General features: G+C 40.0%; 9 protein-coding genes across 28 annotated transcripts; 6 read left to right on the top strand and 3 right to left on the bottom strand.

Annotated features, from left to right (window-relative positions):
* Positions 1 to 2,863: 2,863 nt before the first annotated feature.
* On the bottom strand, positions 2,864 to 53,005 carry myo1ea (myosin IEa). Of its 2 annotated transcripts, XM_039794472.1 has the most exons (29): positions 52,697 to 53,004; positions 37,764 to 37,907; positions 36,663 to 36,752; positions 35,488 to 35,582; positions 31,886 to 31,973; positions 30,115 to 30,204; positions 28,932 to 29,063; positions 28,486 to 28,620; positions 28,060 to 28,192; positions 24,495 to 24,691; positions 24,307 to 24,387; positions 23,827 to 23,913; positions 23,655 to 23,738; positions 21,660 to 21,827; positions 20,529 to 20,614; positions 17,423 to 17,504; positions 17,057 to 17,163; positions 15,909 to 16,007; positions 15,139 to 15,283; positions 11,461 to 11,575; positions 11,202 to 11,371; positions 10,969 to 11,114; positions 9,023 to 9,169; positions 8,564 to 8,721; positions 7,329 to 7,418; positions 7,033 to 7,231; positions 5,993 to 6,028; positions 4,500 to 4,669; positions 2,864 to 4,388 (listed from the first exon to the last, which is right to left on the bottom strand). In XM_039794472.1, exons 1-29 carry the CDS (start codon positions 52,697 to 52,699, stop codon positions 4,312 to 4,314), a joined length of 3,354 nt encoding a protein of 1,117 aa, XP_039650406.1. In that variant the 5' UTR covers positions 52,700 to 53,004; the 3' UTR covers positions 2,864 to 4,311. The 2 variants fall into 2 exon arrangements, with proteins under 2 accessions (XP_039650406.1, XP_039650407.1); XM_039794473.1 differs by lacking the exon at positions 5,993 to 6,028 and having other exon boundaries at positions 52,697 to 53,005.
* Positions 53,006 to 56,070: 3,065 nt separating this feature from the next.
* mtmr10 (myotubularin related protein 10) lies at positions 56,071 to 76,528 on the top strand. 3 transcript variants are annotated; one of them, XM_039795056.1, is made up of 17 exons: positions 56,071 to 56,265; positions 56,362 to 56,611; positions 59,270 to 59,330; positions 62,132 to 62,268; positions 62,830 to 62,902; positions 64,140 to 64,282; positions 66,582 to 66,675; positions 66,850 to 66,997; positions 67,804 to 67,891; positions 68,115 to 68,203; positions 68,505 to 68,635; positions 69,032 to 69,101; positions 69,595 to 69,665; positions 70,007 to 70,179; positions 70,276 to 70,446; positions 72,058 to 72,240; positions 73,200 to 76,528. In XM_039795056.1, the coding sequence occupies exons 2-17, from the start codon at positions 56,555 to 56,557 to the stop codon at positions 73,797 to 73,799; spliced, it is 2,289 nt and encodes a 762-aa protein (XP_039650990.1). In that variant the 5' UTR covers positions 56,071 to 56,265; positions 56,362 to 56,554; the 3' UTR covers positions 73,800 to 76,528. The 3 variants fall into 3 exon arrangements, with proteins under 3 accessions (XP_039650990.1, XP_039650991.1, XP_039650989.1); XM_039795057.1 differs by having other exon boundaries at positions 56,071 to 56,611; positions 73,203 to 76,528; XM_039795055.1 differs by having other exon boundaries at positions 56,071 to 56,611.
* Positions 76,529 to 79,175: 2,647 nt separating this feature from the next.
* Positions 79,176 to 91,575, top strand: atxn1l (ataxin 1-like). Of its 2 annotated transcripts, none has more exons than XM_039794455.1 (3): positions 79,176 to 79,295; positions 82,460 to 83,652; positions 85,374 to 91,575. In XM_039794455.1, exons 2-3 carry the CDS (start codon positions 82,579 to 82,581, stop codon positions 86,826 to 86,828), a joined length of 2,529 nt encoding a protein of 842 aa, XP_039650389.1. In that variant the 5' UTR covers positions 79,176 to 79,295; positions 82,460 to 82,578; the 3' UTR covers positions 86,829 to 91,575. The 2 variants fall into 2 exon arrangements, with proteins under 2 accessions (XP_039650389.1, XP_039650388.1); XM_039794454.1 differs by having other exon boundaries at positions 82,457 to 83,652.
* Positions 91,576 to 96,534: 4,959 nt separating this feature from the next.
* Positions 96,535 to 114,492, bottom strand: LOC120555610 (zinc finger protein 821). Of its 6 annotated transcripts, none has more exons than XM_039794448.1 (6): positions 114,347 to 114,492; positions 105,284 to 105,415; positions 105,024 to 105,142; positions 103,639 to 103,737; positions 99,445 to 99,611; positions 96,535 to 97,495 (listed from the first exon to the last, which is right to left on the bottom strand). In XM_039794448.1, the coding sequence occupies exons 1-6, from the start codon at positions 114,348 to 114,350 to the stop codon at positions 96,547 to 96,549; spliced, it is 1,470 nt and encodes a 489-aa protein (XP_039650382.1). In that variant the 5' UTR covers positions 114,351 to 114,492; the 3' UTR covers positions 96,535 to 96,546. The 6 variants fall into 6 exon arrangements, with proteins under 6 accessions (XP_039650382.1, XP_039650381.1, XP_039650380.1 ...); XM_039794447.1 differs by lacking the exon at positions 114,347 to 114,492 and adding an exon at positions 110,709 to 111,184 and having other exon boundaries at positions 105,024 to 105,139; XM_039794446.1 differs by lacking the exon at positions 114,347 to 114,492 and adding an exon at positions 110,709 to 111,183 and having other exon boundaries at positions 103,639 to 103,734.
* A 9-nt stretch (positions 114,493 to 114,501) lies between these two features.
* Positions 114,502 to 136,086, top strand: ap1g1 (adaptor related protein complex 1 subunit gamma 1). Of its 6 annotated transcripts, none has more exons than XM_039794438.1 (24): positions 114,502 to 114,652; positions 120,201 to 120,404; positions 120,541 to 120,665; positions 120,911 to 121,052; positions 121,230 to 121,326; positions 123,400 to 123,476; positions 123,877 to 123,885; positions 125,165 to 125,260; positions 125,676 to 125,756; positions 125,847 to 125,945; positions 126,030 to 126,085; positions 126,185 to 126,298; positions 126,403 to 126,543; positions 127,423 to 127,477; positions 127,745 to 127,867; positions 127,989 to 128,078; positions 128,217 to 128,341; positions 128,485 to 128,589; positions 128,739 to 128,880; positions 129,682 to 129,808; positions 129,998 to 130,102; positions 130,269 to 130,429; positions 131,178 to 131,276; positions 131,423 to 136,018. In XM_039794438.1, the coding sequence occupies exons 2-24, from the start codon at positions 120,204 to 120,206 to the stop codon at positions 131,522 to 131,524; spliced, it is 2,472 nt and encodes an 823-aa protein (XP_039650372.1). In that variant the 5' UTR covers positions 114,502 to 114,652; positions 120,201 to 120,203; the 3' UTR covers positions 131,525 to 136,018. The 6 variants fall into 6 exon arrangements, with proteins under 6 accessions (XP_039650372.1, XP_039650373.1, XP_039650374.1 ...); XM_039794439.1 differs by having other exon boundaries at positions 120,193 to 120,404; XM_039794440.1 differs by lacking the exon at positions 114,502 to 114,652 and having other exon boundaries at positions 131,429 to 136,086.
* A 3,116-nt stretch (positions 136,087 to 139,202) lies between these two features.
* Positions 139,203 to 190,979, top strand: phlpp2 (PH domain and leucine rich repeat protein phosphatase 2). Of its 2 annotated transcripts, none has more exons than XM_039794437.1 (19): positions 139,203 to 139,661; positions 147,509 to 147,789; positions 155,880 to 156,013; positions 166,257 to 166,447; positions 168,461 to 168,586; positions 172,154 to 172,308; positions 174,552 to 174,698; positions 175,632 to 175,862; positions 177,858 to 178,060; positions 178,221 to 178,281; positions 179,582 to 179,677; positions 180,315 to 180,470; positions 182,175 to 182,375; positions 182,756 to 182,918; positions 183,005 to 183,135; positions 183,627 to 183,740; positions 184,223 to 184,417; positions 184,557 to 184,788; positions 184,948 to 190,979. In XM_039794437.1, exons 1-19 carry the CDS (start codon positions 139,449 to 139,451, stop codon positions 186,232 to 186,234), a joined length of 4,317 nt encoding a protein of 1,438 aa, XP_039650371.1. In that variant the 5' UTR covers positions 139,203 to 139,448; the 3' UTR covers positions 186,235 to 190,979. The 2 variants fall into 2 exon arrangements, with proteins under 2 accessions (XP_039650371.1, XP_039650370.1); XM_039794436.1 differs by having other exon boundaries at positions 147,506 to 147,789.
* Positions 190,980 to 191,769: 790 nt separating this feature from the next.
* On the bottom strand, positions 191,770 to 194,287 carry marveld3 (MARVEL domain containing 3). Of its 2 annotated transcripts, none has more exons than XM_039794451.1 (4): positions 193,993 to 194,287; positions 193,266 to 193,532; positions 193,008 to 193,105; positions 191,770 to 192,662 (listed from the first exon to the last, which is right to left on the bottom strand). In XM_039794451.1, the coding sequence occupies exons 2-4, from the start codon at positions 193,520 to 193,522 to the stop codon at positions 192,055 to 192,057; spliced, it is 963 nt and encodes a 320-aa protein (XP_039650385.1). In that variant the 5' UTR covers positions 193,523 to 193,532; positions 193,993 to 194,287; the 3' UTR covers positions 191,770 to 192,054. The 2 variants fall into 2 exon arrangements, with proteins under 2 accessions (XP_039650385.1, XP_039650387.1); XM_039794453.1 differs by having other exon boundaries at positions 193,898 to 193,996.
* An 869-nt stretch (positions 194,288 to 195,156) lies between these two features.
* On the top strand, positions 195,157 to 225,673 carry usp10 (ubiquitin specific peptidase 10). 4 transcript variants are annotated; one of them, XM_039794433.1, is made up of 15 exons: positions 195,157 to 195,426; positions 206,233 to 206,301; positions 206,795 to 206,840; positions 207,240 to 207,299; positions 209,136 to 210,395; positions 213,391 to 213,482; positions 214,012 to 214,121; positions 214,219 to 214,277; positions 214,367 to 214,470; positions 214,943 to 215,042; positions 215,629 to 215,809; positions 217,781 to 217,946; positions 218,933 to 219,077; positions 219,924 to 219,989; positions 222,563 to 222,750. In XM_039794433.1, exons 1-15 carry the CDS (start codon positions 195,406 to 195,408, stop codon positions 222,748 to 222,750), a joined length of 2,667 nt encoding a protein of 888 aa, XP_039650367.1. In that variant the 5' UTR covers positions 195,157 to 195,405. The 4 variants fall into 4 exon arrangements, with proteins under 4 accessions (XP_039650367.1, XP_039650366.1, XP_039650369.1 ...); XM_039794432.1 differs by having other exon boundaries at positions 195,158 to 195,426; positions 209,133 to 210,395; positions 222,563 to 225,673; XM_039794435.1 differs by lacking the exon at positions 207,240 to 207,299 and having other exon boundaries at positions 195,158 to 195,426.
* Positions 225,674 to 232,984: 7,311 nt separating this feature from the next.
* On the top strand, positions 232,985 to 250,191 carry crispld2 (cysteine-rich secretory protein LCCL domain containing 2). Its single transcript, XM_039795488.1, has 15 exons — positions 232,985 to 233,200; positions 235,373 to 235,726; positions 236,900 to 237,018; positions 239,418 to 239,550; positions 241,512 to 241,627; positions 242,084 to 242,184; positions 242,272 to 242,454; positions 242,537 to 242,597; positions 242,710 to 242,776; positions 242,871 to 243,001; positions 243,159 to 243,202; positions 243,319 to 243,391; positions 243,776 to 243,851; positions 244,995 to 245,125; positions 247,708 to 250,191. Exons 2-15 carry the CDS (start codon positions 235,451 to 235,453, stop codon positions 247,757 to 247,759), a joined length of 1,563 nt encoding a protein of 520 aa, XP_039651422.1. The 5' UTR covers positions 232,985 to 233,200; positions 235,373 to 235,450; the 3' UTR covers positions 247,760 to 250,191.
* Positions 250,192 to 250,395: the final 204 nt, after the last annotated feature.

Raw genomic sequence — 250,395 nt, 5'->3', positions numbered from 1 at the left:
ATTTTGATGATTGGTTTCTCCCTCTTATCAATAGATAAAGCACCTATAGCAGAATATTTGTGTTTGAACAAAGCCCTGATTATGAACCAGGTTTAAAAGATGAGCCTGTATAAATTATTAAATAAATCATCTTAATCCTTTATTTTCAGGGCATAAAAAAAACCCACACGCACACACACTGTAACCGACGTACTGAGATAATCTGGGAGAGCGAAGAGGCAACAGAGAAATATTCACCCACTGTACTTTAGAACAGTATGGCTCATAACATACAATATGTAACCACAACAAAACTGAATGATGGTCTAAAATATAGTTAAGGTAAAAAAGAACTGCTCAAACGTTTCATTTAATCTGGCAATTTTAATCACTGGACATTGGAGACTTTGAAGCCCAATGAGGTCAGTTTTCTGTAACGAAATAAAGGTTGTGTTCACAGTCCAACTCTGGTGTTCAAAGAGAATACCTAAACACAGAGTGAGGAATTCAAGGGAAACCTGAAGTTTAAAGCATCAAAGTAAAATCAAGATCAAGTGCAGTACCTGCTGCCACCACAAGGTGACCATACACCACCAATGATGTGACAATGAATGAACTATAAAAGAAAACAGAACCTATGCAAATACATACTGCCCATAGACTGTATATTACAGTCTAGGATACCACCTGATGTGCTGCCCTTAACAGCATAATTTGTTCTTTAAATTGTAAGGTTTCTCTCCAGGTACTCACCAAAAATGAATAATCCAAATGACTTTTGCTTCAATAGACCTTTTTCACAGCATACATTATTGACTTGTCGTAGTAGGAAAAGCACAGCTGAAATTGATAACCTTAACGATGGCTCAATCCATCAAGTGTCCCATTAAGCTATTTCAGTGAGTCAGCATGCACAATACCAGTACCTCTCCTAAGTGGAATGCAGCCATCATTAATGGTTTTGAATACACCTGTGCTTTTCCTACTATGTCAACATGTCTGCCGTGAAAAAGGTCTAATAGACATTTTCCACGGCAAGAACAGTATAAATTGAAATTGTATCAGGCAAAATCATGACAGAATACATTTTTATCTAACTTTTCACTAAGACATGTTGACATGTCATAGTAGGAAAAGCACAGGTGTATTCAAAACCGTGTGTGTGTGTGTGTGTGTGTGTGTGTGTGTGTGTGTGTGTGTGTGTGTGTGTGTGTGTGTGTGTGTGTGTGTGTGTGTGTGTGTGTGTGTGTGTGTGTGTGTGTGTGTGTTCGTTCAGAGGGAAATACACAGCTCAATATTTACTGTTTGTTCTCACACTTCATACCATTTTATCCACCCTCCCTTTTGTCTCTCTGTAGTTGAGCAGCAGTGTCCATTTTGGCTGCTGCAGAAAGAAAAAAACAAAGTGTATTCAAAACCATTAATGATGGCTGCATTCCACTTAGGAGAGGCCATGGTATTGTGCATGCTGACTCACTGAAATAGCTCACTGGGACGCTAGATGGAATTGAGCCATCGTTAAGGTTATCAATTTCAGCTGTGCTTTTCCTACTACGACAAGTCAAAAATGTCTGCTGTGAAAAAGGTCTATTGTACCTTTTTACAACAGAGTCTGACTTGTCATATCAGGTAAAGCACAGGTGTTACTAAAATTAATGATGGCTCATGACAGTGAGACAGGCGTCAGTTCATTTGATTATTTACACCTGTGCTTTTCTGCCGTGGCATGTCAAAATGCGTCCATGAAAAAGGTCTGCTTGTGTTCACTGGAGAACAAAAAAGCCTTTCCGTGCGTTCATGGACATCGGAAAAACGTTTTTCCGAGTGAAAACGTCACCATTCACGTAACGTCCTGTGGGAATCAGAGGTGGGAAACTGGCTGGATTTTGATAACCGAGTTTCCCAGTTGGTGACGCGTTGTTGACAACTGACGTTTGATGGAGGCGACTTTGGTTCACTGAACATATTTTAATGACAATAAACTGTTTATTGTGGACAAATGCCTCTGCCAAGAAACATACACAGACATAATATGTTTAAAATTATTCATAAATAGGCCTATGTATAAAAAACAACAACACATTATCCGTGTCTTTTCCCGTTCGTTGTCCTCCAGATAACACAAACAAACACTTGGCGATGTGCTGTTTGGATGCTCGTATAAGAAAACAGCAGCAAATCTTTTGTTATTGTGGCCTCCATGTTTTCACACACCTGATGCTCTCGGCTACGGCCAACCGTTGGTGGCAGTCATGCAAAAAGTTGTTATGCCAAACGCCAATATAACAGAAGAAGAAGAACACGCATCCCGACCATGTGAACGCTGCCAGTCGGAAAAACAACGTAACCGGGGGGCGGTGCCGGTTATTCCGAGGTGGCATGAACGCAGCAACTATCATCTTAGTGCAAAGTGTCACATAAAGTTAGATAAAATGTATTCTGTCATGATTTTGCCTGATACAATTTCAATTTATACTGTTCTTAAATTTGTACATTTTAGTTAAAAAAAAAATTGATGAAATGTATACATTATAAAAAAAATACAATTTGGCACTTAAAAAAAAAAAAAAGTATGTAAGAAGGTAAAGATTTTCAGACCAATCATGTAAGGAAACATGCTTCTATATAAACAATTACATTCACCAAAAACTATATATCTGAACAGTTAAATTAATTTATTAAATGTGAAAAAACAGCCAAGCAAAAACCCGACAGATTATTTAGTGGGGTCTGGTCTGTTGGAGTAGCCTAACGAACTAATGATCTCAGTATTTCTAAAATCTTGGGACTGCAGTCCAGATAAATATGGTAATAAACAAACATCTGATTGATCCTCACTGTTCATGTGCTGTAATGTGCTCTCAGATAATAAAACAAAAAGCAGTTACATGTACAATATTACATGCTTTATTAAAAGACTCAGCTATTGTTTTGTATTGCACAAGGATGTTGTCAACCATCCAAGATCAAACCATACAGTATTTGATGATGCACAAGATCTATGACAAAAATCCCAGCTGTTCTTTTACTGACTAGAGCATAATGTGGTTACTTCATTGAAAAATTATGTATACTAAGGAATGTGTAAGTAATGCAACAGCAATGCAAAAGATTTGCAGAAGCAAAAGGAATTCTTTGTAGTGCTACGGGAAAATGTCAACAAAATTCTTTCACCTAAAACAACTTTTGCACAAACAAAAATCCATTCACCCTAATCCGTGATAACCATTATTATCTATGTGTAGCTGGGAAGCTGTGAACTGGAAATACAGCAGCCCTGTGAGTATCAAAAGCAGAGAGATCCTTCAGAAAAAATACAAAAACATTAATTTAAATTCTAACCAATAACAGGCGTACTCCTAAAATATGAACACATATACAGAATCAGATCTAAAATGCCTGTTTTATCATTTAATGTAAACAAATGATACTCCTCCGTAAGTCAGCTTACAGCTCGCTTTGCGACCTGTCTTTTATAAACTTCACTTACCGAATGGACGAGTGAAGATGTCTGTGTCCAAGGTAGTACCTGTACCAATAAAGTGCTAATACACCACAGACAACATGCTTAGGTTACAATATACATGGCCTCTACTCTGTGTCTAAAATATACTGGTGTGATAGGAAAACAAAAACAACAACAAATTAAAGATTACAATAATTCTCCAGGTGATTCACCACTTGACTGCATTGAATTTTGTTTTGCACATGTGGAACAGATCTATTAAAATTTTAATTGCTTTGGTATTTAAAATCATTAAAAATCCCAGTGTGATGATTTACTGAAATGCCGTTCCCTGTAAGTAGTTACAGTTTTGCAACATAATAAATATTCCTGGTAAAGCAGCAGTCGCTTCAGTTGTGCCACTGAGACGATCACCTTTGATTCAGCAATAAAACCTTCATTTGAAAATAAAAATCACAGCCTGGTCCCACAGATTAAGCATACCTCATTCCAATGCTTCAAAAACGGTTGAGCTCAAATCCTCAGCAAGAGATAAATGACAGTAAGAAGAACACAGAAAGCTATAAATACAATAAATAGTTTTGTTCAGTACTCAAAAGGGGACTGTGGAGGAAAACAGACCCCAGGGTCAAACAGTCTTCTTGTCTTTAAAGCAAAACCTCATTTCAAGCCTGACGGTCTTTTGGTCTTGTGGTGTAACCGAGTTACATTCATTCACTACAAGGCAGCAGTGGAGGAAGTGTGAGTTTCTCTCCTTGAGGACTCTCACAGTGCTTCTCTCTCTGACTGTAACCTCCATCCCGTCCTCTGAGAGGATCAGCGAGGACGCAGCAGGCTCTCATCCTCGAGCTGTAAACCGGCAGCTCCTAGATCTTGGTGACATAGTTGTTGGGGAAAAGTCCCTGCTTTCCACGAAGTCGTCCTGTCCACCACCCAGATGCATCTAAACCGACAGACATAACGAAATTAGTGGCCCATTTCAAGCCAACACCTGACCGAGACCTTCACAAACATTGAAGTACAATATCACGAAAAAGGATTAAAAAAATCTTACCCTCTTTGATGATGTCGATAACGTCGTCAGCATTGAAGCTGAGCTCGTCTGTGTCCTGAGCGTCGTAGGCGTACAAAGCTTTGCACTGGGGCACCTGGGGTTTGGGTTTGGGTGCAGGTTTGGGTCGTCCTCCTCCCGGCGCAGGCCTGCTGGCTGACGGTCTGTGGGCTCTGAGTCATTATAAAAAATAAAAAAAAAATAAGGAAAACCACACAACTGTCAACCTTTGCAGAAGGGTGCTACAGTGCGTGAAAAGTTCAGTTCACTGTGCTGCAGTTGGCTGTGAAGTTAAGTCAAAACAAGCTGTTTTTAGGTGGTGTTTTTAATGGAATATTACACTTTAACAAAGTACATCTCAAAAATACTACATGTGTGCATAATCACCATCTTGTTAGGTAAAAACATCTTGACTCCAATTAGATTTTTCCACAGCTGTCAGAACCACATTGTGATCAAGCTGTAATGGACCTTTTTCACAGCAGAAATGTTTGACTTGTCATAGTAGGAAAAGCAACGATCTTAATGATGGCTCAATTCAAAAGTGTCCCAGTGAGCTATTTCAGTGAGTCAGCATGCACAATACCAGGGCCTCTCCTAAGTGGAATGCAGCCATCATTAATGGTTTTGAACCTGTGCTTTTCCTACTATGACATGTCAACATGTCTGCCGTGAAAAAGGTCTATCAACTGTAAACCCTCCTGGATAAATACATGTCAGATAATGCTTACTGTTTCATTTGAACAAGCTGTTGCTGTTCACAAATCAGCCACAAGATGGTGATTGAGTACACACTTTATCTTTCACAAAATTTGAGGAAACCTTTCAGAGCAGAGAGTGTTGATCCAGAGTAAGTGGTATCTTTAAGATTTCTGTTTATATTGGCTGGGTTCATTTACTTGGAAAACCCCTTATGTATACTGTATACACAGTCAATTTTCTTTTCAAATTAGTTTTTAACACAATGCCAAATGTAATACCTAAGAATGAGAGTGAACAACTTGAGTCAACTGTTCCAACTAACTGAGGATCAAACAATTCTGAATAGTTGAAGTGGTAACAGTTAGTTTATACATCTGCAATATATGCATTTATGGAGTAAAAATGTTTAGGCCTCCTCATCCTCAATGTTCATCTCTTCAATACAAATAGATCCCTGATTAAAATGAGGCATTAGAAGAGGTGCACAGCAGGGATTCTTTCATTACAAAAACTCTTTCAAGAGTCTTTCATTGCACAAAATGAAAGATCTACCGTATTAAAATGAATTGTAGAAGAAATCCCTTTTGATATCAAAGAAATTGAGCATTGAGCAGCAGAGAATGACATATTAGTTGCGGACTACAGTTGGCTCCTTTAAAAAGTTTGAAATTTGTCTTCTTGCAGTTTAAAAAAAAGAACAAATGTACAAGAGGAGAAGCATCAACATATCCTGCTGCTGAAAGCTTTTCTAGTCCTGAACCACCACCCAGAACACTGCAAACACTCCAACTCACATTCCTCCATTTGAAGTTGGCCGTCTGTCTCCATTGCTACAAAAGAATAAATTATCCAAATTATGCCAAATTACAGAAATACAAACATGCATAAGTGTATGGTACCTGTGGAAATATAAAAATGTGTGTGTGCAATGTGACGTGAGACATAAAAACCTTATCACATCACATTTAGCAGTTATTTATATATATTTATATATATAAATATAAATGATTTTATGTGTGTTAATACATGTATACAGAGTAGACACCGGAATGTACGAAACTTAATGGGAGAGGGCTTTAAGTGTAAACTAAATGCTACATAGTTGAGTCATATTAGGCTGAATGATAATTAGCATTACATCAGCTATTAAAGTGGTGTCAGCACATAAATGTGTGAGTCATACTTGTCAAATTCCTTGTAATGGAAATAGAAAAGAGGATCTTGCCTTTTGGGAAAATGACAATCAACATTTTTATGACTAGAGTTCAAATTGCATCACCACAGAACCAACAAACTCAGTTCTGGTGTAGAAAAACAGCATTTGTATCACTCAATTCACACATTTTTAGTTTTCTTTGGTTGTGTGACACTGAGATTTTCCATTTCTAAGCAGTGAGATGTCAAGACACGAACATGTGATTCACCTGAATCACATGTTCGTGTCTTGACATCTCACTGCTTAGAAATATGAGTTGTTGTTTTTTTTTTTTACACAAGATATCAAAAACAGCTCCAAAGAGGCCAATTCACCTGCTCATAGATTATGACAAAACCTATAAAACTATTTAATATGTTAAAGGAGGAAGTCTCCAAAAGCGGGACAACAAAGTGTACACTAAACAGAGACAGTTAGGAAGACACAGGATGAAGGGTTAACAAATACTCAAACTGCATTCAGTTTAATATGATCCACCTTTGTATAGTAGTAGTTTAAGTCTATGTTATCTGTGTGTGTGTGTGTATGTGTGTGTGTGTTCGTGTTTTTTTCTCTACTCCTGTATGTACTGTGTAGTTTGTGTGTTTTAATTTACTGTGTGTTGTGTCAGTGTCTCACCCTGCGGCTCCTTGATCAGGGACTTTCAGACAGTCCAGGTTGGGCTTCAGCCGGCTGCCGCCTTGTTCCTTCAGCTGGTTGGCGTTGCTGGGCAGGAAAGGGCGTGTTGCGTTGCCAGGCGAGGGATTCCTCTGATTGTGGTGGTGGGAGTTCCTCTGATTGGCTACGTGGTTTCTAGGGCCACCATTCTGGTGAGCAACTGCAAAAAAAAGAGAAGAAGATAGTTTTAGACAGTCCACATGGATGTCAGAGAAACCTGTTCACATCCTGTGAGATGGTTGATGTAAACGCTGCACCTGGAGGTCCCGGTGCAGCCCTCGACGGGATGTTCTGGTGAGTTCTGGACCCATTGGAGCGAACCTGAGAGAAGCTCTTCCTGGTGGGGCCTGAGTAGGACAGAAATGAAGAGAAGAGGGCGTGAGGTAGTGTAATACATTAATATTTTGCGGCTGTATCTGAAATAGATGTTTATACATGAGAGATTGTGAAAGTCACAAGTAAATGTCAATTTCTGATATATATATATATATATATATATATATATATATATATATATATATATATTTCTTTTAATACTTTATTGTAGTGCTTTCATATCCAGTCACATGTTATTACATATTGTTTCCTGTTGCACAATTTTATACAGTTTTATATTATTTAATAACACAAAAAAACCGTTGTGATATTGAAGTTGAAAAAGTTGGGTTTCAATGAGTTCATCATCAAATGTAACGCTTTTTCAATGTTAACCAAGAACAGATTAAGAACATTGAGAATAATGAAAATCATAAATGCTTTGAAATGCTTTGTGTTACATGGAATAAAAAAAAAAACAGTGCACAAATATATAAAATGAGGCTATTTTAAACTCAACAAAATAACTTTATTAGTTAATAACTTAACTAATAAAAAAACTATTTTCATTCATATTAAGTGTATCAATATTGTTGGCTCTCACAGTCCCCTTTTCTCTTTTCTCTCTGCCCTCTCTCTACAGAGTATTATGGTATTGCATTCATTCAAATAAAAGCATATCTAAATAATAATTGCTGATCTGTTTTAGGTTATATACTTCGGTTACACTTTACTTGAAGGTATCTACATAAGAGTGACATGACACTGTCATGAATGTGTCATAAACATTATAAACAAGTCATAAACGTTTATGACATAACGCTTCTTTTAGTAAGTGTCATTCGGTTTTTGTCAAGTTATGGTTTATGGTTATGGTTATGGTTAGGGTTCATGTGTCATGACTGTGTCATCATGACAGCGTGATGTGTTCATGTCACTCTTACGTAGATACCTTCAAGTAAAGTGTTACCTATCCTTCTGTAGGTTTAAATTGTGAACACTGGGATGTCTGTGCTGTCTTTGAATATGCTGCCAAGACCAACAGTCAAATTCACGACTGCACTTCATTGCGTACATCGTGTGACTTGAGTCCACACCTCAGGTTTACGTTATCACAGCTCATAGCAACAACTCATATAACAGGTCATTTCTGTATTTTGGGTCTGTTAATACTCACGCGTGTTCTTCGGAAGCCCTGGGCCGATGCTGACCTGCAGAGATTTGCTCGAAGGCTTCAGTACAGGCATGTCTCCCTGACCCCCAACGAACAAGACCTGCCGGGAGCCGCCCCCACTCAAGAAGCCCCAGTTCTCCTTCTTCAACTTCAGCTCCAGTCTGAGGGACAAAACAAATAAAGTTTTGTAGCGCTCAAGCCAAAAAGAAAGTTTTTTTCTAAATGGTCCCTATGACTTCATTAGGACATTATTTTAAAATGCTGACTCATTAACAATTAAGGTTCAGTGACAGTCTGATTTAAAGTCTAACTAATTTAACATTTTAGAGGTGTGAATGAACACACAAGGATGGTATGTCCTTTAAAACAACAATAAGTTACGTTACTGACTGTGGTTGATGTGTGATTTACTGTCTGAACTCCCTCTTTGGTTCAGGATTTATTTTGCATGCGTTTACTTACGTGTTATTAAACTTGAGTGGTAGCTTCCTCTGGGTTTTCTCCTCAAACCTGCGGGCCAGTAGGCTGATGAACTCTGTTTTAAAGACACACTCCAGCAGGCTGTCGTATTCCTGCTCGTGCAGGATTATTAAATCATCCTGCATTGTACTGAAAAACATGAAAGATAACGCTTGTTGAGATCCAAAACGTAGAACCCTTGTACCAGCTGTGACATGAAACAAATCTCACTAAGAAAAAAAAAAAGCATCCTCAAGATGTTTTGGATGTTTTAAAGACAATTTGACTGCATCTCTACCGTTCTGCTTTGATGGAAGTTAAAATGGAGAGTTAGAATCATCTTTCTCATTTGCATAAACACAGAGGGAGGGTGGGGATGTGGGGGGGGGGGCTCACATCTGAAGAGGGAAGACAGCTTGTGCCCATAACCCACACAAAGACACTTTGTTGCTCCCAGCGAGGTGGAGTTTTTCTCTGATGAGCTTTTTACAACTCCTGCTTTCGCTCATTGCGCCACCTGGTCCATATTACCCCACTGACTCAAAAGCCACATGGTCGCACCAACAGCTCTGTGATTTCTACCTCTAAAACAAGTTGTACAGCGTTCCCATCAACAACAAAGGGCCCACAGGTCTTGCAGTTATTTTTTTTATTATTATTTTTCTTTTCTTTGTAGTAAACTAGTCGACATTCTTCCATGAGAATGTTTTTGACTGCATATGATTTCAGCAACATTTCAGGTCTGCACACACAAAGGGACAGACACGCAGACATACAGTATATACAGGAGGCAGGTTTAATATACTCCACATGTTTTCAATGTCCCTTGTGTGACATTTACAGGAACATGGGAACTTGTGTGATTGGAAATCCAGATTGTGGCTTTGAACTAGATTCATGACTTTCAGCACGGTACAGATTATATGGTGGGCCCTGCATGTTCAGCCGCCATTGTCTTGTTTTGGAAACAACTTATTACCTACTGGTATCTTCCTGTACTTTTCACAACAGCACATTTCAGAAAAAATGTGTGCCCTGCCTATGCCCTTTTAAAATAAGGGCATAGGCAATAAATATCAATAAAACAACTACACAAGAGTATTTTGCCAGGTAGTCTTGCATAGCCAGACCTATCTCCACAGCACTGTGTCAGTGCTGGAGTATGGTCTGGCTACTCATTCTGGGATAGAGGAAAAAAAACCGCTCTGGCTTGTTTGTATTTGTTTAAACCAATCACAACGATTCTGGGCGGCTCTTATCCCCGGATGCAGCAAGTGGAAGGGAAGGAACATCCGGAACGTCAGGCTTTATCCCAGCACTGTAAATCAGGTAAGCCATACTAATTGCCAGGTAATGCAAGTCTTGGTACACAGGCACTGGTTTTTGTTGGTTTCATTTAATTTATTTCTATACATATGTTATATAGTTTTCCCTGCTATATGCTCTTTCATTCAGGACCCTCGTGTCAACGTTTTAACCCTGATGCTCCTTACCTAATCTGTGTAAGCTCGACAAAGACTGTTCCTGAGCTGAAACCCCCCGTGAAATAAGACAGCTGAAAAAGTATTGAAATAAACCTAAATGCAAATGCAGCAGGATCTAAATTGGCAGTGTAGCAGCAGGATGCAGTGCTTAAAGTTGATATATGTAGATAGAATGAGAACCAAATATTTTCATATGGACAGGTTTTCATGTTATGCTCATAAATGCATGAACAGTATGCGGGAACCTCATTGCTGCTTGAACTACAGTGACTCTCCATTAAAACCACCTAAAGGATTTTAAAATGCTTGAACAGAATTATGTCTAGAAAGAAGCAACTGAAAGTAACAATGAAAAGCTGTAGGAACATGTATTCCAACTGTTGCCAGGGAGTTGATATCTGATACAGATGTTATATTACTTAAAATATTACAATCCAGTTTGTCCCAGATTTGAGGGAAATGTACCTGAGAGACACTGCCAAGATCTTCTCCACATCAATCCGTCTCTTCATCACCTCTGTCACCTGCCCTTTCTCTGGTCCCTGTTTCACCTTGTCTCTTCCAATCAAGTACACAGACTTTGGGGTCAGGATCAAGTCCCTCTTAATTCCCTAAAAACAGCAGAAACAGAAGAACTCCGTTAATGTTTTGTGAGTTGTTTAGAAACAGAAACAGGCTACAGACTGAAAGAGACCAACCTTGAAGCGGCGGTCATATTTTGTGACTTTGTCTGCAAAGTCGATCTTTTCTCTCTTGCCCAGGAACTGCCGGAGCTCAGGCCTGTCATCCATACCCAGGTAGTCACCGACAAAGTTTCTGTTGAGGCTGTGTCGCCGCCTCTCCTTCCGGTTCAACAGCAGGTCAGAAGCTAAATAACCCCAGAGAAAGAGAGTGAAAGATGGAGACAGAGGAGCATGGACATTTAAAATAAAGCTTTAATATCTTACTCTTACTCACCTTCTTCCCTCATCTGGACATACTTCTTGCGGGCCAGGTATTTCCTCCAGGCTTTTTGGATGGTCCTGGCGTAGCCGTCAAACTTGCGCTCCCTCGTCTCTTCCAGCAGAAAGAGCTGTGAACGCAAACAAAGAGAATCAGCACGACATACATACCTGCACATACCCAAACACAGACACCCATAAACACACTGAGTAGAAGGAATGATTGCACATATATACTGAACGTGTCAAATCTCTCCTGTCATTGATAAAAAATTTAGTTTTTAGTGTGAGAAGGAAGGTTTTAGTTCTAACTACAGTACAGGCAGTGTCATTATCTGACAGCGCAGCAGTTTGGTTGGATTGTTGGCAGGGATCAATCGCTGCTCTGCTCAGCTGAAGAGCAACAATGAACAAACTAAAACTGGTTTGTAAAAAAAGAGCTTACTTTAACACCAAACAATGTCACCCAGACCTTTTTGGAAAGCTACAACATTGATTCTGTTATCAATTCTGTTGTTGTCAGAACAGTAGATAATTCCTGTCTCTAAGTTATACATGCCTAATGTTGAATTGCTTTGTTGTAATACCTGGATACTTGCAGAAATAAAACTAAGTATTTCAAACCAAGGGTTACGCCAATGCTACTTAGTCCTTGTTTAATCAAACTTCATTGTAAAGCTAGAGATCTATCTAAGGCCCAGACACACCGACCAGATGGCCGACCCTCGGCAGAAAAGGCAGTTGGACTGATCAGTCTCCCCGAGTTGGTCAAAAAAGTGCCTCGGAACACACCAAAGCGTCGAGACGTAATACGTCTCCATAACAGCAGGCGGCGCTAATCTGTATTGTCGCCCAAAAATGAAAACCAGCAGCTGATTGGACGAACGCGTCACGTGGGTCTGGTTTCTCCGGAAATTCAAAGACAGACTGTCATGGCGGCTTGTTCAGAATACGATCTCATACTGTACTAAAATAGTTCACTGAAACGCGTTTCTGAAAACATGTCAAATCGGCCAAATTGAAGGCCGATGGCCCCTCGGACGGACGACGACACGGAACCCACAGACTCGAGTCACTGACCTCGCCAGACTGTCCAACGGTCGATTATCGGCTTGGTGTGTCAGTGCCAGATATATATCAATCTATCTTCTAATGTGTTAGGAAGGGATTCTACTGGCCAGTCTGAACAGGAGGAGTCATTACTAGTATATTGAACAAACTGACTTGAACAAATGTGAACCTTTAATACAGTTAAATAACTTATTGATACTTTGTATTAGGTTTACTGGAATACTGCAAAATGTTTGATTTGTTTCCAATTTCAAATTTGTTCAACATTTTTCTATTAACATTTCTATACATTAAACACATTATTTTATTCTTAAGTAAGTTCACCACTTCCTGCACAAGGAGCTGACTCTGTGCCAACAGACCACCGGTCTTCCTGCCAGTCTATGTCATTTCCTGATGTGCCTCTAGACACGCAATCACACTCTCTGCCCTCTCGCCCTCCCAGACTAAACATCCTGCAGCCCACTGCTGTAACAGGCCTGGCATCGACACGGCCGCCACAGGCTGCAGTGTGAAACAACAAAATGCTCTGAGTCATTGATTGAGACAGTAGCACCACGTAATCGCTGAGACTTCAGTGTTTTTAACCAGACGAGGGATTAAACTTCCCAGGTGACAAATCCAACAAAAGACATCTGGTGGGTTTTTTGTTTATATTTCTCTGTGATGAACTCAAAATGATCATTATTAGTACTGCAACTAACAATTATTCTCATTATAAATGAATCATAGTAATAATGCCATTAATTTATTATTCAGTTAGACAGAAACATTTTACTTTTGGCCCCCTATCCTTCTGTGGGCACCCATACGTGGATGCTGCTGTATAAAAAGTAGGGGTGGGAAAAATAATTGATTCTTAGCTGCATCGCGATTCTCTCTAGAACGATTTGATGCTCGATTCTGATTTTTTTTTAAAAGTACTGTCTCCAGCAAGTACAAATCAGAAAACAGAGGATGGGATAATGGACAACAACTCAGATTTATATGTACAATATTTTTTTTTAAATCACGCATGGAAATGTACATGCAAAAATTGTTGCATCGAGATGCATCGATAACTGGTTAAGAATCGAATCGTTGGCCTCTGAATTGGAAATCGAATTGTGAGGTGCCAAGAGATTCCCACCCCTAATAAACAGATAATGAATGACAATATAGTAAAACATAGGTGTGATAGTATAAAATATGTCTTCATAGGAGAAGTTATAATTGCTTACAAATACTGTGTATATTTATAAACATAAAAAATGTCCTTATAGCCGCTTACAACTAAATTATAGTGTGTTATGATGAGCCATTATTAAGTGTTCGTATACTGCTTATAAATCATAAATTACCATTGGATCTATAAAATGAATGACATCTTCAAACAACTTGTTTGGTTAAAGAGTCCAAAAAGATTTAGGACATAAAACTGAAAAAAAGCAGCAAATCTTCACACTTTGAGAAGCGGAAAAGTAAAACATTTAACAATATTCTTTGAAAAAATAACCATAACAATTAATTGCTTAATCGCAGAATTGTTGCTGATTTATTTCTGATGATCCGCTAATTGAAAAATCCTTTCAGCCCTTATAATTATCATAACGGACAAACAGAAAACATTAAATAAGTTACCTTGGAGTTGTAAATGGCAAAATAGATCATAATAATTCACTAAATGAATTGACAACGCAGCACATGTAAGACCTTTGACAGACAGTAAGCCACCGCTCATCCATCAACCCCTGAACTCTTCTCAAACATCTGGCGTGGCGTCAAACAAACTTTACTTATTACATCCAAAAGAAAAAAACCCCGGCTTCAGTCATACAACTAATTAACTGGTGTCAGTGTCTTATCAGACAGAGAGGCTTGTTTGGAGAAGCCTGGCAGCTCATTTCAGCGGTCCACCCTGTGTGATATTTGCGTTTCACAAGCACACCTCAATGACTTGGACTCTCAGTCTGGCAGTGTGGGGGATGGAGGACTCTTGGCATGCACGGCTGCAGTGAATAAGTAAAGGCATTCAGGATCAGCTGTAAGGCCTGAATTAAAACTAAGATGTCTGTGTATTAGCTCCTAAACATCTTTTTGTGTGTGTGCACGTGCATGCTCCTTCGTGCACGATGTGTACAAATGTTAATAAGTGAGAGCATGGGCTTTGCACAAGTGCTGCTTTCATAGGAATCATGAAAAAAAGTAGTTATGGTGGAAAAAGACAAGCCTTTACGATGTCCCCCCCCCCCAAACTCTGCAACCACAGCCTGTGCTTGTGTTTTAGTTCCAGAGCGGTGTTGACTCAGTGCTGACGTGGTATAAGGGTCAGGTTCAATCTCCTCCCCTACATCAAGGATTCAAACATGATTTGGGACACTAGTGCCCTTTTATGGTATTTAGTGTAAAATGGTGTGTTGAAATGTTTCCCCTGCTGACAAAAAGGCTTTTTTTAATGCCAGCAGACACTCTGACAAGTGATTTGAGTTCTATGTCTGTACAACAATAACATATGAAAATGTTTTTGCTTTGTAGTGCATTTTCCTGGATTGCATTCTTATAGAGACGTGGTATCATAAAGGACAAAGACTAAGCAGAAGAACAGGCTGTGACCGTCTGAAGGCGAGGCAGATGTCAAACATACCGACTCAGGGGCTTTAACGAAGATCTTGGTGCGACCAAGCTGGAACTGATCCTGGTCCATGTTGACAGACCGTAAGAGATGAAGGACGCCTTGTTTCTCGTCTCCTCGCCACGTTGGCCAGGACTCTTTGGTCAGGATGGCGTACCTGAGGACCAGGAAGTTTATTAAAGGTCCCATGGCATGAAAATTTCACTTTATGAGGTTTTTTAACATTAATGTGAGTTCCCCCAGCCTGCCTATGGTCCCCAATTGGCTTGAAATGGTGATAGGTGTAAACCGAGCCCTGGGTATCCTGCTCTGCCTTTGAGAAAATGAAAGCTCAGAAAGCTCAGATGAGCTGTTCTTTAAAGGTCATGGGACCTTTAAAGATAAAAGCATTTTACATTTGTGGTTGTGTAGGTTTGGATGGAGGGTCATTTACAGAATATGACACCAGTTCCAAGCTGTAAATGTTGATGTTGTACCAATCCAACAATTTCTCTCCTATGATTTCAATACCTAAATTCAATCAGATAGCAGTGTCCTCTTTTTTCCAAAATGAAAAACCTGTTTACCTCACTGTAAACTGTGGAAGGTAACAAGAGGCCAGAGATGGCACTAAAACCATGAGTGAATAAATATAAATGGAAGTAGAAACAGGTCATGATTGATGCCCATTCTGCTTAATAAGGTCAGTATTATACATACCTAACAGGCGCACACCTTTTAAAAACAAAACAAATCACAGTCAAAAAGTAGTATGACATCACTGGGAGTCTGAGGCGGGATACCTGTTGAGGAACTTCCTGAAGACTCTGCGGTAGGCGTAGCCAGCACGCCTCACCCTGATGTTTTCCTTCAGACCCAGGTACTCCACTTGGTGCTTTACTCTTAAGACAGAAAAAAAGGCCTAACATTAGTATACAACTTACAAACTTCTTTCTGTTCTTTAATTAATTAGTTGTCAAAATGGCTGCAGATTAATTTCATGTCAATCGACTGATAGTTTCAGCTTTAAATTGAAGTAAAACACAATATACACTATACTCATACATGCTGACCACTGAGCCATCTGAATGTGGTATTGTATTGATGGAAGTTTACCCTTGCTGGGTTTTCCCCTTCCCTTCCTTCCAGCCTTTTGTTCTATACTTTTGACATTGTAATATTTTTGTGTTGCATGTAATTATGAAAGATGAGAATAAAGTAGTTAATAGCAGAATACCTAAAAAAGTCCAGAAACAAAAAGACAAAAACATCCTAATGTTATTTACTTTGATTTCTAACCACAAACAGCTTGCACTTTACTATTAGTGCTTTGAGTTATCATCTATCAACTTTAACCCAAACATCTTTTAACAGGTCTACGGCACATGAAGCTCCTGCTCCACTCGCGGAAGCGATAATCACAGGTCATTGTATGCAAAACAGCTGCGTTTTGCGAATCTTTCCCTCAAACAAAGACCTTAGCACTACTTAGTACACTCAGACTTCCTGTGAAAATAGCAGATCCGGTGCTAATTAATGAGCCACCCTGTGCCCAACTCACAACAGGAAGGTCATAGGCTCTGAACAATACAACAGCACTCTGCATCTGAACATGTAATGCCCAAAGCCTGTGAGCAGGGGAAAAAAAGCGGGGAAACTGAAACAAAGGGATAAGGGGAGTCTCATGACTTGGTCTTCTGAAAACATCTCAAAAATAAAACAACTAGGGGCAAAACGGATCAGAACAATCATCCAGTGTTTACCTTTTGTGTGAGAATAGACCCGGGCCTGCACTTATCAAACTGCCAAAAGACTTAGTACTTAAATGAAAGATAGATTGTACAAAACATCATTGCCACCTGATGAATGTGTCTATTATCAGCAATCAATTTTATGGGCTCTGGATGGTTGGAGCCATGCGAGACTGTGAATTGCGACAGGTGTCACTTACCGGCTCTCTTCCCAGTCTCTGGGCTTCTTGGTTTCATTAGGTTTGATGCAGCGGATGTAGTGTGGAGTACATTTCATCAGTGTGCTCACCAAATCGTTGGCTTGTTTCTGAAGGGTGGAGTGAGAGAGGTGATGATGAGACTGATGATCATAATGATGTCAAACCCAAAATGCTGTGACTGAACTCTGACTGACTGCTGAAAGACACTCCACTGAGAACAGCAAACACATTATCGTGCCCTTTCCCACAGTGACCCTGATAAAGAAGAGGGACAGGTACATACTGTACACACACACACACACACACACACACACACACACACACACACACACACACACACACACACACACACACACACACACACACCTTTATTTTGCTGCCTGCAGTTGTGGGTCTTCCCTTCTTTTCAGCGTTGAGATTTTCTTGAAACAGTGCTCTGATGAAGGTGCTGTTAGAGGACAAAAGTGAGGGGTTAGGACTGACACAGAAAGGCTGGTATCATCCTGGCTTGAATCAACAAAAACTAAGTGTTAACAATGTTGAGTTTCCCTGGCAGCCAAAACCCAAAAAAATGCAGTTAATGATTTTAGAACCAAGGACCTTTGACTAAGGTCACTGGCTTAAATTCCTGAACTACTTGGGAAGGTCTGAGTTGGGGGCGGGTGGGAAAACAAGAGGTGTGTGTGTGTGTGTGTGTGTGTGTGTGTGTGTGTGTGTGTGTATACTGTGCTTTATTTGTACAAACACCTCTCTGTGGAGCAGATCTCACCAGGGCCACTGCTTTATAGAGGAATGTATGCTATTATTTGATGCTTGGCGAAATAAAAATAAAAAGATTACGTCTAATCAAAATTTGGCCTTTTGCACTATTAAAGGAAAAAACAGAAGATAGTTAACTTTCTTCCAAAAGGCTGAAACTATAGACAATAACAGCATATGTGGGTTTGGTCAACAGGTGCTGTTCTACACTCCTTTCCAGCAAGATTGGCGCCAGTTCATTTACATTTTAAGGAATACAATTTTGGTCTAAATCTTTATAGATGTGGTTTATTTTAATAACATCATGACTACACTATGACGTGTTGCTGTTGGTCAGAATGTAGCAGATATGTGTAAAGTTTCCATATCCTCAGGTTTCTCTCAATTGAAGACACTCAATTTCAATAATATCTTAAAGGAAAGTAGCTCAGGTTTGTGGTTTAAGGGGTAAGCGGTAAAAGAGAGGAAAGTGGTTTAATTTTGTGCCATCTGCAGCTATGGAATGAGCCACATTGTTGCCATTCATGAAAAATATTTAGTATCAATTGTGACTTTTTAGTTCTTACTTAAAGGAACACGCCGACTTATTGGGACTTTAGCTTATTCACAGTAACCCCCAGAGTTAGATAAGTCCATACATGCCCTTCTCATCTCCGTGCGTGTTGTAACTCTGTCTGACAGCCCCAGCGCTAGTTAAGCCTAGCACAGATCCTGGAGGTAACTGGTTCCAACTAGCCTACTGCTCCGAATAAGTGACAAAATAACGCCAACATGTTCCTGTTTACAAGTTGTGATTTGTATAGTCAGGTCATATGACTGTATACAAACTGGGAACTATATTCTCAGAAAGGCGAAGCACTGCTACTTCTGCTACTTGGCCGGAGTGATTTGCTAGCAGCACCTGAAGCCCTGTGGTGAGGAGCAGAGAGTTTGCCTGGAGTTCGCTCAGAGTTGGAGTAATAGAGTCAACAATTACTAGATAGTAAAAACATAGTGACCTTGTTATTTGTACACGTACATGTAAACAGGAACACGTTGGCGTTATTTTGTCACTTATTCGGAGCAGTAGGCTAGTTGGAACCGGTTACCTCCAGGATCTGTGCTAGGCTTAGCTAGCGCTGGGGGCGTCAGACAGAGTTACAACACACACGGAGATGAGAAGAGTATGTATCGACTTGTGTAACTCTGGGGGTTACGGTGAATAAGCTAAAGTCCCAATAAGTTGGCGTGTTCCTATATATATATATACAGCCACTTTTTAAGACGAAGTAGAAACTCTCCCTTGAGATTGACTGATGCCAACGTTTTACTCCGATCCGTAACTGGAAATTAACGAGGATGTTGTGTAGTTTTTCTTAGCAGTAATGCTGTAAAATCAACACTTTCTAACGACTTATTTACAAGCTACACATTCAATCCGCTTTGCTCAGATTATCTGATGAATTAAAAGAAAGTTATGATCTTCAAGACTTGTGATCAGCACATCTGACATTCAGGCACAGAATTTTTTGCTCCTTTAGAACTGTGTCGGTTGTTTTTTTTGTTGCTGTGAAAGTCATAAAAATGTGGTGACTGTCAGGCCTGGTCTGAAGTTGACAGGTACTGCTGCTTAGCATTCAACTTATTTCAGTTGGCTTATGTTGCCACCTTTGGTGTTTATCAATTAATTATTTTCTCAGTGCTTTTTTTTAATCCCATCCCCTTTTTGGATTTCTCCTACATTGATATTTGTTTGTTTTAAACTTCTGGCTCAAAGCTATGGACACAGAAGAAAGGATAAGCAGGTTGTGTGTACAAAAACATCAGAGGTCTGTTAATACTGTACAGCTGACAATACTGGTCACTCCTTTCTTCTCGACTCAGACCTGCTGCTCGAAGGAATGAGGTCTGCTTCCTTCCTTCTCAGGCTTCCTTTATGTAGGACTTTGCCAAACTCTTTTATCTCTGTATATATATATATATATATATATATATATATATATATATATATATATATATGTTTATATGCCTGTACTGTATGTGATGTAATGTGCATGTATATATTTTGCAGCACGTGTCTGATGGCATTTTGATATAACCTCCTTTCATGCGTCACAAAAAATGCACACAAAGGGCTCGAGCAGTGGTTGAGGCCTGCAGGGGTTACACAGACAATACAGGCAGTTTGCACAGATGGCCACTTTGACACAAAGAAAGCCCAAGAAACCAAAACACAACAGGACCAGACTCTTTAATGCAGCCCCGCAGGGAGACTGCATTTGTAAGGTTAGACTGGGTAGACCCCAAAAGCCTCATATCTGGGAGCAGCAGCTAGACATGATTCAGGGCAGAGGGCATGACATAACCCGACCCTGCACACTTAATTTATTTTTTTTAAGATTATTTTTTCGGGCATTTTCGGCCGTTATTTGATAAGACAGCTGAACACATGAAAGGGGAGAGAGAGGGGGGAATGACATGCAGCAAAGGGCCGCAGGTCGGAGTCGAACCCAGGCCTGCTGCGTCGAGGAGTAAACCTCTATATATGGGCGCCCGCTCTACCAACTGAGCTACCCGGGTGCCCGTCCCTGCACATTTGTGTGGAACGTCTGAAACTGTGATTCAGATGTATTCAATTATAACCATATGCATCACAATAGAAGACTCCCTTTAAGTGAGCACCATAGAAATCCTCACCACATGCCGGTGCAATGTACAAATAGGAGTTCCTTACATTTCACTGCTCTGCATCAGCTCAATGAGGTCAGTAAAAAGGACGTCTCGGTTCCTTTCACAGAAACCATCTGCATCGTAGGACACCTGGAGGAGAGACAAACGGAGGGATTTCTAAAAAGTCATAATTATGAAAGAGGTCGAGTGTTTGACACCTCCAACAAAATGAAAGATGATACCTGTGTGAAAAATTTAAAATTGGGACTGATATTCTGGCTTAAATCAATGGCTTGAATTTTATGGGAAAAGAAAATGAAGGGTTACAGATCCAACCTTTACACCTCCCTAGGATTAGCTTCCTTATAAAACCAGCAGCGGTTTAAAAGTGTATAAATTAAACTGTGTTATTTCTGCTATACTGTAGCCTGAGACTGGAGGAATGTTTTGAGCCCGGTCATGGGAGCCCCTCAAGTCTTTATGGCACGGCTCATTAAGCCTGCGGCATGTGTGCCAGGCTGAGGCCACCACACATCTGGAGAATGACACGGGACAACCTCGGCCCAGACCACCAGTATGAAAAATAAATGCAGAAAAAAAGACGACCTGGTGAACTGTATTGTGTGAATTTTTTTAAGGCTGATTAAGACGTGGGACGTTGTTAGACAGTGTTACATAAGGAGAGGGACTTTAACCATAAGTAGACAGAGAAGAGAGAAAGGAGGTGTTAGTTTCGACAGGAAAAACTTCAAAAGGGAGAAGATGACGACATCAACTCCAATATTAAAGTACCAGCTGCATAACTGGTATTTATGACAGATCATACAACACCATAAAAAAGCACATTTTAATAACTTTCTATTTCCAGAAGTTGCTGTCAGCTCCCTGCTGATGACTGTATGCATAACACATAACAGTTCATACAATGGCAAAGACAATCATATGGAGGTTGCTGTAAACCTTATAAGGAAAGTTGTAATCTTTCTGTTTTTCCAACTAAGGCACACAAGACAGTTTTTCTGTGTGTTGGCAAGAAAAACAGTTACACACTACTTGTGTGTATATAACTCACCAGTATGCCAGTATTTAAGTGTTTATGTCCGAACTTTATATAATATATGGATGACTTCCTATTCAAAGTGTTGTTTGTAAAAAAACAAGATGATGCAAGTTAAATGAGTGCGCTCAGACTGACCTTGCCAGCGTAGTGGTGGATGATGAAGCCCTGGTTCCAGCTGTTGAAGTGGTCGTGGGTGTTGATCTGGACTCGGAGCTTCTGCAGCATGGTCTGGTCGGCTCCCTCGCCCACCGCATGCATGGTGGCGCACACATCATCCAGGATGCACATGATGCCAGGAGGATTCTGGGATCACAAGGAAAACATTTCTCATTTGTATCATCACCTGCTCTAAAACTCACCAAGACGTTTCAAGCTTGGATGTTATATATTTTGAAGTTTAATTTATTTTTGAGGTTTTGATTTGTAGGTCCATTTGGAATATGTTGACTCCAAGGGTCATTTATCAAGCAAAAATGCCCAACATTAACTGGTTCCAGCTTCTCCACTTGGGATTATGCGTCATTTATGATAGTAAACAGACTGGATATCTTTGGAGTTTGAACCAGACAAGAAATTTGAAGACGTCACCCTGGACTTTTCCCACTATTTTCTGACATTTTATAATTTTTTATTAATTAATTTAATAATTGATTATTCAATAATGAAAATAATTAGTAAATAGTTAGTTGTAGCCCTAATATGCGCCATTAGAAGTTGCTAATCAATAGCTAATATGAATCTTTTGACATAATGAAATGTCACAGTGAGGTTAATGTATTAAACTTTATCTTCATATAACATTTCATCATGCAACACATTAATTCTTTAACACCAACTAAGCATCTAAAGATGTGAAAACTACAAAAGCCATATATTGTATAAGCTGTAAATGTGGAGCAGCTTTAGCACGGCCTCCCTTTCACACACTGCCCTATTTGGCTCCATTAGGCCTTCAGTTTGCACAGTGGTAACAGTGTTTCTAACTGAGAGAACACAAGCTTCTGTTAAAAAGACACATGTAAAGTTGTCACTGGATTAACTAAAGTGGGTCTGGTGAAGAGCTGAAGTGTCAGGCACTGATACAGATCCCCTGCTCCACTCAGATGGAGGCTTGTTTTAAAGCCCTTGTTGTAGATTTCATGGATTAGACCTCTCATTGGGACAGATAAATCAAATTAAGAGGCATGTCGGCACGTTTCAGGATATTAAACTGCAAGTCACGGCAATAGAGCAGAAACTTGGCGGGAGCTTTCAACTCAGTTTACACAATGAGGCCAATAAAACTAACAATGTTTGTTATTGTTTATTATTAAAAATCACATCCAAGTTTGCTGTGATACATTTAATTTAGGGAATAACAGTACTGTGTTTTTACATGAACAAGCTTTCAATAAATTTATTAAGTTTATTAACTCCACCAAGAAGCTTGTATTTTTAGCCCTGTTTGCTATTTAGAGGGACATCTGAATCTTGAATCTGTGTATTTTGATTTTGTTTTGTGAATAATTGCACATGTGTTTTGTGTATGTTGTTTATGACAATAAAATCAAATCAAAAACAGCTATACTATAAAAGAATTTAGCACGTGTATCCCATGATTAGGAGCTGCAACTAACGGTTATTTAATGTATTGATTACTCTGCCGATTACTTTCTTGATTAACCAATAAATCTCTATAAAAGGTCAGGAAATAGTTCTAGAATGTCCATCACAATTTCCTAAAAGCCCAAGGTGGCATCTTCAAATCCCTTATTTTGCCAAAACCTGAAGGTACTCAGTTTACGATCACATCAGACACAGAAAACATGCAAATCCTCATGTTTGAGAAGCTGGAACATATGGAATATTTCAAATTTGGTTTGAAAAATTACTTTTAATTCATCATCAAAAAGTGGCTGATAAATTTTCTGACGCTCAAATAATTCATTAATCCATTTTTCAGCTCTATCCATAATTGTCTACAACTATTTTTACTGTGTTTTTTTTAAGAAATTCAAGATCCAAATGCAGATTTTCTATTATCAAATAAACATTTTGAGGATTGTGTACCTTTGGTTGGAGTTGACCACTCCCGCTAAGAGTGCCACGTACTAGTTTGTTTACTTTATTATTTATGTATGATTTATTTACTTTGCTCTCGATGAGATCACAGACGATCTTGTTGTTGAAGTAGTCTATCTGGTTCCACTTGATGCCCTCCTGCACATACTCCTCCTACAAAGAGAGACATGAGCCGAGTTCAGAGTCACAATATAAAACATTTAATGAGGGAGGAAATTGTAAAACCGAATGTGAAGTTTACCTGCTCTGCCTTCAGAGTCAGCTCAATAAATATCTGCTGCAGTTTCTCATTCACAAAGTTGATGCAGAACTGTTCAAATCCATTTTTCTGGTGAAGAGACATAACAGTTAATAAATCCATACGGACTAAAAAAGGTATGAGCTGAGTATGAGTACAGATATCCTCTGAGTTCCTGTACTTGATATTAGTAATCTAAGAGCTTTTGCAAACCAAAAATAATACAAAAACACCATTTAGTTGGTCCAATCCTATCAAAAAGTCCAGGACTTCTCATTAAAAAAACTAAACAAACAAGTAATCAGATTAGAAAAGCATGTTGAGGTCTGCTGTCTTAATCAGGAGATAGAACTTAATCCACATTCTTGATAAATTAGTCTTATCCTTTGTATTTAATCTGTTTAAATGCTCAAAGTTAATACCTGTTAACTAATTTATGTGCGTGCTGATGTGTCAGCCTGTGAAAAGGCCAAAAATACTTACTTGGAAAATTTCAAATCCATAAATGTCCAACACTCCGATATTAAACTCCTGATGATCTTTCACCACGGCTTTGTTGATGGACTGAAATCAAAGGATTGTGTTACCAAAATAAAGCTTTATTATAGGTTATCACAGCTTTGTTACTTATGAATACTGAACTCTAAAACTGTAAAAACATGCAATCATACCTCGACCAGGAAGTCAAACACCCGTGAATGCAGGGCTTTGGAGAGGGCGTCACGTGTGTAACATGCCTGTTCTACGTTCAGCGTCACATCAATGGACTCCACTGCATTTCCCCACTTGCTGTCCATCTTACGGCTCGTCAGTTTCTCCTTCAGACGGTTCTGGTCGATTCCAAGCAGAAATGCAGGAAAGGCTAGAACTGTTAAAAGACAGAAGAGAAAGGACAAGAGAAGACGGAGTTATATATATTATTTATAGCATTTTAATGTATATATTTATTTAAATGTATATATGCTGTTGCTGTTATGTTATGATACACTGAGAAATAAAGCAGCATGTTAAAAGGTTCCTGCTCTGAAACAGCATAGAGACACTTCTCTAAAAAAAACTGTATGCAAATCAACACCAAGTAATGCATTCATTGGAAAGGCAACCTCATTTAACCTTTGCATAACAGAGAAAACTACTGCAAATCCAGTGCTCCAATATACCTTATCAATCAGTGATAAAAGTCTCACGGATCAGAAAAGCATCCACTGATAATCACAACGCACGCAATTGTGGTGTAAAGCCACAAAATTGGGGCGATTCTGTGGCTAAACCGCTGACATAAGACATCTTCTGGAGAAAATTCAGAGCAGAAGAGCTTTGAATTATAGCTGAATGAGAAATAGAAGAAGAGTATTGGGCTAAAAAAGGAAAAAAGGATTGTTGAGAACACACCACAGATCATTTGTCCCGACCTGGCATTGATATTCTCCCCTGAGAGCCCCTCCCTGCCTTATTACAGTGACTCACTTCCCCGAAAAGGAAATGGCTCTCAGGCCTGCAGACTCACTGCGTCTGGGAATGCATCAGTAGCTCCCCTTATGGGACGTAAGGGTGTGACTGACCATACGCCTGCTTAAATCAGGAGGAAAAGTCATTCTTTGTGTATTTCGGCAGGAAAAGTATGGATTGTATACAAAGGCTGTGTGCAGTATGTGAATTTTAGGAACAATGCTCATTTAAGCACACGTTTGTCTGCAGGAAATGTGTCAGTCAATGTGGCAGTGAATAATGAAAGGAATAGAAGGGAGTGTGTCACATCCCATCAGATCCTACAACATTGACTCTGCCTACTTTGCATGTTTAAGTTCAGGTATGAGAGTTTTTCTTTAATCACGGTGGTGCAGAATAAAGGAACAAAGCAAATATTTAACAGGAAATCTTTAGCAGCCTGCTAAGAGTTCCATCTGCAGTGACATTTTCTGAGCCTGGGTGCCACAGCAGTTTTTAAAGGAATAGTTCCACATTCACGGAAATGATCTGCATTTTTGCCAAAAGTTAGATGAGAAGATTACTACCACTGTCATATTTGTACACTAAATATAAATATGTAGCCAGCAGCTTAGCTTAGCATAGCACAAAGACTCGAAACAGGGGGAGACAGCTAACCTGGCTCTGTCCAAAGGTAGTCTATATCCTTGACGTTCCACTTCCGGGATTGCTCCGTTGCCGCCGGAAAATCCGCTGGATTTCACTCATTTAGGCCGGATATCCGTTGCCTTGGGCTTCATTTGTGTTGGCATTTTAAACTCTGGTCGAAATATGATGACTATGATTAACCTTTTCTCAGATCTCTGCAGGGTAAATCCAAACAGCTAGCTAGACTATCTGTCCAATCTGAGTTTTCTGTTGCACAACTAAAACAACTTTTAAACGTAAAAGTGTTCCACCAAAACAAGTTCCTTCCGAGCCCATTTTGCAGCGGCACCACAACTTTTCTCCAGTGTTTAGCACCACCCAAGACGAGTGTGATTGGTTTAAAGAAATGCCAATAAACCAGAGCACGTTTTCTTCCCATCCCCGAATGCTATGTGGAGTAGCCAGACTCTCCTCCAGCGCGCTTTGGAGGAGGGTCTGGCAAAGTGAGTCTGGTCCAAAGATAACAAAGTCCACCAACCAGCACCTCTAAAGCTCAACACGTAATATCTTGTTTGTTTAATCCGTACAAAATCCAGTGTAAAAAACGGCATGTTGTAATTTTATCCGGGGGGTTATGTGCGGGACTATTTTGCAACCGGGTGCAGTGACCTCTTTGTGCTAAGCTAAAAGGTAAGCACGTAACCAAAGGTATGTGTTGAAAGGTGCATGTTGAATGATGCAGCCATAAAAAATAAATAAATAAAAACATTTTTGCTGACGACACATAATACCAAAGCCTATTGGAAAGCATAAGATCCTAAAATAGTCATTTTTACAAAACTGCACGTCACTGTCAGGATCAAGTTACTTTAAACTAAATAATGTCCCAACCAGCCAAAATTACAGTATGTCCAAATAATTTGTACAAGTAGTCTCAACATTTCTTTCAACAACAGATGACGCACTGACTCTTGTTGCCGAGTGCAAACTTGATGTGAACTTGGCTGGTGAAGTTTCATATGTGCAATGGACTGCAGTCAAAGCCCACAGTAAGTGAGACTGGAGGAAACAGGAAAGGCAGAGATTATGGAGTGCCGCTGTTACGTCTGCACAGAACAGACCAAGGCTTTGTACACTGGCAACTGCACCCTCATCTGCATCATACAGACACAGCATGAGGAGGAAGGGGGAAGAAAAAGAAAAAGAAAAAAGCAGAGAAGAATAAAACAAGGCAGGAGAAGGCAAAAGGGAAGGGGACAGAAGGAAAAGTATTCTTCCAAGTCATTTTTAGTCTCTGGCAAAATACGTCCAGACCTTCAATAATAGCGTTTTATTTTCTGGTAATCTAGAATGGCCTGGATTACTCCAGACAGTTGGCTGCAGCCCTGCATTAACACAATTAAACTTTAGAGAGTGAAAGTAGTGAGAGAGAAATATCCTCCAAAACCAACCAGAGAATGGCAGCTCAGGACACTGAGGAGAGGAGAGACATTCAGAAAAGCAAGAATGTTATAAGAAGAAAAAGATTCACCACAACTCAGTCTTAACCTGAGCATCGGCACCATTTTCTTTATCCACCTCAGTAACCAGAGAACTGTATCTGTGTCTTTTTAGCCACACTAGCAACGTGACTCTATGGATGGCAATGTTGCTCATCCACCTCTTTGGTCCAGACTGAAATAATGCAGCAACTATTATATAGATTACAATAAGTATTTGTACATTCTTGCTCCCCAGAGGATGAATCCTACTGACTTTGGTGGTCCCCTGACCTTTCCTCTACCGTCACCGGCAGGTCAAAGTTAGAACCACTAACCATCAGCATGTTAGCATTGTCATTATGAGAATGTTAGCATGCTAGCATTAGCTTTTATCTAAAAGCACATCTGTGCCCAAGTACAGATTCCGAGCCAACGTTCACCATGATAGCTGTACACTTTTACTCTTGTTTAGCTATAACTTGATACTTGATTTATTGTAATGCCTTTTATTCCTTGAAAATTGCTACCTGCCTACAACTTAAAAAGTTTCTCTCAGAGTCTGATCAGGTTGAACAACAACATCACTGTTTTGAAGGGGAGTGAGACATTGTTGAGTGTTGAACATTGAATAACAGTGAACTCATTTTCCCAGTTAACTGATAGTGAGTGTGTTACTTACACTCTTCACTCTCAACAGCAGCGTAGTTGCCTGCTTCTTTGAAAGTGATATTTCCCAGGTGCAGGACTCCGGCCACAATCTGAAGCACCATGGACCTGTCCTCCGCTGATATGCCAATCACATCCATAGCATGCTGGGAAAAGCAAAAGGAAAAGAGCATGCTAAATGAGGGCCACAGTGTGGGTTTACTCACTCCTGTGGTACTTAGCTCATGTCCTCTAATTACTCCTGTTGCGGTCTCAAAAACAGGAGGAGATCATTGGGAAAGAAAACAAAAGAGGACTGGTAGGGAGAGAGAGAGAGAGGAATGTCAAGTGAAGGCTGTGAGCCACATGAATGCTGGTATGAGATTCATACACACAAAACGCCACTAAGGGTGTGAAGTTATTGCCCGGTATTGACCGAACAGAAGGAATCTGACCGTACCATCGTTTCCTGGAAGTCACTCTTGTCGTTGATGTCGTCCACTTTGTAGGAACCAGACTGATTGAGGTAAGTGTAGTAATCCAAGCTTGTGATTCCCAGGCTGCTCTTCTGCTCTCCACTAGCTCCTTCTATCAACTGCAAAGCACAAATTAATAGTGTATTGTGGATGCAAGTCATGTTTTTGCACAAAACCTGTGTGGAGTTTCATTTTTATACATTTTCAGGCTCATATTTATATGCTATGCATATATCCACTTTGCATGTGAAGAAAACTGCACTATGGTAAGACTGAACTCCCTCTTCCAAGGACCTCAAGCTATCCACAATGAAAACAGATTGACCCTCTTCCTGCAGCCTAATGGCACGTCTAACCCAACGTGTCCTGAAATTCCCTTCACGAGCCAAATGTGTCCCGTTCACTCTCTGGCTCAATAAATAAGCCTCACTTGGTAGAAGATATGGAAACTCCTCTCTCCAGGATTCCTCATGACGACACGTGACTTCTCTAGAAGGAAGTTGGAGATTTTCCCTCCGTCTGGTTCGCCACCGGAGCTGAACTGGATCTCAAAATATTTCCCCTGATGGATCAAAGCATGTTTGTTTTTTTTTCAGTTACTGCAATGAAGTATAAAGCCAGAGCTATAATCACATTTTATTTTAAGTGTAAAATCACCATTAAACATGGCCTCAAAGCACAATCAAAAGAACACATAAATAACACAAAGGAATAAAACAATTGAACACATATGTACATAAGATCTGTTACCTGGTTGTTTTACGGTTGCTAGGGGTGTGTGTGTGTGTGTGTGTGTGTGTGTGTGTGTACATTTTTATAAAAATTGGATCCTGCTTTTTGTCTTGCTCTCTTCTCCAAATAAGCCTATACTGTAATATCTGTTCCAGGCCCAAAAGTGAACAGAGACACTATTTATTCAAAGACAGTACCTCAAAGTAATGATCTCAGGCCATTAGTGCCAAATCAAACTAATTTCCCCATAATTGGATCGAAAAATATCCCGACTACTATAGACAATACTGCTTTGTATGCTAACCTAAACACTTAGTCAATAAACGTTTTCTATAATGTGCTTTGCCTTAATTTTAAGCCCTTGTTGAATGAGTTTCTTGTAAGCAGTGGAGGATGTGCTTCAGTGGTTCTCCATGTATGTGTTTCTGTGCATTGTGTCCTTACAGCACAGCTCTGGTTAACCAGGACACACTACAGGGTGGCCTCCTCATGCAGTAAAACAGAGAAGCTGTTGCTGCAAATCTTTGTTTCCAAAAGTCTCAACTTGGTTTCAAAGGTGCGCCACAGAAAAGTTGAGTCCTCAAATTATTCTGGGGTAAGTACTACCTACTGCATGTATTTATCTTGGAGCAACTCAGTTTTTTGCAGGATTTGCAATGTGAGTTGGCTATTCTAATTTTGTCTGTTTCCCAGAGTCGTCCTCACTTACACTGCAAATCAGCTTTGCCACGCACGCACACACACACACACACACACACACACACACACACACACACACACACACACACACACACACACACACACACACACACACACACACACACACACACACACACACACACACACACACACACACAGAGAGAGAGATTCAGAAGCCTTACAAATCTGCTGGAGTTGTTGTTCCTCAAGGTCTTGGCGTTCCCGAAGGCCTCTAGCAGCGGGTTGGACTGCAGGATGATGTCTTTGACGTGCTGGGAGGAGACAGATGTAATGAGCCGTTACCTACGTCACAGACAGACTGTATAGCAGGTATACCACACACTTCACACCCTCACTGACAGGCTGGTGTGTATGTCTCTGGAACTTTCCACTCAAATACGAGCACACACACACACACACACACACACACACACACACACACACACACACACACACACACACACACACACACACACACACACACACACACACACACACACACACACACACACACACACAGTCTGGAGGACATTATCTTTCCTGTGAGCCATCGGCATGTCAGAAACACATGAGTTTTAAATCGGTACAGCAGACAGAGCATTTCCATTATTGTACACAAAGGTTGAAAGGAAGTAATTTCTTGGAAATCTTTGCATTTCTAAATTTAGTCACAAAGTTACTAGTTATTATCATATTTCCAAGGCAGCCCATGCTAATGATCTTCCTACTGTACACTAATATCTTTTAGATTTTGACTTGACTTGATTTATTTATTGAGCTTCAAAACACACTGTCCAAGGAATAACAACCTAAAGTGAGAACACATGTATTAATCATGAATGAATATTAATAGAATGATTGTGAAGATGACAATGCTCAGACAGATGAACAGATATGTTACTGGCAGTAAGTTTTTATCTATTCAAAACTATTCTCACACACATGTGAACACACACTATATGTAAAGACATTGCATAAAAAAGCATGGGCTGTACAGAGTATACTGCACAATGTTTTCAAACTAAAGGGAACTATGTGAAAAGGAGGTGATACTGAACAGGAGCTGGAAGAGGTGGAGACATAAGTGTGTTGTAAAGGCCATATTTGTTTAAACAAACAAGACCAAGAGAGTTATTTCCATAACTAGCTTTAGAATTGTACATTTATACTGTAACGTGCAACTCTGAACACCCACAACAATAATAATGCTATGTAAGTATAGCACATGGTATTTGGTCAGACTACCAGCTCTACTGTTAAATTTAAAGCTTAAAGATGATTTATCACGTTGCCTTGGTAGAAGCAGCTCTGAGTGGATTAAATATAAAAACCCACTGCCATCATGGTGCAGGCATTTCCTCATCAAACTTTAGATCTTTATCGAGCTTAGGAACTGGACATCTGCTGGTTTGGGGGGCTGCCAGATGGCTGAAAGGGGCTGGGTGAAGAGGCTGCTGATTGGCTGATTATGTGGTAAAAGGAGGCGGATGATAATAGGAAGATTTGGGTCTAAGGAGAGGAATAAGTGCAGGAATGAGGCAGCAACAGGTTGTTTGATTTCATACAAGTCTGCAGTGACATTACGGAATTTGCTCAATTTGTGAATAATTCGACAAGTAGGACGGGCAAAATACAATCAAGAAAATACAAGAAATTATTTATGATTGATGTGGAAGGATGCCCATTCATTTGAAAATGTTACATAATATAATTCATCTCCACTCCATTGAATATACGTGTGGATGCAATTCCCAACATTTAACCTTAAGTTTCAGTTCCAGCATGTCCAACAAGCTTTTATTTTGTGAGCAGTGATCTCATAATACTTCTTTGAAAAAAAATGATTGCGTAGTTATCATTCCATCTATGCAGCTCAAAATCTCAAAGAAATCTCATAAATCTCATGCATCTATTACATACCGTCTTCAAAGAAAAAAAAGCAGCTCTTCTCACCTGCACTTTGGGTCCGCCCCCTGACACTCTGGAGATGTAGCTCATGATATATTTGGCTGCCACAGTCTTTCCTGCTCCGCTCTCTCCACTGAAAAACAGATACAAAAGTAAGCATGTGCTTTCTCATACATGCAATATGAGCTTCTGAGTCAACTTTAAATCAACTTAATGCAATAACTAATAACGTGACATCTAAGTTTATGCTCAGACGTCAGTGATTCATGCAGACCTGGGTGGTTCTTTGGTATTTTAACCATTCGATGTGGAGTTATGTGCTTTGAGCGAATACATGTGCATGTTCATGCTGCTATTATTTTCAGTCTCTCACACAATGTTCAAAAGCCTGAGGGAAATAATAGTTTTTTAAGCTGCCGGTGGTTTGTTTACATGTTTTGTCTGAATGCACAGCAGCAGGATTGAGCTACTGTGTATGTGGTACACATTGTCATGATTCCAGGTCCCACCAACCAAGAATGTACAGTATATGTACATATTCTTTATTAACATGGTTAAGTCACAACTATTGATTGTATTCAAAATGTTTTAAGACACCGCACACATTTATACTTAACACAGTTTAGTATGTATGTGTTGGTGTGCATGTCTGTACTTCTGTGTCACCAAAGATGACCCATCAGTTACTGTATGCTGAACCTTCTGAATAAACAGGTGAAATCCCAACTCCTGCTTTCATGTGTACACAATCTTTGTACTTTACAAACCAAATTGTGTTTTGTCTAACTAAAGCAAATTTCAATTCAGAGGTTTAATGTGTGTTGGACCGCACGTGCAGCACATCTGGCCAGATAAATACTGCAGCAACAAGGACATTAATTCTGTTTTGTCACATTCACATTTTTTCCCCTCATTTCTTTCCCCCTCACCCTACACTTGTCCATTTTCCTCCTTGCCTTTCACTTTGCCAGTGTCATACTTATTTTGACATATGTGGTTTGGCAGTGGATGACAGTGGAGTCTGTTTTTTCTATCTGCGCTTAAAGTAGAGTCAGGTTGGTAATGCCTCTGTGAGAAACACAGCTGCAGACTGTTAGATGCTGCCAGAGGAAGTCATGGGAGACACTCTATTACACAGCAGTCTCTATATGGTTGTAACCCTCCCCCTTTATACCTACAAAGTTTCTCCCAAATCCTTTAGCATTGTCTGGGCTACCTCACTGCACACTTATTGCTCAAGCTTTATCTGAGAGCATTGTTCTTCCTCTTAAAAGTTATTCTCCCAGGAGCTAATTTTAACACAAGCAGCAGCAAGAGTTGGAGTCCCATTTTGAGCACCTAAAATGGGTGAGTCTTATTATTGTGGTGCTGAAATGCTGAAGGCATTGTTAACTTCCGCAGAGATTTATTAACCAAACAAGGACATGAGCTAAACAATGCAATGCAGAGGCACGGAGGTTTAAGCATTAACTTTCATAAATCTTATTGACCTCAGCTATGAGAAGGATGCACAGTCAACACTGAGTTCTAGTTTTGGCGGTTTGAAATCTAATCGCACTGCATTCACACAGAACTAGTTGCATGTACATTCTGCTCAAGTAGACTCTTTGGATTTCCTATGTGATAATGCGAGAGCATTTTATTCCGAGGGCCCTAAAAATATCAACTTCTATTTGTGATCAAGCTACGGGGGCCTGTGTTTATCTGTTTTAAGGCCCAATTATATTCCAATAGCAGAGAATGGAGTCAAGGAATTGGATCTTTTTCAAATTGATGAACAATACTGGAAATGACAAACAACCAATCAACCAAAAGAGGTTGTGATTAATTTCTGTGGACCAGTGAAACAGATATTATGAAAGAAAGTAAACAGATTGGTTGAAGCAGTGTAAAAATGATAAAAATGGAGTACCAACACGATGAGAGCAGTATTGGTACATTACAATGTCTGAACTGTTGAGCGGGCCACTTCAAAGCAGTGCAATAGATTGTCCATTTAACCTAAAATAATTCATTTGCTGCCCTCAGTTCCTTGGAGACGAAAGAGAAAAACACTGGAATGGTGTATGACATCATGTGCAACAGCTGTGGGGAACACTACATCAGTGAATCGGCAAGGCCTCTGGACAAAAGGCTAAATGAACACTGCAAGTAGATAAGATCAGCTGTCTGTCACAGCATCTACTGGGATGGGATCAAAACCATCGACAAGTAGAGAGTCCGAGTCAGTTGAAAAGAAAGAAAATAATCCTGGAAATAAGGCAGCCAAAACAAACCTGCTTTCTTGTAGGATTAGGTTTAAAGAGCTGTTGTTTACGTGACATGTTGACTGAAAGACATAAACAGACATTTAAGCCTGCTTAGAGGAGCAGAAAAGCATGTCTCTCTGTTGAAACTGTCGAAATTATTGTGAATTTCTAAACTGTGTGGAACAGATGTGAAGCGGTTGGTCCTCAGGTGACGGCTCTGATTTCATCTAATAGTTTGGTGGGGAGCGCCAAACTGATAACACCAACCTGCTCCAATTCATTCCTTTCATATCATATCTAGATGTCGAGCTACGTCAGTCACATGCTGGCATATAGATAAAATAAATGGGGAAGTCACAATTTCTCAACAAAAAAACAAAACTGCTCTACCCCTTCATCCTGAATTCCCCTTATGGCTAATTCACAAATTTTTTTAGTAAATGTGGAAAAGTGCTAACGCAGGCCAATGCAGACCACACTGCCGGGCCAGCAGTTCACACAGCAGCCTTTGTTTGCGGAGACCTGGTTCATCATAAAACCACTTCCATGCTTTTGTTTGCTGATTTAGTCGATCACAAAATCCAATCCTTTATGTGGGGAAACTGAACTAGCAACTGCTGGCTGTGTAAACAACGGGCTAAAGTGCTGAAGCAGGGGTCATTCATCATGAGGTAAGCACTATAGCAACCGCGCTGCTCAGGTGACTGGGCCAATAGGATAAAGCCCCAATCATGACACTACACTTTTCTCTCCACAGCTTTATAGCTCAAAAACAGTCACAGACAAACTTAAAATGTCTGTAAAAGTACCTAAAAAAAACAACTAAATCTCGGGAAAGAGTGATTGTGGGTCAAGGACCATGCAGGTGCTTTTTTTCTTTTTAAACCAGGAAGTTCTTCAAAAATAGCTGCAATAAGTGCTGTTTTGTTTTCATCTCACATCCTGAATTGAGGCCAGAGCCAGCTGTTAACTGTTCATTGTTTTCGTACTTTGGTATTAGTGCTTTTGTTTCCCTCAATTTGCATTTCACTGAAGCCGAAAGTGCTGGAAAAGTGATTATGATGGAAAAAACACAGAAGAAACATGGCACTCTCAGTCAATCAGCTGTACCAAATGATGTGGATGAACCTGTTCTGTTCTGCTTTGTTCCCCTCCCAACCATTATCACGACCTGCAGAGGCTCAGCGGCAGCTCAGCTTTGGTAACACTTGACAAATCACATTGTACAGATTACTATCTCCAGTCTTTGTCTCACTCCCATTCTGGGCGTTTAGAGATTTGACTCACTGAGGGGTGAAGTAACAAAATGAACACCTAAAGATCTATTTTGGTTGTCACATGCCATTAGTTCATGGTGTGTAAAGGAGGCAGATAATGATATGGGAGTATAAGTCTTACCTGATGATGACACATTGGTTCTCACTGTCAATCATCATGTTTCTGTACATATTATCTGCCAGAGCGTAGATGTGAGGAGGGTTCTCATACTGAGCCTGAGAGTTGACAAAAGAATTTAATTAGAATCGATGATCAAACTGCATTTGTAAGACTTTGTAGAGGTATTTAGTGCTTAGATAGCATTGTCTGTGTAGCCAACGTTTAATGTAGCTTATTCCTTTATGTCATAGACCTCCATTGTTGTCCAAAAAAACATCAGTTAGCCACACTGTTGCACTGGGTGACATATACATGCATTATGAAGAACATGGGCAATCTATTTTGACTCAATTATACATACAGCATCCTGCCGTTAATACTCAGTAGAGCACCAAATGTGTATTAATCCGCTAGTGAAAATAGTCCTCAACATATGCACTATTTACTCCTGTTTGAATAACATTTGCTAAAAACTACAGTGTCCAGCTGTTTTAGGAAATTACTGAGCCTTTTTAAAGAGACAGACAGGTAGGGAAACCGGAAGTATTGAGAGATTGATTGACATATGATTGGTTTTGGTCTTTTTGTTGGATTTGTTGAAATAAGAATAATGTATATATTAACCCCACTTTGGCTTTGATGGCTTGTGAAAAGACTGCACTGATCTGCACAAAATAGGACAGGTTATGGTTATGACGGTCAAATCTGTTGGCGCTTTCATGATTGTTTCAAACAATTCTGAACAAATCTGAACTTTATCCTGTAGTTTGAGTTGATAACACAAACCTGAACCCAGTGCACTTAACTGTAATCTGCCAAACTGTTAAATTCGGCATATGTTGCTGAGTGTTTTCACAGTCGGTTAGGATATTAGAAGTCTTTCAGTGTGTTCCTTAGCAGGCTAGCCAAGAGAGGGGGCAGACTTGAACAGGCTGTTCTGTGAAGGTACTGCCAAGCCTTCTTAATGGTTGAGTCAAGTTTCTGACAGCAAACATCTGCGCCAGCCCGCTGGAAACTTCGCACTGCAACTAACCCAGTTCATTTCAAAGCCTTTGTCCTTCAGATTGTTGCCATCTTAAACCCCCAGACACATCAGTACTTACTTTCACAATATGAAGTGATTTTTCCGGTTCGAGTCTTTCAGACAACAGAAGCCATTTAAAATGTGTTCATAGATCACATAGTATCCTACTTACTGAGCCCTGATACATCTCAACTTCTTTTTCCCCAAAGTATGGCATCTGCTTGAAAGGGTTGACGGAGATGAGCACAGGACCAATATATGTCTGATGAGGTTATGTATTAAAGATCATACAAGTAAGACAAACAAATCAGCAAAAAACAAACAAATAATACCACATTAAAATCACCTGGAAGTGTAAAAGTTGTGTATCAATTGTAAAACATTCCCCTTTAATGGCAAAACATCTGTATTACATTTTTACAAAGAGATTATAAAATTGTAAAGGCGAGAAATTACTTAATCTAAGGGTGCCATGATGTCAAGAGCGTGCAGCAGTGGAGTATTTGGTGATCAGGCCTGAGGCTAAATAAGTATCCAGTGCTTACAAATGACAGAGAATGGACCGACCATGTAACACTGTGAGGTTTTATGCCCTGAAGCCAAAACGCAGTTCAAGGCAAATAACGCTGCTATTGTGGGTGGCCTACAGTGACCCACAGGCTTGGCGAGGAGACCTCACGGTTAGCAATTACTAAACTTCATAATCCTGTGTGCACTGCCAGAGTGTGGATGAAGTTTATGTAATGAGGTGCTCAGCATTGCTTTTCAAAGGGGTTATTCATTTACTCATCGACTCATTTCACGTCATGAACAGCTGATGTGTGTGTCGCCAAAGCTGCACTTTAGAAACCTAAACCTACTATTTGTGTGACGAACTGTATGAAAATGACAGCTCACCATTTTAAATCCCCACCACAATCATAAAATTACGGCTGCTCAAAAAAGATAGCAGCAATGCTCTGAATCAAAAAGAAAGTACATGCAATCTGCTAGTTCTCACACCATTTTGTTCACATTTTGCACCACAGTGAGATAAAACTAGAGTCTAAGTCTGACTTTTTTTGAAGGAGCAGGAGTTAGAGGTCTGGGTGGAGATACGTACAGAGAGACTCTTTGCCCCCTTGCACAGGAGGAAGGCGTTACCTCCCAACACTGACCTATTGCTACAATAACACTGTGAATGACCATTCAGCTGTTCTGGGAATAGCAGGGATGAGACGGGACTCAGCTATTTCTCGCCGGGGTGTGAACCGCGAATGTGAGCAAAGGATACAAAGATGTAGTCATCCATGTATCTCTTCTTGAGGTTGTCCACGATGGCGTCCTCATTGATCTTGCTGAGCAGCACCATGTCATCCACTCCGCTGTGTTTGACATTGTGGCTCTGCCAGTGGTACCGGTAATGCCCCCGGCTCCCCTGCAACAAAAAACATACAATGTCCAATTGTTAGTCCGCCGAGAGAGACACAATGAGATAGCATGGACTAATCGAGAGTCTGACATCAAGGTGACACAGACGCACTGTTACATGAATTAATTGAGGCTTTACAGCTGTGTAAAGTTGTGTGGTTTAATCATACAAATGAAAGCCAAGGGAAAATGGTTATTATAACAGCAAGAAAAAGTCAGAGTGTGCACATTTTCTGTTACCAGCAGCACAATGAGCTGTGTTTACTTTGAAACAGTGCAAGATCAGAATCCTAGAAGTGCTTGGTGTTATTTGTCCAAGTGTTAAAGATGCTCTGACCCAACTTTTATCCACATCGTAACAATCTGGTTTCTCCCTACATTCCTGTTTTTGTTAGCTGAGTGAGTCTCGGAGAACTGAGGTCATTCATCATGCGCTATGAGTCAGTGTTGTCTGGCTACTGTGGACAAGGGGTTCACAATGTGCTGCAAGGAGTGAGTCTCTTTCTCCTGGACGGAGAACCACTCAAAGCCGCAAAGAGCATTCAGAACATTAGTCAACACACAAGTTAACTCTTGACTTCCTCCCTCTTTAGTGAGGAAGTATGGGGAGAGGAAGGAGCAGAGTGACAACCGAAACATTAGCGTCAGGGCTAAAAAAAAAAAAAAAAGAATCATTCATTCAGTTATACTTCAACAGCAAAATACTGTTCTTTATGTAGCAGAAGTGTGTGGATAATATATTCTTTTGATATCATATTATAGTGTGAGCCAAGCTAGAGTAAAGGCTATTTGGTTGGCAATGTTAGTCGGTCAGTCCAGCACTTTGGTCCAGACTGAAATATCTCAACTACTGGATGGATTGCCATGAAATTGTGAACAGATATTCATGGTGCCCAGGGGATGAATCCTACTGACTTTGGTGATCCTCTGACTTTTCCTCTAGCGCCACGAGGTTGATGTTTGGCTTTTAGTAAAATGATCCCAAACAGATCCTAAAATGACGCTGTGGTGAGATTTGTTTTTCATAACTGTTGTTTCCAAGGTCAAGAATGAACTTACAACTTCAACTGTATTGTGTTTCCTACTTTATGTTTTCACTTTCAGAGGATGTAGTCTTGCTGATTTTTATATTTTACAGTAGATACAGTATAATATCATACAATGCAAGAACTTCGACTGACTAGAAAAAACTAAACAATTACTTTAGAAACACCGAAACTATGAGTAAAATAACAATATAGATGTTGCTCTCACAGATATTAAGTAGATGAAACATTAACAGCAAAGAGCAAAACCCTGGTCCCCAAAGTTACACCACAGTACAAAAATAACCAGTGGAAAGTTATTTTGCATTTAGTAATTAACTCTAAATTACTTAGCCAAGGAAGTTGGCCAGCAAGCTTTTAATACATTTACAACAGCAAAATTAAAACCACTTTACAGACTCGGTCATAGCATGGGAGATGGCGAGGAATGTTAACAGCTTTTCTTCCTAATTCAATGGGTGTTTTCCTCTCAGGAGGGAAGCAGCGAATTAAAGCTTGATTATTCTCCAGATCACACCCATTAACATGTTTTACTGCTATTTAGGTGCGGCAGAGGGTGATGCTGTTCCTTTCTTTATTAGCAACGACGACAGGCTGATGTCACTCTCAGGGACAAAAACACCTCCTGACAATGAGTGAAAGGAGAGGGGGAACATTTGATAGGAGTTCAAGAAGCTAATTCATGTTGGGAAGTAAAGGTAAACATACAGAGATAGAGAACATAGTTGAAAACCTGATCTATCCTTCTAGTCAAGCCAATTTTGCTTTTGTAACCCCACAAACTTTTCTTAGAGACCTTTACAATCTGTTCAAATTACGAAACATAAAACACTAGATTGAGTGAAGGAAAAACCACAAGAAGAGCTACAGAGAAGAAACCCATCTTTCAGCATGAAAAGACATTCAATAGGTGCCGTGTATACAGCGTAGACAGAAGTAGATGTAAATACATCACGTATAATATAAGGGTAATATTAAATGTAAGAGAGTTTCAAGCAAAATGCAAAAGTGCTTGGACTGAAGACTGTAGACTTTGAGTCTGTATTCACTGTTCTTTGTATCACTCTTAAACTTGAATGCTCTTTTCATTCAGGGCAGCTAGCTATCATTTTGCTGCCACCTAAAGTAGTATTAAAAGTAGTACATTGGCAGATAAAACCCTTTTTTCTAAAAGCAGACGTTAAGAGAGAGTGCTGGCCAGACCACAGAGTTGAAAACAATTGAACATGCTATATTTAACATCTCTCTGCTATGTCTGGAATGAAAGATGGGAGAGGTAATAAGTTGGAGACGTAGGAGGTAAACGTCAAGATTGTTTCATCTGTTTTGACTTCGGCCTTGTTTAATATGGCAAGAGGACCAAGAAAATGTCCTTACTTACAGCAGTGAATTAAGGGAGTAGCTGCACAGGGAAGGGGGCTGCCTTTATACACACTAAGACTTCTGGGAGTTGCCTGAAACAACCACTCTCCTCTGCTGAGCAGCACTACAGTAGAGCTGTAAGGGGTTGAGGGTTGTTCTACTGAAGCAATTGTACTACAGGTTGAGGGTCACTTCCCCTACAAAGATTTCTGTTGTGTACCATGTTTTGAACCAGTAACTATTCATGAAAATACTTCTTCACATTATAAATTGTACTTTTATGTTTCTGGCAAATGATGAAGATATTACCCTTTTCCTAAATGTTTTACTGATTTCTGGATTTTCTTGTTCATGTGCCTGACACTGTAATCAAACAAATAGCTAGTGGCTGCTCACTAACTCTAGACTACAGAATATATTAACACTGTGATGTTACTGAAGTTTGCAGATGTTGTATATGCATACAACACAACTTTATTAATACCTCCAATATGGAATTGGAGCTATTTGTTTAGGCAGTACAGCACCCAACAACGCACACATACACATGTACTGTACATTAAGTTACAGTTAAGAATGATAAATGTAACACCTAATGTTAAATTGGAGGTTTGCTCACAAACGTGTACCCAAGTAGATGAAGTATTTGGGTTACTTGTTACAAAAAGAACCAAAGTCCATTCATTCAAACCAGTAATACTCAAACAACAAATAAAACACACACACACACACACACACACACACACACACACACACACACACACACACACACACACACACACACACACACACACACACACACACACACACACACACACACACACACACACACACACACACACACACACACACACACACACACACACACACACACACACACAGACATCTGGCACAACAACTATGGTGGCCATAACAACACCATCTCCATGGAACGACAGACTTCTGAGCACAGACTCATTAAAGCAAGACATTACTGCTATATTGTGATTAGAAGCAGTTTGATGTACGGCTGTCCTCAAGTAAAGACATTCTTAGTTGACTAACACATTGATTTAATCGACAGGTCTTTAAAACTAAGTTTCTCTACAAGAATCATGCAAAAGCACCACTTTAAATCTTGTGTTTACCAGACATGTGCTCATAAGTTTCTTGGAAATAAGCCATTCAGCATGAAAAAAGGATAACAAATGACTAGTCGACTAAGACCAAAACAACCGATTAGTCGACTAATCAATTGCCCCCTCCAGCTCTAGTTTGATTAGAATATATGATTTTTTTTACATATACTGTAACAACAGTTATCAATGAAAGTGTAAGACAGTTTTGACTTGGGTAGTTTTCCCTCTGATAATCAAAATATTCAGATCATCCAAAACCAAGTATGGGACCGGACCTTTTCTCAGACGTTAAATACAAAGGAATTTCAATACCAGTCCTGATCCATAAGCCCAGGCTTTCCCTTCATGCAAATACCATTACCATATATGGAGAGTGCCGAGCAGCTCTCGTTCAGGGTACAGGAAATGGCTGGGTTTGATTCAGATTCATAAGCGCCACTTTTCCCCTCATTTCTCCCTTCTGTGCCGTTCTCCTTTTCCACACCAGGATCTGACACACAGTCCACCATGTGTTAGGATTACGTTTCTGCTCTGCCCTCTGAGGCAAATCTGGATGAAAGCCATGAGAACAAATTCCTCTGTTCTAAAATAAGAATCAACTAAAGTTGTTTCTCTGTACTCTGTAAATCTGGATAAATGGCACAACTCCAATACAAGCAAACGTCTGAGGAGAAATATGTAAACTGACGTGGTGAAGGTAAATCGAATACTGGTCAAATATTAGTTTCTGCACAGGACCAGGCTGAGCCTCCTGGTTGTCATCATCAGATTAGTAAAAGGCATTTTTAATGAAGTAGAGTAACTGCAGGACATGTTAGTTGAAGCCTCTGAAGTTAAATCTGGCTTAAGAACACAGCCTTCTTAGTGCTACAAGGCGGACTTATAGCTGAACGCAACTACAGGAAAATGCCCAAAGCATTTCAGTGGATGTGAATTTAACTTTGGCTTGGAGCGGACTGCTTTAGGAGAGACCCCATGTCTGATAAGGCCTCATGTATTAGATTAGCAGTGCCACCATGTACCAGCGTAACTTGACCTCATTTCTAGAGTCAATGTCATCTTAAAATGTCATGTTCCAAAACAGTTGCAATTTTCAAAAATTATAGCTTTGACAATATACAGTACATATACAGTACATTTCTTTATAGTTGACTGTAAAAGAAAAAATTGTCACCTCAATAAACTTAAAAATCAGACCTCACATACGGGTTATCTATTTCTCAGATACCCTAGCATATCTGCTGTTAGCCTAATTGTTTTTCTTTAGAAAAGTTAAAGAGCAACTTGTGGTCAAAAATAAGATGATGCTCCGTTTCGAGATGGCTGTGGAAGAAGGGTGACTAACTCGCCAACAGCAGTGATTCAGATCCGATGGCTATTTCCAAATTATTATCAGTACTCACCAATGACTGTGTGATGAAAAGGCTACTGGGCAAAGAGCCGAGGACAAAGACCCAAGTAATCTAATTTTGTAAACATGTGTCACAAATTAAAGCACAGATAATTCCAGTCATGGAGGGGTTTCCAAAAGTCTCTCCGTCCTATGAAATTAATTCATTTTTTTGTTTTGTTATTGTGACCTAAGGATTTGTATACATGTTCTAATGCATACCTACATTTTACATAGTTTTTTTTATTTTTTATTTTTATTATAAATGGCCCAATCTGGGGTCCAAATGTAGATAAGGGTTGCCTCGCCATTAGAAGAATATGTTGATTTTAGCATCTATAATCACAGTAAAAGCTCTTCTCTTCTAAGTGGAGACATGAATGAAGGGGAAATGCTCTGATGATGGTATTTGCCTGATCATTTTGATTTACAACAGGTAGACTTGTCATGGTTTGCTCAGCTCATTTTTTTTACATCACAAAACAGTTATTCCCTGATGCATGTTGGAGTTCACGGAATGGCGTGACATCCAAGAAATATTTAGCCTTAATGCAGCAAGCAGGCAGTACACTTCAAGTACCATACTAGCGGTTTTGCGTGTTATAGCCTATTAACTGCAAATCATGTATTCTTCATGCTACTGACAACTATTTTAAGTATAACATAAACTCTTTTATTAATGTCTTACACTCAAGCAGTTCCTTTAATCAATGTACAGAGACTTAAAACTTGCTTGTGATAGACAATCTATCATCATGAACACTTAGTCCGCTTTTTACACAGTTATGTTCTGTAGCTGTGAGAGATTTGTTTGGAAAACTGATCCTCATTGATAGGTTCAAACATTTCTGGGAAACGTTGTCCTCCAACCTTAGGACAACCAAATTCACATTGCTCATGAGAACATGATGATCTTGTTCACTTATTCTTTATCTCCTTAGCTTTACTTTTCCAACAATCCTAAAAGTTGGAAACCCTGTGAATAGAATGCTTTTTGAATTATCAGAATTCTGAGCTTTGTTGAATGCATCAACAAGTACTACTTTCGAAACAGTCCATGCTCACAACTGTGTTATTATCAGACAGCCACATTGTATCTATTGTAACAAAAAAAGGCACCCAAATGTCTGTTTTGATAGATTACCTATCTCAAGAAAGTCTGAAACCTCTGCAAGTTCATTGCTACACCAAAATTAAGCGAGGGCAATCTCAGAAAATATGGTATGCTTCAGAAAATGGTATCCTGTAAAGAACTGTATATAATTTGCAAAGAAAAACTAAACTGTCTGAAACAACAAAACACTTCTCAAACAGTAAACATATATACACACATATATATATATATATATATATATATATATATATATATATATATATATATATATATATATATATATATATATATATATATATATATATATATATATATATATATATATATATATATATATATATATATATACACACAGTACATTGTCAGTCATTCTTTTAGTCTATTATTACAGGACACTATTTCAAACTACTAAAAGGCTATAATATCAATAGGTCAGGGAATAGCTCTAACACACATTTACACCAGTAATGTGTGGGTTGATTCGGACAGATTTTTTCCCCTAGTCTCCTTGGAATCCAAAACATATTTGGTCTGATCTAAACTAAACAGAGCTAAGGAAGTATTACTCTCTAAACAGCATTTACACCTGGTCACTGTTGCTTGCGTTTGCACTTTGTCCAAGATTACTCACTGCGAATAATCAGACCAGATGCAGATTAAACTGCTGACAGAGATGGTTGGCCTTTCCAACGTAGAGGAAGAAGATAAACAATGATGAGAGACAGAGTAGTAGAAAAAGCAGAGAGAGAGAGAGAGAGAGAGAGAGAGTGAGAGAGTGTGTGTGTGTGTGTGTGTGTGTGTGTGTGGTTTCAGACTGTGGAGCAGTCTAATCCGGTCTGAACTTCTGAGGGATGGGATGTCATGACCTCATTAAGGACACACTGCACCCTTAACACACACACACACACACACACACACACAGGATCTTCCTCTAAAGTGATGCTGTAAACTCCAGACGAGGAGTCTAAACTTGATTAAAGAGTAAATCCATACTGAATTACACAGAGCAGTGTGTGTGAAGCGGTTGATAAATACACGGAAGACGGTGTAGATTTTTTTTTATTTTAGCCATGTCCCTCAACAACTGACATTGGTTTTTTTCACAATGCTTGAAATAGACAAAACAACACTAAAAGTGCATGACACCCCAACAAGATTCAACTTTTAATAATACCTGCCCAAGTTATATCCAAGTTGTGGTGCTACTTTGAATTTCTCAAAGTCAAAGACAAATGAAAGTTTGATGACTAAAGCGGTGCATAGAAGCAAATCCACGTTGTGTTACTGTAACCAACATGCAGTCGCATTTGGCTCTACACCATACAGAGGATTAAGAAAGAAAGCAACCTGTTGTGGAAAGGATGTTTGTAAGGGGTGTTCTGATTATATGAAGAAATACATAGCCTGCAGCCTTAAATATAAAACTCTGATAATACACGGTCTCTCTTTTTAAACATCTCACTGTATTAGTTAGCAGTCAGTTGGCCGACAGTACAGTCACAATTCCAGTGGCCCTCGCCCGGGTCACTTCCAAACACACAGCCGATGCAGTGATCCAACCAAGACTTATCAGACTTTGGTGAAAGAGTGTGTTGTCTATCAAAGCAGCTCTGACCTGGTAATTATTGTCATCTACAGGTAACAATAATCTCCTATGAATGCAAAGGCTCAGAGCCAAAGTTACAGGAAATGGTGCCTATATGGCAAATGTGAAATATACTGTATGAAAATATGAGCAATAATGAATTTAAACTTTTTTCCTACTGTAAGTGATAATGCCTGCACACAAAGTAGAGACACTGGGGAGCAGAAACCATCTTTGCATTTCACAGTGGTCACTTGTGTGTGTAATTGGGACAGCAGTATAAATAATGCAGACCAACGAGCCTCGTTCTCCGTTCCCATATCTAGATTGCTCACGCTGTTATGGATCGGAGCTGCTCCAGGTCACACACAAGGGAAGAATGAAATGAAATAAATTATTCTGCTAGGACTTGGTAACATGAGCACTGACTGGTTGTGATGATGTTATAATGCTGTGCCTGCAGGGCAGGGCTGAGCACTGCCCCTCCCAGAGAAAGAGGACATAATGATCAAGTGTAAACAGATACTGGACGACTTTGAACACATCTCAGACTGAACTATACATAGTTTGAGCTCCACAGTGGCAGCACTTTACTTCATCCAAGTAGAGTAAAACTTTGGAAACTTGAGAGCTGCTGATTGCACACATTTCAGTCTCTTAAAAGGATGACAACAGCAACAAGGCTGCTAATAAAACATTGTGGTGTTGGGTGAAATTCAGCTGAAATCCTAGACAAGAGACATGTCACAAAGGACTGTATTTTCTTTTTGAAGCGGCCTCAGTAGTGGTTGAACGTAAACAAACCATCTGCAGTGGAAACTCATTCATAGCCATGCCTTGTGCCACAACAGGGCTGGAGTCTAAAGTTTCAATCAACAAAATCCAAACCACTATCTTCCCTCGTAGCAACTGAATACATGCAAATAAATGTTAGACACAAATTGCAGACTCTTTGGGTCTGAAACTAAGGAGAAGCTTGACAGAGTGAATCGTTGGTTTGGTAAAACGCTACCAAACATGCCAGGGTTTTCTGTGTTTCCTGCAACTCCTAATTATTTTTTAACATGCATCAAATGTAAAAGAAAAATCATGGACTCCAATAAATTGAGCAGAAACGGACAGAATCTGGCAAAAGTGGGTTGTTAGCATTTCGCTAAAGATAGCTTTGATATGATCAATAACCCAGATTTTTATGTTGTTTATGTTTATGTTGACTACATGTGTTGTTCCTGCATAATTTTTTTATGAAATGCACCGTGGACAGAAATGTACAGTAAGCAATGCTTGTTATCCAGAGTTTTTTTGTTTGCTCTATAAACTTTAGTGTGGCTCAACGGATGTACATTGCTGGGATAAAGCCTGACATCCGGCGATCTCTCACATGCCGAATGTACCCTCCCCCTTTTTTTCCCCTATCCCAGAATAGATTGTCGGTTTAGTCAGTCCATACTCCAGTGCTGACACAACGCTGTGGAGATAGGTCTGGCAATGCATGACTATTGTAGTATCTTCACACTATATAAACTTTAATATGCATGACAACACTATAACTTGCTGGTGGAGTGAAACTAAAAAAAAGCTTTGGGCTGCATATTTATAACGGCGACGACAAGTGCATTAGTGTTTTCTACTGCAGGTTCATTGGGTGAAGGGGTGTGGAGCACACATATGAAGAATGGGAGTTTAATGACGTTGACTCCACCAAAGTGGATACAGTCATGATGTAGCTTAAAGAATGACTCAGCTGTTTAGTGCTTGCACTGATGGTACAGAAAATCACTGCGCTGCTTCCCAGTATGTGGTGAACGGAGCACCAGCCAGCACTGGTTGATGATGCATACTGTAACTCTCCTAATTAAAGAGCAGTGCTAAAGTGTTAAACAAAAATACACAATGCACTTACAGATGTGTTCATCTTGAGTATCTAAAAAAAAGGGAGAGAAATATGTGCTACTTTGATAAATTATAGGTGGTGACTTAAAACAAGTGCATAAAAGTTTGCCTTCAGCTTGATTGGCTTCCTCGTCTTTTATGAACAACAACAAGCTTTCTGAATGCAGAAATGGAAAAGCTGGATTCCATCAGAAGTACATTGTACTCTATGATGATAAGAAAAGCAGGGTAAAAGGAACAAATGAATGTTATTGCTGCTGTAAGTAACTAAGTATTATATTAAGCTTAACGTAGTACAGTATAGTATGTATAGTACACTGTATAAACCAGTGTTTATGGATGAAAATAACCTCAAGTTCAAGAGGATACTATTCTGACTATTCTGATTCTGCAGTCCTGTCACTGCATGTCTCCCCAGTGAGAAATGCACTGATTCAGCCCCAGTATGGGGCATGTGCCAAAAAAAGACAACTAATTCAAACCAGCTAAATTTGACTTTGTTTCCAGTCAGTTACTTAATGTCCCTCTGGGGAAACACAACAGCTGACAAGCTTTTTAAAAGCTTGACTCAGTTCTTGTTCTGGCTACCATGTTTTGAACATGGTTTGTGCCCAAAATATACATGTACAACTTCATATTTTGTGGATATCATTGTAAGATATTCATTTGAACACCTTACAACTGCCCTTGAATAAATAAAGGCCCCTTTTGAACTGAGCCGGCACAGTGTCTCTGTAAGGATGTAAGGTTAAAAAATAGCAAGCTACAGGCCAAACCGACAGCAACTGACAACATAAAGACAAATGAGGTTTCCACTGGACAGAGTAAGAGGGCCACCACTGACTAAGAGGCCGAACACTGGCTTGCATGTGACGATGGGAAGCTATCAGAGCAAATAACCGGAGCACAGCTGCAAGAGTCTGAACTTGTACCCTTTCCACAATGAGGGAAGTCATACATGCAAATAGGCGGCTATATGGACACGGCTTGTTTTATTATCTAAGAACAAGGAAAACAAACAACAAGCATTAAAGGACGTCGCAATGAACAGTACTTACAGGATTATGTTGACACAGATAAGAGCATTTATAACAAAGTTAATTTGTTCTTTACTTTTTTATCTTAAAGTAAAAAAGAACTGGTCTGTTCAGGCATTGAGTTACCGAAGAATGGTCTAGTAACAGCTGAGCAAGACAATTTAGTTATCAATTAATTATTAACTCAATCAATCAAACAATTCCATCTACTTCACTCCTACTAGTATGATGGGCATGTTCACCTGCTCAACGGTGAGTTAACACAAACCCAGAACAGCTGCAGATACAGCTGCTATATTCAAATATGTTGTGGAAAAACTGAAATACAAACAGAACTCAAAGGGCCTTCGAAGAACGCAGGCCTCAGCTAAGGCCATGCTATCTTGCAATGTTACAGAAAGTGAAAAATAGTTAATGTCCGCACCTTAAATCGGATCCACTCCAAAACGTAATTGGTTCTTCCTTGACCCATGCTACACCCTTCCACTTGAAATCAGGACAGCAGTTTTTTTGTTGAGACATTTAACTTAAAATCACAAATGCCAACACAATGGTGGAGCTAGATGAAATGTCACGGCATCACAAAAGTTATGAGGAGTGACCCATTTCAGTCTGAACTAAAGTGGTGAAGCGACCGACCAACATTGCCTTTCATAGAGTGACAACACTAGCAATGCTAAAAATGTGATCACTGTCATCATCTTTACCATCATCATCAGCAGATATTGGCCAAGTCCAGATGATCTCTGAGAAAATATTACACACTAACAGCGCTCTGTTCAGTTGCTGTGTTGACCTTTTGGGGAATTAGCTGAAGTAGCTGCATCCTCTCACCATCATTCACAGTGTAAATATAGTGGCTGAGACAACAGAACCAGAACTACAGCAGTCTAACGAGTAAAGTAAAGGGTACAACAAGGGGTCCTTGGTTGGTTTTCATTGAAAACAAGGCTGAGGCATACATAATATATAGAGCCACACTGTGCAGCTACAAGGGTGGGGGAAAAAAATCGATACAGCATAGTATCGCGATATTTTCCGTGGCAATACTGTATCGATACACAGACGCCAAGTATCGATCTTTTATTATATATGTGTTGGTCAGTTTGTTTGCTTGACAATCCCATTTTGCAGAGATACAATTGAATTGAGATAAACAAAAGAAATTTATCTTTTTAGATGAAACAGATTTTGACAAAGTTTGCGTTTGGGGACATAATTTGAAATTGGAAAAAATTTGAAGTTGGAAAAAAGGTAATAAATTGCAATATGTCGCAGAATATTGCAATATGTTTAAAATCGCAATGATATCGTATTGTGACATAAGTATTGTGGTAATATAGTATCGTGAGGCCTCTGGTGATTCCCACCCCTAGCAGCTACTCTGTACTCTTGGCCACAGGAGGGGTAGCTCACACTGCTCAGGGGAAACATAAACAAGTCACGAGAACCGCTGGGTGCTCCTCACCACTTCCAGGATTCGATATCATGTTTCTCATTTACAAGAATACTAGAGGCCTTGATGTCACCACTGGGTAACTCACTAATAAAACATGAACATAAAAATATGCTTCTATTGTAAGTGATGACACCTAATGAGCCTTTGGTTTATGTGGAAATAATGCTTAGTCATCCTTTATGATTTCTTGATTATGATTTATTTATAACTAGTTTTGGAAAGAACAAAATCCAAACCAAAAGGTGTCATCCAGCCTTGTCTTGTGTGTCTATTTCATTTGGCAGAGCTAACAGCTACTGTACAACAACACAAAAAAAAGAAGAAATGACTCCAACTATTTTTGTCAGTAATCCAGCCTCTTGCATCATGTGTACAAATGAATTGTGCAGGAAAATATAGCACTTTAATATTCAATTTAGGATTTCAATAAATCAAATCAACTGTAAAATGTTCCATAGTAGAATATGGATCCATGCCTGGGTTGATAAGATACAACAAGATATGTTGGCCAAAAGATGAGGTAATTGATGGATTAAATCAATGTGAGCCTGGCATCCATCTCTACAGTATAAGACTATAGAAGGTTTTTGTTGTTGCACGTTAATTTTTCAACACTGGATGTGCCCATGTTTAACAAAATCTAAAGCAGGAAAAAAATAGTACAACATCTGCTTTCATTGAAAATAGAAAAAAACATGAGTTGCAAAAAGAAGCAAAAACCAGATTTGACTCATTCAGTGCAGACTCACACAGAGTGAAAAGCTCACAAACTTTGTAGTCGACAACTTGAATTTACAATGTGCAATTTATATGCTTCCCTTATCAAGAATGAATTTTCAGTGCAACAGTAGAAGAAGTCAACCCTCATGAGGCCCGTCACAAACAGCAAAGCATTGAAAACATAGTTGCAGCTTTGTAACAAAGACGTATGGAACTGATCAAGAGTGTGTGAGTGTACTGAACCACAGCGACAGGCCTAACGAGTTCCCCAGGTCCACAGAATGGCTGTTCGTCCTGTTTTCGGGGAGAGGGCTTGAATTCCTGAGCAAATCTCTACAGCAGTGATCGGTTTGAAAATGGAGCGCCAGCTTTGAAACAAAGGTAGATGGGGGTTACTCAGTACACACCTCCCTGTAGGAGAAACTAATGCAAACCATCTGCTGTCATACCGACTTGCTATTCAGCATCTGGCAGAGAAGGAACCAGTGAGTGATGCTGGTGTCTGCTATTCCAGACAGTTAGGATGACAATCAGACCATTTTCTTTTTCTTCTACTCTTTACATGAGCTGATACTATCCTTGACCACTTCTAAACAAATAAAACTGATGAAAAAATCAAAAATAGGTTTTCACTTATTTTTACCACATCTTAGAAGCCTTTTTTGAAACTTCATTTTAAATTTAAATTTGAGGTTTTAGCCTTCAACACTGTTATATTCATAACTCCGTTATAGCTGGAGAGTATTTCAAGTTATCTGCTGACTGTTCATTCTTTTTTTAAATTAAGGCACAATTCCAACTATGCAAAAGCTCTATTATGCTGACTGCATATTATGCAACCTTTGTCTTTTGGGTTTGTCCCTGTGCAACCCGACCTACAGGCTCAATACAAAACTTTGGATAGCAGAATGCTAACAGGTTTAGTCCTACCTTTTTTAAATACAGTATGTGAACAAAGCAACAGGTTTGAAGTTGCCATGATGCATGACACATACAGTACAGGGACAAGACGCCCATAACTTTAAGGATGTTCGCTCATTCTGTTTACATAAAGGCTATTTTTCTTTATATTCCTGAAGACCACTTTAAATCCAAAAGAAACATATATGTTGTGTTCTTGAGGGAAATTACAACACCTTTAGTTAAAAATGATGTCTTCAATAAGAAAGATGCAGCCGTATTGTCAAAGACACATACAAATGTGCTAAAAGGATGCATCATAGCTGTCTTATGTCCAACAGCCAAAGTGGGAATTGTGCTACAGAAGACTGTGGCTTGAGAAATTGTTTTCAAAACACAATGACGAGGCCACGCAACCTCCTCCATAACTTAGCTCTAGGCGTGTCTGCTGCAGGAATGGTATTCAGTAACCAGGAAAAACCTGTCTCCATGTAATGCACACACACATACACACCCACATATTCCACCTGACACATGCTCCCTGGCTGCATCTTCTTCCAAGACTAACCCATATTAAAGAAAGGGCTGCACCCAATTCATTTAGATAATGTTTTAAAGTGACATCTCTCTGTCACTCTGACAAGTCAAATTCAACAGCTCTGGGTCAGTGCTGCTGTCTAATTACTTTCACTCTAGACTATAAAAAGTCTACTGTGAGGATTGTCAGGATGGAGACAGAGAGAGTCAGAGACAGACTGAGGTGACTTTTACTTATTGTGGATTGATGATAAATATGGGCATAATAGTGCCAGAAATGTACCTTAAACACTTAATATCAACAAGTATCACCTAGATTTTCTCACAACAACAGCAAAGCAATTTGTCAAGTAAAATCACAGAAACTGGACTTGAGTATAATTTTAGATTTGGTCAATGGTGAAGGGATAACACTGGATAGAGATAACAGAGCTGGCACTATTTGTTTCATTTTGGGACTTGATCATTTGAATACAGTATAGGCTACATGCTATCACATGTATCAAAGCTACCTGGAAATAAAGGAAGCAACAGAGCCACTGTGATGATTTTTTGGATTATATTGGCTGGTTATATTGGCTTTAGCCTACTTCGTGTTATAAAATATCAGCCAGTGTAAATAGCCTATTACTCACCATCCTCTGCCTTCAACACAACAGTCGCAGTCTTCTCAGTCGTATTTCCTGCGATCAAGTATTTGTGCGAACCTTAGTGAAGTTCACACTGTTTGAAAAAAAAAAAAACCTCTAGTGGGTAAAGTCCAAGTTTACAGAAGATATTCCCGATAAACTCCAGTAGGCATGGATGTACGGATCCTCAGCGGTGTCCTCCGTCCATCGTGCAGACAGATCTGAGTCCTACACTGACAGCCGCGGAGCAGTGTTCAAACCCAGAGCTAGATGGTAATTTGCGGAGAGAGCAGTGTCCTCGAAACTCGGCTCTAAAACATAACACAGGAAACGGAGCCAGAAGGTCCAATCAAAGGGCGCTGGACGCGGAATATGCTTAAATATTCATTAGGTACTGGGAGAGGAACAACTGGGCATGCGCAACTTTCGGACTTCATAACAAAAGACTCAAGTACAATACAATCTGAACTTTCTATACTGGGCTGTCAGCTCCAGCTGGCCTACATCCTAAGTGCATTAATGTAGGTTACATTGCGATTTTCTTTAATAGGATTTGCTGTTTTACAGGCTTTTCTCTCTTGTTGTGCATAGCAACAATTATCAAAACTTTATTGCACATTTGCCTCTTTGTGTGCTTTAAGATTTAATGTATATGTTGTCAATTAAGCCTTGACCAACAGGAGTCATGTTTAAGTGCAACTGATAATATGCAATATTGATACTGTGAAAGAACAATATTAGAGGACATTTTTCTTTTTACATGTTGCATGTGGAATAGGGACTCAGTGTCTCAGTATCACAGGTATATCCAGTTAATGTCCTTTGTTTTATAACAGTGTTTATCTCCTGTCTGACTTTAAATGATCTATTAAAAAATTACTTTCTTTCAAAGGTAGTCCCCAAATTTAAAACAGTAATTCAGTCCCTCCTCAGACAAATACAGAATGCAACTCAAAGGACCTCTCTTTTGAAATACATCCATGGGTGGCACTGGTATCCACCTGACTGAGGCTCGACTCTCTGGGTGGAACCTGTCTAACAGGCTGCCTCTGTACAGTAGACACATAGTGTGTGTGTGTGTGTGTGTGTGTGTGTGTGTGTGTGTGTGTGTGTGTGTGTGTGTGTGTGTGTGTGTGTGTGTGTGTGTGTGTGTTGTAGTCATATCAAGTGGTATTCTAAATATATCTTTACAGTACATTTGAATTGCTTACCACAACATAGTGAGGACTCACTTGTATTATTAAATAGTATTGCCACAGTATTTGTCATCTGAACTTGAATAAAAACAGTGTTTCCACTTGTATCAGAGGGGTAGGCTATATTACCAAGAAGGCAGTAATAGATGTGGTAAGTAACACAAGCAAAAAGAGAGAGCTGTTTGAATGATGTATGAATAATCAATCAAAAATAAGGTATGATTCAGCTTTTGTGATACCGTTGATGCAATGTTTTGTCACCACCCAGTGGACATTGTAGGACAAGGCAGAACATATGAACAACTTTAAATATTGGCCAGAACATTGTTGCCAGCAGGGCTTTTACTAAGAGTCTCGAGAATTATGACAAATCTATATAGTTCTTAAGTCTTTGTAGGCATCTGTGCAGTTTTCCGAATTTTCACTGAATTCCAAATGATTTCATTATAGATGTAAACATATTTTTTGACATTGATTTTTGTTTTAAATACATTTCAGATTGAGTTTGATATGCATCAGCAGCAATAGATTTTAATTGGGCTTGAGTATGGTATAAGCACTGACAATCAAAATAATTTTTCAGGTTAGTCTGTTGTTTGTGTGCAATATTGACCCTCATATCCTGTCATAGGCCTTTCTCACAGCAGACATTTTTGACTTGTCATACAGCACAGGCGTTACTCGTAACACTAGCTCTGTTCTATTCAACTGTTCCAGTGAGAGTGACACTGAGCAAGCATGCATGATACCAGGAACCTGAAATCTAATCAGCTTAATGTAATTCAGCCATCATCATTTCATCATTTACACCTGAGCTTTCCCTTCTGTGAAAAGTCAAAATGTATTTTGTGAAAAAGGCCTATTCCATTACCCATGTCCACCAAGCACCCTGCTTTGTCCATCGCCTGTCTCTGCCAGCACACGTTTCTTATTACCTTACCAAGCCCCAGTATACATGCCAGCCACTTTCTCCTCTGCCAGACCATCACGTTGCCTGCCATTGATCCTGAGGAGACAAGACTAGTAGACTGTATCTGTCTCCTGAGACTGCTTTCTGAGTGTGTGAAAAAATGAAATGCAGGAAAGTTGGTTAAACTTAGTTTCCTGTGGTAGGCACACACACACACACACACACACACACACACACACACACACACACACACACACACAACACACACATATATATATATATATATATATATATATATATATATATATATATATATATATATATATATAATAGCTAGCACCATACCTTATTCAGTATACAGCCCAATAGCTCTAATGAGCCAATAGTGCCATCTAGTGCATATAATCTAGTAAATTAAATATATTTCTGTCGCATAAACTAAAACATCCTGTTTTAAATGATGAGGTGATATTTGTGTCTGAAATATCAGCATAAAGTTAACACATTTTGTTTTTGGCACCTTATTTTAAAATTTGTATTGGGTTGATTTTTCTTTTGGGGTTTGGGTTTGATTAGCCTATAGATAGGATAGATAGATAGATAGATAGATAGATAGATAGATAGATAGATAGATAGATAGATAGATAGATAGATAGATAGATATGCTTACACATATATAGATTCTCGTTAGGCCTATATAGGCCTAATGTATATTGTTAATTTTTTTTACTTTTCTTCATGTGCCCACGTTGGGGCCCTTCCTTTGCTATTGCTCTGTTGTAATAGTTGGTTTAGGGTAGTCTACCATTTGTTGTACGCATCGTTGTGTTTGACTTATAAAATGTTAGTTTTATCTGGATAATCTGTCAAATAATGAAATACATAATCATAGTTTTATGAATGCGATTTAGTTTTTCCAGCAAGTTTGTAAATTTTGTGAAATAAAGTTACCGCAAAAAAAAATGAAGACTGACCGACTGTCACGCCCTTCTATAATATACTGTCAATGGTCACGCCCGTAAGCCTCTAAATCTGTAGATGTCTCATGGGAGTTGTAGTCCACGGGTGGCGTACTTGATGAAAGCTAACAAAATAATCGTCTTTTTATATTTTAAATGACAAAGCTAACAATGTTCACGATAACGTATAGTAGTATATATCAATTTGGCTAATAATATGTGCAGAATACCCCAGTGTACTGTTTCAGCTTTTCAGAAAGTTTGATAAAAGAATTTCTCGGTACAAAAATATAGCTCAACAGTGGAGCCCGGAAGTAGGGCTGGACCTCGGCTCTTTATAAACATGGCCGTTAAGTCCTTTGCAGCATCAGGTTCTGCGTTTGGCTGAATTAGTTAGACATTCAGGAAGTCACTGGGGGTAACTAATACAGTAACAGGTGGAAAGAAAATGTAGACACACAACGGGCGCCTCTACATTATTTTTCATTGTTTTATCTTTGCGTGGAAACGGTATTTATAAACTTAATGTAGTACTTTATGCTAGCTAGCTAACCAAGCTAACGCCTACATCTCAACGTTAACTTCTGTCAACTTTCTTTTATCCAGCTAGCGTAATCTGCTACTTGACTGTTTATCGAAGTGGAGGAGTACCGTCGTTCGCAGGCTGCCTCGATGAATATTTTAACGTTACACACGGAAGTGTCGGATATACTCAGCTAAGGGCTGACCTAAACTTTATTGACGGTTGTTTTTTCCCAACTGGCAACAGCCAAGCGCCCTGGAAGGGAGAACATAAACAATGTTTTCTACCAAACCCATGAAACCAACCTTCAAGTGTTATCTTCCTCCTGTACAGGTATGTAATGTTATTTTATTGCGATTGATAACAGCAAATGTAACTTTTCACGGTGGATGGTCACGATACGATACCAGTGTCCAATAATTTGAATTAATTTAGGCTGAAGTTGTCGTGACTCGTGACTGGTGTGGAGGAAGGAAAGTTGATATTTGAACTGTGGTCAAGATTAAAAAAAGATATAGCCCGAAAAAGAGGCACAGTCTGTATGCAGCCCTACTGACTTGCTGCTGTGGTAGTCGGAATCATTAAACTCTAAAATCAAGTTTTAATATTTAGAGTTTGAAACGGTGCACCGCCGCAAAGAAAATGCAGAAACTGAAACAGATTGGAAATGTTACTGGTTAGAATTACCAAATCAAATTTGGAGAAGTGAGACTTGTATGGAGAATCTTATGCCGTTTTTAAAAGGAGAATAAGTAGGCTTGCCTGTATGCACTTATCGAGACAGCAAATCAAAGCGTTTGCCTAAAGACGCTGGTGCAACAACCCAAACGTGACTATGATGTTACTACTGTGTTTGTACTGGCAAAGTCAAGACTAGTGTTGGGAAGTGTTTTGTATTAAGATAAAAAAAAAAATTCCATTGCCATTTTTTATTTTAAAACAATAATGCGTCAATTTATGTATTAGAGTTTAACATCATTATATAGTCGTGGGCATGCTCCGGTCTTGGTAATAACCACATACAAATTGCAAACTAAAATATACTAAAAATATTCTAATTACCTATATAGGTAAAAGCTTCCAATCGAGGATTAAATGTACTGAAAATATTGCACATTAATCAGAGAATATTAATGCTGCACTAAATGCTGATTCAGATTCATGAATGGCCTTTACACTCTGAGGGGATGCATTTTATGTCGAAATGTTATCGGTATCGCCTCCGATACTGTCTAAAATGCTGGTATCAGTAAGTACTGGAGTTTATGCACCGATTCAATACCAAAGCCCTAAAGAAAATCTACGTTAAAGTAGTTTATTAATGTTATTTTCCCGTTATAACTGACCGTCAAACTGCATAATAAAAGAATGTTCTGTGGCATTCATTGTTTGTTTTTGTTCATGTTTCACAAAGAGTTTAACCTGAGCCAGACAGACAACAAAGATATCTATCTATCTATCTATCTATCTATCTATCTATCTATCTATCTATCTATCTATCTATCATATCACATCCATACAGGGATAGTAGTATACAGTTGTTAAAACATAATAAAATATATGACACACTGGTATCTGATCGGTACGTAAGTTCAGGTATCAGAATCGGTATCGGGAAGCAAAAAATTGTATCGGACCATCTCTAATTTTATGTTGGGAAGTTCCAGCACTTAGCTTATTTAACAAAATATGCTCTGACCATTTCAATATGTTTTTTCATGAACAATGCAGTCCTAGTATTTGGGTTTGTTTTAGCTGTGTACTCCAGCACATTGGATTTTAAATAAAGCAATACCTTTGCAGTTTAAGTGCTAACTTTTAGTTTTTAATTAAAAAATATTTGCACCAACATCTAATGAGCTATATTCAAAACTGTCGGCCTTTTATACATAACCTAAAGTGTAAAAAATGCTGTGATTCTGTACTCTTTCACCCCATACACTCTTATAGCTGAAAGTCAGCACTTTAACCTCCTAGTCATTCATTTATTGGAAATATGTGTACTGGAGAAGAGGGAACAATGAAAAACACATGAATGTCCAAACACTTATAGGCTGTCACTGTATCTGCAAGTGTGCGCAGTATTTGAGGATTTATAGCATTTTTATTATTATTATTATTATTATTATTATTATTATTATTATTATTATTATTATTATTATTATTATATACCATCAAGTTTGCTGATCAGGGCCTGACCTGATGGTTTCAGGACAACAACATAGTACTCATGAATGTCAGCAAGACCAAAGAGGTGGTAATGGACTTTGGTAAGAAGCAGGGAAGGAACTACGCCCCCCTTAATATCAACAGGTCTTCCGGGGAAAGGGTGGACAGTTTAAAGTACATCACAGAGGGTCTTAGAGCATAGAGTGGTTTGTTTGGCTGAACACACAATAGGCGGTGCCCTACCCTGCCTAAAGGATATTTACACCAGGCATTGCAAGAAAAAGGCTAAAAAGGAATATCCAAACCACCTGGGTAACAGCCTTTTCTCTCTGTACGATTTAATGTGTCAAATTAAATTGATTGATAGTTGACTGCTGTGTATCTTTGGTTCTTCTAGTTCTATAAACAGATTGCACCAGTTGCTTACTACATGTTGTAACTGTGTTGGCATTCTAAACTCTGGTCCATTTATGAGGACTATGGTTAACTGCTCCTCAGATCTCTACAGGGTAAATCCAGAGAGCTAGCTAGACTGTCTGTCCAATCTAAATTTTCTGTTGGAACCACTAAAATAACTTTTGAATGTACACATGTTCCACCAAAACAAGTTGGAGGAACAGAGGCACCATTGCTCCGTCCGGCGCTTAGCACCGCTCCAAGACGATTGTGATTGGTTTAAAAGAAATGCCAATAAACCAGAGCATGTTTTTCTCGTATCCCGCAATGTCGTGTGGACTAGACCTTCCAGCCCTGTGGAGGAAGGTCTGACAATGCGACACTAGTGTTTAACTAACTCTAATGTGACATCTGCTTTTTCTCTAGACTGATGTAAAGAAAACTATTGAACCGCCTATTAAAAAGTTGGAGCCCAAGTTAATTCAAGGTAAGTCTATCTTCTGCATTATCCTGAGAATAGTTGAACATTTTTTTGACTTATTGCTTGATACATAATCGGATGCTTGTTCAGTTTCTGTCATTATCACTTTTAGATATCTTAGACATCTCACTTACCTTCTATAAATATATTAAAGCTTTAGTGCGTAACTTTTTGATATTAATAAACGTCCGTTACATTCAAGCCATTGCCAAATGAGTTGCTACAAAGCTAATTAAGACTATCAACTCCACAAAACTCTCTGTATTTCTCAGTATGGCTATGTTCAGAAGATTGTTGTTGTTGTTAGGTGACTTTCCCACGCAGAAACTCGAGTGAAGATAATTACCTCTTCTGAAGAGTCAATCATGTTTTTTTTAATCATCTGTGTCCTCCTTGGCTACTAGCAACTGCGTGGAGGTCACGTAAGGCTTCTATCATGTGGACACGCCGACAGTTTTGTCATTACTTAGAATTCCTCATGGGGGATGCAGAAACTACGCACTATAGCTTTAAAAGTGTCTGTACTTGAAATACTAAAAATAAATAGTTTCCCCACATGGCTCTCGCAGACTGTTCCCAAATACGTGACATATTTTTTTCACGGCCACATGCACGAAAATGCATGCGTGGCTGGACTGGCTATCAATAAAAAGAACAGAGAAGCTCGAATTTACACCACACGCTGAGGGAGTGTGACTTAATTATTGGCTCAGGGCGCCATTACTCCACTATACATCGTTTCCACCTCTCAGTTGTGGAAAGTTACCTTTTTTTTTTTCCTTTTTTTTTTTTACAAGAAACAATTGCTTAAAATTGGTTTTAAGTATTGAGTTCCTAATTCTCTCAAGCTGTGCCAATCCGTGTAGTGAGTTAAAAAACTGGAGCAGCAGGAAAGCCTTCATTTCAATGTTTTACTCTGGTTCTGGTCTGAGCAGTTGATTTGGGAGCCTCAGGGAAGTGGCTCAACACACCCTTTGTATTGTGTTACATTGTGTGTTATTTGGAGTAAAAACAGTCTAAAAGAGAGAAGTCTCATTAGTTGTTTGTCAATTATCAAGATCTTTTTAAAGGTCCTTTAAGTACTCTTAAAAAAGAATCTACATTTGCAAACCTGCTGTACTTTTGCTAAGGTTGAGGTTGACATGAGAATTTTTGAGTACCTGCTAAAGGGCTGGTAAAACAAACAAACTTTACATCCATTCCGAAGCAGCATTTACCACTTAGGGGTTGTCATTGCTTTCCCATCTTGATTTTGGAGCGGGACATAAAAACAGGTTTCATGTTGGTTTCAGCCTACTTGTTTTTAACATACTGTGCATTTGCTACATGCTCTGAGGCAGTCCTTTGATCTGAATGCGTCTGTACGACTCCACCGCTGCCCCAGCTGTCATCTTTTGAATATCCCTGGGGCAACCTTTTATAGCAACATTAATGATTTGTAGTCATGTTAAGAGATAAGGGTCATGTTACTCATAAAAGATATGAAACTATGCCTTGTTAACCTAAGGCTTGCATGTAGCACTTTGTGCAGAGCATTTTGGCTTTGGGTATAGCAGCTTTAGCTTTTTAAAATAATTTAGCTTTTGTTTTTGAAAAATAGCCTTTAACAACCATGCTACTCTTATAGAAAAGCATTGGAGACAGATGAGATATTTGTAAGTGACCTCAGCCTCCTGCTTGATTGTCCGAGCCCGGCCCGCGTCCGACAGAGCAGTAACCGAACCCGACCTGAGCCCGACAGGCATTAAGATATTTATGTCCGAGCCCGAACGGAGCCCGACACAGTTAAAATTTCATTTTATTTCTCATAATAATGACACCTGTACGTTTGTTTATGTGGAAAACTTGCTTTTATTAAGCAACTATAGGAAGGCATTCCGGAATGTCAACAGATGAGCGCGTCAGCGCACACGGGGCAACAAGCGCACGTTAACACAGGTGCGCAGTTGGCTTCCTACATAATAAGCTGTTTTAAATTTAAAATGTTCAATGCCGTATCGCACTGATGTGACCAAGCCCGACCCGAACATCATTTCTAAATATGTGTCCGAACTCGGCCCGGCCCGGCCCATTGGGTACCGCCGGCTCGGGTCGGGCTCAGGTCGGGCTCGGGTCGGGTATCCATCCTCTAGTCTACATGGTTAAATGTTTCAATTCAATTTTATTGTCATTGACACAATGTGCAGCAGGCACAAAATGTAGGTCATTGCTTTCCAACAAACAGTGCACATACACAGTAGATTAAAAAAAACAACACATTATCAACATTATTTACAGACTCAGAATTATTGTGAATTTCATTATGTTATAAACGTGCACATTTTTGTAACTGTACGAAGGAACAACAGAAAAGGTGAGGGTAGAAAGAGGTGGATGGAGTACAATTACTGTAAGAAAGCAATGTAAAAAAATTTAAGATAACTTTGTGGTCACTGTTATAACGGCAAAAAAAATTATAGGTACTTTTACTATTACACATTTCTTTCTCAGAAAATATTAGATATTTTAACATTACAATTTATACAGATTAGTAATGATTGGATAAAATGTCATTATTTCGATAACAAACTAAGTAATAAATAGCTTAATGAGCGTTATTTCTTGTTTGAGTCTGAGGAATTGAGTAAAGGATTGCACATAGCTTGGTAGAATGTCAACTACTGGTATGTTCAGAAATTCAAAGCTAAGCCAATTAATCTTAATCTTATTTACTTAGTAATTTTCACTTTATGTATTCTTCCTTGAACTGTAGTGGTAGACTGTAGGTTTTACACTCACATCTTTTTCTCTCATTTGTTTGTCACCAGGGGAGATAGTAGTTAATGAGGTAAACTTTGTGAGGAAATGCATCAGCGCTGAAAGCAGCCAGGATGACCTTTGGGGGAAGTTGATATGCACCAACTTTAAGGTCTCCTTCATCCCTCAAGATGCCCCTTCTAAACAGGTATTTGTGTAGACTGACTTTAAATCAGTAAAAATGTGCTGTTTTGGATATTTAGTCATTCTTAGAAGTAAAAGATATAAGGCTGTTGGTCTGATGCCATGACAGACTGTCAAAACCAATGTTTTGTAACTTCCTCATGCAGTTCTTTAAAGTGTCGGTTTTATCAGGCTTCAAACTAAGAATGACCTCCTATGGATACGGTTTTATCTTTTATATTTGGGAAATCTATTGGTGGCACCAGCATACTGCTGTATAGCTTCAATACTTGTATTTCTATAGCCATGTTTGTATGTGCAGTGCAGCTGGCAAGGAGGAAGGAAAACGTGTGTACTTTCCTGCACTACATTGTTGGTGATATCGCACAAGAAGTAAAAGAACAGACGTCATTTCCAGCTATGCGGAATGTGTTGTCATAATAAACAGAACTTGATCATTACTCAGTCTGAGCGGATAAGCTCGGTCTACCCACCAGTATTTTAGATAATATTTCGGTGAGTTATGGGTGTAAAATAATGTCTACAGAATGTCACACATACTTTTTGTTGTTTGCCTTTACCACAGAAGTCCCAGTTGTCCCACCTTCTGCTTGGAGAACACGACATCCCCCTCACCTGTCTGGAGCAAGTAGTAACAGGTACATTTGGTGTTACATAACATTCATGGCAAAACCTTAACTTTGTTTTCTGCAGGTTTGCTATTGTCATGTCCGAGATTCACCTACTGATTTCCACGTGGATTTCTTATTACCAGAGCCCAAATGTTATTTCAAAATGTATTATTTTGTCTAATCAATAGCCAGAATACCCCAACTATAACTTTCCTAATGGTATTAAGAAATACAAGCAAGCTAATGTTAGCATTTTGCTTAGTCTCTTAATAAATCGCCTGTTTCAGAACAAACATTTAGCATCCCTTCTACTGTCATTTTACAAAAGTGAGCTACAATCAGAATTAAAGTTAGATGGCCCCCTAATTAATCTTTGACAGCTTGGTTGACTGGTCTCATTTGTTGGTCTTTCCTGGTCAGCAATCTGATAACAAGTGATGGAACAGCTAAGGCAGTGTTTAGTGGCAGTGCAGCCTGGCCGGGATTAGCCGTGTTTATAGATCTCATTGCTGTCGATTGCTGACCCTGCATGGCCAACTGCCCAGAGCAAGGTTTGTTGTGTTACAGTCATGAAGCATGAGGCTTTGTTTTATCTAGCTTGTTTTTGACCTGTCTGGGTTACTGATGACAACATTCTCATTATTATTATTATTATTATTATTATTATTATTATTATTATTAATAATAATAATAATAATAATAATAATAATAATCTTAATAATTAGGGCCAAAAATTGATTTTCCCATTCAAATCGATCTTCATTTGAATGATCCGATAATGATTCATAAAATACAGAGATCAATCTTTTAACCCTAAGAGAAGCGCGGGACCGCCGGCAATCTTGGCCAATGTTACGATCTTTAACAGGCTGTAGCTCCATTTTAAAGGTCCCATGGCATGAAAATTTCACTTTATGAGGTTTTTTAACATTAATAGTTGTTCCCCCAGCATGCCTATGCTCCCCCAGTGGCTAGAAATGGCGATAGGTGTAAACCGAGCCCTGGGTATCCTGCTCTGCCTTTGAGAAAATTGGTGACTTCAAATACAGTATTAGGGGTCCACTAAGGCCTATATAAAAGCATCCAAAGAGCACCATGTGATGGGACCTTTAAAGCTAGACTGAAGATCTTGATAATATATGAAGATTACATCCCAAGACATCCATTGGTAGCAACCATGTCATGCTAGCTTGTTGGCAAAGCCAAGCTTAGCATTGGCATTTGCAGGAAGTTCTAGTCATATTTTTTTGTTTGTTCCTCTCAGCAAATGATACAAAGGGGAAGAAGAAAGTATTGGGGTCAAACAAGAAGCTGAAGTTCAACCCGACAGAGCTCATCCTCTATTGCAAAGACTTGCGCATCATTAGGTTCTGCTTTGATGAGGCTGGGCCTGAGAGTGCCAAAAAGGTGAGTGATACTGAAATGAGTTTTATATAAAATCCAGTAAGGTTATGCTGGTCTTTTTAGAGATGCTTTAAAGTATCAGAATAATCCTTGTCAGACTCGTATTGACTTTAGGTCTAGGTTGGTCTTGAGCTGACTAAATGGAAATGGCCAAATACTGTATATGAAATGCCCAAAACAACCTGTCTGTAACCTCCAAATGACTAATTGGATAGTATTAACCATTTATTCCCTTTTTCTCAGTTCCCCCTGTCCATTTCACTGTTACTTGTTGCTGACCAACTTTTCCTTTCCTGACTGTGTAAGCTTGCTACATATACACACTCAGTTTCAGTGCTATGACCACTTCCTCAGCAACAAGGATATGTATACCATACCAACTTTGATGTGTCACTTTCTCATCCTCCATCTGACTAGAACAACTAACTACTTAAAAGGCATTTTCAGTGTGGCCATTAGCCAAACAGTGAATAAGACACAATGAGAACAATGCTTATTCAAGGCAAGGAAACTGAGAATGATCCTGATTGTAGGATCAGCTGGCAGCGTGACTCTGACTCATCTCCTGCACAGAGAGATTAGATGGACAGATGTTTCATTCTTCAGATTAGAGTGTAGTTGAGGGACCTGTAAATCAGCAACATCTGTATAGTAGCCATTCAACTAACAAATGATTCTCAATACCAGTGTATATTGATATCAAGTCATGATATTTTGGGGATGACTAGTGGTGTTTTTAGAAGATAAGTGCCCACAACGGAAATGAAAGGAAATCCTTGTTATGCAGATACAGTGACCAATTCAATTTTATTTATAGTATCAAATCCTAATGAGTTATCTCAAGACACTTTACAGATAGAGTAGGTCTAGACCACACTCTATAATTTACAAAGACCCAACAATTCCAGTAATTCCCCCAAGAGCAAGCATTTAGTGCGACAGTGGCGAGGAAAAGCTCCTTTTTAGGAAGACACCTCGGACAGACCCAGGCTCTTGGTAGGCGTTGTCTGACGGTGCCGGTTGGGGACCAACCATGTAGAGGCTTTCATTTTAAATCCAGCTAAAATAATTTAATAAGAACAGAAATTGTGGCCAACTGTCATGCAGCCTTAAAGGCCAGGTTGTCAGTTGTGTAGTGGGTTGAGCAGTTGTGGTAACTAGCAGCAACTCCAGCTTTGACTGAATTTACAAAGACTTACAAGCCCTTTTATTTTTTTATTTTTTTTTTATTTTTAAGGCAAAAATCAAACCTGGAAGTTGTCACCTTCGACAGAACCTGCCCTGGGAACATGTGATTGCTTGATTGTTATACTTAACCAACTGAAAACACAGCCAACAGTAGCAAAACAAACCTTCAGCACTGTCACGCTCTCTAAGCACAGATGTTGCATTAAAATCATTGTGGTATCTGAAGTTATATAAGGCCTGGAAATAGACACGTATTTGTGAATTATGTGCACAAAGATCTTCAGGAGCGCTTGGCTCCCTGCAGCCTCTCTACATGACCCACAAGAGTAAGACAGCTGTAGATCTGTGTGCCAATGAAATGGACATAAATGTGAATGTACATAGTCACGCGTCTGATCTCCCATGTCATCTGGGAGCAATTGTGAGTAGGTTTTGGAGCAGCACATGCATTTAGATTAAACCTCATTAAAGTATGGCACTGCATTGGACAGTCTCATGACCACGACCAGTGGTCTCGTTTTAATTTTTTTCAAAATGCACTATTCCCCTTATTTTATGTATTCTAGTGCTTACAACAGAATATGGAAGTATGATTATGTATAGAGCACTCAAACTAGAAGTGATTCTTCCCTCCCTCACTCCTGCATGTAATTACAGTGTGAACCTAAAATTAGGCTCAGTTCTTTTTTTCTTTGTGACATATGGAATTAACCCAACCTATAATAGCTTATTTTGCCATAGGAAATTACAGAGTTGGGAGCAGACACACACACACACACACGCCTTTTCTGTGTCCTCATGTTATTCACAGCTTTACTACTGAATGGACTGCTTTGTGTGACTCTAGTGGAGCCACAGGAAGATTCAGTCCTATAAAACCAGAGCAGTAGGATTTCTTTTAAATATTTGCTTTCCCAGGTTTCACTTGTTCTTGTGATTGTATGGTTAAAGAATGTACCTCATTTTAGCACTCTGAGTGTACCAGAGTTTGAAAGCTGAATGGTTGTGATGAAACCTAATCTGCCTTGATAATTTTTTATTGATTCCTCCATTCAGCTGAACATCTATTGTATAGTACTGTATGTCCCATAAAAGTAATGTTCTGCTATTCTAGGTTTGCCTTGCTATTGCCCACTATTCCCATCCAGCTGATCTTCAACTGCTGTTTGGCTTTGAGTATCAAGGGCGGCGATACCATGCATCTAAAGGTACGTGTATAGCATGCCATATTTATTTTATTTCTTCTAAAATACTGTACGTTTTTTAAACTATTATTTTTCCTCTTAATCCACATTTAAAAAGTATCAATTTCAAATTTGACTATCCATGTTTAATTTCTCCACGTTATGCACCAGAAGTAATCTCAGTGTATCTATTTCCAGGAGAGCACGTCAACGGTTCCGCTCCTCGAGGAGGATTAAGGACCCCCATTTTTGACCTTCCATCAGACTGGGATCGGGAGATCAAGAGAACTGGGGCATCAGAGTGGAGGGTGTGCTCCATCAACGAGAGTTATGTCATCTCACAAAGGTTTTCATCTCTTGTTGTTTGTTTTATGATAGTTGTCGTAGGCAGAGTATGTCTGTAGCGCCTTCACTTGGCCTTAGTTGTTACAGACCCTCTAAATGTCACCCTTTACTCATACCTGGTATGTTTTGGCAAGACCGTATATTTACACTGTAAACTTTTTTTCCCATGCTTCATGAGTGACTTAAGGAAAAAAACTCTGTGAATGTCTTGGTAAATGCAAGTCTGTTTTGGACAATCTGTGCTATTCAGTTCAGCGGTGACATTATGGTGGGTTTCAAAGTAAGGATCGTATAGTGTTTTATGTGGAATTTGAGAAAAGACTTAAAATTGCATAATACTAGCTTGCACCAAACTGCACCAGGGGTGAAAACAATACTTACAGTACACTCTGATTCAACTTTCCCTCAATCACAACAAATCTCACTGCTAAATACCTGAATACTCACCAGCTTTGATATGAGACAGGCACAGCAAAACAAATCCAGTGCTAACAAGCTATTTACAGTCAACCAAGGCTTTTCGTACCATTTGGACACTATTATGGTATGTCAGCATGAAGCAACACACTTAGCTTATTCATATGAAAAAGATGGGCATTGATAAGTGATACAATTTACTATATAGCCTAAATGTTAATTTTCTACATTAGGATGTCCTTTATTTTCTGACTAAGATTGGAGGTTGTGGGAAACATGAAAATACTTTTTCTTAGATATATTTTCCTGTTTTCTGTTTCATTTTATTTTAGTGGTGTCCTGTTTTTGATTTCTGTGTAACACCAGTTTTTTGCTCACTCTTCTTTTTAGTCTTCCAGAGTACATTGTGGTCCCAGTTTCTCTGGCAGATCAGGATCTAAAGCAGTACTCCATATTCTTCACCGATCAGCGCATCCCGGTGAGTTTTCTGAGATCTCCATTTAACAGTGTGCTGGTTGTCTAGCTTTGCTTAGGAATACTTCCTTTATTCCTTTCTGTTATTTATTATTAGGCCTATAATGTAATTTTATTAGCACATACGAGGGTCACCAGTGGAGTAATTTGTAATCATTATCTGTCAGTTCCAAATACCTTCCAGTTGATTGATCAGAGCACTGATTTATGTCCATTCTACCTTGTAGCTCTGGTGCTGGAATCACCCAAATGGAAGTGCTCTTGTCCGCATGGCCAACATAAGTGATCCATTTCAGCAAAGGAAGATCGATCAAAAGTATACTAAACTCCTCTACTTTATTCATATTCAGAACATGGAATAAATGTGTTGTTTCTACTCTGTTTCACACTGTAATTCAATAACCACCAACAGATGTTCAACTACAGCAGAGGAATAATAAAATATTGAGATTTGTCTTAATTTGATACAATTCTGTATGTATTTTTTACAGGGTTTTTTTGGTAATAAAGCGGGTTATGCTAATGTTCTGAATATACAAATGATGTATTGGTAAGATGTTGCTTCAGCTGTTTTAAGACCTCCTTAACCCAGTCATCGATGTTTTGTGTTGTGGTAGGGTCTTCACCGCCATCACAAAAAGCCACCCACAGCGCAGTGAAGTCATCCGGTCTGATCTAGACAAGTTTCTGCCTAACATCCAGGACATCCAGAGTGCCTTTGTTAAAGTCAGGCAGATCTGTGTCATAGGTGAGCCTCAATGCCACTTTCAATAGTAACTGTTGATAACCTCTGTAATTATCCATACACCTTTGTGGGAAATATTTCTCAATGCACATTTATTTTGAGTGAAAATGGAAAGGATTTCTTGACATGCTTTGTATAGTTTTATAGGCGTACAAGGTTTTTAACATTTTATTTATTTATTTTTTCTAAAGATTTTTTTTGGGGCTTTTCCGCCTTTCATTTTTGACAGGACAGCTAGGTGAGAAAGGGGGGAGAGAGGGGGATGACATGCAGGAAATTGTCACAGGTCGGATTCAAACCCTGGACCTCTGCGTCGAGGCATAAACCTCTCAGTATATGTGCGCCTGCTCTACCACTGACCCAACCCGGCCACTGTTTAACTTTTTTGATTTCGTGCAGATCCTTTTGAGGAGTCAGAAGAGAGGTGGCTCTCATCAATTGAAAACTCACGATGGCTGGAGTACGTCAGGTATGTAAACAACCTAAAGCTGTATGATAGCTCTTTATAAACTATATTGTTATAAACAGTGTAGTTTATAAAGTGCCAAAATTAAAAGGTTTTGCTGGCCATCACGACATTTCTGTTACCCTTGTAGAACAAAACATACCTGCATAAACATTTTTTTATTTTTGTATTGTCGTATGAGATGCATTTACACTCATTACATTCATTACACATCCAGTAATGTATCTATGGAAGTACATTGTATGTATGCTGTTTTGTATAAATTTACACTCATGAGATTAGTTGCAGCATGATTATTCTGCCTCAAAATCAATGGTCTGCTTTCCTGGGCCATTAGTAGCACAAGCACAAAATATGACTTGAAACTTATGAAGTTTATATCTTGCCAAGACACTGATGTTTTTCTTTGGTACACCGTACAAAGCTGGTAACTTAGAAAATAGTACTACATGTTTTTCAAAATCTGTTAACATTTATGCTCCGTTTGTGACTCAAGGGCTTTCCTGAAACATTCAGCTGATATAGTGTACTACTTGGATGGAAAGAATGCTTCAGTCATTCTTCAAGGTAAAACTTTCTTTTGTAATATTAGTCCCCATGTTATTTTGAGTGCAAGCCTCACAGTTTCAAGCCAGGGTTTTACACAGCTACAGCATTTCTTTATTCTTTACTTTACTGCATTGTACATGACGGTGAACTTAACTTTTGATTTTCTTATACCATTATTTGTGATAGTGTACCAATGCTTGACTTCAAACACATGTTGCACACCAGCCAAAGTACATTTAAAATATTGTGGTCAAATTCCAATCATTACCATATTATAGCCATCAGAGTGTTCTCGGAAGTGCTTGCCTTGCAAACAGCTTGTTTAAGCTTTTTGTTTCTCTTTTGATCTACTTGTACAGAGGAGGAAGACCGAGACCTGAACTGTGTAGTGTCCTCCTTGGTGCAGCTCATGTTGGACCCTCATTATCGCAGCCTCATTGGCTTTCAGAGTTTGGTGCAGAAGGAGTGGGTGATGGCTGGCCATCGCTTCTTGGACAGATGCAACCACTTGAAGAAGAATGAAAAAGAGGAGGTATTTGACTGACAGTAAATAACCCACTCCTAGATCTAATAGAAATGCCAAGACTTTAGCGCTTCTTGTTTGTTTTTCTCTGTTCTCTCGGTCTAGTCCCCACTGTTCCTGCTGTTCTTGGACTGCGTGTGGCAAATGATGAACCAGTACCCAGCAGCATTCGAGTTCACAGAGGCCTATCTGACAGTACTGAGTGACAGCATGTGGATCCCACTCTTCAGTACTTTTCTCTTCAATTCTCCCCAACAACGAGCTCAGCACTTGATGGTGAGATAAACACACACACGATTGCATATTAATTTATTTAGTTGAGTTTAATAAATATATTTATACATGGAAATACCACAGTGAACAATGCTGTGCACCAAATGCAACATATTCCACCATAATCCTTTATATGTTTAAATCAATTAAATGAGAACATTTTGTTTAAAGCTATAGTGCATAGTTTCTGTTGCCTCCATGAGGAATTCTAAGTAATGAAGACAAAACTGTCGGTGTGTCCACATGATACAAGCCTTAAGTGATCGCGCAACACCCCCAACCCTCCATGCAGTTACTAGTAGCCAAGGAGGACACCGAGGATTAAAAAAAACATGATAGATAGATATAAGTTTATTTGATATAGCACCTTTTTACAGACAAAGTCACAAAGTGCTTCACATGATAAACATTTGTAAAAATACAGAACAATCCAACAGAAAATAAACAAGGGAAAAAAGAAAATAATTATTGAAGGACCAATGAAAATCATTTCAACAATTAAAACCTAAAACCCAAAGTTTACAAACAAGAGTCAAAAGGGAATTTAAACAAATGTCTTCAGCTGCTTTTTAAAAGCTTCAACAGAGACTGCAGAACGTAAGCCAGTAGGAAGGGCGATCCACAGGTTTGGAGCCACTGCTTCTAAGGAACGGTCACCTTTAGTTTTTAAATGAGTGCGTGGGACCACCAGTAATCCCTGGTTAGAAGACCTGAGGGACGTTAGTAGTGTACAGATGGAGCAGGTCCGAGATATAAACGGGTGCCAGACCATGCAAAGCTTTATAAGCCAGAACCAAAACTTTAAATTGGATCCGGAACTTGATCGGAAGCCAATGTAATGAGTATAAAATTGGAGTGATGTGCGACATCCTGCTGGACCTGGTCAACAGCCTAGCAGCAGAGTTCTGGACTAGTTTTAGGCGATCCTGGGACGACTTGCTAAGACAAGTGAAAATGGAGTTGCAGTAATCAAGCCGGGATGATATAAATCCATGATGGACTCTTCAGAAGAGGTAATTATCTTCACTTGAGTGTCTGAACATAGTCATACTGAGAAATACAGAGGGAGTTGTGTGGAGCTTTGTAGCAACTCATTTGGGAATGGCTTGAATGTAACATTTATTAATATCAAAAAGTTATGCACTACAGTTTTAAATTACAAGAAACACAAATCTTTACACAACAAAAAACAACATGATTTGATTTGTGCTTGCTTAAAAGTCAGAATGTGTTCATATGTGAAAATGCCATGTCTGTGTCAGTAGTCCAAGAAGAATAAAAAAACGCATGTTATAATTCCAGGTGATGGTGTGTAAAAAAAGCAACATGTTTTTGTGGTATCCTCTCATGTCAAAGACTATAATTTCCTTCTCTGTGTGTCAGATAACTGACAGGAAACAGTGCTACGTAATGCACACAGATGAGCACACATTTAGCTGTGGTCTGGAAAGTAACTAAATGAATTTGAAAAAAACAAATTATGGCAGTTGTTTTTTGTTTACGTACATGGATTGTTATCTCAAGTCTGTACACAGTATTATACCGAAAACATTATTATACACACTGAAAATCTTATAAATATAAAGTATAAATAACCTTGTGTTTATTCTACAGGACTTTGCCAAGAATAAAGCCATCCCTCAAGGAGAAGAGCAGGCTGTGTATTTCCCTCCTGTTTGGGACTGGTCGCAGCAGTTCTCCACCAAAGACCAAACCCTCTTTAACAACCCCATGTACGTAGGCAAAGGAGCGGCCTGTGTTCAGAATGGAGAAGTGAAAACCTTCAGACGCACAAAGGTATATAACACACTGAGCTCTACATGTTTCTAGGGGTGGTAGCTGGTAGCAGCAGTAGTAGTTGTATGCTAACTTCTTTTACTACCCTGGATATATGACAAACGCTGGAATTTCAGAGTAGACTTTCAACCTTTAGTTTAAAGGTTTTTCTGCCATGTTGAATGAAAGGTGTACGGTCTTTACCAGTCCTTCCCGTTTACGGTCATGTAGCCTATTTTTGGTGCTAGTTACACGGCTGCACCCAAAACCATCAATATACCAAGTATTACACTCTTGTCCTTGTACTTTCTTTTCGTATTGGTTAATGCACAAGTACTTCTTACCGCAGTTTAATTTCCTTTTTTTCTCAGGAATTCAAGTAAGAAGAAACATGTAGTATTTTTTTAAGTTGGTTATTAGAGGTTATCCTTCCCTTTTTTCTTTTGCAAGGTCGAAAACAGGAGTGTAAATACAGTGTAGCTTCCTCTGTGACTGTGATTTCTAAGTAGTTTAAAGGTGCTCGCCGCACAATAGCCTTTGTATTTTCAAGATCAGACTAGGATCTATAATGATGCGTAGGTATTTTCGAAATGGGTCAACTCAATCCTCTGACCTCCTTACAATTACCTCAGGCTGGTAGGTGTTACTATTTTCGTACTGTATGAATTTTGCTGAAATGCACAAAGTTTCTGATGGGAGTAAATGTTTAACTTGACTAATCCATCCAGTCAGCAGTTTTAATTATTGCTGCTGAGATTTTATGGGCACCGTTTTTTGTTTTTGTGTCATCAGCAACTTCTGAAAACGCACAGAAGGTGAATTATTACACACCGTTTTAAAAGTATCGTTTTAGCACCGGTATAGGAAAAAACCCAAACGATACCCAACCCTAGTCATGCATGCAGGTGGAGATGTACTAATTGAGAACCTGGGTGAACTTTGGTTAGAATTCTCACTAAGCATGTGTGTCCTTCCTTCAGCAGAAAACCTACAGTTCCACATTGCGAGGAACGCCTGCATCTCTGCGCAATGGACTGAAGATTGGAGAGGATTCACTGACCCGACGGGGCTCTCTGGTGTCGGAGCTGAAGCCTGATTTTTCACCGGTGAAAGACGAAAGCCCGTTGGAGCGCTTCTTCCGAGACTGGTTCTCTCGAGCTGCTGACCAGCAGGGCCTCCTGATTCCCCTGCTCTTGCCCTCACATGTGGCTCTCTGGAAGCTCTACTTTCTACGCTGGGTTCCTGAAGCCTGCATTCCCAAAGGAGGCCCCATCACTGCCTACCACAAGCTTTCCCAACTGGTCGATGAAATTGAGATACTGCAGAGCAAGCTCAGGCAGTATAAGGGACCCAGTGGCAGCACGCCACTCCCCAACCCAAGTAGGCCCTTGTCAGACCAAAGGAGGATGTATTTTAAGGCCACTTCCCCTACACCTCCAGACTTTCTTACCTCCTCCTTTCCTTTCACCCCAATGGGAAACCTATGTCGCCGCAGTTTTCAAGGGACCCCCATTAGCAAATTTCTGAACGGGGCGAAGATTTGGCTCTCTACAGAGACTCTTGCTAATGACTCTCTCTGAACACGCAGCGCTTTAGGGCTCAGCTTTCTGAGCTCAGTACAGGTTTGTGTAACAATTAATCATCTTATTTTCTATTACCTCTTTCTTAAAAAGGAAAATGAGAAATGGAAAAAACTAACTTTGGACTTCTGATTTTTAATAATTTATAAGCTAGAATTTGCACCGTTGATGCTGCATTGAATTCTGAGGTAATTTCTAAACTGAAACCAACCAACTTTAGGACTGAATCATTATTGTCCAGTTATTGTTACAGTTGAGGAATTCAGATTAACCAAAGCACATCCTCCTCATTGGCCAGTGAGTTGTTACTGTGAGGTCTCTTCTGACTGTGGAAGCTCATCATACTCAATGCATTTGTATAATAGATGTGTCTACTTCAGCTTAGGTCTTCCTCAAGATTTAGCTAAGAAAAATGCTCTGTTTTTTGCTTAGTGTACCCACACAAGAAGACTTTTGGATATATTTTTTAAGTTGAGAGCTTCCCTCTCCAAGATTTACCTGTGATTTAATGCACATTTTAAAGTAATAATTAAACTTGAACTAAGAATGTGTGTAGCAATGCCATCAGTTTAGTTGTCCTTTTGTTGAATTCTCGTTTGTCAGTAAGACTTCCACACTGTAATGGACTTGAAAAATGTAATCCAAAAAGTAATGCTTGAAATTAGAAAATGCCCGTTTTTACTGCAGCAGCAATGATGCATTTCACTGAACAAGGATTTCTACTAATGAGGATTAGGGCCACATGTGAAAATGTTATTCAAGTTCTGAGTTTAAAGTTTTCTTTTTAAGTTAAAAAATAAATAAAAAAATGTCAGATTTCTGACTTTAAACTCGGAACTCAAATACATTTTTTCACATGTGGCTCTAATCCTCTTTTGTGGATTTCCAAGTACTCAATTTGTTTGTATCTTCCAGGAAAAGTAATTGTAATACTTTACCTAGATTTATTATATTTTTCAGAAAGAGGAACAGAAAATAACCCTGCTAACTGCTAAGTATTTTACTATGTGGTAAAAACAAAGATCTGGCCTGGTTGAATGTAATGAGGCGTTTCTTTTCTTCCTTTTTTTTTCTTTGCACAAACTGCTATGTGATCCAAGTGCCCATATTTTATTTAATGGCTGTGTTGGCGTTTCACTGTAAGCTACAAATAGTGCAAGTTCAGGGTCTTACTTTGTAGATTTACTCTATTTTTAAAGCAGATAAAAGGGCCTATATTTTTAGTATCATAAAGCAGGGGATACTTAGAGGGCAAAGTCGAGCTGTGAGGACTTCAATCTGTAGTAGATATTTCCCCTTCTCTTTTTTTGAAGGGGTTTTATTAAACTTTTATAGAGGCCTTCTGGTAAGGCACTGAGGAGAAACTATTCATATTAACTGTAGCTGAATGGATAAATATTTGAAAGCAAAGGGACAGACGAGGAAAATATCAGCAATAAATCATCTGGATAGCAAGTGTCAAATACACTATGTGTGTGTCTAATTTTGACATTTTAGAATAAAATGACAAAGGTTAGTTGGCAACTATAACGACAGTCCATACAGGCTGTTTAAAGAAAAGCCTGATATTTGTACATAGGGAAAGGTTAAACCTACTGTACCAATAACAATACTTTTGTAATACATTTGTAAAAAACACGTGTTCCTGTTTCCAGCTAATGCTACTCTGCTTAGAGGAATAATATAATAGGAAACAGTGAAGCAGTAAGGTTACTGTACTTCCAGTCAGGATAGCGATGGTGAGATTAGTTCATTAAGATTAACAGGATTTTATAGTGCAATCAGAGAATTTTCTGGCGAGCTAAACTTCCAATGCGCTGCAAAGACTTTATTCAGAGACTCTTAAAAATGTCTGCCTGGGAAGTTTACCACCTGCTGAACTAGAGTGTGGTTTGAGACGCATCAGGGGGAAATGGATCTGTCATCCAGTGTCCATTTTAAGCTGGCGAGGAACTAGCACTGTGTAATATCCTAATGTCCTAAAATAACAGTATAAGCATTTAATATTAAAGCCCTTTTGTAATTTTAAGTATACGACCACTGGACAGACTCAACCTCTGTCCTATCACACAGGAGCATCGATCTTGGATGCTAGAATTACCAGTTTCCAATGATCTTCAGATAAACTCTTTGGCAATAACTAGTTCAGGTGTCTTTTGATATAGATGTGTATAGTGTGAGTGCAGAACCTGCTCTCCCAAATGCTATTAATTGCACATGTTACTCAACATATAGGATAGTTTGGTTTAATGTGGTTGTTGAATATAATTTTTGCAAATATAAATACTGTATATGCTTGAAATCTTGTAATTCATAGTTTTGATTAATGGTACTTAATAACTTTTATCCTTGTTTTAGTCTTAATATTTTCTGGAGAGATATTTATATGCTGTGTTCTTCCACTAATTCACAATGTTGCACTCTGCTGTAATTGCATGATGACCGTGCTTCCACTGTGGCACAGTTTGATATTGATGAGCAGCAGATGTATTTATTCAGTTATGCAAATGTTCCCTAAGAGGGATGCAAGTGCTACTGTACATCCCCTGTGCCTTTTTGGGAAGATTGACCATTTTTGTAACTATATTCTATATCTGTTGACTTATTTTAGTTTTCAGTTCTTTAAATCTAGTTAAATACAGTGGTACTGCACTGAAGCTGTTTTTCCTAACAGAAAATAAGGCTCAAAGGTGTACCAGTAACCAACCATTACATTATTTTTCAAATGAGTTTGTGTTCTGGCTTTTATTTCAATGTTTTTTTGCTCAAGAATCCACAGATTTTGTCTATTAACCTCAGACAGTATAGTCAATTAAGAGGGGAAAAAAACACCCAACCTAAAAGGCAGCTACAAGGAACCACCCCAAGACCCCAATAATTCTTAGATATACATGAGCCTACATGCATATACACATATAATATGCAGAGAGACCGAGAGAGGTGTAGTAAAGGGGCACCATAAAAAAGCGCATATTCATTTTTGGCCCTAGTCTTTTACGTATTATAAAAGAGCAACCGGTTAGAGACTGACTTCTACAAGAACATGCTAGCTAACATAAACACTAGTTAGCCCATATATGTTACTGAAAAGTAGAACACTTATTCAAAATCTAATTAAAAAATTAGGAAAACAAATTATCCACTCTCTCTGACATAACCTTGCCTTACATTGTGTAAACTGGATGCAGTGTTTTTCTGTTGCATTTGTTTTCGGGGTTTGTGTGCTTTTCATTTTGCATCATTCGTTTCTATATTTGCAGCGCGTTTATGTATTTGGTTGTGTGTATTTACAGCACGTTTTGCTAAATGTGTTGTCAAATTAATGAATGTGTTCTCTTAAGTTGCAGGGCGTTTGCCCCTGTCGCCCACCGTACAAAAGACCTAATGAAACAATTGCTATTGGTGGTGTTTTCAGCTACTTACAAGAAGTCTCTGAGTTAGCTCACTTTTTTAGGGGTCTTTGTGACCGATCACTCATTTCAGACACAGATCAAAACCGTAAAGAATTCACATGAGTGAGTGAAGCAACCTAATGCCGTTTTTTTTCACAACGTCATACTTTCATGCATATATAATTACTATTGAATGTCTGCACCTTCCAAGCCAGCTACACATGTATTGGTTTGAATTTAAAACCTTTAATTTCTGAGGACCTCCCCAGTGTTGACTGAACCATGGATGGAACACAACTTCACATCATGGCAGTCAGGCTCAACAAGCTTGCTTATACACTCTGGCTACTGACCCAATTTTAAGTGAAATTGATGTTAAGTGTTTTCTGTTAGTTTGTAAGTGATTTGAAGTTTTTACATAACCATGCAAAGTGAATCATTAACTCACTTGAATGAAGAAGACGCATACAGTTGTACAGTACAATGTAGTTTAGAGAAAGTCCCGCACACTGACCATTACGCAAGCAATTGACTGTCTCCAAGCTTCTGATCTGCTACTTTTGATCATATCCTACGCACCTGCCCGATAAAAGAGGTGTGCAGAAAAGCTTTCCTACACAGTACAATGTAGTGAAATATCTCTGCATTTAACCCACCCTAAGCATTAGGAGCAGTGGACAGCCACATAGCTGCACCCGGGGGGAAACTTGTGGTTCAGTGTCTTGCTCAAGGACACTTGAGACATGTTGCCAGAGGAGCCGGGGATCGAACCGCTAATCTTGTGGTTGAAGGACGGTCCCATTACCTGAGTGTTTAACACCTGCCCTTTTAACCATATGGTCAGAAGCTTTTTGTTTGTGTCAAATATCTCACCATGTGACTGCATGTCAATTGTTCTTGGCAATTTGATTAATTTTCTCCACTCAAGTACAAGCAAAATCTACTTTTAAGACTTTATTATTTTAGCTTATGTTGTACTCACATGGTGCACATTCCTAAAGAAAGTTTGTTTGATCACACTACCACAGAGAAATCGACACGCTTGAAGCCAGGTAATGTTAATTCAGCATTGGAATGCTGTAGCCTATAGCAATTGTGGTCAATATGTGGGCTAATAGCAGCAAAGGTCCCCCTAGTGAAGCTGTGGTTCACATAACTAACTGACACATTACACCTAGACAGAATTGTGGTTATCTTGAAACTGAAGCCATTTATAATTTAAAAAAAATACACATGGACCCGATTTATTTCTTTTCTTGAACACACAAATTGAACATAAACCCAAAAGTAAGAATGTGGGTGGGTTAATGGGTTGTTTGACGTTACATACCCTCTTCTTTCTTCTTTTTTGGGAAATAAGCCTAGTGAAAAAATTGAAGCAGTTTCCTATTCTGTCAGTTTATTTTGCACTAATGCTTCTAATAAAAATATTTGAAACCGAAATTGGGGTCGATATATGTTATACGTTAATCCAGCCAAAGTTTTGTGTGTCTAATGACCATGTCATAATCCCTTTAGTGCACACGGCTCCAGATTCCCCTACTGTACAACATGTCAGAATGTACATTTTATGCATTTAAACGAACTCCATGTTTTTTTTATAATTTTGTTTTACTACCGTTGCGTTATTTTTATAGGCTACTATCTTTCTGCAAGAAAAGCACATGTCCTGTGAGTTTCGGTTAAAAATGGCATCGAGAGTGTGGTATCCTATCTAACAATGCTGCGATGATGTGTTAATAAGAAATCCGTATTTGTGTTTAGTTGAGTTGAATGTAGGTTGGACAAAAAAGTAAAGCCTAACCGTATTTTGCTGATTTATATATTGGTGTACGTGCCGTTCTTATTATACATCCATGGTACATGCAAGGATGTGTTAAGAGAACCTTCGTGAACTGTCTATGAAGAGAACGGATACGTGGGGGACATTTGTGCATCATGCATAAAAAAACAGGAAATTGAATAAACGTCGTGACGTCATTGGTGAGCGCCTCTGCTGGCCTTCGAAATGGGCTCGACTCCTTAGCCTTGATTTCTTCAATTGTCCCTCCGCATATCAACTTTTTTTAAATTAAGAAACGCCTGTTCGCGATGACATTTGGAGGTAAGTCCACAAAGTAGAGCTATCTTTGATAGACGCATTTCTGCGCATTTCCAAGTTGTTTGTAAGCAGATGTGGGTCGAGCAGGACTTGAGTCAGTACATGTAAGCTAGCTAACTGTGTTAGCCGTTTGGCTAACTAGCCGGAACCTCTGGGCTGGTGCCCAGTGATAAATTATAGTGATAATTAAATTGCCGCATAAACCATTATCTCTCATTTGAACTCCCCATCTACGTTTAGTGTTAATATGTGAAGTGTCATGCTGTTACTTTCCTGTGTTTACGGGAAAATTATGACTCCAAGTTGCGAGCTAACTTTAGCCAAGTCAGCCACTAAGCTATCTAGCTAGCTAACGGTAAACACTTTTTTAAAACACATTTTACAGTATATGGGTTACTCTGAAGTGAAGTGTAGTGTCAACTGGAAGAAAACTCTGACTTATAACTACATTTATAAAGCAGAGGGTTCATATATAGTGCTGTTCAGGGGGTTGTTTCAGGAAGCAGCTTTACTGACTTTTCTGGACAACCGTGCTTAGTGAAACCAGGAATCCACTCGAGTCTGTATCATGGACTGATTACAGGATACAAGAGAGGCACATTTCAGCAACAGGGTAGTTTTAAAGTGCTTTAGATAAAACATGAAATGGCAATTAAAAAAGAACATAGAAAATAAAAACAAGCTAAATAGAATAGGACAGGTATAAAATACAAGAACAAAGTTACAGTGCAGTGTAAGAAATGAAGAAAAAAAATGGCTGCGTCAAATAAGTCCTCAGTCTGGATTTAAAAGAACTGAGTTGCAGCGGACCTACAGTTTTCTGGGAGTTTTTTTTTCAGATATGTGGTGCATGAAAACCAGATGAACTGAGAGGTCTGGATGGTTCATAATGTAGCAGAAGATCACAAATGCATTTTGGCCCTAAGCCATTCAGTGCTTTATAAACCAAAGAGAGATACTAGATACTTTAATTGTGACTGTACTGTATAATAATATGTTGTTTGGAGCAAGCCTGTAGATGTCTAATTAAGGATAAAAACGGTCAAAATAGAAAATATAACAAAATAAAAACTGTGCCGACACAGAATAAAATGTCCAGTACTGGAAGCAACTGGAGCCAGTAATGCAGCATGTTTTGATTTGATTTTGATTGTTCCAAGTTTAATTTATGATAAATAAGCAAACCTGCTTCTTGAAACGTGTCCAATAAATTACCTTAAGATTAATCTATGTTTCTATTTACCTCTGTTGAATGAAGTGGCACCACAACCTTAACTCTTTGTCGTTAAAAAAAGAAAGAAGGTTGACAAGACTTAGTGGATCAGTCGCAGTTATACTGCAGCATGTTTTTTCATTTTTATTAGAATTAATGTTCTGCAAAACCAAGAAGTAATGGTGTCAGTGGTCAGACATGATTTTGCTAGATGGTTGTAGGGTGCTATTGCAGTGGATGTGTGGATCTACATACTCTGTGTGAGTTGAGTGTAACTAATATGCAGTTTACTTGTACCTACTACTTTCTTGGGTGTACATTTTTTACTAGAATTTCATGATGAACCACATCTTAGCTTTTTACATTGCATAAGGAAAAGCAGACATGCACTTGTCACCATTGCACATATTTGATAATTCAGATGTTGGGGGTCTTATTAAGCATGCTGGAAAAGCCCATGGTGTTTAAACCTCCGGTGGGCATGTCATTTAAACTCATGCTCTCCAATTTAAGACTTTCAAGTTAAAACTCCAGAAATTAAATTAAATCCTTGTTAAGACTTTAAAGTTTTCAAATACACCAAATAGGCCTATGTCTGAATTGGCTGAATTTAGAATCTAAAGAAACATTTAAATTTGATGGAATGGAATGGAAAAATGAGAGTTGGTCAGACTCCTAAATAATAATGATACTGTCAGTGTGAAATAAGGTTTTTCCAACCTCCCAAATAAAAAGAAACTACTGGATGTAAAGGAGTCAAGGTATGTGAATGATGGGTAGGAATCACAGGTCTGATGGCCGACTCATATGATACTATGACAAAATGTTGCCCTTGATTACAATTGAATCACTGCACAGGGAATTCTGCAATACGTGTTATATTGCAAGAAGTTTTCCACAATATATATTATTCAGTGTAACTATAGGGAAAACAAACCAAAAGCAATAAATCGCATATTGTCATAACTGTTTAATGGCGTTCTTTCAGTTTGAGAGGCGGCTGTAATGACATGGTGTGTGCTAAAGTGCATGTAGTAAGAGTTTTCACACTTGGCAACATAAACTTCTTGCTGCCTTGAACCTCTCTAAGGGAGCCATCAGTCAAATGTCAAACGGCCAAAAAGCAGAACAGTTCAGTGTTCAAGTATGTTCTGTAAAGGTACACGGACTAACTCAACAAAATGAGGATCGTTCGAAGTATCTTATATCTTGGGCAGGTGAGGTTTGTATTAGGGCCTGTCTAATGGTTTATTTTCAAAGAAACCTATAACAACATTCTCCATAAATTTCTGTCTTTACAGTGACAGATGAGTGTAGCAGCACCATTAAAGCTATAGTGCGTAGTTTCTGTCGCCCCCGTGAACAATTCTAAGTAATGACAACAACACTGTCGGTGCTTCCACATGATGCAAGCCTTCGGTGATCGTGGACCACCTCCACCCCTCCCTCAGGCAGTTGATAGTTGCGTTTATCTCGTCAAATCAAGGAGGACACAGAGGATAAAAAAACAAAACATGGATTCTTCAGAAGAGGTAATGAGCTTGTAATTTTTATGTCCTCTTCGTCTCCAAAGCTGAACGCTGTTGTCCTTTCTCAGCGGCGACTTAAAACGCATCACTCAAGCTGCTGCGCGCGAATGTCGCCGGACTGTACCATTTTCTAAACATAGCCATACTGAGAAATACAGAGAGTATTATAGTAGTAGTATTATTCTATCAACTCATTTGGCAATGGCTTGAATGTAACAGACATTTATAAATATGAAATAGTCATGCACTATAGCTTTAATGCTTTCCATCCTGAAACTATTGATCGTATAATTTTATCATTTTCATCCATCTGGACATATGTATTAATAATTTTAGCGCCATTGTGATGGGAAAATATGCAACCTAGGGATACAAAATTGAATTGTGCTTAATGATCCTTTGCTTTTTGTTCTTTGTTCCAGGAGAATTGGCAGACAAGGTCAGCCAGGTGATTTCACAACTGGTTCCTGTGCGGGCCGACTGGCTCGCAAGTTTCAGTTCCTGTGCAGTACAGTAAAGCCACTCGCTTGGTCAGAGGATTGCAATGAAACAAGCTCAGGAGCGGAACCAGGAGTGCCTGCCTCCTAAGAAGAGGGACCTCCTAGTTAGTAACAGCAGTGGAGCTGGAGGGACGGTAGGAGTTGGAGGTGGTGGTGGTAGTAGTAGTGGTGGTGGCAGTAATGCTGGTGGCACTAATGCTGGTGGTGTTATTGGAGAAGATGAAGTGGTGTCCATCCAGAACTCTGCGGCCAACAGTGACACTCAGGGAGGGACCCCATCTGGAGAGTGGCTGCGCGCTCAGCCAGGGCTTCATTATGGAGTGGATAATTCTGATGGCATACCAGCAGTGCCAGTTGACCAGTATGGTATGCTCTACAAAGTGGCTCTTCCATCTGTTACCTACTCGCCTACTAGTCTTCACCCAGTGTTAAGCCACATCTCTCCAGCCTACACTGTACACTCTCCTCTCCTGCAGCATCCAGGCCTTCCCTATCCTCCTCTTGGGTATGCCCAGATCCCTCATTCCTCTCTCCAGTTTGTTAGTTCCCCTTATGCAGCGGTACCTTACGCTCTAACCCCTGGCTTTGTCCCGGGATCATTAATCTCTCCCTCAGGCACCATTCCTCAGCCCCATGCTGTGTCCCACCTTGTTCCCTATCCATCGGTCATACAGGAAGGTGTTGTTTCCCCACCTCCCCAGGCCCAGGTAGCTGCTCATACCTTTGCCAAAGTTGCAGTATCCAGCGGTGTCCCGCTGATGCTGCCTTCAGAGCAAGCTGCCCAGCAGCACCTTGGTACACTAGGAGTCATGTCCACAGCAGAGCTCAGCTCTCGGGGGTTGTCTGTCTTCTATCACCCTCAGGGTGCCAGGGCTGCCTCCAGAGACCCACACAGTGCCCAGCAGGAGAATGAACCAGAGATGAATGGAGGCGATAAAGAGCAGGGAGCTAGGGAGGTTGTACTTGATTCAGCCTACACTGCCAGAAATACACGACTGCTGCAGGTAGCATCCAACTGTGCAGCCCAGGAATATAGCCAAGACAGAGGCCTGCTGAACCGAAGGCTGGAAGAGAGGAGCTCACCTGGCCAGCGCAGCACTCCAGACAGCGACCTGGAGGTAAGACACACTGATGGCCTCCTAATTTGACTTTTGACTCCTGGTAATCTCTATTCCCAAATTTTCATTTTTAGCCGTAAATGGGTGATAGTAACATATAAATGCAAAACCCTTTTTCTTGATAAGGGATTAAAAAAAAAAAATTAACACTTCTAAATACACAGGGTGCAGGTAATATATATGATTGGCCTTCACTCTGCTCCTTTTCAATCATGGAATGTTTATAATATTGTTACATATTGCAGCTCATGTTTTGTGAACAATGTTGAAATTTGAGATGGAGAAACCAGATTACTTGTTCATTTATACCCTAACCCCGGATTTCCACTAGATATGTAACGGCTCCGGAACGGCGGCGGAGTCATTCGGTTTCCATTAAAGTCAGTGTGTGTATTTCCACTGGCTGCATAACGGCTGCATAACGGCTGCGTTCCGACTCCGGCACAGCTCCGGCGGTCCGCAGCCCTCTGGAGCAGATACGGAGAGCTTCTATTTTTGCCGGACGCCGGAGAGCTCCGCAGCAATTCAGCACACGGCAGATGCGGGACAGGAAATCGAGCACAGAAACAAAATAAACATCCGGTTAATTTTCAAAATAAAATACACCGTGCTCACGGCGGATCATATTTCCCTGCACTACACCTTGAAAACACAGCACAGTCGTTTCCCCTCTACTCCTCTGGATGGAAACAAACTGTTGTTGGTTTTGTGGTTGTATTCTACCTCGTGACTACAGCTGTCAGTCCGGACCTAGTGGGTATTGACGGACGGCAGAGCACGCAGCAGACGCGCAGCGGAGCCGGTCCGCAACCGTTACGCATCTAGTGGAAATCTGGAGTTAGTTTACTTTCTTAAACATTTTTCCAGTGTGCACATGTTAATGAAAATACCCCGGATAAGGCAAGAAGTATCAATAGATACAAAGAAAATCATCATTATTCAACAATGCAAGCAGCAGCATGACTAAAGGGCAATTTTTACAATCCTCATGTTGATTATGGAATAAAATATCTTTATAGCATTTATAGAGACAGAAATGCTTCAACACAATGAAAAATAAACAAGTAACTATTATCAAATGCATTTTATTAGTGTTATAATAATCTGAGTTTGTTTTTAGAAATTTCACTGGCTGTGGCAGTATTTGTAAGACTACATTTTACTTGTTAATTTTAGATTTAGCTTCCTTCCTTTGTGTGCTGTGGGTCTGTAGGTAATTGGGCATCACTCATAGCCACAATCACAGCCACAATTGCCACTTTGTGCCAAAGCTATTATCTATGGTTGCATGGAGAAACTCATTGAAGCCATCAGTACTTCTTTTGTGATGGTGTGTGAAGGGAAATGAAGAATCTTGATTCCGAAATAAGTCAAATTGTTTTGTGCTGGCTGGCATGATTAACGTCAAAGTACTTATTTCAATCAACCAAATAGGGAGAAATGCTAACAATACCAAAGCTGATGAGAAGAGTGATGTTAAGGCATATCACCCATCATTAGAAATTGTGCGTTGGAGGCTCGAAGGATGAGATGGTTCAAATGTATTTATTTACTGAGCTACACAGATATTTCATACTTGCGTGCTGTAATTCAGGCTGCTGCTGTGGGAAAACATTTGGATGTCTGGTTGGAACGTGTCACACGCCATTTATACATTTTGTGTGTTTCAGCAAAATTAAAAGTTTTCTGATCAACACTTAATTCCTTTAATCAACTTCCAGGTGCAGCATGTGGTTGGTCGTATTGCTTCCTCTAGCCAAGGTGGAGTGCGGAAAGAGGTGTCCTTTGCTCCCTTGAACCTCTCTCAGGGGGCCCAGAGAACCAGAGATGTCCATGGAGAGTCCGACCGGACTGCGTACACGGCCCAGACCGTGAGTTACAATGATCCCAGAGTGTCCAGTCTCCAGCAGCAGACGGGACAACCAGGCCATGCTGTCATGCTTGCCAACGGACAACCAGTTCTTATTCCCTTGGAGTATCACCTGCAGCATCAGCCCCAACCGCCACAGCAACACTACCCAGGACAGGCTAATGATGCCTCAGCCAGCCATGCCTCTACCACCATGGCCTCCCCTAACCCAAGCTTTAAAGCCTCTGACTCTTCAGCCAGAGTGTGCCTCCTTGAAAGGGCGGAGTTGACCACAGCTCAGCAGCAGATCCCCCAGCAGCCTCCTCACCAGCCTACAGCAGATGTGACTCAGGCCTTAGCTTCAAGCCTCGCTCCTGCCTCGACTCCCTCCAACCCGTCACACTTCATGAAGGGAGCCATTATCCAGCTGGCCACTGGGGAACTGAAGCGTGTGGAGGATCTGCAGACTCAGGACTTTGTGCGGAGCGCTGAGGTGAGTGGGGGGCTTAAGATTGACTCCAGCATGGTGGTGGACATCCGTGCCAGCCAGCAAAGACCAGGCCTTGTGTCGCTTCACTTCACTGTGGGGGAGCAGCAGAGCAAAGTGACCATCGATGTGCCCCCGGAGCACCCCTTTTTTGTGTTCGGGCAGGGCTGGTCGTCCTGCAGCCCTGAGCGCACAGCCCAGCTCTACGGCTTGGCCTGCCATCATCTGCAAGTAGGAGACGTGTGTGTGTCCATCACCCTGCAGCAGCAGCAGCAGCAGCTTCAGCCACAGCAGCAGAAACAACCACAGCACCATCATTCACAGCAGCAACAACAACAACAACAGCAGCAGCAGAACCTGTCCAGGACTTTGAGCAAAACCAACGCTACACCAGGACCTGGTCACCAGCTCATGGGGCCCCCTGCCCCTCAGCAGTCACGGCCTCCGTCTCATTTCAGGCTAGACCGCATCCACAGAGAGAGACAGAGGGATGGGGAAAAAGATGCAGTCGATAAGGAGGAAGCCACACATTTTGGGGTTGTTGGGCACCCTGAGATGCCCATCAGACCAAGTAGGACCTCAGCAGAGCATCCAAGGAGCCAGAGCAGTTACCACTTGCACACAGAGGGCTCTGCTTTTGCAGGGGCAGGGACGGGAGCAATGCAGGCTGCACTAAGTGCTTCTCAGAGGCGCTGGTCCTCACCTGGCCTCCAAAGATACAGTATGAAGGGAGACGAAGGGCCACGCCCTCAATTAAGCACCTCTGGCCACACAAGGCCCTCTTTCATCCCCCAGGAGGTCAAACTGTCCATTGAGGGGCGCTCTAATGCAGGGAAGTAGCATCACATTTGGTAGCAACTATAGAATAGACTGCCACGAGTAAGAATGAGTCTGACAAGGAGAGAAAGAGGAGAAAAAAAAGAGTGCGAATGTAGCCTCAGAATGTATGAGATTTTGCACACCTAAAATATACAAAAATACAAGATCTTTGTCTATCTGGTGAGAAGGTTTGGCTTGGTTGTCACTCAGCCAAAGAATACAAGCCTGTGGATTCACAGCCAGCTGAGGTCTGACAGGGACAGCTGAGTAGAAAGTATGTAGCGGATGAAATGCCTACTATAGTCCTTGCACACTGCATTTCTCTTCCTCCCTCCCTCCTTTGTCGCCACTTCCTCATACCTTTGCTTGGAGGTTACCATCACATTCAGAACACTCTTGCTTCCTTTTTGACCAAACCATCTCCTTGAAAGACCAAGGACTGAAGAAGAATGTGTTTGTAGCACAGTGAAGCTACCCCCTCTGCAGGTTCTGATGTATTTAAAAGATCCCAGCCAGTGGTCTTTTATAGCCTCCATTCCTAAGATCCTGTTTCCTTCAAAAGCATTTGCCCAAAAAAGAGTGAAGTTGCTGACATCAGCGGCTCCTGTGGTGATGTTGGCACTTTTGGCGCTAACTGTCGGTGTATGTTACATTATGCTTCTCTGGCAGGAGTCTTCTGCTGTCAGCAGGGATACTCTCTCCCCTCCTTCCTTTTCAGGAGGCCGGTCTGCAAAGAATAGGATCCTCTCTCAGGCCAGGTGTGGCACGTCCCACTTGTCTTCAACAATCAAAATAGTGATAAATCAATCAATGTGTCTGTTCAGCAATCAGTTTCCACAAAAAAAAAAAAAGAAAATCTGCTCATGCCCTTTGGTTTAGGCTGAGGGCCCTAACGTGTGTGAGTGTGTTTGCATACATGATTGAAATAATGCTTTGTTCTCTATAACTAGAGATATCTTGCATTCTAGTATCATCAGTGGGAATATCCATCGCTTTTTGTTGAATTTTTTTCTCCTTTAGAGAATCACTTCATCCTGAGCGACACCCTCCCTCCTCCTCACTATACCTCAGAGTTTTCCTGACCAGACTGGCGACTTTTAATGCAATTTTAAACGATTTAATTAACGGAGGACGCACTGGCTGGTCATCATCAAAGCTACCTGTGGGAATGAGACATTACCCTCTCACATCAGCGGATGCAGGCCAATTTAGCCTAAAGTCTCTGACACACCAACCCGACGGCTGACTGTCGGCAGAAAAGGCAGTCGGACTGATCAGTCTGCTCCCGTCTCTCAAAAGTGCCTCGGAACACTCCGAAGCGACGCCGACTTGAGCGTATGTTCTGCGCGTGCGCGAGACGTAATACGTCTCCACAATAGCAGGCGGCGCTAATCTGTATTGTCGCCCCAAAAAATTTAAACCAGAAATGACGGAACATCTCGCTAGACCTAGTAAAAATGGAGCACGCTGTCGTCAGTCATTGTTTTCATCATCGTGTTGCTAGTAGGACAACAACGATAAGAAGGATCGTTGTTGTCATTACTCGCTGAACGGAAGAAAATACGATGGCTAGTAATAAGAAGATACTGGCGTTGTCAGCTCTCGGGCTTCTTCTTGTGGAAGAAGCACTGATTCGCTAGTCTAAGGGCTAGCACTCCACCAATCGGATTGGTCATTGAGTCCGACTGCCCACTGGCCGATTCAGCAAGTCAAATCAGCCAAAATGGATGCCGGCGGCTCCTCCGACTGCCGATGGCACGCAACACACCGAACAGACTCGAGTCACCGACCTCGCCAGACTGTCCGACGGCCGATAATCGGGTTAGTGTGTCAGAGCCTTAAAACCCCAGAGGAGTGGAATGGCCTTGTTGTTGGCCTTGTAGAGAGAAACCCTGCGTGTGAGCGAGTCAGTGACCAGGTGTTCTCTTTGTCCTTGTTACTTTCTGCTCAGTTACCAAATTAAAGCAATAGTTCTTTTCACAGCATGCGGCTGTACTGCTCTCCCCAGTCTCCCGTCGTCGGCTGTTTTATATCTCCGAGGTGTGAGATCTGACCCTCTTTTGACCCTGACCTTTAAAGGTGATGCACTATTTGGGTGTTTATTTCATTGATTCTTCAGTATTTCTACACAAGCGACGCATGATAAATTTCTCAAGAAATCATTGTAGATGTAACCGCGTCTCTTTGATTCTCCATTTCACTGACAATATTTCATCTTTTACTCAAGTGCATCTCCAAGAAAGGCTTGACTCTAATTACGTTATCAAGTCATCTTCTGTTCTTTCTTTTGTTTTACCGTGTACGGTCCTTCGCTTTTGTACTAGGATATACTTTATCCAGTGGATCTTTTAATTGTCTTGCACATAGAAAATGTCATTGATTTCACACTGACTGAATCACAGTACAGTAGATGTTGTTTTCTTTTATATGAAGGGAATATGTTTGAAGTGTTGTTGTTTTGTGATGAGAAAGAAAAAAAAAATCTGACTTGCATTTTTAACTCTGTTTACAAATTAGCCAAGATGAATGCTGCAGTTTCAGATTTTCATCCTGGTTACTCAAAATAAAAAATCGAAAGGGTGAAATTGAAAATAAGTGCAATTAGACCACACATAAAATCATTCAGAGGTTTCTAATCAGACAACATTCCTTAAGCAGACATTCCCATTGAAACGTGTAAATCATACAGCACCAGTAAAAAAAAAAGAAAAAAAAAAAAGATCTTTGGACAAAACATTTGATCGCTTTTGAATATTTCATGCATTACCTGTTATATTTTCTTTCATTGGATACGCTCAGACAGGATGGTCAGTTTTTCAATTGTAGTGTCTGACTAATGTGCTGGTGCTGTCCCTCAGCCCCAGACACTTGTGTGTCTATCTGTCCTTTTCAACTCTCTTAACTTGTCTAGTTCACGGAGTCTACAGCCTGACCCTCTGTCACCGAGTCACCTGAACTGGGCCTATTAGACTCTCATCCTCTGGTACTGTCACTATGAGCAGCTTTAAAGGATGGTTTAACATTTTGTTTTTCAAGTCTGTCTTAAAACAATTCTCACATGCCCATAAACGGTTATTGCTGTAATCATTCCTCTTGTCCATCCTGGTTGTATAAAGATTCCCTCCTGATGCTATTCCAGTGTCAAACATTTTGTTCCCCATCCCGTCACTTAACTGTAATCACATTAAAAAGTGATCTCTTAACGGCCAGTATGGACAGAAGGACTGCCCTATCTTACAATGTTAATGAAAGTTAAAAGAAATAATTCTTGATTCTGATCCGCTCCAAAATGTAATGTGTCCTTCCTCGGCCCATGCTACACCCTTCCACCAAGTTTCATGAAAATCAGGCCAGTAGTTTTTTTTGTTTTTGTTTTTGCAATTCTGCTGACAAACATTAGGAGGAACATTACCTCCTTGGCGGAGTTTAACGTTTTCAGTGTACATACGGAATTGGTATTGTATTAAGATACTTGAAAAAATGTGAACCTGTCCTTTTAAAATGCTTTGCAATCGGGGTTTCAGAGGAGAATACTTCTTACCATCAGAAGCTCACCACATTGAGTCTTTTTCACGCTGTAAGCAATATACATAATAACTGAAAATCTTTCATGTAGTCCTGGCATTTTCTATGCAGTAAACTCAGTATTGTACTCTTCGTAGTCTTAAGTGCAGCTCTCCGAAGCAGTAGGGGCAGGATGGGTTGATGCAGTTATTTGCCGCTGATGTCTGGTTCTAGGATCTTTGTCCCCATCTCCCTATGTATAGCACACTGCTGACTCACAGATCAGTCAACTTTTATTGTCTTCTCGCGATGCCACACGGTCGGAGCCAAATCAGTTGAGATTACTGTCACTCAAATCTCCAAGCGTTTGCCTAGCATTATTTTGGCGCGATTACCAAGCCACTTTGACATTGTATTTTGGGTCACATTGCATTTGATGGGATTTAAATGGTGCAAGCAGTGCCGCCTGTGACTTTACCTCCGGTTGATTCTCACAGCAAGACCATCCTTCGCTGCCCATGAGCCTTTTTGTTTTCCCCCCGCTGCTTTGAGCAGCGCGTTAAGCAGGAGAAGCTCTACTTTTACCAAAATGTCCGGTGAATCTCCTTCACATCACTGATAGTCTGTTGCTGTAAGTAATTGCACTAAATGCCCTTTTACAGTGTTTTGAACTTAAACCTGTTGGTAAATTGAAGAGTTTCAAAATGTAAAGCACACAAAATCACAGGTTGTGTTTCTGTAGATAGATGTTTTTTTGTGTGTGTAGATAGCTTTGTTGGTGCTTGTCAATAATGCCTTAAATTCTGCTTTGTACAGCGTGTGAAATTTAAAACATGGGATAATGAATAATTCTGGTAGACTTGGTGTTACCTTTTTCAGGCTGTACAAGAGCAAATCAGAAATGTCAAAGCTTTGACACTCTTGTCGTGCTTATGAGCAGAAATTCATATTTCTCAAAGGGTGATGGTCAATTCTCTTTCAGACGGTTCAACCATGAAATCTGCACGTTTTGGTGGTTTTTTTTTGTTTTGTTTTTTTTTTTGGTTCGTTTTACCCGTTACATTTTTAATACACTCTTTACGCTCATACCTACCTTTTTGTCCTCCTTTTTTTTTTTATGTGTGGAAGTGAAGTAAATGGAAGCTCTTCTTTGCGCACACACATGCACACATCTGTAGTTTTTATTGTTGCACAAGATCAGTAGGTTTTCTTGTTTGTTTTTTTAAATCCCTAGCATTAATGGATTGTGTTTGGTGTCTTGTGCTGTGTCCCACAGTTTCTGGTCAAAAGAATCTCGGTTTGAATAAATGGAGACCGACGGGCTGCATTAATCAGATAGCTTTCCATTGGTGGTAATGTAATGGTTTATCATGTTTTGTGATGTTGGCAGCGGGGATTTTTACTCCCTATGTGAACTACTTCCTTTTTGATCCCATATTGAACTGCAAAGGTGAATTTAAAATGATTTTAGTGTTGCTGATGTCCAATTTAATCAGGAGAAACAAGAACGGTTAAAAAGTTTTAAAGAAGTCTGTATTTTCAGATTTGATATTGTACTTTTTCGGCACAAGGTGACTGCTTTTTATGTGACGTGCAACTATCAAAAAACCACAAAAACAGCATCTTTTTTTTTTTTTTTTAAATGCCTAAATCTGCAAAATATATGCAATGATGTAAATGTAACATTCAATCCTCAAGTATAATCCGGGTGTATGAACTTTGTATAGTGAGTTTTAATATCTTATGGCCGTACCAATATGTATTGATCTTTATCAGAAGCCTTACAGTTGTTGACCGAAAGTGCTCCCTTAGATTACCCTACACCTACCTGACTTTAACAAAGCATTAATATCTCTATTTTGTTGCATTTTTATTTGTACCGTTTTTGAATAAAATAGATTTGTACTGTATATTTGTACCTCTCTGTGAACTACTTAGGGCGGTTTTTGTTTTGCTGTTTTAATTCTATGTACTTTAAGGACACAAAGATATTGTATTTTTATTGTTACAGCTAACTTGGAGACTTTGCATTTATCATGTTTGTTAAGTAAACACAATATAATATATATATATATACAAATATAAATATAAACTATTATCCAACTTGTGTGACGTGTTTCTTTAGTTGAATTGATGTATATATTTGTTTTCTTCTCTTTTGTGGCATTTAGAGAGTAAGTGGTGGAAGAAGTATTGAGATCTTTTACTAAAGTGAAAGTAACAATACCTCAGAGTAAAAGTACACCTTTACAATTGAAGTCCTGTCTTCATAAGTAGAAGTTAATATATCAGCAACATGCAGCAGAATCAACCCATAATTGGTTTATTATCACTGACGCATTACTAAAAAACAACTTTATGACCTATTTAACTACTGTTTGGTAGTTTATGTAATGTATTACTTACTTTACAAGTTAATCATAGGTTTTAAATGTCAAATCTTGATTTTTACAGTAATAAGTACAGCTGGCAAATGCAGTAAATCTATGGAAGCCAATGATAGACATAATTTGAGTCTTAAGAGCAACTGAATATGATGTGAAGTATATAGCAATGAAATATGAATCATCGATATTAAGTGATGGGATTTCAAAAACTTTTTGGCTGGAGCCCTTGAAACTGTCTACAAGTTATTTCTCTTAAGATAATTATACTATGATATATACATTCAATGGCATTTAAATTTCAACAATACTGTATTTGGTAGTGACTTAATTTCACAATAAGGTATTCAGTCATGTTTCAAACTTGTATTGCTATTATGTGCTACCCTAAACCCTGCAATATTTCTGTATTTTAAATGTAGAGTAGAAGTAAAAAGCTGAAATACCTCATTACAAGTACAAAGGATAACACACCACACTGCCTGTGCGTACCTCCAACAAACAGGCCATAATTCTTCTTAAATATTTTATGTTAAAACTCCAACTACCTTTTATTTCATTTTAAGAGATCTGTCACTGTTAAAGAAAGGCATGTGACACACACGTGTTATTTGTGTGTATAAAACAAAGGAGGAGGGATGTGAAACTAGACACTACCATTATAGTAAAGTCAACGTTTATTTCCACATTCTTTACCAGGTTTCAGCATGGTCTGTACATCTGTTAATCCTGTAACAGAGGATGGCATCCCCAAAGTGCCGTCCCGTCAGAATGCATTGATATCGCAGCAAGCGTGAATGTTCTCATTAGCCATTAAGCTCATTCATTTGGCCTTGTTCAGAGAGATTTGTTTTGTAAACATGGACATTGAGAGAAAATCCTGATAGAATTAATATAGAAAGGCCAACTTTTTTTTAACCATTTTTTTCATTTGATAAAATTATTTAAAAAAAAAACAGGCAGGCATAAACTAACAGTAGAACACAAGCTCATATAGAACCATTCTAGGACAAGTGCAGTTTCACAACATGCAGTGCTTATCTAATCCATACTGAAAGTGCTGCTCGTTGAAGACCAGCATCACTTCAGAGTTCAGAGTACTTCCTTTGCAATAGTATGTCAGACCACAGACGCTACGGTTTTCTATCACACTGGTCCGCTGTAGGCCAAAGGGGATCACAGCAATTTCAAAGAGCAACCTCTGAGAATACCCAGTATTCATAGTCTGAGAGAAGAGAGAAATAAATGACACCTGAAGCCTCTGTTGAGAACACTGATCTGCCCTCGGTACAGTATGTCATGAATAGGATGGCAGTGAGACCCTGTTGCTTTCATGTGCTGAACTAGGAAAACACATCTCTGAAGACAAAGTGTCTCTAGAAAAGCCACACAACTGCCCAAGACTGTTGCTATCACATTATATGATAGATCTATAAATGATTATAATGGACCAGGGTGATGTCTCAAGGCTTTGAGCCCTCTCACTGAGTTAAATTGCCTGAGAAGCTAAACTCTTTACATTGAAGTCCGTTTAAATTAAAGTCGCATTCTGCATAGTTTCAGTGAAAAGTGAATTCATTTCCCTTGGAATAAATAACACATCTGTTGCATAGAGGTTTGATGCACTCCTAGAAAGCCTCCGAGGATTTCGTTTGTTAAATTTGCTGTAAAAAACAGCCAGGTAGATTGACTTTCATCTAGGAGTGACTCAAACTGAACCAGTACTTGTCCGTGTCTCTGATATTCTTTGAAGAATATTTCAGAAACTGCTTATTGACACTGTAAAATGTTTGCATCTGGAGGAGTGAAGACAAGAAAAACTGGAGGTAACCTTAAAAGCAGGAAATTAAACAAGGGATATCCAGACATGGCCTCTAATTTAAACATTACAACAATTTTATACCACTGACGGTAACAAAATAACCCAAAACATGTTCACAAGAAAAATATATTCACATCATATTGCATAAATATGTGCTGGAATGAGGTTAATGAATATAGATTAATAAAATCTCTCTCCCAGTATGGGCTGTATGTGTCATGAAATGAGCCCCAGTGCTCAGTAACGGATGGGGATAAAAAAATAAAAATAAAGACAGGTACATGAGTTTAAAATCAGTTCCTCTGTCATATGAATCAATAAATATCTTTCATTAATTCTGCTAACAATGGATTTAAATTAACCCCAATTTCAGGGTGCTGTACTCGATATTCAGAAAAGACAGTGGGCTTGCTCTCAGACCGTTCCCCCAACTCGTCAAATACTGACATTTTCTCACGACCCTCGCCGTCTGATACCGACGCGCACACACGCGCACACACGCGCGCACACACGCGCACACACACGCGCACACACACGCGCGCACACACACGCGCACACACACGCGCGCGCACACACACACACACACACACACACACACACACACACACACACACACTTCTCTGCTCAGGATGACATCACTCCACTACATCTTAACATAGAAAATAGTTGATTGCAGCTATATTATTAATGTTCTGAATATTGAGTACAGCCCCTTTAAGTGGTACAGGTCACGCATACTGCAGCTTTACAAAGCATGTGAATGCTACACAAATTGCATGCAGAGGATGCATTATCTATGTATGATCCTCTTAATAATAATAATAATAATAATAATAATAATAACACTTTCATGTCGTAATTTACTCATGAGTAAAACAAATGTGTCTTTGCAGCAGAATTCAAGTAAAGTATCATATTAGGAACTGTTTCATTGTGATCACTAAATGGAACATTTTAGCACAATATCCCTTAATGTGATGAGCCCAAAAATATAAGAGGTAACTAATGTATTGTACAGTACAATAACAGCAGCACAGACTGATCATTTTTATGAGGAAATAAGAAAAGCTCTGTAACAAAAAGTAAAATAAAAAAAAATGTATATTGGCAAAATATTTGTCTGTAACGATGTAGGGAAAAGAAATATTGGCAAAGAGAAAGTAAAGAGGTGAATGCATGAAGTTGTACAACTCAGAAGGTGAATGCTGCTCAACACTGGCCGTGTTCAATAGGACAAAACGTTCAGAGTTTATCCGTTAGGAAACATTATAATCAAAGTGGAACTGGTGGGTTTGTAAATCAGTTGCTCCTGTGAATGTTTGTGCCCTATTAAAAGTGCCTGAGTGATAAATGCAAACACAAATTGTGGGAAACCACCCGCATCCTCTGTAGCAGTGTACAGTACATGTAGAGCTTTGGAAGCTTGGAGTTGGAACGCAGTTAGCCACGAGACAAGAGTGTGCGACCATGGCGCCAGCTGAGGTAGTAGAGTTTGACTTGAATATGAACTTCCCAGGGACCCATGGTGGCAGCTTGAAGAGAGAGGTGTAGCTACCGGTAAACCCGAGTCACTGGGGTGGCGGAGTGGACCAGAAGGGAGGGGGGGGTGGGGGGGGGGCTGTGGCTACAAAGTCCCCACTCCTGTCACTGAAGGTCCATGTGCAAAAATATTTTTGTTTCCCCTCAAAGGAAGTATAACTGCTCCTACTAGAACGAACTGTTAAATCTGCTAGCACACAGACGAACAGATAAATCTCTTTACAACATGCTTTTATGTCATCATCCATACAATATGAAACATTCTCCACCCTGTTCCCAAGGTTTTCTAAACTGTAATAAATTACAAATTGAAGTAGTTTTTGCTGTATTTAACAAAGCCGTTTGTCTTTGAAGCTGTTCCACACAGAAGAAGCTGGAGGTAAAGCAGCTAGGAATGGTTCACTGTGACCATGGCAGCCTGATGGCAGAGTGCAGAGGTTAATGGTGCTGCCAGAGGCCAGTTGCTCCCTCCCCCAGTGGCCTGGCCCCTTTAGGGCAGCTTCATGAACAGACCATTATCAATGGAAGGAACAGGCATAGGGCAGGGGAACTGAAAGAGGCTCATGTCTGCTGTGAGGGCAGCCATGGCAGCAGGATCGTGCTCTATCTGTGTCCTCAGAGCAGGGTCGATCTTCTCCAGCCGTCGCTTGATCCTCTTCGCCTCCCTCTCGCGGATCAGCCTGGCCTGCCTCTTCTCTGGCGTCTCGTTGGCCCTCTTCATACGCATGGCCTCCCTGTCCCTCTGCAGCCTGCGTGCCCGCTGCTCCTCCGATTCCTGCATCCTCTGCATGCGCTTGGCCTCGCGGTCGCGCAGCCTCCTCAGTTCCCTCTCATCTTCCGTCTCACACGCCCGCTTGTTCTTCTTTGCGGTGCGCTCGCGCTCTAGACGCTGCATGCGGGCCTCCAAGGGTTCGTTCTTTCTACGCAGGGCCCATTTTCGCAGCGGCGACTGGGCCTCCACTAACTGCTGATAGGCCATGCAGCTGTTGCACACCAGCAGCACTCCGGCAGGATACACCGTCATAGGGCTCAGGATGTCAGGGATGGGAGGAAAGCCTGAGGAGGAGGAGTTAAGAGCATCGGGGATAGATGCCAATGATGGCCCTTCAGAGAGGAGGCTGTCGTGCAATGAGGGAAAGGAGGGTCCTTGGTCAGAGACTGCGCATGGTCCTGGGCCTTGACATGGTCTGGGGCCTTGACACTGGCTCAGGATGTGGCCTGGTCCCTGGCAGGTACGATGGGCCTGACGTAGATTGGGGTTGGGGTCAGGTGCTTGACAGGGGTGAGGGCCCTGACATGAACTGGGGCCTGGTCCGTGGCAGGAGCAAGTGCTGTGGCCCGGGCTGGTCATGGGGCTGCTAGAGAGGGACATGGAACAGGTGTCACTTCCATCGGGGACATCCATCATGGTTGTGTCGAGGACATCTTTAAGCTTCTCCCTAAGAAAAGACAATATTAAATAGATGGTCAAAGAAATACATCCCCTTGTTCATGTCTGGAGTCTTAATTAGCAGCATTATTCCCCTGATAGAAAATGTTCTTCTATATCAATCTGACCTCCTGATCTCCACATCCCTTTGTGTATGTGCAATTCTCTTCACTGGCCTTAGTAAGACACAATTCTAAAACTGCTTAAAAGGTGAATGTTATTGCTTATTTTAACTTTATTTTCATGTTTACATTTTTCATGTTTACATTTTCTTTGTTTAGATTTATGTTTAGCTCTCAGGACACACATCTGGGCACAACCAGTCATCTCCTGCATTCTTTGATCAATTCAAATCTTACAGGTCCACAATTAATGAAGGAGTTGCACATCGTGTCCTAGCTACAATCACCAGTCTGCATCAAAGGCTAATAATTACATCAATTTGTTGTATGACAGCTAGCATAATAATGACAGTGAAGGGTACACCGCAGACATATGTGTGACAATCGTTTTTTGCCCCCAACTGCTCCTTCCAGGCAGCCTTGCGACCGCTGCCTTCAAGGCACCGAACCCTAACCTTAACCCTAACAATAACCAGTGCCTCCCAACGGTGCCTTCCAGGCAGCGCTGCCTGGAAGGCACCGTTGGGGGCAAAAAACACTGATAAACGTGGCAATTAACACTTCCAGTTGCCTTGTATTTGCCACTAGCCAACAGCTTGTAGCTTCTAACCACAACCCTTTCCGTATGGTCACATGTACTTAGACAACAGTTAATGCTGACTTCATCTATCAAGGTCCTATGATTGACATGATCTGAAACAATTTAGTCCAGTGGGGGAGAAGGTGACTCATTTGATCTTACTCATTTCCTCAGCTATGTTGTTTCAGAGATAAGCAGGACACTGTGTGAGAGGAGTTTAGCACACTCTTAACGTTTCAAGCGAAGGTGACAGGATAACACTTTTGGAACAATACATCTGTATGCCAGGTGCTTTAAAAGTTACTTTATTCACAGTTAATTAGGGTTAAGTTTATCACACACAACTAAGATGCAGCTTTTGTACATCTGTGCTCAGTTCATACATACTTACTGTATGCTGTTTTACTAATAGAACCACCTGACTAACTATTATAACTCGTGATTTTTTTCTTCTTTTCCCTACTTTTACATAACGGCTTCTCACTATATTTGTCCTTCTACTATGTGTCCTGACCTTGCCAGTGCTTGCAGTGTTTATATCTGAAACGCAATGGTAGTTGCTAAGCAACATGCACGTTTATTTCCATTAAATCTGTCATTGCAGTACTAATTTTATTCATCGCTCATGTTCTGCATTATCTCATACTTTGAGAACCACTGCTCCATAGTGTTCCAGTGTGCTGTATTAAAGACATATTTTCACAATTCATTTTTCAGAATGTACTTTTCATAGATTTGACAACCTTGTTAGATGTACAAATAGAAAACCAGTCAATCTAAATATGTCTTTTGACATTATTTTTTAATTCATTCACTGCACTATTTACAATTGTTTCTCCTGCTGAAACAGTGATGTCTGCTGCCTTTGTCATATGCTGATAAAGGGATCTGTTGAAGGGTTACTGAACCCTTAGATCTTGTTTGAAATGTTTAAAGATTAATTTAAAAAAAACAGCAGCAGCAAAATAGTAAAAGACTGTGAGGTAAACAATGTATTTTATATTATTAATTTATTATGATTTATTTGTCTCATCTACTTGAAAAATGTGGAAGCAAGTCACTTAACATTTTTTGACATAATTATACTGCTTAATTATAGATATGTTATTCTTTTGAAGTAAAACAGAGAAACTTTTGGGTTACAATAACACATCTACATCTATAACATTGCATCCAAAATATATGTATACTTATTCCTTTAAAAGATGAAAGCAATATGCATTAAAGACCCGAGACAAGAGCTACAGTAGAGCGAACCTGTTAAAGTTGGTGGTGTCTGTGAAGCGTGCGCCACAGACAGCGCAGTTGGAGAGGCGGTCCTCAGAGTGGATGAGAAGATGCCGTCCAAGCGAGCCAGGCGAACTCAGGGCTCGCCCACACACTGGGCACACATAGCTCTTGCTATTGCTCATCATAGTCGTGTGCTGTTAAAGACAAAAAGTAAAACAGGTTTAGAACAAGAAACTGGATAAAAAGGACACTTCTTTTTTTATTTATTTTTTCCATTCTTTTTTGGGCATTTTAGGCCTTCATTTGATAGGACAGCTGAAGACATGAAAGGGGGGGGAGAGAAAGAGGGGGAACGACATGCAGCAAAGGGCCACAGGTCGGAGTCGAACCCAGGCCCGCTGTGTCGAGGAGTAAACCTCTATATATGGGCGCCCGCTCTACCAACTGAGCTATCTGGGCACCCAAAAAGGACACATTTAAAGGAACACGCCGACTTATTGGGAATTTAGCTTATTCACCGTAACCCCCAGAGTTAGACAAGTCGATACATACCCTTCTCATCTCCGTGCGTGCTGTAGAGCTGTCTGACGGTTCCAGCGGCATCAGCCCATCACAGAACAGGCAGGAGAATGGTTCCAGTAATCCTACTGCTCCGAATAAGTGACAAAACAACGCCAACATGTTCCTATTTACATGTTGTGATTTTTTAGAGTCACACGCTGTGACTCTACAAATCACAACATGTAAACAGGAACATCTTGGCGTTATTTTGTTACTTTTGTCACAATTCGGAGCAGTAGGCTAGTTGGAACCAGTTACCTGCAGGATCTGTGCTGGGCTAAGCTAATGCTGGAGCCGTCAGACAGCGTTACAGCACGCACGGAGATGAGAAGGGTATGTATCGACTTGTCTTACTCTGGGGGTTACGGTGAATAAGCTAAATTCCCAATAAGTCGGCGTGTTCCTTTAAAGTACACAACAAACATTTAAAATATATATCAATGAACTCATATCATCATACATCATACTCAGCTGACGATTTTCAATTATTCAAAATAATCAAATATTGAAAAATGTTTGGTTATTTGTACTAGTACAGTGCCCGTTCAAAATGTGCCTGTTTGGAACGGGCCGATTGCTTGGCCTGTGGTATTGCTGCTTGTAGCATTCTACAGAACCAAATACTACCCCAAAATTACTTAAAATAACTCCAAGTTAGGATACCCTAATTTAAACAGTTTAGACATGAATGTGTAATCTTTAATCAGGTATATGCTGATGGGGAGGTTGGCTGTAAGCTAAATCACATTTCCTCTAGCCACAGCTGCCACTGTAGTACTGTTTAGTTGTTCTGTCTGCTGGAAATACAAGCCCATCATGTTTTGTTATTTTTAATGTGGCCTCTCCTCGCGTGGAATCGAACCCTCATCTAACGCGCCACGAGGAAGAGGGAAAAAAAAGCTGCATTACCATTTTCAGCCACAGCAAGGAGCCAATGGGCAGGTGGCGCTCTTTCAACATTTAGGCTGCTGACGAGGAAGACAGTAAAGCCCTTATGTTTAGAAAAAGTGTTTACCTGTGTGAATTAATCCACTTTAGAGGGACAGATGAATGGGGGATTTGATGGGGTTTGTCATCAAATCTTTTCAATAAGGTTTCTTGAACTACTCCTAAAAGGAATTTTACTTTATTATCAGGAGCAATATATTTTAAAGTGCTCATATTATGCTTTTTGGCTTTCCCCCTTTCCTTTATTGTGTTATATATCTTTTTGTGCACGTTATAGGTTTACAAAGTGAAAAAGCCCCCCCAAAGGGACTTACCATCTTCCAGAGAAAACACTGTTCACAAACTGCTCCAAACAGCTCCTCTATTGTAGTCCAGCCTTTACTTCCGTGACGAACGTGCGTCACTTTGTAACACACGTTATAATGCTAGCGTGGCATGTCCTCATACTCTGCAACTGACTAGCTAGCAGTACTGCGCATGTGCGACTCCCAACAAAGATAGTACAGAAGTGAGATGCCTCACTCTGTAGCTAAAACAGAGAGCTCAACACACAGGGTGAAAAGAGGAGCTGCAGCAAATATATGGTGTTTTCTGAAAATTAAACCACATAAACCTATTCTGGTACAACCTCTAAAATACAATTATGAACCTGAAAATTCTGAAAAAAATAATCTCCTGGAATGTAATAACATAGCCTTCTACTGACTTAAAGTGTACTTCTACATCAGAAGAATACATTGTAGCCTACTACTACATTTACCTAACAGAGAATGAATTTAATCAGAAAATATTACAATTGAAATATGGAGTAAAAAGTTTTTGTTCAACTACACTTTTAGTGTTGTCTTTTTCGTCAACGATATTGCATGTTGATATTGCCACAGTCAGCCTTTAATGACGCCGGTGCTGTCCTGTCTCATCACCATAATCGTTAAAGAATTTACACTTCAGCAGAGGTGTTCGTTTCCAAACATTGCCAGACATATCTGCACACTGCTGGGGGGGAAACTCCGAGATTAAGTTATGTTCTGCCTCTGTTTAGAAGTAGTGAATGTAAAACTCACAGCAACTTAATATGATATAGTATGGCTTTTGTTTGATATTTAGTGTTGGCAAATGGCTTTTTATTGAGTTTCCTCTTAGCGAAATGCTCTGAGTGAATTTAAGCTGGGCTTTTATTGTGAAGGGTAGACACCGCCTGTTTTTCAACCTTCTTCAACACAACAGTTGCAATGTTCCTGTCAGCTACCTGCTCGTGCTCCAGGAAGTGAAGAAAAGTTTGCTTGGTAGCCTGTATCCAGCAATCATGTAACATTGGAAGCAGCAAAAAGTGACCGGTGAGTCAATGCCGGTGAACCCCCCACCCCCACCCCCACCGCTGTACAGAGCACGTCAACGGCCACGCAGCATGCTGTTGACACGCTGTGTCAGTAGGTTTTATGTTATTTATTTTTTTAACGTACACTTTTTCCTCAACCTTTATTGGTCAGCCGTTTAGTTTTATTCACAGTTTTTAATATCCAATACTGTCCACATTACTCCAAATTCCAACCCCCCGATCATTGGGTACCCAGGAAACCAAGTGTGATGTAGATGGGATGAATGGTTCATGAGATATTTCAAAGGCAGAACACACACACACACACACACACACACACACACACACACACACACACACACACACACACACACACACACACACACACACACACACACACACACACACACACACACACACACACACACACACAATCTAATTTAATGATGGCTAAAAAATAAAAATCATAATTGATGGTGTGGACGTAATGCACAGTACTGTACATGCTATAAGCATGTCAAGTTAGTTAATAATAATAGTTTAGAAAAAGCAGGTGGCGTTCACAATATGCTTTCTTATTTAATGCTCTAAATAGAATATGTATGCCATACAACAAAATGTTTTGAAAATAAAGTCTATAAGTACAAATAAAAAAAAATACATGACATTTCACATATTTACAAATAATTTGAGCAGCAAATGTGGTCCTCAGTGCCGAGAACTAGTCTAAGAATGAATTACTACTGTAACAGTGGCAATTGACACTGTTGTGCTATTGCCACTGTCCATACGTTCCACACCAGTTAACAGGCAGACACTGTTGTAATTGCTCAACATTACAGTAACAGAATGCACACTCATCTTTCAACAACTTTAAGTGTAAGGAGCACAAACTGCCTGACATTTGCAAAAAAAAAAAAAACATGTACAGTGTTGATTGTGCAAATGCTGAAGTATAAATCAGCTCCTGAATGTGAAGTGAGGCCTCACAGCCATTGGTGAACACATACAATGAGAGTGAAAGTGTGGATTACTGTAATATGATAGATACAGAACCTGGGAGAAGAGGTGAACCTGCAACTGCAAAATTCTTAAGAGCCATCAGCAAATATATAATAATCGTCAAGATATGTGGCACTGAATTTTTTTTTTTTTAAATGTAAGACTCCTATGCAGTTACATGATAAAGTAAGCACTAGATCATACAATTTAACACCTTCTCCCTCTTAACCAGCATTTCACTAAAGTACTGATGATGAAAGCTACTTAGGGGCTTTAAAGGTGATGACCCACCTCTAGCTTATTGGAAACCGACTACAATAAAAGGATCTAAAGCTGCTTTGTTTTCATGGTTCTGGTCTAGATTAGGACAGGCAAGACAATGTTGTTATCACCTGGTAGACATGGGAGATGAGCTTCTCAGGGCTGCTGAAATCCAGCGTGCAGAGAGGACAAACAAAGTTGATGCTGTGGTCTGCCCCTTCCTCGCTCTCCTGAGGAAACCAAGCACCATTAAAATCCCTTTCAGAAGCAAAACTAGTGCTGTATGCAAAGCAAGACATAGCAATGTGCTTGGATTTCATGTCCATTTTGACAACAATTCTAAAAGTAAACATAGACAAACATATCTATTTATTTAGAAGATTTCATGTAAAGAATAACGCTTGACACTGTAACTATATATTTTTTATTTCTTGCTGGGCCTTTGTGGAGTCACTACTCACTTCACATTTCCAGCTGGAACATTTCTGCAAGTGGTATCTGGTGATGTGTTGAGTGTGAGACTCATTAACAGTGACATGATGCTGTGTGCTGTCACAGATGTGACTCACACACAAGCTGAAATACAGAATATTTTCAAACAGAATGTCCTGGCACAAAACATATTGGCTGATACCAGGGGTGTTCTGTTGAAGTCCATTCAATTTAAGTGCTTGCCTTTTTTTTCTTAATTGCATAGGGGTATATATTTTGGTTAACATCCCACAGAAGTGCTCAGTGATTACACGACATTCTAAGATATTTTTGCTGCAAAGTGAAAATCACTTTTATCTACCAATTTTACTGATTTGACATAAATCTCAAGATAGTGAAATCTTCAATATAGATTTTTAAGAAGTTTAACGAATACAAATTTGAATCAATACAAACAAAAAAGGTGACCATATAAATGTTAGATATATACTGTATGTGCACTGCAATACAACTAGTTATGAAAAGAAAACACTGTGAACATGTCAGATATAACATATATCAGTACTACCTGTTGAACCCTCACAGTAATTCAGTCTAAATGATCTGCTATTTCTCGTATGTGCAACTCATTAACTGTGAATTCACAGTAAGTACAATAACTGAGGTTAAACATGTTAAAACTGCAGCATATATTGTACTACAGTGGCATAGGTTCCTATACAGAGTGGACATCTACATCCAAATTAATATTCACGTCAACTGCTGTTTCACCCACAACTGGTGGATGAGAGTTGAAGAAAAAAAAAAAAACTCTGGCTATTACGTTTATCATTTTTACTGCCCACACAAGTCTCGCCACATGTGATGTACCACATATCTCAAAATGAAACTGGGCACCTACACAATGACGCAGGGCAGATCCATGTCAATAATTCATGTCTTGTTTGTTTGTTCATGCCCGACCGCCAACTTCACAGTACAGTGGCCTATATTGTAACATATAGGCAGTACTTCAACTTATTAAAGATGAGGCAAAATATCGACAAAGAAATAAACAATACCAAAAGGTGGCACAATCTCTCACCTCTTTGACTCCCGCTCCTTGTAGGCGGCACTGCGTTCTCTTGGTGCTCATGTGGTCGTCGGCGGAGGCGTTGGAGGACGAGTCCTCACCGTGGTTGTTAAGGTCACTATCACTGTCTTCTATGGAGGCAAACACAGCCCTATCAATACAGACAGACAACAGAACACAGAGCAGGGCTTACTCTCACTAACACCCCTCAGTCCGAGGACGTCCCACAGAGCCCATCCCGTCCTCCCCTGTCCAGTCCCTCCATCCTGTACCTGAGATGCTATCCTGCTCTTGTACTTCCTGGGAGTTGTTGCTGCAGCATTCACTGTCTTCGGTGAATTCGTCCCTGCCATCCATGTTAATAGTGTGCTGAAGTCCTGTAATGCCTGAAGTGTGGAAAGGCCCTGGAGATAGAAAGACAGTAGCAGTCAATATGAGTGTTTGCAGTGAGCACAACGACCTGCTCTGACTGGAGTGGGTGGGTAATATGATGATATACAGTGTAAATTTGCCTAACATCAAAGATTTTGTCATTATTTGGTATCTATCATTTAACATCTCTGTGTATATTAGACCAATTATGGCAATGCTAGCTGGATTTACCTAAAACAGACATTCCTATCTGTTTTATCCATTAACAATCCATTTGATTTTCCAGAAAATATATTAAGTCTATATGGCACCCTTATTAAATTACTCAAATCATATGATGACGATATAGTAGAGTTCTATGGTTCAAATCCTTTGTATCATTGTTTAAGAAAAGAAGTGAAGTTTGCAAATAATCCAGGATTTTTATGTTTGCAGTTGCATAAAAAGGTGTGGGGCACAATTTCCTTCATACCATGAACCATTCAGGAAGAAGATAAGTGTGTCTACAGACAGACAGACAGACAGACAGACAGACAGACAGCAATATGGCCTTGCACCATTGTGGCAGGACCTCCCGTTGAGGAATTGATTTTTACAAATGACATGTTTTTTTTGTTTTTGTTTTAAATATGTTGATTCATAATTTGTAACAGGTCAATCAATTAAGTCTGTTTTAATACAGAAGCCACCTTTTACCAATATATTGTATCCAGCATATGAGTGCTTTATCTCCATAGCAACATAGAACCAGCATCTACTGTCAAAGCATACCACAAGAAGGTATGAATATTTCAACACGGTGCATTAGTTTATAGCTTAGAGTTCTGTTTTATCCACACACATAAAATATGTGAAAAAAAGTTAAACCTACTATCAGAACAGCAGTCCACGAAAAAAAGAAAACAGTCCCAGATAGTAAATTATTTATATAATTCTACATTTGGCTGTTCGAATTTGGCTGGGCTCCACTCTAGACGTGGACCACAAGAACACCTTTGCCGGTTAGGCTGCACATTCAGACAATAAATAGTAGCTTTCCCTGCTTTTATTTGAACCATCTGACACTGAAACATAATGAATGCTAAGCCAGCAAGGCAAACGTACACACACACACACACACACACACACACACAAACTTAATTTGCATCCCAACCCCCACTTTTTCACACACTTATACACTCACAGATACATGCTAGCTCTGTTCGACAGCCATGCTGCAGTCCCACGGGGGATACAGCCTGCACTCTTTTCCTCTAGCTAACTGCCTTGCTACTCAGTGTGTTTCTCTCTCTCTCAGTACCACCCACACGCTGAACAGCCTGGCTCGCCCTCTGTCCTCCCGGCTTGTATGTAGCTCTGACTACTTCCATTTCTATACCATCAGCTCTGAGGGGGAGGATAAAGCTTCATACCATGACAGCCAATATGTGGCTCATTTAACTCCTTGTGATGCCACTCTTTGTTTTATGGCTTGGTTGCAGGATTCTGCAAAATCCCTTCACTTTTCTTATTATCACCACACTTGTGCCTGCAAACCTGTATTTAACTGCCAACACTGCTTCACTGGAGACAGTTTTGTTGAAAGCTTCTCTTGCATTCACACACAAGAACATCCCACTTCAGATCACTAAAATGAATGATAGCTTAAAATCCAATTTTCTTCCATTGTGTGCTCTCTCTTCATTAACACAGATCAGAGATGGGAGAGAGATCCTGACTTCAGTTACCTGAGACTGACAGAAGTAATTACAGCCCTTGTCACAATCCTGAGGTATTGCACACGCGCGCGCGCGTCGCACACACACGCACACGCACACACACACACACACACACACACACACACACACACACACACACACACACACACACACACACACACCTCTCTCTCTCACTCTCTCTCTGAGTGTCTGAGGTTTGTCATTCTACTGTTTAGCTACTATCAAGAAGTTAGTATGTGAACGCAGTTTGGGCACTTTTCCCATAGAAATCAAAGCATTCATTAACACTGGTAGAGTGGGTCGGAGTATTGAACTATGAACTACTACAACAAGCTGGCTTCACGGCACATAGCCAATGATTGATGTGTGAGAGATACCCATCCCCCTACTTCTAGGGCTCTGTCTGTACATCTGTCTCTCCTAGCTCCCTCCCTCCCCCATCCTCCCTCCCTCAGTCTCTGCCACTGTGATGTTATCTCTGAGTCTGTGTGTCTGTAGGCAGGAGGTGACGCAGTGTCTGACTGAATCCAGACAAAGAGACAAACTCATCAGCCAACAGACACATAGAAGAGGGAGAGGGGGGGGGGGCAGTGGGGGGTAGCACGCAAAACAAAACAGACAAAAGACAGAATGCCAAAACTCTACTCAAACACCAAGCAATGGGGGTCCTGTTGAATTCAAAGCCCCCTCCTTCTCAGCCATCGTCCCCTCAAAAACACACACACACACACACACACACACACACACACACACACACACACACACACACACACACACACACACACACACACACACACACACGAGAACGAGGATGGTGGGCCAAACATCTGATCAATACTCATTCTGGTTAACTGGTGAACTAATATTGCAAAGAAGAAGGTGATGACCTATTTGTTCTCTTTTTGGAAGACTTTCTCTGGTTAATTTGGCACCTGAAATTAACCTGCTCCTCATTGATAATTTCAACAGATAATCAAGAAACATTTGTGCTGAGCTAATTTGGGAGAACATTCGGAGAAAACATCTTAATTATAGCTCTTTCAAAACCAAGTTCCGATGCCTGACAGAAACAGAAGTAAGCACGTTTCATATTAGATGAAATGTAAGTCCAATTAACAAAACTTTTAGCTTCTGTACTAGCAAATATGTACACTTACTCAAATATTTAAAAAGTTCTGAAATAACCTGCAAAATATTTATTATAGCCAACTCTCCAAGAAATAGTTTTTCTGATTTTTTACAGTAACACCTCCAACTCTAGATCACTTTTATATAATGCTGTTCTTCTTGCTGTTGTTGTGCATTAAACTCAAGGAGGAACACAAAGCTAGACAGACCGCACTTTTGTGTTGTCTGGAATTCCCTGTGTGTGTGTGTGTGTGTGTGTGTGTGTGTGTGTGTGTGTGTGTGTGTGTGTGTGTGTGTGTGTGTGTGTGTGTGTGTGTGTGTGTGTGTGTGCGTGCCTGCCTGCCTGCCTGTCTGTCAGACTGTCTCCCTGCCTGTCTGGTCGGTCAGTCTGTCTGTCTGGTCTGACCCTCTCAGGAGGGACAGCTCTGCGTTTGGAATTCATACCTCACAAGAAAAGACAAGTAAAACAATCAAGGCACCGCAGAGGAAAGTCAAGGTACAAAACACAGTGCCTGAACTCACACTCCAGTGACACTGCGGGAGGTATGGCTTGTCAAGTCTAAAAAATGTCTTGGCATTTGTCCCAGCATGAAGTGCACCAACGCATGCCAACATTACATTGTCTCAGGCCCACCTGAGGGTTTTTAGCTCCCACTAGCCTGGACTCTTGTAGAAGTGTTACAGAGCAACAAATGAGCTCATTAGTTCGCAGGGATTATTGCAGTCTCAAGTGCAAGATGCATTTCAACAGCAGTTTAAACAAACTATGTTTAGAAAGGCGGGCTGCAGCATGCATAACTTCAGCAGATTACAGTGGGCAATCCCCTTCTGTGGACTGAAGCGTGTTTAAGGAGGTCAACATGCTGTCCACCACAAAGGAGATCCTGGGGGGGAAGAAGGCCAAAAGCCAAATCACAGAGAAGGACATCAATAGTAAATTTACACCATGGGTCTCCCCAGTATTCCTTAGTTTCAATAAAGTTAATTTTGTATTTTGTATACCAATATTTCATTAGAATATGAAATCAAAATGGGATGCTAAAATTCACAATAGTGTAGTGCCATTGATGATACATAGGAAAGCCACGCAAAAGGATGCTTGAGGACAATGTTCCACTCAAAAAACTCTCAATATGAGAAAATGTGTATGAATAGACTTATTTTAGCAAGTAATACTTTAGTTATCTCATGCTAAAAAAAAAAAAAAGGGAGAAAAAGAGACAACAGAAACATTCAACAACAAGGGTCAGATGCACATATTTTGAAGAACTGAGGCTTTACTTTGTTTTTGCCGATTATGTGCTCTGTGGGGCTGACTGGATAATTATCAAAATAGTTGCGCATTTCTTTTCTGTCAATCCACTAATCGATTCATTAACTGAATGTTTCAACTCTTCTGCTCTATACCGTTTTCTTGTTATTATATTTTACTGGAACCGATGGGTCAGTGCAAACGGTGGCATGCACAGTGTGTAAAAGAAAGGCTTGTCCCCTTTGAGCACCGTTTAACAATATGTTACGGTTGTGAAGAGACTCTCGGTCTGATTCCTTCTTAACACCTGAGGTGTTTCTGCTAAATTAATCTACAGAAATGACACTTTAAAACATAACCCATAAGCCACAAACATGGTTAGCCAAATGCCCTGTCATATAGGCTCACTACAGGAAGATACTATCGCAAGGCTTCTTGTGAATCAGTCTAAACCACACAAATAGTGATATAAATTACTGGTCAACCCAACATGCAACTAAAAGTTTGCACACATCAATTTCAAAGGAAAGACATACATACATACATATGTCGCACGACCGTGCACTACGTTTTGGCACAAGATCGAGGTGATGAGGAACATTGCACATTATCAATAAAATAATTTCAGTGTGTAAAAAGGACAGCTACTTTTAAGTAACTATTGAATATTTACCAGAGATGTGCTCATTTGCATGTTTGTTGCACTTACTTCATTCAGTCTCTTTTGTTTTCGTACATGTAACTATGTCAATACAACTACTTAAGGGGCCATTGTGTGTGTGTGTGTGTGGGGGGGGGGGGATCATCAATCAGCCAATAAAGTCTTATGCTGTATCCTCATACAAACTACAAACTGAAATGAAAGTGAGATATCTATTACCACTCTGACAGGAAAACAGTTTTTTTATTAAAACTCAAACCTAAACCTAAAAAAAATTCTACAATATTGAAATGTCAGCTGCTGATACAATACTCTGGATATATAATATAGTATGTGATGGTATGTCATGACAAAATCCTGTCTTTGGTTCAACACATCTACATGAATCTATTACAAGCTACAGCGGGCACCAAGGAAAGCAACCGACACGCCGTTAATGCAGGTCGCTACAGAAACAACAATAATTCAACACACTCCTGTCAAACAGACAAAGTATCCACGTATAATGGACGTGACAAGGATAAATACTGCGTGAAATAGCATAAGACGATACCTGGAATACCTACAGTTAACTTTGAAGGGGTTGGTCTGTTTTCGCCTGGACATATTATTGCCCACTCCCGGTAAAAACCTGGACTATCCTCCAAACCCCGCACGGTTACCCTGAGAGCAGACCAGGTGTTTTCCGCACTGAGGGCACAGATGGTGAACGAAAGAATAATAATTAAAAAAATGTGATCAAATCGTCTACTCGATCAGTAGAGTCGGGACCATAAAAAAAAAAATAAAAAAAAAACACGGATACATAAAAGAGTCACATTCTTGCAGCGGTTAATAAAAAAAACATTCTCCAGTCGATCCGGGGGTGTAAAATGATGTCCAAGCCCGACCAGAGAGACACCGAGCGGCCCCGAGCTGCTCCGATCCCGAGCCGCTGGCATCCGTGCACTCACTGCAGCGACGCACGAGCTCAGCTGATCTCTCTAACGTAAAAGCCAAAGCAGCGAAGCTACACCGAACAGGATTGTGGTTAGGCAGGGCCGTTGGGGAGTTCTGTTCTGTCTATGGTTGATGCTAAACATACCATGGTGCGTTCAAGTCGTGTGGGAGTAAAAGCGACGGTGTAAAAAAATTAATAAAATAAAATAAATAAATAAATCACATTTCCACATCCTACAGTAGGCCTACCTTTTTTTTTTTTTTTTTTTTTAAGAGATAAGGCAAATCTAAAAGCGGTATAAATTCTAAATATATCTAAATGTTGCTTTGCCATACTTCCATATGTAAGATATTTGTGAGAGGAACAACATTTGATGTTAATTCATTTTTTGTCCAAAATAATCAGAATAAATTAATGCCAATTAAGATGTCTGTTTTGGTATATTTTCAAATATATTACATTAAGTAGAAGCAGATGGGTAACTAATAGTAAGTGGATAATAGTAAGTGCACTGTTTTGTTAAACTACATTTTTCAAGGTGGTTGAAAGTGCTAAAACCTAAAACCAGTGCTTAACACAAATACTTTTGATAATGATCTCTTAACTTATCTTGGTCTATTCATTTATTGTGACCAAGTTAAGAGCAGGGCATTTTACACTCGTCAGTGCTCTCTGGTGGACAAACCGCGCAATGGTGACACTTTTTCTAAATGACCACAATCACAACTATTGTCATTTCTGTCGTTGAATTTTTTTGTCACTTATCGGCTACAGCGCTATGGAGATAGGTCTGGCATTGCAAGACAACTTATCGGCCAAAACCTAGACAGATACTGTCTGATTTACTGTATCTGCGATAAGCTAATATCAGCAGATAAAATGAGGGCTCTAGTGTAAATGAATGTGATTCTCAGTAGAAATGATCTGGTATGTGTCTCGCTAAGCAAGGGTTGATTTTTAAGTGTCAATTCTCCCAAATTACAAAAAACATGTCTTCAATTCAATGAAAACTTTTGATAGCATAGATTAGCCACAGTAACCAGATCATTGTTTCACCTTGCTGGTGAACATTTTAAGTGATTTCTTTTTAATGTTCAAAGCAACAAAAATCTCTGATATCTCAAAACCTGGCCACATTAATCCAACACCATCAGCATGGGTATACTGTATACCACAACAGATAACGGATAAAATATGATATGTAATTTGGTCGAACCAACCCTTTAAACAATGTTCCAGATTTGACACAGCAAAGGCACAGGGCAAAGTTGCGTATTCCTGCTGTGTGATACAGGCCTCTACAGTGGATGAATGGGGATAGGAGTGTTGTTTGTCCACCCAGATGATAAGCCTCTGGGCTGGCAGGTCAAAAATATGAAAAGGTGACTTGATGGGTGTGCACTTGTATAAACACTGGCAAAGTGTTGATTCATTCACTCTGAAGTCTACAGTAAGACTGACAGTTCTGCATACAATTCATAAAATGTCTTGAGGCTAGACAAAAGGAATGGCCACATTAAATTAATTAATTCATTTGTTAAGTTAAGTAGCACTGTGATGAACTAGTGACCTAATCAAGGTGCCTATCTTCCACCTGGTGTCTGCTGGGATAGCTCCCTGCCCTACTTGAGCCTGAATAGGAATAAGTATTATCAATGTATGAATTCATTTCTACAACGTCTTCAAGTAGCAAATCACAGAAACCGAGGCCCCAACCCCAAGTTTCTGAATATTTATCTGAAATCTAAGATTAATGACATCTAACATTTTTCACTGCAAACCATACATTTAACACGTCCGACAATCCTTATTTCATAGCAATACTTTGTGCTGTAATTGGGTAAATAGGCTTTAAAAATCACTTTTTACTAGAGAAGCTTCGAGAATTCTAAAAACTAAAAGTTTGTATCTTCAAGCAAATTGGAAAAAGGCAGATCAAATGACTAGAAATGTCATTTGATTAACACACAAATGTTTTTTTTATGAGATGTGAAAACTATTGGAAGTATAGGCCTATATTAAGCTTATTTCCACCTATGATTCCCCATTCAGCATATTCTCTGTTTACTCAGACAGTTTTATAACAATTGAACACAGGCTGTGAACACATGGACAACAGGCTCAACCCGCTTCACATGATATTACAATCACTGCAATTAATCTCATAAATAAATAGGATCATAAAAATGACCTTCTAAATCATTTTTAACCAGTACTTTTGGTCACACCCATTTGATTGTTTCTGTTGTTACTTTATCAGTGATGACAGCTAACTGGTATGCTACTTCAATTTGACTTGGGGGTGGCAGTATCTCAGTCCGTACAGGGACTTGGCTTGGGAACTGGAGAGTCGCCGGTTCAAGTGACTCCCCGTGCGGACCAAGTACGGAGTGTGGACTGGTAGCTGGAGAGGTGCCAGTTCACCTCCTGGGCACCTCCAATGTGCCCTTGAGCAAGGCATGAACCCCCAACTGCTTGGGCAGTTAATGGGCAGCCCCCTCACTCTGACATGACATCTCTCCATTAGTGCATGTTTAGGTCCTGGGTGTGTAATAACTAGCAACAGAGTGTAAAAAAAAATGTAATTTCACAATTTTAATCACTTAATGTTAATCTTGTGTTTGATCACAATGAACTCAAACTGTCCCAACTTGACCTTATTTTACTCTATAATCTGTTTAAATACGATCTGTATCAATGAAAACGACCCTTAAGACCAAACCTCAGGCCAGACATTATAATGTTTATTAAACTATTAATCAATTAATAAAGCCCTTTCTGATTGTGATTCTGATCAAGCCCAACCTATCTACATAATCATTTCTTGGATAGCACAGTAACAACACTAGGTGGCACTCCAAACCACTGAACTGCTAATGTCACAACATTTCATGTAGTCGTCATCACTGACTGCCACGAGTAAACGGACCGCAGCACGACATTGACGGGGTAAAAAGGTATTCTTCCGCAGGGTTAAGAGAAAATATGCCATCTCAAAAAAATAATCTCGTCGTGTCATGAAATTTAGGGCGTTTGTATACCAAGTGAGATATGCCATAATGATCAAACTGTAATCTACGTTACACAAAATTACTTGGAGTCAGTCAGTTTATGAGATCAATGAGATAACGTTAGCTAGCTGGCTTAAGATAACAAGCCGAACCCCTTTATAGTCAATGCGATAACGATGGACGAGAAGAAGCTTACAAGCTAGACAGCAACCATACATCTCTCATCATCATGAAGACATAATTTAACGATTACCCATGGTGTCCAGTGAGCACTGGCATAGCAGGTGGGAGTCTCTGGCAGAGGCACAGACTGTGAAGAAGTCCTCTACTAGAAGCTAGAAGCTAACGTTACTGAACGGTGATGATAAACTTCGACTCTGTGCGCCGCCGGGAGCCAGTCCGCGCTTCTTTCACGAACCTCTGGGATATGTCAGTGTAACCCTCCGCCTGCGGTAGATGTGCTGAGGCTGGAATAGCCACCATTTTGCATGTCTAGTGTGTTCCTCCCTCCATTGCTAATAGAGACGATTCCAGTTATTTTCTGGCATCATTACGGCTAGTAAGTATATTCTAAGAATAATATGTCGGCAGAAATATATGAAAATGTCTTTACGTGTGAGTAATCGTCAGTGGTTTGGTTGTATGTACGTTGACAACTCTCACTGTGGCGCTGCATAGGAAGTCGCAGCCCTCAGTGCACCGGGGTTGTGCCTGTCAGCAGCTAAGATAGCTAGCATGGTTAGTATAGCCTTATAGCTGCAACCTTGCTAACTACCTGCTGGGCTAGGGATGTGAAGCTCAATAGCCATTTATTTGGAGTGGTTGTCCACAAATCATCGTGACAACACGTAATGTCAACTTTATGTTTTATATCTTCCTAGCTAGCTACTTATTGTTTGCCATTTAGTCCAGACAACGTAGTATTCGGACTAGAGAAGCAAGTAAGTGGTCAGGTAAATTAGCTAGCTAACGCCATAGAGGACTCAAGGATCCAAATGCTTCAAGAAGGCCTTAACTGCATCATGTCCTGATCAATCGGCGATCAGATTCAGGTGTCATGCCCAGCCTGTAGTGGCCTATCGTCTCAGTTCCACAATTTTCTCTAATGCTGTTGATATAAACCTCCGTTTAACGAATAATGTCAGCCAAGGTGAAGCTACTGCTGTAGTGTCAACCTAATATGTTGCCTTTCACTGAAATACTTGTGTTAGCTTGTTGTTAGCTTGTTAACATTACGCATTTGACGTTTGCCTCAAAGCTTTGTAATGGAATCAGACTTTCCTAACCTTTTAAGAAACCGTAAACAATTAAACAATAAGTCAACGTTGCATTTACATATCTAGGAAGCTAACGATAGCTAGCTTAGCTTAAGGACGTGGACTCCTTTTATGCTCTAGTTTCATAAGTTTGTTACTGGGTGTTGACAACGACTTTAAATAAGAAGGTAACATTAATATACACGCCTTTTAATAATTCCTATACATCATATGAGGAAGACCAGTTTTCATACAAATAACTTGCGGGTTCACGTTAAGGAAGTCAGCTGTAAGTAGGAAGTGATCAAATGAGTGTGACGTGCAGTTTGGGTTGATTCCTGAACATTTTTGTCACATCCCTTTGTGATAGCTTTGAAAGACTTATGAAGTGCTATTCCAAAAAACACTGTGACGGGATACAGTTTAATATTAACCAATGGTGAAACAATATCCAGGATTCAACAGAATCCAAAGTTGTCCGTTTTATGTTAAATAATTCAGTGTAATAACAGAATGACCACTTACCTTTTGCTTTTTTGCATTTGTGACTAACTTTAGTGGCATAATACCTACTTGAGCATGTGCAATAAGTAGAGCTTTATTTTACTGTAGCAGTTATTAATCAGACAATACAGCATCACATTCATACTTGGCATTGCCACTGTGCTTACAAATCAGTCTCACTGTGAATTGAAATAGCTCCTAAGTTTGTCTGAAGGTTCTCAAAAAGACTGAAGTATGTTAACAACCGAAGAGTTCTTTGTATTAGATTTGTTTTAACTTATCTTTTTTAACTGCATTTCAATATTGTCAGTTGGCTAGATAGCCAATCATAGTATATTGTGAGCTTTGTCACTGTCTGGATAATGCATTTGACTTGCACAATAGTTGATTGTTAATCTCACACATTTTTCATTTATTGTTTACTCCCTCATAGTGCCAGCAGACCCACAAAGTCACTGTTGGAGAAAGTACTGTAGGAGATGGCATTAGTAGTTGTTTTTCAGCCCTAGTGTTTGTTGCTTTGCTTGATTTGCCAGCTGACTAGTGCAACCTAACAGCCAAATAAATAACATTTGTATAGGTTAACTGAGCCTACATCTTGGAAGTACAGAAATGATGGCTGGGGCTAAGGACACAAATCCTTTTTTGCACACAAGTAGTTCTTCCTTCGAACTCCATGATGCATTCAGTTGTTGGTTTGAGATCTGTTGAGCAACTGCAGAGCCCGAATCGGTTCAGCTAGTAGTATTAAGCTCACTAATTGCTCTCGGCTGTCTCTAATGAGCACCAGGATTTGCACATATACTTCAAGTTAAATCACATAGGCCTACATTTAATAGTGTCTTCAACAGTCTGAGAAATTATGTGTCGACCTTGGTAGGAAGTGGAAGGTGGGTTGTTGTATTCACACAAGCTTACTACTTTATTTGGCGTGGACCACCCAAAAAAATGTGGAACATTGTTCATAATATTTTGACTATCAAATAAGTGTGTTATTCTCTACAAAGGTACAGGACCCAACCTTTGACTGTACATGTCGGAAGCAGGGTATAAGAACATGTTCAAACACACAATACAGATTTTTTTATTTCATTTTTATTTTTGCATGTTTTTTATTATTATTATTCCTTGTTGTGCATGTATGTGGAATTATCAGTCATGTATTGCTCTGCAGTCTGCACAGCTGATAACATGGAGTTGGTAATTTAAGAAGGAATAGAGTGGTCTCTGTTGATGTTATTTCATTTTTAACATCTGAGTGCGCAGCTAAGAAACCGAGGGAGTGTAAAGAGACGAAGTTCAGGTAACAATAGCTTTGCAAATTGAGTAGGGAAAATGCTTCTCCCCAGTGTTGGCTCGGTATCTTTATCTTGCATCCGTCTGATGGTCTTTTTGTCTAGTTTAACTGCAACTCTTTCCCAAGGTAGTAGTGGATATTGAATCTGTGTTTTCACTTTCTAACAAATTCCTCATGGTGTTCAATATTCTAATGTAAAACAATGTTGAATCTCTTAATGCTTCTAGTATGATGTCTCAGACTTCAGGTTGCCTGCTCCCTATGATATAAAGGAGGCGTGGCATGCTTTTTGCTTTGTTGCTGGTTGTCAGGCCCTGAAAGCTAATCTAGGCTGGCTCTCCAACTCTCTAGAGTAAAAGCTTGTTATGAACTCTCATAGTACATGCAAAGTACACCCATAGGAAAATTGTATACGTAATATGGCTGTACAGCAGAGCAGTTCACTTTTTGTCTCTGTAGTAAGGTTGAGTAAAGCTGACCTTGGTAAGTGAACCTGGGGTTGTTGCTGCCAATCTATTGAATAAGCTCAAGACTCCCCGTCCTGTGGTCTTTCTAATCCACCTGCAATGTGTTCAATCCCTCCTTTTTAAGTTTTGTCTTTTAAACTAAATATACTGTTCCACATCCCAGAAATGGTAATGGCATTAAAAAGTAATGGCAATTATGGATTATAAGAAATATAATGTGTCTTGATTGTAGAATAATGTGCCAATGTACTGTAACTGCAAGAACTTAATTCAATCAGCTCTTAACTAATGCTGGATTTACCTTCTTTAATGTACAGTACACATTTATTTATAAGCAGAGAGAAGGAGTCGTGATTTATGGAGCCCAACACTAGGTCCATTCAGCTAAGGTAATTTAAATGGTATTAAGACAGACAGTAGATCTCTGGCTTTATTAAAGTGTGGTCTTGTCTGACCACCCTCCCCATTCCTCTTTGATCACAGTAAATTCTTAGATTCGCTACAAACCACCACCTTATGCAACAAAGGATGCCCTCATTCGCTCCATGTCTGGATGCTTGTTTTTCTCAGTCAACTGGCATAGTTACAAAGAATTCCATTTGATTGTGATAGTTAATGATAAGAAAAGGTATGGTGATTTTCTGCTTTTCCCACTCAGTTAAAAATATGGCAAATCCCAAAGTATACAGGTCTAAAAAGAGTCGGGAGGAAACCCAGTATTACTAAAACAAAATAAAAAGTTCATGTTAATTTAAAGCTCATTCTTCACAGTCACCTTAATCTATAAATGCTTAGGAAATTTTCGGAGTTGATGTCATGACTCATGTGGGAGCTGGAGTTGATTTTTCATGAGCGGCTCTTTGGCAGTTAGCCAGCTCAGGACCTAGTAAGATTTCTATAAGTCTTATGACTGGGCTCTATTGAGAACAATAGCAGCATCATTTTTTCTTGATAAGACAAATGCTTACGACACGGTTTTGATGTAGCTGTCTTTGGTGTTAGGCTGCAGTTGAAAATCGTAGGTGGAAATCAGCAGGCTAATAGAAAGCATCTAATCTCCCCTTTGGAAGTGTTCGATGAGGCTTAGCATGACAGCAAGCCAGCCGGAGGAATTACTTGCTCAACTACAAAACAAAAATATAAAAATACATTATTAAGGCAAAATCATCTACCTTGGAAGGGTTTATAAAGTTGCTACTTATCAGTGCAGTCTCACATTTAAAATAATTACATTGTTCACGAGAGGTTGTATATCAGCATCATTTTGACATCATAAGATCTTTTCAGGCTAATTTAGGGTTTTAGGATATATATATACTGTGCTCTATTCAATGCCTTTTATGTTTCTGTCCACTTCAGCACCAGTTAGACGGAGAAAATGGATTTGCTCGACAAGTAATTACCATAGTTTCTGTTGCTGTAGCAGCTTAATTATGTACTGCATGCTACCAGATAAAAGGCTTCATGAGATGGGAGACACAGTGTACTTTTTCCTAAGTAGTGGGGCCACCATTAATAACTTTCCAGTTGGATTAGAAGTGAAATGGAGATCTTGAGAACCTGCATGTCAACATCTTGGTACACAGGTAACAAATGACAGCGCTACAGAGGTTGTTCAACAAAACCAAAGAGGACCTAAATGAAGCTTCTTCCTCTTTGGCACAGGGAATTTAAATGCATAGATTCCATTATATAAATCACATATTTATAAAGTGCTGTCTCATTGTTCCCCACAGTCCTGCCTTATTTCCTATATTCATACTAGCTTGGTAGGCTACTTAAGAGTTGCTGATACACTCCCTTATAGAAAAACGCCTCGCCTTGCTCCATTAGAGAGTTTATTTATTTTATATTCTGTGAATAACAAGTTTCTTAGATATTACTTAAAAATACCTATGTTGACTGTTTAGAGCAAGTAAGCATAGTGACTGTTTGGTAATGTATTTGTATGTTTGTACAGATACAGGACATGTAAAGTTGTAAACACAATTTGATCTCACAACTAAGCATGTGCTTATAAATATTTAAACTTCTCCCTGTGGCTTAAAGCCTGTGTGATCTCAGAAACTTCTCTGCAAGGGAATAGAATTTCACCCGCCGCTATCCTTTCCTGCTGCACTTTTAATACTATTTGCAAACTCTAAAAGGAATAGTCATATATTTGCCTCCTTAAAGACAAATATTAATCATATCTTTTGCCAGTGGTGTTTTTAGGAGTTGGGTTGTCTCCCAAAAATCACGTAATACTTTTTAGGTTTAATTTAACTTTTTAGTTGAAGTACGTTTTACCTGCACATAAGAAAAAAGTTTATTTATCCTCAATGGGCAATTCCTTGTTAAGGCTGGAAACCAGATAATGTGTTTACATGCACTGCAATGATTTTATAACTAACATTTACATTTAAGTGCAGCTGGTCAGCAAACACATTTCTTTTATACCTACTACCATATTCTTGAACCAAGGCTATTTTTTATTATATTTTCCTCATTAGAAGTGTAGCTTTTCTGTTTTCTGTTATGGTAGTCTAGTGCCATCCCTAAGTCAATGAGGGCCAATCTGTTTCTTTTCTTAATGTTTTTCAGAGAATGCCAGCTCCGATCAGACTGCGGGAGCTGATCCGGACTATCCGGACAGCACGGACCCAGGCAGAGGAGCGCGAGATGATCCAGAAAGAGTGCGCTGCTATCCGCTCTTCCTTTAGAGAGGAAGACAATACATACCGTTGCAGAAATGTGGCAAAGCTACTTTATATGCACATGTTGGGCTACCCAGCCCACTTTGGGCAGGTATGTTTGGGGATGGTGGGAAGATGACTGGAAATGGGAAAAATTAATAGGATAAGCTGTTTGGATTTCCAGTGACATAATTATTACAAAGCTTACAGCCGTGGACAGTTTTGTGACATGATGACTTGTTTTCCAGCTGGAGTGCCTGAAGCTGATTGCGTCCCAGAAGTTCACCGACAAACGAATAGGTTATTTGGGAGCCATGCTGCTGTTGGACGAGAGGCAGGACGTCCACCTACTAATGACAAATTGCATTAAGAAGTAAGTGGAGGCAAGATCCTAAGTGAATATATTTAATGTTTTGCTTTTAAAGATGTTGCTTTTTTGCAATGCACAGCAATTTAATCTTGATGAAAATCCATGACCTGTGATTTAAGTTATGATGTGATGGCAATTTGGATCCCCAATATCTACCTTACCTGCTACTGTAACTGTCCTCCAAAATGTTTCTTGTATCTATATTTCTGTGTTTCCATGGCTCATTTAACGCTTCTCTCCCGACACAGTGACTTGAATCACAGCACACAATACGTCCAGGGCCTGGCCTTGTGTACTTTGGGCTGCATGGGTTCCTCAGAAATGTGTCGTGACCTGGCTGGGGAGGTCGAGAAGCTGCTCAAAACATCCAACTCCTACTTGAGAAAAAAAGTAAGCCTCATTGTTGGCATGTTTACATGAATAAATGACTTGAAGGCTTTTAAATATGTGGTGACTATTCAAAATGTAGGCCCGTTTGCTGAACAGTTGCACTCGAAAGTGAAATATTGTGTTAAAGGTTGGCCCGTTTCCTCATTGAGTGTCTTATTTCTAAATATTTGTTGACAGGCGGCGTTGTGTGCAGTTCATGTCATCAGGAAGGTTCCAGAACTTATGGAAATGTTCCTTCCAGCAACAAAAAACCTGCTGAGCGAGAAAAACCATGGTAAGTCTAAACAGTTTGTCAGGATGCAGTTGCTGGCTTGTGGGGAAGTGTGCCTGTCCTACACAAATGCAGACTTTGTCCTATTTCCTGCCACTTTGAGTGCTTTGCTCAGAACAGCTGGGCAGCACATGTCCTTTTTTGTGATGTCCTTTGCAGAGGTGAGTGGAATTAATGAGTCTGTCATAAACTCTGGGCCTATGTGTACCCCACTTAGAGGAGACACAGTATGTCACAGAAAGAGATTTGTTTATATTTTTGCTGAAATAACTTGATCTTCTCTGACATTGTGCAGCAATGCAGTAGTAATTGCTTCAGATAAAACAATTTGAAAATGTTTGCTATTTTTGTAGATCATTATTGTCTGTCCTGCAATGTACACCATGCAATAATGTATATAGTAAATGGAAGATGGTGGAACATGGCCATAAGAAACACAAATATGCACCAAGCGCTGCCTTGAATTGGTATCTGGACTTGCAGATGCAAACTGATAATCAAAAATCAAAAGAAATGTTCGATTAGTAATCATGTTATTGTAACTAGACCACGTACCCTGTTATGAATAATGTACATTCACTTTTATACAAACTCTCTTACACAAAAAAATAATTACAGATTGATTACTTCAAAAGTCCAAAAGCCACTACAGATTTTAAAGATTATGTTAGAATATAACCTATCTATGACTGTGTAGTGTGGCTTCGGCGCTCACCACCACTGCTTTCCACTGCTGTCGCTCAAATTATGACAATTATTCGACCTTGTAAACATTCAGATCAGGTCACTCTGAAATGATTAGCCTATGTGATAATCTTACAGATTTATGATGCTGTCACCTGATGTCCCCTGCGGTTAATCATATGTATGCTAGTACATCATATTTTTGACATCTGACTTTGGCTTCTGTGCGATTGGTCAGCCTAGATATTGATACATGTTTTTTAATGTGCGTGAAACACATTTTGATAGCAGCATGGCCGATTACCTCTTGTCTGTGAATTTGGTACATGCAGTACATAGATGTTGTGGGTTTGTAAACTTGGAGTGTTTTCCCATTGGTTCGTTTTTTTTTCTCACACGGAGAAAAGTCCAAGCGTACCAAAATGCATCACAACTAGCCCTTATTAGTCAGATGTGTCTGGGGTGGGAACAAGAAAGTAAATACAGGAAAAAGGTCCTGTGTTCTGTACTGAATATTTCTTGTATCTCCATGGTCCAGCTCAATTCATTAAAATCATTTTTCAGACAGTGTTTCGCGAGCGACATCACTACGTCAGCTCTGCTCACCAAGACTTCGCTCTGCTCTGCCTGCGTCTGTCTCCAACTTTAGCCGCGGCTGGTTTGACCATGGAAATGCGAGTGACGGCAAGCTTGACCGCAGTCTATTTCTGTGTGAGAAACCTTGCAAGCTGCTACAGTTTGCATGTTCTGCCGCATCACAGATTGCAATGCACATCTGACTACAGGAGCCATTTAGCTCAGACTTGTGGAGTACACATACAGTAGTTGGGGCAGTTTGAGGTCCCGTCACGTTCTCCCTGTAAACAAACCACTCCAGAGTTGGTTTGAAAGTGCAGTGTTTCCTCTGTTGATTTTATAGTGGTGGTCCACCATGGCAAAATTTCTGCCACCACGGTATCAGAAATAGGGCTGCACAAAAAATGTAGTCGCAGTTGCCTTTTAGTAGAACTATTCAGAGGTTATTGGGCCCGTCCAGTTTAACTCCACATACTGTTGTGTTGATATAGTTTATTGTCAAAACGTTTGCTTTCTACCGAGTCAACTATTAAACGAACAGCTCCATTAAAAACGTCAACGCGGTGGGTTCGTTCTAAGTGTAGACCTGTTATAGATGTTAAGTGCCCTGTATATAGTTCCTCAAAAAATGCAATCAAATCGCAACTGAAAATATGGCTTATTTTGTGTGAAGGTGCAGGTGTGAAAGCTCCCTAAAACAGTGGCACCCACCATCATAGTGCTTTTTAGGTCTAAATGCCCAGTAACAATTGGGTGATGTAGAGAACAAAACTAGACAAATATTTCTTCAACCTTTACTTTGTCCTTTTCCCCCAGGTGTTCTCCATACATCAGTCGTCCTCCTCACTGAGATGTGTGAAAGAAGTCCTGACATGCTGGCACACTTCAGAAAGGTACAGATTATCATACCCAAAGGCTCTTACAGTAGTTATTTATGCATTTGTCTTAAGCTCACATCACACTTCATTCTCTTTTTGCGTACACATTTCCTTTTAGTATAGCTAAGCTTAGACAAACATGTTAAACTGGATTGCACTACAGGTTTGCTCTACATTCAAAGTATGTCTCAATCTCTTATCTCCTACCACTGTCTTTTCCTCTTGTATTTCAACTGCTGCTGTACCTCTCCTTCTCTAGGTGTAAAACTGTGCCAGAAGCACCACCACTCATACTCATGATCTAAATATTATTTTAAGCTCTCTGAAAGTGAATGATTTCCAGTTTCCCCTCCCTAACATCTACCTCATATTTTTTCTGTCATTTGTCTTGGTTACAATTCCTGCATTGTGTTAGAATGAGAAGGTAAGAGTACATTCTGATCTCATAGCTGGTGCATGCTGTAAATAGTAATCACTTCTTACGCTCACCTCAGACGTAACCAAATTTGTGTTGAGTAATCTCATGTTGTGTTTTAATTTATACTTTTAATTTCCTTAACTTGTACAGTGATCATTACCAGTGTTTTGGATTTTACTGTATATAATAACCTTATGGTCCATTTGTCAGATACATTTCTTACTACTTTTTGAGTGTCATTTTTGCTCAATATGCAGCTCATTCGATCACTATTTAAAAGCAGTTGGGTGGGTGTGTTTTCACATGATTGCCACAGGTGTTTTCACCATTAACAGATGATTTCCACTGTATTTGTGTCACTGTTAGAGGGTAGCTTATTTGTTATGTTACTGTCTTAGGTCCCCACTCTGGTATTTTGGGTTGCTTGTTTGTCGTCATACCCACAGCAGAGAAGAAGATTTATATTAATTGAATCTCTGCGCATCCTGTAAAGTAATCTGGTCTAAAACGTGTTCAGTCTGGTCTAACAGAAAGACAGGAAGCAGAACATAACAAAATTAAAAGTGAAAAAAGTAAGCCTTCTAAGATCTGCTGCATCTGTAAGCTAGTGACCAACATAGAATTTTCCAGGACTGGGCTAGCAGTTTCTCTGCAGCAGTCTTTTTGTTATTTAGGCTTAATGCATCCTACACTTTTCTCTGTTCTGGAATGAAAACGATGCCCAATCTTCTAATTTAATGCTGGATAAGACATCAAACTGTTTCCCAAAGTGTTGAGTGTTTCTCTAAGGTTACATTTTGATAACCAGTTTAAGAAGAGAGATGAAAATTAGATTACTTTTTTTAATTTTTTATTTTTTAATTGTGATGAGAGATGTTTCCTATCTTAATATAATTCCATTTTTGTTGGCATTGAATTAAACTTTAGTTTGAAATATACATCTGTTTATTTAGCGACGTTCAAAAGTTTGAATGCAGATTTTAATTTTTTTTTCTCTGAAAGCCAAATGCCCTAACCTAATATTTTTGTATGATCAAGGTTTTGATTTCACAACTTAAAAAATTTGGCAATTCAATCACCTAACTTTTAACCATATTACTCTACCTCGATAAGCAAAAATCCCAACCTGGCCGGCTGCCACTGTAAATGAGAAAGTAACAACTTTAAAAGTTAATGAAGAACAATGTTATATAAATGTTGAAGAGGAAAAGTAGAAAATGTGAGAGGTCTACACAAAGTACTGTGACACCTCTCCTTTTCTGTTCTGTTGTTGGTCTTTTTGTAGCTGGTTCCACAGTTGGTGAGAATCCTGAAGAACCTAATCATGTCTGGATACTCTCCTGAACATGATGTGTCCGGCATAAGTGACCCTTTCCTGCAGGTAAATCTCCTTCTTTTTTTGATGCAAGTACCCTCTATTGTAAGTGCAGATTTTGATTTGGCTTGATTTTTGTGCTGTACCGTACCAACGGCAACCATGATTAGAGCTTGTGATGTTGGCACTGCATTTCATCAGAACAGAAATATCAAAAGAAATGAAAGGGATATTTAAAGCTGTTTTGTCATTAAAAAAAGGGGGAGTTAACATTCAGATTAACAGACAATTGAAGTATTAAATGGCACATCTACAGGTATAACAGGCTGAAGTTGTGCCATTAAAAAAAGGACCAAAATGACATCAGACTGGCAGCAAACAAAGAGTGCGGCAAGAGAAACCAGAATTGACCTGTGGGGGTCAATAAACTCCATCATACTTGTCAAGTCAACTGACAGGACAGGACTGTTTCTTTCCTTAGGTGCGGATTTTGAGACTACTGCGAATTTTAGGCAAGAGTGATGATGACTCCAGTGAAGCAATGAATGACATTCTTGCACAGGTTAGAATTAAACATAATCACTGTTTTTAGCTAAAAGCTTCTTTGCATGAGTGTAATTTTCAAACAAATGCATTGTATTTGTGCTTACAGGTTGCAACAAACACAGAGACTAGTAAAAATGTAGGCAATGCAATTCTCTACGAGACTGTGCTGACTATAATGGACATCAAGTCTGAAAGTGGACTGAGGGTGAGTTAATTTAATACAAAGAAAACATTTGGTCTGATTCATTTTCTTTTCTTTTTCTTGCCTAAATGCCTTTTTAACTTACAGGTCTTGGCCATTAACATACTCGGTCGCTTCCTTCTTAACAATGACAAAAATATAAGGTAATTATTTGCTTACAGTACTTGACCTTTTACACGTTGTCATCCAAAATCTTTCTTATTAATTCCTGATGGTAACATTAATTAAACTCACAACTCCAGATACGTGGCATTGACATCTCTACTAAAGACGGTACAGACAGACCACAATGCAGTGCAGAGGCATCGGAGCACCATTGTGGATTGTTTAAAAGACCTGGATGTGTCCATTAAGAGGTGATTCACAAGTGCACGCATTACTTAAACTACAATTTAAATTTCCTTACTATTTGGCTGTATTGTTTCTAACCTGTCCATGTCTACTTTTCATTGTTGTGTAGACGTGCAATGGAACTGAGCTTCGCCCTGGTGAATGGCAACAACATCAGAGGCATGATGAAAGAGCTGCTCTACTTCCTGGACTCCTGTGACCCGGAATTCAAAGCAGACTGTGCATCAGGAGTCTTTCTAGCTGCAGAGAAGTATGACACTGACACATATACTTCACTACACATTACAAGATGTGCTCAGCTGCTTTGTAATAATTTGATACACATCCTGTGTGACCTTGTCGTGTGCAAGACTCTTAAATAGTCTTTTCAGCTTTTCATATTTCTTTCTTAGCACAAACAAAGTTGCAAGAACCTGTTAAAAGTAACTATCTGCATGAATTATATACATATAGACTTAATTTCAGCTTGTGAAGAGGGAATAAATCCCCCTGTGGTGTTACAGAGAACAGTATACAACATACTCTGACATGCATCAAGCTAAAGGTTTATTTGTGGTACCACAGTGGACGGGATGGCGAACATTGAAATGCTGAATGATGATAAAATGAGTGATCCATCGTCTGACAGACCATGATGATACCATTTATTTTCTGACAGCTTTTGTCTCCCGGCTGTAAAGGGTTCGGATAACTTACCCTGATTTTTCCACTGGACGCGTTCCAGCTGCGCCGCGGTTTTGTTCGTCCTCCGCCACGCGCCATACCACACCTGGAGCGTCTCGGAAGCGGCGCGTCTTGCCTGCCTGACTGAGTCTTTCGTCGCCCATGGTGTTGTAGAGGAGACATATACGATATTGGGGGGTGTCTTGATGCTCTCGCTGTTTCACTTCCTGTCCGGCTGTCCTAGCGCCCTGCGGCTCGCGTGAAAATAGAGCTGACGCGTATCTTTAACGGAGCGGAGAGCTGCTTCCAGCACGCTTCTAGGCGCGCCGCTTCGTGGCTGGTGGAATATCAAGCATTGACTTAAATGGCCACGATTGCTCCCTGGGGTCTCGGTGGAAAATAGGTTAGCATGTTAATGATTCTTCTTCAGTCCACTGCTGGCATTAATCAATGTATCTTGTTACAGGTATGCCCCGTCGAAAAGATGGCACATAGACACCATTATGAGAGTCCTGACAACAGTACGTATATAACAGAAACACTCCAGTGCCTTTAATGCCTTTTGCTTGTAGGTTGGAATTAATTCTCAGCGTGCATAATAATAATAATAATAATAATAATAATAATAATAATAATAATAATACATGTATTACCTTGAGAACCTCAAAACCATCAAACCTGGTAATAAACCTTCGAAGCCAACGCTGCTTTAGTTTTACTGGAAACGTACAAATTAATATTTGAGATTAATTAGCATTTCTCATCGACATCTCTGCTCATCCTTACAGGCAGGGAGCTATGTGCGAGACGATTCTGTTCCCAACCTCATCCAGCTCATCACCAACAGTGTGGAGATGCATGCCTACACAGTACAGAGACTATACAAAGCACTCCTGGATGACATCTCGCAGGTCAGAGCAGTTCTGGTTTGGGTCATGACTAGATTTGGGACATCGGTCTTTGAAGCATACAGTCATACTAGCTTAAGAGTTGCTCAGAGTGGACTTGTGTTTCCCTCTCTGTGTTCTGTAGCAACCTCTAGTGCAGGTGGCGTCCTGGTGCATAGGAGAGTACGGGGACCTGCTAGTATCCGGACAGTGTGAGGAGGAGGAGCCCATCCAGGTACACCTGGAAGAATCCCAGCCAAACACCACACACACATGGACACAAACGCACAAATTGAAGACCACACTATGCTCAAATCTCAATCCTGAGAGAAACACTAGATCATTAGTTTTCATTTCTTCCTTTTGATCTAAGGTGACTGAGGATGAAGTTCTGGACGTGCTGGAAGGCCTCCTGGTGTCCAACCTGTCCACACCTGTGACCCGGGGTTATTCCCTTACCGCCATCATGAAGTTGTCCACTCGGTTCAGCAGTGTTAAGTTAGTAATGGCCTTTTAGACCCATCCTATACGCTTAAAGCTTTGCAAACATTTGGCTGCTAAGGTGATAACGTTTACTAGCCATTACCAATGGTACTTTTCCCCCCTTTTCTAACCTGCAACATGTGCAAATTTTGTTTTAGCCGAATCAAGAAGGTGGTTTCGATTTATGGCAGTAGCATCGATGTGGAGCTTCAGCAGAGAGCTGTGGAGTACAACGCACTTTTCAAGAAATACGACCACATGAGGTGAAACTGCATTACACTCTACTAAAAAATTACAATCACATTATTCAAATCACATTGTACCAGTTGGTAGATAAAAACGTTTCCTGTTTGGCTGAGTTTGGTTCCTCTTTTGTCTCCCTCCTTATTCCTTGCTTGTTCCCGGACTTTAGGCCAGCTCTCCTAGAGCGAATGCCCATTATGGAGAAAAGTGCTTCTAATGGCCCCACAGAGATTGTACAGACTAATGGGGAGACAGAGCCCTCTGTTGTGGAGCCAAAACATCTACCACCTGTCACCCAGCCAGTTAACCAGGTGAGGACAGTTTTAATTACTTTATTGTGAAGAAATGAAAGCCCATAGCAGGGATAGACGCTATTATTTTTAAGAACTGACCACATGGGCCACACAGCCCCTAATTTATGTGGCCAAAATACATTTTGGATGGCCCACATGTAATATAAAAACAATACAGAAAAGGCAACTTAACACAGCCTTCCTTAACTGTAACACTTCAATAAATGGAAAGACTAACAGAATAAAAATATATAATTATTCATTCAAATTGAATATATATCGTCTCAGAGTCTCTTACTTCAGTCTATCTTTTTCAACCTCCTCGTGCCTCTGCCTCATACAAGCTCTCCCACCCTCCTTACACTTTTCTTTGTCTTTTCTGTCTGTTTTTAACATTGAAATAACAATCATCTTTTAAGGTGATTAAACTTTCACAAAAAGGGGAGTATTTAACGTTGTAGTATCTAGCTCTCAATGTGGTAAAGATTGAGTGATGAGCTAACCAGAGCAAGAGAATCTCACAACACTCAAAACACACAAGTACTAGTTTGTTTTGACGAGGTAAACTCAAAATTACTATTAAGTATTGCACTGTTTGCTTATGGCCACTCAAAGCAGCCTTTATGTGTTTGTTTTTCTTCTTCATAAAAACGGTGAGGAAGCGGTGGCATGTGTAAAATGTTGGAGCTGGCACTAGCGTTTGTGTGTAAAATGCAAATAAAGTAGCGAATACACAGGCAATAAATTTGTATATTATTATATGTATACATAGATATTGCAGGTATTTTATCATGTTTACATTTTGTCCTCGTTCCCCAGGCTAATGATTTGTTAGACCTGCTGGGTGGTAATGATGTGGTACCAGTAATCCAGAACACGATGCCCACCAAGCCTGCCTCAGCTGGAGGAGAGCTGCTTGATCTGCTGGGCGACCTCTCACTAAGTGGTAGGATGCTCTCCTTAAAGCTCTCTATTTCCCCTTTTTTAAAGCAAAGCAAGGACCTGGTATAAATGTGTGTTTGCTACCAGTGTGAATGTGATGTCCAACCTGTGCCTGCTCCTGTTCAGCAGTAACGTGGTGTTGGCATGAAAAAGTGAACAGAAACCCTTGTGTGTTGCTGTCCCCTATTTCCAGGCGGCCCAGCCCCTGCTCCTGCTTCCTCTGTGCCCACTTCCCAACCCTCTTTCCTCATGGATGGCCTCTCCTCACAGCCCCTGTTTAATGACATTGCAGCTGCAGGTGAGAGTCTGTTGATCCCCCTGATCATCTGCTCCCAAATATATAGTAATTTGTGGTATTGTCCTAATGTATTAAAGCACTTGGTCATTGTGTTTTTCTTTTCTTTGATTACCATGACCCATCCTATGAAATGTTCGCTATCTTTAACTTTAACTCTCTTTTATAGCTATTCCTCCCATGACGGCATACAACAAAAATGGTCTGAAAATAGACTTCACATTTGAAAGAGCTAATCCCAATCCGAACATCGCCGTCATCACTATCCATGCTTCCAACTCAACAGAAGCAGATATGACAGACTTTGTTTTTCAGGCTGCAGTACCAAAGGTAAGCAGGCACAATCTGACAATCAAATTAAGTGGCTGAATTTCAATATGTCCTAATCATGCGTAATAGTGTTCATTACTAATACGTTTCCTGTGTTGTATTACAATGTGAATGTCCTACAGTTTTGCACTGCAGATTTAATAACGTGCAGTGCCACTGATGTGTCTATCATGTCTGTTTCATGTCTTTGATATGCTAATTTCTACTGTTTACAGTAGCTTTAACTGTTTCTGTTAATACTAATTAATTTTAGGAATACTTTGACTTTTGGGACCAATACCACTTCAAAGCTCTTGGTCCATTTTTTTTTTTTTTTGTTGTTGCTGTTTTTAAATCTCCTGTGCAAGAGATGCTGTAAAAGCCACCCCTTTTCATCTCATGTTTGTTATACGTGTTATTCCAAAAGTTGGGCTCAACTACTCAAAAATAAAGTGTTTATCTATACTAATAGCTACAGATTTTAAAAGTAATATGCTATTTTACTGCTGAACGCAAGTCTACTCGGCCGTTGTTTCTGTAGTCTAGAATTTAACAACACGATTACAAAGAAAAGCAAAAACCCACAAAGAGACAAAATGTATGGGGACATTTTTTATTTTATTTTTTATTGAAAAACGTAACATTTTCTTGAAGGAGGGCCCCAAAACCCCCCACCAGATACGCGCACCTAAATCTTCCACAAACCGAGGGAAAATACCGAGTACCATCAAATCTTCATCTAACATAGTGTCCCCTTTCTCTTTGTCAGACATTCCAGCTGCAGCTCCTCTCCCCTAGCAGTAATGTTGTCCCAGCACTCAACCAGGGAACTGTCACACAGGTCATCAGAGTCCTCAACCCACAGAAGGTGAGTTTGCCCTTTTGAGTTGGACAAATAGTTTTTTGGTCCTTTTTGAAGCACACTATAGCCTACATTAAAGACCTGTGCAGTCTCAAATGATTTGCAAGAATTTCCTCTTTTTATAAACATGATCATCCTCACACAATTTTCAGCAACAGCTACGAATGAGGATCAAGCTGACGTACACCCTCAAAGGCTCGCCTGTGCAAGACCTGGCTGAGGTTAATAACTTCCCCCCTCAGTCCTGGCAGTGATGAGCTGCTTAAAAGCCCCACCACCAAGGGAACTATGAAAACGATTTTCCTTTCACCTCCCTCCTTTCTTCCAACGGATCCCCCTGTGACGTCACTGCAGTCCGCTGCCCTCGAGTTGCATGGGAAGCAGCAGAGCATCTTAACACAGGAGAAAAATGCAGATGTTACGAAGACCCTATTGACTATTGACATCACCAGAATAATTGGGAAAACATATCAATCAATGAACTTTCTCTTTTCTTTCTTAATTGGTTTCCATGATGTATTTTGTGTAGTAGTACTATTTTCCACATACACCCTCCACCCAGCACCATTACCACCCACAAAAGCACATAACGCACACCATTTACTGTGGCACACTTACCCTCTCAAGTCATTGTAGAGGAAAAAAAGTGTTGCCCACTATGAGCACTGCAGTAACCATAGTTTTATTCTGATTTATAATTAAGCTAAAATGCAGTTGAAACACTTGCTCCATCAATATTTATGATTGGCTTTGCATTCAGGTTTTTTGATATGAACCTTTTTGTTTGATGGCAGCAGAAAAAGCTTTGAAAGGTCTATTTAGTGCAGTCCTAAACTTCTTGGATACCTCCTTTTTTGACTCTGCATAATGAGTGATATAACTTGTCAGAGTTGTATTCATGTTGAATTACATTAATTTGCTTAAAGCATGTTTGAGCATTGATAGGATCACAATCACACCCCGACTCAAGCTCGGAGGGGAATTTCTGGTTCTGGTAGTATGCCCAGTTTGATCACCTGTGGCTGCTTTCAGAGATTTCCCGCACAGCTCTCCTAAAATCATGTCATCTGTAGTTGGTAGATCTGTATAATAAATTCAACAGTTAATTGCTTTGCATAGCTTGAATAGGTTCATTCATTAGGATGGATATAATCCAGGCCTGAAAGTTATCTGAAGATAAGCTGATTACATTTGTGTTGGAGATCTGCGTTTAAAGTTTTCCTGCATCTGTGTCTTCACAGTCGAGCTAGCAATTTAAAATATACATTTCAGATTTGTTTAACCTGGTTGAACTTAGTCACCATGCACATACATGTAAATGACGCTTGTTATGAATGTAGTTACATGCACTGAATGCTTCCCCCCACCCCCAAGTCTCTTTCTCATAGCTGTCTTCTTTGATGGGGATGCTCATCTTATTGGCACTATTTTTGTGAAAGTATGTTTTATTTCTGCAGTAATTTGACTTAATTATTTATGCCTGATATCAAAGTGATGTGCCTTTCTGACTTGGCTAGATAAAAGCCCCTGAACTATTGAGTTCTGTATGAGCTTCGTTTGTAAGTGTGCTTGTGTGCTGATCGTGTTTTCAATCGGAGGGAAATGGCCTTGATGGATTTGAATTGGTATATCACTTCATTTAAAAAGTTAAACTTTTCACTTCTATATCTCATAAGTTAATAATCAGTCACGCACTAATACCGTCCTGCCTGGATGTCCACAGCAATGTCTTTTTGTCTTCGTTTTGACAAAAACAAATTATAGCTACACGATACTGATCCTTTCTTTCCCTATATACCGTGTGGCAGACTTTCTAGTAAAAATATCTGTTGGATGTTATTAATAACAAGTCCTAAAACGGCAAATCTCAAAGGTTATGGCAGCTAATAGATATTCCATAGGCTGACATCAAGGTTTCAAGTGTTTTAAACAGTATAAATTGTACTAAAATGAAATATCGTTAAGATCTCTCTACCCCCCACCCCCCTCCTGTCAACAAACGAAGTGTGAGTTTGGATCACTTAGTGAGGTACTGGGAGGGGTCATCTGTGCTGACTGTTAGTATGGTTTCTTGGCTCTCGTCTTCTCTAAATCAGAATTCTGACCATGCTGTCGGGGATAGTAACCTTAATACCTCACAATGTTCTCTCTTTCTGTTAACGTTCAGTTGCAGTAGATTGACAAATTTGTTTAGCCATGAATTGCAATCAAGGGGAGCATCTGCATGAGAGAAACTAATGGTAGTTTGTACATCTCATTACTTAACAAGCTTAGCAGTCCTGCGATGCTGTGTTGAGATCCTCAGATGTTTAATCCGGCTGTATACTTCTTTTCACTATGCTTCACTATCTTCTAACTTCTGTGACCAAATCAGAGAGACTATTAGCTTTGGAAATATTTTTGAGCTATGATATGTGTATATGGAGAAAATTATTTCAGTTTAACTTTTTTCTGTTCTTGACAAATGCTATATTGGCTTTTTTTCTGTACATATTGAGGGCTTTTACAATTTTGTCTCTTGTACTATCTTTCATCATTTTTTTTTAGATACCATTTTCTAAAAATTCCTATTATTCACAATGTGTGTTGTCTAAATAGATCGAGTCAACATCAGTCTATAAAGACCCCTGTATGATCACTCATTCATTGTAAACGAAATATGATCTGCTGCCTGTACATTGTATATAGTTGTAAAACAAACAAAAGCTGATCAAATTAAATAATACCACATGGAGATAAAAGATTAGCTAGGACGTATAATTGTATGCATATATGTACAAAATAACCTTTTAAAAGGATGCAATTGAGCTGCATTTGATTTAATATTCTTCATGATCGGTGGTCATCTTTACTTCTTTTACAAATATGGTAGGCTACTTGTCGGGGTTCCTTATGATGTTGAAAAATAAGGGTTGGATCCATCTTAACAGATGTCTAATGGATGTACTGTACTACTGAGAAACCTAAGCACAGTGCTGCACAGCAGCAGAAGTGGCACCTGCTTCTCTGCCCCTCAAACGCCTCATGTATCCATGCCCTCCTTCGAAGAGGAGCAGGCTTCTTGCCACGATGTAACTCTGGCCTCATGTGTTGTTTAGTGTTCTGCACTCTTGACAATTTGATCTATTAAACTCCCTTCCACCTACAATTTGCTTCGTGAAATGATGCCTAAGGGTCTTGACACAGTACCTCTCATGGTTGCCTGGTTACCTTTTTTTTTGTCTGCCATGTAGCACCTTCTTAAAAGCATCATGTCTCAACTAAGCAAGTCCACTACTTTTGGAGATTTTGAACTTCACTGTGATTTTATTTTTCCCAGTATGGTCTGTAGGTTTAAATTAGAATCGAGTTTTGTCTAGACAAGAGCTGATAGAAGTTGTATTATGTGCTAAGTGGTTCCAGATATGTATGTTGGAGCAGCAGTGGCCTTTTCTTTGTTCTGAACAGTACAGGGCTTTCTTTCAGCATCCTGGGTCTCTTATCGCTGATGTTGTTTGCCTCTGCGTGGCACATCTTTCGGTTTCTCTCTGTAGTCACCAATACAAGAGGCGGGGCTGTAGCACATCATGTCAAATTCATCTGAGCCCTCACTGTTTTTAAATTCAACTTCACATGGAAGGATATAAGGGAGGATGGCGATGGATGTTGGTGTTTTTTTTGTTTTGTTTTTTTCCTGTTAGGACATTTTTGATTTTGTTTATTGAGGGCTGCTTTATAAGGCCAAGCAAAACTGGGACAAGCCTGTGCTACAAGCTAATAACCACAAGGGGGAGCTGTGTAAAACGGAAGGCTGACGGGATGGGAAAGGAAGTTTCATAAATCTATTCCTGAATGTTTTGGTTGGTGTTTGTTTGTATTGTCTCATTCAACCAGTATGTACCCTTGTTAATCACATCTGATCAGTTCTTTCAATGATACCATAAATTCATGCAGTTTTAAATGTACAAATGAAAATGAACCCAACATAAGTGCTTTGGACACTGTAACTTAAAAGGAAGAAATGAAATGGAAACAAATACCCATCGTGTGTGTGTGTGTGTGTGTGTGTGTGTGTGTGTGAGAGAGAGTGAGAGTGAGACGGAAAATAATCATGCTTGAGAGAGCGTGATGGCGTGCAACATGTCTTTTATCCAGATAGGACATGATTTTTGGCTGCAATTTCAACTTTCAGCTTCTGAGCTGCATGTGAAAACCAGTGTAAATAATGTAATTTCTACTCTTGACCTGAGACTCTTTGAAATGCAAGAAAAGTTCAGTTATAAACTCTGTCACACCACCTTCATAGGTCAGTACTAATATGTACAAAAGGAAGTTGTTCAGATAGTGCTTACAATACTGTTAATGTTTTTAAGAATGATGAAAGTCCACATCTGTCATTTGGATTAATTGGATAATTGATTTAGTTTTTTTTGTTATGGTGAATTCAGTGTGTAGGGCTTGGAAGAGCATCTGAATTGCCACCCATGTTCACTTTCCCTGTTGAATCAAAAAAATGCATCCATTGTATTTCAAAAACAAAATCGGTTTGTAACCCCCCGGGTCTGTCCTGACTGTAAAACTATATGGTGTCTGATTTTGTTGGGGGGGAGGGTGGAGGCATGAGGTTCACTTTTTCCAGTCAAGTTTGACATGTTGAACTGAATCCCAGTTCCATGGCTTCAAGGTGAGTGTGAATGTCAGACTGAAAGTATGAAGTGATGATTAAAGATGACAAGTTGTAAACTATTAAATGGGATATTTTCAATTTATGCTGTGTATTCTTGTCTTTGGGTTGGAGAAAAATGATCAAGCGAATAAAAAGTCAAATAAAACTCTAGTTGAACTATGGTAGTTTGTTTTCTTGGTTGTTGCAAATCGGAACAGGACCGATCGGTAGTCATTGCATTTTTATCATTTTTGCATCAATGTGATGGACCTTCTATCACAATAAATACAATTAGCCTACACGTACCATGATGGAGGATTTTATCCATATTGCCCACCCCTAGCTCAATATATTTTTGTTACATGACAGACTAAATCCTATACCTATCAAACAAATCACCACACAATAATTATACTGTATATTTATTTCAAGATTACTATTAATTGATCATAAAATGTCAGTACCATATGCAGGGACTAAATAAAAAAATGTTAAATGAGCAACTGGCAGCCGTGGAGCTGCTTTTATTAAGCCTCTAACAATGTCACAAGAGTGGAGCATGAAGGGCCCTGTGGGACTCCATCCTTACTCACCTTATTGTGTTTAGTTACAGAGGGTGTAGCGCGTCACTTTGCCAGACCTTCCTCCACAGCACTGCTAAAGAAGGTCTGGCAAGTCCACACAGCATCCCGGGATAGGAGAAAAACGCCAGACAGAGCCATGGTGCCGCTGCAAAATAGGAACGTGTACTTTCAGAAGTTATTTTAGTAATACAACAGAAAACTCCGATTGGACAGATAGTCTTGCTAGCTGTCTCGATTTACCTTGCAGAGATCTGAGGAGCAGTTAACCATAGTCCTCATAAATCGACCCGAGTTTAAAATTTCTTTTTTTAATGATATTTTTGGGCATTTTTTTAATGATATTTTTGGGCATTTTTTTAGGCCTTTATTTCTACAGGACAGTTTAGACTTGAAAGCAGAGAGAGAGGGGGGGGAATGACATGCAGCAAAGGACCGCAGGAGTAAACCTCTATATGGGCGCCCGCTCTACCAGGTGAGCTAACCAGACGCCCTAAAATTTCAACACAAAGAAAGCGGAAGGTAACGGACATCCAGCCGAAAAAAGGAATTACATATAGTGAGAAAAGCACAGCCAAGTAATAGAATGAATAATGGCTGCATTCCATTTAGCTGTTTTCAGGCTCCTGGTATTACTGCTCACTGTCACGGCTTACTGGGACACTTAAACAACGGGTTTTGGGGTATGTTTTCTCTCATTTGGTGGGTGTGTTAGGGGAGACCTACTTACAAATTGGTAACATTGCTTTAATGAATTTCTTTTATTTACCTTTGTTACACTTGGCTCCAATGAGGCTAATAATCCAGCCCAAATCATGTTGGAGGGTGTCCATTTTCCTGTTAGATGGGTAACGTTAAATCATTCGGGGGAAGCAACTACAGAAGACATCCAGGCAGAAATACAGGTGCAGATCTACTGTAGATAGCATGTCAGAGGATTATCAAGGTTGGACAAATTGCAAATGTGTTTTGTAAATTGCTAACCTGACGCGCCAGACGGTTTGAACCAGAACCATCTGAGAAGTCATTGGAAACTGTTTCGGAAAGGGCAGGCACTTTCAAAAAAAATACCTGGCAGGTGATTGGATGAAGCACCTGTCTATCACGTCCACCATTGTTGTTTTGAATGAACAGCAGCCTACATCCAAGGGGGTAAGCCTCTCTTCAGAACTCGAACCTCCTATGGTGCCATTTTGATGCTACCAAACGCTCACCCGCCGTTAGCATTCCATTGACTGCCATTCATTTTGACAGTGAATAACTTTACATGTGAAGCGTTTAAAGACTTTATTTGTCCATTGTTTATTTCTAAAGAAACACGACAACGTATAAAAGGCTCCATTACCTTGTATCTCACGTTATGGCTCCGTAGCAGACATTTTTGTAAAAATAGATTGTGTCATAACCACGTGACTTACTGTCGCATAGTAGAGGAATTACCGTACAGTACAGGAGAAGCTCACAGGCAGTTTCGACTTACATTAGCTGTTTAAGTTTAATTACTAATGGAGGAGGGTGGGGGTGTGGCCAGAGAAAGGGGAGGTAACCTTGCTCCTTATGACCTCATAAGGAGAAGATTCCAGATCGGCCCATCTGAGGTTTCATTTTCTCAAAGGCAGAGCAGGATACCCAGGGCTGGTTTACACCTATCGCCATTCCTAGCCACTGAGGGACCATAGGCAGGCTGGGGGGACTCATATTAATGTTAAAAAGCCACATTTTTGTGCGCTGAACACCCTGCTGTGGGCGCAAGCACACTGCAGGAGTTTACCTACACGTTGCTGCTGACTGGGTATGACATTTCTGACACACCCACCTCATTTTCAGATGATTCTAATCATGGTAGCTGCATTTCAGCTCAATTAAGTCTAGGCTACATATATTAGCCTGCATTATGTTAATGTTGCTAGTTGCTTATGGTTTGTTGTTGCATAGGCTACAATGAAACATGTGTCTGTGTAAAGGAATGCAAAAAGAAGGCTAATTAGCGCCGTACGGTATTAGCAAACATTTGTTATACCAAAGATCCTATATGGTTCTAAACCCTCTCTGGTTATAGAGGATCTTTTTTTATATAGCCTACCCATACCAGAGATGTGGTACGTTTCTTGGAAATAAATCATTCAGCATGAAAAAAGCATAAAACGTGACTAATCGACTAAAGAAATCTAAGTTGACTACGGTATTGGAGCAATATGATCGATGCAGCCGCTGCCATATTTGGATATATGCATATTTTAGCTCTAACATTTCACCTTCAAGGATAGCGTACAATTTTAAGTTCGTAAAACTCTTTAAACCGGTAACATTAAAGGCTGCTTTATTAATGGTAAATAAATTATAGCTTAATGCTTATTGTAAAGAACTAGCTTTTGGGTTGCCGCAATTACAGTCTCTGGTTGCAAGTCATGGAATAATTTTTTTCATTAACTTTATTGTGTAAATTCTCACATAGCTAAAACATGTGACATAAACAAAACGTTATTAATTAATCTAGTTTGCAGGTTTATGACATTATAATGTAGCCTAATAGTGCATAACTAGGCTATATAGTACAGTCTACTACGGTAATTCAGCAGGTTAAAACTGAGTTAACTCAGTTTTAACCTGCTGAATCACGATATGCCCTTGGAGAGATCAGTGGTAATTACCACTGATCTCTCCAAGGGCATATCGTGATTTTTCGTGATGAATTGCATCAAGTAGTAAAAAGACATGGGCCTAGTCACGATTAATGTAAAACGCCTCTCCTCTCAGAAAGGGGCAGTGGCTGATTAATAATACATACCCTAAACCCGCCCATTTAATGTTTATTGATCAGCAGTCAGATTCAGTCTGGATATGGCGTCGCTGCACCGACACGGGATGAATTTTTACCTCTCCGTGGGAATTTGCCAGTCGCGTACCGGGACGGCACTTTTGGGTTTTTGTCGTTGTTAATAGGGATCATACATGGCGATGGAGGACGAGGATAATAATACAGCGGTCGTGGCGACGAACACCCAACCGGGCATCAAGAAAGGAGGTGATGTCGGAGATGACGGGGCTTGCATAGACAGGCAGCCGGACACGGTAGTACACCAAGCGGGGCTGAATCAGACTGCAGGTCGCGGCAGCCGCAGTGGTCCGGGAGCTCATGCTGCGACGGGGATCCGAGTGCTAAAGGCAAGTCATAACCAGAGGATTTATGTTCTTGTGATGCAGTAGGTGTTTCAAACAAAGTGTTCGACAAATATAGGCTATCTCTCTATACTGTGTTACATGTCAAGGGCTTTCTTACATTGCAGTTGGTGATTCAAACGGGGCAAAGTGCATGAGAATGAAAACGCATCCTTGTAATATTATGTAATGGCTGTGATATCAGTGATTGATATTCTCTGGTTGATGATTGATCTGTGGATGATTGTCACTCAGTGAGGAATATACAAGAGCCAATTACCATCCACAAACCACACACACACACACACACACACACACACACACACACACACACACACACACACACACACACACACACACACACACACACACACACACAGATACACAGACTGTAGGCTGTTGATGCTTTTATAGGAAGGCCCACTGCTGAACAGTTCTTCTGACATTTTAGAGAAGGACACATGATGTGTAATGACAGTATAAGTCTCTGAGGAAGCTGCTCACAAGGCAACACACACACACACACGCACACGCACAAACACACACACAGAATCTCAGAGCTATTCAATAAATGTGAATGCATTACTCAGGTATTGTATTTGAAGAAAAGGCACACATAAAATAATACCATAATCAATATCACAAAATAATATACAGTAGGTCACCCTGATAATAAGTGCAATTCCATAAGCAAAATGTTGATTTTTCTTCAGATTTGATTAAGTCCTGCAATATTTCTGTTAACAGATATTGGCTGTAAAACCATTCACCCATAATTCAGCATTTTTGAGTGTCAGTAAAGAAATGCGCCCTGGTGTGTTACTAAAATCAAGGGCCAGATCCAAACCCTACTTGCCTGCCTGTCTTTGTTAAAAAAAACATCCATGTTTGTTGATTTGCTTAAGCACAAGATACAGTTACAAATCAACATCAACATGAAGTCTACAAGGGACTACCCAGGTCAGCCATCATTCATTGATAAATCTCAGTCATTATTTCATTTCATATACAGTGTATTTATCATCTACTCCTTTCTGACTCAGCACAACTGAACATGCATGCTCTTATTCAGTGCAGCCCTTCTCCACATTCAAACAGTGACACATATCCTCACCTGGGAGCATCCCAGTAATGTAGTTGACTGGGCTGACCACTGAGGCTTCACCTTGACAGTAGCTGATGAGGAAAGGGTATGGCAGCTTACTTTCACTGTGGCCACAGTTTTTTCAACAGGTGTAGAATTTAAACTAACCTCTGTCCGGTTATATTCCCGCCTTTTTAACCTCTGAAACAATGCTGCTCTTTATGACCTATTTAATAAGTGAAAGTTTATTCTTGACCTTGGAAATAGTAAAACTAAATATCAAAACAAAACAATCTTAACTCAAGATTCAATTACTAGCTTGATTGAGCGTTTGTTGATGAAGACAATGATATGCAGTAGAAGGAGATGATTCTCTATTAACAGAAATTGAGAAGTTTGATTAAAAAGTTAACAAATTTAAATCGTTTTTTAAAATCATTCAGGTTCTGTAACGCATTAGCGTAGTTTCAAAAGAACATTTAAAAAAACAAAAACATCATCCATTATTTGACCTAAAGTATGCAGATTTTTTTCATTTTAAAAGGCCAAAAATTATAAAGGTATTTCAAAATCATGTTATTAAAATACATCTATCTATAAATTGCAGGAACGTGTGTGTGTGTGTGTGTGTGTGTGTGTGTGATGCGCATATCTCTAGAACCGTTAGTCCGATGGATTTCAAACTTGACAGGTGTCTTGCTACGTGCACAAGTAAGTGCGATGCCAAGTTTGACGTTGTTTGGATTAGAAATGCAAAAGATATCGTTAAATATATATTGGTAAAAGAAGTACACATTGGCTTTGCTGCTCTAGCTGCTGGCCACTCCCCCTCTCACACAGAGAGGTTCAAAGAAAGCAGCTGAGCTTTTGCAGCTAAAATGTGACATACTATACACCTCAGACCCACAAAAATGTGTGAAGTAGCACTACTTTGGACTTTTACAAAGTCTTTGACTTTGAATAAACAAACGTCAATTCCCGATTCCCAAATTTAAGGACGTTTCACAATCCCGCACATGCAAAGCACAGCCAGCTACAGACAAGTGGCAGACAGAGCGTGATGCCACTTATAGGCAGGTTACCAGAAACTGTTTTTGACTCTTTTCCTGCTTCCAACGTTAGCTACATGATTGCTGGATATACCACACTTACTTTTCTTCTTTTTCGCTAAGAGGACACTCAACAAAAAGCCATTTGCCAACACTAAATCTCAAACAAAAGCCAGACACTATATAGTATTAAGTTGCTGTGAGCTGTAGCCTACATTCACCACTTCTAACGAGAGGCAGAATATAAAGTAATCTCGGAGATTATTCCTTCACAGCGCTGTGCAATGCGAGAAAATCTCAGAGCTGAACCGGGAAGACACATCAGTTTTCATCAGACTCACCCCGGGTTAATTAAGTCTACTGCTAACTAATAACATTACCGTCGCCAAAATACCCACGTGAATCAAATCCCCTACTTTACCATTGACTGTCAAGCCACTAAACCTGTATGGAAATTAACACCTCTTCTGAAATGTTAAATTCGTTAACGATCTTTCTTTCTTTCTTTCTTTCTTTCTTTCTTTCTTTCTTTCTTTCTTTCTTTCTTTCTTTTTCTCTCTCTCTCTCTCTCTTTCTCAGTCTCTCTCTCTACTCGCCACACACACACACACACACACACACACACACAGAGTCCGGTTCTGTCGGTTGATGAACGCAGATATGTGCTGATTGGCTCTCATAACGGGCTGGGTGGGTAGCGCACTGCCATGAGTCCATGACGCTAATGTCTGATTGCTCCACATTTTCATAGTGATATTTTGTGATTACATTCTGAATCTGCAACATTCTCTGTCAGGTAAATCAGTAAGTTAGTAGTAGGGTATACAGGAGAGTTACATATGAAGTGGTTTGGGGTCCATCTTTAAGTAATTTTGGGGTACAATTTGGTTTTGATGAATTCTACAAGCCACAATACCACAGGCCAAGCAATCGGCCCATTCCAAACAGGCACTGCACTAGTGTATATCAATTTTGGTAACTAATGTGAAAGTGGTAAACCATTTTTTTGTTTATATTTAAAATACATTTTCTGTTGGACATCAAATACTGCAACTAAAGGGATTTCCCAATTAATTTAGTGTATCAATTATAAATCCTAGTATTATAAGTGATTAGTAATTGAAAGCTATTTTGACAAGAAACTGATATTAATAATATATCAATAAATTATCAAGTAATAATACCATATATTCATTTGCTACAGCTAAATTGGGTTTTTGACAGTTGGTAAAAAATTTTAAAACATCACTGGGCTCTGAGAAGTTGTGACCAAGATTTGTTATTATTTTTTTATATTCAATAACCAAAGCTACACAAAAATAATCATAATGATAACAGAGATGACAGACAGAGTTGATGTCTGAACTTGTGTTGCTGTTATATTTTGGTGAAATAAGTCAGAGTTGTTACATATTGTGAAAAAAATGAAAACAGTGTGCATTATGTGTGATTATATGTTGCATCATTGTGTGTGTGTGTGTGTGTGTGTGTTTGTGGTGGTTGATCTCCCTCTGTGGCTCAGCTCTCCAGTCCAGTATCAAGCCCACGCTACTGCAGCCACTGTAACTAGTGGTCCAGCAGACGTTTTCTTTTACTCAATGAACTACTCTTCTTTTGACATTTTCCAGTGAGACCCTTGGATTTATTTTGAGGTACTCTTCCTTCATACTCCGCAGCAAATTGCTGCACAATTGAATGAGGCGAAGGTCACAACATTTCCCAACAAATTTGAGGTCACCTTTAAGTCACCAAACTATAGGCTCTCCAAACTTGTGCTTTAATATATATATCATATCCTGTCTATGAATCTTCTGAATGGAATATGGGGTCAAGGTGTGTGTGTGTGTGTGTGTGTGTTTGTGTGTGTGTGTACCTCTTGAACCAAGTGGCATGCTGTAATGCATTTGTTGTGAATGGTAGATTTTCAAGAGCAGCTGATGTTACTGACATTTTATCATTTTAGCACATAAGTCCATATTAATGTCAAATTCAAAGTCTAGCGTTACATAATTTTCTGGATAAACATGCCAGTGCACATCCAGCGAACATCACCGCAAGTGATTAGGGCAGGAGCAAACAACAACATGATATTCTGGTTCCTGTTAGTAACACAGTCAATCCTGAGCGAAAAAGGTAATCGAATGAAAAAACATTAAAGATTATTTTTAACATTATGAGCAGTGCTGCTGCAACAGACATATGCTACCCAGGAAATGAATTACTCACCATGTACTTATAACTAAATATTGATTATAGACCATTGATTACAATGTGGGGGGAGGAGTGCTCCTTCACTACAAATACAACTGCGACAATTTCCATCAGTGTCACCTTTACTTAATTCCACAGCATCATTCTCATTTCAGGTGCATACAGACAGAAAGGTCTACAGCAACAGCACTGTTAAAGCAGTCTCTGAGTATCCTAGTGGATATCAGGAAATGTGGCTGCAGACCCTCTGCTGGAAATGACTGTATATATATAGGCCCCATGGACACTGTTTCAGCAGGTTTCATGGTTGCCCCATTTTTAGTTTGAATACTGTTATGCCCAGCTCATTTAAGAGACAATAAAGAACAAAGAAGGGAGGTCCACACAACAATGAGTTAAATAAACAAGTAAATTTATTAAAGACAACTTAACTAAAGTAAACTACTGTGTGTAACATCAGTAATTAGTAGTGTATTGTGGGTGTTGGGTAGCCTGACGTCGTCATACTCAGATTCTAGTCAAACTTCCCGACCTTAAATCGAATCTTGTGGGTGGGGCATCCAGGCTAGGTGTTGGGTGCTATGGAAGTGTAAGTGTTCACCTAACCTTCATAAACATGAACAAAGGATAAATTAAACACAATCAAACCAAACAAAACCAAGTTGGGTGCCAGCAAGGCACCAGCCTTTCAGTAAGGAGAGTGAGACCAAACCTCATAGAATCACCTAGTTTTACAGACTCCCAGCAGGTGAGGCCAATCCCCCAACGAGGTGGGAGGAGCCAGTCAATCAGGTACCAACTGACGCAGATCAACACGAACATTGCAAATATAACCAGCACCATACAGGATGGCTTTTCCCTGATGAGGGAATTGTTGATCAGACCCCAGTTTGTACCCCATTTTTAATAAGTAATTGTTTAGTCTATAAAATGTCAAAATATTGTGAAAAATGTACATTATAACTTCCCAAAGCCCAAGGTTTGACAAAAACAGTCAATAGATAAATTCACAAATATATAAAGCAATAGAAAAAACAGCAAATCATCTAATTTACACACAGTAACATGTAGTTACTGTGGTAGATAAAACCTGCATTTGCATTTATATGTCAACAGGCCAACTGACTCATGAAACCAAAAAAACAAGCTGTAACACACGCTACAGTCTCACTCACAGCTTTAAACCATAAATAATGTACTGAGACATTTTGACATGATGTCCACTGAAGCTATGAGCATACAGTAACTTTTGTTTGGTACCACTTTAATGCTTTCACAGTTGCAGGATGAGGAACAGTCGCACTTTAAGGCCGTAGACTTGAGATCTGTTGGCAAAACAAGACATACATAAATAGATTCTGTTTACGGACCCCTTATGCTCACACTCTATGGCTTTATCTGAATCTGCCTGTTTTATCTGTTTCTCTCAGTTTACTGTAGAGTGTGTTGTATGTTGAGGAGGTTGATGCCAGGTAACAGTTGGTAAGGACATACCAACCTGAACAATACACCCCTACACCAACACGCAGCCCAGAGAATGAAACATTTTCATTCAGAAGAGCACTGCTGCAAGACGATGTGAAGGACCTTTATGTTATATTTGCACATTTTAAAAACTTTACTTTTTAATAAAAAGATTTCTGAAAGTGCTGCCCTTTCAATCCTGTCTTCTCTCTGCAGCGGGCGGGGCTGCTGCTCCGTTCCCCCCGCGTCTGACACACACACACACACACACAAACACACACACACACACACACAAACACACACGGTGGATGCAGGAAAAACCGGAGATGAGACGTACACGATGACCTAAATTTAGGACAGAGAATAAAATTACTCTGGGCTGAGTTTTCCTAGTAACCTTACTAAAAAGGCTCAGGATGCTGCAAATGTTGGTATAATATGAAAATGGCTGGTGGATTTAAGAAAAAAACTAAAAATGTATGAACAAATCAAATTTGAACATATGTGTCAGTGGCTTGTTGATCTTTACGTTGTTAGTTAATTTCCTATCCTGGCCTGGGACACACATTCATACAGTTTGATGAAGTACTTATTGGACTTGAACTTATCATTGCACTTACAATAACAATCAACTTACCTCAATTTAGGTCATCATGTACATCTCATCTCTGGTTTTTCCTGCATCCATCATGTGTGTTTGTGTGTGTGTGCGCGCGTCGGTCGCAGGGGGAGCGGAGCAGCCCCGCCCGCTGCAGAGAGCTGACAGGATTGAAACAGCAGCAGCTTTCAGCAACTTTAGAGTGAAAAAATGTTACAGCTTACATTGATGTTAAAATGTATACTGGTTGGCAGGACGGTCTGAAATGTTTTGCGGTCTTCACGGTCTTTCGCTGTAGGTTTTGTTGGTAAATTTGAGATGTTCGAGTCACACACGTCTTGTCTTAATATCAAAAACAAGATAATGATTAACCCGTTCTCACTCCCGCTTGGTCAGTTGGTCTCAGAGTGCACGTGGGACTGCGGTGATTGGTCAAAATTTCGAGTCACACCAAATTCGCGGTGATTGGTTGAATTTGCGTGAATTGGTGCGATCACTTCATGGCGAAATCATTGAGGGACTGTTTAAGGCGACCAAAAGCACACTGGATTACCATGCGTGCCCTACACAAACACAGCCCAAAGTATTGTTCTTGAGGTGTGGAGCCACAACTGGAATATTCCTTCATCAAGTAAGGCAGCAGAGGGAAGGCTGGGTCACCAAGAAGGAAAATGGGTATGGCCTCTTCATCGTCCACAATCTGCTTTTTCAGAACAGGGATCTTGCCAGTCTTGGTATGAGTTGAGTTTTGAATTAGCAAAAAGTCGTGCATCGTGTACACTCCAAGGCCACTTTATCACAACGTCCATGAATTTGAACTTGTAGTCACAGACAGCCTGTACATTAAGGGAATGCTTGTCTTTCCTGTTGATGTTGTACATGGAGTTGGTAGATGTCTGCTCTATTTTGATTTGGGTGCCGTCGACCACTCCCAAACACTGTGGCATGCCATGAGCACGATGGAAGCCCAAAACCAGATCCTCGGCCTCGAGCTCCGTAAAAGGCAGCTTTACGTATTTTGGACCAAGATGGATAGCAATCGCTTTGCAGGTTTGCCTGACAATGCAACACGCCAAAGGAGTTAGCAGTAGCGTTTACAGGATTCGTTAGGACGATCAGCCAAAACGATGCAAAACATGTGCGTTTACACCAAAAAGCGTTTCCGTGTGGATGGCCCCTGAGAGAGACAGATACAGGCCAAAACATGTAGTCAAATGGCCAACGGCCGACGCATAACATTTTATGTTCCAGTACTGATCTAAAAAAATAAAAATCATTGATATTATCCAATTGGCAACTACCAGCACAAGCCCACAGCAACTCTGGGAGAGTAAGCAGTACATTTTGAACCAACCTCGAGCTATTTAGGCACTCCATGGCTGTTAAACATGCTTATATGTATCTGATGTCAATATGTGTGTTAAAATAACTCTTTCTGTGTCAGCAGCGCAACATGAAACGGAATGGGAGTCGTGGCTGTGTGACGAGAAAGACCCGATTTGGATCAAGAGAGCGGGACTGGCTAAAGGGGGACACCCAACGGGGCTGTGTGTGTCTGTATGGGGGCACAGTCGACCCCCAGCTACCTGCCTCTGGCCCACAGGCCTCCTCCACCCCTCAGACAGACCTGCAGTTGGTGCTCTGCTCCACCAGTACCACAGTGGAGGAGCTGTGTGCTCAAAGGGACGGACAGGGACTCTATGTTCAGCTGCATGGGGACCTAGTCAGGTAAATACACACTAGTTAAGTTATCAAAATAAAGTTATAATTTATAATTTCCTGTGGGCAAATGTGTCCTCTGCATTTGAGCCATTTGGCATAAAATATCCTAAAAATGTAGGATGGCTGCCCAGAGACCAACTGTAGTTCAGAGGCAGTTTCTTCCTTGGTCAAGGGCCATGCCAGGAGTAACACAGTGATGTGGTTAAAACCTGCCTCAGTTACTCAAAATGGGCCAACACATGCATCCAACAGCTGCAGTCCTTCAGTGCAGTGCAATGTCTTAATTGGATATATACATGACAGTACTGCTGTGCCCTCCGAAGCATCTGACAGCTCACAGCTCAATGTATAATTATGTACGAACATGGAAATGAAAAAAAAGTGAAAGAAATAAAAAATGACTTGAAGCGTAAAAAAGATGCTTTGGATTGCAGTTACGTGAATAGTGCAAGTTAAACATAAGATGTTGTACAACTGGTTTAGACAGCTGCACAGAAGGTCAACTGAAGCACATCTCTTCCATCAGACACACAGAAACACAGCAGAACTAGGTATAATGACATAACATCTAACAAAAGCAGTTTAGAAGCAATGTAAATTGCTAAATAAATGTCCACATCTCTTCCTTATTTATATGACTAGTACAGTGCCTGTTGAAAATGTGCCGATTGCCTGGCCTGTGGTATTGCTGCTTGTAGATTGCTTCAAAACCAAATTGTATCCCAAAATTACTTACAGAAGGACCCCAAACCACTTAATATGCAACTCCACTGTATAGCCTACTACTGACTTACAGTGTAGGCTACATCTACAGTACATCAGAGGAAGAAATTGTACTACTATATTTACCTGACAGAGAACGTTGCAGATTCAGAATGTAATCACAGAATATCACAATGAAAATGTAGCTAACATTGGAAGCAGGAAAAGAGTCAAAGGCGGTAACACCCCCCCACCGTCCCTCCAAACACGGACACACATACATACATACAGATACGTCTCGCTTTATTAGATAGATATTTTTAAAAAACTATACTGGGCCTTGGCTTTTACTTGATATCCTGTCCATGAATACCACAAACAGAACATTGATGCCTTGTCACCTTAATTATGCTTGACTTAACGCAAAGAAGGCAAACACAGAACTGAAGACCTGCTGCAGTTACTCCAACATCCCATACTCCCACAGCACCTCACTCATAATACCCTCAGGGAACATGATTGTATGCCTTTCTCAGCTACACAAGACATATGTAGACAGAAATAGCAAATGACCCCTTGATTATCTGTGAAAGGATAAAAAGCTGCTTCACTGATCTGTGACCAGGAAGGAATCTGGGCCGTTCCTCCTTTGCTTTCCTGGGAAAGCCAGTGCGAAGAAATAAGAAAGCAGTCTAAAATAAGAAATCAGCTATAGCTTAAATCACAGTGGCTTATGGCATATTCTATGTGAGCCTTACTATCTGTTCAGTTTTCCATTAATGAGGTGGGATATTGAGACAGAGCAAAATCTAACCTTGCCTAATCACTCTCCTCTAATTCTTGTGGGGTTGAGGTCATTAAGTCTGATATTTATGCTGCTGCGCTTTCCCATAGGCTGGTAGTTGGTGACTTGGCTTTGTTAATCCTTGCTGTAAAGAGCTCGAGCATAACTATGTCCAGAAAATATTTGTTACAATATTTTATACAAAACGAGTAGAGGGGGAGCCAGCGCTGAGCTATCATTTTCTTGGTTGCAGTTGAGCCGGCTAGCCAAATTTTCCTCTGTCTCCCAGCAGGTGTAATTTAGAGTCGTCATTAATTAACAAAACAATTGGGTCAGTAGGAATTCACCATCCTATCACATCAGATATTATTGATGTTGTTTTATTCCAGAACTCGCGCACCTGTTCACACTCCCAGGCCATACGCAGGAAAATTGGTTTGGTTTGTTCCGGTTGACAGAACGGGCAATAGGGAGTGGGAATGACTTTAGAGACATATCTCTTCTGAGGAGTGCAATATGTCCTATGACATATTTTGAACTGGATCTGCTGGTAATTTGGGTTCTTGGAACAGTGGAAAATCTTGTCCCAAACTGTCTCCCAATTAATTGCGTTCCAATCAGGACTTAGTTCTCGCTTCCATTTCCCCACTATTGGGAGTTCTCCTATGGATACTTGCATCAGTTTAGCATAAATCCTGGATACCAATCCTCTCCCAGGAAAATCAACAAACCATTTAATGACTGGGTGTGCCTCAAGACTATTTCCCCATGGTACTCCATAACAATTTAGAGCTGATCTTAAGTGAAGATAAAAGTAAAAGGATGTCATGGGGACCTCAAAACTAGCTCTCAGATCTTCAAAACTCAACATACCTTTCTCATTGAATAGCTGGTCTAAAATATAAATACCTCTGTCACTCCACTGCTTACAAGCAAAGAGTTTGTTAACAGACATTAAGTGTGCATTGTGCCATATTGGGGTATTCAAATGCCATACCTTATTGGTGTAGCGTAGTTGCTCCTCCACCTGTTTAAAGTTGGTCAATGTGTTGGTGATAATATGGCCATAGGTTAGCATACACTTTTTTGGACACACCCCTGCAAAGGCAAGGTTAGACTTCCAGTGAGGTTTTGCTCTATTTCTCTCCATGGAACTGTAGATGACGGGTCCATCCACACTTTGAGGGCCCGTAGCTGAAAGGCTCTGTGATACATTTTAAGGTTGGGGAGGGCCAAGCCTCCCATGTTTGTGGTACGTTGCAGGGTAGAGTGTTTTAGCCTAGGTTGTTTATTATTCCAAATATACTGCCGAATTAAAGTATCAAGTTTCTTCCAGAAATGTATTGGTGGGGGTAAGGGGATCATTGTACTTAAGAAGTTCACACAAGGAACTATGTTAATTTTAATAACAGCAATCCTGGACCGCAGTGATGCCGGCAGCCAGTGTTGTGCCTGAACGCGTTCATTGAACGATAGTTTTTGGGCGAATGTGAACGAAACGTACTGTATTACTGCCTGATGAACGTTACTGTGAACTCGTTCATTCTAGTGTCTGTGAACGGCATGCTCTTTCAGTTTAACTTCGTTCAATACGGTGCCAGATTTCCATAGAGCCTTCCAGACTTAAACCTGGCTAAAACACAACGTAAACAGGCCTTAATATGTAGCGGAAAAAACACCCAATCTGGCAACACCATATATACTGTTTATATTTATATTTATTAATTTAATGATTAAATAAGGTAATGTCTCCAAACTTACCTCAATTATTACTTGTCTCCTGCTAGTTATACTACAGCAAAAAAGTTAAATAAAAAAATATTTTTGTTGCATCTCTTTTCGGTGTTGCAATTTGTAGACGGCCCTAAGCACTCATCTTATAGCAGCAACAACAGCAGAGAGCAGAAGCCAGCAGGCAAGTGTTATTTACATAAACTTTGGTGTACTTACAAACTTTCCAATCCATCGTTTTATGAGTGCATAACCTATTTGTACTACTGTAGACGTTTGGTATCATTTCGGGCATTATTAGTGGGGTAACTTACGAGATACAAACGTGGGTCCATTAGCCCCTGCGCTAAGCTATTCAGCTGATAACGCTACTCTACGCTAACTCTCCCAATGTTCCCAAAGCTTCTGGGGTGTTTGGCTCGAGGTCATGGTACAAAGGACTCTAGGGTGAAATTACTCCGAACCATCACTTTAACATGCATTATTGTTAACGAAAAAAGACTAGACTAAAATGTTTAGCATAAAATAAAAACTAAGATAAAATCTCTCTTCATTTTCGTCTACAATCGTCTCTACTTTTACATCATGAGAATATTCAGCTGTTACTAGGGTTAGGTACTGAGACTCGGTGCTAATACGGCCCCGCCCGGTGCCTTAATGACCGTTATCTACTGGCCCGAATAGCAACGCGGATTTTGGTGCCCCTTAAATGCCTGTGCTTCTCTCTGATGCTCCTAAACGGACGTTAGAGGCAACCGAAACATCGCTGCACGGGACGCTAGTTAACACTATACTTGACAGCAGGTAACGTTAGCCTACCGTTAGCTAGCTAGTTAACACTACACCTCACAGCAGGTAACGTTAGCTAGCAGCTGGAGTAAACACGGTTAAAATACTGACAGCTAAACAGTGTAAAAGTTTGTCTGTATTTCACTGGAGAAGATTCCAACAGCGGGACGTACGACCGTCTGCAGCTGCCGTTGTCTGAAAAACAACACATATGTTGCGTTCACTTCAAACTCGCCTCGCCATCCTCATCCGCATAAGACTAAGACTAAATTAAAAATAGGTGACAAAATTAACACTACTGTGAACTTAGTTCCAAATTTTGAAGTATGAACTATGAACTGAACTAGTTCATTTTAAAATTTGTGAACTGAACTTTGAATTAGTTCATGTAGAAAGTGAACTTTCCCAACACTGCCGGCAGCGCAGACCAGTTGGCCAGATCCCTTTGAACCTTACTTAATATAGTTTCATAGTTGTCCTGGACAACTCGCTGTATCGATGCGTGTATGATGACGCTCAAATATGTAATTTTGCTTTGGGTTGGTATTGTAACACTAATGGCTGATGTCACATGCCTGTTGTTCAATAAAAGAAGATTAGATTTATTCCAGTTAATTTTATAGCCGCAGATTGAGCCAAATTCGTTGAAGATCTTAAGAATTTTTGGAATAGAGTCCTCAACATCAGAGATGTACAACAAAATATAATCTGCAAATAATGATATTGAGCTGCTATTGGATTTAATTTGGACATTACAGATGTTATTTTGCTTTATGGCTTGGGCTAACGGATCAAGAGATATTGCAAACAGCATGGGAGAAAGCGGGCATCCCTGCCGAGAGCCCCGCTCGATGGGAAATGGCTGAGAATGCTAGCCATTGGTTGAGACTATGGCTGTGGGATTCACATATGAAATACGCACCATGTCAATGAATTTGGCCACCAAACCAAGCCTCTCCATTACTTGCCGCAAGTAATTCCACTCTAGGCGGTCAAAAGCCTTTTCCGCGTTCACTGATAAAACTGCTGCCGTTGTTGTTGTTGTTGTTGTGGTTTCTGGCTTCTTCTATTACATGAAATAATCTTCGTACATTGTCTGCAGCTTGACGCTTTGATATGAAACCGGATTGGTCGGCGTGGACTAGCTTATCAATAAAGTGTTCTAAACGGAGTGCCAAGACTTTGGAATAGAGCTAAATAGCGGTCCCAATGAGGCTGATGGGCCTGTAATTTGAGCACTCCGTAAGATCTTTGCCCTTTTGGGTATAACAGAAATTAATGCAGTGTTGGTTTGTTGGTGAAAAGTACCCATCTCTATGGCCGAGGTTAAAGTTTGTAAAATGATAGGTCCTAATGTCAAAGTACTGTAGAATAAGTTCTGATGGAATTCCATCCAACCCCGGTGTTTTCCCTTTTTTAATTGTTTTTAATGCTAGGTTGACCTAGTTCTTCTGCCTCTAGAGACTGCTCTAGAGATCTACAACGTTCTTCCAACTTTGCAATCCTTGCTTCCCTTTTTCTCTTCAATTTGACCGCAAAGGAAGATGTGAAATCTCTAATAAATCCTTTAGTTGCTTGCCAAATGAATGCTGGGTCCGAAACTGAGTCAGTATTGATGACTGATGGATATAAACTCAGCCAGTTTGGCTCTAAACTCTACATCAAAAGCTGTGTTCTGGAGAAGGGAGTTATTAAATTGCCACCTTCTAGATCTTTCTCCTAACATATCACAGTGGAATTTGGTTATCAGCGCATTGTGATCAGACAGAATTGCTGGTTGTATTGCTATATTGTGGAACATTGCCTTAAGCTCACTAGAACACAAAATGTAATCAATGCGGGAGTGGGTGTGATGACGTGCGGAAAAAAAGGTGTAATCCTTGCTAGTAGGATTGTGCATCCTCCATACATCTGTAAGATGGTGGGATTCCATAACTGCTGTAAACATATCTGATGTGTGTTTTTGGGCCTTTGTGTGGTTGCCCCCTGATCTATCCTGATTTAAATCTAGCACTGCATTCACGTCTCCCCCTATAATTAGTGAATATTCATTGAGAGAGAGCAATTCATTGGTTAGACGCAGGTTCTGCTTCTTTTGTGAACAACCTCCTTCTCTCAGCACTCAGTCTCTATGGTAAGAATCTGAAACCTTGCTAAATCATCTATGATTGCTGAGGCATCATATCTTTTGCCAGCTAATAATAATGTAAAATACACCCTGATGAAATTAAAACACACTTCTCCTAACTTCTTTGTAATGCACACCTTGCACACCCATTTTCAATCATTTTGGCTGATTACAACTCTTTTGTTGATGTTGAGTGGAACCATGCTGGGAATTACCAGCACAAACTAATAATAATTGTAAAGGTGTAAAGAAAATGTCAATCAACCACTGTCTGTAAACAGCCACACTGTCCAGAGAGGTCTAATTAGCCAAAATAAGTGTAAACACCTGCGTGCATACACCGTTGTTTCTGTAAACCCCACCTATCTCCACCTACCTATTTACTGTAAATAGAGAGACATATTTCCATAGTTTGCTGCATAATTTGCCTTCCACCCTGAGGACAGATGAACCCATCGGGTGGTATTTGACAGAGATTTAACAACTTCTTGCTGCATTGCCCAAGGTTGGAGGATTTGTGAATAAATGAGGCATATCTCTGCAAAGTGTAAGCATCAGTATGAATGGACAACAGGAACTGTCAGTGATCCTCCTCTCGCTGCCTGCTGGAAGCTGCCTAAATCCTGCATTGAGGTGTTGGGGCCACAGCTGTCTGAAATCAAATAACATGATAATGCAAATCATATAGGCTGACAGAGGGAAGTGGCCTTTGGCTTGGGACTGAGTATTGATATTTGTTTGCCTACTGTGCTTAGGGGATGTCAGTGATGTTTCAAAATTCAAGCATCTGTCTCATTTACTGTAAATGTTACTCTTTTAATTCCATTTTTTTTCTTTCATTCATTATATATCCAGATACAGATATATATTTTTAAAAATGATCAACCGGCAAAACTAAAACTTTCCAGACATCAACTCATCGTCTTCATGGCTTAACGCCTTATTAGGTAGAACTGAAAATTGAAAATGCTTTTGAAGTCATAAAAGTGGATGGCTCAGACTATCAGGCAAAACAAGTCTAAGTAATGATAGGCTGTTCAGTACATGAGTGAGCATGAGTAATCCCCAGGCCTTTGTTTGGACCATTTCCAGCTGATTAGGTTAAAAGCGAAAGTGTGAGTTGCATTTCGTGGTCGTGCTTAATAGACCTCCATCATGCCACCAAACAGTAAGCATTTATGTGAAAGGCGGCTTGAATCAGGCTAGGGGTACCGGATTTTAGGGTTGACATTCATCCTGTTAGGTATCAGCGGGAAGAGTCCTTATTGAACTGAACAAAATTCTAACATTTCCTCACCTTGGTTTCATGAAATATAAGTGCAAAAATACAACCCATGCAATACTGTTTTTGTATCTATTACTTTTAGTACTTTTATATTCAGGTTACAGATTTCTTTGTTTTTAAACATTGTTGGAAACATTTGGGATAATGTAAGTACACAACTCAACAAAATCTATAACGTAGGTGTAGTCGTTTTAGACATTTCAATGCGGAAACATTACATATTATATCTTTAAGTTTGTGGCTCCTAATGACTATCTGAAGCTCTGTCAAACTTTTTTTCTTTTAACAAAACACCAAAAACTGCATTTATCACCACAAGAACCATGGTTCAGTGCCTGGCAGTGGTGCTTTCAGCTTGGCCATGTCATCTGCCATTGAAGCTTTTGAAATTTTTAGTTCTGTATATTCATATTTGATGTGCTGCATATTTACACCTTTAAAATCTTTGCGTCCTGAACAAGAAGAGTTTTCTCTTAGGAGATGGACTCTTTCTGGACTCTTCTGCTATCCCATTAAAAAACTCTCTGCTGTTTTTACCAGGGATAAAGAAATGGTCCACCTTTAGTTTGATGTTAATGCTTCAGTGTATGTGTCCCCCACACTGAGTAAAATAAACTGGTGTAACTAATTTGTGGCTGGCATTGTTACACCATCTTTCTTTTTCTTTTGTCCTGTAGGAGGCTGGACCCCTCTGAGCGTCCACTCCAGATGCTGTATGACTACCTGGCAGCCATGGGCTACACAGAGCCTATACGAGTGCAGCAAGAAGCAGCCAACTCAGACCTCAGCTGTTTGATTCGTTTCTACAGTGGTGAGTACTGACCCACAGGGGCCATCATTCCCAATCTTCACTATCTGCTGCTGCTCAGTGGGAATTGGCAGGAGGAAAACGGACCTGAAGTTTTTTTCATCCTCTTGATCTTGATCTTGTGTCTGTGTGTGTACATGAAAGTGTGTGTGCTTTCAGCAAGGACAAAGTCAAGCCAGTTGTTGTTTGAAGATCCCTGAGAGTGATTCCTTTCTGAATCTGTCTCTAGTATCAAATATAGCCAGGGATAACACAAACACACACCCATCACAGCCTCATGATAAGTTAGTGACCATCCTTCATCCTGTGGTGATTCTCCATCCCCATGTTTCACCTGCTGCTGTCAACATGCTTCCATGACCCCAGGAGTGGAGTGACTAAGTATCCCTGTGTCAGTGTGATATATTAATCCAGTGGCAGAATAGATGCGACTCTTGTATACCTGCATGTGTCATGTTAATACAGCTCACATAAACCCGTGGACATCTCTAGCTCTCCCTGTTTGAGTCTGTGCATTGGTCTAATGATACTCTTACAGTAGCAGCAATTAAGGGATTAGCCATTAAGGGTAAATGGTGAACGATGTTCTGTAATGCATTTCCACTTGATAAACCGACTGATGTTCCTATTGAGCCAGTGGAACTCCTATGTTTGGGGTTTGAAATGCTCACATGCTGCTGTGCCAGAGAAACAGGAAGACTGAGCAAACAGCATCTAAAGGGCTCACATGTAATTACTCCCACATAAAGTACACAACCCTCCCTACATTGAAATGCAGTGCTGTCACACTGAATAAGAAAGTCACAGAAAGGCCCCATAACATGTTGGGTATAATTGTGAGGGATCTGAGACATTTTTGATGCTCAGTTTAAGCTTAAAATTTGAATCCTAGACTTTTATGTAGTATAAGATATCATGGCAACCTTGCTTGATAATAATCGCTCCTTAGAACAACATTTGGGTTATAATCAGCAGTGTTATGTTTTTCTGACTTTAGCTAGGCTCTTTAGAATGAATACAAATGTCTCTTTCTATCTGCCTTGTAATACAACCGATGTTCATTTGTTTAGCTGTCAGATCTTAAACTCACTGTAGTCTTATTCTTAGTCCCTATGTGTCCAGTGGAAGCTTTACTGTTGTTCGCCCCTTGCCAACATGAAAACTGGATGGATCTTGGCTACTATCAGTAGTCAGGCCACATTGGTCAGAGTCTAGCCAGGCTTCCTGCCTCCTTTTGTCAACTCATGGGAAAAGAGAACCAGAGACCAGGCATGACTGGTACTCGGCACTCTTGATACAGTGGCAAGGCTGAGAGCACAACTTAATTTGGCCATTTGCTGCCCTAACTGTAGAACTGTGGAGGTAGTGAGAAGTAACTGTTTTGGAGTATAACTTTCAGGAGCTCTCCAGTCATACAGCTTCACCAGTAGATCTCACTTTTTGGCTGGCACAAGGTAAACCTGGTTTTTCATTCCCACCCACAGTGGTGTGTTGTAGGTGGGCTGTGATGCATTGCTGAAACACACAACAGCCTTGTTCTGAGATCCCTCTCCCAGGTGCTTGCTCTCTCACAGCTGTCAGGGGTAATGATCTGACTAAGCAGATGAGGGAAATCGTGGTCCATCAGTTAAGACTATAGCCGCTACAGAACCACCTGATGTGGTGTACTGCGTGTGTCAGCTCTGCATTCAATAGCCTTTGAGAGTCTGCCTCACTGATTCCCAACCTGAAAGCAGCCTTAGGGATTGCAAGTTGATTAAAGGGTATCTAGCCATGCAGTTAGTTGTGTGATTGTATGTGCCCAAATATTGAAATAACTGTCTCTAAGATTTCTGTCACCACCACAGTTGAATGGGGTTTTGTTTATGGTGCTCAATGCATTTCTTTCTGAAGAATACATGTCATGGTTACTCTAAATAATTTGTATAATTCACAGACCACATTTGTCTTCACTGGGATTTCTTCTGCCAAAGAAATGCTCCCAAAACAGTTGATAGCGGGACATACTGTACGTTTTTTTTGCAATTTGGGTGAACTGACCCTGTAACAATATTGCAAAGTAGGAGAAAAAACATACTTGTGCTATGGTATGTTTTGATCTTTCTCCCATCTTTTTTCCTTATGAAATATAATCTATATTATATAAATTTAAGCTTCAGGCCTCTACAAAGCATTCAAATGAATCAGTCTGAGGAATTTAGTCTTTGGTTAAAACTCTTGGCTCATAGACATTTAACTAGAGGCACAGGGTTACATGTTATAACAAGTCAGTAGTTCACATGCAAATAGAAGGGCCTGCTTTTATTTTATGTGTAGGTTCTGCACATTTGCTCATTGGCATGTGTGTGTGTCTGTTTATGGCCTTATCAAGCCACTAATGTGTTTCAAAGTGCAATCTAGCAGGTAATTTATTAAACTTCACCATATTACCATCCTCTTATTTGTTCATGAAACTCATCTCGAACCTTCTTCCCCCTCTACACACCCACACACACCCTCCTGCTGTGGTGCACAGATGAGATGAAAACAAACATGGACAGGGGAGTAAACATTTCTAAATGCTGACTTAATAAAAAAAAGCTCCTAGTGAAAACAACTACAGAGACCCGAGGGCCAGTGATTCTCTGTGTCGGCCCTTGCAGCTGCAGCATAGACAAGGCGTGCTGTAAGCTCCACTGAGCCCTGTTCCACCTCTGCCTGGGTGATCTCTGTCTTACATCTTTGAGCTTAGGCTCAGTGTCAGAGCAGAAGGAAATAAGTCATCTGCGAGCACTGTAAACCATGTCAACCACATTATAGTTAAATAAAACTAAAAGAAAATAAGCAATGAAAAATATTTAACTAAAACATTCAAGACAAACTAAAACTAAACTGAAACTATATTGCCAGGTTTTAAAACTAATACAAATAAAATAAAATGAACGTAAATCATTTCAGTTTTAGTTTTTTATCTATAATATTTCACGACTGAAAATGCATGAAGTTACCGTCAACTCTCGTAACATTGAACCACCGAAATTAAACAGACTTGTATTCCAGGAGATGATGCTGTGCAGCAATTGCTTCACATCAGACACTAAAACAGTGCCAACATTAAACATCACGGCCATTCTTATACAATTCTTCAACCATGTATTTTGTATGTATATGTTGCTACATACTTCTGAGACATTATACCTGGCACCAACAATAACAAACTAAAATTACTGTAAAACCAAATGTATAAAAACTTTACCTTTTTGAAAAACAGAAACTAAACTAAAACTAGTAAACACACTCTGAAAACTAACTTAAACTCAACTAAAATGAAATCAAAAAGTCAAAACTAAAAATTAATTGAAAATTCAAAACTATAATAAACTTGGTGTGAACTCAGCTAATAAGTTATTGATTTGGCTGGTGCTGATTTACTAATGGAAATTATACCTAAATGAAGACAGTGCATGCCTAAACTGGGATGACATTGACGGTGAACCAGTGTCTGAAACTCTGAGGCCCAGTGGTTTATCACGGAGTCATAATAAGCATGTCCTGGAGAAACAGAAAGCACAAGGTTGCTTCTTCATTTTATGGTATAAACGCAGAAATAATTGGTTTACAGAGAAAAAAAGTGGAGAAGCACTCAGACTGTGATTTAAGAGAATAATGAAACTCAGATCCAGGTTCCCACAGACTTGCCCCGAGCAAAAGAGGTCTGCAGAGAGCAAGCTCTCCGTTGTTTCCTGACAGCTCCTGGTAACATGCTGTTTTTATGATTGAGCTCCGTTTCTACTGTGGATTTCCTCTTTCTTATTTGAAACCTGCAGTCTTTCATCCAAGACTGTTGGTTAGTTTTCAATTCAGATGGCTTACTGCTGCTGAAAAATATCCAACATTTTAATGGTCTGTTTTAATGTCATCTGCATTCAAAAGCAGTATTGAGCTGTGTGTCTTCCATCTGTGTTCGGCACAGTGCAGGCTTACTTTATTTGTTATAAGAGTTGAATTTCTTGCACAAAGTTGAAATAAGAGTTTTATAAATAGAGGTAAACACAGACCACCAAGAGGAGGCATCTGGGTGGTGGGTTGAATCTGAATTTACTGCCAAAAAGATCTTGCTGTTCTGAGTCAAATCAGACTGTGTTTCCGCCTCCACTGACCCCCTACTGCATGCTAACACAATCTATGCAATCTTGAGCAAGACAAAAAAGCTCTGGGATACAGGGAGTATTGTGTTCAACTGAGTGCTCGACAGTTCTATTGAAATCATGTGGTTCACTTGCAAAAATGTACTGTATAAACACCCTCCAGAACAAGATCAGGAGCTACAGACAAAAAATTGGCACAATGACTTTTGTGTTTTGACCATAAAATAGAAAGAATGGCCACTTTACCTATTTTGGGTACATTTAATTTTCCTTAACCCTCCTACAATGATGGAGCATTTTAAATGAAGCATTTTGCGATGTTCATTTAGTCTTAAAGTCTTAAAGATGTTTACAAGAGAGCAGATACTTTGGTTAGAGTGGTGCCGGATACTTAGTGAACTAACATACATAATGTATGCTGTCATCCAGTTAATCAACAGCTGTTCTGAATGATACATCACTACTCTTGTTTATCGTTCAAATTCGGGCTGCAACCAACAATTATTTTCATAATCAGTTGATCAGCAAATGAATTGTTTGGTCTATAAACCATCAGGAAACAGTGTGGATGTTCATCACAGTTTCCTATACTGTAGCCCAAAGTAATGCCACAAATGTCTTGTTTTGTTGGCCAACAGTCAAAAAGCAAAGCGATGCAGTTTATAGATAATTTTGGAGGCCATTTTTGTTAAGATATTCTAATATTTTAGAGACTGGGACCATTAAATGTTTCGCATTTGTGCTTGACCTAAACGATTACTTCATTTATGAAATAGTTGCAGATACATTTTCTGTCAATCAGCTTATTGAATAATGTATTAATTGTCCCTATTTCTAATACTCAATAATACATGTATCACTATTAATGTAGCAGTTCATAGTAATAATAATAGATTTGAAGGCAAGCAGTTACCCCAATTTTAATCTTTTGTAAGGAGCTTTTTGACAAATATTACTATAAATTACAAATTTTTCAAGCCCTCCACCCTGTTCTAGTTCCTCAGTTCACTTCTGCTCTTATTTTTGATCACCAATTCACATCCTATCTTACACCTTTCATATCCCTCTCAGTTCTCTTTTTCTACTTTCTCTCTGTCACCTCTCTCTTCCCTCATATCCCTCTTCCCATCTGTTTTTCTCTCCATTTTTATTCTTCAGTGACAAGAGAGCAGAATCTGACCTCGTCGCTCATCTGGCATGCCATGGGAAGTGAGATGTCACCAAGTTTGCTGGCGAGTGAAGGCCACAGCAACACTTGAGATGAACAGAGGAGAGATAAGAAGTCGTACAGTCGACTCTCTGATCTGTCATTTGTCACACTGTCCCTGTGGTTTGGCAGCCTCTCCAAGGAGGCCGCTTGACACATTGATGATTAGTTTAGTGGCGGCAGCACGGGCCCCTCCATGGCCCTGCTCCTACGGTCTCCCTTAGCTTGGACAAAACCATCCTGCAACAGAAAACAGTGTTACACAATGTCTACGACTATGTCACCAAACCCCTCTGGAGCCGCTGGGAATGGTCAACATTATTCGTCATCAGTGGGATGGGATTGATTTGCCCGGTTTTACACAGAGCAGCCAGAGGTTGCTGGAGACAGTATGGAGGTTTACCAACTCAGATTGGACTTTGATTTTGTGAACAACCTGTTTCCCTAGCAACTAATAGCCCCACAGACCTTGAGGGATAGCATGTGTGTTTGTTTTAAAAGTTGGCTCTTTATGGTGGGGACGTTTGATATTGCGTAAGGCCAATGGTTTTCAGATTGGTGGTTGTGTTGATATGGAAGTGCAGGAAGCATTATGTTGATGGATTAATGGATGCCTGTATGCTCACACCGTGAATTCATGTATGCATATTATGTGTAATTGTCACCCACAGCTCCAGCAGACAACTAATTCAATTGAGGTATTATTTTACTTGTTGAAAATTGTTGCAAAAATCTGCAAATTCTTACATTGGAGGAGCAAGAACAAACACTGTAGCTTTATGAATGGCTTAAACGAATAGTTGCCGATTCATTTTCTGTCGATAGATTTAGCCAAAGGTGCTTCTACTCCAGTTGGGAGTTTGTGATGCTGTATAGTTGTAATCGCACAGGAGCACAAATACTTGATGTTCTGCATCAGTCTTTGTTAGATGACCAGTGTCCTACAAATCCAGAAATGCTTTAGAATCTTTTTTTTTTTTTTTAAAGGACGAAGGTACAGGTGATTATAGCTTGTAAATTAAGATATTACTTGTGATAAAATGCAAGGTCACTTTGGAAATCAACCAAACAACCTTTTGCTGGGGCTTAGGGTTGTTTAAGAATTATTTTCCTGCTATATATAGTGTTCAGAGCATTGACCAGAATGTGTGTTAGCATCCTGCAGGTAGTGCTCTTAAGGGTATAGCCCCCTGACAGCATAACAAAGCTAAGTGTGCTTGTTTCTGGTGATATACTGAAGCAAATGAGAGTGCCTTGTCAACATGTCTGTGTGCGTGATGACAAGCTTATTGATGTTTTGCTTAATTACTTGTTTTAATGAATATATAATTTTTAGTTAATTCTAACTTACTCTGTCTGCTGTCAGCTGGATTCTGTAAACCTTTGTTGTTGTTGACAGTAAACTACTATTACAAATACTGTAATGTGGTATGTGATGAAATTCTTTTAGTATTTGGCATACAGAGAAAGGATTTGTGTATGGATTCCTTGTATGGATTCAGGTGTCAGTCCATGATAGTAATTCCTTGTCTTCATACAGTGATATACAGGAAAGGGCAATTACACCAAAAAAATTTTTGTTTCTAATTGTCCAGTAGGGCTGGGTAATGTTTTTATACTAGTGCCATGCCAATATGATACCTGAGTTTCAGTTCCAATATCAGAATAATGTTTTTTTGATGCCTTTCTTGTAGGAATATAAATAAAACTATTTTTTTTCATTAACCTAAATAAGCTTCTAAAATGTTAAATGAGTTAAATAGTCTAAACACAAGCACCCATGCGAAAAACCTTTCCTTAATACAATACAGTCTAAAACTAGGATTTAAATTCAGTGTCTAGTCAAAGTAAGTAAAGAAAAGTAACAATCTGAGCATACATTCAATGCTGACTTCCAACATTCTGTGCTCCGGACACATTGCGGTCTGTGCCAAAAAAGCCTTGTGGTTTGATATCCAGCTCCATGTCCAGGTGTTTTCCCCCTTTCAAATACAACCCATCTCTGACCCTGTGATGGTTTGTGTCTCTAATTGTCTCAATAAGTGAGGGGACGCCCAAGGATCACACAGTCACTGCTATTGATCTGCCAGGCAGTCAATTTGTTGTCAGAAGCACTTGGCTTGTTCATTTTGTTCCCTGGCGAAGAAAAACATGAGCAGCCTTTCATTTCATTTGAATGACCTTGTGAAGTGAATGGGAAGGTGGAGAGGAAGAGCGAGTCAGACAGAACGAGGGAGAGAGCGCAGATTGGGAGGCAGCACAAGTTGGTTTAAGGAAACATGTAACCACAGAGGACAAGAGGCTGAGGCAGTGTCTCCTCTGTGCTTATTTGACCTGCCATTAACCTGAGTGTACTTGAAGCCTGACAGAGACAACAGCACTAATGTCTGATGTGTCCTTCAGCACTGGCCACCTAAAGCTGCCTGCTGTGCAAGTTGGCACAAATTGAAAAGAGCTAAATTTAATGTGACAAAACCCTGACTCATTCATCAATATAACTTATGCTTCTGCTGGGTTAGGACAACAAAAGAGGAAGAAAAAAGAGGAAGGGATAGATAGGGACATATTCATACTACATTTACAGGACACATTGATAATTTAGCTGCACCTTAGTTCTAATGCGTTTACTGGTGTGTTCCAAATTTGATCTATAAAGAGAGTAGGGATGTACGGAATCCAAATTTTTGGGGTTCAGCCGAATACCGAATCCACTGGTTAAGATTCTGCCGAATCCAAAACCAAATACCGAATCCTACTCCCATCCTCAGTCCATTAACACAGTAAACACATTACTGAAGTAAACAATGTCCACAGCAGTGTATTTTTCATTTTATTTTATTTTAACTATTTAAAATAAAATAACTATTTTGACAATTACCACAGGCCGTTTACCCTATCTCAAGATCCAATCAATATCCAAAATATTAGCCTTTTAAATTTATAATCCCATAAAATAGGCTACCCCCATTGTTTGTTCGGTGTAGGGCTAGCAAAGCTGGTAATGGTCGTCTGGTTAACACAAGTTTTTAGCTGTGACTGTCATACCTGAAATTGCTGCATTTTTGGCTGCTGTCTATAGATTCTTTCATGCACAACTCGTATTCTTTCGGATGTTTCATACTCAAATGTTTTAATAGCGGCGATTTTGTGTATTGTTTAGGGTCCTTGCCACCACGAGACAAATCGGCATTGCAAATTGAACATGTAGCTCAACTTGAATCGCCTTCTTTTGACTGAAAGTACTGCCAAACAACACTTTCACTTTCTCACAGCCTACTGCATTGAATGGTCCACCTACGTAAACACCTTCCAGTAATCAACGGCGGCGTCATTGTGTGTGTAGTGCAAGCGTAGGGTTCGGTTCGGTGGAAAAAATTCTATGGTTCAGCAGAAACCGAACCCCGTCAAAAAGCTCAATATTCGGCTGAATCCAAAGCCGAATTCTGGACTCAGTGCATCCCTGAAAGAGAGGGAGGAGGAATTATATGAAGGAGGAAAAAGAGAAGAGATGGATCCTTAATTGCAAGGATAAATTGAGATGCTATGGCTTAGAGTTCTGCACTGGCCTTAAACTGAGACCTGAACTTGGCCCGTATCTGTATCTTTTATTGAGATGCTATGGCTTAGAGTTATGTTTAGGCCTAAAACTGACATCTGCCCATTCCCACATCTTTAGGACCCAACCTGACTAAACCTGATTGCTACTGCCAAACTAGACCTAAACCCAACTCTGGATCCAAAGCTACATTTTTGCTTTATTTAACCTCTTCCTGACTGTCTCTTTCCAACTGCTCACTGAGCATTGTGTGTCTACTTGCAACACATGACAAACACAGATGATTGGTACAGACAGGGAGAGAAAGAGATAATATCCTTAGTACGTTGGAATTTTCATCTATTTTGACTTATATATATATATGTATATATATATATTCCATATATATATATATATATATATATATATATATATATAATATATATATATATATATATATATACAATTCTAAACTAAAAAATAAATAAACGATACCAAAATGGCAAATAATCAGGTAAATGCGCTTATACGTAAGCCCTGCAGGCAGCTTGGGTTAGCTCTGCCCAGCTCTGAACGCTCGGATCTCATTGGGTCTCAGTGGGCTCTTTTAATTTCTTGGATTTGTCTACGTCAATGAAACAGACTTCCCTACATGGTCATGCTGCTCTTCCGGAAGTTGACTGTTCACAGGTCACGGAGTGGGCTTGGCTGGAGGGGGGGCAAGGAGGAGGAGGAACCTAAACCCAGCTTTCAGAAGAGCTGCAGAAAGTGCACAGAGGACGGGAAGAGTTTCACGACGAGCTACATTGTTTAGTGTGCAGGGAATCATGTCAGGCTGCTCTATAGGAGTCCGAATCAAAAACCAGACCAGAAAAGTAGTATAAAAGGTCTCTTTAAACAAACCCAGACCCAACCCATATCCCACAGTTCCCAACTAAGTATGGGGTTTTGCATTGGTTCCAGTCACAACAGAACTCTCCTACTTCTTTAATTTATTATTTATATATAATAATGGAGTTTAATTTCCTCACCCTTACTCTACATAAGATAAAACTTATGATCGTGTAGTGAGATCTAATCAGATTACAGTATATGAGATAATAGGGCAGTGTCCATCTGAAGTGCTGATGTAAGATCTGTTCCTGGAATTACAGTACTAAGCCAAGAAGCTGACTCATCTATAGGTGATATCATACTGACATGTCAGTGTCTATATGACTTCATTTTCTGGAAGCCTCCATCCTCTGTGTAACTGCAGAACATTTGCAATTAATTTACTGAATTTGTTTAGCACAGGAGGCTTGGGGGGGGTCTTGTGCATTAATGTCAATGTCTGTAGATCTACACTAACCACTGTGTGTGGGCTTTTCCCTCCAGAGCGTCCAGTGAATGCAGACCAGCAGGAGCGGACCCTGCTGAAAGGCGTATTCAGCGTCAGGAAGGGCAAGACGCAGCTGCACAAGTGGGCAGAGCGACAGGTCATTCTCTGCGGCACCTGTCTAATCGTGGCCTCTGTCAAAGACAGCCTGACTGGGAAGATGCACATCCTACCCCTGGTGGGGGGAAAGGTGAGAGTTCAATGTTTGGGGATCAGATAACCTGAAGGGGTGTTAACCTTTCCCTGTCCCCAGGGTAGAGCTCACACTCCAGGCTAAGTGTAGATACACTGTAACAACACAGCTGGGTTGGACGGCTGCATAGAGCTGATCAGTTAAAATGATGACGCACCACTGTACAATGGTTCTCAACTGTGTGTGCTGTGTAGGCCAAAGAATATATTCAACTAAAGACAATACAGCTGATTTTACTTTCACCTTGAACCACAGACAGGAAACCAATAAAATATGCTTTTTGTTGGAATTCAAGTCATTATACACCTGGCCTTCTCAAAGTTTAGAAGCTATAGACAGTGCAGATTATTTGTACACATTACAATATGCACACTGAAATTAAAAGAAATCCACCATAAAATGCTTTAAAATCTTTGAAAAAGAAAAGCCTGACAGCCTGGTAGACGCATGCTATATAATTATTACAGCTGAAGGGAACAGGTGTGGCCGTAATGTAGGGGGTCTTTTAGCAAATTTAAGTATTTAGTCATTGAAAAACAGTAAGATAAACTACACTGAATGATATATAACTGTGTTGAAATCAGGGCTTGACATTAGCACCCACCAACCCGCCAAAGCGGGTAGATTTTGGCAGTGGCGGGTAACACAGTCACTTTCACTAGCCACTTTGGTGGGTGGCATGCCTTTATAATGTAACACTGTTGGCTGGAGTAGCCTACTGGACCACCGCCTGACACAGGAACACAGCTGTGACCCAGTGTGCAGCGGCAGCCCCCAGGTCGGAGTACAGTGGCCCATATGGCACCAGACCAGCAAGCTGCTGCGATTCCTTTAAGGTCCCATGACATGGTGCTCTTTGGATGCTTTTATATAGACCTTAGTGGTCCCCTAATACTGTACCTGAATACTGTCTCTCCCAAAATTCAGCCTTGGTGCAGAATTACAGCCACTAGAGCCAGTCCCACAATGAGCTTTACTTAGTATGTGCCATTTCTGTGTCTGTAGCTATTGAGGAGGAGGGGGGAGGGGGGATGGCCTTGACCAACTGTCACTTTGCTTGTTTGAAAGCCATGATGTCTCTCTCTCATGGGTGGGCCAAATTCTCTAGGCGGGCAAAGCAGAGAAAGGGGAGGTAACCTTGCTCCTTATGACCTCATAAGTTTACACCCATCGCCATTTCTAGCCACTGGGGGACCATAGGCAGGCTGGGGGAATGCATATTAATTTTAAAAAACCTAATAAAGGGAAATTTTCATGCCATGGGACCTTTAAAATATCCCCCAGAGCTCCGTTCAGCGGGCGCACGTGATATGGCAAGCCGAGGCAACAGTTGCGTCTGTACAGGTCATAGACTGTATAAGGTATAGGTTTGTAGAAGAAGTACAGAGAGAGCTTGCAGCAGGACAATTTAGCAGGACATCTGGTCTGTGCGCTCCTCTTCCTGTCACCGAGGGCTCGTGCCGGCTGTTTAGTGACACAAGAGCGCTCCAAATCACTTTCAACTACTTTCACCTAATCTTCTACACCCCTGCACCACCTACCCTATGCATAAGAAGCTACTCTTTTATGTCTGTCTTATTCGGTGGCATGTTTTCATACAAAAAGGATCTTTACACACATTATCAGAGCTGAATATTTGATCACTGCAGTGTTATATTTTATGTAGTCTTGATTTAGGTGTTTACAGTGCTCATTTACATTTAACAGGGTTGTAAATCTGGTTCTTCAAGTTAATTGTAGCAAACCATCTTTAACCATATTCACTTGAAAAGTAATTTTCCACAAAATAGCGGCTAGTGAAGATGCTGAGTGGTTAGTAGCTTTTGTAAAACCGCTAGCCACAGTGGCTCATGAGCAAAAAAGTTAATGTCAAGCCCTGGTTAAGATAAGTTGAGTTATTCTTTTACCAATATCATTGCAATAATGAGTAATGATAATCATCATTTTCCGTTTGTGTTTTCTCTCCCAGTGTTCCTCCTCATCGTATCTGTGTATTGTCTTTGTATTGAGGTGGAGGAGGTGAAGCGGAGGCAGCACTGTCTGATGTTCAGCTCAGCCGGATCACAGGCCCAGACATACTTTGTCAACTTTGACACGCTTGCAGACTACCAGCGATGGCATCGGCAGGCCTCAAAAGTAAGCATGAGACAAAGGGTGTGTGTTACTGTGTGTGCAGGACACAATATGTGTCTATCTATGTTTTCTTTTAGCAGCAGTTGTTTGTTTCCAGTCAGACCCTCTAGGCTTGCACTTAAAGCACAGATTAGATGTTTGGACTACAGTTTCCTTCTGCATGCTGACTTGTCCAATCAGAAACTGCCTCTCTGAGTGCGTCTGATTGGCTCCATAGAGGCAGACCCTCAGCGGTGTCTGGCATCGATTGAACAGCATACCTCTATTCACATAGTTTATCATTTTAACTTCCATCAGAGGGCACTTCTATTGAGTTCTTTTTTTTACAAAAAGGCCCTCACCAGTAGAGCTTTTGTTATGCTAGTCACTGTGGATTATAGCATGGTAAATGACCCAAACCCATTTTTGTATTTATGTTATATACAGTGTTTCTTTCAGAATATCTTGCAAGGTCTTCACAGCTGTTCTATAAAATAATCATTGTTTCTGTTCTGCTCAGCTTACTTTGTCTCTAATATCCTAATTAATGGCTATTGTACTGCAGCTCCTTCCTGGAGCTGAACAGCCTCTGTGAGAGCCTCCACTGAGGCAGCGCCAGCATACAATTAGCCATGGAAGGAGAAAGCCAAAGCCAACAGAAAAAAAGAAACAAAATCCAATTAGTTGTAGACTGATGCTAAGTCCAGGATCTTTCTCTACCATGGTGGTATGGATTACTGGGTTAGAGTAGCCTGTTAGTGCATTGTATTTAGGCTGAGACCTAGACTTTCTGTGGAGACTAGGGATGATGACTGATGAAGGTTTTTGGTGAATTTGGGCCAGTGTTATGCTACATTGCATAAATGTGTGTGTGTGTGTGTGTGTGTGTGTGTGTGTGTGCGAGCGAGAGAGGGAGTCAGCAAGTACATTTGTGCTTGCAAAATGCGCTTGCAGGACAGGACTGAATACTGGAGTGAAGGGATACATTATAGGACAGCATATCATAATTTTTTTATTTGTTTTTAGAATTGTAATGTATATTTCTTCATTCATCGCAAGCCAGAATTGGTGAAATATATTGTAGATTAATTACATTTTTAACTAATGATGTACTAATTTTATAGCTAATTACCAATTGGTGCAGTTTTACAATTGAGAGGAACTGACATTTTAATATATTATCAAAAGAAATGTATGGTTTCCTATATGACAGTCACTGCAAAAGAAAGGTTTCTCTTAGATACAAGGGAAAAGTGACTCATGACTGCTGTGTAAATACTTTATTTATGGTCGTAAGCAATTACACAATTAATAAACCGCTATTATATGAAGTTAATTGCGTTCTAATTTTGCAATTTGTGTCCTCTTTTGCTGACAGGCTATATCTTTGGTGGAGATTCTGTATACAAGAACATAAATGGCATCAATAATCTCCTGCCAATAACAATTTTACGCAATGTATTACTTGTTATTGTACAAACTGCATTAAAAGCGTAGCTCTGACTACACATCAGTTAAAATTGTGTGTGCAGTTAATTAATTCAGTGGATGATATTTATTGTGTAACTCATTATTCAGTAATCGTCACACAAGAATTATTCTTAAGAATAAACAAAAAGCCAGATCTGCACAGAGGAGGCTCAACTACTGCACCATCTTTTTTCTGCCACTGGCATCATGAGATTTGAAGTGTGACAGGACTGAATGTACCTGACTGGACTGGATATTCCTGAAGAAATGACAAGCAGGCAAATTACCTGTTTTTGAGCTGTGGTGTAAACATATTTTTAAAGATTTCGAATATCATATTAAAGTAGTCAAATAGGCAAATGGTCAGCGATGTGATACGTTTAGCTGTGGTCAGCTGTGCTAGCTGGACAAGTTGATTAACCACACAAAAGTGTTTCCTGGTTCCGAAGCTGAAAAGGAAATTATCTGATTGCATGTAATAATGATTAAATTGATGTGTAGGGACTTGATCAAGGACCACAGTTCCTCCCTTCATGCTATGAAGTTTTAATTCCCTTCCAAAACAGCTGTCTCCTTTTAGTGTCTTCTTTCCTTGTCTTCTTCCTCTATCACGTTGCTTTACCATGTTTCACAGTCACAATGTTTTAATTACTATGCAAATCATCTTAAACAGTAAATCTCTCAGTAAATCTTTTCTTTCTACCCCTCTTTAATTCTCTGGCAATCTGTGTCCATCGTCCCACTCTCCCATCATTTAATGACTCTTTTTAAAGAGGAGTTGTTGATTTTTAAGTGGCAGGCAGATGAGTAGTTTTGTGGGAGATGAGCAGTTTTGTTTTTGTCATCTTTAAAAGCAGTGACGTGATGTCACGCTCTGCTGAGCAGCCATCCTATTTTCTGGGTTACTGCACAGCGTGCAGCCCTGTAGTTAATGGAGGAGACTGGACTGGATGAGCACTGTGCTGGGTTGCCGACAATGATGGCTGGCCTGTGAACAATCATCTCTGAGATGGTGCAGCTACATTTTGTACAAGAAAAATGTGAGACAACGCTGTGTAACTGTACTGTGACAGCAGTGAGAGTAGACTAAGATAATAAGATAAAACTAAAATAAGCACAAAAGCACACATGTAGAAGCAATCACACACTCCTCGACACTCACACACGTTACAATAGTTTGCTACTTGTGAAAATATTGTGTGTCTCGCATTGATTCTCTGGGGGATTCCATTTTTCTTTAAGCTTTAGCCTAACAAAGTTCAATTCAACAGCACCACAAACTACAGCCGACATTGACCATAAAGTTGAATCAACACCTTGAAAAGGTTTCAGCAAAGACTCAACATTATAACTTTAATAAAGGTAGGATTTATTGCAGGCTATTGAATTGGACGGCATTAGTTTTAAATAGGTGTACCTAATAAACCTGCAACTCGGTGTATGTCTACAAATATTTGCTATGGTCTGACTGTAACTGCCTCATATTGAAGTTACTCGATTACTCTCTTGATTCATGATGACTGGGTTTCCCTGGAAGAAGGGATAAAAGCCTAATTGAACTGGAAACTAGGGCATTGTCTGTCTGAAGTAATGTCTTGGCAAGGCAGCTGGCTGCTTACATAATCTGAGGCCCATGTAGTTGCTTCCACTGTCCATTGTCCCAGCTCACTTAAGGTAAAAACTCTTTAAATAGTGCAGCCTGCTGTTGGATGTATTTGGAGTTGGAGTGTTGATCAAATGCTCTAAGGATTGCAAGGCTGCAAGAAGGAAAGTAGTTTTATTATTATTTAACTGTGTAGTTGCACAACTTCTGATAATAGTGTTATTTAAAAAAAAAAAATTCTTTGCCTGCGCTGGAGCAAAAGGCAGCTCAGTATATATGTTGACAGGGCATTTGGATACAAGTTTCAGGTTTGCTACTGTATGAGCTACTTGTTGTGATATGAAAGATGTGATGCTGACAGGCCAAACTAAAAATAGTAGTACTCTCACTAAAAGTTTCCCTTCTTTTGTGTGTGTGTGTGTGTGTGTGTGTGTGTGTGTGTGTGTGTGTGTGTGTGTGTGTGTGTGTGTGTGTTGTAGCGTGTGCGCGTGCATGTGCATGTGCATGTGCGTGTATAGGTGGTGTCTCAGACAGTCAGCCTGGTGGACCTGTCCTGCTACAGTCTGGAAGCAGTGCCTGAATATCTATTTTACAGTCAGGATGTCACCCACCTCAACCTGAGACACAACTTCATGAGTCTTCAGGGGCCTGGAGGCCTGCTCAACCTCCCCAGGTAATCATACATTCTTAACCTGAAGAATTAGCCACAACATTTGCTAACAGAGAAATGTAGGAGACGGTTCTTTAGTTCTTTATGATCATGGCCTTGCGGCTGAAAGTGTCTGCCTCGCTAAAATAGGTCTCTACTGCATTTCTGGACGCTATTCTGTAATTGACCTTGTGCTCTGGCCACAGTTCATTCACTATGTTTCATAGTTTGATGCACGATTAATACACACACGTTCTGTGATTTGGGCCTCCAGCTGCTTCGTAATTTGGGAAATCAGAAAGTGATGCTGCACCGCTGCACTCCAGGCCCCCAGAAAGTGCCAGGCTTTTAAGCATATTGAAACATAGCTGCTTTAAAGAAAAGGGATGTTTAGTTAACCTTTGTAAGTGTAAAGTGGGACACTACATTGTATTAGTATAATCAAGTAATGGTACATTCAGGTAAATATGCCCATCTGTTTCTTGATGGGCTTGAGTTTGCCATATTATGCTTTCAGCATATTTTTTGAGCATACTGTACCTTTTGAGGTTGTTCTGGAGAATATTCTAGACTGTATTTGTTATTGTTTTGGATTGTTGCAATAATAATAAACATTTGCATAAAGCAAGCATATTTGTCTGCTCCCATGTTGATAAGATCATTAAAAACTTGAAAAATATCCCTTTAAAAGCACATTTAGAACAGATAAAAAATTTTTTGATTCATTTGCGATTCATCGTGCGTTAACTATGGACAATCTTGCGATTAAATATTTGAACCGATTGACAGCCCTATTTATTTTCTTTGAGCACAGGAGATAATACTTGCGAGAAATGTGTGCAGTGATCTAAATCTGGTGAACATGAAGTGCATTAAATTCTCTATGTGCACATTGTGCTGCTGCAGCCTCTTTGTATATATATTTAGAAAAGAGGATGCATGGATAAAAGGGAAATAGTCCATATCTGTTAATATGGAAGATCTGATCTGCACCCGCATGGCACCACTTTATCCATCACAGCCCAGTCTCTTGGATACATGTTGCAAATGTGTACATACACACACATCAGACGAGATGCTTTAGTTGTATTTCTATTTGAAACAACCAGCAGATGCCTTCTTCATCAAATGTAGACATTGTATGACTGGCTAATCTAAATCTGGTAACATCAGACACTGGTAAAACTAAGGCACCAATGGGGTCATTTTTAAAGGTCCCATGACATGGTGCTCTTTGGATGCTTTTATATAGACCTTAGTGGGGGGGCAAGGTAGAGAGTGGGGGTGTGGTCTGGACCAACTGCCACTTTGCTCATTTGAAAGCCATGATGTCTCTCTCTCATGGGGGGGCCAAATTCTCTGGGCGGGCAAAGCAGAGAAAGGGGAGGTAACCTTGCTCCTTATGACCTCATAAGGAGCAAGATTCCAGATCGGCCCATCTGAGCTTTCATTTTCTCAAAGGCAGAGCAGGATACCCAGGGCTCGGTTTACACCTATTGCCATTTCTAGCCACTGGGGGACCATAGGCATGCTGGGGGAACGCATATTAATGTAAAAAAAAACTCATAAAGTGAAATTTTCATGCCATGGGACCTTTAATACATTTTACGCGTGAACACTTAAAAAAAAAAAGTGGAAAAAAAACTGAATTATTTTTCCTGCTGCCTTCAAAGCCGTCTTAATAAGTTGATGCAAGCCCAATGCACAAATAACAGCACAAAACTAATGAATATACAGTATCTAATTTCCACAGTGTTCACCCTGGATTTCAGTTACCATATATCTTCTTTTCATTCACATTTCTTGTCCCCTGCATTCTCTAGAGGCCCAACAAATAGCTCTGCAGAAAATGTGGACCACAGTAGTGGGCCAATACGCTGCTGCTTGTCTGTGTCATTGAATCTTCCTGTATTTCCCTGCTCTTTCTCAACATCACAGTCACCTTCTGTTACCCATATGAAAGCAACAACAAACAAAAACTATGATGTCCCTCTTAGTTTAAACCGCAGGCTTTGATTGCTGATTTGTTGACGAAATGCAAGCACTCTCTTTTTTGTATGTACATTTTCTCTGGTACTGGAACAGTGCTGCTAGATCATAGTAAAGTGATGTCAGACACTGGGTGGAGACACATCCAGGTACAGCCCAGTATGTTGGTGTTCACTCACTGCTACAACACATCTGTTATCTCATGATATTTGTGCGAATTATCTGGGCAAATGAATATGGTAAGCAAGGTCCTCCATGCTGTTCTATTCTTTCTTTAGGTTTTCTCAGCTGAAGAGCCTGAATCTGTCTCACAACCGTCTGGGTGTGTTCCCTGAATGTACGTGTGAGATCCTCACCCTGACTGAACTCAACCTCTCCTGTAATAATCTCCACACCGTCCCTGTGCAGATAGGCAACCTTCAAAGGTGTGAAACAATGACACGCATGTACATGCACTACATACATACAGTAGATTACACAAAGTACATGAATGCAATAGTTAGGATATACATCAACAAACGTTACACAAAAAATTCTATTTGAACTGCATGAGGTAATTTCAGCAGCACACCAAGTAATTATATAAGAAGTAAATCCCAAACACAACCACATAGTGAAATCCTGCACAAATTGCAATTTAGGTCAGCTTTAAAGGAGACAACAATTCCTGTGTATGTGAGTCAGTATCAGAAAAATCTGAAAGCAAAAACACCAAGATATTTTAAGGTTTATTTTTTATATATGTTATTTCCACATACACAGTATTTGGAAACAAAATGTAATTTCCGAAATCCCAAGGTGCTATCACAAAAATGCAACATAAACACAAAAATACGAAAGAGTAAAACAGTGGCGTTATGTTCCAATGTAGGGGGTTTTAACTGAACAACAATATGAATATAAATATAAATAATGCTGTACAACTGAATTATAAAACTATAAGAATGTTGATAGTATAAATAATGCTTAACTATTTAGTGTAGCAGGATACATATAAATAAATAAATAAATACATTCTCTGTAATATGTTTTCTGTTGTGTGGTGTATATTGTCATTCAGTTTTTGCTTTTGTTTTGTCCAAGGTTGTTGTGGTTTGCACCTTTTAGTGCACATAATAATGTTTCTCTCATTGGATTGAGGTTTAAATAGATTCAGTGAAATGCATTAAATTAAAATATTTTGTTATGCAATCAGATTAAGTCAGGAAGCTGAGGCAGTTTTCATCCTGTGGACCTGCTCACTTTAATGTAGGATGCTGCTCTGTAAACAATGGCAATATAACTACAATGGACACAAGCAGATCTTCTTTTGACCACTCTTTGAAGTAAACATGACTTTTCTCCTCTCCATCTTGTAGCCTGCAGACACTGTTTTTGGATGGGAACCATCTCAGCTCCCTGCCTGAAGAGCTGGGTGGCCTTTCCCAGCTCAACAGCCTGGGGCTCTCCTTCAACAACTTCTCTCACATCCCTGCTGTGCTGGAGAGGTTGAGTGCAGTGGACAAGCTGGCCATGGCTGGGAACAGAGTGGAGAGTCTGGAGTTGTGTACTTTGGCCAGAATGAGCCACCTTAAAAACATCGACCTCCGGTAAGAGGAATAAACAGCGCTCAGCCTCTGCATTTCCTCTCTTCGTCTCTTCCCTGTCTTCTTTCTCTGTTGGATCAATATGGAAAATGTAATATGCAATGTGAAGGGGACCCCCTCCAAACTCTGTCAATAATTCAGTAGGCATGAGTAATTTTTTTTTTTTATTTCTTCCTCTGGCATTAACAGAAAGATAAATGACACAAACACTAGTCTGAACCTCAGCCTGTCCTCCTTTTACCAATTTTACATTTTATAGCCTCACCATTTTTATAATGTTTTTGGGTTGGCCGTCTGCCTGTCCCATTCTTGTGAACGTGATATCTCAGAACCCCCTGGAGGGAATACCTTCAAATTTAGCACAAACGTCCACTTGGACTCAAGGATGAACTGATTAGATTTCGGTGGTCAAAGGTCAAGGTCACTCTGACCTTACAAAACACATTTTTGGCCATAACTCAAGAATTCCTACGCTAATTATGACGTGTCACATAAATATGATATGATAGGATAAAATGATGAAGTGATGACATTTTACATCCCAAAGGTCATCTTTACTGTGACCTCATATTGTTCTTCAAAAACACTTTCTGGCCATTATAGAACACCATAACGCAGGAAGAGAAGAGGAGACATTTGGTCAGATACTGAATTGGTGACACTAATCTTGAGTGCCCACCTTGAAACTGTGGTGATTGTTTAGATCGTCTGTGCAGCCGGGTTGAAAATGTGTGTGAAACATCCATGTTTTGCCATTAAAAAAATATACTTAATAGCTTTTTATTAAATTGCTTTAAAGTCTTCACTACATATATATATAGTCTGGACAGACACAGATGTAAACTTGACTGGCAACTTGACTGGTATGCGGATGCATGCAACTGCGAGGCGGTAATTCTAGTAAAACATTTATTTATAGATGCCATGTTTGCTAAGCACAAATGCCGTTTTTTCTGCATTGCCCTGCTTCACACCTGGAATCTGCCTAGAACTACAGTCATACGTATTTGTTTGCCTCTTAGCAGCTCCACAAGGAACAGTGGGGGGGCTAAGTGTCTTTCGCATAGGGGACCTCTGTGGTGGTTAATGAGGGATAGGAAAGCTCTATTTATTGATTTTCCTACCAGTATGAGGATCATACCAGCAACCACTGCTCCACCCACAGCCAGCTAATAATTCAACCTTGGGAGTGAAGTTGCAGCTTGGCAATGGCAGACTATATTTAAAAGTGCAAGGTGCACCTGTGGTGGATCAGCGGGCTGGCAGCTCTCATAAAAGAGGAATTGTTGTTTATTAACAGGATGGATGGGGTAAGGGAGAGCCTGGATCTCAGCACAGTGCCTTACCTGACAGCCATGATCTCAGAATTTCTTTATTGTTTTGTGTCCCACCTTGTCATAAAAGTTAGGATGCTAAATATGGGTAGACAATTCTGACAAAAATGTTTTATAGAAGTTGTCCCCTAGTGAAACAAAGGGAGAGTCAGTGGAGTGGTTCCAGTGTGTCTTCCAACAAAGACAATATCTTGGATGCCAATGTTAGGTTTTTAATAAAACCTGAGGTGTGTTTCATCTATCACTTTCAAATTCACATTGATTGACCTTAACGATTGCTACAATATTTATTTTGTATTACTCCTCTTTTCTTTCCAAAGGTGAAACTGCTGTGACATATTACAGTGTGAAAAATTTCACACATGGTTACTGCTATTATTCATTTCTATATGCAACAATACTTGTGACATTCTCCAAGTAACCTATGCTAAGGATCTGTCACTGTAAAATAAAATAGCCACTGCTGGAATTTTTTATTTTTTATTAGTGACCTAATTTTTCAATAACCCTAAATACTATACTACTATCTTAATTTTAGCAAGTATGAAATTTCATTTTATTCTCTGTATCAAGCATTTTATTTGATGACTGATGACTCACCTTAATGTTTTTGCTCCTGTAGGAATAACCTGTGATATTTAATCTCTTGTGATCTGTAATGCAGATTAAATGGGCTGCACTGGTTGAAAAGTGTTAGTCTAGAGGCAGTGAGCCAGGTGACCCAGCTGGATTTACGGGACAATTACTTGGACTCACTAGACCTGAGCTCCGTGTGCAACCTGGAGACTCTGCATTGCCAGCGCAACCAGCTGGGGACACTCACACTCAGCGGTTTCACACTGCGCATGCTTCATGCCAGCAGCAACCGTGAGTCAAACAGAGCGTCAACTAGCTGCTATTATTGCCTCGCTGGCTGCTGTTGTCTGTATGTTCAGGCCCTTGTCCCGAGTGATACATTCATCTTATAAGCACACATATGAACGGGACAGATGTTTAGCTGCTGATTGCTGCTTTTATCTGCCCACAGGCCTTACAACAGTCAACATCTATCCAGTCCCTAACCAGCTGACACACATGGACCTATCACAGTGAGTTCTGGCTGGGAATAAGAAATGTCTGTGGTCTCTGTGTTCACATATTTTTAAACAGAGGCTCTGGTGTCTAAAAATAGTATCTTTATCTTAAGGTGTAAATGAATTTGAATACTGAATTGGATAACCAATACCCAACAAAAGCAAATTCTGTGGAATCTACCATGTGAAGCTTGTATGTGTGTATAAGGCAAAGACGCTAAACAAATGCAAAGAGCCCATAAGACATTATTTTTTGCTAGATTGACTTTGTCTGTATAGATACTTGACTGCCTTTCAGGCTGCATCAGTAAAAGATTTGACAATTAAAAAAAAAAAACATTTTAAAGGGATAGTTCAGATTTTTTGAAGTGGTGTTGTATGTGGTACTTATTCATAGTCAGTGTATTACCTACAGTAGATGGAAATTGGCATGCCCCGAGTTTGAAGGAGCAGGCAGGAGGACAGGCATGGAAGCTAAGCAATGTACTGCTGTGGATGGGGGCAGCAGCTAAACATATTTTAGCCATCTAAAAAGGCCCACCTAAAGAAAAATCTATCTTAGTTTAAGTGTACACTATATTTAGAATATTTTCACAGCTTTACCTTGACGTCAAACAGCCCTGTTTAAGTTTACGCCGGGGGAACTGAAGCTGTTCTTTTTTTAGGTGGCTAAAACAAATTTTCCTGCTGCCCCCATCCACAGCAGCACATTGCTTAGCTTCCTTGCCAGTTCTCCTGCCTGCTTATCCAAACTGGGTGCTGACCGCCATTTACTGTAGGTAATACAACTATACACAACTATGGATAAGTACTCTGTATAACCCCACTTAAAAAAAACAACTATCCCTTTAAGCTATTGAACCTCTTACACATTTGGCCTATACATAACTTATCTAATATAACAAATCACATATTTTACTCTACTTAATTTTTGTGATGCATGTTCATAATCTGCTTGCTGTAGGCCTGATTATGCACAGTAAACATCACTGTATGTCAGGGGTCAAATAAGTTATCTTGTGTTTCTGAACCACCTGCCAGTGTAAGACACATCTGCACCAATTCATTTTTCTAGTCGACCTCCTGTACTGACTGCGGACACTAACTGTTTTTATTAAAATGCCCATCGAGATCATTTGCATGCTTAAACAACCCTCAAGGATATTGTTAAGGCTATTATTATGGCCTCCTGTTTACCACTGTTTCAAAACTGTTTACCCATCTGTATTATTAAAAGCCAAATGCCAACTCCGCTCAGTTTGAGTGTTTGTGTGTGTGTCTTTCTATGTGTATGACTGTGTGTGTGTTGAGACAGGAACCTTTTGGAGTACCTTCCGGACTGGGTGTGTGACTGCAGAAAAATTGAGATGCTGGACGTCACGCACAACCTCCTGTCTGAGCTTCCTTCCAGGTTACTGACCTTATTCTGTCACTAATCCTGAACCATATCTGCTTAAACTTGATCTTTTATGTTGCATAATTGCATAATTGAAATGGATTCAGCTCTTGTAATAAACAGATATCTATCGTTTCCAGAATTAGGAGATCAGGTGTCACATTACACATGGTCATGCATTTTAACTGCTCACTCTATTGACAAACTGCTTTTCATATTGTCCATCTTAAACATTTATTATGGTAGTGAAACAATGGAAATAACAAGGCACAAATAACAGCTGGTATCAGTCTCTCTGTGTAAAACAGTATTTTTGTCTTTTGGTTGCAACTGTAAAATATGGCCTTCGTATAAAGTGCTTGGCTCAGAGTTACCATCATTTACAGCCAGCTTTCAGCACAGGCATTTGCATTTGAATGAGAAATCAGAAAAGCTTTTTCAAATGAGATCATCCTCTATCCACGGTACCCACTCATAATGTGATGTTTCAGGAGAGCACAAAAAGTCTGTTTAGGCAGCCAAGCTAAAAGGTCATCCAGTAGTCAAGTCTGCACAGGGAGACAATGTTCTTTAGTTTGTTTCCTTTTTTGTTGATCTGTTCTTTTTTCTTGTCCTAATCTGGCTCTCTAATGTCTCTTCTGGCCTCCGACAGACTGCTCAACAGCTTGAGTTTGAGAAAGCTGCTGGCGGGGAACAATCGTTTGCAGAGAGTGTCTGACCTACTTGACCACATCCCTCTGGAAGCCCTAGACCTCCAGCACAACAAGCTAGCTGAGCTCCCTGAGAGTCTGTTTTACAAGGCCTTAAAGTGAGTATCTCAACCCTCTTCTCTCTACAGATCTTTCTAGTTCCTTCTTCATCCTTTCCTTAAAACTATGCGTGATATTACTTGAGTCCTTTAGCAGCTCTGCTTCGAAACATTTACCTGGAGTGTGTTCCCTGTTAGGTTGCAGTTGACAGTTATTGTATCACATCTTATTGTTTTGGAGATGAAGTATATATTGTGTAGAGATTGTGGTCAAGATCAATGGCGCATTCTAAATCCTAGCTGGAGTTTAATTTGCCGTCCTATTTCCTGTGTGGTAAATCACTTAACACCCATTAGCAATTCAAATGCCTTAATGTACTTTACTGTCTCTAATCCTGAGGCGTAATGGCAGTGACTGCTTTGTGCATGATGGGTTTCCTGATGTGTTGTCTAAAGAGCTGCACAGTTCACAAGAGAAAGCAGTTACACTCTGATGGAAATGATATATGGCTATAGAAACGAGGTTGATAAGGACACTTTTCACATATTCAGATTTGTATAGACACTGAATTCCAAAAGGCCACAAGGCCAGAAGGTGTCTGTCAACAGTCTTGTAATGTTTGTGGGCTTCAGAGATAGCATTGTAATAATGTCTGACTCTGTTTTAAAACAACAGCGTGACAAGGTTCACTTCTTCACGTGTCAGGAGTACAGGGTTTATTACTGTTCACTATGTTATACGCACAGGCAATGACTTAACAACATCAATTACATAGGACCAGTGGAGCTCAAATTACTGTCCCTCCTCTCGGCGCAGGTTCAACAGTGTGTAAATCAATGCTCCACTTGAAGGAATAAATTAACAGTCTGTGTTTAGCAGTATCTTCTTTAGTACAATGAGAATAAAAAAAAAAATCAACCTTAAAGCCACACCTTAACAATCTACATATCTCTGTACTTAAATTACGGTATGTCCTATATTCTGCACATAATAGATGGCTTGCACTTACATACTACTACACATTACATTGTTATAATACTACCAATACTGTAGCTGCAACTATTGTTAGAATAATGTAATATAAATCATGCTGCTACATACTACTTCATCTTAATTGGAAATATGTTTTGCTTACTGATATGTAAATAGCAAGTTGTAGTTTTTAACCCCCTATACCTGTTCTTAGTCATAGTCCTGAAGTACTTCGAACAAAATTAAAGCACAAAGGCAAAATACTCAAATAGTTGTTTTATGATTCACTTGGTTACAGTAAAGTATACGTGATATTGTAGTAAAATGTAATTGTCCCCAGTATATATAAAAGAAAAAAACTACATAGATCAAAACAAACTGTTGGATTAATCTGGACCTTCCATTTTCTCACAATTAATTTCTGATCCAAAATGTTAGCTGTTTGTATACATTTTGCATTGGGGGAGATCATGGGGAGGGGAAGGGCCCCCTTGCTTGTACAGACAGGGTCAAATCAGAAAGTTACATCTGATGATGTTATTTGTATTATTTTGTACAAAATATGTATTTCCCTGAACCCAGGACATAAATATAACCCATTACAATGATGCCTCGGTCAGGGAACTCAAACGTTTAGCTTGATCTTCTCCAAATCCACTGTAAATGAGACAGGATTGGGTGTAAAAAGTCGTTGGATGCAATCCTGGCTGTAAAATAATGGGCAGGGTGAATATTCGCATTCACTTTTTTAAACTCATGTATCTGTTGTTTTTATTTGTCTTCCCTCACAGCCTAAAATACTTAAATGTGTCAGCCAATGCTCTGGAAAGTATTCCTCCCAGCAGCCCATCAGAGGAGAGCCTCAGCACACTCCAGGAACTCTACATGACGGGGAACAACCTGAATGAGAACTGCGGTGCATTGTTAGTTGGACACCAGAACCTGCGGGTCCTTCACATCGCCTACAACCAGTTGCTCTCTTTCCCTGCCAGGTGTGTTACCTTGGCTTACTGTTGATCAGTGTTAATAATATTTTTTATTCTACTTATTAAAGCTATAGTGCTCCTCCACGCAGTTGCTAGTAGCCAAGGAGGACACGGAGGATTAAAAAAACATGATGGACTCTTCAGAAGAGGGAATTATCTCCGCTCAAGTTTCTGCGCGGGAAAGTCACCGGACACAACAATCTTCTGAACATAGCCATACTGAGAAATACAAAGAAAGTTGTGTGCAGTTGATAGTCTTAATTAGCTTTGTAGCAACTCATTTGGCAATGGCTTGAATGTAACGGACGTTCGTTAATATCAAAAAGTTACGCACTAAAGCTTTAAGCTCACAGTATTGTTCCACTGTCATGTTTGTGTGTCTTTAGTAAGCTGAGTAAGCTGGAACTGCTGGAGGAGCTAAATCTAAGTGGCAACAAGCTAAAGACTATCCCCTCCACTGTGTCCAGCTGTAAGAGACTGCACACCCTCATAGCACACTCCAACCACATTACTGTCTTCCCAGAGATCCTCAACCTGCCTGAGATCAAGGTCAGACTGGTTTTGGTTTTATTTGCCTAACCAGTGTATGATTATGTTCAGCCTGTCAGCTCATGTGTGTTTTGTTACGTTTGTAGCTTGTAGATCTAAGCTGTAATGAGCTGACTGAGATCCAGCTGCCTGACTCGCTGCCTGCCACTCTGCAAGAGCTGGACCTGACAGGCAACAGCAGCCTGATGCTGGAACACAAAACCCTCAACCTCTTCAGGTGAGTCATAAAACCCAGACCAGTTTAGAAATAGTTACAGGTATCTCACTCACTTGAATTTGTCAAGCATGAAATATAAACTCTTTAGATTGTGTAGTTGTCTGGACACATACTGGAGGGTTATGGCATCATTCTTTTATGTAAAACATAAGCAATGAAAAGATAATAATATAGCTGTGAAAAAGATCATAACTTTGAGTGTATTGAACTGGCTGTAGTTATATCGCATCTCTCTTCCTGTCAGCATTAGCTCACTCTACCTGGACTAATAACTTATCAGAATGCGGTCAGGTTATGCTCTGTCCTTCTTGGCATAGATCACAGCGGCCTTCAAGAGAGAAAGACCTTAACCTTGAACGGTGACACTCGCCTAACGGTGTTTTTTCCTTACCCGATTAAGTTTGTAGCTGTTTAAGGAAATAATGCACGTACATACTGTATGTATACCTTCTTCTACAATTCATTCTACTATATTTCTTCTCCTTTTTTAGTCACATCACCACCCTGAAGTTAGACCAGAAATCTACCACGACAGCAGGAGACTCACAGAGTGCCTCCCCTCCATGGAACCACGGTTACTCTGAAATGAGCGGCCAAAGAAACAAGTCAGTACTGCTTTGTGTTTCGTTGTGTTTGTAAAAAAAAATAAGGCGCTTAATTTTCCCCACTGTAGGAGGACTTCTTTGCCGAGAGAACGGATGAAAGCCTGGGAGAGGCACAGTCTGGTTAGCCATCTCCCGGTGTCTGCTGTCTTTAGGCTCTGTTTGGTTCTGCCGCTGATCGAGCAAGCACTGTTTGTTGTGGGTATCATAGCAATGTTATCCGGTTGCCCTTGTTGAATGACAATGGATTACCGCCGTCTGCTGGTATGGAGAGTTATTTCCTCTCACGCAGGCGCAGAACATACGTGGTTCTTGGCCGTCGGCTGTAGTTTCTGCGGTGTGTTCCAGTGCTAATTTTTTAGACAAAGGCGACGACGGCCGACGCCACAATCGGCCTTTGTCGCCACTAGTCCCTGGCCGTCGGCTTGGTATGCCAGGGCCTGTATGACAACTGTTTGTTAATGTGGATCTATTGTTTGGGACAGGTTGTGTGTGTCTGTGCTGGCTGTAGACCGGTTTGGAGACGGTGTGGAAGCATGTTATGGCATCTTTGATGGCGACCGCAATGAGGAAGTGCCTCGGCTGCTGCAGTGCACCATGGGAGATGTGCTGTGCGAAGAACTGCAGCACTCCAGTATTGACAATGTGTATATGTGCAACACCTTCCTCACCTCACACAGGTAAGACAGATTCTTTTAAATGTTAGTCTTTGTTAATACCTCTTTTGGTAAATAATTGCACTCTTACTGCAGTTTTGTAGGCTAAAACCAGTGACTTCAAGAGTTTGTCAGCAGTTTTGCTTGTTTTTGTATTGGACAGGAAACTAGGAATGGCTGGCCAGAAACTGGGTGCTTCTGCATTGCTGTGTTATATTCACCATGAGCCTTCAGATCCAGGAGGCTACTTCAGCCTCACTGTGGCCAATGTGGGCACCTGCCAGGCAGTGTTGTGCCGGGATGGCCGACCTATACCTCTTTCTAAAGTTTACAGCTTGGAGAGCTGCACTGAGGAGATGGAGAGAGTTAAACTCAGTAAAGCCATTATTACCGAGGTAACGCACATTCTAAGTATGTTGGGTTCTTGTTTTTACACTCAAGCCATTAAGCCATCACAGTATGTAGAACTTTTGATCTAGTGTTAATGTGCAGCTTCATTTTCAGTGGTGTATATTTTATTTCCATCTACAATTCTAATGGCTTCTGTTTTGTAGGATAACAAAGTGAGTGGAGTGACATGCTGCTCTCGCCTGCTGGGCTGCTCTTATCTGTCTCCCTGGGTGCTTCCAAAGCCCTGGGTGCACACTAAGCCTCTCTGTTCCCAGGATGAGTTCTTGATCCTGGGGAATCGAGCGCTGTTTGAACGAGTCTCCTACCAGGAGGCCGTGTGCACTGTACAGGCTGTGCGAGATCCTCGCGCTGCTGCCAAGAAGCTATGTTCACTTGCTCAGAGTTATGGTTGCAAAGACAACATTGAGGCTGCAGTGGTATCCCTGCATATTGCTGAAGATAGCTGTACCTGTGAGCCACCTGTCTCCACCACTGAACCACGGGGTCCCCCTCCCGCCCCTGTGCCTGTGACCGTGACCCCAGGCCCCAGTGACCCAGCCACCCTTTCATCCAGCAGTGGTATTGTCTCGGAGTTTAACAGTGAGACATCAGCCTCAGAGGTGGGCAGTGAGGCGGGGTCCACCGCTTCAGACGAGCACCCATCCTCTGTCCCTGCATCCCGCCCAGAGAGACGCTGTAGCCTACACCCTGCTACTACACTGTGTGGGATTATGGTGCCAGGCTCAGTTGGGGCAGGAACCCACCCAGGCCTATTCCAGCGACAGCCCTCTTGTGCTACGTTCTCGAGTAACCACTCTGACAACGGCTTGGACAGTGATGATGAAGCTCCGCTAGAGGGAGTAATCTCCAATGGCAGCAAGCTAGAAGTGGAGGTAGACATTCACTGCTGTGCTTTCCAACTACGGTCAGGGGCCCCTGAGAGCCCCAAAGACTTGGACCTTGAAAAGCGAGGCTCTGACTATCCCAATGGCAAAATGCGCAGACAGAACAGTGTGGTGGTTTCTGCTACAAACGGCTGCCTGCTGGCTGTATGTGGGAGAGAGATTGCAGACCTCAAAAAGTCTCCTTCCACATGCAGCCTGTTTGGGAAGAAGCTGTCCAATGGCTCTGTGGTAGCCCCAGAGGACAGTCATAATCTCATTGAGGTGGCCCTGGAGGCTCCTAAGAAGAAATCTGGATACTTCACTGCCCCAGCACAGCAGGACCCCGAGGACCAGCTCATTGTGCCTCCGAGTCTGGAGCAGGAAGTCAGGGAGCAGCTAAGAGGCCAGAGCCTTCTTGTCTCAGCACCCCCCTTACAATCCATACCCCCTTCCTTAAAAGACCCAGTGTGGGATCATCCCCACCCCCCTGCATTTGCCTCCAACCTGGTCCCAGGTCCAGGCCCGGCCCCCATCCTACAGCAGGAAGTCTACGATACGGCCCTCTAGAAGGGGGACACAGGACAGCGCCATGCGGCTGGAATTCTGTGATTGTGCCATTCCAGGAAAGAAGAGGAGATTTTTCTCATGCGTGGAAGAAATTCCAATTCAAGTTGACATTCAGATCTTTTTGCAAGACAAACCTGTGGGACCTCGATAGTCACTAAGTGATGCTGCGCCATTAAAGTGAGGTTAAAAAAAAAAGGGTTTCTGTGCACGTTCTGAGTATCCAAGAAGATAGGGGCGACCAAAATCCCAGTTCATAACATGACATTGTGAAAAGGATGGCTGGCTATCATAGACCAAAACAAGCCTGACTTAAAATGGGATACCTCATGTGTTAAAACATGTCAGCAACATTTCCCTTTACTTGGAAAGCAAGCAATCTAGAGGGTTTGTACGGGAGATTATGTTTAGTGCGGTCAAATCTCCTCTCCAGGGTCTCTGTGGTCTCTCAGGTCCTGGAGAGAAGCCCTGTGACTGAAACTTGAAAAGTGCCTACTGCAGACAACTCAGCCTAGAGCTCCTCCCTTATCCAGGCTGTGTTTGGGAATGTGAGCTTGTTAGTTAAATTTGGAGGAGGGACAGGGTCTCCAAGAGACCAGCACTGGCACAGCTTCTGCTCTCCTCCTCGTCCTTTGGCTTGCAAAGGATATCAGATATCAGAGTATAAATGCTTGTAAGGCCCATAGGACTAGAAGATATAAAATATATAAAATAACTGCATTTACAACGCCAGAAACGTAATGCTTGGGTTTTATTTTTAACATTCCCACACAATATGTATGGAATCTTCTATATAGGATAAATTAATTCTATACAGTATAGTTCACACTCACAACTAGCAGCCAACTGACGTGGTGTGCTTGAGCTGCTGACACACCTAGATTAAAAAGTATTGCTATTTAGAGTAATTCATTTTGAATAGCTGTAAAATGAAATCATTTTAAAGTCATTCAACTGTACAGAGCGGATGTGTTGTAGAGTTCAAAAATCCTTATAAAAGTATAATCTGTGACAGTGCATGAGCAAATAGTCTCCTTAAAATCTAAATAGGAAAATAAAAAAGGAAAATTGACTTAATTTAGGATAGTGGACCCCAGGATGTTTGGATATCATTTTTTCATTTGAACAAACCAGTCAAGGCAATTAAACAGTGTACAAGAGATGAAGGATGGAAGCAGTATTTTTATGTACTGTATGATATGTCCACTGGTACTAAGATTGTACATGTATCCAAATGTTGGAGGCTGCTACCCTTTTAAATGTGTAAACATTAATTCATGTCCTTGCAGGAAGATTCAGTTATTGACATTTGTACATCTTAGCAAACTCAACTTTGCTCGTGAATGCACTGCCCACACATCCAGATGACTTCCAGGATGTGTTATTCTGGCCCATTACAAACAGAACCGAAACCCTATATTTTTGTATTTTGTGCGATCTGGTCTGTATACACAAGATGTCACGTAGTTTGACCCACAGTTCCACAAGTGCGTGCAGAAATTTGGGACATAGGAACAAATAATGTTGTGCTATAATTTAATATAGTTCTCTTTTTCACTCCTACATATTGCATATATGCCATTTCCTGATCAGGGGGCAATGCTTCTGTAGAGTTCAGATCACACAGTTGATATAATAAAGGATTATCAGTGCAGCAGCAGCAGTATACTGCAAGGTACTGCAATAAGAACGCACTGTATCAGTCCCTTATTATAAGTAAGTAATGCGATTTTCCATTAGGTCACATACAGTGTTTCAGCAGTTGGTATGATCAGCTCACAATCAGTTTTTTTTCTAATATGTGTAGGACCAATCATATTTACCTAAAGTAAGTTGCCCTGGAAACCTCAGTTTGACGATTCCTAACCCTTCCCACCTTGTGCCAAAAGAGAAAGTAGCTCTGCCCGGGCTGCTGTGGTTATAAGAAGGCCAAAGTTGGGTAATTGCTCATGTCAGTGATTACTACATTAGGTGTATATTTTTAGTTGCCACTCCAAGTCCGTAGTGGTGCACTTCTGGCATTCTACAGCTGTTGCATAACTGGACCTTTCAATGTTCCCTTTTAGCCTTAAAGTAAACACTACTCAGTATTTCTTTAAGGGGAGAAGCCCTTTGTTTCATCCCACTCATGTTCTGTTTGGGACTGAGGCTCTGGGGGTGTTGTTTGTTAAAGCAGCTCCTCTATCCTTACTTTGCTCCACAGGAATGAGTGATAAGTCAGTGATAAAGCCTTAATTGATGTGTGAGTCTGAATCTTTTCATGTTTTTTGCAAGTTTTTGTCTCACACAGTTAAAAGCACTTTGTACATAGAAAATAGTGATATAAGAGTTGTATATATTTGAGTTTAATATATGAGATATTGTTCAACACAGTGTACTGGGGTTATTGTGGCTTCCGTCAGTCCAACATATCACCTCTTGTCTAAGAATACATAGCCAACAGAAATGACATAATGACGGTTCATTTACAACATTCCCTTTTTGGTGTGTTTTTAATATGACATATGACTTGACATGATTTATTTTATGAAAGGTTATTTTTGTTTGTTTTCAATTACATCTGAATTTTACAGAACAATATTTAAAGTTTTAACATTTGCAACACAAACAGCATCATATATGTTCTTAAGTACTCTAACACTATCTGCCAACATTTCTCTTCCTCTATATTAATACAAATTAATGGGTCCCCTCCTGGCCAAATAATGATACTGGGTATAAATAATAAACAACAGTTCATTATTTGGTTGAAACATTGTGCTAAATGATTCCTAAACATCTGGCATACCTAAAAATGTTTTTTTTTAATAAGTCATTGATTACATGTAATGAAAACATTAGTCTAAGATTATAATTACTATAATCCACATCAAAGAGCCGGTATTGTCCTTATTATGCTTATTCGGAATTCAATGATTTCCACGGTTCGGAGTTTTCTTTTTCCAAAATTAAGAATGGGAAACTATATTTTATGATGACGATGAGGCTAATTATTTGTTTCCAGTCACTTTATTGATCAGACTGTGCAGTGTCTGAGATGCCAAACAAACATGGACTCACACATGGTGTCAGGCTTCAGGACTGATGGCAGTAAAACATGGATGGGCACTACTGGTATACCTGCCACAGGAGGAGCTAGAAAAGCTATAAAACAGATTATGATTGTGAATAATATTGGTACACATCTGAAACAAGTTGGAAGACTGAACTGATAAGCAAGTTTGGAGAGAAGATATTGAATTTATGGTGGGAATTCGCTCATACAAATATGCAAAGTGTAAATATATATTCATGTATATCGGAGCTTCATTTCCCATTACCTAAAACTACAAGAATCATATTTCTCTATGTCTGAAAATGAATAATGACTGATGTATGTATGATGTGTGTAATTTGGGATTGTCTGTGTAAATTGCATTGCTCTTTAATTGTTTTCGGAGTGCGTCTCTTCCTTTGGCTCATTTGCAGTGTAGTTTTATTAGTTTGGATTGCATTGCACTGCTACATTTAGTGCTCTTCATATCAAATCACCTTGGTCAGTTTTTTATACAGTTGTACATTCATTCTGTCTGTCTCCTGGTTGACACCATATATTCACCCACTGTCCTGTCCAATATACATTTCCAACTTGAAGTATAATGAATAATGATCCATCAGTAGACTAATCAGTGTGCGTGAACATATGCCAACTGTATGCGTAGATACAGCAAGAGGGAGCACAAGGTACAGTGCATTGGCATAAGATATTCCCTTTAATTCTTTAGTGGAGAGGGTCCAGTAGTGAAATGCTCATAATCCCCTTTGTGCACCAAAAAAGAGGGTATATGCATTTGAGTAGGCTACAGTGTAAGTGTGTGTTTTTTTTTTTAAACTGCTGATTCATTTCTTAAGTATAAGGGATAATTTCCTCTTTGCACAATATAACATGCTCCCTGTACAACTCTGTTGCAAAGTGTCTGTGTTTGTGTGTAAAATGAAGTTTAAGCGCACATGTTCAAGTGTATGCATGCCCGTGTGAATAATGGATTGACTGTAATTCTGCGTGGGTATGGTGAATGAAACTGATCCAAGATGCTCCAGTTGTTTAACATGTGACCAAAGTAGCCATTGTTTAATCTCACGGTTCATTTCTGTACATTATTTTCTAGAAATGCTTGAATATTTTTTTCTCGATGCCAAGAAGCTGATGTTTATTTTTGTACTTCATTGTTCCATGCAAATTTATATTTCCCTCTCCACTACAGAATTTAAAGTGATTGGGATTCTACAGAACACGGTCACTCATTATGGTACTTTGTTTGCAGGTACTAATTCAAGCTGTATTTAATGTTGAAAGCATGCCCTAAATATAAATCAACATAAAAGCATAGAGTACATACAAAATGTGAATTATTTCTACAAAATGGAGCATATCTAATATTTTGAGGTTTGTATTCTAGCATGCAGATTAATGCTAAAATTGAGTTTTACGTTTATTAATGAAAAGATTTATTTAGGAAAAGGTCTAACAATGAGCACTTTTGCTGTGTATAAGACAGAATTGTACTCCCCTTGAACTTTGAGAGTGGAAGATGGTTGCTATTTTTATTTGAAATGCTGCTATCATTAATTTTGAGCAGAGAAGCTGTTTTTAAATTAACTTTAAGCCAAGTAGCAATAAAACTTTTTACTGTGAATTTGTTTGTCGAGTATCCATTTTGCTCACCGTTTTTATGATGATTTCATGCCAATAAATAGCATCAAAAGGACTCTTTTTGGTCAGCATAAGATATGTCTACAGTTTTATTTTGTCATAATGTAATGAGGTTATGGATATATTTACCTTGGTTTCCATGGACGTTTTCTCTATTCAATCAGCCTAAATGCACAGAAGCAAGCTCAAATCAAGAAAATGAATCAGAAGAAACGGAATTCACAGTAGAACTGCCATCTATTGGTGAAGCTCAGAATGACACCTAATCTCATAGTGTAATGGTTGAAAAAAATTTATAAACAGAGGTAGCCATTGTTTTACTTTTAAGTGATGTAAGACCTTTAGGGAGGAACAAAGTCTAACTCTTTGACTTTTCAAGTAGTCTATGGAGGAGCCATCATATCACTTATTCCTTAGAAATAATATGGATATTTTAGGCTTTTATCAACAGAAAAGTGTCAAGTCCTAAAACAACGTTCAAAGCAGAGGAAGCTTTGCTGCACTTGTCTCTGCATATTTTCTTTTCAAGAGAGGTTTCAATAAATAGTCAAACAACTCTGAGATCGTAAGAATGCACAATCATTTCGATCTGGAACACAAATTATTTTACCTTAGAAGAGATAGGTCTTTGAACCCCCCAAGGAAATGTACCGGGGTAACATATCATCGTCTGATATTCTTCGTTGCAAGTTGCTGTTTGTCTCTGCCACACAACTGACTCTTCTAGAATGAATGATAAATAGTATCTAGGAGTATTTATGGCAATCAAACCACCATTTTCTATCCACCTTTTTAATTTGTGTGCATTTGTATGCACGAAATTAATTAAATTTATAATGAAAATACACCATTTGAGTAATTTATTATATCAACACATTTATAGAAACAGTGAAAGAGACAGGACACATGTATAAACTTTAAATGTGGTAGGTATAAAAAGTCTTCTACAAAATAAAATTTTAAAACTTGAAAGTATAAAGTGGATAAAAAAAAAGCTGATTTACAGATCACATTTAACAAGAGAAAATACACGAAACCTAATGACAAAAATCATTCCATTTTCTTTTTTTCTTGTCACAGGGATTTGTAATCAATTCCACTTTTGTTCAAATATGCCCAGGAGAAAAGCCTTAAAAATGGTCCTCATTTGTCTTTTGCTTCTTTAGCTCCCGCACTGACCTGAAAGCTCTGACAGCTAACACTGCACCCAAGATGAAAACAAACACCCCCACCACCCCAAAGAGACCTCCTGCGATATCTGCACCATTGAACTGGCACTGAAAGCCATTGTGCCCTTTGCTCTTGTACATCTGCTCTCTCTCCATACAGATGGGGTCGTTGTAGGTTCCCTGCAGCTTAATAAAGTAGAAGGCCAGCGCAGGGATGTAGCCCAGGCCAATCAGAAGGTTCAGCAGAGCCTCTCCCAGCAGCACGGGAGGCCAGCGGTAAGGGACCCTGAAAATACCCAGGGCAAGCATGGCACAGGCGTAGATCATTAAAACCCCACCGCAGGCCATGGTGAAGACGTACGGAGGCCGCGAGAGCTGATGGAACAGCCGGTCCAGCTCCTTCACCCTGTCAGCATCGGCTCCACTGAAGGCGTTGGCTCCACCAAAGTGATAATAGTAGAGTCCACCGAGGCTGGCCAGGTCACGGTAACCCCCGTTGTTGCTGTATGGCACTCCGGCACAGATGACAATAAGCAGATTCACAAACAGCTCCATAAGCTGGCAGAGACCTGGGAGACACGGGATAAACACAATACTGACATTAATGTATAGCAACATGGCAAGTGATTAATCAATTGATCAACAAAAAAATACATATTTTTCAAGCAAAAAAAACCAAACATTTGCTGGTCTTAATTTAATTTGCACTTTTAATTTGCACTTATAAAGCATGTTTAATGGGTGATTAAAAATAGGATATAATAAAAAAAAAAAAAAAAAATCATATTGCATGTTATATTGTCTACTATATTTGGGGGCCACCTAACAAATTCTAGAAATTGTAAACGCTGATGAGCACGCTCTCTGACTGTAACCAACATTTCACAGAAGAACTCTAAAATAAATATACTTGCCTCTGCTGGTTAAGATGTATCTGAGATTGTAAAGAGCTTGTCTGTGTTGTGGTTCATTATACTCCCCTTCAGGGTGATACCCTGCAGTCTCATTGGCCCTACAAGGACAATACCACAGAATCAATTATATCTTTACAAAACATGCCATTTTACATACAAATGCAAATAAATAACCCTGCCACAGATGGTGAAAAGTGTGTGCGGAAGACATGACAGGGAGTGCAGGGTCTTGTAAATAGAAAGTATACGGTCCCTTACAGTCTTGAGGCTGCTTCATGGTCCTGGTCTCTGTAAACAGGTGTCTCATTGTGAGAGTTAGTTGTCATGTCACTCTGTCTGTTTTGTTTGGCCCTTCTGTCACCAGCAGAGCCTCCCTCGTCCATATCTCTCGGCTTCTGGTTGCGGCCTCTGCCATCATATGAAGCGTGGTCTCCATTGTGTGAGTATTCCCTGTCCCTGCTCTTGTACTCATCATACACGTCACTCCTCTGGTGGTGTCTTCCCCTCTCTGGCATGTTCCTCTGCCTAAAAAGGACGATTATGGACATGAATTGTACTATAGGCCTAGACCCTCATAAACAAAGTGGATAGTTGGCTTAATCTCAGTAACTGCCACAGTGGCCAGTAAAGCAGCATGAAGGATTATTTAATGATGATTAAAGGCTGGGTGAGGTGAAGGACCAAAGACAGAGAGGTTTCTTCATTTGTAAAGTGGCTAGAAAGGTGGTGATGATTTCGGGACCCACGGAAATTCCAGTAGGACAAATGCATTTTATCATACCTACATGAGAATAGTAAGCAAACTAAATCAGACGTCTACATTATTTCAACATGGGAGCCCAGCATATTATTGCGAGAGGTCCACAATTCGAGAAGTGCTCCTTACTAACCTGTTGCGAAGTTCATCCGTGTTTCACGTTTTAACGTAAAGTAAATGGTTCTAGGCTCGTGAATAATACAAAGACACAACATAATTATTTATTACCTTTGGACTCCGTAAACAATGTGATCCTGCTTTCGTTTATATCGGGAAGAAAACAACCGAACTTTCTCAGCTTCCTGTGTTTGAGTTCCTCCTCCTGCCACTCACCTGTGTTGTGCCACGCCCACTAGAGTAGCCTACAACTCATTTGTGAAATTTCTGTTAATGTAACGTAAGGTTTCTTTCCCCAATTTATAGTAGTTTACAGCGTGTTGGGTGTATACATTATATGTATGATTGTAGAGCATTGTACTTTATTATATGTATTGTTTATATGACTAAACCAGACAACTAGCTACATTTAATTTCTGGTTACTTTGATCCAAATATTACAGGACAACATATGCAGCTTCACTAGTGTGAACCGGAACAGAAACCGGAAAGTAGCCTATAAAATTATTGGTTTTCAGTCGTGCTCAACTTCCAAAAACAAAAATTTTGCGATTCATGCCCCAACCCGGACGTAAACGCAGACGGCGCACGCGGTCACGCTTCAATCATGAAGTTCGCGGCACGACATTGCTTTCAGCGTTTCCGCCGAAACATAGATATATTTCACAATAAACGTAACTTAAAGTTGTGACCATGTCATTGAGGTAATTCTTACACCCACACCCTGTAATTACACGAGCCAGATACTTATGGATGTTATGTTTTTTAATTTAAGAAGGGACAATGCACATTATTTAACATGAGCACTTGAGTCCAACATGAAGCGTAAATGTGCCAGATTTAGCCATACGCGCTAATTTTCACCTGCAGTCCAGGGCAGGTTGATAACACAAGAGAGAGTGAACATATAAGCACAGACAAAAAGCATATAAGCACAATAAAATCACATAAACACAGACAAAGCTCATAAGCACAAATAAAAGCACACAAGTGTTTGTGTATGTACGCAATTCTCTGATACAAGAATGGATTGTCCTTGTCAAGTAAAGAGCTCAATCTTACATCCAGCAATGAATATATTACCAGCAGTCAAATAACCCCTATTTAATGGAGCTTTTTTGCAGCAGCAGAAGGGGATTATCTAAGGTTAAAGACAATGACTGTAAATTTGAATCTTTTTATGCAGTCTATGGTTAAAGATGAAGACTTTTATTTTGAAGTCCGGGAGCAAACCACCACCGGAAGTGTTTATCGCTACTCCTTGAGCTCACGCTGCCACTAGAACCGACCGCGCGCTGGTTTGGCTAGCAAGCGACCAGACAGAAATGGCGGTGACGGCAAGGCGAACAGCATGAAGTGCTGATGCATTACATGGATCAAAACTTACGACTGCCAGGACACCGTTGTGAAAATGACAATGACGTCGAAGTAGGACGCTTTTGGTAACGGCCATTACAAACCTACAACACCTTCCCGGGAGAATTTTCATCTTGTCAGTGGAGGAGAGGAAATCTCACCGGGAGCATGGCTTCTTACAGCAACCAGGTAGCTAAACTAGCTTGCTAACGTTAGCCTGCAAAACAACTCCTGCTTCACGCCGTGGAACGTTATTTATAGACTCGCGACCGCCCCTCATTTGTACAACCTTTCTGACCTAAAATGGTACATTACTTGTAGCAATTTAGTCAGCTCCGTGTTGTTATTTGAAACATCTGGCTAGTCGTGTCATTGAAAATGTAAGAACTGAAAAGTGCTTGCTAATGCCCCCCTAAGCCTCATTGAAACACCACCAGCATGGTAGCTAACAGGCCCTAGTTCCCTCCATTCAAATAAGACAGCGTTACTATTTGCAGCAGTTTTTTAAGGATATGACAGCCACGTTTAGCTGAATGACTTGAAAGTGTGCTTAATCTAATCTTAGTGACACTTTGTTATGAAATCCCATTAGTGACACGTGTTATTTACCATGTCAAAAGCGACACTTAAAACTGCTGCGTGTATGCATGGCCCACCTGCTCAGTGCTGCGACAGGCCTTCACCAAGCGCACATTTTCATAACTGTAAATTAGTTTCGCTCTGGGCAGTTAGGAAGCATAATAGCTGTTTTGCGTGTGATAATTTGCAGTTTAAAAAAAGTTGTGAGCCACGCTGCAACAATGTCTTGCTGAACAGCTTTGTACAAATAGTGTGGTTAACGTTACACTTTGCAGTCAGTCCGCTAGCTGGTTAGCTAAATTCAAATGCGACAGTGTGGGCCTTCGTTGATAGCGAAGATTTATTTGAGATAGAAACAGTTATAAAACAGGATTGAGCTGCGAGACGAGTGAGCTGCTGCACCGTTAGTCTCCGTGTGACTTAGATTGTTAAATAACTTTGCAAGTATGGTGTCATTTCTGAATAAGTTAACGTTAGCTATCATGTGGGAAGGCCCATTTTGAAGTCTAGCTTTGCATGCAGAGACATGGCAGGTCTCGAGTTTATAGTTACTGACTAGATTAAAGACAAAAATCCACACAATGAAAATGACGTTTAAATTATGCTTCACCGGCTTAATATCTGGCTGACAGTTCAAGAACCGGAACACAACTAACGACCATAGCGAAGGGAAACCTCGCTGAAGACTTAATTCTCCATGCTTTCACACTTCAAAATTGAGTGTTTCTATTGGCTCACTGTTAAGCAAAATAAAAGCTTGAGGAGATAACCCACTTAAGCTTCCTCCAGTGTGTATATGTCTTTTGCCTCGTAAATCATACATACATGAACATTAATATTGAATTATCCTATGATGGGGCATTTATTGTTATGAACTGTATAAATGGCAAAGAATGAATAGCATAACATATACAGGTTTGTAAATAGCATAAATTAAGTATTGACAGACAAGGCTCTACATTAACAGTTGGCCAGTTTCCTAGGGCAACTGGAGTTGGACCCCTGTCAACTATTTCGTTTGGTCTGGTTGCCCCATTTGGCAACCATGTTTCCAGTGTTACAAAAACTAATTTTTAATGGCTCATCCTCTTTGTAAAATACAATACGAAAGTGTTGCTGTCACATTGATTTGCTCTGAGAAATGACCGAAGACATAAAAATGCAAACATCCAAAAGAGCAATATTAAACAGCAGTATCAAGACAACCAAATCCCAACGAAAGAGAAGTTGATAAACGGGTGGCGCAGCCAAATAATCAAAGGCATCAAAGACACACCCGAAACAAAAAGGGCAACAGCTCGAGTATGAACTTGGCAAAACGGGCCATTCTTTTTTTTTTTTTAATCCTGCTAGTGCATTTTCTTGCAAATTTGTGACCTAAAAGTAACATCACTGTTATATGTTTTTGTCTAATTTGTAAAGCTATGCCACTGTGGGAGATTACACTGGATAAAAGATTTTTTTTTTTTTTAGGCAATTTATATATATATTTTTTACATAAAAATCAGTGTTGCACTAATAAATTTAGGTAACACTCAATATGTTTGCTGACATTCAAGAAGGCCATTGCAGGATTTTAAGAAGACAAGAAAAATGAAAACTCTTTAAAATTGGCATGTAAATGTCAAATTTAAACATATGCATGAGAAGTTATTTGTTCACTTCGGTTGTTTAGTTTTGTCAGAATTATGAAACCGTTTATCAGTAATTTGTAGTGAACCACTGTAGATGTAGGTATGGCTGTTAGGCTTTTCTAAAGTTGTCATCACCAACTTAAAGTGTCCTCATTGACATTTAGGCTTATTGGTTTAGTTCAGTCATCTAGATGCAGTGGCATTGGTTACCTTTGTAGCTACACCATGTTATAGCTTATGCTACAGACATGGGTTGTCTTTCAAAAACCATTAAACATGCACAAAGGAACCATACATTTCAATTTGGTGACACTACTTTATTACACTGAACATGGCAAACTAGTTTATTCTTCTCAACTCATCAAATTCGTAAAGCAGTGTGAACAGAGAACTTCTTCCCAGGGCATGCACATTGATGTCTGGCTGACATGGATTTACTCTCTAAAAAGGCAGGCATTGAATTTTCAGACCACTTTGACTGTTTTCATTGTAATAAGGAATACGTCAATCATGGGAATGGAATTACTCATAAGCGCTTTAGCAACTTTAAACTATTGCGACATCTTCCTTATTTTTCTAATTTCTTAGTTTAGTTCAGCCCAATGTTTTGCAGAGGCATAAATCTTTGAGTGGGAAAGTAATCCTCACCATCCCTTTTGGGAAAACTACACACTGTATGCACAAACAAATTGCCCAAAGGTTTAGCTTAGTCAGATGCACACAGAATGTAAATGCACTAGAAGTGTAGCTACAAATTGAATAGCATTACTTTACTCTAGTCGTGCTACTTAAAGGTACAATTATGTAACAAGTCTGCATTAAAATCTCTAAAAATGACTATACCTGTTTTATATTTTGTTGTTGTGTCCTTAGACTGTCCCAAATGTATGTTTGTTTTTTTTTTTTTTTTTTTTGACACAGGAAGTTTCATTTAGTTGCCTGTCAGTGGCGTCATATAACCCTCTGGTTACTCTAACTTCCATCTAAACTCGGGCACCCACATGATACGTTTGAGAGTAATTTTAGATCATACGATGTCACAGAGTTATAGTCAGTAACCGTAATGTTTTTTTCTGCCACATGGCATCATCTTTTCCTTGATTACATGCCACTTTGCAACACAGTAATACAGCAGTGACCTTTATTGATATGGATTGATTTCAATATCAATCGATCCAACTTAATGTTGAGCTACTACAATGTGCTGGTTGACAAGCAGCTAATGCTTGGTGGGTAACATAAGGTTACAACATCGTTCAACACGCTCAGTTATTTTTAGTATGATTGTTTTGGCCAAGGTTAACAGCACTGGGCTAAACCATGAATAAATTCACCAGTAACTTATAGATAGACAACTAATATGATGCTAATTTAGCCAGCTAGCACACCCCAGTCTGTCTGCATCACTCCCGTGGCGCTAAGAGACTAAAGTTGGAATGAGAGCTAACAACCCTGGGACATATAGTTACCGTTAGCCCCCAGCCAGCTAGCAGCAAACCACTATCATTATAGCAATCCAAACCTGGCTTGCACTTACTGATCCTAACGGCAGTTAGGAAACCGACCATATCAGACCCAGGCAAAACCTATTCTTTAAATAAAGATTTGATCATGAAGTTTGTTTCTTATATAAGAATTGTATGAAGGCAAACCATAAGCAACAACCAAAAACCGTGACCCCAAAACGTGATATGAACTGAACCGTGAATTTTGTGAACCGTTCCACCCTTAGTGTTTACACTTTGTCTTTTTCAGCTCACCTCTTTCCATATCAGCAGCGCAGCTTTAATTTTCTTTGAGACTGCCATATATTGTCTCGTCACCCCAGAAAACACATGAACTTGCCACAACACAACATGCGCCGTTGCCCCTCCCATCGCTACTAAAATGTGATGGCAGTCATGGCCGCTTGGCTCTGCAATAAAGGAGAGGCGGGCTTACACGATGACGATAGCGCAGCGACGGCAAGCAGCTTTGTGTTTACATTCAACATGACGGCCACCGAAGCGCAGCAACCCGTTGCTGTCGCTGCTACGTCACCCGGATCATTGGTCTGATTGGTTGAAGGACTATCCAATTGCGCCCAGAGGCATTGGAGCGGCGTCCGTTGGTGACGCCCCTTTGGAAATGAGCTGTGAATGAACCTTGCCGTTCCAACCTAGCAGTTACAACTGAGAAGGGTCTGGTGTCAACCAGGCTATAGCGGTTCCGTTAGTTCGTCAAAGTTTTTATGGACCGACAGAGCAAGCTTTAGAGCTGGTGGTTGCAGCTAATAATACACACACCTTTACCTTCTTGCATCTCTTCAATAAATGAAGGTTTACACCTAAGCTGGGTATTGAAATATGAGACTAGATATTACATTTTGATTATCATAATATGACACGTGTTCTTTTCTGGTTTTAAAGGCTGCATTACTCTAAAGTTGTTTTTTTTGCCTTTACCCACTTAGTCATTATATTCACATTACTGATGATTATTTATCAAAAATCTCATTGTGTAAATATTTTGTAAAAGCACCAATAGTCAACTCTACAATATCGACATTGATGTATTTAATTCAAATATTTCGATACTTGATTTTTTTTCCCATATTGCCCAGCTCTAGTTACATTGTTGAACTGCTGAGCAGTTGCTTTAGTTTGATAGTGCCTGTCTTCTAGCAGAATAAATGACAAGGATTACTTTCTTCAGCTGTCATACTGTATTTCATGCATTGTAATCATATGTCACCGTATTACTACATCACACCAATGTGCAGGCACAGGCATGCTCCAGAGATTCATTGAAAACTTGTCTGACCTTCTTTGTAGTTGCGCTGCATCAATTTAATGCTTAGCCAAGTTGTCCATTAATAACTTCATACCAATTTATGACTACAAGCAAAGTAGTGCTGGCTGTATCCTCTGTTATAGTTAGAGTACACAGACTGTTTAGCAGCATTCAGCTTTTTGGGGTATTATGGTCAGGTTATACTAAAAAAGAAGTGGTTTGTATGATGTGTAGTCCGACCACTTAGGAAATCAAAAGTGTACCGTATTTCCTCAAATAAAAGCCGGGGCCTTTATTTACCTGAACTGCAGAAGTTACCAGGCTTGTCTTTGAAGCAGGCTTTTATTAGAGGCAGGCCTTTATTTCTAATTCCATCTGTTTGATAAGTATAATTATTTTAAATAAACTGTTTTAAATGAAAAACCATAGCGTTCTGTAAATGTACCGGGTATTTATTTCAAATACAGGTACTACGTATTGCTGGTATATTATAGGGCTTTGACTCCGAACTAGTGATATTCGAACGAATATTAGGCAGCCCTTACTATTCAAACCTGTTATAGGCATTATTTTTTGTAATTGTGTTTGCATGTAAACGTTGTTTTCAGTTCAGATTCTGAGGCTTTTTCATGCATTTCAAAATGTAACCTCACGTCGCGGCAATGCACGTCTCTCAACTGTGGCTCGGTAGCGTTGCGTTCCCCCCTAATTCTCAAAGAAGGCTGGCTTGCCCAAGGCCAGGCCAGCTCAGCCGCGTCTTTCTTCAGTCGCGTGACGCTGTCTCTCCTACCTACACCGGCCCCCGAACCCCGGACCCTGTTCCTTCTCCTCTTTCTACCTGCCTGCTCGCAGTGCTGCTGCACATGAGGAGAGAGCACAGAGGGGCGGCGCTGCTCCTCAGTCACAGAACAGAAGAGAGAGGTGACCGTTTTGGCGGCCACAGGAGAGAAATACCTTGCATGCTCGCTGGACAATACTGGCGACTTTTTTGTCGCTGTCTTTTCTACAGAAAGTCTCCAGATTTGTCGCTAGTCGTTTTTGTGGGGAAAAAAATAGAAGTCCCTAAGGGGGTCTGAAAAGTCACTAAGTTGGCAACACTGCCCACACATGGCACACACACACGCCGGCTCGACGCACACAAGTATAAACGTCAGACCACTTACGTAGGCTATGGTGAAAGCTCCGAACTTCCTGTCGAAAGCATAGTGTTTGTTTTTAATCCAGGGTCTGACTTTTAATAAAAAAAAAACAAACTTAAGTTTGATACTAACATAGGTCTTACTGAAGGCATTTAATGGTCAAAATGGTATTAATAAATATTCAAATATTAATAAACAAACGAACCTCGAATGATTTTTGGGCAAAAGTCAAAGCCCTAGTATATTACAATAAGAGCATACAGTAGCTACTGGTTTGCAGCACACCAGTATCTGATTAACGTTACAGACGGTAGCTAGCTAGCTTTGTTTCTAGCACCAGGCTAACTTGTTTCCTCCCACCTCCAGCTAGCTAACTGTGCTCTGCTTTTGTCAGCTAATCTTGTCCGCTGATCCTTCTGTTTCTTCCAGCATTGGATTCTCCTGGGGTCAATGTCGAAATGTCTCGCAGCTTTTTCACCTGAGTTTTCCTCCGCATACTTTAAAACTATTTTTGTTTTGTTGTTGAAAAGTCTGTCAATAGCATCAGAGCCCGTCATTCTCTGCTAGCATTAAATGAGACCTGTGTTGCATCCAATGTAGCTACTGCTATCTATTGGCACCTGTACGTTACTGCAAACTACACCTGGCTGAGTTACACATACAGCCGCAATGACTAAAATACCGGTAGGACAATAATCCAGAAAAACAAAGTGTGGAAAAAAGCATGAATATATTGTTGAGTTTGTTAAATTAAATTGGTAGAAATGTACATTACAATGAACTTGAATTTTATTTTGACTTAATGTTATATGAAAGGCATTTAGGAGATTATCCACACTATTTTTCCCCTGGCCTTAATTTGAGACCGGCCTTTATTTGTCAGTGTTGACCACGCCCCCGGCCACTATTAGAGGCCCGGCTTTTAATTGACTACTGTTTTTTATTTTAGGAAATACAGTATACCTGTTTATCTGTTTAACTAATGGTATTTTGAAATACCACCTGTGTGTATGATTGGGATGCAGATAAAAAGTGAATTGCTTTGTGCATCAGGTGTCGTGTGTTGGTGATAACAGATGTCATACTTGTGCCCCTAGAGTCAGTTTTAGGGGGTTCATGTGTGTTTTGTACAAAGCTGGTAGCAAGTTTTTATTTGACTGATTTCCACTGGCTTACATATGTAGATATCAGTTACAGTTGAAAAAATCTCTGAAAGTGTGTGTGTGTTTTAAACTGTGTTGAAATCATACAGATGGCTAATTTGTTGTAATCCTCAGTCCTAACGAACAGCAGTGGAAGCTTAGTGTGGTACGTGTGGCATGCCTGCAGAGAGAAGCAAAGGGACATTCTTTCTGTTGTGATTGTATTAGCCATCCTGAGGCCTTTGGATTATGGCTGGCTGTTTGTCTCTTGTAGTGCCATTTCAGCAATGTGGGTCCTCGCGTGGGGCCTCGTTTGCAATGAGTTACATATGCTTGAGCTGCACTTTCTTTTCTCTGTGCCTCCCCTTTCACGTCCCTCTGTTTATTGCACTGAGGATTAACCGCATGGCTAGTGAGATCATTTTACCTTTTCTCTGTTGCTTTGTGTTTTACATGCTCATGTAGACACTTGGGTGGTGCCGTGTTTCCCCTGAAGGTGTAAGGGTCATCTGTCAGAGGTGTGGCACTATAACGGATAATAAAATAAGACCTATTTAATAACTATCATATAATTGAGTAATAACTGTGAAATACAATGTTTTGCACGGATATGGTAAATTATCAGAGATGAGGTTGGAGCAGTATTGCATCCTGCTATGAGGGATTTATTTATTTCAGTTCTGGCCAGAGCTCACCTTTTTGTAATTCTTCCTCCCTATCTCACTATTAATTACACTGCCAATGCCTGTATCGACTTGTTGGTACTCCAGTAATGAAAGTTATCCACAAAGACACCCTCAAGTGCAAATTGAGTTCTGTATAGTGTTGTGTGCAGTGGTAGAACTTTTTGGTTAAACTTGTTGGATACGAGCACCAAGTCTTAATTTGAGGCACATATGTTTGGGGGTTAGCCTTTAGGAGAGCCCAGAGCCCATAAGCTAATTAAATGGTTTGTTGTATTGTTAGCTACATGTGAGTGATCTATCATGCATGTAGGTCACCTCTCTTTACTTGTTCCTGAATAATAATAAATTAATAGCTTTTTCATGATATAGTCCTACATACGTACAGAAACTTAAAAATCCTCATCAAAGCCCTTCAAACCGATTATCTGTAACATCAGATTGTTTCCTCAATTAAGTCAATTTAAGATTGTATACTTGCTGTGGCAAATCTGTGGCATTTGCGCTATGTAGGCAAACACTGCAGTGGTTTTTGGCTAGCATTGTTACCTCACCGGTTCGTCTGCTGGTATTACCGTGACTAGGATAAAAACTTGACATTGCCATATTTTTTTCCTGAGATGTATATTGCGATTATGAAAAAAGACAAATCTTTACAAGATGACATGAATAGCTCTATTTGGAAATAATAAATCATTCTAGACTACTGGGGTGATTTTGTAGGGTAGTGCATCTACATAGAAAATGATAGAAAAAGGAACTTTTCTAATGCTAGAATCTTTCTATAACTATATTCTAACTTTATTGCTGTACAAACACCAAAGCAAGTAAGCGCTGTGACGGCTCTTCTGAAGTGATTTTGATGAAGGAAATTAGGTAGAAATGCACTGGTTCACTGACATGACACCATTGTATTCATATAATACTATAAATCCAGGTTACAGTGAATGATATTAATAATGCATTCATGTTGCTTTCTCTAAATTTCAGGTTGTGGTCGACTAGCGGGGCCGGCTTGTTTGATAAATTGATCAACATTGATTGTGATTGGTGGTTGGCTGTGCATGCAGACCTGCATGTCCCACACTAGCATCAAACTGTGTATCCAAGAACACTTAAATCAGTGTAAATTAAGTTACATCAGACACAGACTTCTGTTGTAGATCGGTGTTATGTTTCCAGCGTCGCAGCTCTGAACCGTAACGTTAGTTGAGCCAGACACCTTGTTTCTTTAAGCTTAAGCCTGGCTGGGGGAGATGTCATGATTACGTTGCATTAATCGGGTGATTTAGTTTGTCTTTGCAGTGTACATAAAACACAGAGTACTGTAGCTCACTACGTATGGAAAACAATGTGCATCAATGTGTCAGCGGCCGCTTACGGTACTTTTCTACAAACGGGTGAGCCTCACTTCCCATAACAAACCCCGTCGGACTAAAGTTATATAAACACGTTGCCCACATTGCTACCGGTCTTAAAGGGAACAAGTCGGCCGGCAACAATCGTGTAAAAGGAGAACGGTGAAAGTTTACTGTTATATCAAGCAGCAAAAAAATTTTTGCGTCAACATCACAACGTCCTGCGATGTGACTATCGCACATGCGCACATCGCGATTTAGACGATGAAACAAAAGATCGTGCAGCCCTAACCATGACCTACCAGGAGAAATATAGTTGTGCTCTTGGTCAGGTATTAAAGGAAACTCAGATTAGTACAGTTGTTGTGCAAGTTACTACATTAATGCACATGGTTTACTAAGTGTTAAAACACAATATAGCACCCCTGCAGTCAGTAGTTTTATTTGTGGTGTAACTAAACAAATATCTCAAACTATCTCAAGAAAGTCACCGATGCTGTTATCTTGAGTGATTAAGTCATCATTAAATTGACAGTTTACTGCTTCAGATGTCCAGCTGACAGAACTAGTAAGCTCTGTCTGGATCCCTGTAGTTTCTAAAATCACAAGCACGTAAATGCAAGGCTCCACACTGCTCCAGCTTAACCCTAACGATTAGTGATTTTAGTGAGAGTGCGAGTGTTACTCGTGCATGTGCGACCTCAAAATTTTATGACTTAATTTATTTCATGTTGAAAAAGGAGGAGAGGGCAATGTGTGTGTGTGAGAGGGGGAAGATCTGTGAGTGGTTAGTCAGCTGCACAACACTGTGATCCATACTCGTGTCTCGCTTTCATGGTGTTAAACTCATCCGCACATGCTGTTGCACAGCAATGTTGTTACCATGTTTCCGTGAAAATCATGATGTTACAGTCCATAATACGTTCACGAGTGGTGATCCGCGGCCGAAGATCATCCATTTTGTTTACTAAAGATTGTACATTGGCGAGGAAAATACTGCGTAGTGATAGCTGATAAGGAGTTAGGCTAAGGCTAACGTTAGCCCTCCTCTCTTCCCCCCACTTTGTCTACCGTCTCAACTAGGGCTGCACAGTATATTTTAATTTTTTATTGTCGTGTTATCAATTGGACAGTCCCTCCAGAAAAACGTGATTATGCGATCGCATGATTCAATGCATAATCAGCCAAAGTCTGCATATTCATGCGGGGGCCAGATTTTTTTCAAATATGCCGCACTTTCGCAATATGGTACATTGACAGTAATAATTATTTGTTTACATTTCTGAATGTGCATCTGGTAAGTGCCATTCAATTAAAATGTGACTGGGAACTAAAATAATACAGCAGATTGTAGTTTATGTATTTATTACCAAAGCATATATCAGTAATACAGTTACAATGGGGGAAATGTGAAAAATGTCGTTGCAGGTTGATTTAATGTGTGCCCATACATTTTCTGCCTATGCCCCTAAATTCTTTTTAGTTAGAGGCTACAGTGCTCCTAGTAAAAAAAAAAAAAAAAAAAGAAAAAGTTAGCCTGGAGCCCTGAAATGTATATGCTAAAACCACATGACCAATTTAGAATTGTCATCACAGCAATAAATTAAAAAAATAATAATTGAGAAGTGGATTTTTACAACATTGTGCCTTTCTTTTAAACTAATGATTATATTGATTCCTTCCCACAGTACATCTTCGGGGAATTCAGCCCTGATGAGATCAATCAGTTTTTTGTGACACCACGATGTTATGTCGAGGTAAGGAGCCGGATTACATTCCGTTTTTTTTACATTGTTACATTATTGTTACATTGATTGCCATAATGGTTGACCTTTCTACAAGATCTGGTCGTCTCTACTGGTCAGCAGGATCTACTTTGACAGAAAGTAACAGGGTTCATGGGAAATGAATTAAAATCTTGAAAAACACTAGTCCTGATACACTACTTTGGAACTGAGGCTCCAGTTTGTTATTACATAGGTACCACCATTAAGTGACAATGTTATTTTTTAATGCTCCGTGTAGCTCCTTTTTAAAATGAACCCTATGCCTAAAATGACTGTTATTGCATACGAGAAATCTGTAATTTATGGGTAATTCCATTTCAAATGGTCTAGATAATCATCTAACATATTTAACTGTGGGTAGTTAATGCTTCATGATGCTAAACAATTTCATTTCTCAATATTAGTGGAATTTTTAAATATATTTTTTTTAAAACTCCTAATGATGCTTTTTGCCTCCACACAGCTTCCTCCGTTCAATGACAAAGTCCCGTGCGTCAGTCAGTCTTCTGGTATGTACATTTCACACAAACTAGATTGCTAGATAATATATTATTTTCCCTTTTCTTTTTTAAAATCTTTTAGCATCAAAAGACTATTCTCATGCTCTTAATTGACATCACTCTAGTTTTTCAAAGCAGGTCTTAATAATGTAAGATAGAAGCCCAGGCTGACCTGACTTGCCTGGCAGGGAGATGCTTTTCATGTTATTATTTGTGCATATATTTATGCATACAGTTCATATTGTTTAGAATGGATTACATATCCCAGTAGATCTTAACCATTTTATTATTTTCATTCTTTAAATTTCGAGCCACCAAATAAAAAATGTAATAGCAGCCACCTGTCTTTGAAATGGTACCCGTTTGCACATGACATTTGCCTTACCTTGATTTGTATTGATTATTTAGGAAGTTACTGCACTCCTGCTGTACCTTATATTATGGAGTCTATGGGACTGCAGGTTTGCGGTGAGTTGAGGAGTCTGACACCCTGTGGCTTGACTAGCTGTTGTACGTTTGCTGTAAAACTCAAAATCCAGGTTTCAAAAACTGGTGGCTTTCTAAACCTTGCGCCTGTATTCTTTCTCTTGTCTGTTGGTAAAATCTGTAGAGCTTTGCATGCTCAAGATACTTTTAGGTATCTTATCTTCTCTTGCATATAATGCATTTTCACCACTGCAGGGCTCCAAGATTAATTCAAATCAGATAGAATTTACATATGATTTAACAATCACAGCTTATTTACTAAGGGCATATTGATGGTTTTATGTGATTGCTAACATGTGTTCATATGTAGCCTTGCATTGTTATGGTTTTACTACTGAATGCATTTTACAGTCATGAAGTGCGATTTCAGTAACACTAACAGAAGATCTTCTAATCCCAGTAGAGGAAGTACAGTAATTGCTGTTTTCATACCCTCTTAACCCCTGCAGAACATCAGGGTTAACCGTCTGGGTGACGAGTCAGCTGTGACATGAAAAAAGCCACTTTTAATGATTTTTCTTATTTGCACTTACTAATGTTTCCTATTTGTTCACCTTTTTTTCACTTTGCGCCTCTGCTTAATAATGTACTATTTAAGATGCCATGCAACACATTTTAACTAAAAAATGAAGTTTTGTAATGATGGCCTACACATTGAGACACTTTTAAAATGGTATTTGGAAATGTATTTTGTTTTTAAGAAATGATCCGTATTGATGTACATCATTGATGTGCAGTCCATTATGGAAATAGTCATTGAGTGTCCTTTTGAGGTCTCAAATCAGACATTGTCATTGTGCCATCACAGCCTTTTGGCCATTTATAAAAGAATATTGTATAAAACTCCATTAGTGTTTTAAGGTGTGTAATGCCATGCAGGAATGTGTAAGGTAGGCCTGTTATATCTTCTAGTATGCCGTTTGTCTTGTTCTGTTTATTTATTTATTTTTTCGCGCTATATTGCCTCACTTTAATTTATAATTATTTAAACGTAAGCCTACCTTCAAGCAATTTTAGATCTAATTATTATAGTGAAGAGTAAAACTAAACCCCCTGTTCCTTGTTGCTGTCATTTTCCCCTCTAGTCAGAATTACTACATAGAAACAGATAAAAAAAATGTTGAACATCTTGCTTTTGTGGCAGTTTAGCCCAAACAGTACAAAGATGTTGACATCTTATGCAAAACAGTTAAATATTATACATTTAAATTGATTGATTAAATTGAATCCTGATTCTTGCATTTTGGATTAATAACAAAACTTTGCAAACTGACAGTTTAAAAAATAATTGAAATTGGTCATAAAATCACATTTAATGAATAATGTCCACATTTAGTTTAGCAGAAATCAGGCCAATTAACAAACCCAAGACCACATACACTTGTTTCACAGCTTTCCAAGTCTTGCCGTTTGAGCTGGATTAGGAAAACAAACAAACCCCAAGACTAGATTGCTAGACACTCTGCCTCATTGGATGTTAACTGTTGAATCACCCCACTTTTGGATATGTTAGCAACATTCAGAGGATCCACATAAGCCCAGAAGGAATGTGGTTTAGTTGAGTATAGACAACCGCAGTTGTTGAAGCTAAAAATAGGTCCAGCAGGATTGTCTTTTTAGTGGTGTGTATATGTCTGATCCTGTCAGAGCTCCCACGACCCCTTTTATGTTTGCTTAGTTGTTCAGAAAGAAGGATTTTATAACAAACTCTTCATACAAATACTAAATGTACTAAATACAGCAGTCTGTTTTTTATGTTTAGGCTGTGTTTAAAAGGCAAAACTTTGTTTCTAATTGATTGAAATGTTTCTGCAGCAGAAGACTATCAGCGCATTGAGTTTGGTGTTGACGAGGTGATGGATTCCAAGCCTGTTGGAGTGAACGATCCTTTATTCAAGGTGTCGAGCACCCTCAACCCCCAAGCACCAGAGTTCATCCTGGGCTGCCAGTCAGCCCAGAAGGCCCAACAGATGGCTCCTCCAGCAGCTGATGTCCCTGATGGAACTGACTTCAACTCGCTGGATGGCCCTGACTCGGAGGCCTCAGCCCTGGACAATCACCAGGCCTGCCAGGACATGGACGGACTCCCTGGCAGCCTGGGACAGCGAGAGAGGAAGAAAAAGAAAAAGCGGCCGCCGGGGTATTACAACTACCTGGACCCGTTAACTGGCAGCAGCAGCAGCAGTAGCAGCAGCAGCAACAACAGCAGCAGCAGTGCAGCAGATGGGACGTCTGTGACAGCACTTGTGAACGGACATGCAATGGGTGGCCCACTCCACAGTGCTGAAGATGTGGACAGTAAGGCATTGTCGGGGGCTGAACTTTCCACCCCTGGACCGGTCTCCATGGCAACATCAACAGCTACTGTTGTAGCAGCCAAGTTTGCCCCCACATCCACTGCCAATCAGAGGACTTGTGATAGCCCTGATGACTCTTCTTTGGACTTAACAAGTGGAGCTGCCTCTTTATCAGATGGCAATGCAACTTCCTCCTCTTCATCCTCCTCTCAAAGCAGAGGGATGACAGAGGGACCGAGGACTGCAGATCAGCAGCCAGATCATTTGGCTCTACAGAGCCCCGAACTTTCAGATACTCCACACAGTCCCTGCTCCAAATCCCCTCTTCCTCCATCAGCTGCTGTGGCCACCCCCTCTGTCACCACTTCCATTACAACTACTGAACTGGAGGGACGGGAGCTAGCAGACAGTGGGGTGGCCAATGGGTTGGAGGCAGAGCCTGATACTCCCATCGGTGCAGATGAACACAAAGAAGACTGTGAGAGTGGGGGGCAGGCTCAGCATGTCTCCTTAGACTCTGCTGCCCAGTCGGTAGTGACAGAGCAGGTCCATTCGCCTGTGATTCCAGCTGCACCTGCTGCCAACCTCCCAAAGTCTTGGGCTAGCCTCTTTCACAACTCCAAGCCTCTGCCTGGGGGCCCTCAGGCCTTTGTTGAGGTAAAGAATGTTGTGGAAGTTGTGTCTCTCTCCCTCGCTACGCCAGAGCAGCCTGAGAAAGTTGGGGAGGTCAAAGAGTGCCCTGTCCACGTTTCAGAGGATCCTATGGCCCCTAAACTTGCAGGTATTATATAAAGATGCATTGTATATTCTTAAAAATAACCCATCATACTGGTTTCATGTTGTGTCTGCTTAACGGTTTTGCTGCAAGAGGGGTGCATTGCTGCTAAATTCTTTCCCCCTCTACTTGGTGGCAATGTTGAGACAATTGTACTGTTCCTTCTCTTTGTGTTCCTGTGTGAGTTTAAGGTTTTAAGCATTTGATATTTTAGAAGAGTAGAAAGGATAAGTGACCAAATCATAATCTGCTGTTGATTATCCTATATATTTATATAGAGCTATTCAAATTGTTCAATAGCTTTTTGCCACAGGTGTAATAGACAAAAAGTTCAAGAAATGAACACTAGATGGTGGTACTACATCCAGAATAGCTGTCAGTTATGAAGTCATTTGTGTAACCCACTTTATCTCATTAACCAACACTATTATAAGTAAGCCTGGGTCAGTTGGAGTAAACGCACAAACAAGCACAGTTTAGAGTGGTTTGAGATCACTTCTAGGTTCATTTATTTAGAAACTTGCAAACAGATACAATATATTAAGTATTTTGCTGTGCCACTTCATTCTGAAGAGTTTTTTTTTATCCCTATCAATGGGGCTTTCTGTGTCTTAAAAGCAGTGTGCAGTATTTGAGATTTGTCTGTTTAGTTGAACATGATTCTGCTGCATGTATGGATTGTACATGTTTAGGCTGTTGTACAGTAGGGCTTTGACTTTTGCCCAAAAATCATATTCGAAGTTCGTTTGAATATTAATATTCGAATATATTCGAATATTTATTAATACTATTTTGACCATTAAATGCCTTCAGTTTAAAAAAAAAAAAATTAAAAGTCAGACCCTGGATTAAACACAAACGGTATGCTTTCGACAGGAAGTTCGGAGCTTTCACTGTAGCCTACATAAGTGGTCTGATGTTTATACTCGTGTGCTGGTGTGTGCGTCGAGCCAGTGTGTGTGGGCGGTGTTGCCAACTTAGCGACTTTTTTTCACAAAAGCGACTAGCGACAAATCTGGCGACTTTCTGTAGAAAAGACAGCCACTTTCTGTAAAATAAAAAACAGTCGCCAGTATTGTCCAGCGAGCACGCAATGTATTTCTCTCCTGTGGCCGCCGAAGCAGCCCCGCCCTCCCCTCTGTGCTCTCTCCTCATGTGCAGCAGCACTGAGCAGGCAGGTAGAAAGGGGAGAAGGGACAGGGTGCGGCGCCGGTGTAGGTAGGAGAGACAGCGGAACGCTACGGGAGAAAGACCCCGCTGAGCTGGCCTGGCCCTGGGCCAGCCTGCCTTCTTTGAGAATTAGGGAGGAATGCACCGCTACCGAGCCACGGCTGAGAGACGTGCGTCGCCGCGACGTATAGTTACATTTTGAAATGCGTGAAAAAGCCTTGGAATCTGAACTGAAAACGTTTACAAGCAAACGCATAAAAATAATGCCCATAACAGGTTTGAATATTAAGGGATGGCTAAAATTCGTTCGAATATCATTATTTTTTTAAATATTTGAATGATGTTCGAATAACGAAGTTTGGAGTCAAAGCCCTATTGTACAGTAGTTCTCTCGGAAGGGTTTGCAAATTTACCAGAGACCTCATTTGTGTCTGTCAACCCAAACACTTTGGTGTGAGTTACAGTTTGAACTCAATCCTGTTTAGTCAGCACACTGTCTTTTCTGGTACCCAGTCCTTATTGGGTGTAATTTGATACGTAAAGCATTCTTTTTATTCTCATCAATGTGTTCCCTTTTGAGATGTAAAATTTTACTTATGCATGCTTATGAACCAGAAAACCTTGTGGCTGTGTTTTTATCTGCAGAACAGTCAATTCCAGATATTTTAAAATACTAGAACTGCTGGAATTACATATATAGATAAGCACCAGTGGGTCATATTGACCCTCTAGACTCAATTTATTTCTGTTGGGGAATGATGCAACATAGTAAGACTATAGGCTGTATTCTGAAATTGGAAAATGGAAATATGTCCCCACTGCTGTGAATACTGTGCTTTTTAAGCAGTTTTTATTTGAATGTGTTAAGTCCGCTCAAATGTTATGCTACATACACTTAAGAAATGGTGAAAAGATGCACAAATTTGAACATACTAGTGATCAATTTGTATTGTCTAAAGTGCTATTGATATGCATTATTTATAAATCAATTGTGTAAAACATGTCCACGTTACCATGGGAGCTGTGTTACTGAATGACAGTCTCCCTTCCTAGGCGTGGTACAGTAAGTTCTTTCTCTTATTCAGACAGTCTCTTGTGCTTTTGTCACAAGAGGCAGGTATAGAAGAAGGAACATTTATTGTGTAAAAATGAATATTTACTACTTGTGATTCAAGAATGATCTGCTATAATATTCACCACTGTATCAAAGTGTTATATATATATAGATAGATAGATAGATAGATAGATAGATAGATAGATAGATAGATAGACACACACACACACACACACACACACACACACACACACACACACACACACACACACACACACACACGCGCACACAGAGTACAGGCCAAATGTTTGGACACACCTTCTCATTCAGTGAGTTTCCTTTATTTTCATGACTATTTACATTGTAGATTCTCACTGAAGGCATCAAAACTATGAATGAACACATATGGAATTATGTGCTTTACAAAAATGTGAAATAGCTGAAATACATGTTTTATATTTTAGATTCCTCAAAGTAGCCACCCTTTGCTTTTTTATTAATAAGGGAACAAATTCCACTAATTAACCCTGACAAAGCACACCTGTGAAGTGAAAACCATTTCAGGTGACTACCTCATGAAGCTCATTGAGAGAACACCAAGGGTTTGCAGAGTTATCAAAAAAGCAAAGGGTGGCTACTTTGAGGAATCTAAAATATAAGACATGTTTTCAGTTATTTCACACTTATTTTCACACTAATATATATATTTATTTAATTAATTGTCAGAGTTGTACAGGGCTACATGTTTAAGAACATTGTGTCTGTTTGAATCCCCAGAACTTATTGAGAATGTGAAGTTGATACATAAACCAGTGTCTTTGCAGCCGAGAGGACTGATCAACAAGGGAAACTGGTGCTATATCAACGCTGTATCCTTTCACTCTGCTTTTTGCTGCACCTATTTTAACCCTTCAACACTCTGTGAACACATGTATATGCTTGGCTGTGGGTAATATAACTAGCTCCTATATTGCAGCTAAGCAAAATAGCACAAAGGACAAATGGGGTTAAGTGTTTTAAAAATACTGTGCCATTGGGAAATGTATTTTTTTTGGCTGACACTTGCTGAGAAGTGAGTTTCAGCTGTGCCTGGAAATTTCATCTGAAGCCAGGAAAATGCAATTTTTCATTTTTTTTTTAAGGAAAGCTTAAAACATGCTATCAATGACTAATCCCGTTTGTGTTTTATGGAAACGGATTCAAAATTTGATTTAGTTTGGGAAAAACTAGAAATTTAAAATTCGACAGATTTCAATTTTACGGGCTAGAAAATGACACCAGAGCTTTCATCAACTCAGAACTTATTCATCCATTTGTATCAAATTTGAAATGTATAACAGCAGCTTGTCATTTAATTTTTCCTACATGCTGTGTTCCTCCCTGACTTTGAACATTCAGACCCTACAGGCCCTGATAGCGTGCCCTCCCATGTATCACCTGATGAAGTCCATTCCTCTGCATACTGAAACGCAGAGACCATGTACCTCCACACCCATGATGGACAACTTGTAAGTACTATTTCTACAAGCTGATATAACAAATGTAGCAAATTGCTTAAATCTGTTTTGCAAAGATATATCCCCATTATTTCTTTGTCCCTGACAGTGTAAGGCTGGTGAACGAGTTCAACAACATGCCTGTGCCATCTAAAGCCAAACAGCAAGGTGAGATGTTAGACAGCATGTCCAAAGACATTTGGTATATTTTTCTGTCTGCGTCTCTAATGTTGTAGGATTTGTAACTGTGTCCACAGCTGTTGGTGATAAGGTCATGAAAGACGTTCGCCCCGGTGTACCTTTTGAACCAACCTACATTTATAGACTCCTCACTCTCATCAAGTCAAGTCTCTCTGAGAAGGTAAACTATGCTGCCTCTGGGTCGAAACCATATTCACTGCAAAGCAATGCGTCGGGTTTTTATTTTAATTACATTTTCTTTATGATCACACTCTGAATACACATCCTCTGGAACAGAAAGTGCTTAAAGGGAATGTCCTTGTTTTTCTTTTCAATACACATTTTTCAGTTTAGAATTTGACAACTTGTCTGAATAAAGGCAGTTCATGCGTTTCCCATGCTGAGTCTGTTCTTTATTCTTAAAGATTATTTTATTCTTTAATTATGGAAACACTCTGAATGAAATGGTTATCTTTTTTATTTTTAATGAGGCTTACACTCATCCTGTTTCACTTGTAAAACATGCGTCCCTGTCTGTGTACCTTAATGAACGACTGTTTGCACATTCATGCGTGCACACTGTTTTATTTGACAGTAAGCATTCTTGGTAGAGTGTTCTAATTGGTGCTGATGTCCTGGTGCTCGGCTCGCAGGGTCGACAAGAGGATGCGGAGGAGTATCTTGGCTTCACTCTCAACGGACTGCATGAGGAAATGCTGGCTTTGAAAAAACTAATCTCGCCTCAGGAAGAGAGTAAGCACCTTTTTTACAACTATCGTATCAAAACCATATCCCAAGAAAGATAAGATCATTACAGAAATTGTTTAAATGAATTCATGTTTGCATATGATTGCTCTTCTCTGCGTTCTAAGTTGAAGATGAATTGCATTACTTTCTGCATAATCTAACTGCAACTAAGTAGATTGAGCATCTATTGTTGAGTTTGTGAAATTTTGGTGCTACTTGTTGGTTTTTCAATTGGATTAAAAATAAAAAAGATCACTGACCAGCTCTGTAACATGTATGCTAATGTATTTACTAAAGTGATAAAGATGCCATTGCAACTGAACAGGTGTGAACTGACAAACCTAACATTTCTTAACAGTGCCTTAATCTACAATAAATATTCACTCTACCACACAAATCCAAATTTCAGCTTTGATGAATACTTCACAAGTTTAAAATGAAACTTTTCATCAGTTGAAGTGCTATTGAACTTCCTGCAACATGTAAACTGACATGGGATTCAGTAGAGTTCATGTTACTTACTTCAAGGCCATTTGAAATACTTTCATAATTTCTTCTCTAAAGGATATTTTCTTTTGTGTTTTTTGAACAGAACCTCCCACACCCAACGGGCCGGAGTCCCAGCCCGGTGTGGAGGAAGACGTTGCTGATAAGGAGGAAGAAGGTAGTGAGGATGAATGGGAGCAAGTTGGCCCCAGAAACAAGACTTCCATCACTCGCCAAGCTGACTTTGTCCGCACACCCATCACTGACATATTTGGCGGACACATCCGGTACGTTGACAGTTCATTGTGAAGATGTGATTCAGAAATTCATTTTTATCTGAAGTAGAAACAATGAGCCATATGTATAGGAAGGAATTCTGAAGGCTGGTGAACTTGTGGATGTTTTTTTTGAGTGTTTAATTTTTGCACTAATAAGTTCACAAAGCACTCCATGATGCTGTACTCAAGTTGGATTTCCCAGTACAGTCTGTAGTATGCCACACTTTTCTACTACGAGAGGTGGTTAAAGGTTTTGTGTGTCACTGAAATCCACTGGCACTTTTCGTTTTTAAAGACTTACTATTTTTCTTTTTTGCGCTAATACCGTGTCACCTTGGGATATGTTTAATAACAATAACAAAAATCCAAGCACTGGCATAATAAGATGGGTTATGATTAACAGAGCTACATACATTTACAAAAGAGAAATGGCCAGTTTAAAACTGGTCCCAGTGTAAAGTGAGCTCACTAATCAGCCTGCCAGAGATTGGCCTTTTCTGATAATGCAATGTGTTTTTGCAAAGCATGTAAGTACATGTTATGTAAGTACAGGGGCAAAGATGCACCACTGTTTTGAATACTGTGCATTTAAGCTGTTTGTATTTAAATGTGTTCATTTGATAGTGTTTAGTCTGCTCCAGTGTTAAGCATTGCGCTACATAAATTTACAAAAGACAAATTGTGTAAGAAGTAAAAGATGCACGTTTGAACGAACCAATGATCTATTTGTGTTGTCAAATGTATGTCATTAGATGCATTATTTATAAATGTATGTCCACGTTACCATGGGAGCTGTGTTACTGAATGACAGTCTCCCTTCCTAGGCGTGGTACAGTAAGTTCTTGCTCTTATTCAGACAGTCTCGTGTGCTTTTGTCACAAGAGGCATGAATAGAAGAAGAAACATTTGATTTAGGAAATGATCAACTATAATATCCATTACTCTGTCCCAGCACTTAGAAATATTAATTTTTTGTTGGAGTTTATTTTTCTTTGTGCATAGTTTCTTAGAAATGTCACAACAGCTTTATCTTTTTGGTTCTGGCTTCTGCTCCCACTTAATACACCAACCTCCGGAGATAAAAGTGTCATCTTGATCTGTGCACCCTGTGTTGGTTACGCAGGTTCTGACTAAACGTTTTTGATCTCTGTTCACTGTGGCATCACAAATCGGTTTGCCGCCAGCCAGCTCCAGCTTTTGTCCTGCTAGCACCACAGTCCTTCAGAATAACAGCCATTGTGGGCCGATTGTGGTCAGAAGTCTCGACAGCATGACGTGGGGCACACGTTCACAAACAAAGGTTTTAACTTTCAGACAAATCGGAAAGAACCTGTGCGGGTGTAGCCTGCCTAAATAACATATTCTATGAGGTTCTGGTCTGGCACAGTCCTGGTTTACACTGGGCACACAATGTCTTAAAGGATTATTTTCACAGAAATGGTTGCAACCAGAGAAATGGAATACAGCAGTGTATGTTTTCAGAGTGTGGTGTGCACGCCCACTGAGCTTGGCTATAATAACCCTTGGGCTTTCTGGGCACGGTCGGTGTGTTTGGTTTGTGAATTAGTGTTACAATTTGAAAGTTAATTCTCCTAATTAAAGTCTTTATAGCGTAAGCATTCGGCCATCAGAAGCAGCCAGAATATTAGATTTAGATTTTTTCCTTTCAAATATTCCAGGTCAGATGTTGCAGTCAGGATACACTTACAAAATGTAATGATACCAGTGTTGACTGTTTAATCTTGAGAAAATACTGATGCAATTATATTAATACTATTTATTTGTCTAACCAGTAGTACTTCACTAAAACAAGTAGCACTTCACTAATTAATTTGTAGCAAAAACGTGTTTACAGTGAGCAATGAAAGTTCTGGAAATATAAGTATATTGAATTATTTCGATATCACCTAACTGGTATTCCCTATAACCTCATTTGTTGTTTCTTCTAATATCTAACCTGGTGTTTTGTTTCTTTGTCAGATCGGTGGTGTATCAACAAAACTCTAAAGAGTCGGCCACTCTGCAGCCTTTCTTTACTCTGCAGCTGGACATCCAGTCGGAGAAGATCCGCACTGTCCAGGAGGCTCTAGAAACCTTGGTGGCACGAGAGTCAGTCCAGGGTTACACCTCTAAAACCAAGCAGGAGGTATGAATAAAGCAAACTTTCAGGCTATGTTTTAGTTCGTTAGTGTTGCATGTTAATAAATTACACAAAAAAATAAGGGATACTATTTTTGTATACTAGTATTTTGTGTTTTTTAAAGTTATATTTGGGAGTGTGCAGTAGGGCTGGTGTCCTTCAAAGATTTTTGATACAAATTTTATAAAACAAAAACATTATTGCACATACATTACGGCACAAATCTTTATTTTTCAGCTCCTCCTACGTGAGCCCCGTCTCTGTGCCTAACAGTTTTCCTGCCTGTGTCTACGATGTGTACCGTTAAACAGCCAATCATCATCATTATTTGATCTTGGTAGAAGCATGCTCCATTCTTATTGGCTCACTGACACTGAAGATATTTGCTCCTTAGGTATTGAAACTGGGTATTGAATGACGAGGCATTTTTCAATACTCAATACTTTAGAGGCAATTCTGTCGGGGCCTAAAAAGTATTGAATTCACAAATATTCTAGTTATTTCCTCGGAGTACACAACACATCACAACTAGTGAAGAAAACACTTTGTTCAGTAAGTTGGAACTGGTGCAGGTAACATCTGCTCGACAGCTGGGCATCTTTTTGTTTTGACATCTTTGTCTTTGTAATTTTTGTTTTTGTAACTATAAACCTATTGTTCTGGTCTTTGTAATTTCAGAGGTGGTTAACTTTGTGTACAGCCTAACTCTTGTCTTTTGTACTTTTAAAGCCCTAAAACCAGATGATTTATGAGTCACTACTTGAAGTGCCCAGCCAGCTGTTCCCATTTTCAAGAAAATAACCGCTTGTTCTGTACTTGTTTTGTTCCTTCCTGTTTTGAGAATAGGTTTATAGAGTTTTATCTTAAGTCTACACTTAGAAATAAACTCTTGAGAGTCTTTTGAAAATTTTACTTTTTTTCCCTTGAATAATATTGTATAACTATCACAGAACCTTTTCTGACTGCAGACATCTTTTTGTCCTCGTTTTCAGATTGAGATCAGTCGGAGGGTGACTCTGGAAGAGCTGCCTCCTGTGCTGGTGCTCCATCTCAAGAGATTTGTTTTTGAAAAGACTGGAGGCTGCCAGAAACTGACAAAGAACATTGATTACCCCGTTGACCTGGAAATCAGCAAAGGTATGGACCCACACACTACTACCAGACCTTTAACTTGACCGTGGACTCTTTGGTGTTTACAAATGTGTAATGTGTGCACCAAGTTCATGCACAGTGCTTCTGTATAGAAATTGATGATCCAATTTACCAGCTTAGACCAAAGACATACAACATAGACTTCTCTTTTAAGTATTGTGTTACGTACATGCGTTTGCATGCAGCGGGCAATCTTATTTAGAAAAACATATGAAAAGATAGCTTTTGTTAATTTGATGTCACCTAATCATGACAGCCCTATTGCATTTAAGACACATTTATACAGAATTCCTTGAAAAGGGACAAAGCTATAAAACATGCATCAACATGTTACTCAGTTTTAGCTGTAGATGATTAATTGGATGAGTTGGCCAAATTAACCTTGAGTCTGAAAAAAAAAATGCTTTCCCAGAGAGTCTAATCTTTTTGATTTTTCAAAAAGACAGAGTGGTGTGTCTTTTTTTTCTCAAAGGGAACGGTCTGTCTGCTCAACTTGTGGGAGTGACTCATGAAAATGACACAACATTGTGACTGATCGAATCAGGTTGCAAAATCATTATCATGGCTGTAGATATCCTTGGAGGGATCGGGGTTCAGAATGAATCAAGAGAACAATGTTGCAGTGAAGTTTGTAAACCCCCATACGGATTTTGTCCATTTTTGTAAAAAAGATTTTTAAAGAATTACATTTTATCTATTATATTATGATGTACATTACACTTGCCCGGCAGCAGAACATTAGTGCAACACATTCTGTATTTATCATTTAAACAATGCTTTACAACTTGTTGATCTAATTAGTGGATTTTCCTAACTGTGATTTCCTTTCAGATCTCTTGTCCTCTGGAGTGCGGGGCAAAGTTGTGAAAGGCCAAAGAACTTACCGGCTCTTTGCAGGTGTGTTTTGTGTTTTTGTTGTTTGTTTACTTTCAGTCACATTGTTACATCTGCTTCAAGCAAAGTTGTAATTTTGTTGGTTTTGTAACATATTGTCACTGTGGGAATTGTTCAACTACCATGCAATGGCCCAAAATAGGGCTAACGATTTGGGGCGAAAAATCGAATTGTGATTTTTCTGCTAACTATTCGATTTGCTATTATTATTATTATTATTATTATTATTATTATTATTATTAAAAGTTTAACTAAAGTTAAATATTTACTGTATAACAGATAAAACATGTCATGGAGCATTATAACATGACATCATCAAAACTGCTCTGTTTTTGTATGCAAGGATGAGAACATATTTATGAATTGCCATCAATAAATTATTTTAGTAAGCATGGAACAATGAAACAGTTTGTAAAGTTATAATAATAACAAAACGATACTAATAAAAATATCTACTTTCCTGTAAACTGACATTTCTCATATGCCTCAGTTCAATTAGCAGCATTGCACCTTCTACGATATTGTTAAAGGAATAAAAAATGAAGGAAAAATCAACTGAAAATAGGACATTTCTGTTAACCTGTAATATGTAAGATTGTTCCAGCATTTACCTTATGAAAACAAATGGTAAATACAATGAAAAAAGGAATAAAAAAATGTAAAACCAAATGTTATACCAAACATCGAACTAAATATTGCGCATTCCATTAATCGCGGTCTTCACGATTAGCTAATCACATTCTTTCAAATTTCGATTTTGAAAATGATCAATCGTTCAGCCCTAGCCCAAAATAACGATGCTGCCAAGAGTAATTTAAGAATGGCTGTTCTTTTCTGTGTAAATACATCTGGTTTAAAGTAGTCCTTTTATTTGACATCAGGAAATACTCTAGGATCATAATCCTTTTTTTTGGAATAAGTTTTTGTTTTTGAAATAGTTCATCCAGTTGGAGCAAAAGCCGTTCATAATCAATGAATCAGCAATTGAGTTCTATCTCTCAAGCATCACCAGCAAGTGGGCGACACCCAGTGAGCGCCAGTGTTGGGCAAGTTACTTCCAAAATGTAATACATTAAAGATGACTAGTTACTCTCATTTGAGAGTAATTAGTTATGTTACAATATTACTGTCTCTGAATTGTAATGCGTTACACTACTTTTGCGTTACTTTTGAGTTACTTTCACCAAAATAACAGCGGAAGTTTGACTTGGCAGCTAGCTTGTGAATTTCACCACTGGATCAATAAAGTCTCATCTTTATCCACTTTAATACATCACAGATTATTCATAATATTTTATATAATTAATATGAATATGCAAAGTAACTAAAGCTATAAAAAATAAATAAGTAAAAGGTACAATAGGCATGTAGGAGAAAATTAAAATACTGAATTAAAAGTACCTTACAGTTGTATTGAAGTAGCCTACGGCATTGTTGTAAAATGTTTGTTTAAAGCACTTGAATAAGAAATTCATGTTTAGTTTAAAACAGTCTAAAGGAAATTGTCAATTATAGTGGGATTAAAACTCACTATTTACATTATTTACAGTACCTGATTTACCGCGGATATGTGAAAAGGTACACAACCTTATTTGTTTAACAGTAATTTAGTTTTACTGTGAACCGTCACAGGAAGTGCTTTTATTTTGAAGTAGCCTACACGGAAGTTGTCGGTTGTGTACCTTGTGTACTCTTGCTAGCTTACTGAGAAGCAACGGTTATGCATGTTGTTGATGCAACAAATACTGTCTATGGATGCAACATGTCCGTCAAGCAAAGTTGCTCACTCTCTTGTTAGTAAAACTACAACTGTAATAATTATTACCGTTCATGACAGAAACACATTGAACAGTAAATGGTCACAGTTAAAGACGAGCGTTTTTGGTCGTCAAGCCATTCCACTACAGGCAGAGTTACTCTCCACGGCTGATAAACTGCAATGATTTACGTGTAAGCAAGCCTAAACATTAATTCCCGACATGTTTAAATCTGTCAGCGGCTCGGACACACTGCTGTCCGAGCTGACGTACCGTCACCTGTTGGGACACAGATGTTATGAAATAATACTCACGGCTCTTTTTTCCTGTGAACAAATGCTTCGCGGTGTTGGGAAATTCTTAAAAAATGTTGCGTTACAATGTGTTGTAACTCGCGTTACTGAGATTGTAACGGGTAATAATATTACCGAAATTTAATTAGTAATGCATTATATTACTGCGTTACAGCAAAAAGGAATACATTACTGTAATTATGTTACTCCCAACACTGAGCACTTGTTTTCATGTGTGAAGAGACCTGTAGTCATGAGAAGGACTCCTACTGGTCACAGTACACTGGTTTGATTCACATGAGTCAACTCAGGCAAGACAATTTTATTTTGGTTTATAGAATCATTTAAAGAATAATTTTTCTTGGTATCCATTATGTAAGCTACATAGTACAGCATTGTAGGTCAATTTAAAAATGGCTCATAGTAAAAAAAAAAAGAAACCACTGACACTGCAGTGCCCAACATTGAAGTAACAAATGATAATGACTTAAATAATGTCTCCCCAACCCCCCCCCTTCTTAACCAGTTGTCTATCACCATGGGAACAGCGCGACAGGCGGTCATTACACCACAGATGTCTTCCACATTGGTCTTAACGGCTGGCTGCGCATTGACGACCAGGCAGTGAAGGTCATCAACCAGTACCAGGTGGTGAAGCAGACTGCAGAGCGCACCGCCTACCTGCTGTACTACCGCCGCGTCGACCTGCTGTAGTCTCTCTCTCTCTCTCTCTCTCTCTCACACACACATACACACATACATACACACACACACACACACACACACACACACACCAACATACACGCAAGATTACCCGAATATATTCCCAAACGCGCACACAACACACATGCTCCAAATGCACTCGTTGACAGGACATTACATCGACACATGACACAAACACACATAAAACTAATGAACAGGAACACTGCCCAACTTGTTCTCTTGCGAGATTTTCCTCCTCTTCCCTCCTGTCCCTGCTTTCCTGAGAACCAGCTTTTCCAACACCTTTTTCCTTGTCTCTTTTTATCTTTTTGGAGGAAGAGAAACAAGCTGCATTCACCAAGATTTCCCTGTGACTGCTCTCTCTTCTCTGTGCATCACTGCTGTTTTTTGTTTCGTCCCTTTTTTTGTTTTGTTTTTACTTTTAAAGTAAAGTAAAGGACTGTTGAATAGACAGAGGTGGGGTTGGGGTTACACGTTAGGACCTGAGACTCACCTCTGACTGAGCCCACAGCTCGGCTCTGATAGCAAACCGTGGACTCGACACACAGGAAGAACTATCTACCACAGGCTGCAAGAGGACCGTCGGGGGTAATTTCTCTTGCTTGAATTACCTTTTTTAAGGAAATTACCTAGAAATATCAGTGTTTGCCTTTTAGTAAAGGAGTACTGTTGGCCTAATGAATTGGAAGCAGTTTAAAAGCAAGAATTTGCCCTTGTGCATTGAAAAGGCCCAGCACCAGCATTATCATGAGTCTCTCCTCCCAATGCCCGATTGTCTGCTTTGCCACCAACACAAACAACTCCTCCATGTCCTCACTTTTACGATGCTTTTAAATCTAGGTACAACTTGAGCCATCAACAGGAAAAAAAGAAAAGTGGTACACAGAACCGAACAGCTTCCTTGTTTGAGAGATCCTTGTTATGGTTTATGGGTTTAGATTTAGAAAGACTATCTAAAAAAAAATATTAATGCGCTTTAGAATTTAATAACAAATATGCTTCTGTGCACAAAGTATAAACTGATAAATGATTACGATATGACAGGCAAATGCATATTTTGCAAATATTTAGATTAAAATGTAAAAAAGAAAAAACTAAAAATATAAAATCTAACTGACTGAGAACTTGTTTGGGTCCTAATGGACTTTGCTAGTTTTTGGACTCAGTTATTGCACTGGAGAGATGGCAACCAATCAAGACAGATTCCACTGCAAAACCTGCCCTTGTTTACTTTGTAAATTTCCTTCTCTATCCATTTTTTTTTTTTTTTGTCTTGTCTAAAGGTTCCACCTGTGTATAGGTGGCTTATCAGTGTAGTTTTGAGCCACACCACCCCTCTTACCCCCAACTCAGCAGAAAGCGGGGGCTGCCTTAGGTTCAATGTTTTTCCACTCGGTGTACAAGTCTAACCCTAAACAGGCGCCAACAGCAAGTCTAATGTCTGTGAAGAGTTAGGGGAATGTACCTGACACCTATGTATTTACTCTTTTGTGGCTCAGCATTTCCTCCTAGTCGAGGGAAACTGAGTGTTGAGGGAAGTGGGACTACATCTGCGCTAAGCTCTGCATAAAATCCCTGGACATGTGCACAAAAGGAGATAGTGTTTGCTTTTGTTGAAGATATAGATTTTCTTTTTTTTATCATTAATTGATTGTGATGATTTTTGTTTGAGTTACTAAAAGATGTTAGTTTTTTTCTTTTTTGTCATTGATCATTTATTGGATGTTCCCATGCTCTCGCTCCCTTCAGAAAACAATATGCTTGCATTTGAATTGGTGTTTGAAAAGAAATTACACAGGCTAAAGCACAACAATGAATAAAATTAAACTAGTTCTTTGCTTGATATTTATTTCCATTTTTGTCATTTTTTCTTTTCATATTTTTTTTCTCCACTCAAGACCCATTTCATTCCAACCACCAGTGTCAGAATCTCAGTATTAAAACTTCACAAAATGTAATCAGCTCAAGTATTTCTACATGATTTAGTCCTGTGTACTATAATCCACAAAAGTCCTCCTTTTTGTCTCCCACATAGTTAATTAAAACAAGGTACACAGGTGAGAAGGTGGTTGTCCCACATTTTCCTGCTTCAGAATGGTACTTGATTGTAAGTTTACAAAGACTGATTCAGTCTTTCAATTTGAAATCAAATTTTAAGTCTATTTTACTAAATTTTATAATTTCACATTGGATTAAAATTATGTTTAGCCTCTATATAACATAATTATGTGGTGCATAGTCTCAATTGACTTGTGGGTTTCAAAGTCCGAAACCCTCCACAGGTAAACCAAAGGAAACAATATAGGCCCTACTGCCTTTCCTCCAATATATATATTCAGACTTTCTTTTGCCTTCTCCATTTTGAGGTCTTGTTGCCATGTACACAACTCATTCCACACAGGAAACTGAGGCATGTTGTTTAGACGGTCAATACATCTTCTGACTTAAATGATCAGTTGTGCTGCTGACTTTGTAGTCATTTCTGCACAAATTGTGACATTGTTGATTTTCTTTCCCCTTTTTGAAGAATGTTTGGACTTTGAACGGACACCCTGAGCTTTCTGTTGTACAGTTTTATCTCAGTCTGTCATGGCTGGTCAGGAAATGTGCTGGTGAAATGCTTCAATAATGTCTCTTTTCAGTGTGTGATCCTAACACTATTGTCTGCTGGGAATTGTTGCGATATTGACCTTTAAAAAAAGATCTCTACTGTCTTTTAATTTTAAGCCTCCAGCATTCTATTTTGTTAATTGTTCAAATAAAGGATTGTGCAAAAAGCAGTTTGCTAATGAAGTGTAGTCAGAAGACTACTTGGCTTTCTTATAATACAGTAAATACTGAAAACATCTGCAGTCTCTCCGCCCTGGACTGGCCAACAGAACAATGTGCACAATAAACCAAAACAACAAAACGATCCACTGAGTCTTGGTCTACCACACACTGTTAATTGGTCTCTTGTTCCTGCATGTCAACATATACTGTGTGTAGTATTTCTAGTATGTTGTATCTCCCCTACCTGTGGTCTAGCTGGCTGCCTCAGTGTCCACACTGCCCTCTTTAGGGCCGTGGCTGAGCTCGCCTCTGTTTGCTTTAATGGGAAGCAGAACCCATCATTGAAAAATGTGCTGTGTAATGTTTTTCTGCCCTTTAGTATTCCTTACTATTTATTCCTTCCTTACTATAGCTCGGTCGTCCACTGAAATGTGGCTTTACACTCAAACTTACAATCAATGTAGTATTTTCCTTGTTAATGTCAGAAGGCAACTACAAGAGATCTTTTTTTACAGGCCCACAGCCTGAAGGGCAAATTACATGTTTGAACACCCACTGATAGACCACCTGTGTGTGTGTGTGTGTGTGTGTGTGTGTGTGTCTCTGTCTGTCTGTCTTCCCGTCTGTCTGTCTTCCCGTCTGTCTGTCTGTCTTCCCGTCTGTCTGTCTGTCTTCCCGTCTGTCTGTCTGTCTTCCCGTCTGTATTCTCCCCCTGGGCCTTTTTTAAGGCTCTTGAGTAGTTTGTTAAGTGCGTAGGACATTTTTCAACATAAGCAAGTAATTATAATAGCCATAGTATTGCAGCATCTGCAGGGACATAGATCAAACAACAGATGGGATTACTTTTCTGTAATATGAACTTGTTATTGTGCGATTTAGATACTTGAAGTGCCGTAATCAAAATATCGAGTGGAGATGACCAACCCCAGCAAAGTCACAACCAATATGAGTCGTGTTTTAATAGACAGGAGACGGCCAAAGCCCTGTACCTAACCAAGCAGAAACAACTATACCTCAATTATGAGACCGTAGCGTGGTGGAGCCTTGAGATCCAGCTCAGCTAATGGCTGATCGGTGCAGATTAGAAAACGAAGTCAATAACAGAATTTTTACCCTATTTAAATAGTTTTTAGTGGAAACTAAATCATTCTTTTTCCGTGAAGTGGTTCACACCTAAATGTGGCCCAAGAAGGGTCACAAGATGATTACATTGATGGTATTTACTCGAAATTATTTCTATCTGACTCAATTATAATTTTTGCTTATTTTCCCTGTGTGAAATAGCCTACTGAACGCTTTAACCTGTTAAGGTCTGTACAAATTATTTAGATTAAACGACGTAGGAAGGAAAACTCACTCCTTGCTGCTTCTGTCTAAACGGGTCACAAGAAGATACTGTATTGCTTTATTTTAACAGGTCGCCAACCAAAAAAGCTCAGGAGCCACTGTGTTAAGGAGATAAAAAGGCTTAAACAGTGTTACTGATATACATTACTGACTCTTTCCATCTGTGTACTATAAATTGCTGTTACTTTTGCCATGACTGTTGGCTCTGAAGTTTCTTGGTGAAAACTGGCCTTGAAGCTGGAATGCCTGGCATGTACTCCGTCTGTGCCAGTCCTCCATTCAAGATGTTACAAACCACTAAAGCTACAATGGACTTTGCAGGGTTCTCGTCGTGTGTGCTTACGTTTGACGTGATATGTGTGTAATATGTCAATAACTGGGTGAATAGAATCCTAAATGTTACTAAAAATGTTACAAAAATCCATCTTTTCTCCGACTCGTAGTATTGTGTGACAAAAAGAATGCAACAACCCGCGGTTAGTCGTTTTTCGACACGGATGTGACGTCACGCTCGAGCTACTAGTCGCGATTACAAGACAAAAAGAACGCACCATTAATCTGGCCTTCCACCACCTCTTTATCCTCATAGGAGTGATCTTTGCGCATTTCCTGATCATTTACGGTCCACCGCTGGTTTGTTTTTATAATCCGCCTCGTACACCATATGGCCTCTTCATTTAGTCTTCCCCTAGTTTTTCCTTCTCTATCTGTTTTCGTGCGTCTTGTTTAGAGGTCCACCAACACTCCACAGTTTCTAAGGAAAGTAAACATGGCAACCAGATTTTCATGGCCCTCCATAAGTCCCCTGTCCAAATAAACCAGCTCTCGGTTTTGTGTGTGTGTGTGTGTGTGTGTGTGTGTGTGTGTGTGTGTGTGTGTGTGTGTGTGTGTGTGTTGTGTGTGTGTGTGTGTGTGGGGGGGTGGCGTGGGGGTTCCCCTTGAGCTTCAAAAAGAAAAAAACTAGGGTCCCCCTGTTTAAGATTATAGACTATCAAAAAGTAAACAAGAAGAGGATGTTTGAATTGTGTAATCCTTCTGTCTCCTTCAACTGAGACTAATGCAGAGTTGTGAGTTTCCAGTTTGCATTTGGCCTGCTATGAATTATGTATCTGGGTTGGTGCAGCTGAATAACACTTCTGAGAAGAAATCCCTCATCCCTTGGACATTTAAATGCAGTCACCAGATGTGAGTAACACATTAACAAACCTTTGTCACAAGGGGCTGCTCAGAATCAGGAAAAGCAGATTGAGATTTTGTTGTTAGAGTATCTTAAAGATTTCTGAAACTCCGCTTAAGTCACAATATTAGTACAAGAATGGTAAAAATGTACTTGTGATTCTGATTTACAGTGTACATCAGTAAGACAGGATGTTAATAAGTTGAATGCCAGAGTTCAGAGAGCCAAACTCAAGCAGTACAGAAAAGTATATTAAATAATCAATGCACACCTGCAGTCAGATGATCAGAAACCTGGATTCTGTGATGATCATGTATACACAGGGACATAAAGAACAAGGCTTCTTATGTTTCATGTAAATGTCTGAAAACAGAATTTTGAGTAAAGAGAAAAATTATATCACACTTATCACCTAAATCTGGATGGGTTCATGTTTGGATTATTGATCTGTAATGGTAGCTGCAGCCAATTCTAATGCGTAATTACTGAGGCCAATAGATATTTGTCAGTTCTGGAGAACACTTGCCCTATATATATATATATATATTCTCATATTGTTTAAAGAAAATGCCCCTGGGCTGCATTAGACATCTGGATGAATCAAAATATCATTCACTAGATTAAAATATCCCCATAGCTCTAGATTGGTACATCACTATCCCTGCAATCCCATACAGAAAAGGCCCTATACTATAAAATACTTCCAGGCAGTGTGCTTTGTAACATAGATGGACACCATGAGGTCATTCTATGCGCTTGATCTTTATCTTTTCTTGTCTCAGAAATGATATTTTCCTGAGAACATCTTGCTTCAGACCGAAGCCACCGTTGCTACCATCTCTGCAGGACATTTAAGAAAGCGAGCAGATGCATGATGGGCCAGACTTCCTGTTAAACATGTATTTTGACTGAGTGCAGAACCATAACTGCACTCAAACTGGCATTCCTTCTGAGTGACCATGCTCTTACAAATATCTGAGATGTTACAGACAGAAATCAAGTTCATGATGTAAAAAAAATGTAAAACTATTTGGGTAATAAAACGCCGATCGTAACACGTGAAGAACCATGTTTTCAAAGGAGAGCCTTGTTTGCCTCGTTGTCCTCTATCCTGTAATCATGTGAAGTGTTTTAATACTGTACGTACTGATAACACTTTCGTGATAAAAGTAATGTCTAGTTAGTAGCTCTAAAGTTTTTTATACCATGTTCCCTAAAACATAGCAATGGTGATTTTCAAGTTTGATCGACACATGATGTAAAATATGTCATGCAGGACAAGTTTTTGCAGGGTTTGCTCCAGAAAACCTATAAAAGCTGATTTGAATAGCACAATTACAACCAGTGACAGTTAAGTCTACAGAATTTATGTAAGATGCAAAATGGTGTTATCTTATTTCCATGTGGATGGGTTTATGTTTAGATAATCAAGCTGCAACCAACTCAAAACCCATCAGGATCTGATTACTTTGTTGTGTAACTGCATTGTTGGGTTTGGTTGGAATGAAAAGCTGGACAAAAATCTGATTACATTGTGACAGAAATGGCCTAACTGCTTGATTGATCTTTTGAGTGTATCACAAGTAGTAACACTATTTTGTCCCCTAAATTACAAATATCCGTACCACTTTCAAATAAGGCACCCTTTGTAAAGTTGTAAAGTGTTAACTAATGGCTTTATTATTATTAGTTAATAAACCATTTACTATTTTTTCCAGATTAGTTATAAGAAGAAAAACAGATTGTGGAAGCTCCCTTTTGGCCACTAGAAAAGCAGTTGATCTGGAACAACCCCCAGTTATTAACCTCCTAGTAACACTTACAACCTCAGACTTGATGATTACAACCCTTAAAGCCCAAGACGCACCAAGCCGATAATTGGCTGTTGGACAGTCTGGCGAGGTCAGTGACTCGAGTCTGTTCGGTGTGTTCCGTGCTGTCGTCCGTCCGAGGGGCCGTCGGCCTTCATTTTGGCCGATTTGACATGTATAATCGGGGGGGCGGGCAGTGCCGGCAGTCGGACTCAAATGACCCATCTGATTGGTAGAGTGCTAACCCAGAAACGAGGAGCGGAATGAGCGTGACTAGAGTCTCTCAAAATGTGACGAAAATCTTTTAAACTGACCTTTGTCGATCTGAAATGAGCAACTGCATGGCCTATTTCTCGCTTAAAATGTTTTCAGAAACATGTTTCGGTGAACTATTTTATTACAATATGAGATCGTATTCTGAACAAGCCGCCATGACAGTCTGTCTTTGAATTTCCGGAGAAACCAGACCCACGTGACAGTTTTGGGCGACAATACAGATTAGCGCCGCCTGCTGTTATGGAGATGTATTGCGTGTCGTCGTTTTGGTGTGTTCCGAGGAACTTTTTTGACCAACTCGGGGAGACTGATCAGTCCAACTGCCTTTTCTGCCGAGGGTCGGCCGTCTGGTCAGTGTGTCTGGGCTTTTAAGCAACACTAGAGCACTTTTCCCGCTTCGGTCCCCCTACAGGTTGGAAGCGGAATTGTCCATTACATTACATTATACAAGTTTGCCAGATCGGGTAGCGGATCTGTAGTTCGAATGAGACATAATGAGATATTACGACCGTGGTAATGGACAATTCCGCTTCCAACCTGTAGGGGGACAGAAGCGGAAAAAGTGCTCTAGTGTTGCTTTAATGACTCGGATCAGATTTGACCCATTTTCAAAGTTTTTATATCAGAAATATGGGGTTCTTACAACCAAATTGCCCCAAAATAAATTGGATGCATGCATGTACGTTGTATGGAACCCATACAACATATATATTCATGCATCCATGTTCTTCGCAGATAAAATTATTGATTACTTCCATTGAATTTTGGTTGATTTATTTAATTTCATGGCTTTTGGAAAAAAAAAGAAAAGTTTAAATAGTTTCAAAACAACATCCATGGGGGTGTGGCCTTGACCAACTGCCACTTTTCTCGTTTGAAAGCCATGATGTCTCGCTCTCATGGGTGGGCTAAATTCATTGACATATATAAAAGGCTAAATTCTCTGGGCGGGCAAAGCAGAGAAAGGTAACCTTGCTCCTTATGACCTCATAAGGAGCAAGATTCCAGATCGGCCCATCTGAGTTTTCATTTCCTCAAAGGCAGAGCAGGATACCCAGGGCTCGGTTTACACCTATCGCCATTTCTAGCTAGCCTCGTGAGACCGTCCTGATCTCGCGAGCTCCAATTTTCTACTCGCAGATCATTCTGGCATCTTGAGATTGAGAAAATTGAGAACATTTGGAGCTGTTCGCCAAACGACCGACCAATCAGCGTTGGTTTTGAGGCGGGTTTAGGTGTGACGCAACGAGAAGCGACTGTTAGTCTAAACAACATGGCAGCTTCCACGGATGAGATGAGCGTAGCTATCGCGCAAGTTTTATCCAAATTAGAAAGTATTCCTTCATTGAAAGAAGAGCAAAAAACGGCACTGGAGGCTTTTCTCAGAGGAAACGATGTTTTTGCTCTTCTCCCGACTGGTTTGGCAAGAGTTGATTTGGCCTGTCTATCACCAACAAAGGTGGTGATAGACGGTTTATCCAATCAGCTAACCAGTATTTTCGCGGAAAGTTCCCAGATGGATATGCCGAGCAAATGCGAAGCAATCCATCTGGCGGAGTCAGGTTAATTTCTAGCCACTGGGGACTATAGGCAGGCTGGGGGAACGCATAGCCTATTTATGTTAAAAAATCTCAAAGTGAAATTTTCATGCCATGGGACCTTTAACTATTATATTAGTCAAAATAATTAATAATATCTATATAGGTAAAATGCCATTTTATTAGGTTTATGGATCATGAATTAAAAAAAAAAAAAAAAAGCGTTTAAAAGAGGGATAAAAACGTTGAAAAAAGCATAAAAAAGTCGGAAAAAGTTTCAAACAAAGCGCGTTTTTCAATTTTGACCTGGAATGACAAGTACATTGCCTGGTTGACACCAGACCCTTCTCAGTTGCAACTGAGAGTGGGTCTGGGGAAAGTTTATTTCCAAAGGGGCGTCACCAACGGACGCCGCTCAAATACTCAAATACCTCTGGGCGCAAGGATAGTCCTTCAACCAATCAGACCAACGATCCGGGTGACGTAGCAGCGACAGCGGCATCAACGCATGGATGTATTAAGAGAACACGGGGGGGGAGTATTAAGAGAACATGTAAACAAAACAAGCTGCTTGCCGTCGCTGCGCTATCGTCATCGTGTAAGCCCGCCTCAACAGTTGTGATTGGTGCCTCGATTTGGAAAAATTGGAAGTGGGCTTGAATCGGCTTGAATGGGCTCTTGGCCAGACTGACTCAAATTTGCCGGAAGTTCGTCAGGGTTTTCCCAGGCTAACAAATCAGGGACGACGGGAAGACCACACAATTATTATTATTATTAGAACACAAGAATCCCATGAGCCTTTATTAATGGATTACCAACATATTATAAGTGCATTATTACCAAATACAAATGATAAATTCCCAAATTCTTTCATGGCTTAGCCTAACTAAGCATTAGCAAATTATTTATTAACCATTAACCATTAATATTGAGCTTATTGAGCCCTCTACAAATGAAAAAGTGGTACCCAAATATTGTCTGGACAATGGGTTTTGAGTGATAATGTCCACTGTTATGAACACTATACCATTTCTTTAAATGTACGAGTGATTTGAGTTCTCCCTGTTCAGTCTGTTGTGATGTTCGAAGCGTCTGTGGCAGGTTGTTGTGAAGATATACATCTACTGTCACTTAAACGTGATTCAGAGATGGTGATCAAACTGGCTGCCGCTGAGTCGTCTGACAACTCGCTGATTTACAATATTTGTAGTTTTCTTCCTATTAGGCTGCCCGTCAGCGTGCGCACACTGCGCGCGCCATGCCAAGAACATAGTATGCTGGTGAGTGGGGGCGTTAGGAGAGGCAGTCATTTTTTCCTCTAGTCCTGAGGGGTCTCCTTCTCTAGCCTATATAAGGCACTGTGAGCTGCTCAGGAGTTCCACAGCTCCTGTGTGCTTCAGGAACACCGCCAACAAGCAGCAGCTCGCTCCTCTCACAAGGGAATAATACCTACAGCTCTCCGGCGCGCTGAGGAAACTGCTCTGAAATATTCAACTGGATACAAAGTGAGAAAGATCGAGGTGAGCAAGATGAGACATTACACACATGTATTTGCAATGTATTGTGTTTCAGGTACGCTGTGGTACCAGGGATTTTACTGTAGATGGGCTCTGACTGATCTCAGGTTCCACCAACATGTTCACTCTGCAAAAAATATAAGTACATTTATTTTTTTTATTTTATTGATTTACTCAGTATGACATTATGAACTTATGACACGAGCGCTTCTCTGATAATTTCAGTTGTGCGTTACGAACCATACTAACCTGTTGGTAAGACACTGCCATTCATTGTGAGTCTGCAGCTTCACTGAGCAAATGCGAATGGGAGAGCAGTAGCTGCAATGATGAAAAATATAAATATACAGGCAGTAAGCTCATGAGCAAAGTATTTCAAAATGTAATGCTAGATTTTAAGTTATTAATACAATAACAACCCATACATCACAAAAAACACATTTTAGAGTTCTAGGGTCAAACCACTACTGTAGTGCCAATCTTTAAAGGGCATGAAAAAGCCAGCGATCATCTATGAAAATGTACTGTGTTGATATAAATCAGACAATTTATATGGTGCCATGAGTTGTGTTTACATTCAACCTCGTGGTGAGGTGGAGAGGAGGTCAGCCACTCTTTGAGTCCCCATAGACAACATGTAGATAGTTTGTGTGTCCTAGTCATCTGCTTTGTCTGTCACTCTAGTATAAAATTCATGAGAGCCATGAGAAGGGCACAGACAGACTAGTTGGTAGAGGTTCAGTGTGAAAATGGGGGGTGGTGGGGCACAGGGAGAGGAGAAGGGTGTGGTGCCTGAGCTGCCCTGTCTCACAGTGCCCAGAGCTGGCACAGCAGGTTGACACAGAGCCGGTGCCAGACCTCAAGCCGTCTTTTCAGCCAGAGGGAAAGAGGTGAAGGGATTCAAGGAGGAGAGCAACCAGTGCGAGCTAGACCTTGGTTTATTTTGTCTTTCTTCTCCGATCACACTAACTGACTGCTCTTCTCTCTTTATAAAACTTTGTGACTCTGATATTTGGTTTCAGAGGGAGGTCAAATGTATGGTCAGTTACAGAATATTGCCCCTGGATGGGTCAGGAATGCAGTGTTCAGCAGGGTGAAAGCTTGTCTCCTTCCTCAGTGTCCCACCCTGCTGCTCACTTTGGTTAGAAAATAATCAGTCAGAAGACGGGCAAGGGTAGATAGTATTTCTCAGTTTAACTAAGGTGCAGCAAGCCCAATGCGAGTCAATGTAATATTTTCTGATAAAGCGTACATGCACTTTATAACAGGTACTATTAAAGCTATATTATTACTGGGTAGAGAGACTCTGAATGAAACAATGCTAATCAGGCTGCGAGGGTTAACTAAACTCAGTCCTGACAAAGTTTATCTCTTGGATAGAGAAGCCAACTGGTTGGTTCACTGTGGTACAGTTCATGTTGTTTATTGTGTCCGTGTGAAAATATTTGACGCTGTTCAAAATAAGATAATTGCAGAGTTGCACACTCGGAAATTTTGGTCGGTAATTGTGAGGATCACTCACAAAGTAGTATGTCACAATATGTTGCACAATATACTGACAGTATTGTGATATAGTCAGTTCTGGGATGCACAATATATTGCAAGACAATCATCTATGGCACATCACAGTATCTGTGTAGAGAAAGAGGAAAACATACCTCTTAATAACTTATAATAACAATATGATTCACTCCAATACAACATCCCCCATACAGCCTCGCAAATGACCAGACACATGAATTGCTAACAGCTCAGTGTAAACAATGCTGAACGTGCAAAACTTCTCAAGGGAAGGACTTAGTGCAAGGCAGTTGTTCTAGTTCTGTTAGTGTGCCTGATTAACAACTAACAGTTTTTATGCAACAGCCACAAATCGGCTGAATTGACAGAAATGAGAACAGCTGAGAGTAAAAAGTCCAGAGTTGAGGGATGAGTTGAGTTGAGCCTCAGCATCACAACAGACTATGTGCCAGTATCAGTTACAACATCACACAATACAAGTGGAAGAATAAAGAATTATACATTTCCATGTCAATATTTTATCCCAAAAACATGGTTATAGAAAGTGACTCCTACACTAGTTTAGTAATTTGTACGCCTATATTTTGTAATCTGTACTCTGCTGTGTTGACTCACACAGTGGGGAAAGACTTATTAAATGTTTCCTCACTGCAGGTTGTGTCTGGGACTTCACACACAATCTGCTGTCTGCTGCAGTCTGAAAGTCGAAACCCTGACAGCTGAAGTGTCAGAATGACCTGTGCTGCCATGACCTGGATCCCTGTCCTCTCCCTCTCCCTCCTGCTGTTGTGCGTCAGGGACTCAGCTTCCCTCTTCCTGCCCGACTCCAATGAGCTCAGGCAGCTGCTGAGCCGCTACGAGGAGGAAGCGGACCAGAACGGCACCAACAACGCAGCTAGCAACAGGACCCGACGAGCCATCCGCTGGTCGGACCGCGAGGAGATCCTCCAGCTGCACAACAAGCTGAGGGGCGCCGTCTACCCCACTGCCTCAAACATGGAGTACATGGTGAGACATGTCCCATCACCCCAATTACCTATTTTTCTACTATTCCCTAAAAGTTATTCTAAGATTATTCTAAAAGGTATCAACTATAATCTTTGGCTTTACCTCACAAAGAACGTCATTTTAATGTGTCAGCAACCTCTGAAATGTGGCTGGTGATTAGCGTTTAAAGTGGTATTCTGCCTAGAAAAGCAGCTTTGCTGTAATAAAAAAAAAAAAAAAAGCCTTTTCTATCTGCTGGAAACATGCAGTAATGATGGTGAGCTGTTGCCAGCCTGCTGTGCTGCTCTTTTACAAGGAGGATAATAATCCTGACTCTGGTCTACCTGCAAACAGCTCAGACAAGACAGGCGAGTGAAGGAGGGCTGGGTCAAAGGAGGACAGAGAGAATAGAAGGATAGAAGGGAAAATCATGGGACGACGTGGAACATAAATGGGTAAAGTAGGAGAGGGATTATTGTTGAGATGCACAGGAGGTTACTGAAAACCACGAGCTCCATAAAGTTGAAAGAGGCAGTGATGTATGGCCTGTGTTTCTCTGGAGTGCGGTTATAGCCGGGAAGGAAAGTGTCTGAAGATTTACTCTGCCCAGTGCTCTCTCAAATTCCAGTGAACAGGCAGTGTGTGTTTGTGCTAGTGTATGGGTGTTTGGGGTTACAGTGGTGTCTGTGTGTGCATGTTTTAGCGACCACCAAAAGGCTGGAAATTTACTGAGGAGATGTGCTTTGAGGGGCCGTGCTGTATGCAGTACCTCCCTCCCTTCATAGCGCCCCCTCCACGGCAAGAGTCAGGTGTCTTCTCCGCTTTCCACCCTCCTCTCCACCACTGTAAAGAAACCCACTCAGGAAATGTGGATAATTCAGCTGGGATAGCTGGAGATTTGTAGTGGACCAGTGCCAAGCGCAAGCTGCCCTACTCAAATGTCACCGTCAAAGGTTAATGTTGTACTTCAGTACTCCGTTTCAGCTCACTGGAGTGGGAAGGAAGGAAGTGCAGGAGTAGAGGCCTTGAACAAGTTGCGGTTAGGTATCTCCTCAGTCAGAGTCAGAACAAGATGTGGATTATAATGCTTTATATTGTGGCAGACGCAGCAGGTGATTGTCGCAAAGTCTTCCCATTGGTGTCTAAAAATAAGTGAATTCCTTGTGAAAAACTCGTTTTACTTTATGTGTGCAGGTTTGGGATGATGAGTTGGAGCGGTCCGCCACTCACTGGGCAGAGCAGTGTCAGTGGGACCATGGACCTCAGGACCTGCTCATGTCTATTGGACAAAACCTGGCTGTTCACTGGGGAAGGTGAGATCCAATAACACACATCGTCTGTCAGCTATGTTATGCATAAAAAACTGAGACTTTATCCGTGTTTTTTTTTATTATTAATAGAGGGTGAAAATGAAATCAGATTTGATAAATACCATTACTGGTACTAGGGCTTTTATTAATTTGGTACCAAAATCGAAAACAATATTTTTTGGGAAATATAAACATGTTTTTTCAGAAAACATTTTAATTTATTTATCACTCTATCGCATTTTCTTATATTTATAAAGGGTTCATCAATTTCAGCAGTAGCAAATAGATTTATTATTGGTTAATAAATAATTTACTAATGCTTTACATGTTAGTTAAAAGACATACGATTATAAGTCTTAGTCCCTTTTAGTTGATATAACTGCTGTTATGAAATTCATTGGTAAATGCTTAATAAGCTGATAATTAATAGATTCTGGTCCAGATCCTCTGCAGCCCTTTTGCAGAAGGTGATATGGGGATGGGGAAATGTTAAACATAATACCTGCTTAGCATAAGCATGTTAGCATTTTCACCATAACCCATGTTGACATAAGCATTTAACTCAAAGCACCGCTGTGCTCAAGTACAGCCTTACAGAGCCGATGGCATGGCAATCCGCTTCTTCTTTTCTTCATCCACCAACAAAAGACCAAGGGCTCCCAATGCCAGTACCATTTACAAGTTTTTATCAGACATTTTTCTCGATTACAGGAATCGAAATTACACACAGTGAGAAAACTGTTTTCACGGATCACAACAACAGTTTATATAGCTGCATTCCTGTCAAGCTTCCGTTTTCCTCTCTTGTGAACGACGAGTACAGACTACCGCCGTCTGCTGGTATGGAGAGTTATTTCCTTGCACGCATGCGCAAGAACGTTCGTGGTACTTGGCTTTCGGCTGTAGTCTCAGCGGTGTGTTCTAGTACTAATTTTTGGCCAAGACAAAAGGCGATGCCACACGTTTTCGATACTCGATGCTACATACAGATTTGATACCCAGGCTACACAAAGTTTAGAGTTATTCTGTCCAATGATCAGCAAGTCATACAGACTTTCTATGTACTTCTTTCTTTCTTTATTCCCTATTTCTATATTTTCTGAGCTGTCAATGCTGCATAGAAAGTTGTTTCCTGTAAACTACAGTGATTAGTACTGCTCCTTTAAAGGTCCAATGTGTAGGAATTTCTCCGATCTAGCGTTGAGATCATATATTGCAATCAACACTCTCGTGCCATGCAGTTCAAAGTACGTATTACAGCTACGATAGCCTTCATGCTTCAAAAAGCCAGTCTCTTGTTCTTTCTAATATCCTTTTTCTTTTTCTTGGCGAAGAAGAAGACTCCTGTTCCTGAAATTTGGATTTTTAATACGTGTGGTTCTCCATGTTTCCTTCTTCAAACTTGCCGGGGCTGGGAAGCTACGATACCCATTAGCAGCATTAGCAGCACCTGTGAGTTTATCATGTGACAGCGAAAACGCGTAAGACGGAGCAGTATGTCCTTTATGTCCCTTACTGGCTAACGTATTTCAAGATGGCGCATGAATATGGAGCATCTACCCCAGTTCATGCAAATGCAAATGTAAAATTTCAAGCCAAAAGGAATACTTGGATTTGATGGTGGAGGTAAATATTCATGAAAAAGGACAAGTTTGTGAATGGGCAACAGATTTTGATAATGAACAACTAAACACGTTACACACTGGACCTTTAAAACAAATCTTGGTACATTAATATCTGTAAAGCACAAGCATGGGCTAGCAAATTAAGGTTGATGTCTGTGTTAATGAGTGTGTTTGTGTGTCCGAGTCGATACTAGACACAGTAGGCCCCTGTGCATGACAGTGTATCGCTGTCCCAGCAGGTGTCCTTCCAGTAATCTGTCCCTCTTTACAACCACGTTCCTCCCTCCACATTCTCTTCTTTTCTTTCTGTGCCAGCAAACCCTGATATGTATTTTTTCCACTCCCCCTCTACTCTCTCCATTTATAAGCTCAGCACTTTTCAATACCGTAAAAAGAGATGTTTATAACAAGAGCTTGAACAGATTTGTTGGGCTGTGGAGCCATGTTTAGGTTTGCACTGATTCTTTTTTTTCCAACCTGATTTGATTTCCCCTGTTATGACGGGGGAACAGACTGCTGTTCTGTGTGCCAGGTCAAATTCAGACTCATCATTTGAGGCCTGAAGGGAGGAGGAGGGGCAGTGAGGTTCATGTAGTGTTTCTCATGTCTAGCCAAAGCAGCTGGCAGCTCCCTCAGATATTTCCCTTTTGCCCCTGGTACCTGGATGGCCTGTGACTGATCCTACTGTTTGTGTGTGTGTGTGTGTGTGTGTGTGTGTGTGTGTGTCCGTGTGTGTGTGTGTGTGTGTGTGTGTGTGTGTGTGTGTGGGCCCTACAGATACCGCTCTCCTGCCTTCCATGTCCAGGCCTGGTACGATGAGGTGAAAGACTACACCTATCCGTACCCCCAGGAGTGCAATCCCTGGTGTCCAGATCGCTGCTCCGGGCCCATGTGCACCCATTACACCCAGGTGAGATGAATTAAAAAACAAACAAACAAAAAAACACGGCAGAGCAAGTTAAGATGAAAGAGTTCAGTAGAAAATTTAAGATTAAAATAGGTTAAAGGGATACACTTGAGGCAGTGTCAGTGGGGGCTGAAGACTACAAATATGAAAAAGACCTCTGTAAAGCGCTCCTTATCTCTGCTTGAGGCTAGCAGCTCAAGGCTTCATTAGCTGCTACTAGCATAATAAGACACCAGAATCTCTGACCAAACTGTCAGTGATTGTGTTGCATTGTGGGTAATGTAAGTCGCCACATTTTGACAAGAAAAAAAAATGCGTGGAATAAAAAAAGATGATATCGCTGGTTGTGCTGCATTGTATTTTGCGCTATCTATCGTGAATCTGACAATTTTATAGAAGTGCAATGTTAAATCGGTGTTGTACTCCCTTAACAAACCACTTGGCTGTGAGCTATACGCTGACTTTCAAGCTGATCAGTTACTGCAAGAAGCTGAAACATTAGGCACCCAGTGTGGTAGGTGTTATTTTAGTTAAAAGTGTATTTTTTTAACTTCCTTTTGAAGCGTATACTGTAATGTCTGCTATATTCATTATAAAATATGTTTAGTATCAAGTCATGCGCCTTCTTTTATCTGTAATTTCGAACATATTTCACTTGACAGGTGTTGCTGGGTTACAACATATTTCACAGTATTTATGGCCAGAGTTGTGGAGGGACTGAGGGGTTAAATGACAGGCATGAATATAGTATAATAGTGAAGGATAAATAGAAAATCAGATGCAAGTAGACAGAAAGAGGAGTTGAAGAGTGGATGTGAAAATCAAGAAATCAATCAAAAGAAAACAGAAATGGGTGAGCTGGCCACCTCTTCCCCTAGACTTTACTTTGTAGCTGCTGGGATGAGTTTACAGAAACATCCATAGTCCTCTCTGCCTTTACTCTGAAACCTGATCACTGCCATCTGGTAGTCATTTCCAGACACACCAGACACCCCTCACTGCTTGACCTGGATTCTTCTGAAGATGCTGCAGGGAGGAGACAGGGCCAAATCTAAGCATCATCACCACCTTGTCTCTGTCCTTCATTTGCTGAAAGTGTTGATGTACCTGCAGTCTAGGCAGTCCTACTCCATAACTACCTCTGCATAGAAATGCTAGACCCTCTGGAGTTAGAGAGTTCATTGAGCTGAACTACCAGCACTCAGCACACATCAGTCTGTGTGCTGACTCACTGCTTCCAGTGGCTTCTAACTGTACCAGGAAAAAGATGAACATTCCTGAGGAGGGAGAGTGCACATGTTTCAGAGTTTGGGAGGAAAGTAAGGAGGAGTTATGGAACATGCTGTGTTGTATTTGCCGTCAAATGGCACATCATTCATCTGAAACACCACTGCAGCAGCTTTCTGTTTAATAAGGCATTTTATTCTACTTTGGACAGTTTTGAGCCCACGCTGACTTCTGGTTTCTTTAGAGTTAAGATATTAAAAACTGGGGTGGCCTCTAGCTCACCCAGTGAGAGCGTTCGCCCCATGTCGTCTGAGTCCTGCAGCGGCGCGGGTTTGAATCCGACCTGCTGCCCTTTGCTGCGTGTCATCCCCCATCTCTCTCCCCCTTTCATGTCTATACACTGTCACTACTTAATAAAGGGAAAAGCCCGAGAAAAAAAAAAAAAAAAAGAACTGCCATTTTCCCACTTCTATCAGGATGATGAAAATGATCATTATTGTGTCACAGAGGGCAGACTGGGTTCACACAAGACATGCATCTGACTGAGGCAGAATAACAAGACCGGAACACTCAGCACTCCTGGAAGTCCCAGTGGCCCCATTAATAGTAACGGCCAATCTAGAAATGTGAGACAGGAAATCTAGGCTACAAGCTCAAAAGTTTATTCTGCTATGTGTCTGTTCATTCAGCAATTGTTTGTGCTTACTTTGGCCATTCTTTTATTTCTGTCTTTACAGCTGGTCTGGGCAACCACTAGTCGAGTTGGCTGCGCTGTGCACGTGTGTCCAAGGATGAACGTGTGGGGAGAAACATGGGAGAACTCTGTTTACCTTGTGTGCAACTATTCCCCAAAGTAAGATCAATATTCCTCCATGTTCCACTGTTTATCAACACCACTGCTCTCTTACCTCCTGTTTGCATTCTTCGTCCTTACATTGCTGACAAATGCTACAGTGTGGGTCCCTAATATAACTGCACTGCAGATATGTAGCGCTAGTTGTCTGAAACATTTGTATGACATATTGGAGCCATTAAAATTCCTGCAGAAGTCAGAATAGAAAAATAATAATGAAGCACGGGGAAAGAAAAATAAGAGCAGAGCAGGCACTTGTTTTCCAGACAGCCCATAGGATGTAATTGCCTGAGAGACAACGAGGAGTGTTTTTATTAGTTTGTGGAATTAATGACTTTTAGCAGCGTTGACCATGGACAAAGAGTGCTGACGTAATTACAAGGCCATGAGCCCACTGAGGCTAGACTGATGATTCATTGCCACCTTAGTCAAGCTGTCCACTGTTCATTTCTGCAGGGGCAACTGGATCGGCGAGGCTCCATACCAGCACGGCCGCCCTTGCTCCCAGTGCCCTCCCAGCTTTGGAGGAGGATGTAGGAATAACCTGTGCTACAAAGGTGAGCAAGCCCACATGGCTTGCATTCAAAGATGTTAAAAATAACCATGTTACCAACCTGAACGCATATCTGTTTGTCTATCTATAGACTCGCAGCGCTCAGAGACAGAGGACATGAACGAGGTGGAGAAACCTCAGGTTCCCCTGCCACCTCGTACCACCGCCAAACCTAAACCGTCTCCCCCGAAGAAATCAGCATCTAAACCCTTCATTCCTAAGCCCACCACACACAGGACACCATCTTCAAAGACTCCCAGCAACACCTTTCTCGGTAGCTACAAGAATGATTAAAAATAACCGTGAACTCTAATGTTTTATACTTTTATTTACTTATTGTATTCTTGTTCTTGCAGCTCAGAACATTAAGTGTGAGACTAGACTGCGAGATAAGTGTAGAGGCAGAACCTGCAACAGGTCAGGATATCTTTTCGGTTGTGCATAAAGTATGTCTCATTTATTCTGATTTACCTTACACTTCTCCAATATCAACTCACTCTTGTCTCCATCTCATTTTCTGACTCTGCAGATATAATTGTCCTGCTAATTGTCTAAATAAGAAAGGGAAAGTCTGGGGAACTATCTTTTACGATGTGGTGAGTCAGTCCAACATGAAACAAACATCTTGCCTCATGCAACAATTTATACTGTAAATGCATATTTTTAAGTGTTCATTTTTAATTGTTTCAGCAATCGAGTATTTGCCGAGCTGCTATCCACTTTGGTGTCATCGACAACAATGGAGGATTGGTTGAAGTCACAAGGAAGGACAAGTTGCCATTCTTTGTCAGAGCTACTAAGAATGGCATAGAGTCCTACAGGTAGATGTTTGGTCAATTTTTTTCCCAAATAGGTTGAAATCACATTTGCTGATGCAACACATTTCCCTGCTTCTATGATTCACATGTTGTGCAATAATGGAATTTTCAGAGAACCATTTGCTTTTCTGATTTCTAAACACTATAATGTCTTCTACAGTAAATATAAACCCAGTAATGCCTTTGTGGTGGCCAAAGTGGAAGGTAAGTTTGGCACAGTTTTTAAGAAGAGCTTTGACCCATGCTTGCATGTAAATTCACACACTCAGCCAACACATATTGGGTATATTAAGTGTTTTTCTCTTCTCTCTCTGTGACAGAAATAACTGCTGACTGCTACACCACAGTGGCTGAAATCTGCCCTTACAAAAAGCCTGACTCTCACTGTCCAAGGTACTTCCTCACATCCACCATCTTATCATTCTCTAAAGCATGATATAATAGTCAGTTAAAGGTGTTACTTAACTCCACCTGTGGGTACCTATAAGAGGAGGCTGGTGTATAAACTGATAAAGAATGACAATATAGCCAAATACAGTTTTTTATTATATGAAATATGTTTTCATAGGAGACATTATAATTATTACAAACACTGTACATTATTAAACACTAAATATATCCTTATATCTTCTTACAACCCTATTATACTATGTTATAAACCATTCAAAAATTATATAGTGCTTATACATGTTAAATAGGGTGTTATACATTTATTTCCATTAATGTGACACTTATCTATTGCAACAAATTCATACTAATGTCAAATTTGTTTCTCAGAATCTTCTGTCCGGCAAACTGTAAGACTCAGCCTTCCTATTGGTCACCTGTGTTTGGAAACAACATCTACACAGATGTAAGTAAACACTGTTTTATATGTGCATGTTCTAAATGAACTGCTACAAATTGTTCATGAATCACATCAAAGATCAAGGTCCTCCAGAAAAGAATTCCGCCAGAGTGAAAACTATATCTGGATCTGCAGCATGGTTAATTTAGAGTGACTTTGCAGGCTTTGTAATGCATGGTAGCTAAGGAAAGCCATTGAATCACAGTATATATATGGCTCATGGATAATAGGAGTAATGTAGGGATGTATTACCCAGCATGGGGCATGACCACTCAGAGGTGTATTCAAGTGGGGTGGCCGGTGGCTCAGTGGTTAGCACTGTCGCCTCACAGCAAGTAGGCACTGCTTAAATCATGTCACTTAAATCATGTTTAGAGTAGATTAGTGTGAGAAATGAATATTTCAGATTAAAGATTTTTACATTAGTCTGAGGGATTTTAGTTGAGAGACAGAAGAACAAAGTGAAATATCATCTAAGGGTTTGTTTTCTCGATACAAATGGTCAGGAGACATCTCACTAGGAGGGCGTTTGCTTTCTACACAACAAAGGGATGTGTGAAGTACATTAACATGACATTAGTGATTCCAGAAATAACTCAAATGTAATATGCATTGCTCAAATGGTCTCCTGTCTGGCACAGGGACTACTGTCTTTTCTGTAATTTCCCACTTTGTATATAAGGGAGATGATTGGGATAAAGACTTAATTCATTACACTGGTGACTCTGTGATTCTTAGTTTCCCAGAGATCTTGAACGCCCCTACACCAGTCACAGAATAAGGCAGCAGTGAGGCTCATAACAAATGTGTCCAAAAATGTTTTGCAATCTCAGGCACCCTAATGTGTTTCTACAGTGGTGTAGAAGCTGGATGTTGGTTAAACATGGGACATAAACCATCTGGTGAGAAATGCTGTAGCGGTGTATGGACAGTGTGATCTGTGTTTAGACTAGAAATGAATGATTCTGCTCTAGACTGTTGATAAGAGCTTTTGGTCTGTTGTGCTTGCGTCTGTGTCTGTAAATGATTGCATCATATTTTGTACTGTATTTGATAATAAAAGAATTACAAAGATATGCATGCAGTGAAAAAAATTGTTTACCATCTTGTAAAAGCATTTCTCCTCTTTGCCACACTTTCTCCTCACAGAGCTCCAGTATTTGTAAAGCAGCCATCCATGCAGGGGCAATCAAAGCAGACGGTGGTTTTGTGGATGTTCTGCCACTGGACAAGAGAAAGCACTATGCTGGAGTCCTGAAAAATGGCATCCAGTCTGAGAGGTACTATTCAATTTTTTGTCGTCAACTATTTTTACTGTAATTATCTTTCCCAGATGAGGATTGAAAGGTACGAAGATAGATGGGTCAGGCACCATGTTAAATAGTTGAAGGTTACAACAGCGACATTAGAGATAGTCTGAGTTACGGAAATCTATATTTTTAGATTTGGCTCTGAGCAGTCTGGCTGTAGAGTATAGAGAAGCCTTCTTTTGTCTAAAAATTAGAACAACCATTCATGTTTAGACATGTGGCAGCTTTCATCAACAAGCAACCATTTGGCAGCTGTGAAACTGTGAAGCCTCCTTAGTTGTAATGAAAGCTATAAGTTAAGTATTAAAGCCTGGGGAAGTGTGAGAATTTGTTATTTTATAAGCACAATACAAATCTGCCACTGCAGGTCGAGGAGTACAACATGTAATTTGTCTCATAGCAGTCAGGTAGTATGGTTTGGTGCTTAAGATCCCCAAATAATGTCATAAAATTTTTCCAAACCACTAGCCACATGAGTTTTGCAATAAATGGATTAAAGTCTCTTAACCAGAATTATGCTGGGATTTATGCAAGGCCAGCAAACTGACTACACTAACATGCATGATAAAAAAAATAAAAGGTGGCTAACAGGTGCAACAAAGCTCACAGGCGAGTCAATTCTGCACACAACCACACAGTCCTAAGAAGAGTTCTAATCAGGCAACATTGAGAACACCAGTGTAGGTGGGCAGTTGGTGGAGGAGCTTTAAAGAGATATGAGACTGAAAAGCCATTTTCTTTCATTCAGCCTGATGCTAGCCAATTTCTTATTTAGTTTTGGCCTAACCAATCGTAGCGAGTGATAGATCTACCATGCTAAAGACCTTTGTAGATGACACAGAAGCTGCCGTAGCGGTTACAAAGAGCAGCTAACTCAACATTTTTCATGCTGATCAAATACTTGACTTTACAGTTGTTATTTATGTATGTTGAATTACTTGTACAGCGGCGTCAATCTCACTGCCATTTGTCCGTCGCTATTTTTAATGAATGTAGCTAGCTAGCTAGCTAGCTACGTATGTAGGAAGATAACATCCCCATTCTCAATCCTGCGCCTACTAAACTCAAATTAGCCAAAGTTTCTCTTACTGGAGTTAACAGCCTTCAGTCGACACAACACCAAACCCATTTAAATTGCTAAACAAATTGGAGATATGGGTGGTAAATCAGAACCAGATCTCTAGGTTTAGCTAAGTTCACAATAATCATGCAAGTTGGGTAAGTGCTAAAGGGAAAGGTTTAAAAAAAGAATGAAAATTTGATTAAAGTAAATTTAAGACTAAATTTTATGTTGGAGGTTATATATTTGTGTAGATAGAGAATAATAATTATCTTCAATGCTTTGCTCAGCTCAGGCTTTTATATTTAAACAATGGGAGTGTGGTAAAGGAAACCTAAAGATTATTGTCTGAGGAAAGGTGCTTTTATTCACTATACCCTTCCTTGATTTATGTCTCCTGTAATACTGCATGTAGGGGGTTCCCTGCATGCACACCATGTTTCTCACATCACTCTCATGGCTGTGGCCGGCTCCAGTGGACTACGCTTAGGCAAGGAAGCACTTGTGGGCAGTTCTGCTGGCATGTAGGGTTGTAAGAGTAATGGTGTGGTTTGGTGTGTGGATGGGCCACACATGGGATCTTTGTTTACTTTACTCAGGCATTTCAATTGAGTGTGCAAAGTGCTGAATCGCCAAAATAATCCAAGTCTGACTGCTATGAAATCTAATGCAAAACTGCGAAGGCCCTACTCAGGGCACTGGGATAGGAGGTCAATAAACGGCTGAGAGAGAGTCTGTGCCATGTGCCAACATCATGGCAGGGAGGGCAGTTTGGACTAGACTGTTGCTGGGGAAGTAATCACAGACTATCTGATTACTCGAGGATGGAAATGCTGTCAGCCACTTAGTGCTTTCCTATACGGACAATTATGTGTGATCTGATACCAATCGCACAGGCCTATCAGGATTATTGATCATGGCAGAGCTTCAAGGTGACTCCATCAAGTTTAACACATGTGGTAGCTGGAAAAGGTCAGATTCAGAAATAGGCCGACAATGAGTCATACTGCCAACGTGCCATTTCCAAAGATGTCATGAACACCATGATTGTACTTTTTAATGGACTTGGCTGCTGGGAGGACTCGGACAATACTAAAAAGCAGACTTCCAAGTATCACTAAAACAAACAAAAGATGTATTTATTTGACTTAAAGGGCGATTTTACACACTTTTACTCATCACGGGAGGTACTACTCTGCCTGTGAACACACTTGTACAGTATAATGTCTTCTTAGGCTCCAGAGGGAGCTTTGTAAAGTCTGAGACTCAAAACAAAGCTACTGTTTGCATCAGGGATCCAGTGTTTTTGGAGCTTAACCCACACTAGGGATTTACATTCCGGAAAACTTGGCCTCTGCTGCTTCAATTTTGATCGGTTATCTCCAATCTATTTATAGAAGTTAACATACTAAATTGCTAGAGTGCCCTGTGTTGCATCTGTATTAGTGGGTGCCAAATGTATGTGTAAATGTAAATGTATGCCTATTTGCAGCAAGAGCAGCGCAGAGGGTGCCTCTTTTCGAATCTTTGCTGTGAGGGAGTGAGACTTAGGATCAGAAGTCCAGAGACCAACAGAGTCACCTCAGCTGCTCTTGAAGAGCAGGAAGTGCCCACAGGTTGGATACCATGGCTGTTCATCTGTCTCTGTCTCTGTGCCTTCAGTGGAAAAAGAACATCCCAGCAGATTTACACGTTTCCCCTCTTTGTTAATAAACAATAGCCACCCAGTAAAAGTTGTCCAATATTTTGAAGGACTGTTATTGTTTTTTTAACTTTTAAATCCAAATACAGATCTTTTTTTCATATTTACCTAATCTGTGAATACAGAATGTTTTTTTATGTATTATGATGCATTGAACAGCTGGTGCTGGAAGTTTTGAGTTTGACTTGCTTTACAGAAAGTATTATGTTTACATTGATGTTCTTATTACAAATTCAAATTGGTTTTCATACACAGGAATGTATACTGATCACACTGTATTTAATCACCGTGTACAGAATATATGATATTTTGTTTGTTTTAAAAATGGAGTACCATATATTAACATTTTTATGTCTGTTCTGATTTTACATTTTATTGTATTGCCTTTTCTGCTCATGTGAATAATCTTTGCTTTTTGCTCTTAATTATTTAGCCTGTGATACCAAATCTAAGTTTAAATTGTATTTATAACTTAAGTGGTGTGCGCTCATTGTGAGTGAGGATGTTTTGTTGGCTGGGTAGACCAGAACTCATCAGGCATTTACAAAAGGAGAGGAAACAGTGTGGTAAATGGAAGTGTATGCAGGCAGCAGGCACTGCTGTAGAGAGATTATGTTTCCCTTTTGAAGGATGGTCTCACTTTAGTGCCAGACATGTGGAGGTGATTTAGTGAAGGTGTTGCGTTGCTAAGTTTGCTATGTAGAGTATAGATAGCTGGTGTAGATGGCTCCTCACAATGGTGGCAATATTGTAGATGTATTAAATGACAATCACAGACAGTAGACATGTTAAAGATAACAAGCAGTCATTTGTCATTTTATATTTATTATTGCTTAGTGCTTTCCTCATCTCTCTTGTTTCTGTAAGATATACGAAAATGATAAATTTGTCCCCTCCCCACCAAGGCCAGATGAATGTGTCACGTTTCAGGTACAGAGAGAGTCTTATGTGTAAAAACTAGACCATATGTTGAGGTGTGTGTGAATGTGTTTAAGATTTTCATCATCAAAATGCAGTTTATGCACTTTGGAACAATTTACACTATGCAGTGCAGGCAGGATACAGACACCTGTGATATATACATTATATCACTATACTGGATTAAGGCACTGTTGCCTTAATTAAAGCAGTGTCCCATTTTATTGACTTTAACTTGTTATTTTTTTTTTTAATCCTTTTACACTTTAACTTTGGTACCTGCTGCCTGGTGTTTCTGCTGTGTTTCTTAAAATCACAGAAAAAAAGTATAAAGTAAGTAGTAAGTTAGCATCCCTTATGTGCTGATGAGTCCAATTTCTTTAGGACTGGGGTGTCCAATTGTACCATTAAAGGAGAATTCCGGCCAATTTTTACATTAATCTTGATTGTTATAAATATGCAAGTACATTCGATTGAAAAAAACCCGACCTGAATCGGTCCTAGCAAACTGGAGTTGCTGCAGCTACTGTACCTTTACAAGCTTCCACTGAGCTAAAACGGCAGTTGTCGGGGGAAGTTTTAGAGTGCTTTTTTGTCTCTTAACAGACACAAAATGCAATTAAAATGTCCGTGCAACATGAAAAGGGCCCTTACGTGACAACAAGATGCGTTTTCAACTCGAACATTGTTTAAATTCACCTACTGTCTTGATCTTGCCGGTAGGTAGCTCGCCCTGTTAGCTGCCATCCGTGATAAGTGTGTTCAGCCAGGCTACTGTGAAAATCATCACGCAGCAGTTCTGTGTGTATTTGTAGCTCATCCATTTTGTGTGGGATCGATCTGGTGTTGGTGAGTAGGAGGCTTAGCAGTGTCGATCTGTGTGGTAGTTCCCTTAGCTGCGCTAGCAGGCCCGACTTCCATCCTTGCTTCTCGGGGCAATCTGCACACTGTTTACCTTTTCCTGCTACACCGGGACTTCAGCGCGAGACTACAGCTAGCCTTCTCTAATGCTATCACTGTGCAAGCCACAGACATCATTTGGCCCGTTTCCATGTAGTTACATAGTCACTGACATGGTCATAACCACTACAGTGCTCAATTACCTATTTTTGAGGGGGAATAAACTTCAAGTTTTCATCGCGAAGGCATGACCTGTCCTCTGGAGGACATAGCCAGACCACCGGGCACTCACTGGATTGTTTTTGGGAGCGGGAGGCGATGAAGGCGGGGAGAAATCAGAAGCAAGGATCCCAGTCGGGCCTGCTAGCGCGGCTAAGGGAACTACCACGCAGATAGACAATGCCAAGCCTCCTACTCACCAACACCAGATCGATCACACACAAAATGGATGAGCTACAAATACACACGGAACTGCTGCGTGATGATTATCACAGAAGCCTGGCTGAACACACTTATCACGGATGGCAGCTAGCAGCTAACAGCTAGCAGCTAGCTGTATCTGTTAAGAGGCACAAAGGCACTCTAAAACCTGCCCCGACAACTGACGTTTTAGCTCAGTGGAAGCTTGTAGAGTTAGCTGCAGCAACTCCAGTTTGCTAG

This window comes from Perca fluviatilis, chromosome 3 (assembly GCF_010015445.1).
Source record: "Perca fluviatilis chromosome 3, GENO_Pfluv_1.0, whole genome shotgun sequence".
Classification (NCBI taxonomy): Eukaryota; Metazoa; Chordata; class Actinopteri; order Perciformes; family Percidae; genus Perca; species Perca fluviatilis.
The sequence above is the reverse complement of the archived record's forward strand: the minus strand, read 5'-3'. Positions and strand labels throughout refer to the sequence as shown.

Excerpts from the sequence above, each read along its gene's own strand:
- atxn1l (XM_039794455.1), top strand. The coding sequence starts at position 82,579 with ATGAAACAAGCTCAGGAGCGGAACCAGGAGTGCCTGCCTCCTAAGAAG. Across the intron at positions 83,653-85,373 it reads CTCCAGACAGCGACCTGGAG|GTGCAGCATGTGGTTGGTCG; the intron begins GTAAGACACACT and ends ATCAACTTCCAG.
- myo1ea (XM_039794472.1), bottom strand. Across the intron at positions 24,388-24,494 it reads TGTTTGACTTCCTGGTCGAG|TCCATCAACAAAGCCGTGGT; the intron begins GTATGATTGCAT and ends CTTTGATTTCAG. Across the intron at positions 4,389-4,499 it reads TATCGACATCATCAAAGAGG|ATGCATCTGGGTGGTGGACA; the intron begins GTAAGATTTTTT and ends CTGTCGGTTTAG.
- mtmr10 (XM_039795056.1), top strand. The coding sequence starts at position 56,555 with ATGTTTTCTACCAAACCCATGAAACCAACCTTCAAGTGTTATCTTCCT. Across the intron at positions 62,269-62,829 it reads AAGATGCCCCTTCTAAACAG|AAGTCCCAGTTGTCCCACCT; the intron begins GTATTTGTGTAG and ends CCTTTACCACAG. Across the intron at positions 68,204-68,504 it reads CAAAGGAAGATCGATCAAAA|GGTCTTCACCGCCATCACAA; the intron begins GTATACTAAACT and ends GTGTTGTGGTAG.
- LOC120555610 (XM_039794445.1), bottom strand. The coding sequence starts at position 110,748 with ATGTCCAGGCGAAAACAGACCAACCCCTTCAAAGTTAACT. Across the intron at positions 105,416-110,708 it reads CAACCCCTTCAAAGTTAACT|GGCCTTTCCACACTTCAGGC; the intron begins GTAGGTATTCCA and ends TTCTATCTCCAG. Across the intron at positions 105,143-105,283 it reads AGAGCAGGATAGCATCTCAG|AAGACAGTGATAGTGACCTT; the intron begins GTACAGGATGGA and ends TTGCCTCCATAG.
- crispld2 (XM_039795488.1), top strand. The coding sequence starts at position 235,451 with ATGACCTGTGCTGCCATGACCTGGATCCCTGTCCTCTCCCTCTCCCTC. Across the intron at positions 241,628-242,083 it reads GTGTGCAACTATTCCCCAAA|GGGCAACTGGATCGGCGAGG; the intron begins GTAAGATCAATA and ends TCATTTCTGCAG. Across the intron at positions 243,852-244,994 it reads GAAACAACATCTACACAGAT|AGCTCCAGTATTTGTAAAGC; the intron begins GTAAGTAAACAC and ends TTCTCCTCACAG.
- usp10 (XM_039794432.1), top strand. The coding sequence starts at position 195,406 with ATGGCTTCTTACAGCAACCAG. Across the intron at positions 195,427-206,232 it reads TGGCTTCTTACAGCAACCAG|TACATCTTCGGGGAATTCAG; the intron begins GTAGCTAAACTA and ends TCCTTCCCACAG. Across the intron at positions 206,302-206,794 it reads CACCACGATGTTATGTCGAG|CTTCCTCCGTTCAATGACAA; the intron begins GTAAGGAGCCGG and ends GCCTCCACACAG.
- phlpp2 (XM_039794436.1), top strand. The coding sequence starts at position 139,449 with ATGGCGATGGAGGACGAGGATAATAATACAGCGGTCGTGGCGACGAAC. Across the intron at positions 147,790-155,879 it reads CTGCATGGGGACCTAGTCAG|GAGGCTGGACCCCTCTGAGC; the intron begins GTAAATACACAC and ends TTTGTCCTGTAG. Across the intron at positions 183,136-183,626 it reads AAAACCCTCAACCTCTTCAG|TCACATCACCACCCTGAAGT; the intron begins GTGAGTCATAAA and ends CTCCTTTTTTAG.
- ap1g1 (XM_039794438.1), top strand. The coding sequence starts at position 120,204 with ATGCCAGCTCCGATCAGACTGCGGGAGCTGATCCGGACTATCCGGACA. Across the intron at positions 121,327-123,399 it reads GCTGAGCGAGAAAAACCATG|GTGTTCTCCATACATCAGTC; the intron begins GTAAGTCTAAAC and ends CTTTTCCCCCAG. Across the intron at positions 127,478-127,744 it reads TTATGAGAGTCCTGACAACA|GCAGGGAGCTATGTGCGAGA; the intron begins GTACGTATATAA and ends TCATCCTTACAG.
- marveld3 (XM_039794451.1), bottom strand. The coding sequence starts at position 193,522 with ATGCCAGAGAGGGGAAGACACCACCAGAGGAGTGACGTGTATGATGAG. Across the intron at positions 193,106-193,265 it reads CATGAAGCAGCCTCAAGACT|GGCCAATGAGACTGCAGGGT; the intron begins GTAAGGGACCGT and ends TTGTCCTTGTAG. Across the intron at positions 192,663-193,007 it reads ATACATCTTAACCAGCAGAG|GTCTCTGCCAGCTTATGGAG; the intron begins GCAAGTATATTT and ends CGTGTCTCCCAG.